At 46.8% G+C, this 266,854-nt stretch overlaps 4 protein-coding genes across 6 annotated transcripts; all 4 read right to left on the bottom strand.

Moving 5' to 3' along the window:
- Positions 1–41,404: 41,404 nt before the first annotated feature.
- On the bottom strand, positions 41,405–102,020 carry CAPN5 (calpain 5). Of its 3 annotated transcripts, XR_014230886.1 has the most exons (14): positions 101,832–102,020; positions 82,816–82,992; positions 64,748–64,879; positions 54,171–54,379; positions 52,938–53,130; positions 52,170–52,363; positions 51,360–51,437; positions 50,618–50,813; positions 49,486–49,608; positions 48,770–48,966; positions 48,280–48,401; positions 45,058–45,194; positions 43,700–44,718; positions 41,405–43,059 (listed from the first exon to the last, which is right to left on the bottom strand). XR_014230886.1 is itself a non-coding variant. In XM_082337797.1 (13 exons), exons 2-13 carry the CDS (start codon positions 82,975–82,977, stop codon positions 44,536–44,538), a joined length of 1,926 nt encoding a protein of 641 aa, XP_082193923.1. In that variant the 5' UTR covers positions 82,978–82,992; positions 101,832–102,020; the 3' UTR covers positions 41,405–44,535. The 3 variants fall into 3 exon arrangements, 2 of the variants coding, with proteins under 2 accessions (XP_082193923.1, XP_082193924.1); XM_082337797.1 differs by having other exon boundaries at positions 41,405–44,718; XM_082337798.1 differs by lacking the exon at positions 101,832–102,020 and adding an exon at positions 99,318–99,424 and having other exon boundaries at positions 41,405–44,718.
- OMP (olfactory marker protein) lies at positions 59,602–60,942 on the bottom strand (the record flags this gene model as incomplete). The annotated part of the gene is made up of 2 exons (XM_082304509.1): positions 60,508–60,942; positions 59,602–60,296 (listed from the first exon to the last, which is right to left on the bottom strand). Exon 2 carries the CDS (start codon positions 60,079–60,081, stop codon positions 59,602–59,604), a length of 480 nt encoding a protein of 159 aa, XP_082160635.1. The 5' UTR covers positions 60,082–60,296; positions 60,508–60,942.
- A 12,006-nt stretch (positions 102,021–114,026) lies between the features above and the next one.
- ACER3 (alkaline ceramidase 3) lies at positions 114,027–176,724 on the bottom strand. The gene is made up of 11 exons (XM_082335728.1): positions 176,594–176,724; positions 155,372–155,482; positions 147,238–147,290; positions 143,016–143,068; positions 140,766–140,847; positions 139,593–139,628; positions 129,732–129,790; positions 126,318–126,419; positions 122,432–122,536; positions 120,718–120,763; positions 114,027–120,489 (listed from the first exon to the last, which is right to left on the bottom strand). Exons 1-11 carry the CDS (start codon positions 176,694–176,696, stop codon positions 120,436–120,438), a joined length of 804 nt encoding a protein of 267 aa, XP_082191854.1. The 5' UTR covers positions 176,697–176,724; the 3' UTR covers positions 114,027–120,435.
- A 48,413-nt stretch (positions 176,725–225,137) lies between these two features.
- On the bottom strand, positions 225,138–226,196 carry TSKU (tsukushi, small leucine rich proteoglycan; the record flags this gene model as incomplete). Its single annotated transcript, XM_082304512.1, has 1 exon — positions 225,138–226,196. One exon carries the CDS (start codon positions 226,194–226,196, stop codon positions 225,138–225,140), a length of 1,059 nt encoding a protein of 352 aa, XP_082160638.1.
- Between the last annotated feature and the right edge of the window lie 40,658 nt (positions 226,197–266,854).

Here is a 266,854-nt window from a genome sequence, read left to right as displayed (position 1 = left end):
TATTAATATTTATTTCTTAGCTCCTTTGATCCAAGACTCTCAAAGCATTTCGGAGTGCTCAGCACTGTTATCCTCGCTGCATAGCTGGGCAAATTCATACACAGGGTGGGTAACTTGATCAAGGTGTCAGCAAGAGAAGAGCCAGGTTGCTCGGTGCCTGCTCAGCAGAAAGCCCTTCTGACACCTCAGCAGCTGCGTAAAAATTGCTCTCAATCAAGAAAGAAAGAATTATAATGCTGTTTTTTTTTTTTTTTAAATCTCTAATTTTGAATAGCTGTAAAAGCAGCCTGCTTCACATGTTCTGTTACCACACACCTGAGATGAAAAGGCAGTCTGCTTTCCCCAAGGTAAACTGATACTGTACTACCACTAAGACAACTCCTGTGCTTTGCCTGCCTAATGCACAGAGTGCTCATCCCCTCTAAATGCTCTTTCTAAACACATTAAAGTGCAGTTCTTAATACTGGTGAAAAAAGCAAGTCTTATGGGATGGGCTAAGCTGGTAAGCTCAGAAAGGTCTGGGGGGTTAAAAAATAACATCACTTATTAAGAGTGCCGACCTATTTCCTTCCCTGACTTTAATCAATTTGATACAAAACCCACGGAAGTCAGTTGCACTCCTTCCACTGATGCAGTCACGTTCAGATCAGCCCAAAAAGCAGCAGATATATTGGGGATTTCAGGGCAAATCGGGGTGATTCATGCATTTACCAGCTTGGGCAGACTGGCTTATAAGTTGCATAACCTGCCTCATGCCTACACTGATGCAGTTTATTTTCCAACACACACGACAGAGTACTGGAGAAGTGAGAATACCACCATTCACATTACAGTATCAACATGGTCCAAGTCTTCCTCCTCAATGCAGCAGCTGGGTGCTAGTGCCCTTCCAAATGCTCTGGGGCAGACCCTCAGGATCTCACAAGCTATGGGCAGTGATGTCCAAACAGCGGTGCAAGAGGAGGAAACACCATGATGGGTGCACACACAGATCAACATAATTCATGAAGAGGATCTTTAGGAGAAGCTTCCAAATGAAAAGAGCAAGAAGGTTGCGCTACAGGGCAGCTACAGCACTTGGGATGAATAAAGACTCAGGAGGAAGGTGAGAGAAGCTGGCACAAACAGTACTAGGATCCCATCAAACAGTGAGACCGATTTCAAAGTAGCCTGAAGGCTCCCAGCTGTGCTCAGAGTTTGGGACCCCCTATCTTACCGCTAAAATGGTCGTGGGTTTCAGGGCCTGGTTGACATTGCGGAGTAGTGTCCATTTGCCCTGGTCTCTCTCCTGATCTTCCATCACCTCAGGGCATGGCTGCATGAAAACGACTTTCTTCCTCTTCAACATCTCCAAAATATTGCGGTGGTATTTGTCCCTCTCTCTGCTTTCTACATGTATTCCGCCATGAATGCCAGAGAGCTGTGGCCAGTTTGCTTTAGACCTCCAGCATGACCATGCCTGCTGCTTGCAGGACACCCTCTGACCTGATTCACAATATGGCTCTTGGTAAAGATCTTCTCCTAGCAGAAAAATTTCTGTGCACCAGCCATGGTCCTTCACTGGCCAGCTAGCACGTTTGCTCCATAGAACTGGTGCCGTAGGAGTCTCAAAGCAAACTGAACAACTTTGCTTCTCTTCATTTAAATTCTTCTAGTCTCTCCAGTAAGGGGTGATACTTGGTCGGAGACGTGAAGGACACCGCAACCACTCATTCTGGAAAAACGACTGCAGGATTAGCAGGAAACCTCTTCATTTCCCTGTGACTTCTCTTTGTTACCTTCCTTTCTTCGTGAAATAACCGTCTGCCAGCTTGAGGACTTTCAGCACAGAACACACTCAGGTGCTTATTAGTCCACAAATGCAGTCAGTCCCCATGCAACACATGGCATTTAATTAACCTAATACCTTTACATACCAAATTAACCAAAGCGCAGCGGGAACTCAAAACCAGAGGCCATCTGCATTTTCTTTAAACTGATCGCCTTGAGTAGATCCATAGCAACTGAATTTTAAATAATTGAGTGGAAGGCGTTCAGAGCAGCACAGCCTCTGTGTCTATAGGTGAGAGGAGCGCCCGGGCTGTGGATGAAAATGTGCCAAACATGAGGACCATGGAGATAACGAGGTCGCACTGAATCTACACCTGGCTGCTCTACAGCCCCACTTCTGCAATCTCTCCTTCTATGTAGGGAGGACTATTCTTGTAAGGACTAATCAGGACTGCTGGCCCAACCAGAAGATCACAAGACATTTTACAGTCACCTCAGATTTGCTTTTTCTGGTCCTATATTAGATTCACTTGAGATTTCTCATTTTTGTCTAGGAAAGGCTATTCTGCTCATTTAAACAATTTAAGACCACTCAGTCTCTTCCATGGAAATTTTGAATCTAATTCAGCAGCATTTGTACAAAACAGCAATGCATGACTAGATAGTAGTGCAGCTGCTAAGCTTTCCATGCCATTCTCTTTTATCACTATATTAATGCAAAACTCTACTGATGCCTTGATTCCACATGGTTTTGAATCAATTTGTCCATGATGAAGAAGACATTCTTGGTGGAAAGATTTCTAGATGAAAGAAGGCTTTATAGGTCCCCTTGATGTCACCAAGGACAACAGCAGATGATGGGTACATCAAACTCATAGCGAGCTACTTTTGCTCATCAGTGAACAGCAGTGGCAAAAGTGAGGCAATCATAGAACCATAGAAGTATTTAGGTTGGAAAGGACCTTTAAGATCATCGAGTCAAACCGTTAACCCAGCGCTGCCAAGCCCACCACTAAACCACGTCCCTAAGCACCACATCTACCCGTCTTTTAAATACCTCCAGGGACAGAGACTCAACCACTTCCCTGGGCAGCCTGTGCCAGGGCCTGACAGCCCTTTCGGTGAAGACATTTTTCCTAATATCCAATCTAAACCTCCCCTGGTGCAACCTGAGGCTCTGTAGGCTTAAGGCATATTACAAGGCCCTGAAGCAATAAGGTGTCTAATTCTTGTAGCTGTGCAGGTGATGTAAGGAAGAGGTCGAGTCTCATGGATAAGAAGCCAGGTGAGAGATTAATGAGATGGATGTCTATCAAAGCAGTAGGCAAAAATGTACATGAGATGCAATAATAATGCAGGGAGAAGGAGACATAGATTGAATGTAGCAATCTCATGGGAGATGTCTACTTCCAGTGTGACCTGAACACACAGTGCTGTAAATGACTGCATTTTTTCTCCCCTAGAAAGTACAAGATAGATGTCCGATCAAAGTTAATAATCAATGAGAGGATGCATGTGGAAGGAAGGACCGAACAAATGTACATAAAGGTGCACGCAGAATGGGCTCTTTGGATTTGAGCTGGGTCCTACAGATGCTCTTTGCTGATCAGCACACCTTTCCTCACCACCGTGCCACTGTAACTGGAGCAGTGTGGGAGCAGCAGATCTGAGAATGAGCCGCCAATGTATTTATCTCACTTTGCACTGGAGCAGACATTACGATCGTTGCTCAGCTACACCCTCTACCATATTTCTGAGGCTGTGTATCTCTGTGTGCTGCCAAAGCATAAACTAAGGAGCGGAGGAGTGGAATGATTTGCCCTACGTTACCCTTGGAGCAAAGTAGAGACGGGAGCCCAGAGGGCTGAATCCAGTCTCTGCAGTCCTATCACATGAGTGTGCTTACTTTTTCCTGGGGCCGCTGAAGGTCTGTAATTTCACACATTTCCAGTGCATATTTTTTGTATTGCTCCTCTGCTAGCAGGAGATTTTCTGGGGACTCGTTAGACGGAGTCACATGTGTCAGCCAGAGGCACTTGGTGTTTGCAGGGCTCTCTGTCTGAACGGCCCGAGCACGCTGCCTCCTGGAAATGGGAAATCCCATCCCTCTGAAGGGATGACCCAGCTTGGAAATCAGCCTCCCTTCTGTATGCATCAAGGGGCAGAGCAACAGCATTAAGCCTCCTATCAGCATGCTTTTTCTAAGGGAACGTGCTATGCCTTATGCAGGAAACAAATAGACACGCTTAGGACAATAAGGGGAGGGACACGATGGAGGAAAACAAACCTTTAGCTGGCTGGCAGCCTGTCAGCAATGCCATCCGGTTTAGATTACAGCTCCCTGGGGTAACATTAGACTCTTCACTGCAGAGAGAGAAGTATGAGCCCGAAGAGCCATGCTGGACCTCGATCTGATGATTTACTATACCTCTGCAGCAGCAGGCACAGCTGAGATCAGGGTCCTGCTGCGACATGCTTCATGCACACGCATAGTAAGGGGCAAATCCTTATCCAAAGGAACTGATACAACCCAGGCAATAGGTTTACGCTGCTGCTGAGACCTGAGCTCCCATTAAGTGCTACTGTGGTGGTGTGGACCTCACTGCTGGAGAAAAAAAGGAAATACCACCTGCAGGAACCACCCTCACCTGATTTAATGAAAGCTTGGGTTTCTTTGCCTGAGCCTGTTTTTCAGACCCAAAGAAAATGCACCAGACACTCTCAGGGCTGAGGAGGTGTTCTTGAGCTGGTTGTTTTGCAGCGATAACTGAAAAGCTGAGTTATTCTGTGAAACAGGTCAGGTGGGACGCAACTAACCCACTGCATGTGTTCTTTGCTAGATGATCTTTGTAGGTGCCTTCCAACTGAAATACTCTCTATTCTATTCTATTCTATTCTATTCTATTCTATTCTATTCTATTCTATTCTATTCTATTCTATTCTATTCTATTCTATTCCATTCCATTCCATTCCATTCCATTCCATTCTATTCTACATTCAAGGGAATGAAAGAGGCACTTCTACAGTCACCGCTCCATAAAGCAGCTATTTAAACTAGGTCAGATGATACTGACCTAAAGGAGTGTGTGAAGAGGACAGTTTGGAGGTAGAAATGTACAGTACAGGTGTCCAAAGTTAGCTAAGGGGCTCCAGCTTCTAGTGTGGGGGGCCCTACGGGCTGATACTCAGGTAAATTGCTGAAAGGTCCCAAGCACAAATACAGGCTGGGTGGAGAATGGATTGAGAGCAGCCCTGAGGAGAAGGAGTTGGAGGTGTTGGTTGATGAAACTCAACATGACCCGGCAATGTGTGCTTGCAGCCCAGAAAGCCAACCGTATCCTGGGCTGCATCAAAAGCAGCGTGGCCAGCAGGGTGAAGGAGGTGATTCTGCCCCTCTGCTCTGCTCTCGTGAGGCCCCACCTGGAGCCCTGCGACCAGCTCTGGGGCCCCCGACATAAGAAGGACATGGACCTGTTGGAGTGAGTCCAGAAGAGGGCGACGAAGATGATCAGTGGGCTGGAGCACCTCTGCTATGAGGACAGGCTGAGACAGTTGGGGTTGTTCAGCCTGGAGAAGAGAAGGCTCCAGGGAGACCTTATGGCAGCCTTCCAGTACCTGAAGGGGACCTACAAGGGAGCTGGAGAGGGACTTTTTACAAGGACACGTAGTGATAGGACAAGGGGTAATGGCTTTAAACTGAAGGAGGGTACATTTAGATTAGATATAAGGAAGAAATTCTTTACTGTGAGGGTGGTGAGGCACTGGAACAGTTGCCCAGAGAAGTCATGGATGCCCCATCCCTGGAAGTGTTGAAGGCCAGGTTGGATGGGGCTTTGAGCAACCTGGTCTAGTGGAAGGTGTCTCTGCCTGCAGCAGGGGGTTGGAACCAGATGATCTCTGAGGTCCTCTCCAAACCAAACCATTCTATGATTCTATGATTCTATGATACAGAAAATCAGTGGTTATCAGAGGCTGTCTGTGGCCGCAGGTCAGCAGTACTCCTCCGATTACTCCCTGCAGCGCTAAACTTACTTTTCTAAAATAGGAAAGATGATACCCTGCAGAATGGCTGTCGATGCACCGTGTGGGCCCAATGTGATCTGTGGGCCATACGTCTGACAACTAACGTAAAACAAACTGCATATGCAGGTGGGGTTTTTTTTTTCCGAACCAGGCACAATCACATACCCAGGTCTCTGGAGAGCTAAACCCAACCCGAGTCTGTTACCTGCTTACTGCTCGTCTTTGAAGCAGAAAATCCTTAGTGCACACAGACACAAGTGCAAACATAGGCATTCCCCTCGCTCCAAATTTCAATGTCATTTGGAGAGCAGACTGAAATTTAAATGTATTGGTGCATCGCAGCACATTACGCCAGTGCAGCCTTCCAACAGCTACCTGAATCCTTTGGGCAGTATAATGTCTGTGGTCTCCTAAAAACACGTATCACCTCTAGATATCACCTACCTGATTCAATTCAGCTCTCGATTACATGGGTGTACCCTGCTCAGTTTAAAGGAGCTTCTCCTGGATCCACAGCTGTGCAACCCAGGGGAGAATTAGGACGGCTCATTTCTATTCCTTGCACTCATCTTTAGCTGTGCAGTTGCCCCCAGCATCAAGAAGAGGTGGGAAAGGAAGAAAAAGCTTGAATTTCTACTTAACAACAAACCATAGTGCAAGAAACACACATGCTCGTAGTCGGTAACCCTAATAATTTTCCTGTTTCATAAATAAATAAGATTCTCTTCCCAATTTCTCGTAGCACATCAGGCACCAGCTGCCAGCCAAGGTAACGTGCTACACACAAAAGCTTTCTGAAGCAAAGGCAGAGATGCAAGAGGAATCGTTAAATAATTCAATAATCAATGCACAGCTCGCTCATCCTGTAACTTCAATACTGACAGGAGGGAAAAAACAACCCACAAATGTGGCAACATTTTCCCATTTAGTGCTGAGGGATAGTGAAAGAGCAAAAATGATGAATTTAATCAGGTCTGCAGGGGCGCAATCCAGCGCGGTGCAACAAGGCTCAGCTCCCAGTGATGTCTGACCTCATCCCTGGCTTTTGGCAAGGAGCTTGTTGTTGACTGTTTGGGATTTCTCGGCTCAGGAGTAGGTTTTAAGCATGCAGACAAACACGGAGATAGAAGATTTAAACTGTGACTCCTATGGCATTACCGTCGCAGGCGAAGCAGAGAATCCGGCAATCCGTTGACGTTACAAGCAGATTAGGCTGGGCCAGGGCGTCACCCACCCAAACGCCGTGCCAGAGCACTGCATATCAGGTCTCACACAAAAAGCTGATAGCCACCGCTTGGGATGTGATTGAAAAATCTGCTAAGACGCAAAAGTGGAACAGGAAATTAAGGCTGAGCCTTTTAGCCCCATGGCTGGGTCCTGTCCTAAATGCAAATGGAAGGAATCCAAAGGAAGACGACAGAGCAATCATTAAGACGTACAAATCTGGAAAACCGGAGACGGGAAAAATAAGACCAGTAGGATGGAAACCGCTTGCCCTTAGCCACCCAAAAGCAGAGATTTTGGACATTTTCTTTTAAATGCATATTGTTCTGTATGTCAAGCTTTAGGAAGATGGGATTAAGGGAAGGCCATCTCCTTCTCTAAGCACAATTTGGGAGGGATGGTGGTTTCAGGAGGTCCCTAAGCTGCGTGCTCCCATCCCTTTCTTTGATTTGATCCCATGGTGAACCGGCTGCAGGAGTTAACCCAACAGCAACATTTTCATGTGCTTTTGCAAAGTGTTTTGTTGGTTTAGTCCCGGAACTGGCTCATCAGGCAATCAGCAAAGCCCCAGTGAAGGAGCAGGGAGAGCAGCAGGAATGTGCAGCTGGCAGCACGGCCAGGGGAGCAGAGCTGTTGCCCGTGCAGATATCTGTTGTGGCATCACCGAGCGGCGCTGATGGAGGCTCTGCCTCGCTCAAGGATAAGCTTTATTCCCCGGGTGAAGGCAGAGAGCTGTTTGATTTGATTACAGAAAGAAGAGTCCCAGCTGATGAGCACGAGCGCTACAGAACTATGCAACAGATGGAGGTAATCAGGTATTTCCACCCAACATTTTTCTGCCTCTGAGGCATACAGCCTTTGCAAGATCACAATGATTCACAAAAAGGACACAGTTTGAATTCCAACATACAGTACTGATGAAAGGGAAAAATAATAATAAAAAAATCATACACAGAAATGTAAATTGGAAGGGATGTTTTTCATCCTGGCTCAGAAAGGCTGTTCAAAGAAGCCTAAAAGCAACCACATGAATTCAATTGTTTTACCTGATTTTATTCCTGGGGAAACGAAAAAGGATTTTTCCACCACCTGTGATAAAAATCTCTTTTACTTTTCATATGCAATCTGTCAAATTCTCTTTCAGAGTTTCAGCTGGTGGAGGCAGCTTCATCTTTTGTGCTCTGGGAAGATCCTTTCCTTTCTTTACTTCAGGCTCCTCTTTCCCTGCTCCCTGCCTTTTCATAACCTCACTGAGATCGAGCCTGCAATTAGTTCCCGGGTACCAAATAGATGTGGGACTATTGTAATCTGCACAGCTATTCCTGCATAAACAGAAATGTAGACATCATAGTGCAAAGAAATGCTTAATCCTAGTAAAAATGTATTCTTTTCCCATATAGGAGTAATCTACACTTGTGTAAATGCAGTTTTCCCAGCAGAAACGTGCTGTGCTAAGTGCCTGCATTAGCCAAAGTGGCACTGATATGTCTAGACAAGCCCTATCATTTAAAATATCATGTCTCATCTTTGGAACTATTGAATGAAAGGGGAGTAATGCTGCTTTTCCTTCAGTGCCATGCCGGATCTGAGCAGCACTGCCCTTTTTACACACTCCCTTTGCTTATCCACGAGGGTTGTCTTGGTTACTGAGGAGAGTGAGGGGGTCTGGAGGAAAGTTAGTTTGCAGCTCAGTCAATAGCATCTTGTGGGAGTTTGTGATGTGACTGCTTAAGGGAGAAGTGGACTGCTCCAGGGGTGTCTTTGAAAAGCCAGTTCCTGAGAGGAATGACTGACAGGAGAAAGCATAATGGAAAACAAAAAAATCATGCTGGCAATGCTTGTGATGCAATCCAAACCATCTTGATACTGGTTTTTGTTCCTTAGGTGCCAGCCGTAAAAGGAGAAAAGATACTCCCAGGTGTCAAAAAAATCTTTAGAACCTAAAGCACCTGGACTATTTTTGTCATCAGAAGACAGGTAACAAAAAGAATCCTACTAGTATTTATTAAAACCCAGCAAAATCATCCATATTTCATTGCTTGCTTCATGAGTTTGGAGACTCCAGGGTTGGCTCCATGCAAGACCACTCCTGAGATGGAAACCCAAAGCAGGTTGGTAATTGCAGCCACTTGCCTGGATTCTTCAAGCCCCTCTGCCTATCGTGTTTGGAAAACTTCCCAAATTGCTGCTGATGGGTCCCTCTGAGGGAGGAGGTGGACCAGCTGCAGAGCCCTGCCCTGGGCTCCCGGTGGCACAATACCAGCCCCATCTGCTGTAACTCTCTGGAATTACCAAGTGCATCAGGAGGTTTGTTTCTGATGATTTCTCCAGGGGTTTTAATTCAAGTTCCATGCTAACAGTACCCTAAGCAGAATGAGGAATGACAAAGTGTGCATTTTAATCCCAAGTTTCACACCATCACACCTGGGCTGTGGAAGCTGTGAAATTCCAGAAGGCTCTGGAAGAAGGTAGGGACCCCAGAGGCCGACCATGTTAATTAAGGATCTGAAGGAACCAGTCAGCAAGTCTAGCTAGACAAACCCTAACCTAGAGGTTGCAAACAGAGAAAAAGTGGAGTTTTTACATTGCCACAAGATGACAGAGATAGGGACAATCATCACTAGTCAAATCACAGTTGAAGCTGGCAGACACAAGACGGTTGCCTTGTTGGATCAGGACACGTGCAGATGTGCACTGTGGATGCCTTCAAACCGTGAGCTTGGGAAAGTTTTACAGCTAATGGTTTATAGCTCATTGGGCACATATTGAAGAGGCTTGGCTTTCAAAGAGCAATCAGAAGCCAGACCCTGAACATCAGTCCTTTATGAACACACAAACACAAAAGCCTGCTTCAAAATCCAAGTCCCACCAAATAATCACCAGCCATTAAAAACAAAGCAGTAGCCACAGCTTGAAAAAGCAAGTTGGGCCTATTTCTTACATGACATTATCAAGGAACTGTTAAGCTGGTAAGATTGCCAGTGGGATTAGACTTTCATATGGATGTCCTGAACTCTAGCAGCTAGAAGAATAAAACCATAAAAGAAATAAGCTCCGCGTGCTTTTGGGACAGGAACTAATTCCTGTGTTCTTGGGACTTCTTCTTTTCCTCATGGGTATTTTATTACATGGACAGTCCATTCTGCATACGCTGCACAGTCTGTGCAGGGGGGATGTGGCCTCCAAAGTGATTTTTGTCTCTCATTTTATCTCCTTTACGATGAAAAGGGTTATGTTACAAATGGGTTTTGTTCAGTGTTGCTCCTGGAACCAAACTTTCAGTTTTGTTGTGGGTTTGCCAGGTGACTACCATGGCAGAGATCCTGGTCCAGCAACAGGCAGCTGGTTGGTGCTCATGTGAAAACTTAAATCATGCAAAGGGAAATTAATTCATGTGAAGAATGCTCATCAATTTTATACTTGTTTTGAGAAACTCAATAATTGACATATAGCCTTGATTTTGAGACTGCAAGAGTATTATCACATATATATATTAATTATAACTACATTTCTGTAAGGAATGGGCTGACAGTATCAGCATGGAAATATGGTTAATGCCTCCATTGCATTTTGCTGGATGCAGATGCTGTTTAACTTCAAGCATCTACTTAATGGGAAAGGGCTGCCTATCTGCCTTGCACTGAATCTAGCAATTTTATGGGGTTAAAGGGCAGTAAAACGCCTTTACAAAGTGATTTGCAGATCATGAAAATGCACTGTGTGACCTTAAGAGTCATTTGCCAGCAATGGTGCTGGCAATAAAACGTCTGGCTGGGTGGTAGGAGATGCACATAAATTGCTCACATTGCATTCACACTGGCTGCACAAAAGGCTTCCAAGTTGTAGTGTGCAAATCACTGGCAAGGCTCTGTCCCAGATAAGCATTTTTCCCAGTCTTAAAAACAAGCAGCATTTGGCTCTTTCTTCTTCAGCATGCAAAATAAGCCAACCTTTTTTTCTTCTGGGTTCTGCTAAAGTGACTCTGGGGAAACGACGGAGGGCATCTGCTTCTTGGTAAGAGTGGGGAGGGAGCAATACTTTCAGCACGTAAGTAGAATTGCCTCAGGCAGGACATGAAAACGGGTGTGCAAGGTTAAGGCACACCAAAGGACCATCTAGGGTAGCATCCTATCTTCACCAGTGGCCCATGTGGATGCCTAGGGCAGGGTGGACAAGTCTGTAGAGATTCTTCTTTAAAATACTCTTCCAGTCCAAAAACAAGAGGACACCAACTGAAGTCAGTAGGGACTAGGTTCAACAAAAAGCAATGGAGGTGGACAGGACACCTGGAGGAGTAAGGAAGCTGGACAAGTGCTTGGAATGGAGATGCATGGGGGACTACCAACCAAATAAATCACATCAGGCTTGGAAAATCCTGGAGCCGAAAGTTCATAGGTAGAGGTCAGGAAATTAGCTGAAGGATAGGAAAGTATTGTGAGGAAATTACACTGTATGCTTACTTGTCCCTTGGTGTTCACCAACAGTCAGTTTGGATACAGAATGCCAGATGGGACAGATCTGGGTCTGAACAAATACGTTCCCAACCTCAGCACGCTGTAACTCTGTTCAGAATTTTATAATAATTTCTGTTCAGGAACAGAAGTCCTCACAATTATTGTTGGTGAAGTTCTCTCACAAAATTGCCTAACGGAGGATGAAATGCTTGTAAACTTTTAAAGCTGACCTTTCCCCAGTGTGAGAAAGCAGCTGCATTCCTCGGCCAATGCCACGTCCCTTGTGCAGATAGCAGCAAGGGTGATTTGGGAAGGAGCGAAGGACTGGTCCACTGTCTCACCTACTCATGTTTGCAAAACTCAAGTCCCCGTAGATGTGGTCAAGAAGGAAAAGGCAATTCCCTTACATTGCAACAGTCTAATGCATAACCCCTGCACGAGCCGATCAGTACTGCTGACCACTAGAGCAATATCTGTAAATATACCCAGGAGCGGCAAAATGGAAATACAAAAACATCAGCATACAAATTCCCAAGTCCCAGTCCACACTTATTCATCTCATTTCCCCACGGCTGAAAGCCTCAGTAGACGTATCTAAAGTGTCTCAGACTATTTCACTCACTGTATTGAATTTTCTCTGCTCTTAAACTGAGTTTTTTTTCAGAACAGTCTCCTTATGTGTGTTCTAGCAAACATCCAAATCCTCCCTCTGTTTTGGTTACATTTATAAAACAACTAAAAATAGAATTACTCCTCCAAAATTCTTACTGGAAATCTTCCTTAGAGAATGCCATTTCACCAAAACCTAAAATGCAACAGGAAAAACACAGAAAGAACTTTTCCATGAAAACAGTTGAGTTTGGCTAAAGACTGACATGGAGCGTATTATTTTGATGTTCTCATTGGAATTCTGTCTTCAAAGTCAGCTTTTAATTCCAATAAAATTATTTTATTTATTGACCAGGCAATGACATCTCAGCAGATATTCTCTGTACTCCCAGCTCATCTTTCTCCTGAGAAAGAAATGCCATTTTTCAATTTGCGCTATTGAAAAGGTCTGTTATTGCTTTCTTTCCCCTGGGACCCAGGAGCTGTGCACAGCTCCTTGAACCTGATTGCAGAAAGCCAGAGCTAAGTTTTTTCTTTTTTTTTTTTTTTTTTTTTAGGAAAACAGCTGTCAAATCTACTCTGTGCTAACAAATAATGCTGTGCCTTGAAAAAGGAATGGATTTTATACCATAAGGGCCAAATCCTTCACTAGTGTACATCAGGGTCATTCCACAGATGTGCCTGTGACCCCAAATCCATGAAGTGTTGAGGGTTTCCTTTTTAATACCTTGCTGTTGAATGTTTTCCAATTTTGCAAAGGAATTTGATGAAGAGGAAGGTTACCTCGAACAGGGAGAGCCGCCTGCCTGCTGCACAGCCATTCATACATGGAGCAGATTAAACGCATGGTCCCACACTTCGTTAAGGATATCATATCACAAACATTTCTTACAGCAGCCATGTTGGCTTAAATGTCTACCTTTTACCCAAATCCCTCCAATTGTCACTCCCTATATCCCATCTGAGAACTGATCTGAGTAAAAAAAACAGCAATAAGTAAGAAATAATAAATTATGTCCAAGGTTTTTTGAAGTACTTGTACGTCATATGATTTTGGTGAAATTATGGACAACGTTGCCCGTATCACCACATGTGCTGTATCACATATCTGGGAGGGAGTGGAGGGCAGATAGAGGGAGGTGAGTGTACGGGGATGGGGATGGGATGGGACAGGAGATCCTTTGCTCTTCTCTGTTTGCACAGCTGGGATGAAGAGGTTTCTTCCCATTATGAACAGTAATCAGAGGCTTCAATGGCTGGAGTGAGGACCAAGGGAAATCAACCCTTGTGTTGATAGCTAGCAGCAGGATAAGATGTGGGGTGGGATGGGGGTGGGTCGGAATGAAGGATTTCTGACCTTCCTCCCCAAACCTCACTCTTGCAAAGGGGTTGCTAGAAGGGCCAGGAGCCCCCAGCTGCAGCAGCTGGTGCACAACGGCCATGTGAGGTTCAAGATTCATTACAGGCTTTTTCTTTACAGAAAGCATATACAAACAGCAAGACTTCTTCAGAGTCAGGTTATAGAATCATAGAATCATTTAGGTTGGAAAAGACCCTTAAGATCATCGAGTCCGACCGTTAACCCAGCACTGCCGAGGCCACCACTAAACCATGGCCCTAAGCACCACATCTACACGGCTATTAAATACCTCCAGGGATGGGGACTCAACCACTTCCCTGGGCAACCTGTTCCAATGCTTGACAACCCTTTTGGTGAAGAAATTTTTCCTTATATCCAACCTAAACCTGCCCTGGTGCAACTTGAGGCCATGATGAGTTGGAGGACTTAAGAGAAAGAGGTAGTTTGAAGGGCTGAATTTCTCTCTTCCTACTCCAGACTTCTGGTCTCAGCAAGTTAAATCCCATCTTTAAGGGCTCTGACAGACACGGAGAAGTTACCACCAAGAAGACAAGAAGATATGTGAGTTGCTGTGCAAGAGCTGTCCCCAGGGATGTAGATTTTCCCTGGGGAAACCTAAGGTTCAAGATTAATTCAGGGTAAATTTTGTTATTGAGTCCTTCAGAGTTTCCTATACCCTCAAATGAATGTCCCATTGGCTGGGTATTTTGCTACTGCCTCTTAAAAAACCAAACCTAAACTCACCCATACATATAACAACTCTCACTCCAAGCCTTCTCTATCTTGAGATCAAATAGATTAAGGTTTCAGTGCATATACTTTGGGGAAGATAGATCCTAAGAGCTTGTCTAAGGTATCAAAAATCAGGAAAGAGCGCATTTCAGACAGGCTCTTTAAGAGGCAGGGTATCTCCACACCAGGGCTGAGATTGCTCGCTCTACCTTTATTTGACATCCTGCAATTTATATTCTGCAGCCATAGCACTGCAAGAACATCTCCCTAGCCTGCAGCTTCATTTTCTGCACACAGCTACCCCAGCACTTTAATTGTCCCATAAATTTGATGGAAAGGATTTGATGCAGAGAGCTGTTAAAATGCCAAATGTCTTGAGCACTGCAACTAATGAATGGCTCCCAACGATTCATGTTTCAATCTATATGCAAATGTGCCCTTTGGTTGGCTTGTGCTGGACTTTTCATTGCTGCATTACAGCTATCCAGGGAAGCCTCAGACTCATAGATCAGACAGATACAAGACGTAAATGGGAGAAGACTTAAATTATTCAGTGTTTATGAGAAAGAGAATCCAAACAGTGGACTTACACTTTGCTTTTTATAATAACATGATTACAGATCAGCCCTGAGAAGACCAACAATAATGCTGGTTTTCTTCCCCGCCCCTTCCTCCTTGCTAACAAAATATATAGCGCAATGAATCACTTAGCAAAGCTGAATGCATATTATCCAATAACACTCAAAATAGTTTATGTCAGCTCCAGGTAAAACCACTGCTCATGGAGCCCAGCTGGGAGATGCCTGTGAATGGACTGAAAGATTTCAAAATCTGGTCTCTGCTATTCTTACTCCCACCAAGGGAAAACATCTCCTGGAGCATCAAACTGAGTCTCTGTAAATGCCGGCGGTTCAAAATCTATTCCTGCTCGTTAATGAACTGCACAAATCCCTTTCACCTGCAGTGCAATGTGCAATTCTGGCCTTAGCAAGAAGAAATTAAGCTGGAACAGGTGCAGAAAGGGATGCCACCATCACCAGAGGGCTGCAGAGCTTGTTTTACAAGTGGAAAAAAAAAAGGGGGTTGTAGGATTTTGGTCAATTCCAAGGCTAGGAAGGAAAGTGATTGCTCTCTATACAAGCACCTGAGAAATGGCAAGAAGGAGAAAGGAAAATTTTAGCTAAAAGCCAGTCCTGGGACAAGAAGCCACAAATACCCTCAGAAAACACAGACGTGAACATACTAGGGACAGTCTCCTTTGTGTAGGACTCGTTTTGTGGGGTTTAAAGCTGAAACAATATTGCGGGATTTATGCTCAAAGAAATGCCAGATGTGAGACAGACTTTGCAGAATGGATGGTTGCAGAGAAACTGCGAGGTTTTGCCATTGCCCCCAAGAGTCAGGCTACCAGGAGCACTCCGAGCCAGGAGAGCAGAGCTGAGGTCTCTAACCAAGCCTTGGCTCCTGCAAAGCTTCAGACTACTTAGAGGCACCTTCCTTGCCCTGGTGTCAAACTAGAAAGAGCTTTATAGCATGAGGCATCCACAGTGCTTGATCCCTCAGGACCCTCATCTCTGGCTGAGCTTTGGTCTCCTTTATCTGCTTAGCCTAGGTCTCTGCTGTTTCCTTTCACTCCTATTGCTACTTCTCTCCTTATAATCCCAGGAGCAGGTTGGGAGGCCACTAAAACTGGGAGAAATCCATCATAGGAGCTCCTCACATGGTCTGGACATGGTCAGGAGACCAGAGTGTTACGGGTACAATCTTCTATCAAGTCTAGTTTAGTGGATGAACTTTGTGGGATGCTGAACTTGGTCCTACATGAAATACTTAAATTTTGTGAGCATGCTTTATTCCCCAGCAGATAAGTGGTTTTGATTTCTGCTGGTCTGGCCCAGCAGCAGGAAATTTGCAGCACTGGGAAACCTTGGCTTTAAGATCAGGTTATATGAGGGTTGCTTACACGAGCGAGAAGATGGAGTTGGCAAAAACAGCCATGTGGCAAGCAGTAAACATTCCCTATTTGCCACCAGGACAGTGGTGGCCTCAGCAAAGCCTTCTCCCTGGAGCAGCGATGTGCCCCTCACCAGGCTGTGTGGTCATCTGGGGCTGGGGCCACCACACCCTCCTGGTCTCCACTCCAGCTCTAAAAGCATCCCTGCTTTAAATAAAAGACAGAACATGCGGGAACGAGCTGCCACTGTGCTGTGGAGCCAAATGAACTTGTCAGGCTGCCAAGGCAGGAATTTAGGAAGCCCTTCTTTTTCTTCTTCCCTTTCTTTTGTGCATGGAAATGGACTTGCCATGAGTAATTTGCTAGTGACTAAAGCTGATAAGTTTGGCTCCCTGCAGGCTCCTGCTGGGGAACAATATTGGCTTTTCTTCTGAATTACTGGGTGGAAGACACAGGGCAGGAGCTCTGTGCATTTTCTCCTCCTTCCTCGGAGCCATGCACCACCCTCCACGCTCAGCTGCCCAGAGCCAACCTCTAAGGGAGATCTTAGTGGGAACCGTTTTGATGGGAGAATGGAAGGGGTGCAATGCCACGGACTCATCTTCAAAATTCCTGTATTTATAGCTGGGTAAAGACAGGAAAACCAAGCTGTAGGGGCCAAAAGCTCTGACCTGATCAAGCCTGAGCGATAGTTTGCTCTTTTGGTTGATCTCTTTGGAGAAAGTTTTCAGGGAAAAAAGGGTGGGAGGGGAGGACCATAAGCATGCTGTGCACATTCAAGAATGAAAAAAAAAAAGAAAAGACAGAGGGAAAGCTCCCTGGAAAGTCATACCGATCAGGAACAGCATAGATGTATTTCTAAAATCCCTCAGCAAAACTGGAGGCAAAATACATATATTGCTGCTACTTGCTATTAAGCACCACCATAAACAGCCACTCTTTGGACCAGAGAGGAATGGGGTTCAAGTGTGACTCAAAATTGGACCTTTAGATGGGGTAAACTGTTATAAAGTGACGTCAGAAAGAGCCTGTACCTGCTAACAACTGGGCAACCTCCCTCGTTTCATTGTGGAGGGGTCTTGCTCACCTTATCCATGCTGCAGAGAGATGTTGCAGTAAGCAACAAGTTCTGCACAAACCTGTTTCCCTGATATTTGTCAGCACCTGCTCAGCATCTGAACCCACAGGGAGAGTTAGTCTCAAAGCTATTGAGAACACCAAGAAATGGAAGAGCTTTTTGAAAACTGCAGGTTGTTTTAGGGGGCTAGGGTTTTTCTTCTTTAGTAATAAGAAGCTTTAATCCCAAAGTAATGTATCAAATACTGTTGATAACTTCTGGGAGTCCACTTGGAGATTCCTTATACACTTTCAACACCCAGTCCTCACGAACTAAAAGATGTTTGTATGGAAAACAACTGAGTATCTTCTTTAAAAAACCCTATAGGAGAGTGAACACGCACACCAAACATTAAGGCTTTGCTGCTAAGGGTTCTTGTAATACTTGCCTGGAGGTGATGGGCTTTGAACGCTCAGGTGATACAAACACATGAATCACAAATGGCTCCAGGATTATTGTCCAGCATCCATCTTTCAGTACAGAAATACCACTACATTTTTCCTTCCATTGTAACATGCTAGAAATAACCCCTCATCTGCTAACATAGGGGCAGCATCGCTCCTGCTCTGTGCCAGCTTTACTGCTGTAACACTACAGACCTGAGAGGTAAAAGCCCAAGAATTCAGCCCTGTTTTTCACACCAGACCAACCACATCCTGAGGTTTTAACAAGGACCCAAACCCCATACTAGGTCCTGGGACTGGCTAATTAGTGTGGCATGAAGTGCCTTGATGATGTTATTGGAGCCATCTACTTGTCCCCTTTGCTGTAAGTTACTTTCATGATAGCAGAGGTGACACAAAAAAAGAATGATGTCCTTGCATCACAGATCTCCATTCACAGTTGGGTCCATATAAATGCCAAGTGCCTAAGCTAGCCTTGCTTGGGGCTGAGGTAGACAAGGGAGAGAGACATCTCCAGAAAGGAGATCCATCCTACCCTAAGACAGGTGGGAATGAAATGACTTCAGAAAAACCCTGCTTCCCCGCCTAGATGAGACACCTTGGTTTTAGATAACTAGGAAGATGGTCCATTCAATTAAAGCTCTGCAAAGGGTGAATTCAGACCAATACAGAAGACTATGAACCACAGAGAGGTAATCTCCATCAGAGAGACATTACAGGCAGCCTGGAGTGATACCATCCTAGACAGAGTTGTTATAGGGTATTTCTTAGAGCCACAACTGCTATTCTGAGCTTTCAAATTAGTATATGAACTTGCTTTGTTTTAATTTGAACACTTTTAAGACTCAGCTGGACAGGGTGCTGGGCCATCTCATCTAGACTGTGCTCTTGCCTAGAAAGGTTGGACCAGATGATCCTTGAGGTCCCTTCCAACGTGGTATTCTATGATTCTATGATTCTATGATAATTTCCACACTTGTTTTCCTTGGCATCGCAGGATGCATCAGTCAGAGCTTGCAACATGGGGCCAACGCCTCTGAGCCTTTTGGAAGGAGGACTGACCTCCTTATCTCCCCTACTGAACAGCAGCCTGTTTTTGTTGGGCCACAGCTCCCTATGGGGAGCATTTCGGTTGCTCCATGAGATCTCTGGCATTCCTTCCGCCCCCAAAGGGATCCTCAGCTCTTCTTGTCACTGGTATAAATGGGTACCATGCGAGTTCCTGCATGCAGCTTCAAAGGTCCAGAGCTTTCCGCCCAGTTGCAGCTAAAAGCATATTTGCCAAGACAGACACAGAGTTGAATCAAAACTGTTGGGTAGATTTGCTCCATCGCCTCAATGCTTGCCTGTGTTGACATATTTAAGTCTCAATCTGCAGCCCCAACCCAGGACACGTGGCAGTGCTGTCAGTCCTCCCCAGGTGAGACATGGCAATGAGACAACCCAGAAGCTGAGAGTGAGAGAGACATGTTATGCCTAGACACAGGAGAACACTACAATTCAAAGCCCTAAATTATTTCAGAATCTACATGAGACCTGCCAAACAACTTAATTCTTCAATTTCCTTTTAAACGTGCAAAAGGACTCCATTTTCACACAACCAAAGCAACACTGTTCCTGGAAGTTGAATTGATGCAATCAATTCTTGACTAGATCATTCTTCAAGGCAGGCAATAAGCTGTTTTATTCTTCTGCATATCCAGGACTCACGTGCAGCTTCTGGGCCATCCCAGATGAGAAAATAGAAGTGGAACATTGCACGAGGTTAATCTGGACTACACACACAGAGCTATGATTGCCTCTAAGCCAATCAAGGATTAAGGCTAATGAGTATCTCTGCATCTTGTAACAGTCCTTTTAGGGAAATCGAATAGGATAAAAATAGCCTGACTTGACTCTTCCCCCCTGCCAAAGACTTTTATTAGTCCTTGGGGTGATGGAGTAAAATTAGAAATGCTGAAGAGAGGAATGCTTCACTTACCTGTCGTAGAATGACCATGGTTCCTGTATAAACACATCAGCAATCACCAGAAATGGACCTAAACCAAAAGAAATCAGCAATTAATGAACTGACACCCTGACTCATAGACCCCAGCTCAGGGACTGTCCCAGCCTAAAGGGACAGATGCAGCCCCAAGGTGTGGAAGAGGGCTAGGAGCACTTAAACTCCCAACGCTTTCATAATATTAATTCCAGACAGTGAGAGACAATCCTCTAATACATCCAGATTAACGCCTGCACCGTGGTGAATGAGACCAGGACTGGAGGTTGCTTATGCAAGTAATATTTTGTAAACTGAGTCCTAGAAAGTTATCCAAGGATTAACCTAGCAAACAGACTGATGCTGATTTATTACATGTGTCATCAGATCCCATGGTACAAATTAAAGCACACGGAGAAGAGGATCCCTGTCTTTACAGCCCACAAGACTGGATCAATTATTATCTTTCTATCAAAACTGCTTTCAGGAGAGGAAAGAAAATACCAAGCCCTCCACCACAGCCTGCAACTAATACCTGGGTTGGACTGAGTATCTCCACACTCCGGTCCTGCCTGTTGTGCAAATTGTACCCTTGTGTGATTTACAGATGTATTTCACATGGGAAAGTCCCATGCCGTTCCTGCGTTTGTGCTTGCTGATGTGTGGTGCTCCCAGCATTAAATGGGTTTGGTGGGTATGAGTGAAAAAAGCTTTCAAAGAATTGAATTTCTGCAGCTTTTAATCTCCAAGTCATCCTTGCTACATGGCAATCAGTAATTGTTATATTTATGATGTAGAACATTTTCCAGTATGGTAAAAACTCTCATGCCTTAAAAAGCAGGCGAAAAGTTACTCTGAGAGATATAACCCCCATGAGACGCTGAGGATGTGAAGGCTGATTAAAGATGATCTTGCAGGACACAAGACATTTCCCTTCACAGTGACAAAGTGGTCCAGACTCGTCATACAAACCTAAATATTTTGTTTCAGGTTTTAGCCACAATTTTTATTTTTGTGCTTTCCCCGCTAAAAGGAGAACATTTCCTTGGAGGACAGAAGGGAATTATAAAGTCCTTCCACCCCCCCTCAACCATTTCCAGGTGAGATGTCCCAAAGAGACACAATATGGGACAGACTCAGTCTTGCAAAAAAAAAAAAAAGAATGATAATGCCCTGTGCCAGTGTACCAAAACACTTTCCTCATAGCAAGGAGAGCAATCTCTCTTCCTCACCAGCAGCAACTGCAATCATCCCATTCAGTAATGTAGGACTTAGTCTTTGGTGCTGATCCTGCTGGCTGAATTTTCTGTAGCTTCTCAGCTGCATTCAAAAACACTGATGTTCTCATCGTAGCTAGTAAGGCAGGATTTATCTCTATTAACTCCTGCAGGGACTGCAAAGGCTCAACAGCATTTCCAGTTTTCCTCACCACGCTGCCTGCACCACCTCTAGATTTTTACTGACCACATATTTGAAGGTGGACAACTACCCCACTGAAAGTTGTAGGGCTTTGTCATCTAAGTACCTTCACGACCTTAATGAAAACATCCAGCTGTTGAAACCATCTGCATGATCCTTCTGCACTGCCCGGAAAAGGAACGGGTGTATTAAGAGCAGCCAAGGCATCACTGTTCATTAGGAAATACTCACTAGATAAATTTTGGCCACAGACCATATTTAATGAATTAATTTTGTGTTTTCTAGAAGATAGATGACTGGTGGAAAATCATGCGCCCACTTTAATATCTGAAAGGCTGTGAGGCAATTTTCCTAATTCTCAGTTTGAATCTTCTCTGTAGCACATCATTAAATTATTCCTCTTATCCTTAATTCATATGGCTTGAAAATAACTTTCTAACCCTGCCAACTAGTGAGCCCTGAGACAGACTGCCTAGGGATGCTGACGAGTGTCCTCCACTGGGAACAGTCAGTGAAACCTTGTCTTGGCTCAGAGCAGGCACTGGGTGAGGTTTTCCAGAGGTCCTTCCCAGGACTGATGATCATAGGGGCAGTGATGGACACTGGGTTGGGTAGCAGTCTGAGTTCCTTGGTTGAAGGACATCTGCAATGGACAGGTCACCTTATAGTTCCTTGCCTCCGTTTCCCTCTCTGAAAAACAGAGATCTCACCCAACAGGGGAGCTCCTAAGTATTCCAGTCATTATTGATTCGCATGCTAATCAGCCAAATGGCCTAGATAAGCTTGTCCCATTGGGTGTCCGTGTTGCAAAAGCCATGCATGGGGCAATCTCTTCCCACGGACTGGGCTAGAGCACCAGGTTCAGGTCTCCAGAACTGCTCCTTCAGCCGTTCATCCTTCTGCTCCTGAAGCAAAGCACTGCCACATGGTTGGCCTGGCTCCCAGCATAAAAACTGCTCTGTACATGGGCATCCTACTCAGCCCGGCCTGTGGTGATGCTGAATAGGTGTTGTGCCAGGCTTGGAAGAGTATTTACATACCCAGCACAGTCTGCTTTTAAAGAGGACTTTGGTACCCAGAGCCTGTTGTGGTTATTTTAATTTTTTGAAGGTCTATCCTTTAGCCCAAGCCACTGGGCTTGCTCTTGTTGAATGCTTTCTAAGTCCCCTTGCGATGCTGTTGCAAGGGAGGTTGTACACAACGGGCAGCCAGCTTTCCCCATCACTTGCTCAGCAGGGAAAACCCCAAAATGGAAGGGCAGGGGAAGCAGTAGACTGCTCTCTGTTCTTCCCACAGGGATCAGTAAGAAGGATTGGGCTTGTCTGAGCACCAGGGGGATCAGCTGCCCGCTAATTCATGGGAGCCCTGGTGGAACAAACCGGCCATCTGGACCCTCCAGTCCTTGCTGGCAGGTGAGCAAAGGGGACTTCGTTCCCACCTTCATCTCCTATGTGAAGCCCTACAGCTGCTTGTGCTATGGGAAACGAGCTGGGCTAAACAAAACCCACCCAGCACCTCTCCCACATCACTTGCACGTAACACAAGCAAAAAGGCACCCCTCTGGAAAGAGTATTTTTTGTAAATTTGGTTCATTTTGCAGTTTTCTGAACATCACTAGCCGAGCATCGTCTGAACAGAGCATCTGAGGGAGGCAGTGGGGTAAGGCTGAAGGGGCTAAAAGTTCCTTTAAACTATTTGTGGAAGCAAAGAGATGAGTGGCATGGAACTATACATGCCACTTGCTTGCACGCAGTGGTCACCAGAAGTCAAGGAGTGCTTCAGTACAAGGTCTCCACCATGGCGACCTCCCCCATGGCTATTTTGCTGGTTCTGAAGAGACCCCAAATGCCAGAGGAACCCAACAGAGCTCAACTCTGGAGGCAGAAAACGTGAGGAGCCTGGACGAAGCCATTATCCAGCAATTGCAAAGAAGGGGGTTGCTACTCTAATCTGTTTAACTGGCATTTCTGTGCTCCTTGTTGGCACTTCAGGACGGGAGTCCAACCACATGACCACCCATAGTGCCCGGGGGATCACTCCTCAGTGCTAATCCTTCCGAGCACATGCTCATTAAGCATTGGTTAGGAGAAATTCAGGTATTTCATTCTAAATGCAAATTCTGTTCCTTTCTCCTGAAGTTCCACACCCCACGTGATTTTTCTGTCTGCAAATGCAGCGAAGAAAATGAATAATTAATTTACGGGGCGTGTGCATTCACATTCAATGACAGCCTGTCCCCCTCTGCACCCAGCTTGGTGTTGAGCCTGTCTTTTGGAGAACACCCTGAGCACTTAACAGTATGAAAAAACAAGAGAGGTGGCTGTTCATTCACTGCCTTATGTCTGCTTTACTTGCCTGGCAGACACATAATGTATCACCTTAGCTGAGCCAAGAGATTTAACACACCGATGCTCTCTGCACACTGCTGCTTTCGCCTCCTGCCCTCCAGCAAGGGATCTGAGAAGAGCTAAAGATTTTGCAATGATGTATTTTACTGTTCATCTGAGGTGAATGGTGAATAAAAAGGTCAGACCCACACCCTTGGAGACAACCGTCTTTGTCCTTACCAAAACCAGGATTCAGATCAGGAAGAAAAACAATGGCTCTTGAATGAGGTTAAACTAATAAACCCATCTTTGGGATCTCTAAACATTGAATGTGCATGACAGCAAGCAGAGAGGAAGAAGGCAATGTCACCACATACCGCTCCTTCTACTCTTTGTCCTGCTGGAAGTTGGAATGCTTGGGAAACATTTTTGCATTCTTCCTAGAGCCCCAAATCAGAACCAGGGCTTTGAGGACAGAAGATACTAGTCTGAATATGGCAGCATCCATCATCATCTTGGCTAGCAAATGTCTTCCCTGCTAGCTTGATCAACAAGCAAGCTCTGAACAGAGACAATCCACTACTTCTCTAGGTAATTAGCTCCAAAGGTCAAATCATCCTTAGTGTTTAAAATGAAGTAAGTATCTTCTCCTCATCTGCATTTGCCTTCAGCTTCCCAGCTGAGGCCAGTCGTATCTCACCAACCACAACTGACCCCACAGACGAGCCCACACAGCAGGGTTTTGCCCCACTGCTGACACTTCCCTCGTGCCAGGGTCTCAGGTACCACTTGGCTTGGAGCAGTGACCAGGGCATGGAGCAGGAGACCAGGATGATATGCCATGTCTGGGAAACTCTGCGAGACGCATGTGCCCTTGCTTTGATATCAGGCTGAGCCCTCTTCATGGTATCACCTGTGTCTACTGGTTTGTCAGAGCTTTAGCATCTGGTATCTGCTCCCTGTGAAGGCACTTACAGCCTACTCCCATCAGTTCTCTGCTTTTCAATGAACCGAACACTCAGGCTCTCACAGTAAGAATTCAGACCACCCGCCATGGTTTCTGAGCCCATCTTCGATAAACGTTAGATGTCTGACCTCTGCCATCCACTGCTGCCTGGGACGTCCCTGTCTCCTTGGGCTGTAGCCTCCTATTTTGCTTCCTTTTCTGCACTAAAGGTGAGTTCTCCCACCTGCTCAGGTTTGCTCTGAAAGCCTATGTGAAGGTTGGCTGTCCAGGACTTGCTGAGAGGTAGGTAACTCGAGTTAAACTCGAGTTGGTGGAGGAGAGCCCAGACTTTGAGTCTCGCTAGATGCGTGCTTTAGCTACTGAGGTGTTGCTTAAAACATGAGTATTTCTCCTGTCTGAGCTTTGGACTGCGACGTTCACGGTAAAGGCCATTCACTTACACCTTCCCTTCCTGTGGCACAAATATCTTCATCCTTGCAAGAAGAAATAATAATTTCTAACTCCTCCAGTGCAGATTACATGGAGAATAAAATCCAATCTTCTGATTTTTTTACCCATCATCTCTTTTATTGTGGGGAAAAGATGCATTCCCATAAAAAGAAACAGTATTGCCCTGAATGCAACGGCAACAGGAATTCACCCAGAATATTTGCTGATTTTTCCACATACAGGATGGCACTCCCAGAGTTTTTACAAGTATGAGACTCTCATGATGGAGATGTGGGGACATGGCGAGCACCACGTGGCCAGCACGCTGCCTGCCACCGTGCTGAGAAAGTTCCCTTGTTTATATCTTAATTGCCACCTCCGCACGCAGGGATCAGCTTGAGGTCATGCTGCCAGGTGACGTGAGGAATGCGGGGAAGCTGTCACCTCAGCAAAGCAGGTCACAACAGCGATAAGCTGCAGAAAACATTGGAATTACCATTTCTCATGTGACCGATGCATCCATGACACAGCCTGCCTGTGGGCTCTGCATGCCCTGGGAGGTGATCGGCACAGAGCGTGTTTTGCTGGAAAAACTCCGATCCGAGTTCACTGAAAGTCAAGAAAAGCCTTTCCTACAGCCTTTGGGTCAGACCTTGAGTGGCCACCAGATTTCCAGCAAATGCTGGTATCAGGAGACAGAGGAATAGCTGCTTTGAACAAGAGGTGCGTTTTGGTGTAAAGAATTACCTTCCCGTCAGCTGTGGGTCCGGCTGCCTGGACAACTGAGGGAAAAAGAGAGATTCAAGTGGAGCTGCAAGCTGACATGTAAAGGTATAGGTGATAGTGGGGGGTAAAGATCCATCGTAAAGCCCTGGATCCTCAGAAAGGCTCCTTGGTGTCTAGTCATGGGTGCAACACCGTGCAACTAAACAACAGCCTGCACGGGCTGTTTTAGGGAACGTGCAGATTTTTCTCTAGCTATTCCTGCAGCGTTCAGCCTTACGGTGATGAGAGCCACAGGATTAGGTACTAATTAGATTTGAGGGTACTCCCGTTGGGCTTCTCCTTCTGGTGGGTGGATGCTGTTCCCAGGGAAGACCTGGTAGTTTGTTGTTGGTTTTGTTCTGGTTTTGTTTTTTTTTTTTTTTTAACAAAAAGGGATGTTCCAGTCATCCTGCAGATCTGGGATCTCCAAACCCAGAAACTTCCAGCTACTTGAAGTAAAGACAACCTTTCCTACACAGAAGAACACAGCCAACCTGCTAATCAATTAGCCAAATAACTATAGGGAGAAAAGACTGCAGGCACCGAGGTGGCTTACTGCAGTAAAACAGCCCAGGGTGGGAGTAGTCTTGATGCATTAGATACACAGGTACTTTGCCTTACTGTACATTAGGGTTTTTTTCATGCAAGTAGCTCAAGGAAGAAAGTGCAGTGCTAATGCACGCGGCAGTCTGTCATTCTGCAAGTGCAACTGAAACCCAGGGAAATGATGCTCGTAACTGAAACCACCAATAAATAGGGTGTAATCTACTCAAGACGAGTGACAGAGAGGTGTCAGGGGTCGTGCAGTAGGTAGAGTTTCCAGCCAAAGACTTCAGTACCCAAAATCAGGGCCTGGTTTTCAACAGAATTCAGGTAGAACTGAAAGCTTCTGAAAAATCTAGCCTCTCCCTGAAAATTGAGCACTTAAACCATGTCCTGAGCTCTCCTCATTGGTCAGTTTGACTACGGATCAGCTAAAAATGTAAACACCGTTGTTTCTTTTGACCCAGCTAAAACAACTCACTGGCCAGACCCCCAGCAGTATGAAATGATTGAGATACAACTGACTTCAGTGCAACCGTGCTGATTTCCACAAGCTGAGAATCGGGGCGCCATAAAATGCTGAGGTGGTGATCACTCCGGAGACTGGGTGTGAAGGGTTTTAAAAGACAGCGAGTGAAAGGAATGTGATCCTCTGTGCCTTCCTCCGCCAGGAGCTGCAGGCATTAATCACAGCCCGCGATGACAGCTCCGAGCCGTGCCATCCTGTTCACCTTTGCTAAGCACCGCATCAGTGAATGAAAGGACCGTGGAGACTCAACTCCAGCTGCAGGATCTCAGAGCTTGTTTAGTCCTCTGCATGCCAGTACCAATCTCCTAACAGAGTTACCCAAACTCCTTCATATTTCAGATTAGGACGAGATAGACGATTCCCCAGTAGGGCTGACACTGCATGTGTGTTTAGCTATACTGAGGGTGCAAGACTGCAACACTCCGAGTTGGCACCATGTCTTCACAGGACATGTCTCACAGTATTAAAGGAAACAAAACTAACCCCAAAACACTGCAGACATCAGGCTGTGATTTTAAACAGAGCTGAAGACACAAGCTAAAGCTGCCACAAAGCCAGGAGCCCATTGTGTGATGCATTTACTACCTAGGAATGGTGCAAAGCAATGCCTGAGCATTTCCTTGCCTCCTCCTGGCCACGTGCACAGATCAGAAGAGAGCTGGGAGCTAGTATCAGTGTCACCGGTGTTTATCCGCATAAGCTTGGGGACCATGGAGTGAGACAGAAGCATGCAAATCCTAGAATGGGAATTCATTATTACAGATCTCTGTGTGGCTTTCTGTGCCAAATGGGCACACATTGTCCTCTCACCAGTGACAGTGTTATCATTTAGGTGACTTTGTGGTTCTCGATCTTGTTTTTGTGCTCTAAGTCCCACCTGACACCCAAACTGGGACTGAGCTGTTCAGATGCAGACACAGCATTTAATCACATCAACCGAGATCACCTCCATGACTTTTGGGGACAAATAGCTGCTTCCAAGAACTGATTCACTCAGTCTGTTGGAGAACTCAGCATTATTTCTCTCCATTGACCTCCAAGGAAGCCTGATATGACTGGTTTCATTTGGATGTCCTCTCCTCTCTCCCATCCCTGTGCTCCCCGAGCAGCTTGGAATATGTCAAAAGACCACTTAAGCTGACTCTGCGGGACTGGTTTGGCCCTCACACCACCATTTGAAGGGTCTTGGTAGCACTGCCACTGAGAGAGACACCTCATCTGAATGAGTCCCAGCCAAAAAGGCTACATTAGAGCAAAAAATCATAGAAAACTCCCTCCTCTGGGAAGTCAGAGAATCAATACGCAGCCTCTTCATCTGAGAATAGTCAGGAAATGGGCATCAATTTTTTAAGCCTCCAGCAGGAAGTTCAATAGATTTGCCCTGCATTCAATCCCTCCAAAAAGCCTGGCAGGTAGAGAAGCTGAACAAAAGACCTGACCTTTTCTCCCTCCCTGTGCTTTCACGTAGCCAGAGCAGAACAATGGACCACGGTGGCATCCGATCCCAGCTCGCCGCAGAGTGCTCGGCACAGCCTCCCGAGAAGGGCGATTTCCCTTTGTGCACCAGCCTCTACCGGCGACTGAGTATTTTTCAACCGCCACAATAATTAATCAAATAAAGTATCCTTTTGCAGAGTGGTCAGGTGTAATTTCAGCATAATCCAGACCTAGCGGGCTGAGCTGATCTAGGCAAAATGCTGCGCTTGCAGGTTGGCCAAACCGTGTTTGCAATCTGTTTTCATCTCTTCTTTATACATAGATGAACTCCCAGTCTTGCTAGCGTCTACACATGGGGTCTGGCACATGACAAGAACAAATTAGAAGAGAAGTCTATATTTGAAATTGAGGGTGATTTAGCACACAAACATGCTCTCAAGACTCTCCTCCTTGGAGCAGGGCTGTCGTGCACACTGCTGAGCTGTACTGGAAGTCCCCTTGCTGGTCCTAAGCACACCAGGATGTCCGCACACCACTGTGTCAAGATCAGAGCTTAGATCCTGCCCACCCATGCTCAGGGAACCCCAACTAGCCTGGGCTGAGCAGACCAACAAGTGTCAGTGGGGTCACCATGGACCTGCTCTGTCACGGGCTGCTCAACCCCTGCCATTGACAGAGCAAAGTATACACACAGATGTGGTGGTTGAATTCAGGCTGATGTGTTTTACAATGAAGGCATGAATTTGGGAGGAGATTCATGTGTGGCATGTCCTGTTTTGGGCCAGGTTCAGGAGGCAGCAACCTTCTCAGCCATCCGGGCTCAGCCATTAGCCCTTAGCTCAGATGCAGGTTTAATCCTTTCACTGTGTTGCTCAGGCAGCTACAAAGACTGCATCTATAATCTGAGAACACCACCAGGAAGATCCAAGAGAAGGTGTGTATACATGTATATATACCCTATATAGAATGATATATATCTATATCTCCTAGATATATACTCTGGCCAATCCTATATTACTGGCTCCAGTTAGGAAGAACTGGGCCATGTTATGAAGGAGATTGGACTGGATCATCTCCTTGGCCCTCCAAGCTTTCTATCTCATGAAGCTACAAGAACACAGGCCTTGTTCCAAGACAGAGGGCAGGAGAAGGAGCACTGCATCCATTGCAGGCTGGGACTGGGGCCCCAAAAAGAAATTTCTGGAGTGTCAGGTGATTTGTTCCATGGCACACTGCTTGTTCCTGAAGTGATTTCCAAGCGATTTAGGTTCTTGGGCTGTTTCTAAGTCCCATGAGGTGTTCCCTTTTAAAACAGTCTCTAGATGATCTGCCATCACCCAGACAGCGTATGGCAGAGGTAAGATCTGAACGCCGGACTAATCTCTGTCCAATAACTTAATTACTAACCCACTGCTGCTTTTTTAGCTATAGAAAGGTTTGTTTAAGAGAGTCTTTACTGCAGCCACTGTTTTAGTAATCACTCCAGCAAGGTACTGTGCTGCGTTATTCCCTCACAAATCCCAGCCTATTTACGGAGGAGGGGCTGATGCTATCCTCATTTCACATAGAGGGAAACTGAGGCATGGAGGGAGGACGTGACTTTCCCCAAGGTCACACAGGAGAACCAGGAAGGTGCGATGTGCCTCTTGCAGACACCCAAGTCTGCGCCTGTGACTCCAGATCAAAACACCTTTAATAAAGGCAGCTCCCCTGCTCTTCTCTGTCCTTAAATTGTCCTAATAAGTGGCTGTCTCACCCTCTGCTCTTGCTGGTCCCTAATGGTCTGGCCTCAGCTGTGAAGTCTCTCTCCTTTCAGTGCTAGTAGTGTTGGCTGGAGCAGGGCTTCTGCAAGCTGTTATAATCCTGCAAGGTTTTTTCTCAGCAGGAACCCCTTTGCTGGGATTTTCGGTGAAATCCTCCCTCCGCCTGCCCCGATACTATCCTCTTATCTCTCGTGGCCCTGGAGAAATTCAGGACGGCCCTTCAGAGAGGCTGGGGTCAGCCTCCAAATGCAGGGACTAGTAGGATTAAGTGGGTTCAAATCAGAAGATACCAGCCCTGTTTTATCCTGCTGAGACTCCTGATGACTCCAGAGGGTGTTTTTCTTGAACAGAGACTGCAAAAATTAAGTAGAGACTCTGCTCTGCCCTTCCAGGGTGCTTTGGTGCAATCACCATCGCATCCCTCAGGGCAGCATGAGGCAGTGCTGGGAGACATCAGCCCTATAATAGCACGGATGAAAGGGGGCCAGAAGCTCCCTGACTCATTGGCTGCAAATGCAAAATGTTATACTAATTTTGCAGCTGGGGAAACTGAGTCACGGGGGCTGTTTGCTGCTCCATCTACTGCTCTTCATATTTTGGTGGCATATCGAGTTGCTAAGGGTGCTTCAGCACATGGGGTACTCCATGCTCTCAAAGGCATCATCTGGCTGAGCTCAAGTCATGCTTATAGGTCTTTGCCAAAGCAGAGTTAAAGTGCATATGAGAGGGTAGATTTAGATTAGATATTAGGAAGAAATTATTTACAGTGAGAGTGGTGAGGCACTGGGACAGGTTGCCCAGAGAAGCTGTGGATGCCCCATCCCTGGCAGTGTTCAAAGCCAGGTTGGATGGGGCTGTGAGCAACCTGGTCTAGTGAAGGTAGCCCTGCCCAAGGCAGGGGGTTGGAACCAGATGATCTTTAAGGTCCCTTCCAACTCAAATCATCCTATGATTCTACGATATGTTAGGTGTTGCACAGGCATAAAGTAAAATTGAGTGCATCCCCAAGCAACCTGAAGGGGCAAAAGAATTGAAAGCTCCAGGAGGTAAAGTGACTTTGTTCCATGCCAAGTTCCCACCTGGTGAAGAGCAGAGCCAGAAATAATGACAGAAGTCCCTCTGCGAGCAGCAGAGTTAGCAAAAGCCTGATTTACAACCACAAAACTCCAAACAGTAAGATTTCTTGACAGTCAATAGGGCATAGTCCCCCCAAGCTTTTCCTGCAGGTAGGGAACCCAGGACAGCTTTCTCACCCTACCTGGGCAATCTGGTGTCCAACGGGAGCTGGCATTGTGCTTCAGGGTGCTAGTTTTCTTCCACGCCCGCCTGCATAGTTTTATGAAGTGCCTAGGAACTTCATTTCCTTGCTACAGCTCTGTCAAATTTGGAGTGAACTTGGTCAACCAACTACAGTGATTAGGTGACACATCAAAAGAGACAGGGAGTGTGACCACACAAGCCTTGTTTCCTATGGAAATCAGACTAGATGAGCAAGTCAACTTTAATCAGGTACTTAATTTATTCCAGTTTTAACAAGCTGCTCTGTTCCCACCCTTGTTTGCAGTATTTTGAGCTATTCCTCCGAGGAAAGGGGTGGCTGTTGCTATTTGTGATTCGCTCTCAGCTACAACATAAGAAATGGGTGTTTGCTGGAGACAAGTCTCACTCCCTGGGCCGAGTTCAACATCACAGCTGCACCTGAAAAGCTTGCCTTTTGCTCCAGCCCTTTTTATTTAATATCTTCCCTGACTGCTGAGCTCAGCGCTGGGAGGACAGGACCTGGTTTGCTGCTCCAAACAGCAGTCTGCTGTGCGCAAAAAACAGGTATAACAGGGCACTGGGGGAGATCCAGAGGGTTATTTCTAAGAGCAATAAGGTTGCCCAAACAGCTTTCACCCTCTGTTACCCACCATCCTAATCTGTATTGGTACAATTAACCCGAAGGAACAGCAGTCCTGATTTGCCCCATCATGGTATCCCAAGCTGACATGGCTCTCACAGCGATTTGGCCAGGATCACTGGGTGCTCTCTGGTCTCCCCCCTGATGCTTTGGGTGCAGGCATGACATTTAGCAGTGGAGAAAGCAGCATCTCAGCGCCTTGCTGGAGTAACACAGCTGCGCTCTCGGAAACTCTCCTCCCCACGGGACAAGGACCTGCTCCATCACCCACAAGCACTGGTGGCATCACCAGGCAAAGCTTCCCCCGTATTGTGCTGGAGAGGAGCAATTTCTTACATGGGAGGGATGGTGTCCTTGCAGTATAGCTGCTCTGAGAGACCTCCCTGGCGTGACAGCAGATTGGGCTGACCTGCTCATTAATTGTTTATACGTCTCCGTGTACCGCTTTACTGAATTACATAAAAGGTCTAATAGTTCCTGCTATGGATCCTGATCCCTGGGCGGGCTGTGTCTCAGCACCCCAAGTGCTCTGAGATAGGTCATGCTCTGAAAGGTGCTCTGAAAGCCTACAGAAATGAAAGGAAATCCTAAAGGACTCTTGGAGAGTTTTTTCCATCTTTTTTTTTGGCTCGAGGATGCTGTAGCACCATCAGCCTGGCATGGGGGCATGTTTGGGAAGTGTGTCGGTAACACTGTTGACAGCTCCCGGAGGCTTTCAGTAATTCCACCAATGCGATGTTTTCTCATGCCTGTGCCAAAGACCGCTCTGGACCCTTGCAGCTCTCCAGCATACAAAAAAACCCTACATAAAGCCAGCTACACCTGACCTTTTCCTGGGCTTTACTTCCAAAGACAGACCACAGAAGTCCGGGTTATCCTGGCTCTGTTGTTCCACCGGGATTAAAGGCAGCCAAGAAGCTGAGCAGAGGAACTGAAGAGCAAACGGGGATCGTCTTGCTCACTCTGACAGCCCTCTGCGTGCAGCTTCTCAGTGGGCTTGAGGAAGGCTCTTGCACAGAGGTTACAGATGAGATAACCACCCCCTTTATTTCTCCAGATCAAAACCTTCTGCAGGCTGTAGGAGGGACAAACCCAGCGTGTGTGGTTTCTAGAGTTCATCTGAGCCCCGGGTAAATCTGCTGGCCTTGATGGAGCTGATCCAGCAAAGCTGAGGGGCGAGAGGAAGCAGGAGAGAAATACCTGGGGAAGCACAACGTAATGGCAACCACCACTGATGCTGGAAAACACCCGAAGGCTCAGACGTAGGAAGCAGAAGTTTGATGCATGCTAGCTAGGCTTGCAGGGCTCCTTCCAACTCACTACAACACGCACTTGCTTTTCCCTTCTGTCCTAATGCAGGAGGTTTGCATGTCCTCCTCCCGACAGCCTCAGCCAGGCAAGGGGACCCTCTCTCTGATGATGGGAGGTGTTATGGCTTGTGGGTGCTCCCCGCCTTTCCTTTCAGCCCCACTGTTATTGTGAAGCTCTTTGGTCCCACAGGAGCTCAGTGGGACCTCTGCCCAGACTGGGAGCTTGGTGCCACCGGGAGGCAAAGCATTTTCTTCTCCCAGCCTCTCCTGTCGGCATGAATTCAAACTCCCTCACACCAACACGCACTGGGCACATGGAAAACCAGCTTGTTGACTTGCAAAGCAAACCTCAGCCTAACAGCAGCATGGGTCAGCTCTGGGATTCATGGGAAACCACCTGCAAACCCCGGCCTTTCTAGCAGAGATCTAGCTGATCACCAGCTTTGTGGCAATTCCCTAATGGCCTACAAGAGATTTGATACAGAACCTGCAAGAAATCCCATTACGCTCCTGTCTGTATTTGCCAGCATGAAAGTATTTTCAATGAAAAAGCAAGAGACCAGGCTTTATTTTCCTTGACCCATACAACACTACTACTAAAGGGATGAGGCTGACACTTTATCTTCTCCAAGACAACTAAGAAGTGCAGCAAGGCATATACCTCAGAAGAATTATTTCAAGGAGGATCTCGGGGCATGAACAGCTCTTGGTGAGTGGAAGCATGAGCTCATGAGCTCTACATGAAAAAGCTCATACTGGATCGAGCTTGTGGGCTTCCCATCTATTGTATTTCTCTGACGGTGGATAACAGGATGCCTAGGGAGCAGTATAAAAACAGGGTGAAGATTTAGTGACTCCCCCAGACTCTAATAAATTCCAGCTCAAGAACTTTTAGAGCCAAAGAAGGGTACCTTTTGTCTTTTATATATATATTTTATAGCTTTTGAGAGGCTTTTCATGAACAAGTTTGTCCAACTGCTTTTGTAACCCATCAATACTTTTAGGATCCACAGGGTCCTGCAGTAAGGAGTACCACAGATGCCAGGTTGTGTGAACTCTTTTTTGCTTTGAACCTGGTCTCTGTTAGCTTTATTTGATGCTCCCTGATTTTCACATTGCAAAGGAAAATTAAGGAAAATCCTCCTTTTGCCTTCACCACACAAGCATGATCTTCCAGGATCGATAACGTATCTATCTTCTTCCCATCTCTTTTCCAGCCTGAAGTTTTTGTCTAAACAATCCTTCCTCATGTGGAAGCTGTTCCAGATCCCTGACCATCCTTCCTTTCTCTGAATCCTCTCCAGTTGACCTACATAATTTTGGGGATGGAGGGACCAGAATGGCATATAATATTCCTGTTGCAGGCACACCAGGGACTCACAAAGGTGCAATGCTGTTTCACTCTTCATTCCTCTCCCGACATCTGTTTTGCCTTTTTTGTTTTGGATTACTTGAAATAAGTCAACAGAAGAGTGAAATGTGCTCTCTGGACAATGACAGATACTCTGGGGAACACAGGAGGCCTTGGTCCCAAGAGGTGGGTCCTGGTCCCAAGTCTAGCACAGCCCAGGTAGGGCTCGGAGCACCTTTTCCCTATGCCTTAGTGTGCTGGGCAGCTGAGTCCTGCTCAGCATTTGCAAAGCCCTCTCATGTGGAAGGTGTTTCACAGCTGCAATTAGCAAGCACTATGAGGCTAAACTATAACATTCCTAAAAGTCTTTACATTTACATGGCGCTGTTGACAGCTACCTTCATCCAGGCACTGTAGATACCTGCCATTTTCTATTTATCCTCCTTTGCCAAGCTTCACATTGTGCCCATCATCTCACCAGCACTGTGATGATCCCAGATTTATCTTGCCATTTCCAAAGTCAGGAACTGCTGCAGTGAGTTGCTTTGTCTCCTGGGGTGAAGCTCCCTCCCACCACAGCTCCCATGATACAACCCAGTGTCAGATGGAAAGAGAGGACAAGCCCAGGATTCACGGAAGCTCAGCTCTCCCAACACTCAGCATGACCTCAGGCATGTCCTCTTGCAAGGCTTCCTTCCTCTACACATCTTAAAATTGGAGGCCAGGCTGCTTGTGCAGCAACAACAGGAGTGGAAACCTCCACCCAAGGCAGCCTGTAAGTCTATAATCAACTTAAAGCACAAGTTTTAACTCCTTTCATGCATGTGGACATTGTATTCAGGTCATCTGCGCCCTGGGCAAACACTGGGTTATTACACCAGGTTAAATGCAGGAAAGTTGTAGATGTCCCTGCCAATTGCAGGGGGGTTGGACTGGATGACCTTTAAAGGTCCCTTCCATCCTAAAGCATTCTGTGATTCTGTGATTAAAGGGGATGGCAGCCGCTGAACCAACATGCTGTGAAAGGAACATGCTGGGACTGAGGTCCAAGAAGAGCTCAATGCTTTTCTGCAGTTGCTGTGAAACTGCCAATGGGCTCAAGCACTCACTTTTCAGATCCCAGCTGGGCTGAGGTGGGAGCTGGTACCTAGCTGCTTAGGCTGGGCAGGTCTGGGGAGGACTCAGCCAACAGTGTCAAGAAACGAAGGGCTTCCCAGAGATTTTTGGCTTTGGATTTTGAACTTTTGTATATTTATTTAGCACCCAATCATCTACTTCAAATGCCTGTTTTTCATTGGATTTCCACACATTGCACTCCTCTTGTGAAGTGGGAACAGCTGCACTCTGCTCTCTCCCACTACCCTGACTGCAAGAGCTTTTCCGAGCAGGGGCTCTGGGTGCAGCGGGGTTTGGGGGTGCTACCTGGGGATGGATGGACAGCCTAAGCATGGAGACTGCTGGGGCAGTCCTGTCCTGAGAAGCTTTCTGCCTCTACATAGCAGCTTGGGTGGGGGACCAGACAGTCACAAACAAACCGGCTCATCCCATATCAGGTTTTCCTTGCACATTGCCTAGCAGAGAGGAGCGTTTCATGGTGCAAAGCTCCCGTACACACTGTCTCACATCCTGCCAGCCCCTTGGTACAGTGACACTTGTCCCACTGCACTTCAGGAGCAAGAACTCTGTGGCTCTGCCCCAAGAGAACAAAAAAAGTCCCCATTTCTCCTCTCACCCTCAAAAGGGACCGGCAGAGCTGATCTGGCAGTGAGTGGAGGCAGAAACTGCTACCTGACAGCATGGTGTTGGTGCGGACAACCAAAAATGTGCCCAGGACTGAGAGTGCCTGAAGCCGCCTCTCCCGTTAGCCCCTTTCTGCTGGGCTTGGAAGCTGTTCTCTGCAGCTCCAGGAAAGGCTTTGTAAAAAACTACGAGCTGACAATGCCTTCATTAATCACAGCGTAATCCTTTCCATGGCAACCCAAGGATTGCGAAGTCACAAGTTAGCAAGCATAAGACAGAAACACTGTACAGCAGCCCCTGGTCCATGGAAACTTAATAGTGAGCGAGATGAATCGACTGCTCTGAGGAGGGGAAATTAGAACTAATATTGCCTTGGAAAAGAGGTTCATCCCTGGGCCAGATTCAGATCTCATGAATGCTGCTGTCAGCGGGGAAATACTGTAACTTCATGAAGTTACTCCAGGCTCACCCCCAAAAGCCCAAGAAGAGACTTTGGTCCTACATGTTGGTTTTACAGAAGCACAAAGCTTTCAACGAGGTCAGGTAGAAAAGAAAAACAGTTTGTCACCAGCCCATCGCCACGACTTAAATGTTAAACAAGATTTGGACAAACATATTTGGAAATTGGCAGAGCTCAGAGATTGCAAAGCCATGGGTGAAAACAATTTTGACTGTCAACCAACAGGAGGGAAGTGCTGTCCTGTTTTTTGCCCTTGTTTGTCCCTCTTCGGCTGTCCCTGGGACAGTTTAGACACAGGGCAGGGGGGAGACTTGCACAGGGTCTCACAGGGATGTAGGTTTTGTCTGAAGCTTTGGCAAAGCTCAGTTCAAAGCTGCAAAACCATCCCACACCTTCACACCACCACTGTTGGGACCTTGCGGACCCTCACCTCATGGAAGAGAGAGAAGACCCGTAGCATCATGCAGGGGAGAAGGAGGAGAGAGGAATCAGCTTGCAGCACAAGCCATGTGCTCGACATCTTGATGCAAAGCATAGGTTAACCCCATAGGGTTGAATCTTGGACATCCTTTTGCCCGGACTATGGAGAGAAGCACTGTCACACCAACAGAGCAGCCTGGGGCTGTGGGAAGACCACCTCCAGCTCCTTCTGCAGGGGGGATTTAGCAGTCAGGGGCAACCAGGCAATCTTAGACCCACTGGCCTATTGCCTTTCAGACTCTCCCTCCATGTTGCCTACAAGACAGGTCCTTTGCTGTACACCCCCCGTCTTCCCAGAGACGCCAAGAGATGCCAGTTCCACCTTCGCTAGGATATCTCGACTGTAACTATCATAGGAAAGGCTGGGAGTGTTCTTTGGTATGGCGCTCAGCTGATCCAGCACAGCCCATGCACCTAACATTGTACGCCCAAAGCAGGCAGCAAAATGCAAGCTGCTTTGTGGGAATTGTCTGTCCCTGCCCAGGGATGGTCCTAATCATTTAAACAGCCCAGGAAGGTCCTGGGCATCGCTTATCGGCACCGGTGTGACCCAGGGGACACGTCACCAAAACACAGCTTGGACACGAGCTGGGCTATGCTGCAACCAGGGGAAACTCTTGCTGCTCTCTGAAGAGCAGCACCAGCTGCCTGAGAGTAGATGGTGCTTTAACCACCTGGGTGGTGCGTTTGGGGCTGGATCAGAGCAGGGAGAGGTGGTCCTGGGACCCACGGGGCTGGGGAGATACTTGGGGTCTTGTGCCACTGCCGGAGGGTCCGTGCAGCAGGCACATCCACAACAGCCTCCCTCCATCCCTAAGCACTTCCAGATATATGAAAGGGCTGTGGAGCAAACGGGTGGGGGGCTGCATACTGCAGTACAGGAGGGAAATGACCCTCACCCCACACCCCAGCTCACTGCTAGGTGACCCAAGCTGAATTAAGCAGCAGATCGAAATTACCGAGGCACTAATCCCTGCTGCAGGAGCCGAGCTGCTGGGCATTCCTGGCAGGTCTGCAGTCGTGTCGTCTCCCCCCGCTTCCATCGAGCCCAGCCCCTTCCCCAGGTTTGATGCGGGCTCTGGAGCAGGCTCGCTGCCTGCAGACCCGGCGGGGGTACCCCGCTCCATCCCACCCCATTGCACCTCATCCCGCCCCATCGCAACCACCGCACCCCACTGCGACCCTATGACACCCCACTGCACCCCCATTGCACTCATCCGGAGCATCCCCAGCCCTCAGCCCGGTCCCTCCCGGGTGCGGTTTGCCACCCTCCCCTCCGCCTTACCTTAGCGGGGCATGGCCGGGGCCGGAGCCGGGGAAGGGGCGCTGGTGCCCGGCGCGGAGCCGCGCTGCCTCCGGCACGGAGCGAGGGCAGCGCCTGCCCTGCCCGCCGCTGAGCCTCTTAGCGGGGGAGGAGCCGGGATACAGCCAGCCCCTGGTGTGTGGGTGGGTGGGTGGGAGTGTGTGAGTGGGTGGGTGACACCTCCAGCCCGGGGACACCCGCAAGCACCGCGCTCCCCGAGCATCCCCACACCCCGAAAGATGCACCCACCTGCATCCCTGAGGTCTGCCCCAAACCATGGTACCCATGAAGAGCCCTGCTACGAGCTAAGCTGCATTTTTCAAGTCCTCATTGTGCAGAGCCCTGATGGCTTCTTGGGTAAAGGGATGGCTGGGAGGATCCCTCTGCCCCATGCAAAGAGGTCTCAGGGGTGTGCAAGGGACCAAATTGAGGTCCCGTGGGATGGGGTCAGGAGCTGACAGGCGCTCTGTTTTGAATACAACAGCCTACGCTTGTAAATGTGGAAACAGAGAGAGAAACGCTTGAGGACCAGGAAACTCAGAGCTGAGGTTTTGCCTAGAAGCTTAACTCTGACCTGGTGACTCTCTGCCAAAATCTGGGCAGTGTCTTTCCTCCTTCCTGCTGAGAAAGTTAGGGCTGGCTTTTAATTGTGCTGTGAACCATCACCGAGGTTTCTTACTTAGGTATAAAGCATGGCATTTTAGCTAGTGAATGGTGCAAAATGCACCTTTTTATTTGCAGTGTTATCCCACAAGGTGTTTCTAAGCTCTGCTTTGGAATGAGGGGGCCTGAACCCCTCCTGGGGACTGAGACGGTTGAATTTTTTTGGTGATACTGCAGAAGTAAGGAGCAATAAGGAGTCTCCTTCCTCCAAAGCCACACCAGGAACTCTGCCTAAAATGTGGGAGAAGTCAGGGCGCAGCCACCCTGTGCCTTCCCCAGCGCTTCGAAACTCCCCGCTGCTGCCCAGCCCTCTCGTGGGAACCAGCTATGGGCAGACTTTGTTGACTTTAAGCTTAAGAGAGATGATTTATGACCACCTGGGGCCATGCCCGGTTTCACTCAAGCCCTACTCACTGTGCCAATGTGGTTTGTGTGGATGCGAGGGCAGATATTGGCCGTGCCCAGGAATTGCTTTGCTCTGGACCACATCCGATGTGCCTGGAAAGCATCCAGCCTCGGGCAGCCTTTTCTTGTGCCCAGCATGTCCCATGGGTGTCTGGGAAGGCAGCCAGGGAGGCTCTGCCAGGGACACAGGGCTGGACATGCTCCTCTGCCTGCACCACTGGGTTTGGAGGTGGGATCTGAAAAGCACGAGGAGCCTTTGGACAACTGCTTGGCACCAGCTCTCACGGCTGCGGGTCATGGGCTAATCCCTCGGTATTTAATACCTGGGACATTGGCCAAAGATGTGGTGGCACCTGAGCAGCTCTGAGGGACAGGCAATGAACCCATCCCCTTGCTGAAAGCCCTGCTACCTCTGTAGCCCCTTTTGCTCGTAATCCCTGGTCCTTTTGAGCAGTGGGAGGCTTATATCCATACGGGGCGGAATGTATATGGGAATTAGGGTGGAAAGCTGCAGGCTGTAGGGGACTCAACGCCAAGCAGAAATACTCCAGTGTCATCTTGCGACCATGGTAGGATGTCTCTTCCTCCATGAAGATGCTCTTGCAGGTCAAAAGGAGACTCTGAAGTGTCAGTTTAGTTAGTTTAACTTTAGTGAGCAGAAATCCCTGGCAGATGGCAGTGCTAGAGGGATGAGGAGATGCTGCAGGACCCCTGGGGAGCCTGGGCTGGATCCTGCCTGGAGCTGTGCACCGCTCTACAACCTGCTGCTGGTCTCCGAACATGCAGAAGCTCCCCACATCTCCACTCTGCTGTGCTGGGGTCCCACACCAGTTCCAGCGTCCCTGCCCATGTTGCCAGCCCACAAGTCGGTGTGCACCACCAGCACAGGGACAGGCAGGGCTGCAAAGCAACCACCACTTTCAAGACCACCGCCCCAGTACCAGCAAAAGGGAGATGTGGATGCTGGTGGGGAAACATGACCTACAGGATGATTTGTGGCTTATCCAGGCTTGCATAGACCTTTTTTTTGAATGTGCACAAAGCAGGACTTAGTAAAGCCACCTGGTCTACACCAGAGCTCTTGTGCTGTATCCAGCAACAAGTATCACAGCCCCACAGGTGCTCAGCCATGTCTATGGCTTAGGACATCCTCCAGGCGAGTATTAGGATGTTTGTGAGGTTGAGATGTTTGTGAGGCTCCCCCCTGAAGAATAGTCCTTGCAAGCTGTTTCAGTGATGGAGGCAGAGGAGTAGGATGCTCTTTTCTCTGTCTAGGGTTTGGTGACACACTGTGTCCCAGGGGATGATCCCAGCAGCAGGACGATCTGGATGGGTGCCCTCACTCCACAATAAAAAGGCTTTTTCCAGATGCCTGCTCCAGGCTCTTGAGGACAGGCTGCAGAAGGGCACAGCTCCTCCGTGCTACAAAGACCTGGAGTGCAGGCAGGTGATGGAGCTGGAATCTGAGATGGGAGCAAGACCCTCGGGCCAGCACTTTGGGGCGGCGTGTTACAGCAGCAAGACTGGAGACTCCCACGGGATGGGACCGGCTTTTTGCTTTTCAAATGCTCCCAAAATGTAATCTGCAGGTTTGTTCTTTGAGGGAAAGCCATCCAAAAGTCACATTGTCCTGCTGCTTTGCCCATTACTTTCTTATTTTTTTTTTAGCAACGTGCAGAGCTTTTTCCAAGTCAGGTGAGGCTCAAAAAACCAAGTTCCCTGCATTGTGGTGACTCTGAGGCACAGGATGCAAAGGTTTTACAGTCAGAGGAGGTTACCCTTCCCATCCGTGGCTTTTCCCAGTGAACGTGAGTGTAACCTTGCGTAAAACCTTCATGCAGATCGCCTTGCCTCAGCCTCAAAGTCCACAGAGAAAATAAACGGAATGGAGTTTACTGAATCAAGCAAATTAAAAAGGCTCTGCAGAGCCACCTTGTGCCCATCAAAAGCATTCTGGAAGAACAGAGCAGTTTAAAGGCTAGGAGTCTGAATAAAATATACACAATTTATTTATAGGAGGTTTACAGCTGTACAACGTTGGCTTTCTGTTTGGACCACTCTCTGATCTTGTGCAGCATGACACGTCAGTGCCTTTGGAGATGAAGACAAGTCATAGCCTGTTTTAACACGCAGACGTCAAGAAGAAAAGAATTTCACAGAGTGTCATGGCAGGCTACTTGCAACCATTGAAATGATTAACAAAAGAAATGGAAAATAAATCAGAGGCATGTCGTACATGACCTGGAGGGGACTGGAAAGTGCGTAGCAGACCTGCCCTCCCCTCAGACAAAAAATACCCTGAATATTTCTGTTTACTTCATTCAAAGAGGAAAGGCACCAACATTAGGAATGGCATTTCAATAACTGCCCTCCTCCATCTGCTCTACAAACAAGACAAGACCGAAAAAAAGAAACAAAGGTAATTTTTGTTATTCCATTAGAAATGTAGGGGGAAAAAGGCTTCACTAACTTTTCCAAAGTTTTCAGAAGAAAAGGACAAATATTACTGATATTAAGACATTTTGGTCCTGATATAGTATGATAATCTTTTTTTTTTTTAAGAAGAATCTGTTAAAGCTGCCGTTCCTCTCTTTATGGCTTGATTCTCTGTAGGAAGGAGGCTGCCCATGGGTACCAGGGCACCGCTACTCCTTGGCAAGCTTCAGCACCATTCCTTGGGGATCATGGTGCGGTTTGGCACGCGTCAGGGCACTCCTGGCCAAATGGCTCTCATTTGCTGAAGCTATCAGTAGCCTGATTTCCTGAGAAAACTAGGCTAATGTAGGCAGGCTGGCTACCCCCATCTGATGATGATGATGCAAAGCTCCTGTGTTGTTCTCCCTTAGCTAAATAGCTCTTCTCCCTGCCAGGTGAGAGGTCATTGGGAATCACAGTCCCTCTCACATACCACTCTGAACATGAGCCTGTGAGATCTTCTCCTAAGACCTAAATCTAGCCCCACAATGCTGCTTCCATTTATTTTCAGTGATGAGTCTCATGAGCAAAACCTGAATAAAATCAAAATATCTCTGAAGTGGTCTGTGCAAATGCAAGGATTTGCTTTGACCTTGGGGTGAAAATGTCACTTTACCAAACTAGGAGCATTTGAGCCAATTCTGCAAGATGCTGAACTAACCCAGGTCCCAATGATGGCACCAGGAGTTGGAGGGTGCTCAGCACAAGCCAGGAATAATTAAAATCTGGAAAGAGCATCCTATGGGCCACTGCTTGCCTCTCAGACCTGGAAAACGAGATCTAAGAAAACAAGCAATTTGGCCAGAAACCCAATTCATACCCACAGGAGGTAAACTCTGAAGATGAGGAAAGGGGAACAACAGCCTACAAAAATCGACGAAGTTGTGCTGTATGCTTCTGGATGCAGCAGGAATTGAGCTGGCAGCTAATGTGACTTTGGGGAACATCTTATCATGCAACAGACTTAGCAGATCTTTAGGGACTTTTTTAAAAAAATACAGACTTGCAGCACAAACATGGGCATTTCGTAGGATAAAGAGAAACCCTACTTGCTAGGGCAAAAGAAGGCTTTCTTCTTCACTTGTCCTTGCAAGCAGAGGATTCTGCTTGGGCCAGGATTACAAGATTACATCGTATGTATTCATTTCCACTTGCATGCAGGTACCTGCAAAAGATTTGCTTGTTAGAAAATCTGTCAGAAAAATCCCTTAGCTTGCACCATTTTTAAAGGCACATGAATAAAAAAACCCCAACCTAACAACAGGAGAAAAAAATATGCTTTGAAACCTGCCCTGATCATCTGCTGAAAGGCCAGACAAGGGTTTGTTGTTTGGCTTCTCTGGGATGGTCTATAAGAAACCGGATTCTGCCACCCAGTGGAATAAGGAAGATAAACCCAGTCTTCATGGCAAACAGGAGCAGAGCATGGCCCTAGACATGGCCCTGAGGATGCGTTTGGGTTGTGCTTGTGAGACTGGCTCTAGCACTGTGCAACTCATCCTCCAGGCCAGGAGACTGGAAATTAAAGGTGAGAGATGGACACTGGTATGAATTAAATATTCCCAGCATTTTCAGGCTGCACTGGGAGCAGTGCTCCTCTTCTCTCCTGTAGCACAAGCTAAAATCCCACTATTTTTTTAAAAGAATTTGGGAAAGCGAGGCACTGAGAAATGATGCACTCTATGCAGCAGTAAAGATGGCGCCCATTGAGCAAAGCTCCCCATCCCTTGGACCTGACGCTTTGGCCTTCAGAGGAACTGATCTCCTCTTATCTAAACACTGAAGGGCCCCAGCAGACAACCCACCCCAGCTACAGGGGTGAGCTCTTGGGATGGGGATGGCATGAAGACATGGAGACAGCAGGCACCGCGGCAGTTCGAGAGGCACACGCAGGAGCTGAGTCCAGACTGATTCAAAAACTTGACCCCAGAGAACAGTTGTCCCACCATGGTTGTTGGCATCTTTGTATCCTTCTGAGTTGCATGGGGTCGAACAAGACTCAGGAAGAGGCAGCTCATCCCTAAGATGATGAAGCCATTAGTCTTGTTGCCCCCGTGGATTTGGGATTTGGGACTGCCTTGGTGCATGTTCCTTTCAGTTGCAGTATGCAAACCCATACCCAGAAAACATCCAAAAGGCCCCAATCTATTTTTCCACTTCTCCTTTGCTGAGGTGCCTCCACAGAGATGCGATTAAATGGCAGTTCACGGGAGATGGCTCCACGCACGCTACTCTAAAACCAAGCAGACACATCGAAGATGCATTGAAGCGGCCGGTGGGACTGCGGTAGCCACACGTGTGCATGGTGGCACGTGCGTGCCAGCCTGTGTAAACAAACAGCATCAGGGCATCGTGCTCTGGCTGTCAGGACACACAGCGTGCTTGCAGCGATCCCACAGGGCACACGGCGGCGATGGGGGCTGCAGAGGACGCCAGCAGAAGGATTGTTGCGGTTCCCCGAAAAGGCACCATTTTTTAACATTGAAAACACAAGATTGGCTTCTTTGAGTGGAATGCATGCATAGTTCATATACACTTTGCAGATGGTAGGTAGGCTCTGTGTGTGTGTATATATATATATGTATGTGTGCATGTTTATATACACATTTGTGGCACCAGAAGAAAAGTCCTTGAGTACTACTTAGACGTTGGTCAGGATGTTGCTGCTGAGCAGCCTCACAGCAATGGTTCCGGAGAGATCGTTTGATCTCCTGTTCCCCTTGTCCTGGAGGTGCAGTGTGTGCACTGACTGCCGGTCGCTGGGATCCCCCGTGAGCACCACTTGGCCCAAGAACTCGTCGCTTATTAAGTTGTGGTTCCAGATCTGGGGAAACAAGAGAGGCATGAGTGCAGCTCCTTGAGGGATGCAGCCAACCTTCACGCACCAGAGAGGAGAAGGGGTTATTGGGGACCTGCTTTGAGCTGGAGCCGTGGAGGTGGTCGAGGTATGGGGGGTTCACCCTGTAACTGAGAGGGGTGAAGGACATGCATTCACCAGACGTCACAGCTCAGCCGTGGTGGTGAAAGGTTGAGCTGCATGAACTGATGATGCTCAGCCCGGGGGGAACAGACTCGCTGTGAACAGTGTGAGGAGAGGGCAGTTGGGGGGGTCCAAGTGAGAGAGGGTCTCCATCCCTCGGCTCACTGCTTGCCTGCTGAGTACCTGAACAATGATGGGTTGTCCTGGTTTCTTGCGGTAGAAGAGACCTTTCACGTCAAATTCTGGAGACAACGTGTTCTTCTTCACCGGAGAACGAACCTTTTGCCCTTCGCACTTTATGATCACATAAGGGTCAGCTCCTGAGGAGAGAAAAGGGAATTTTTGCTTTGTTGTAGCTCCTATAATTCCTCAGAACCCTTTTCCAGAGGTGTCATGCAGCAGTTTTTCTCCATACCCCACCAGAGGAGATGGATACCTGCCAAAGAGTTCATCGCACCCCAGAGGATGTCCATGAAGCTCAGCTGATGGGCTCAGGCTTACTCCTGTTAGGTGACATTGTCCCCAGGTGGCAGGTGGTGATGGACTGCTACGAAATGGCCACCTCTTCCTTGACCACATATTCTACATAAACACTCCTTCATCACTCAAAATCCTCCTGGCTTTTGGGATAAATCTTTCATGGAAGACACTGACCTGCCTACCTCTCCCTTTCAGGATTTGCTCTGCTGAAGGCAGGCAGAAATAAAGCCATGCAGAAGAGAACCGAGCTCACAGAGCTTGTTTCTCACAAGGAAACTGAGAGGAAGGGCAAGGGCCTTCAAGCTGCAAAACCCCACTTGCTTCCACTGCAGCTCGTATACTTCCCAACCAGGCTAACCTTGGTTTTACTTTAAGGTGATAACTAGCTATATCAGCAGGGAGTGTGCTTTTCACCCCTATGCACAAATCATTGGCACATCTTAAGTTCCTCCCAGACTGAGCAAGACTCAGATGCTGCAGGGGCTGTCAGTATAATGACTAATGCTGGGGTAAGAAAAATGCTGGGTGGGCAAGGCAATGAGGGATGGCACAACGCTGAGCCAAAATTAAGTGCCAAGATGTGCTAATTTATGAGATCCAAAAATAAGACCACTTGGGCACTGGGAAGGTTTGATGAGCAACCAGTGAATGGGGAGCCTTAGGATGGAAATACATTTAAGAGGCTTTTAAAAAGGTGAAGATGGTTCTTAGAGAGGCATGGGGAAGAGACAGATTGGGCATTGGGGGAGACCAGGGGAAGTGAGTGGGAAGTGGAGGAGATGAAAGCAGGCAAAACGGGTAAGTGGGATGCCAGAGGAGAGGTTCATGAAGGGAAGTGCAAAAGGTCAGTGGGAAAGGAAGGTTATCGCAATATCCCAGCTGGATCAAGACAGTCATGTGGAAGAAGCAGCCACAAAGATGGAAAGTAAAGTTACCAAGTTCAGACACTAGCAGCCCACAGCTGGATGGTACCTGAGCTTCCAGGAGAGGGAAAGAGTCCCTCAATAGGGAGGGAGAGTCCCCACATTTTCCCCTTATGAAACAAGTGCTCATTTGGGGAATTTCAGTAGAGGATGAGCTATTGCTATGGAAATTTAACTGCCAGAATGCATTTTCTCACCATGAGCTTTAGTGGCTATGATGGAAACACAGACCGGGTGGATGAGTTTTCTTGTCCAAGGGCAATGTGGAAACGAGGAGGAACAAACCACCCCCTTCTGAGGGCCAGGGATTTAAGAACCACATCTTTGATTGCCAGACCACCTTCTCACTAGCTTTCTGTTTGCAGGACCTGGCTCCCGTGGGGAGACACAGCTGCTGGATTTCACAGCTGTTTTTCCAAACTAGCCTTTTCTTTTGGGATGTCCCATTAAATCCTCATATTCCATCAGCTGGAGCCAAATTCCTATCTGTAAATCACTATTTCCAAAGTAGTGTGAAAAGCCTGGGCTGGGAGATGCGAGAGATGCTGTTGCACTGGAAAGCACCAAACATGCAGGCTGTTGGTGGTGGGAGCTGAACAGCTGGAAAACGGTTGGAAAAAAGTCATTCCCAAGGGCCTCTTGCTGAAAAAATGTTTTATGGCTCCAGAATCCACATGCACCCTTGTCTGAAGGAAAGATAAATCTCCTTGTTTCAGTGAATGGCTCAGAGACCTTTGGCTACAGATTTCCCTGCATTGGTACAGATACACTGAGCTATTGTGAGTAATCCAAGAAAAAACGACCTATCAAGAGTAAAATTCCCTCCCCAAACACCAGACAGGATAGAAGGATTTCCTTTGTGGCATGTGATAAATAAGCAAATTGGGCTAGTCCTTGCCCTACAGAAAGATCCTGCTCATTACTGTCAGGGCTCAAGTTATACGCAGCCCTGACAAAAATGCTTGGGTGAAAAAAAAAAATTAGTTGAGTTTTTAATTTAGATTTTTTAAATTTTAAGTTAAGTTTTCAATGTTTATACTTTAAATTTGGCTTGAAAGTGCCTGGCTAAACTTTGTCACATTCAACACATGTCCTTGACTCGGGAAATGGGGGAGAAAGGCTAGGATCTGGTCTGTTCCCATGGTGGAAAGGCAGTTGCTGCTCTAATCACAACCTCTAGACCTTTCATCCCTATTTCAATCATCTCCCAGTACAAGTCATCAGTATCCCTGGGTTCCTTGGTCCAGATGCCCCAGGAGGACTGAACATGGGGCTCTTGCCATGAGCTTCTGCGTGGCTGCAGGACGTGGTGAGGCATGGTGCTGCTGCTGTCTTTCATGCAAGAGAAGTGTTGGATGTCAAAACTGCATTAGAGCATGGTAGGACCATGGAGATGAATATTTAGAGGATCAAGAAGGCAGAAACACAGTGTGCTGTGCTGGTGATGGCTCAGGTCATCTCAGAGGGCTCCTAGGAGCCATGTGTGCACATAATAAAGGGAGAGGCTCTCGATCCACACCATCGCAAAATGAGCTAAATTTGACCTATCCTCTACTGACGGACATTTATCCAGCCTCCAGTGATGAACACTAGCCCAGCACATCAGCCTGTTCCATTGCTTCTCTGTCCTTCTTACTAAAAAGCCTTTAAATACGATTCCTGACTTTTACAGCTGCTCATACTCAGGAGGAAAGCCTGGGTTGTTACAGGACCACTGCTAAGGGCTTTGGGAAAGTTTTGGGAGGATGTCCCAAGGACCTTAGACAACAGCCTAAATATAACAGCTCCCAGATCATGTCCACAGCAAGAGGTGAGTTTGAATCTCCATGGACTTTCCCCTCCTTTGGTGTCTGAATCAGGCATGTTCACTGAAAAAAATATCTGAGGACATAACAAATCCCAGCAACCTCCCACCTCATGAAACCACCTCCCCATTTTCCCACTGAAACAACCACCTCCCATCTCCTGTGGGACTAGACAACAGGCAGGGAAAGACCAGTACCTCCTTGGGAGTCCTGATTCTTGAGCCCAGCTGCGGCGAGGACATGGATCTGGGATACCACTTGCGGGTAGCCACACATCCCACTCCAGCAGGTGTGTGGTGGCTCATCCAGCGTCAGCTCTCTGCAGGGAAAAACATGTGGCCTTTGAGAGGTGCCCAGCCTTACCCCATGGGCAGGCCAGAGAGTTTGCTCTAGCAGGGTGGAAGGACTATGCACTGTCCACTGTCGGACTTTGCTCCCCACTCCGATCTCCTGAACCTGGGTTTGGGATGCTCTCCCACGTCCTGCTTAGAAGCAGAGCGGGAGCTTCTCTGCATGTCTGTGGCAAGACCTGTGAAGATGCCCTGTCTCTTGGCCACCCTTGAAAGGAAGCCAAACACCAGCTACAGGCAAGGCTATGACCAATTCCAGCTAGGAAAACCACACGCCAAAAGCACAGGTCTGTCTCCAAATAGCCAGCTCCTCTCCATCACTGCTCTTGCTTCTTACCGGCAATCTGAAGGCACATCTGTGAAAATCCTGAGAAGGAACTCGCCTACATGACCAGGGTCAAAAGTGGTGGGGATGATCACGTAGCGGCCTTCCTTCAGATCCGTCCTCAGGAAGACACTGCGGGAGTTGATGTAAATGGAGCTGGCCACCTTCTGCTGCAGGGTGTGCATCCGGTAGTTCCTGTTCAGCTCCACCTGGGCCGAGACCACAGCGGGACCGTCAGCAAGACAGCACTGACTGACAATGTATTGGTATCCACCTTGGGGAGCCAGACTGCAAGGACTGACCCCACAGTGCTGGGAGAGTCGGAGTTAAGACAACCAGCAAAATGGTCCCAACTGGGCTGGATGGAAAAGAAGTGTGGACATGGCTCTCCCAACCCTGTTGGCTCAGGGACTCGTTGTCTCTTGCATCCCAGCTTGACAGTGGGGGCCCAGCAAGCAACACATAAGGATCAGTCTAACGGATTTCAACATTTGGAGATAATAGACTGACCATTGCTTTTAGCAAGGAGAAATTGTCCATGCTGCCACTATCACCTCTGAAATCTCTTGCCATCTCTAGAGGGGGGCAGGGTGTGCTGAAGGCACCCCAGAGGCACCCAGATAATGCTTAAATAAACATTACCAATGGTCATGCAGGACTGATGTACCACTCTACCACTAACAAATTTATGGGGATATTCAGGTCAACATGCAGGAACCATGGTCTACCTTATGGATATCAAAGCCTATGGCCAAGTTCTCTCCTTTGCCCTCTTTGCGACTGGTCCTTTTTGGCTTCTGCTGGATAGAGATCAGCACTTCATCTTCTGCCTTCTTCACATCAAACACGTACTAGAAGCAAAGGGAGGAAGGTAAGGGAGGACTTCTACTAAAACAGGATCACTGGGAATGAGTGGGGGTGGACATGCAGTAGAGTTAACCTCAGCTTCTCCTCACCCACCTCACTGCAGGGACAGCCTGGCTTCAGTATCAGCATTGAGATCCCATACCCACTCCTCTTGGGAGTTGGCATCATCTTGCCAAGCTAGAGATCTTTTTGGCTCATCTTAGAAAAAGACTGGGAAATCCAGTCTTTGAATTGCTTGGCAGAATCCAAGGAGTCTAGATACAATCTCATACCAGAGACTTTCACCCCTTGCAGTCTGGCACAAGTCCTCCTATGAGGCGTGTAAGGAGAAGCTGATGTTCACAGAGACCTAAGATGAAGGCTAATACAGAGCTGGAAGCAGGAAACAACTCTCCCACATCCTTGATGACAACTCCTGCAATGGACCAGGCCATCCTTCATCTGCTTGCTAGATGAAGGACTCACAAGAACTTGTCTCATGTTACTGAGAATCCCAGTTCAGAGCAGGACAGGACAGAAGAGCTTGTTCCAGGAGATGAACCTCAGAGCAGGACCTTTTCTGAAGGCCAAGCTAGAAGGAAATGGCCCTATAGACTACACCTGTCCTGGTAAATTTAACAGTGCCAAGGTTTGGGCAAAGGAACTGGAATTTGATCATTCAGACGTCCAAATTGTTGGAAATGGTTCCTGGCCCTGTTTGACTGGCACCAGCTAACACTGCTACCCTGTGGCATTGTTTGCCCTTTGCTTGTGCCAAGACGCTCTGGCGTCAAGGCACTTGGATGCAGCCTCCTGATAAGAGGGATAAGGTTAATAGAGTTGGCCTGGATGCTGGTCGTGCTGTGCCAGGGGTCTCAGCCAGAGAATGGTCATGAGCACATTTAATCTACTAGAAGTCTGGTAGCCACTTTGGCCTTCTAGGTCCCTGTATGAGATTTAAACACTTGGAAGCACATGTGAAGGCTCCAGAAGGTCCTCTGCTCCATGACTCACTTGGGGGTTCTGCAAAAAGGTGTCCTTGTGGTTGATACAGCCTCCACAGCGGTTCTTCAAGGGGTCATTGTCTCTGGTCCATGCCCCGTGTAGCACTGCCTCCTCCCAGGTCTTGTGGATGCTCAGGTAGGACGTGTTGATGAGACGGCACTTGATGATGTCCGTGAAGTATTTGCAGAAATCTTCGAAGGTCATCCTAAGTCAGGAAAGGACAGACCTGGGTTATGCTGCTTCATACGCCTAAACAGTATGCTGCAGGGATTTTCTTGATCGCCTGTTAGAGACTGTGTGTGCATAGCTTCTGATGGCTGATGAATAACAAAAGAGATGGAGATAGATACCTTTCTCCATGCATGCAATAAATACTTCTTCTTCAGTTTAAACAGTAAAGCTATGTGTTTTGGAGTGGGAGAAACAGAGTAGTGGCCCTTCCTCCACACATGGGTACATGTTGTATTGAACAACTGGTGAGGTTGTTAAGTTCAGCACATTCACAACAGGTTCCCAGTACCCTGGTGAAATAGTTTGGACTCAGTGTGATAGAGAGCAGCTTGCAATCCTAGGGCCATGGCCATCCAGAGTTAATACCCATGGGCTCAAGGAGGAGGCTTCACTAAAGATCTGAGGGCTTGGAAGGCCGTTTGCTCTGGATAGCTGTATGCATGGAAATGACTCCCATGCTCCATGGGGTGGAAGGACTCTGTGGGCATGGCCCATGGCGACAACCGCAGGAGGGACTCACCAGAACTCTCCGTCGTCTTCCACCGTCATCCCCATCTTCTCTCTCTCACTTTTACTCACTTTCTGCCACTCCTCAGAGCTGTGGGAAGAGTACAGGATCATTACTGTGAGGGCAAGGGGACACACAAGAATTCAAGAGGCTACTTGGCCTGGGCATGATCTGTCAAGGGCACAAGACCTCTGTAAAGCTTCAGCCATGCAACTAGTTCCCACACTGCTCTGGTTAGCTCATCTGCCAAACATGGGGGGAGTGCAGCATGGCTTGGAGCTTCAACTTCCTTCCTGACCAGCAGAGCTGAATCCAGCTTGGCAAGATTTTGTTTGGCCAGTACAATCACAACCCTATCAGTGAAGATAACAAAATGCACTCTGGCCAAAGGCTCTGGTTACATCAGCCCTTGGCTCTTCGCCCCATCCACAGACACCACAGCAGTCAGTGGTGGCAGAGGTTGATTCTGTTTGGTGTCATTTTTGCTGGAACAAGACCGGGAATGGAAAGGTGAGCTATAATCATCGTTCACTAGTATGAACGTGCTGGTAATTTCACCACAACACCCACCAGAGCCTTAATGAGAAGGTCTGCCGAGCTCAGCCACTCTCCTGCTGACCTCCAGGGACCCCAGGGCAAGCAATGAATCCACCCCAGTGAAATAGTAGGTTTAGGACATGGGTTGAAGCAGCATCCCACAACTGCCCACACAATGTTATCCTACGGGTGTGGATGTCATCAGATTGTCTCATGTCTCAAGTCTTGCTCCAACGCAGCTTTTCCCACCAAAAAAAGGTGCTGCTGCTGCCCGTTCTAACTCACGTGTCACTCCAAGGGCCATTCCACTCTCGCTCGCCCCATGGGTTACGCATGCGGATCATGTCCAGCTTCTCCGACTTGAAGAAGGACAGCAGGCCGTGGCCCAGGCGAACCTTCCGCACGTCCGTCACCGCGTACGCATGGCCCTTCACCAGTCCACAGGCCAGCCGGGCCTCCATGTCAGCCGCTGACGTGGCCTGGGCAGGGGGACATAGACAGTGCTCGTACCGGGGGATGTGTCCGTCTTTGCAGGGACTGGGAAAAAAAGGACCTCAGATTTCCCTGCAGGTTGCTCTGAGGTGGAAAGGAGAGCACCAGTGCGCAAGGAGAGAGTCAAGTGCCTTGGGAGATGTATCAGATGCTGTTTTAGGTGCTAGATCCTTCCTGGTCTTCATCTGTTGCGTGAGGTCTCTGAGCTCCCACACTGTCAAACAATAAAGCTCATCCTACTGGTTATAACGGGAGGTCTGGCACCCAGTGCTTGTGGAGATATCTACATGCAGACACCAAAATGCCTTTCTCTGGAAGTGAATCCTCTCTTAACATTTAAAGGCTGGTGGGATGAATCTGCGCTGTTGGACATATAGCCATGAGGAATAAAAATGGCTGGCATCCAGGCTTGACTCCCTTTGCCATTCACAGGAAGAAGTAGGAACCCTTGGCCATAATTTATCTGACCTAATTTAGAAGTCTCCAACAGTGTAACATGACTGCATCCTAAAATGCCTATTCCCATGACACTGTGACCATACAGGTAATGATGTTGCTTACTTTGATGGAGCAGCTGATGAGGCCTCCTCGGTTGTGCACCTTCAACACGCGCTCAAAGAGGAGGTTTCGCTTGGCTTCATCAGCGATGTAGTCCCCTTCAGTCAGGTCAATAGGTTCAGAGACTCCACCAGTAAAGTCTACCAGGGCATCAGCTGTGTTGCCTCCATCCAGGGCCTCATAACAGCCTGACAACCTGAAAGAGTGTGGCAGGGATGGCACAACAACACTGGCTTGACATTTTTAGGGGTCTGGGACAGTTCTTGGGGCAGCCTGGAGAACAGAGATTTGTAATAAAATTTCCAGTGGGTGAGGACAGAAAACTAGGGTGAAAAAAATAAAAGACCCATGTTGCTCGCAGCCCTCTTGCTGTCATAGGACAAAATAAAGTTGTGCTGGTTTTGACTGGGATGGAGTTAATTTTCTTCATAGTAGCTAGTATGGGGCTATGTTTTGGATTTGTGCTGGAAACAGTGTTGATAACACAGGGATGTTTTCGTTGTTGCTGAGCAGTGCTCACACAGAGTCAAGGCCTTTTCTGCTGCTCACCCCACCCCACCAGTGAGGAGGCTGGGGGTGCATGAGAAGTTGGGAGGGGACACAGCTGGGACAGCTGACCCCAACTGACCAAAGGGGTATTCCACACCATATGACGTCATGTTCAGCATATAAAGCTGGGGGAAGAAGAAGGAAGGGGGGGACGTTTGGAGTTATGGTGTGTTGGCTTCCCAAGTAACTGTTACGGGTGATGGAGCCCTGCTTTCCTGGAGACGGCTGAACACCTGCCTGCCGATGGGAAGCAGTGAACGAATTCCTTGCTTTGCTTTGCTTGCGTGCGTGGCTTTTGCTTTCCCTGTTAAACTGTCTTTATCTGAACCTACGAGTTTTCTCGCTTTTACTCTTCTGATTCTCTCCCCCATCGCACTGGGGTGGGGAGTGAGCGAGTGGCTGGGTGGGGCTTAGTTGCTGGCTGGGGTTAAACGATGACGAAAGGGAACTTCAAATCCCTAGGATAGGTGCTACTTAAACAAACGTGGAGTTGGAGTATATTTTGCTTTGAGAGTAAATTAAGGCTAGAGAAGGTTATTCTCTTACAGTTTCTGTCTGTTTGAGATCTGTCCTACTCCTCCCCAGGAAAGCTGTTGTTTCCACTGGTGCAAAACAACTGATGAATGAACAGAGAGGAAAAACAGGTGCCCAGGACCCAGTTTGTTCTGCAACTGCCCAAGTACCTACTTGGCATAAGCTTTCTCCACCAAGGCGCACCAGAACTCATTCCTGGAGTTGGAGTGGCAGTAGATGAGCTGGTTGTGGAGTGTGGGCAGGCGGTCATCTATTACCACGTCCAGCCACTGACCAAAACGCCAGAACTGGAAGTGGAAGATCCCCGCGTAGCTCTCAGGTTTCTCAGGATTCCACTCCTGCTCCTTCCAGTCTGGAATGACCTGCAAGAGAGGAGGCACGTGCATCTAGGTAATTCCCTTTTTTGCTGGGTTTGACTCTCATCCTGGAACTAATGCAGACAATATCAAAGACAAGGAAGAATATGAGGGGGATGGACTTCCTTACAGCCCGTTGGGGACAGATTCTGGACCCGGTTCCTCCAATGCAGACTAGATTAACATGTACTGGAACAGCTTAGACTTCATTGTGCCTTGGAAGATGGAGCTAAAGATCCTTATCCTCTTTCTTATAATGCTACCCTTGACATCTGTTGCCATCTACTGCTGTAGACAGGCTATTGGAGCAGAAGAGTCCTTGGTCTAACCAGGGATGGTTATTTTTATGACCACATTTTTGTTCATTTTAGTGTCAGTAGGGTACCACTAAGAGAAGACACCTTCTCTGATTCTCTTACTTCATCTGGTGTGACTTGACTGGCCCAAGAGCAAGTGTTGTATTCATCTACCTGGTGGCAATGAACAGGGACCAGATGCTCTGCGTACATCTACGCCGCTAAATAAAAGTGGGAAAAGCGAGATCCCCATGCCCACAAGGTTCCTGTTCTTCCCTGTCAAGAGCTACCATACTCATCCAAACAAGCACAGGGAGGTGAAAGAAGGAAAAGGGGGTCTGGGGTGAAAGAAACCCTAGAGCAGCTGAGGGGCTGAGGGAGCACAGGTTGGGTGTCACTGCCACCTGCACTGCCAGTGGGAGAAGGCACAAGCAAAGGGCAACTACCAAAGTCCACAGTCCTTCATGGCTGCGGGCGCCACCGGCTTTGCTTTGGAGAGTGAAAATCCATCCAGCAACTGGGACAGAAATGGGCATAGCCATGCACAGATGCTACATCTAGGAGGATCGGCATTTTACTTAGAACCAGGATACAGAGGCACACAGCAAGGAACTGCCCCACCACAGCTTAGCTTTTGTTGAGGGTGAAGGCCACATTTTTACTTCAAGGCCAGGGTGGGCTGTGAGGCCATGTACAGTGAATGTAGTTGATAGCTGACAGACTGATTCAGCTGCAGTAATGTGACCAACTGTTCATGCCTCTGCTTCTTACCTGCTCCCAAAGCGTCGTGACCTAAGTGAGGAAAAGTCCCAATGTGCCCATGGGGAAAATTGTTTTCCAGTACTATAATCACTGTCCTGTGGAGACAGCTGCGAGTGTTGGGGTGGGATAGCACAAGACAGAGCTACATTGCATGGAAAGAGGATCTTCAGGAGGTCCCAGGCCATGGTGAGACCCCCTGCATCATGCCTTGGCCCTTGTCCAGCTGCCTGAGCCTTCTGCTTTTTTTTTTGGCTGCCGTCATGAAGCCATAACCCTGCAGAGAGAGACCTCTCTGGAGAGCCCCCCGACTCCTTAGCCACCAGCAATGATCCAGCCTAGGGCTTTTATTGCTCCTACACTGAAATATTAATGATGCCATCAGCCCTGCGAGCTCACTGGCACTCTTGAGTTCTCTGGATCAATAGAAGTAGAGCAGACAGAGCCATGAGTGGCTTTTGGAGGGTTTGGTGTTTTCCAGGAGCGCTAACAACGATGCCCCAGACTCCCTCTGGGAGAGCGCCAGGAAAGGTCAGACAGCCCTCCATCAGTCCCCATCGATTCCCTCCTGGCTGGAGCTCATCCTAATGAATTGTCATAGAGGACCATTGTGCTAATCAACTCGCTATTAATGTGGGCTTAGAAATGATTACGGCATTGATTACAGGCAGCTTGTCAGCCAGAGCTGGTAGCGACAGCTTCCAGCTGGCTGGTTCTGAGACTTGCCATTACTGTCAGTGGCGGCAGGAGATACCGGTCCCCACCATCCTCCTCCATCTCCTGATTTGGGGACAGTGCTGAAAACACCCTCTGACGCTGAAGGTAGCAAAAGCAGTCAGCCTTCATACAGAGCATGGTCCAGGAGCAAGGACTGGTCTTGTTTCAGCACCGACCCAAGGGGAAACAAGAGGAGCCTGATCTCCAGAGCCCAATCTGTCCTCAACCTGCCAAAGTGCAAGGTGTGAGCTCAAACATCAGGTTCTTCCTGGCAGCTCCTCCCAGAGCACAGCATCCCACCCAGGCCAAGGATCCCTCCAGTTGCTTCACCCCCTGGTCCAGGTGTCTGTGACCATGGACAGGCTGTAGGAGAGAGGTGGCAGCTCTGGATGCGGTGCCTATCGGGACACCACACTTCAAGGTGTACAGCACAACTCCTGCTTGTGACCTGGCGCTGTAAAGGATTAGCCTGGGGCACATCTACAAACCCCAGCAGTAGCTGGAGCCCAGATCCCTCCAGGGGATCATCATGCGACTCAGGTCCACAGCTCCCACCCGCTCCCAGGAGACCTCCCCAGACATCTCCATCCCTCCTCAGTGGATGCTGGAGAGCATGCCATGGACCACCCATCCCGGGATCCCACTGAGTCCTGGACTCAACTTGGTTGTGTGACACCGAGGCAGTGGAGACCACATGTCCTCATTCACCCAACTGCGCTGCTTTTTGCTTAGGGGCTTCCAAAATCTGGAGCTGTAACACCCTTTAGTGGGCCAAATTTAGAGTGAAAGCGCTCGGTGACAGCTAACCTGGGAGCCCAGAAACACCAGATTCATTTACCTAAGCTGGTTTAGGGCTTTTCTCAATTTTCTTGAGAGGCTAATTAAGAGGAAAGGCACCTGTGACCCTGGAGAAATGTCTCTGATTAGAAGAAGGAATTGGTAGATGCTGATTCCTCCAAGCAGGGGCTCTTCTGCTGGGAACTTGCCAGCTCAGGAAGGGGAGGGAGGGACCCAGCTGTGCCAATCTGCTGAACCATGGTACAAACCAGGATGAAATTCCCCTGGGAGATAGGATAGAGTGGTGTATCTGAAAGCCTTTATGGGATGCTGAAATTGTATAGGGAGAGTTTCAGTGGCTGGTATGAAGAGGTTCATCTTCCCTGCAGCAGAGAGAGATCACACTGCCCCACTCACCTCCCACCCCCAGCTCTGATGGATCCACCTGAGGATCATTTCCCCTCCTCTGCCCAGCTTCAAACCCCTCCCCAAACCACACAAACTGCTAAATGCTCCATTAAACCTTTCACACCAAGAGCAAAGAAGGTAAATGTTCATTTTACTTTTTACAGGAGATAAAAAGGTGCTCAAAAATACCAACAGTGACTTGAAAATTGGTGGGTGCTCTTTTATTGCCTGAAGGATTGGGGCAGGTTCCAAAAGGGCATGAAGACGACACTCACAGCTTCAGTCCTTAAGGGGAACCCTGTTGACTAGACTTTTATTTACTGTGGTACATCAGTACCCAGCGAGGTACCTGCAGCAAGAACTCTAACCCAGCAACGTAGCAATGGCATATTGTGAGACCTGGCATGCAAAAACCCCTTTGGAAGTTAGCGCTGGCTCCTGTTGTTGGGTCTAATGTGATTTGTAGTCAGGAGCTCTGCGCTGGGATGTATAAGGAGGGGTCTCCTATGGGAAAGTTTACCAGGACCCTGGAAGTGGGTCTGGCTCGCAGTGGGTCCATGCCATGGCCAAGCAGGGATGGATCCACTTTTCTCTCTCTTCATTGAGTCCAGTGTTTCTTGGAGTCTAAGCAAAGACATCAACTTCTCCAGCAGTGCTCATGGCATGGCTGTATGATTCGGTGTTTGCTGAGCTTTGGCTGTGGGCAAGACTCAAAGCTCCCACCATCTCCCCAGCCAGTAGCTGATCTTCCTGATTTCCTTCCCCTCTCTGCCTGCTATAGCTTGTGCAAATCATTTTACACACTATAATTGGGCTGGGGCGGGCATGGAGGCTGCATCTCTGGAGGCTTTGAAGAAGAGGTTGGACTCTTTTTGGGATGGTCCGCACAAGTCAGCAGGCCATGGGTACAAAGTCACCTTGTCTTGGCTTTCCCATCACTGCCCTCTCCTTACAGGTCAGGAAAATCTCAGGCCATACCTTGAGAAGTGCTCACCCACATTTGAGTGCAATCTTACCAAAGGACCAATTGCAATAATACCTGACTCTTGCAAAGGACATTTCTATCTGTGGGTCTCAAGAAGCTTCACCAAAGTACACTACACTTTTTGGTGGAGGAAAAGGGAACGTCCAAAGTTAGTAGTTTATTCACAGTCATGGGACAAGCCAGGCACAAAACACCCTCCTGCTCCTAAACTTGCAAAGGTACCGTCTCCCCTCTCTGCTCCCATGGCCACCCAGACACTGCTCCCTGCCTCAGCATTTGTACAGGGCAGGAGATACTGCTTTTTGGGGACAGCAGCAGCAGGTTCCTGCTCTGTGGTTTGCAAAGTGCTCTGCAGCCTCACGGCTCTCTATAGATGTTTCAGAATAAATATATTCATGGGTGCTTTAAGGCCACAACAATGCACAAATTGTTTTTGCCGCAGGGGAAGCAATGCTGGCTCCGACCTACAGCCTGCTCTGAGCTGCTGGCTCGCTTGCCCAGCTCTGCACACACACGCACGCCTGCTCCAAACCATCTCAGGAGCAACAATCTCCAGGCAGCACAAGGTGAGTAATGTGCTGGAGTACACCTCCCCACAGTGACCCCCAGCAAGAAATGGTGGCGGCCGTCAGGAATAGGGTATTCCAACCTCCCTGCACCAGTTTGTTCAGCGAGTTTGCAATCTGCAGAATACGGCATGTCCACATGTACTTCAGCTTCACAGCAAGGTGATCCTCCATGGCACTGGTCTTCACAGACACCAAGCAGCCCACAGTTGCAGCAAGGAGAAGCATTCCCTTGCAAACAAGCCCTCCCTTTTTAATGGCTAGGATGGAAGCTGGAAGCCAGGACTCTCTCCAGGTTGTCTCTCCTGTTTCCAGTATGGCAATTTCTTATTTTTCCATCAGGCTTTTGGTATGCAGTTGCCACAGTTGGAGGGCTTAGGGCAGCCTCAGATTTCCAAGACAGCAAGACCCTGCACCAGTCAGACATGGTGAATCCCCTGATGAATTCACAAGCATGCAGTCTCATGGTTTAGGCAAATACAGCAGCAAGTTCATGGCCCCATCCTCCCCATCATTCAGACAGAGGACAGCAGGTATGGGGAGCATTTTGCAGGGCTGAGGGCCTCCAGAAGCACTGAGCTGTCCTCCATTTTTCCGTGATGCTGTCCCTCATAAAAAAAAAAAAAAGAACCCCGTAAAAATGAACCAAGAACTGAACTGAGAGAAAGAAAAACAAAGGCAAAAGCACAGCTGGAGCAAGAAGGCCTGAGCAAGAGGGGATCAGGCTTTAAAAATGATGGAGCCCTTCAGCTGAGCTGGTTCAAGGCCGTCAGTGAAAGCGAGGAGGAAATACATCACCTTGCGGATCCGGGCTAACTCCGCTATCCGCTCCCCAAATTCCTGGGCATCTGCCTCGTTGCACTCCACCTCCTTGGCCCCTGGCTTCTTCCAGAAGATGCCCACCGGCTCCAGCAGCTGCCGGTTCATAAGGTGGGTGAGATCAGGAGTCCAGTGCTGGGAGGTGCCGGTCACCGTGACCTTCCCAGGTCTCTCCAGCTGCATGTCCCAGCGGAGGAAGCGCAGGTTGTGCTGCCGGATGAAATCCACTCGGTAGATGTGCTCATTGGGACGCAGCAGCTTCTCACCATCCTGGGGCCTCATATTTTTTTGCTGCAGGCTCTGGAATCGCAGCCGCATGCGCCGGGTGAGCTGGTCATCGTGGATGAAGGGCAGCTTGAGCATCCCTGCCTCGGCTGCCATCGCCTCGGTTGCTCCTCTGTTCCTTCCTCAGCAACGTTTGGCTCTCAAACAGGACACAGAGGGCGAAAAAGCCTCCAAGCCCCTGGAGCTGGTGCGCCCTCTCCACGGTCCCAGCAGTGCTAGGCAACCCAGGCCAGTGACGCAAAACACCCTTCCTCTGGGTGCCCTCCCTCCTCGTTTGCAGATCAGGAACTGATGATGCTCTGCACGATAATCTATAGGGAAGGGATGTCTGATGTCAGCCTCCCTGGCAACCTCCCTGACAACCGCAGCTCGTTATTCCGAAATGAAGGCGTGCAGCCAGGGATGCCACCCAACAGGTCTGGGTGGCAGTGGCTTTCTCTGAGGTAGGCTCATGGGATAATTCAGGTTGGAAGGAGACTCTGGAGGGGTCTGGTCCAACCTGCTGCTCAAAGCAGGACTTACTTCAAGGTTAAATCAGGTTGCTCGGGGCTTTGTCCAGTCCTTCTTTGCATATCTCCATGGATGGAGATCCCACAGCCTCACTGGGCCTCTGTTCCGTTGTCTGACCACGCTCATGCTGAAGATAAGCTGGAGCTTGTGCTGTTGTCTTTTGTCCGGTGACTGCGCATCCCCAGCAAGAGTCTGGGTCCATCTTCTCCACACCCTCCCTTTAGGTACCTGCAGACAGCAATAAGCTCCCCCTTTGCCTTCCCTCCTCCTGGCCACACAAACCCAGCTCTCTCAGTCTCTCCTTGAATGTCCTGTGCTCCAGACCATCTTCGTGGCTTCCATCAGACTCGCTTCTGTCTGCTTCTTCTGGTGACCCCAAAACAGTGCCCAGATGGGGATTAACAAACGCCAGACAGAGAGCAAGAATAATTTCCCTCGCCCTGCTGGCTGCACTCATGTTAGTTTGGCCCCCATCTCTGCAATTGTACATGTTTGACTCGTAGTCAACTTGTTCCTCAGGAATCCGTGTCCTTTTCTGGATGGCACAGCTGGCAGGAGTCAGGCTCCATACCGCTGCTGCAGCAGCAGGTGGATGCCAGCACCTCAGCATGGGTCTGCCTGCCCTCGAACAAACTGGCCCGATGTTGGAGAGGGTGCTCACATGTGGCCTTCGCCTTAGAGCGCCTGGGAAAGGGGATCTCAGGCACAGTTGCACCTTAATGTTTGCCTCTTTGGGCCAGGTGGAAAAGCAGGTCCAAGATGAAAGCAACCCAAACAACCTCTTTCCAGGCACTGTAGAGATGCTCTGAGACCACATGAGCACCAGCAAGACCATTGTGCCCAACCTGGAACTACTCATTCTCCAGCACCTGCTGTGCATGATTAAATCCAGAGCATTGGTGCTGTGCTGGTGGGTTGTCCAGACAGTGGATGGGATAAAGGGGGATAGTGGTGAACACGTATCTCTTTGCAGGGTGCGGGGTGGCTCCATGAGGCTGTGGATCCCATGCGCCCTTCTGCCAAGTGGCCCCGTGACACAGCAGCTAAACCACAGCTAGAGTTTTAGGTGTACCATGGAAAAGGCCTGACTCCTACAAGCGCACTAGGGTATCTTTGGGATGTAGTCACTGGTTTGGACACTTGGAGAATGCAGGGGTTTCAGCACAAAGCTTTAGACATTGTGTGGAGTCAAGTCGTTTGGGTTCTCTCCATCCGATCTGTGACTCAAGTTGGCTTCTGCCAGATGCCATGTTTGCAGGGCACTCTGGGAGCTCAAACTGTGTTAAATGAACTCCAGGAAACAGTTTTTCTAAAATATTTTTACAAAAGGCTGTGCCGTCACCTGGACTGTGTCACACTTGACTCACAACCACCCATAATGATCCCTGGAGTCTATCGCTTTGACTTCCAGAAGAAGTCCCAAACCAGACCATCAGAAGCTGGCCTTGGCCAGACAAACCACAGACACCAGGGGCCCAAGGTGCGTCATTTTCCTGGGAATTGTCCTGCAGTCACCCATCTGCTGTTACTCCTAAAGACCCTGAGGAGAGAGTCAAGAGCCACTTGGCTTCAGTTGTCTGAACCACTTGGCTTCAGGGTCTGGCCCCTGTCCCTTATTTGTTGAGCAATACCAGTGCAACCTGTGGGAGCACAGGTTATAGATCCCGACAAAGCACTGCTGGTAATTATTTAAACGCCCCCATTTCAATGCCTTAATTTCCTTTCATAAGAGCTAGACACCTCTGAAAGGTCACAGAAAGGATGTTATAGAGCCAGATCTCACACCTTAAGTCATGTAGGGCCAGCTATGAGTCAGGAAAATAGAAAACAGCTCTAAATTAACTTCCAGTCCCCCATTCCCACTCAGTGACTCAAACATCACAGGCTTAATGGGAAGGAGGGACATGGAGGGAGCCTTGGAACGAGGTGGAAGAAACCATGGGAATAAAATCATCTCTTGGGATACACAGGGATGTGGCTGGCATGTCCTGTTCCCTTGAAGGTATTCCCCCTCCCCACACTTGAGAGAGACAGTTTCATTGTGTGAAGTGGAGCAAGGGACACACAAAGCCTAAGTTACATCCTGGTGTAAATCAGGATTACATTTTCTAGCAGCAATGGGAGACCTAGTCCAAGATCCCTGTACTGATATTTCAGTGATACTAAAACCTGCATCAGCATCTTTCAGCTCCTCCTGGACGCTGAATCAGAAACACTTTTGTGTCTAATGACACTAAAACTAGGTTTTAAACTAGGTTTAAAAACCTAGTGTTTTGCTGCCTTGTCTGTCCTCTCAACTGTTGTTTACATCAGCATATTGACCAGTCAGGAGCAGAGGTTTGCCCTGCAGGCATTGGGCCCTATGTGTGGAGATGCCCAAGGGCCAAGAAGCAACAGGTACCTCCAGCAATGTTACCACAATTGCACGTGCGACTGTACCAAGGACCAAGAGGTCCATTATTTCTGGGCCAACAAAGGGGTCTGAGATCTTCGGCCAGGACCATGCTCTAAACCCAGCACATCCAGCAGAGCTGGTGTCTCTTTGGACCAAGGGGTTAATCTGTGCACGACGTCTCCCATTTTGCTTTAAAAATTGCTGCTGCAGTTTATAGCCACATTTACTCCTTGCAATTCATCATAAGCCCTCAAAGCACCCTGCAAAGGCTGAGCAAAGGTCCCATCCAATTTAGAGGTGACCAAAAGCAGGGGTGTGCTGAAGCATGTCTGACCAGAGCCCTGTAGTGAACATCACGGCAAACAACTGGGAAGGAAGACTTGGGGAGATGGCTGCAGCTTTTGTTTTTGCCAGAAAACAAACCTTTTTGAAAGAAAGAGTAGGGAGGTAAAGAGCCTTTGAGAGTTAAGGGCATGGAAAACGAGAAGTCACAAACACCCACAACCAAATTGCCAAGGGAGGAAAAGCAATGCCATTGGCAAACTGAAATAATGAGGTGTCCCTTTGGACCCAGCTTCTGTTTGGTTGGCATTTCCCAGGGCAGGGCTGGAAGTGAATGGTGAGGAGGGAAGACAACTCGCCTGCTTGCCCTTGGGAGACGTCGATGCAGAGGAACAAGCTAAACAACCCCTTGCACCACACCTGTAACGAGAGCCACAACAGTCACCAAAGCCACGACGGGAGGAAACCTGACTGCTTATCCAGAAGCCAACAACAGCTACCCTGTTCCCATATGAAGAAAAACCTTGATTTTAACAGAAAATGGGGATGCTGCAACAAACACAAATTCCTGAGCTTAGTGTTCATGATCACAAAAAGCACATGCAGCAGAAACTGGAAGTACCACAGCACACAGAGCAGATGCAAAGGCGTGGGGCGGAGGGATCCCTTTTGGGTCCATTGCAGTAGGAGGCTGTGGGTGAAGCGGGTGATGCTGTCTCCACGCACTGTAGGACTTTGGTGGCTGCCTTTTGCAGTAAAATCTAGGAAAAGGTGCTTGCAACTTGCTGGTCTCTTGTCCTACAATAAGGCACACCTGTACCAGGGTCTGAAGCCCCCCATCTTGGCTTTCACAGGACTGACTTCTTCTGTAGCTGAGGACATGGTGGAGATGGGCATGGACTGTCCAAGGATGTGGCAGTGAGCACCTCCTTCCTCCCTGAACCTCTGTGGTTGCTCCCTGGGTCTGCAGCCCCTTGCTCTAGTGCCAATTTCTTGGTGGCTTTCTGGCCCACAACACAGTCCCTTTGGACCCCCCACTCAAAGGAACACTGCTACATGGTGCAATCAAGCCACGGGACATGCCAGGGATGGACACTTTGGGGAAACAGTGGCTTGGGAGAGATACTAACACCCTCAAATCACCCTACCTGTCCCAGTGCAAGGTGTCTCATTGCCAAGGTGGGCACACACTGAGCAGCCAAAGAGAGGTAACACTATAGGAACTAGGGAAACAGGGCCAAACGCTGCAGCTGAGCATCCTGAATTTGGGTCGTCTTGTTGTTTTTTAGGTTATTTTGGAGTGGGGAGGGTCAGATTCAGGATCTGGAGGACAGGATGGGACTTGATCCACTTAGTGAAGGAGAAACTGGCCAAGGGTTTGGCTTGAGTGTGATGTGACTGCAGTCACGATGACTAATTCCCCTTGAAAAATAGTCCTTTAAGGGAGGTTTTTGCACATGAACAGTTTTTCAGGACCTGAGGCATCCCTGAAGAACCAGTTTGTGAGCCAGACAAACACAATGCAAAGGCAAGGTGTTGCAGACAGGCTTCCCCTTGGCATGGGGAACCGCTTACCTTCTGCCACAGAGACTCCCGGGACGCCAGGGAGGAGCAGGCAGCCACGAACCAGCAGTTCCCAACCTGGCCCTGGTGTAAGTCATGGGAGCTGATCCCGTCCACAAAGAGATGTGGATCGTCACAGATTTCCTGTGGGATAGGAGAAAAACAGACACGCTGGGTAAGCGAGGGGACAGGGAAATCAAGAGCAAGGCTTCTGGGCAAGGGAAAATCTCTTCCTCTCTTCCTCAGGCTCCATTTAAATCCCATCTGCAGCTTTCTGCTGGCCTTGCTCATCACGCCGGTGGCACGAGGACCCTGTCCTGCCTTCTGCTCTCACCAGGACATGGGCAGCATCACTGCCGAAGTGACACCAGACCTATTGTGTTCCAGCATCAGCACAGCTTTGCTATAATTATCCCTGGTGATAACGGTGTGTTTTCACACCATTACAGCCCTCTTCTAAGTCCAGTCTTTGTTATTTCCCATAAGGCCTTCAGCTCTCTCTACTCCGTGACTGCTTTACAAGCTTCTCCCTCTCTTATTTTGCTCTGGAGAGCATGAGAGCATCACCCAAACCCACTGTCTCCCATAGAGAAACTTGTGAGTCCATCCGAAAATAAAACCCTGCAGGAGCAGGGCAGAGCCAGGCATTTAGATGAGGAATCGCAGTGCCTAAATCAGACAGTTCACCCAGGAAAACTTAACGCAGATTGAGGGCTCAGCCATGGTTGCAAGAAGCAAAGTGTCCTCCCCTAGGAGGTCTGTCCTTCCCGATCTTAGCACAGCAGATGGAGAAAATTCGGTGAGCCAAAAGCTTTGCAGCTGGGACAGGAGGATTAAATGCTCATTCCGTCACCAAAACCAGCATGGTGGATTGTGCATGGGCACCATGAATGGAAAAATTTGGGTAGGAGCCAGCTAGGAGGTGAGCTCGCCCCTCCAACCACTCGGGCACCAACCACATCGCCTCTCCTCTGCCCGCCTCCTGCCAGGCTGCCCTGCCTTCTTCCCACTCCCACTTAGCCTGGCCAAGAAAGCACTTAAATAACAGAAGGTGTTGAGCAAGCTTCGTGTGAAACACTGCTTTCTTTTTTTTTTTTATCTTTTCTCCTGATCAATCCAGTTTGGAAGGCCTTGTCCAGCTGGAGGCTGGGACAGACAAAGAGCTGAAAGAATCTTTTCCCCTTTGTTATTATGTTTAATTCGAAGGGGAGAAAGGAAAAGCAGATTTTCCTTCTTCCCCCACACCTCCCAGTTTCTCAGGCTGGCTGCATCCAGAATAACATGTTCCCCCCAAACTTTGCACATGAGGACTTGCATTGCCTCTGCCCATCATGGGGAGGAAAAGGAATCGCTGCTTCGTAAGCACCTCCTGCTATTCCCAGCGAACCCAGCCAGCACTGTACACCTAAAAAATAACCTTAGCATCAACCAGACACAAACTGGGCAGGGATCAAACGCAACGGAGAGGACTAATCCCTTCCCAGCTGCAGGCATTGCAGGAGGTTGGGATAAGCGCTAGAGGGAGGCAAGCTGACAGCCACCAAAGCAAGAGCCACCTGCGCTTCTCAGCATCGCTGAGTGCAGACGGGGATGGGAGAGGAGCAGTGGGATTTAACTCCTGTTTCATCCCACCAAGGAAGCACCCAGCAGCAGGGGATGTGTCCGTCCTGTCTGTTGGTGATGCCTGCAAGATCAGCTCTTATTAATCCTGCTCTAGGGGGTAGAGGCACAATGTTTGCCCCATTTGAGGACCACAGCTGCCCTTTCTACCCTTAGGTGAATCTGCAGTGTACAAAAAAGGAGTTGCTTGGGATTACGTAGACAGGAGGGAACATGAAAGCATGAAAAACATACCCTGCTTGGCAGAAATCAGCAAAGGGTAGAGGGTGTCAGATGCTCAGGGACCTTTCCTACTAGCAGAGCTGCCAGTTAGCTGTGATTTCCCCATCACCAGGAAAGAGTTTGCAAATAAAACCCCCGTGGTTTCTCATTTTAAGAGGGAAGCCCTATGTACTCACCAAAAGAGCAGCCTGCCCTGGCACAGATGAGGGTTGCAGCTCATTAGACCCTACTCTCTTGGACCCAAGGCAGCAACAAAGGTGCCACAGCTGGAAACGCTCATGCCAGGGCAGGCTCCCTCTGCAAAACACAGTTCTCATTTGACTCAGCTTCTCTACCCACTGATGCAGATAGGTCCCTAAGGGCATATTGTTCTTGAAGGATTCATTCAGGCAGCTCTTCAGATGCTGCAGCAGGCGTTTCCCATTCAGGTGTACACTTGGATGTGGCCTTTCAAGGTGCTATTGGTCCAGCATGGTTGTGGCTGAAAGAACGCACTTGCTCTACAACTTAGCAGCCCATGGACTTTATAACCTCCTTCCCTCATAATGCGCAAAACCCTATGGCAGTTTGCAGCTGAATTGGAAGTTTCCTAAGAGCACGAAGGTTGCTAAATGCCACAATCCTCTGCTGGGGCAGGGGGTGACAGCCTCTCCCTTGACCCAGGATCTTGCATGCCTGGTGCCTGGAGATGCATCAGGCCTCGGAGAAGGAGTGATGCTTTGCACAAGGATCAGCCCAGCACGATATACAGGCCTGGCTGGAAGGAAACGCCACGTGAGCTCTGCGTAAAACTTGTGCAAATCCCAAAGTGCTCAGTGAGTCTTCCCAGGAGTCAGCCCTGAAGGGCAGAGAGGGGCTGCCACACTTTCACGCAGCACCCTCAAGCTCTAGGACTGAGCTCGGTCCCAGGGGACTTCCAGTGATCCTAAGCACAGAATCACCAAATCAATGCAGTTAGAAGGAACTTCTGGAGATCATCCAGTCCATCCCACCTACTCAAAGCAGGGTCAGCTAGAGCAGGTTGCCCAGGACTGTGTTCAGTCAGGTTTTGAATATCTCCAGGGACTCCACAACCTCTCTGGGCAACCTGTGCCAGTGTTTGGATCACCCTCACAGTAAAAAAGTATTTTCTCATGTTTAAATGGAATTTGCTGTTTTTCAATTTGTGCTCACTGTCTCTTGTCCTGTCATTGGCCACCACTGAGAAATCTGTCTCTGTCTCCTTCATTCCCTGCCATCAGGTATTTATGCGCATCATTAAGATCCCCCTTGAGCTTTCTCTTCTCCAGACTGAAGAGTCTCAGCTCTCTCAGCCTCTCCTCATGTCAGATGCTCCAGTCCCTTAATGATCTTCATGGCCCTTCACTGCACTCGCACAGGAGAAGGCAGCGTTGCCTCCTCGCTCTAATGCTGCGGAGCTGCTCCCATCTAAGACGCATCCGTGGGTCAGTCTCCTCAGCAAAACCTCCCAAGAAGGTTTCCCAAATCCCTTAGACTGGAGCTTCCCAATATTAAATTACTTGGATTCTTCAGTCCCCACTGAAGCTGCTGAGCTCCCACTCACGCATTTTGGCCCTGGTCTAGACTGCATGGCCTTCAGTCCGCAGGGATGACATTCCCTGTGTGCTCTGCCTGTACTGAGGTGGGAGCTAGGGACCAAGGCACTGTTTCAGCAAGGCTGCAATGCCCCCAGGATTGCACAGAGCACAGTGGGGCCCCGCTGTGTGATGCAGCACCTTCAGGGCTCAAAGCACGCTCAGAGCCATGAGGCACCATGTCCCCATACGGAGGTGGGTGATGAACTAGAGACCAGTGGGAATGAGGTCAAAAAGAGCCAAGAAAAGCATTGAACTTGGTTTTCCTTTTCCTGCGGACAGAGTTGGAAGAGATAAAGAGCTTGTTCTGCAGCCAGACTGAATGACAGGGCCTGGGGTCTGTATGTGCAAGGGGAGGAGAGAAGCAGAGATGCTCTGATCGTAGAAGGTCATCACCTTGGTTTCCTCCCCTCCCTCCCGTGCAGCAGACAGAAACCAGGTGAGGAGTAACATTTACCCAGGCGGGCGCTTCTCCAAAAAGCAAACACCACGTCACCCTCCCAGCACCACAACCCCGAGAGAAGAGGGCAGCACACAAACGCGCACACCCACACACACCCTGGGGGCCTTCTGGGTTCAGGCATCAGCCACCACAGAACCAGCTCAAACTGCCCCGAGGCTTCAGCAAACAGCGAGTCCATCCTGTCCTTCATCTCACCACAGCCAGCTCCTGGGTCATGGCTGCTCCTAGTCTGGACACAGATGGTGAACGGCAAGGAACAGGGGGGGACAGCCAAAAGCTATGGCTGTAGGGAAGCTCTGGCTTCAATGTACTGCTCTTGACTCCACCTTGGCCAAGGGAGCCATGTATGCCTCTTCACCCGCAAGGAGAACCTGTCTTCTTAGAGTATCCCAAAGATCCTAAGCACCATCAGACCTGATTTGCCCTCCCTAAAAGTGGCTGCTGAAATGGCCGCTGAGCTCCAGGCTACAAAACACAACTTAGAGAAAGCCTGTGTGGATTGTCCTGTAGACAGTTATAGCCTAATAGCACAGGGATGGCCAAACTAGTGATTCAAAATTCTGGTGATTCATATACTCCTTCCCACATCCTTCCTCCTGCAAGGGATGCGGGACAGAAGTGGAAATCAGAGCCGGGACTGGGAGAGGACTTTGAGATCCCTGTTGATGAGAGGCTGATTGCAGAGGTACCAGGTCTGGCTTATGGGAGCCCAGAACAAGTCAGTTTGCTGGGAGCTTTGGGTTATTGAAGTCCACTGAGGAAAAAAAGACCCAATCAATGCACTTATCTTGCACTTGATGGTGTAATTTTGCTTCCCACCAAAAAGCATGCGGGCTTCTCCTCTGCTCTCCCCTTTGGTACTCTCTTCCCCAACACACACAATTTCCTTCCAAATGCATGTAAACCAGAAAATATCACCCTTGTCTTCTCCAGCTAGTCCAATTCCACACAGGGTAGTAATGAGCAAATCACTCTCTAATTGGCTTTATAATTGGTGACAGATTTCCCAGTGCAGATGTCTGAGCTTTAGATTCACTGGGGATCTGGATCATGTCAAGCCAGCTGTGGGGAGGGAAAAAGCTAAGGGGGAGAAAATAAGCATGTCAAATACAACATCTGCTGCATGCCAGGACCACTTTTCACTAACAAGATTTTGCAAGGAGCAGACTAGTCTAATTGCATTGCAGAGCCTGGCTGTTTCAGGAACAATGCTTTTACTCAGACTTGCAAAATCAGCAAGATAATCTATTAGCGTGGCTGTGCTTTCCCCCCCGCCCCGGGCAATGGGGAACTAAAAGGATCCTGTGTATTAAATGTCACTCACACGGCCAAGAGAGCAAGAGGCATCCAAGCACAGTGAGCAACGCTGACACAGCTGACACAAAGGTCCCTGCTGCAGGTACCTGCATTGGGACGCGATTTTGCAAAAAAGGGCAATTAAAAAATTTGCACCAGGGTGACATAGGGAAGGGAAATAGGGTGAGTTTAGAAAACCAGGGGTCCGTGTTTTCAGAGGGATTATTATAGAATCATAGAATGGTTTGGGTTGGAAGGGACCTTTAAAGGTCATGTAGTCCAACCCCCTGCAACGAGCATCTTCCACCAGATCAGGTTGCTCAGAGCCCCGTCCAACCTGACCTTGAATGTTTCCAGGGATGGGGCATCTCCCACCTCTCTGGGCAACCTGTGCCGGTGTTTCATCACCCTCAGCATAAAACATTTCTTTCTTCCTTATATCTAGTCTGAGTCCACCCTCTTTTAGTTTAAAACCATTACCCCTTCTCCTATCACTACAGGCCCTACTAAAAATTATACCCTCAGCAGCTTGGCTTCACACACATCAAAGGGTAGGTTGGGTTGGTAATATCTACACCCCATAAAATTGTTTGTGGTGCTTTGTATTGCCTCAGTCAGGCACCCCTAACGCTAATCCACCCGGGGTATCTCAATGTATACACGTGTGTCTCTGTTATCAGCTTCCACGCCATGCAAAGGGTGTGGGACACTCCACCCACAGCAAACAGGACTTGCTTGTAAAGGCAGGCATCAAAAAAATACGCTCCCCACCAACCCCATGACTCTGTGTACCTCAGCACCATGCCGTGCTGTTTGTTTTGGCACCAGAAAGAGCGGGGACGGTGGCAAACAAGATCTAAAGGTCAATTTGCAGGCTTAGCAGCCTTGACAGGTCCCCCTGTGGTTTTATCTTCGGGGTATCCAAAGTACAAAGGCACCAAAGAGGACTCTGTTAAAGCAATGAGACGTGGAGAGACGCAACATGCTGTGCGAGCACTGCACCTCCCCGGGAGCAGACGGAGTGGGAGAAGGACGGGAAGGAGACTGGAACAAGTGCAGAGACCTCAGACCCGCCATTCCCGTTCCTCCCACCCACGCTCTCTAGTGATGCACTCTTGGAAAGCCTCACCATTACTCAGCCCAGGGCTTCATCAGTCTCTACGCAGCCAAGATTGAAGCAGAGGCCACCACAGCCTGGCTTTTAGCATCTCCACGCATTCAGATGCAGCCCTGCCCAGACCGCCTCTCCCACAGCGAGTTGTTTTGATGCGTCTGGTTGCAGAGCTGCTAAGAAAAGATACTCCCTGGATCCAGACAGCCCTGAGATCTGCAGATCTCAGTGCCGAAGCAGGAAAATCTTCACATGTTTCACTGACAAACTGGGGGGTGGGATGCTCAGAGCAGTGAGATGATGTGCCTCAGGTTACCCCATCTGGGGCAGAAGTGGTCCCTCTTGGTTTCAAGTCCCAGCACGGTCCGGTCACCGCACGAGCCATCATTCCTTTATGGAAAAGATGTCACCTGGCTCCTTTCCATGCTGCATTGCCTGGGGCAGCCTGACCCTTACAAGTGCACTTCTCGAGAAGTGAAGGAGAGGACACTGAGCAAACGCAGCACTCTCAGGGATGGCTCCACCTGGGTCTCCTTCCCTTAAATCTTAGTACATGCAGGCATGGGCTCTAGGGAGCTACACTAGAGAGGTGGAGGAGGACAAACAAAAATAAGCTCCCGTGGCTGTTTTAACTTTAACACCCTATGACAGATATACCCCTCTGATTCACCACAGTGCTGCTGGCCACCTTCTCCCAAGTCCCCCCATCCTCCATCATATCCCAGCCTTGAGCTCTCCTATGGATCTCCCTTGACCAAGCTCCTTTGGGATGGTGCTAAGGACTTGCAGGGTGAGGAACAACCCTGGTTTAGCAGCATCGTGGGTTTAAAATACACCCACCCTCCAAAGCCCGTCCTCTCACCGTGGCACACTGCTCCCTCCATTGTGCCAGCACTTCTAGTTGTGCGGTCTAACCTCAACGGGAGGAACTGCTTTGGCTTGAAACTATTTGCATCAGGCCCCAAACTGGTTCTCGGGGAGGTTCACAGTCACGTTGGCACAAGTGAGGGACCATGAACCGCAGGCACGAGCCATGAGGATGTCCACAGCTTGCACCACTTTTGAGCCACCAGTCCCCACCCTGGAGGACACGGTGGTGGGGGTGTGTTGGTGGGAAGGGAGGAACCTATTCAAGTAAGTCCTGCTGTGAGAAACCACAGTATTTTGGGAGGAATGGTCCAAAACCACCCACTCACACAGAGCTATTGTGAAATCCTGGAGCGAGCTGCTGTGGCCACGAGTTCAGCTGCACCGTTTCTGCCTCCAGGCGACACAATTCAGGTCTGCCTCTGAATGCTGCCCTGCCTGAATCCCAATTCCTGTGTCTCACCAAAAAGCCAGTCTTCTAAAACAGGATTTAGGAATCTAAATCATGCAGGGTGTTTTTTTGTTTTGTTTTGTCTTTTTTTTAATTATCCTAAGAGCCAAGTTATTGATGGGAAAAGAAAGAACCCGGAGCTGCAAAGGAAAATTACCTCCACCCTCCACTGTGCATATCTCAGATCAAAACCTCCTAACTACTTTTCCACGGGGATACCTCCCACACCCCCTCAAGCCGTACTGTCCCAGGGCGAGGAACTGCCCTTTGGTTTGTGATTGTGTCATGTTTATAGCACAGCAGCACCTCAATCCAAGACCAGGACTTGACCCCACCACAGTCCAAATTAATCCCTGACTATGCAATGACGATGAAGAGGTTATTGCGAGTTTAAGCCATTTAAAGACATGACTTCCAGCCCACACCTGTTCTGGTTATTCATACCCTGGGTGTAGCTTTACAAACAGAGAAACCCGCTTTATGAGAAAACCACCCTCTAGAAATGAGGACTAGTGGGTTTGTTAGCTGGGAGAAGGAACAAAAAGGGGCATTATTTAGAGAAAATGATTCAATATTCAGCTACCAGGAAAAGGCTGAGCTCCTGCCGCTGTTGAGAGAAGGAAGTGGAGAGGAACTTGGCAGCAGGGTTGGTCGTAAGCATCCAGCGTTCGCTGGCGCTGGCTGGCACCTCCAAGGGGGGTGTTCACCAAAAAGGATGAAGTCTGTACTTAACAACCAGCGGGGATCTTCCCATGAGGCCATGGGCTCAAGCCATGAAACTGCAGGAGTTCACAGAGACGTCAAACTCAAGCAAGCTTCATCTCTCCTTGGTAACATCACTTTCCCCTATGGTGATTTCCTCCTGACCTGCTCGACTTTCCCAGCAACACAGGCAAGACGCAGCATTTCCAGACAAGACTTTGAAGCCTTCAACTCATGCTCAGTTGGCTGCCAGTTTCCTGAGAGACACAACAATGCAAGTACAGCAGCAACAGCAGCTCCAAGACAAGAACATGCACAAGCTCTCCCAGCAATAGAGCAATAGGTAGCACAGGGTCTTCACACAAACTCACTACATGGTTTACATGGGCTATATACAAGCTAAATGTATATGGTTAGACTTTTAGCCAGTTTCTCCAGTTATTAAGCACTCTGTTTATGTTTTCCATCATTAATTCTTACATAACTCTATCCATGACCACTCTCCATTGAAGATGGTTTGTGCACGCTTTTCCTTCTTGGAGGGGAACTGGGAGGAATGAATCACTGAGCAGTGGTTTCTTCCCAAAGATCCAGAAATATCAAAGATGTGGGATGCTTTGTTTCATCTCTACATGGACACACAGGTCACCCTTCTCAAGCTGCAGTCTTTTGCCTTGTTGGTCAACACAGCTCCTGCTGGCCCCAGCTATCACCTGAAGGGGACAGATGTTCCATCTCACCCTTGCTGACCTTTATTTCTTCTTGTGAGATCTGAGCAAGATACCACCGGCCTCAAGGGGTGGGGAAGTGATGCCAGCTTGTCCCAGCCCCACAAGGACAGGGAAGAGTGGCTGAAGCACTGATCTCATTTAGGGCACCTGGGAAGCCAGGGCCAAAAAGAAGGTGAAGCCAGAGCATCTAGCAAACTCCCGTGAGAGCATCACCCTGGGGTGCTGCTTTTGGCTGTGCTTTCTATGCCAAAGGATAGTCTAAAAGGGACCTGTTGGTGCGTTTTCATAGAGATGAGAATCCAGATGAGGATGTGAAGGGGTCAACAGATCTCACAGGCTGGCACCCTGCTGTGCAGGCTTGGTCCTGGCAAGCTAAACTACTGAGAGCCTGTGCTCTGCTCCAGGGGACTGCCAACACCTAAAGCCTTTGTCCTTTCTCAAGGATGCTTTTCATCCTCCTCCACTCCCCTGAGTGTCCCAGTTCAAGACTGGTTTGTCAATAGGGTTGCTTGGAACATAGCAGGGAGCCAAGCACTGGGTCCCCGCAACCACATGTGGCAGCGAGACAGCGTGTGGGGTGGGGATGGATGGCCACGAGCATGGGCAGGACGGTCAAGCAGGGCAGCACCATCCCAAGGAATTCACCTCCCCTGTTGCACAGTGTTTCAGCACACACAGGTCTAAATGATTGCATTGGGCTAAGTGCCTTTGCTTAGGGCAAAAATCCCACCCTACCACACTTCCCTGCACTACACACCTCCGTCTGCTTCACAAACAGGTTTTAATCTTTGCAGGGCTTTGGGGCAGTACTGGCACAATCTCTGTGTTAAATTGTATGTATCAGAGGAGAAACAGTGCTATTCCACTTACTGTCAAATTGTGTTGGGGTTTTATTTTAAAAAGGGATGACTTGGAGAATTTAATGCTCCCTACAAATAATTCAGATGGCATCGGTAGTTTGGCAGCAAGGAAAGGACAAGCCCTTGCCCTGGGGTGTTTACAAAGACAGACGCGAGCTGCATTTATTCATTCCCGGTCAACCCATCGATGCTCCTGGACTGGACAGGAGTCCAGGCTCTGCTGAACAAGGCAAGAAGGAAAGATGATGGAGAGAGGGTTTGTACCTGCTTCTTTACAGGTGTAGGTATCCGTCTGCCCCAACCACATGTGCATTAGAGGGTTACCATATATTTAAAGGGAACAGAAATGCAGAAGAAAGTGAGCGTGCACACAAGATCCAAGGGGTGTACGCTGAAGCTAAGCCAATTCACACCAAAAAAAAAAAAAAAAAAAAAAAAAAAAGCAAATCCTGAAGTGGGGACTGGTCTTTAGAGCAAATGATCCAGAGCCACAGTGGATTTTCATCTCCCGGAAAAATAAAACTGGATGATGTTTAGAGGAAGCAGGTCAAATTTAGTTCAATGGGGAATTAATTCAAGGAAGTGCCGTGACCTCTCGTCACGCAGAAATCAGCCAATGCATCAACAACAGTTCCCTCCGGCTTTGAATCCGCCAGACCAAGGAAATGGATCCTTTTCTGCTCCAACCACAAGGCCACCGTGGCTCCGGCTCTCATCCTCCCATCAAAGTTTCCTCCTATCAACGTTTCCTCCTATTTGTTTCTTTCTTTAACCACGTCTTGCAGCAGCCGGAGTCAACCCTTGGTTTTACTGCACCTCATGCTTCATTTTCCTTCTGCAAGAGGCAGCACCTTGCCTGATGGAGTCTTTGCAAGGGGATTTTGCAAGGGCTTCGGTGAAAGGCACTTGTTCCAGCAGGGCCAAGCCTGCCCTTAACACAGGCAAATCACCCCAAAATCCCAGCCTCTCTGAGGGCTCAAAAATTAGAGCTCATAGGTGGTGCAGTACCTCCCAGCTTGCACCAAGATTAAAAGCCAGGGCTGATCCAGGGCATAACTAGCTCTGTACCTGCTCCACAGGCTGGATGTGCCCCTTTGGTACCCCAGAGCCAAATCCAGAAGGATTTGCACCGTTCCCTCCCGTGGAGCTCAGAAAGGGCAGCAGATGCCCAGGGCTCCTTTCTGCGGCACCCTCTGCTACCGTTATGCTCTTCCCCATTACCAATACAATAATTCCCAGACACCGACGCGCAGCTGCATTAAGAAGCAGGCAATGAGTCTAATCCACTGATTTTACTGTTGGCTTTGCATTTAAGGCCGTGTTCTTCTGATGCCGAGGACAGAACAGACTGCCTGGCTAATTTCTTATCAAAGGCTGCCATACTCACGCCAGGCAGCTTATCACCCCTCATCCTCATTGGGGCTAAGGGGGAGAGCGTGTTTGCCTGGCACCATGGGGCCGTGGCCCTGGAAGGATCTGGCGAGATCTGCTGGAACGCAGCCAGGGTCAGCATCATGTTTAACGAGAGGAGAGACCTTTTAAAATAAGCATAAATAATAACAAAAATTATCTTGTCCATCCTTGAGGGGAAGGAAGGGGGGGAAAGCCTACGAATGGCTTAAAAATGTAAAAACAAGGTCAATTCAGAGATTGCATTGAATGGTGACCAAATCCTTTCCTGGCAAGGAGCGACCAGACTGGCAATCAGCTCCAGGCTTTACTGAAAACGGCAGATAAATTAACAGGCAAGCAGCTCATAAATTCCTAAGCTGAGAAACGCAAAGGTCTGGAAGGACTCCGACTCCCGTGATGGATCACAGACAGATGACAGACTCTGCTCGGAGAAGACGATCCCTCAGTCCATCCAGCAGCACAGAAGAGCCACAGCATCAATGCTAACCACAAGCATCCTTCGGGCAGGACCAAAACTGAGTGAGACAGGCCAAAAAGCTGAGCAAAGACACCCCTGGAGCGCAGGTGCCAGAGGTTAGTATTTCTGGCAGAAGAAGGTCCAGGTAGGGTACCAGAAGGCTATTGCTCCCAGTGACCATTACCATTTTAACTGCCTCCATGCGCCTGCTTCGGGTGAGCTCTCAGAGCAAAGAACTGCAAGAACTTAACCTCTGTCTTCCCCATTATCTTCACCCTTGTGTGTTTGCCAGCTTCCCAGACTGTGCTATACACTGGGAAAAAGACCTTTTAATGCAGAAACTTGTGGGCAGGCAAGTGCCGATTCTGCTTTTAGCGAATTAGTTCATTGACTCCTTTCCCCTTCCAGGAAAACCCCATGGGGACTGATTGTATAACCCTCACTCAGCAAGCAAAAGGAGCTAAGTGCTTTATAACACAAGGAAAAAGGGGATCTGAAAGATGCTCTCCCATCCTGCAACATCTCCTCATCCTCCAAACACAATAGCATCGAATTCAGGAGACAATGGGTATAAGGGACAAAACCCCTATACACAAGTCAGGCTAGATATATGTCAGGCTGACAGAGAAGTGGCTACTGAAAAATGGTATTTTCTCAGTTTCTAAAACAAGATTCCTCTTGTCTGGCTGGAAAAAAAAAATATCCAGGGCTGTGAACGAGAGCATCTCTCCCCAGTGCCACAGTAGGGCTGAAAATGCCATGGCCCCATTGCCCCAAGACCTCCCGCTTCCCCCAACCCTTCCCAAAACACCTGGCCTCTCCGTCTCCCCCAAAACTACCCTGACTCTCAGACTTTCCCCTCCAAATGACATTGCCTCTGCACCCAGGTAAAATAATATTGCCATTTAGCAGGAATCCACCTTCGTGCTGTTTAATCAGTGACAACCTCCCTTGACAATTCCTGCAGAGATAACTCGGCGCTTGCAAGCAAATGCTGTAGAGATATAAAAATACTGAGAAACAGGGTTGGAGAGCAAAACTCTTCCCCTGAAGACAGGAGGGTGTAGACTTCATCCAAGAGATTTTCTCTGGTGGTTGCAACCAGCCAGGCTTGAACTCACAGTGCAGAGGTGCAGCTCAGGTTCAGCCATCACTGCACGTCGCCTTGAGCCACCCAGTCACTGTGACAACAGCCTGCTTGGAAACCCTCGTGCCTCGTCACAGCTTCTCATTACACCACCTTTGGTGCAGCTCAGCACTGAGTTGCCACCTAATCCCCTCCAAGCGTCTTTGGGATCTCTTGTCCCAACCACTCTGCATCTTAGGAAAGACCACGAGGTGCTTCTGCAAGGTGCTGCGACACACTGCTATGGACGGGGAAACACTCAGCACACAGCAGCCTGGTCTGCCTCCCAGGACAGGGAGGAAAAAACCTTCTCCAGGCTCAACCTTGCTCCCTGGGAAGAGCAAGGACCAGAGCATGCAGTTCATGTGGTTCAACATCACATCTGTGCATGGCCTAAGCCTCCCACCAGGCTTAATTTGCTTCCCACAGGAGCTTAGCAATGCCCAAATTTGTCCTGGCTGGTGACCACTCTCAGCAGCAGGTCATCGCTTGGTGGGTTGAACCTGAACCACATGGCCCTCCTTGCTGCAGCGCGAAAGCAAGCCCTTGCTAAGGCCCAGGGGTACTAACAACCCTAATTTAACCCTGTACCAATCCCATGGCATCACTGGAAGTGGCCTGTACCCGAGAAGAGAGTTTGGGACAGTGATGATTAGAAGAGATGAACTGTTTTCCCACAGGGTAGATGAGCCTCTTCCATCCTGGGCCATCACTGTTTTTTTTTTCCCAGGGGATCAACACACACAGCTGGCTGCCCCAGATCCCCCCTTATTTCTGCCTCCCAGCCTGCATCTCATCCATCCCCTTCTCTTCTTCTCAGTACCACCCTTCCCCATTTCCCCAGCTCCCAACAGCCCAGACCAGCTCACCAACGCACAGACTAAAACTCCTGCTCCCGTGCTGCACTGCCAGCGTTCCTGCCTCAAACAGGGAGGGCGAAACCCAGAGCTTGAGGATCAGGCTAAGACTTTCTCTACGGGTGGTACTGAATACAGAGATCTCCCTCTCCTTCATATGGTAGCAGGCAGAGCAGAAGAGAAAGGAGTTTCAAGCAAGGTACGGGGATTTGGGCTTAGTCCAAAAAGCTAGGTTTAATTTCTAATGCAATAGCCAAGTGCTGCTGCCAGAAAGAGCCGCTGATGCTGCTATAGCCAGCCCTAAAACCTGCTTTGGCTCAGCAATGAGCAGCCAGTCTCGTTTTTAAGTGGATGCACTAAAACAACACTCTTCAGGACCCCCTTCCCAGCCCAGGCTGATGCTATGGCTTCCCTCCCTCTGATACACTGGAGCAATTAGCTTTCTGGCTTCGTCGTGCCATATCATGAAGACGTCCGGCAAACAACCACCCAAGCCAAAGCGCGATTAGAGGGCTCAAACAGCTGCTCCCTCTGCAAAGATCTGGCAGCCAGAGCAGGGCTCAAGGCCAGGGGAAAGCAGGGAGGAAGGGAGGGAGGGAGGACACCCCGCTGGAAAGAATAAGGCTCAGCCCATTCCAGGAAAGCCTGCAACGCCAGATGCAGGAGGAAGTTGAAACAAAACAGCCTGACCTGGGAAGGGTTATTCATGAGCTGTTCCAGCAAAGCCCTTCAGCCTCCCCTTTTCCCCCCGCCCAGAAAAACCTCAAGCAAGAGGGAGAGCACTGCAGAGATTGCCGTTTTTGTTTGGTTTTTTTTTTCCCCCAAAGCAACCTCAGGCTTTGGGAGCACGTGGAGGAGCAGAAAGGATGAGGGCAGGTCCTGGTTGGGAAGGAAGGGATGCGCATACGACAGACGGGCTGTTCAGATTTGTACTAGTGCCATGTAAATGTATGGGAATGAGATCCTGCCTCTGCCAAAGCTCCTTCCCACCACCCCAGTGAGTTCACTACAGTTACTTTTCACATGCAAGCGCTCTGCCTGAAATAGTTAACTCCTACGTATCACTTCTCTGCGTAGATCATAAGCGGCAGCTTTTCTGAGAAAGCAAACAGTTGTTTTTAATAGCTGATGCCTTTTCTTTCCACTCCCCACCCACTCTGCTCTCACAGCAAAGCTCGAGGCATGATGAGCTCTTGCGTTTTATCATGTAGTTAGAGCTGAAACTCTCCAAAACAAACCATGGCCCTGAGAGATAACAGAGGTGTGTACACACCATCCCCTCCCTGCAGACGGCGTCCCGGGGACTGGCAGTCTCCATTTCTGGGTCAGGGATTCCCCAAAACTGCAGTTGCCAAAAGCTGGGATTATCCCTCTGTTTGTTTTTTCTAAACAAGAATAAAATGTGATTGCCTAAGGAAAGATTTGCTGGTGGTAATAGAAAGAGGATGCTGTAGGGACTTAGTGTGGCTTAATAACCATACCGTGCAATTACCACACAAGCAGAGCAGCTGATTTGAACTTCATGGACATTTTGGACCTTCTTACTCAACACTTCATTAAATTGGAGAACCCGATAATGTTTCTCTCTGAAGACTCTACCTAGTTTCTCCCATGCAACCTCCAACAGTTGCTTCCAGCCCTTCCTCCACAACCTCCGAGTGCTGCCACTACGTCCCGTGCAGAGACCAGACCAAGGAGATTACAGATGTAGGAAAGAGCAGAGTTAATTCTGCAGCAGACCTCAGGCTGGACACAGAGCAAGACCTGCTACGGTGGGTGTAAAATTGTTTCAGAGCAACGTGGGCTTTTACAACTGCATTTATGCAGTTTCTTACACCCTCTCCCAGCTCTCTTGCAGGCAGCAAAGTGGTGAGATAGATATCAAGATCCCTAACACTCAGATTCACTGCGTTTGCTTTCTTGCAGAAGACGCTGGGGCCTTTTGCTGGGCTCTCTCCCTTTGAGAGCCAGTCTGAATTCAGGCAGAATTGGGTCCAGCAACTAAAAATGTCACTTTGCATTGGCTGGCTGGCACAAAGCAGTTTTTCTCCCCATGAATTTCAGTCACTTTTGTGAACCTGGAGAAGTCCTTTAGATAAAGAGGCCTCTGGAAACTTCGGCAGTAACCAGGTCACATGTGAGCTCAAATTCCTTTTTTTACGGTGATTTTGTGGTCAGGGCAGCTAGACAGATCTGATCAGATGATCCTACTACACAGCGGCATCAAGGAGACTGCTATTGCTGAGCATGGACTGCTGGTGATGACATGGCTGGCAAAGTTCCCTTCGTCTGGTGCAGAAGCAGCGAGAGAGGGACCAGCTCCACCTCCACTTAAGTGCACAGGACCTTGCTTACATGTGGGACCCACTTCCAGCACCCATTCCCACTGCCAGCCCATGCGAGAAGGAGCCTCTGTTCAAACTGCAGAGCTGGCTGGTTGGAAAGAGCTTGAATTCACCCCATGCTTCAGCAGGGATGGGCTTGGACCTAGCTGAGAATGCCACCATGCAGGTGAAGACCAGGAGATCCAGAAACCTTTCTTAGAAAGACCTGATGCTCTCTGGAGGAAGGCAGCAACAGGATGATGCCTTGCTGGCTGACCTCAGGTCTTCCTAAGCAAGAGCTGATGCTACATGCCTGAACACCTAGGGCTGCAAGTGAGCTGAAAGCCAGAAAAGCAGGTGGAGAAGAGGTGGGTCACCCATTCAGAAAAGGTTTCCCTCCTCCCTAAAAGGAAGCACCGACAAGTCTATGCATGATAAAGTCTGAACAACCAGAGTCATTCGCGACCCACGCAGCAAGCTCTGAGACACAGATGCTCAGCAGAAGACGAGCAAACTTCGCCCCTGTACAACTGCATCCAACCCTCTGTCATTAGAGGTGGGGCTGAATTAATATGTGCCTCTGAATACAAAACAGCAAGGGGGTGTCAAATACATCCTTACCCTTTAGTCCCAAAGAAAGTTGTTTAGAAAGTCTTGGGCATCACCTATATGTGGGGTGCGCAAGGGCTTTTCATGTTGTCCTCCACGAGCCCAAATCGTGGTGAGCCCTGTCTTCAGAAGGCAGCTGCGCACAGAGCATCTTTCCACTCCAGCAGACAAGGGGAATAAGCTAAAACGCATGCAGAGCCTTGCACAAACCCCACGTCCAGACAGAGCTGGCATGGAAGAGCCCAAGGCAGGGCAGAGGGAAGTCAGACCTCCTCCCGCGAGGAGCCCCGTGGGATGCTGGGGGGCTCAGCCCCTCCTGCCACACAGAAAGAGTCAGTTCAGCTCCATCCCTCCCTTCACACAAAGCCTTTTTGTCCACCCCTCCTGAGACTGCCCTCACCCAGACAGACGCAGCACTGTCTTGCGAAAGGCCAGCTGATTTTCCGGGCTGCCGGGGGGGGCAAGGAGGACAACGGCAGCTCAGGAGACCCTGCCACACTGAAATGCCACCAAGCTGTGTGCGAAACAGCACAGGCTTGGCAGCAAGGGCTGCTCCTCCCCACAGGCAAGGAAGGAGTCCCAGGTGTGTTAGATGCTGTGCTATTGCCTCTCCCCAGTCACAATTATTGTTGCTCCCTGGGATGCCTTGTATTTCACAGCAGTCAGAGAAGTGGCTGCATGGTCAGCCCCGAGCAGATGGCCATACCAGAGCATACGAATTCCCCAAGACATGGTGCCCTCAGGTCCTGATGTGCATCTTTTGGGCAGGCATTGAGGATAGTAGAAGGGGAGCAGGCAGCACTGGGGACAGGCAACGTTACCCCCAGCCTCCCACAACCTGCCTCCATGCCAGACACAGCAGCGACACAGAGTGGTTTTTGCAGAGGACATGCAGAGGACACCGGTTTTGCACAGGAGAGGAAGGATGGATTAGACCACCCACCTCCCAAAGACCCCAAAACCACCTCACCCACATATAGCTTATCTTCTTTTCCCTTTCCAAATGGACCACCAAGAGTATGCAGAGATAACCCTTTGGCCTGCTGGACCCACCAGGCTTAAGAAGAGTACCCAACACCAGCCTGGCTGCAAACCATCTCTCTGTTCTATGCACGGGGAAACTGAGTCACAGAGAAGCCTCCTTTGCTCCTAGGCCTCACTGGGGGCAGAACAGCCTGGAGCTGGGTGCAGCAGGTCTCCCTGGCATCCCAGAGGCTCATGATGCCAAGCTCAGGAAAATAAACCCTGCTGGGGAGAGGAGATGTCGGCCGGGGCTTGGCATCCTTGGTGAAGGGTGTGCTGTTCGTTTTCAGGGATGCCTGAGAGCAGAGATGGTGTAAAGCAGCGTAGAGGTGCAAGGGGACAGGCGCACTTACTTTTGGCCGCTTCCACTGGATGCCCTGGATCCTTGACTTGTAGAAGAGCGAGTCATCGTTGGCGGGGAAAAGCGGGTCCTCAAAGAGCTGCTTCCGCCTCTGACACTCCTTCTTCAAGGAGGCGTAGCGCTGGTTCTCGTATGGCTTCACCGAGGAAAACATCCTTCCCCACCGGCCCTGGGAGGGAGAGCGGGAGTGAGACAGGGCAGGGTCTGGCCTGGGACACCCAATCCTCCTCCACAGCACCTGGGTGGAAGGACCAAGACATCGTGGCTGGAGACAACCACCCAGCCTCTGTCTCTGCCTTCCCCCAGATCTGACTGTCCTACATCGCTAGACCCCACATTTATAGTCCCATGAAGCACATCTGGCTCGCTCCAGGACGTATCAGCGTGCTCCATCACCAATTTAAACAGGCAGGGAAAATCCTGCATCCAAACGAGGAGAGATGGATGACTCCTCAAAGCTCAAGCATACCTTGCAGATCCCCTGGACATGGGACTCCCATTTACCCCAGAGCTGGCCAAACATCACCAAAACAGGCACAGTGGGAGATGATAACTGGTGTCCTGCCTTTTAGTGAATTCGTAACTCATTTGGGAAAAACACAGCCCTCGGAGTCAAAGGAGGAGAAGACATCCTCTGCAAGCTGGGTGTGCACAGGTTTTATGGGGGCTGAGCCCTACCCAGAGCACCCCCACCACATAGCCTCAAATCACAGACATACATTTCATGATTTCATCAGAGACACCAGTTGCTCAGTAGACTTTATCGGATCCGTTTTTAATTAAAAAAAGGCCTCCTGGCAGAGCGCCACATGTTTCTGGATTAATTATTCTGCTTTGACAAGCTGCTAGCTTCCAGGGCAGAGACATGAATTTAGAAATCCAGAAGACAGCAGGAAACCGTTGCCCAAATGCCCCCCAGAGAGAGCGCAGCACCTCTCCATCGGCCCTGCCGTTTGGTCACTGGGTACCAACCACTTTGATCGGGTCCTCATCCCTCCACCCTGCAGGTCGAGTCCCCTTGGTCCCACAGCAGGCGCAAGGCAAGGGGGTGCTCTATGTTGTTCCCCTTTACTAAATCACAGACTTTCTTCCAAAGCTCCTTCCCTAAGGTTTCTCTGTATTTATTTATAACAGCCACGTACAATCCTTCTCTCCCCAAAATGGGATGTCCTGTTCAAACCCTTGACCATCAGTGACCCTAGTCTGGAAACCTCTAGTCTGGTTTCCTAAAGAAATAGGGGTTTGTGTGCCACATAATCCCAGCTGCAGTCTCCAACACCACCCATGGTAAAACGAAGGGTGCCCCATCCAGCAGGCAGATGCATCCAACAAGCTGGCCTAAACCATCACTCCCAGTGAGACATATAGAAACTATGTGCTTATTGTGGTGAACATCCACAGACACTTAAAATCATCACATGTGGAGGGACAAGGAAATTGCAATAAAGGTTAATTGGAAGCAGCTAATCTGTAAACATCCAAAACCCCAGGGATTATATGATCATTTACAGCTGGACATCAGTTTAGGAGCAGTGTCACATCCCCTGTTCATAAATTTCTAGGATTAGCTGAAGGAAAGTAGGTGCTTGAGAGCTAAACCAATGCCTGTGCTGATCAGAGCAATCCTCCAAGAGCATCACCCACCCAGCCAGCCTCCTCTCATCTGGGAGAGATGAAAACACTTCACTTCTGCAAAGCAGAAGAGCAAAGCAGAGGTTTTAATTGACGATATTTATCAGCCTGATTAGCAGCACAAGTGCTCATCACTCAGAGCTTAAGTGAACCCAAAATAACCCCCTTGTTGGCTGCTCCACAGGTCTCTGCTGCTGAGGATCAGTTGCTAAAGCAGCTTGTGGGGTGCTTTGTGCCAGCCACCCACCTTTCTCCAAATCACCTAGCGGGTCCCAGCCCCGTGCCTTGGGACGCAGCGACTGCAAATAACTGTGCAGAGGGGCAATTAGGCCTTTAATTAAATGTGATCTGAACTGCAAGAGAGGCACCACCCTGGGTGGACTGCATAGGATGGACTAACGCAACAGGTAGATACATCTCCCACGAGGACACCGCTGGCACTGGATGGCCAACACCCCACCTACCCCGCTGTCTCTCTACTCCCATGTCCCTGCGGTGGAGGAAGAACATAAGTGAGCATTCAGCGATGATCCTCCAGGATTGTGGATTTGAGATTTTATAGCTTATAACTATAAAAACGTTCCTGCTCATTGCAAGGGGTTGGACTAGATGACCTTTAAAGGTCCCTTCCAACCCAAACTATTCTATGATTCTATAACATCTTAACTTGCAGGCCAAAGACAGGGAGAGCAGCTCTGCCTTTGGTGTGCTGTGTGACCCACTAGGACCTTGCCTGCATGGGACTGGTTAAAAAAGTATTAATTCACACAGCAGCGTTTGAAGGCAGCTCAGCAATGTGTTGAGGTGCTGTGTATAAAGGGCTTATAGTGATGCTCACAGGATTTTCTCCTTGGCATCAGGACCAGTTCCCACATGCTACAAAGAAGCCTAAAAGCATCACCTGCCCTCAGAAAAACCTTAAAAATAAATGGCCCGATATCAAAACCTGAATAATACACCAGATTTACTCCTTGTAGAAAAGCAGACAGCCTCACTGAGCGGTCAGGGAACGCACTCAGCAGTCAAAACATGCAGCCACCCTGCTAAGAGAGCCAGAGACCCAGCTAGCCTGCAGATCTCCAGCAGAGGAAGAGGGTGAAGGACAGGGGAGATGTCCCCAGGGAGGTCATGGGGACATCTTGGCAGTGCATGAGCTGCTTTCAAGTCCCCATCAGGCAGGGCTTTCACAGTGACAGCACTCACTGCTACAGAGGGACACAGGCAAGGCAGCAGAGCTGCAAAAGGGTGGTTGGCAGCTGCCTTCTGCATCAATACAACAAGCTGAGAGAGAAGGATGCTGCTGTGAACTGAGACGCAAGATGAATTGCTTGGACTGGTGCATGAGCTGGGCTGACAAACGGGAAAGGACATTTCCATGGGAGGTTGTGCAGAAAGAACCAGTGAGATTTAGGAAGAGGGCCTAGCGAGGAGGGGAGGGAGGTCTGGTGCCTTTCTAAAAGCCACACTCGAGTTCAGGCAGGAGTTATGGGTTTGACGCAGGAGACGCTGGACGCTGCTCCGCAGCCTGTCCCGTGGCTGAGGGCTGGCACTTGGCTCCTCATTCATAAAATTACTGCTCCTCCCCAGGGCAGCTCTGCAATGGCTGCGTTTTCCAACAACCCTTGCAACGCCGGCTTCCACGAGACACCCTGGGCAATGTCCATCCCTATGAGAACAGGACCGCAGTCTTCTCGGCCAAGGAGCTCCAGCCTTTCCGCCACCCAAATTTGCCTGGGGTTAAAGTGCCACCTCCTTGCCCTGCTATCCCACCCCGCGGTGACTGTCACCTTGACAGCCATCTGTCCTCGCTGCGGGGATGCTCTCACATGAGAGGGTGGAGATGGATTTGAGTTGCAAAGGAAACACCAAGCAGAACGAGAAGGGATACTGCTCAGGATCATTTAAAAAAAAAAATCTTGCAAAATAATTAAAAGGAAGGGGCGGAGGGAATGTTCTTAGGGCAGTGTTAAAATTCATTACTCCCTCTAATTTGCAGCATTTCATGCTTACCAGGCTGAACTTCAGATCTGCCACATTAAAATCCTCAAGGGCTGCCTAATTACTCTTTGCCTTTTCTCACCAAACTAGGATGCTCCAGGAGCACAAGAACTGGGTGTTTTCATGCCTGGTCTGAATTAACAACCCTACACTTGCACGTGTAGCTCTTTGTGTGTGAGCAGGGAGGGGTATCCAAACTCACAACCCTCTTAGCAGAGCTGAACTTTTGGAAACAGAGGTCTGAGCCCAACCTCAGACCAGCCACGAAGGAGTTAAACAAGAAACTATTTTATCTGAGGAAGGAGCCAGATGTATGACTCAGGGGTGTTGTGGGCTCCCCCTTTTCGCATCCAGGCGTTCAAGCTCCTGCCAGCTGGTAACGATCACGAGCGCTGAAATGGGGAGAAGGATTGGAAGTGCTTGCACTGGCCACGACCAAGTACTTGCTGAAAAGCTCTTCCTTCCTCCCCAACAAACTGCTTTCTCTCCTTCCCTTCCAGCTCGGAGGCTCCTGCACCACGGACTAGCTGGCACGGGCTCACCACGCTTGCGTTATCGCAAGGCTGCACCCCAGCCAGGAGCAAGGGGCTCCTTGCTTGTAGATCCTACAGCTGTCTGCCTCTCGGTCAGACGAAACACTTTGTCCTTAGAGGACAGGATCTGCTGGCCTGTGTTCTCCAGCTCTGTTCTCACTGAACACAAGGTATCTTTGACATTGCATTGCAAAGGCATAGGATCGGCCAAGGAGAAGACAACGTAGGAACCAGGCATGTGGTCGCTCAAGCCCCAGCCAGGTGCAGTCTTATAGGGGCAACCTGCAACACTGCAGCCTAATAGCAGGGTGTTCAAAACAGCCAGGCTCTTTCCAAAAATTATTTAAATCATTTTTTCCAGCCTCCTTGGCTATATCTGTTGACAGGAATGGGACAACCCTGGGGTTGCCCTCCCACCTACCAACACAAAAGTCTGGCTCTCTGGAGGAAACGCTGCCAACGCAAGGACAGCTTTATACACCCTTTCTCCAGGACCCAGGGAAGTTGAACCGTGAATCACTCTCTACATCAAATATGAGATAAGCACTCCACACCTCCTAGCCAACGTCTCTATGAAAGCTTCAAGTCATGGGCTACAAAGTGACAGTCCCATTGAAAGGCCATCAGGACCAGCAGCAGATGGTCCACAGCAGGTCTGAGCTGCATTCCCAAAGCCCTTTCCTGCTCCCAGCTGTGCATCTACCATAGCTTTGCTCTGCACTTGAAGTGGCATGGCCCGGAGCCAGCGGGACCGCGTAGCATCCTGCATTAGCAACGTCCGCAAGGACTGGAAGGTGAAGCCACGCTGATGAAAATTAGAAAACAAGACATCATTTCTTTTCAAATTGACTGTGGTTAACCAAGGGAGTTAATTCCTGTGGGAAGTCATAGGTACTTCACCTCCAGATGTTTCTGAGCAGAGTTGGACATCTTTCCAGAGCAGCTGCTTTAGCCAAAATGCAAATTACTGAGCATTTACAGCAGTCACTTGCTGAAACAAAACTGCTGAAGAACGGAAGAGTGAATGTCCCCTTCCTGGCCTTTATCTCTTCCCTTCATCCGGTGATATCTCTGTTCTCATCTAAGAGCTAAAAACTCCACTAGGCTAAAGGCGAAACAACCATTTTTACACTTAATTATAATGATATCAAGCTCTGATTTTTGTCAGTGATTTGCTGCGGCACAACTGGGGTCTGAATCCAGACACCTGAACACAGCACCTTTCAGCCAGAGGGTTAATCTTGTGTGCATGCACGTGGGGACAAGACGTCCCCCCCTCAAAAACTCAGTGTAGTGGATTTAGTCTCAAAAAAATCCTGATGAGGATCGGGGCTGTTTGTTCTGAGTGAGTAAACCCATCGATACAGCTTTTTGCAACCACATAAGTATGGCAAATGCTCCCTGCTGATACCTCCTCATCTACCGAGTGGGAAAAAGCATCACTCTCCATCTGCAGGGATCCTGGTCCCTTCTGCAAAGCACTCCAAGACCTACAGAGGAAGGTACTGTCTCACAGCTGGCTATTACTGCAAAAACCTCAAGGAAAAAAGTAATCTTTCATTAAAAAGTGCATTTGCAGCACAGCCAGGGAAGGCGCCAGGGTCACTCATCCTGGCAGAAAACCTAGCAAGTGACCCTGTTTCACCAAAGCAAGCCTGGCTGGCAACATCTGCACAAAATCAACCGAAGAGAAGATGTCACATTTGGAGGCTGTTTCCAGCAACGCACAGCGATTTTTATCATGCTGGCTTATTTCCTCTGTTTTTTTTTTTTTTCCTCCAGAACATTGCTCCTTCATTGCTTAATGACAACAAGACGGCGCAGGGAGAGACACAGCCAGGCAGCGGGTTTGCGTGGCGGTGCAGCTTTCAAATATGTTTTTTCCTGGGAAGGTTGGGGTGAATGGGAGGGTCTGGGCATCGCTGGATGCCCGTCTCCTGCAGGAGCCAGCTGGGTGTGATGGCCAGGAGCTCCCTTTCGCTTGGATAACTCACACTGGGACGCCTTTGGCCTCGGGAGTTCCTCATTCCTTGCAGATATGAGTCACCGTTTGCAGAGTTGTTGGAGCTGCAGGAAGAAAGGGCAGCCCTGCACCGTAAACACCCTAATAACTCTGCGTTGGCGGCAAGCTCTGCCTGGCACGAGCATTGCAAACAAAATGCGTTTGTGGCACCAGCCAGACTGGCCCTTCTGCTCAACGCAGACGTTAAGGTCAGATGGGACTAGGACATATGTCTCAAGTTATCCTGGCACAGGCAGGAGTAACAAGCTCAAAGCCAAGCTGGTGGCAGCACCCCCACCGGACCGGCAAATGCAGGAGGCTGGAGAGACGCAGGACTGGCAGGGACAGGGGTGGAAGAACAGCAAAAGGAGATGGCAGAAGGACAGACCCAAAAGCAGTGGGAAGAGGAAGGCTATAACGTGCCACCCAGCAGCCAGCCTTGGCCGAGGGGAGCAGACAGGAGCTGAAGATACTCACCGCTCTGGGTCCAGCTCACCCCAACCCACTCGTGGTTTGGGGAGAACACAGAAGCTCAGTTTTGGGTACCCCAACACGTCCCCAAGTGCTATTCAAGCACTGAGCCAGCCTTTCCACGGCAGATATGCATTACATTAGGTTTATTCCCCAGGCCACAGCAGGGTTAAAAACCCTTGTAGATCAACCGAGGTTGCAGGACAAGCACTGAAAGGTGAATTAATGGGCTTTGCCGATGCCCAGCCCCTGACGACAGCCATCTCTTCGCTAACTCCACGCCCCAGCACACCGACCATGACCCTGGTTAATAATTGCAGGGAGCAGCACAGAGCACCAGCAACCATAAAGATCTCCTGAGCTCACTCAGGAGCCCTGGGGCTTCCCAACAAAACCTCGCTGACAGCAGGAACCTTCTCCAGGGCTCCCTGGGGTTTACATTCAGCAGCCCAAACCGGGATGGAGAGGCACAGGGATGTGGGGCTGGTATCATCTAGCAAGGTCTATGTTCAAATGTGGCATGGCTCACACAGAGCAGGGTTTCAGGCATCGGAGAAACACAGCCTAGGAAGAGCAGAGTCGCGCACGCAGAATCGAGCCACCTCCATCCGTGGTTGTCCAGCCACACGGGCCTTCCCTATCCCACACGTGCATTGCATTGAACAAGACCACCCACCCCACGAGGTTACAGGAGCGCTGTGCCCTTCTCAGCATCCATTTCCATCACCATTGGTTAAAAAAAAAAAGAAAACAAAAGGATGCTCTCTTGGTAGGAGTGGACTGAACGTGAATTTCTATTATTTATTCAGGGCTTCTAAGTGAATGTCTGGACCAGCTTCTTTTAAATCTGGTCACAGTGACTCCACTGGAAGCCTCGCACCACATCAATACACTCACACTGGTTTTCTTGCCAGCTGGGCAAAAACATTATGGTCTAAAGACAGACCTGTACCTCTGCGACCTGGCTAGAGGGAAGGACAGAAGAGTCACAGGGCACTGCTTGAGATAGCCTAGAGAGCCTTTTTCTTGGGCATTATGGGTCACAGAGATGCTTCCTTAAGAGGTTTGGGTAACCGGAAAATTCATTCAGGAAACTCATCATTAGCACAGATAAAATGCGGCACGTCTCCATGCAAATGCTGTGCCTTCAATAGCTTCTGCAGCCTCTGGGATAATTAAAGCAATTGAACTTCAAAAGATGCAGAGACGCGTGCCCAAGGAGCAGAAGAGATAATGGGGCTGCAGCTACTCTGTAGGAGACTGAATCGAGGCAGCTGGGTCCTGCAAGATCGTCCCTGCCAGACTAGCTGTGCTGTTTGTCCCTCTGGCTCATCCAAAGCATCCCTCCTGCAGCTTCAGCCCAGATCACATCCTATCACCAACACCAGCCCCAGGGCTACGGGGTTCTTCTCTCTCTCTCACCTTCACCCCTTGGTGCAGGCAGAGCCCAAAACTGTGTCCCCTTGGAGGCCTGGAGATACAACCAAATCCCTCAGGTCTCCTCTTGAGAGACTCCCGGCCACACCAGAAATGTGTCCCTTGACCTGCTCCAGTTCAAACCGAGCGGGATCCAAACATCACCTGCAATTTCAGCTACCGAGGGCTCCCCGCTGCCTCTGACATCGGGCTCCACACCTCAGGCTTTGCCCCAGCCCTACAGCTCCTGGCACCAAGTCAGGACTCAAACCTCTGCCAGGACATTATCTCCCAGCTTTGGCTAATAAACAGTTTTAGTATTTTCTCTTTGCGTGACCTAGACCTGAATAAAAGCACTGAGACACTCTGCTCCTTGTCCTCCTCCAACTTGGTACCTCCACTTTCAGTCTTCCCCTTTCATAGGCTCTTAACCCCCTTGCCAGCCCCTTCCTGACCCCCCATGTCCTATAAATCCCACAGCCACAACAGCAAATATCCAGGCCACACCTGGGTACTGCCTGACTTCCAAGAGCGTTCGCCTTGTCTGCAAAACCTTCAGGCTGGGCCAGCAAGATCTGCCATTTTTTGATTATACCTCCTTTCCCCTCCTTGTCTTTCATGAACTTTTCTTTCTGTGACTCTTCTAAAGCATCACGAGTACAAAAGTTGTATTTAAAGGCCTGTAGCAACTCAAGTTGCTGGTGCTTTTGAAGAGGGAAGCCTCTCTCAGGTAGGTTGAACCACCTCGAATTTGTGAGGTTTATTAGAAATCTTTGTTACTGGATCCACCTGCCTCTTGCAAGCTGAAAGGTCTGAACCTAAGTTCCCGCTGTCCCAGTTTGAGCTCTCCAAGTTGTGTTTCTGCCTTGGATGCTGCAACTCCCCCACCCTCCCAGCCAACTTTTTCCCCTTATTCCTTCATTTCGGCAGCGCTGGTCTTCTCTGATAGAGAGGCAAGAGTTTGCCATACTGCCCCTGGAGCGGAAAGGCTGCAGCCTTTTACCAGGCAGGGACTAGACACCAGCCTTCCTCCCGCAGGGAGACGGAGGAGACGGATACAGGTGACAATGCTGAGCACCACAGGTCACCTCCATTCAGTCTCATCAAGCATCTTCCCTGTCAAGTAGCAGGAGGTTGGATGGACACCTCCCATGGGCCACAGCTGGTCCATGACCTACAGCTGGATGATCAAAGCCAACCAGCACCCTAAGAGCTGCTGCTACACGCTGTGGCTGATGTACCGCAGCATTGCGATGTTTGCTGGGGTAGGGATGGTTTATCTCCTGCCGTGGAGATGCTTTCAGCTCTTTGTGCATAGCAGAAATACTCAGGGAGGGACTGATCCATTTTACAAAGGACAGTGGCCTCCAGAAAGCACAGGAGGTCTCCATGCACCAATACATGACCTTTGGTAGGGGGTCATAGAATCATAGAATCGTTAAGGTTGGAAAAGACCTTTAAGATCTTCAAGTCCAACCGTTAACCCAGCACTGCCAAGTCCAGCACTAAACCATGTCCCTGAGCACCACAAATACACGTCATGCTCTGGTGCAGCACCCATCTTTATTTGCTTTTGCTTCCCAGCACTTCTGTAACAGGATCGGCTATCAGGATGTGATGCATCCCCGTGCCCTCCTGCTCCGTGCGATCCAGAGGGCAAGGTAGGACCTCTGCACCCATGGGGCTCCACGTGGTCCTCTGGAGTCCTTCCTGTGGTAACCGAGAAGACGACCCTGCCCTTCTCTAGCCCTTCCTTAACACCCTGAGGTGTGCCCTTGGGCAGGCTTCCCTGGTCAAACTAACCCATCATCAAGCCACAAGCACAGTGAGACCAAAACCCTGTTCCTCATGCTGCAACTCCAGCCTCATGGTTGGGGACAAAAATCCCAAATCCTCGCTCCTCTGGGAGCATCCACTGGCTTGTGGCACTCACCCTCCTGGGGCTGCCCCTAAGGGACATCTCCCAGACTCCGGGATTACAGGCAGTGTCATCGGGAGAGACCCTACACAGACAGGATAAAAAAGCACCCAGGTCAAAAGATTTCCTTCAGGGGAGGATTTCTCCTCTTTTGAAGTCCTCTTGCTCTGCTGCAGCCCAGCACAGCTGGTGCTTGCTCGGATCCATCACCCCTGCTCTCATCCTAGCAAAAATATCTGTCCGATGTCTGTCCGGAAACTCTGCCCGAAGCTGGAGTGGGCACCAGCTTGTCTACAGGCTCAGGGCATGTTATTACCACACGGTTAATGGCAAGCAGGAAAGCATGGGCTGAGCACAGGGCTCTGGGATGGGGATTAAGCCTCCTCTCCCAGCAGGTATCCTGCTGGAAGTCCTTGCTCCATATCTCTTTAGAGCAGCCCTGAGCTGGAGCAGCAAGCCACAGGGAACGTACAAGATGTGCTCTGTGACACGGGGAAGAGTTTCACTTCCCCACATGGGACAGAAAGCTGCTGCAGCCCCGGCCACAGCCCCGCATCAGACGCAATAAATCACCGCTCTCCTGCTCCTGCATGAAGACCTGCCAGGCAGCTGAAGGCAAGAGTTGCCGGGCAAGCAGCCAACGGACACCGTCCCCATCCAACGCCCCCGCAGCAGCGGGTGGCCTGGCTCCTTGCAAAAGCAGGGTTTGCAGCTGCATCTTTTACCAATGCAAGACTTCCCTTTGCTCGGCAGAGAAATCACCTCCCTTAATCATCCCGGAGCAATCCTTACAGTATTAACACATGCTCAGACGACTGGTAAGACCAGCTCTGCAAGGCTTTCAGAGCAGCAAGCGTGCAAATACTTTGTAGGAATATGTTGCTTACCAGGGTGTGGCTCGCAAAAAATAAACCAAACCAACCCCAAACTCTGAGCACCAAACAGGCGTGCTTCCTTCTTCTTTATAAGGGGACTGGGGGCAATGGTGGAACAACTCAGGATGGGATGGAGTCAACCAGAGCCATCTGCATCCTGCACCAGTGAGCCAGGGAACCTCAAACAAGTAGAAATGCAATATAAACTGGGACGGAGGGTGCTCACTGCAAGGGAGGGATGTGTTTTCTCACCCAGGGAATTCACTGTATGAATTATCTGGAGCTATAACAAAAAAACCCCAGCAACAACAACAAAAACATAGTGGGGAAAAAGCACCTTGGTTGAAGGGAAGGCCAGGCAGGAGCAGAGCTGGAGCCTTGCCCTTTTCACTCTGTGATCAGAGACCTGCTGCCTGTCATGTTGTAACTCCGTAAAAAGCAATATTACGTCTCCCTTTCCCTGGTGGTAAAAGCGTAGCCCTGCCCTGGGCTGCTGCAGTCACATTTGATTAGTTCTGGCTAGATTACAGGATAAACCTCGAAGCAATAAAGCAGGGCTGCAGCCTCCCTCATCCGAGGACGAGCTCCAGCCAGCCAGGGTGACGATTTGCCCGGTAAGCTAAGGAGGTACCTGCACGGTGGGGAGAAGAAACCCTCTCCCACGTACTGTTTCAGAGCTCCCCGTTAAGGTTTTCCAGCTTCCCAGCATTAAGGTGGTTGGGATGCTTTACAGTCCTCTCTCCCCTTAACCTACATTGACAACTGACTGAAATCGCAGGACATGAGAGAGCAGAGATGATGCTCAGATGGATGGTGGGAAGACTAAAACTGGTCATTTTTGCACAAGGGCAAACCAAGGGGCAGGGAGCGCTTTTCTGTGCCGGCAGAGTATTTTAAGTTAAAGCCCATCAAAACGTTATTGAATTGGGACATACCCCCTAGAGCACATGAAAGCCGCCTACGGGACACGCAAGCTGACGGGGGGTGAGGCGCTCAGTCCAGCCCCCTCTGAAGGGCTGGATCAGGCCCAGAGGAGCCGGTTCTCTGACCTACATGCTGCAAACCCCGCGGGCTCCCAGCACGGCTTTGCAGGGGTATCATCTGTCACGTCTCCAGCGCAGGAGGATCCCCAAAGCATGAAGATCTGCAATATTGGCTGAAAACTAATGCATCGTGCAGAAAGGCAAAAGCTGTTGAAGCCTCCACAGTCCCAGAGTGCAGCAGAAAGGATTTTTTCCCAGAGGGGGTGAAAAACTCAATGGTAACCATTCCCGTTTCCACCATAACCTCAAGAAGTTACCCCTATATTGAGGCACCAGAATGGGTGTCTCTGCTACAGCGTAAGCCAATTTAGCAGGAATAACCCCTGGATGAAAAGGCTCCATGGTGTGAAGGGGAGAGCTAAGGGCAGGGGAAGGGTTAATGTTGCAGTCAGACAGATGCTCGACTGGTGAAAAAAGCAGCCCCCATGAAGCCCATGGGTCTGTGTCCATTTTCTGCACCGCCCAGAGCCTGGCTCTTTCTCCCTGGGTAATCAACTGGAAGTGAGCAGAGCCAGAGTAATCACAGCACCTCATTCCCTATCCACGATGCTGCCCACAGGGCCAGGAGACAGAGGAGCACTGCCTGGCCCGAAACAGGTCAACACAAGCCCATCATTGAGCCTTTGTGCTCCACAAGCAGCTCAGAAGAGCAGGTGAAGGCTCAGGCATGAAAACATCAGCAAATAACCGGTACCCGAGTGCGCCCCACGACACCACAGCATGAGCAAAGGACGATGGACGCCTCTCTACAGGCTGAAACCCTCCTGCAGGTATGGAAGAGGTTTCATCTCTGGACATCTGCAGAGAAAGGAGTTGACACCTCTAGAGACTAGTGAGGAGGAGGAGGGAGGGTGCCTGATCCCAGCCTTCAAGGCATTGCTGCATCCTTCTCATTCTCCACGTATTAACCTGCTACTGCACTGCTTGGAGTAAGCGTTAGGAGAGGGGTCTTGGCACCTCTGGGCTGGCCAAAATTACCCAGTAACGAATGCAGAAGCATGAGCAGATTTAGAGGACGGACCCATTCTTAGCATCATCATACCACAGCACAAAACGTGTCTAAATCTCCTCGTGGGATCAAATCCAAAGCCTTCTTAAAGCATTGATGCTTTGTTATTAATCTGTGCTGCAACCAGGAAAGGGAGAGATGGATTTTTTTTTTTTTTTTTTGAGGCATAATCAAAGACAAAAAAATTATCTTGGTGATGTGGCTGGGCTTCATCTGCTTCATGCCTGGTCTGATGGAGAGACCTACTCGGCTAACACAGCCCTTGCCAAAGAAGATACCAGGACAGGGTGGCTGGACCAGAGAGCCCTGGCCTCCTACCTCAACAAGCCCCAAATCCTCTCTATATCACAGTCAAGCACCTTAGAAGAGAGGTGATGTGCGCTAACTAACACTCTCTTACCCTCCTCTGATGGGATGCAGTTGCAGAGGCTCTAGGTAAGCTCCCAAGCTAAACTGAATGAATTCACACCCATTTATCCCCACACCAACACTGTCCTCCGGTTTAAATAGCTCTTCTTCCTCCCTGGTGTTCACCCCTTGGATGTATTTATAGGCAGCAAGCACAGCTCCTCTCCGCCTTTGTTTCGCTGGGCTTTTATAGCCTCCGTAGAACAGCTCTCCATCCCTCTGATCAGCCTCGCAGCCCTGTTTCCCTGCACCTGCTCCAGGCTGAGTTAATCCCTCTCAAGCACCAGATCTCACAGCCTGGTCCTTCCACGTTAACTCTTCCATACCCTTGTCCCACCAACACCCTTTGCCTGGTTCCCCTCGCCTTTTCCCAACCCTCCTAGAAGCACCCGGGGACCAAACCAGCCCCGAACCCCCAGTCTCTGCCATCCCAAGGTGATTCAACCTCCAAACATAGCACAAAGCCCAGGCATACAGCACCTCACTGTCTGGCCTACATATGTCCTAGGAGACATCCCCACACCCTGCAACTCCTCCTCGAGGTCAGCCGGTTCCCTCCGGCCGAGCATCTCATCTGATCCGTACGGATGGTGCCTCTCAGCTTGGTTTCCCAGGAAAATCTTGGCATGAAAAGTGATAACGAACTCAGATCTTCCCGTAAATGCAGATTTAAGCTCTCCTGTGTGAGGCTGACCTGTCCGGCAGTGCCCTTTGCCACCTCCCCTAGACCCCAGCAGAAGTCTTCTCCGCTGACATACTCCCACATGCACTAAGGGTGTAAAACCCCATCAAGTCCAGATAAAGGAGATCTGTAGCATCTCCTTTGCCTAAAAATGAGAGCAAAGCTACAGGTCGGTCCAGCACAGCCCCCTTTGGTAACAGTCCTGGGTTTCCACCTCCCACCGCCCCAGGGGCTTGAGGATGCCCACGGCAGCTCTCCATGGGCATCCATCACCAGCTGAAAGAGCTCCCTTGAACAGACAACGCTGCGGGGGAGACGGCAGCCGAGCAGGGATTTTGCTGGGCTCGTGGCTGTGTCAAAGCCCCGCCTAAATAATTTCTTACCAGAAGAGACAAGGACAGGGGGCTGGTGGTAGAGAGCAGCGTTGGTCTTGACTCTGCCACGGACCTCCCGAGCGCCTTGGTCATGTCACTTTGGCCTTTTTTTATGTGTCACCGCTTTGCAGACAGGATTATTGCTTCTGCGTGTCACACGGTGTGCCCCAAGGACGTGGCAAAGGGGCTTGATTTCTATTCTGAGCAGGGCCGGCGACAGCAAGCCCCGCTGCCTTCCTCAAAACCTGCTTTGCCTTTCACTAATGCCTTGATCCTCAACTCTGCTGCCAACGAGAAAGTTTTTTCCTGACCAATTCTGGCGCACGGCTCCTGGCAAGCGCCAGACACTGAGCAAGCCAGCCCCCACGCACGCAGCAGCGTTTGTACACACGCACCCGTTGCGGGGGGGATTTAGACCTCACATCCAGCTCCCAAGGGTGGAGGGTTTCTCAAAGAGCATCCATCAGTCCCTCTTGGGTTTTACAACCCTGCTGCCTGGCTCACGGCCTGGAGCTGGACCCCAGGTGATTCACATTAAAGTATTACTTAAATAAGTAGGAGGCAGCCTATGTTCCTGGGGAGGGCAGGGGCAAAATGGATTACACCAGGACAGATGTGCCTGTAGCAAGATGTTGGACCAAGCGGGAGCTACGTGGTGAGCACCTGGATCAGGCCCCAGCTCCTCCATCCATGCCTGGCTCTGCTGCTTTTCCCCCTCCCCGGTTTCTGCATCCCCAAGGATGCTCCCAACAGGTGAGACCTGCTCTCGCCTGCATCCGTAAGCTTGTCCCCCCTCATTTCACTGCTACCCCGAGCAGCACGGCTAGCCAGGCTCTCTGCATCTGCCTTGGGCTACCCACCATCCTCGTGCAGGGTGGAAGATGCAGCTGCAGGGACCCTCTGTTGCCCTCACCCCAGTATAAGACCAGTTCAGCACACCTGGACACCAGTCTGAGCCTAGGAAAGGGATCTGAGCCCCCTAAGATGTGAGAGTGGATGGAGATAAAAGATGCCCCGGGGAAAGTCTGCAGCATGGACCTTGCTGGATGCAGCAAGAGAAGCAGCTGAGGATTTAACAGCATCCTCCGCTACCCGCCGCGCTCGCTGCCCTGCTTTCGTCTCCATTCGCCACGTCTGCCCACGCTCCCCACCAAGCTCAGAGCTAACGCAGCATCCAGGCAGAAACGTAACGGTAATTGGTAATAAATAATTGGTAATAAATCCAAGCATCACACATGGGTGGATCTGCGGGGCCAGGCGAGCAGCCTGGGCTCACCTGGCAGCTACCGGAGTGGGAGGTGAGGGACAGAGGACCAGAGCCACTTCTGATGGGACATCCTCCACTAGAAAGCACCAGGTTGGTTTCTCAGGTCCAAAATAACATTTTTCAGGGCAGGAAGAAAGGGATGGTGCCTCCCACCCCCGGGATACGGGAAATCCAGATTCATATCTCTGCCTGGAAACCCGAAAAGACATCAGTCTCTTGCGCCCCAGCAGCAGCCTGGCCTGCCCCGGGGCCAGGAGCTCTCTCTTGCCTTAACTTTCCATGCAACTTAGTAAAAGCCCTTGGGTTTGTCCCCAAAAAACGGAACAAAGAACAATACTGAAACCTCAGGATTTTTTCCCGGCGCAGAAATCCTGCTGCTCTCCAGCCAGCGCCGGTCTCTGGGAGGCCTCGCTGCTGAAAGTTTCTGTCCGGCTTGGCTCCGCCAGCCGAAACAACCCGGACTGGGAGCAGCTGTGGGGTTTTAACCATCCAGGGCGCAACTTTCAGCTGCACCGGCCCCGAGCACCCCAACTTCCAGCATCCCCAAAAACTGAACCTCACCCCAGCTAAAGGCAAAGGCAGCAACGTGCTCCATGCAAGGCAGTGCAGGGGAGGAGGCGGGTGCCTGCTTTTGGCTTTTTTTGCCCCAAAATAATCTAACGCCCATGCAGTTCAGCTCCCCCCCCCCCCCCCCCCGATTCCCAAAGCCACAGGTGCCCTGAGCATCCCCCGAGGGGGAGGCTGGACCCCCGGGGCAGGGCGCGGAGCCGCATCCCCACGGAGGGAGCAGCAGCAGCGGGGGAACGGGGGGGGGTGCAGGGCCAAACCGGTCCCCCCCGTTCCCCGGGGCCGGGGCTCAGCCTTACCTGCCCGTTGCCGGTGCTGTTGGCCGATGCCGGTGACCGGTACCGCCGCTCCCCGCTGCGCTTCGCCTCCCCCAAGCACCGCCCCGACGGGGCGGGCAGCGGCCGCCGCCGCCGCGCCTGCGCTGCGATCGCAGCGGGAACCGGCACCGGGAACGGGCACCGGGAACGGGAATGGGAAACGGCACTGGGAATCGGTACTGTCCAGCGCTGGGAACTGGAATCGTCACTGGGAACTGTGATCGGCACCTCCCGGGAGTTGAAATGGGAACGGCGCCGGCTGGCGCTGGTCCAGGGTCTTCCCCCGGACTGGGGACCAGTCTGGTGAACTGGGACCGGGCACCGGGACCTGGGATCATCTGGGAAATGGGTCTGTCCCCGGGAACGGGGGGCTGGCACCACCCAGATGGGGAACTGGAATGGGGAACTGGGGCTGCCCAGGCACCAGCCCCACCAGCTGGGTCTGGAGAACTGGGACCAGCGCCTGGGCACTGGCAGCAGCCACTGGGACCTCCCAGGCACTGGCACTTGGACCAGCACTGGGACCAGCATTGCCCTGGCACTGGATACTGGGACAAGGTCCCACTGGCTCTGCCTGGGACCTGGCACCAGGACTGAGAACTGGGCAAACTGGAGCACCACGCACCAGCTGGGCACTGCACACCAGAGCCAGCCAGGCACCAGGCAGCCGGGGTGCGTTAGGACATCACCCATAAAGGGTGCAGGGGGGAGTCATCAGGGGCCGCAGGATTTGGGTGCAAAGGAGACATTCCCCAGTCAGGAATGATGTGGGGCAGGATCACTAGGGTTGAAGGAGATGTGTTTTCCAGCCCAAAACCAAAGTTATTCCCGTTTTCTGTCTTGCAACAGGGAAACTGAGGCACTGGAGAAGGAATTCAAAGGCTGGGTGGGTGCTTCGCTCCCTGCGTACCCATGGAGGTGGGCATGCAATGGGTGTCACAGGGCTGGCGATGCGGCTGAGGTGGCCAGACCGGCTGTGCCCCCATGGTGCAAAATGTACACTCCCAGCCTACAAATATACATCCAAGAGGGGAAAAATAAGCAGAACCCACCCAAAAGTGCATCCCCCACGGGGGGAAGGAGCCGGTGGGGTTTTACAGACCCTCTGTCATGGGCAGCTCTGATCTGATGCTCTGACTTGACGCACAAGCTTCATTGGCAGTATTCAGGGTTTGTCATAAATTAGGCCAAAAAGAGATGGCAAGGGAAGAACAATTCAAGAAAACGGTTGTAAATGACAGAAATAAACTTTTCACATTCAGAATTACGGGTGATCAGACTCTTTCAGACAACAAAAAAACAGGGCGAAGGGTTAGCTGCTGCCTGCCAGCAGCCGAGTGAACGCTTAAGGACATCTGCTTGCCACGTTTGCGGTAATGCAGTGAAATTTCGGTGATAAAATTAGAAAGGAGGCCGTGCCTAGAGCAGCGCTGGCCTGGCACGAGCTCCTGTTCCCACCGAGGTGTCACCTGCAGCTGTACATGGTCACCACGAATCACCTCTAGGGCCAGCCATTTCCTCAAGTTTCTTATGATCTGAAACCCTTCTGGACTTCTCATATTAAGGTTCCTTGTATTTTCCTGGTAATTTTATGATAATTTCATTACTTATTCAATTTGTGCAATGTTTGTGTTACAATTCTTTTAATTCAATTATTAGTTAAAGGAATAGAAAAGCCAAAAATCTGTAGTCCCGCGAATGCTTTCTTTGGCAGCAAAAGCCATTTTCTAATGTTTTCCTTCTCTTTGCTTGTTTTCCCCTCTCCCCCATGGATCTCGGGGCTGCCGTGATCTAGTTGTGCTCAAAACCAGGCCAGTGCAAGGGTCCCGTTTCACGCACCCCTCTTCTCTCCCCTCATCCAAAATCACCTATGAAAACAACCCTAAAACCCACAGGGTTTTAGGACCCCGTATTTAGGACCCCATATTAGGTCCTGAGCCCGGCTGCGTGCAGTGCTGAACCATCAACCCCACCACGGCGGCAAATTCCAGCAGCAAAAGGCAAAGACAAAAAAAAAAAAGACAAACCCTCAGTCTCTGAAGGTTTGTAAGGGGAGAGAGTAGATCCTGAGATCCTGAGAACCTAGGTCTCCAACCCCAAGCCCAAAATCATCCGTAATGGCCCTAAAACCAGAGGGCAGGGAGAGCGTAGAGCCCATTTTGAGTTGCGAGGTGCTTAAAAAGGGAGACACTCCATCAGTGTTAATTAATTAATATCATCATCCATCATTCCTCCCACCAGTATGGACACCTCCTGCCCAGTTAGCTGTTGTGGGCTTGCTTTAACAGCAATGGAAGTAAATAGGTAAACTCCTATTGCACTGTTTCACCTATTTGACCCCAAAGCTGCTAAGGGGGAGCATCTCGCTGGTGGGGACATGGGGACCGGGGGGCACACGGGGGAGTTTGTCACCCATGGGGGTGATGCTGTGCAGCACCGGACGAAGGGATGAAAAAGAAGAGGAAGGAAAAACGAAAAATGAGAAAATGGGCTCACCCTTGAGACGAATCAGCAGCGGGAGCCTGGCTTTTATTTTGTTAACGGGCTGGAAAGCATTAGGGAAAAGCTCCTCCGCTGAGCGGGTCCCCAGCCGCTCCCATCTCCCCGCGGGGACGTGGAGCCCGAGCCCGCTCTCATCGCAGGCCCAGATCTCGCCGATTAACTTAGTTGCATTTTCGATTTCAGCCTCAGCAGGGGAAGGAAAATTATGTAAATACGATTTATAACGACGCTTCGTTGCTCCTCAGCGTGACGCAAATGAGGCCGCGGTGACGGGGGTGACACGAGGGCCGTGCACGGGGGAAGGAAGAAATAGCAAGGCTTTAAAACTGGACCCTGCAAATAAGTAGGAATAAGGTAAAAGGCAAAGTGGAGGAGGAAAATTGCAGCCGGTGATTCCTCCAACAAATGGGATTTCATTATTCCTTCTGGGATTTCAAAGCAGATGACTTAGGTTTTCCTCCCTCCTGGGTATAAATTTGTTGTTCTTGCTCATGCAGGGGGCCCCAAAGGTGAAGTTTGGTCCTGGAGTGGTTCAAGGTGAGGGTCTGCCTGCCCGGGGCGGAGGGAGGTGGCGAACTGCCCACTCCTGCCACCCCTGCTCCTACGAGGCCAGCTCTCCCCCTCCGAGGGCGTGTTTGGGGGAGAAAAGTAAGAAAACGACTGCAGGTGGGCGGCTGGTGCCCATATCCTCATTTTCACGGCGTGGAGATGCAGGGAGCAACCTCTTTATGCCACTTGATCCCCATTCCCAGTGCAGGAGCTGCCCGGTGAGAGCAATCTGAGCCCTGTTGATCCCACCAGGTTGCAGTCTTCTGCTACTCTTTGAAGATTCCAAGAAACGAGCCTACTACGATTCCTCCGGCGGACCATCTCCACTTGAATTAAACAGCATTCTTCTGAATTTTACAAAGTTGCTGGCCCCGGTTGCAGCCTCTGGAATACCAATAATGTATTCTCTTCTTTCCCTTTCCACATGATTGCAGCATAATCTCCTACTCACTTGATTTATTTAAGCAGGCCTTCAGATGCTCCAGTAATGGGAGTCATTTAGGTCCCTCTGCAGATATGTATTTATTTATTGCTGTTCATTTAAACTGCAGAGCCAGTTGGCAGGAGAGAGACAAGACTGGGGTCACAAGGATGTTAAATTATTCGCTGTCAAAAATAGCTAGTTGAGAAAGTTAAATTAAGCAAGGTCGTTCAAGGTCATAGTCAATCACTGGTGGGAGGAGAAGGGCGTTAATTAGCTATTTTATTTATGGGGGTCATCGTGACCAAAGGACCAGCAGTTGGTAACGAAAAGGGAAACTATAGCAACTCCTCTTGTTTTTTGGCAGAAACAGCTCTTGGATGAGAAGCCAAATTGCTGTCCTTGACCACGATGGAGAAGTTGAGGCTATTGAAAGGCAGCGTTGTGATGCTCACGGAGACCCTGTGGAGCCCTGTGAGGCATGGCCCAGGGAGTGCCCCCTCGCAAAGTCCATCTGGGGGCTGAACTCAGTGATGCTCCTTCCACAAAAACGCTTGGGCAGCGGCTGGAGAGGTGCAGGTCTCAGAGGGCATCTGAGATACTTTGGTCACTCATGCACACAGGTCCTTGCCTGAGATTTTGCCACCTCTCTTGGCAGATGGACCAGTAGCTGCATATCCTTCCTGTTAATACTTGTGTTTCATCTCCCATTTGAACATCACCAGCATCTTCTTGCGGCTATTAGACCTTGCAATATCCTTCTCCTCCTAGTTTAAGAGCTCCCTAAGATCAGGCATCCCCTCCTTTTCCATTCTCCTCCACCATGCACTACCATGGACCAGCTAAAGTAGGAAAATCAGTTACTAAACTGGGCAGGTATGACCTGGAGTCACTAGGAGCCAACAAATCCACACCTTGTAGCTTACTGCATAGGAGGACATTCCATAGGAGAGCAGCATGATCATGGCAGCCAGGTCTTTAATGACAGCAGTACCTGGCCAGAAGAGACCTTTCCATCCAAAGGCCCGTATCATAACCTTTCATCATCAAAAGGCCCATTTCTTCCCTATTTCTTCATAAAATGAGAGGTGGAAATCATAAGCCCTGATGCCTCGCTGCCCTGGCGAACGCATCGGCCACGGTTCGGGATGCGCCCGTGCCACGATCCGCACAGCGGCCGGCTGGCAAACAGCTCGCGCTAATTGATAACTCTGCTGGGAAATCCATACCATTAAATTCTCCACTTAATTGTCTGTATCAGCCCTTTCTTCTGCACAGTCACAAATCAGGCAGCTTTTTAATGGAGCGGCTGCTATTAAGCAAGACAAAAGTCAACCAGCAAGAAGCTTGCTTGAAGAGGAATGAAAACATGAGATCAGGGTTTATACTGGAGGAGAGAGCTGATGTTGCAGCTGAGATCAGAGTGAGAGCTGTGGTCCAGAGAGGCGCCGAGAGATTGGCCTTCCCCTGAAAAGCTAGCAAGGTAAATCGGCAGAGGAAAGGTTATCCATGATTATATCTACAGAAGGTAACTCGGGTATCGCAAATCAAGCTCTGGCAGCATGGGGCTGCTTGAGCATTTACTCTTCTCTATCCTGAATTCTCCTTGAATCCTCTTCTTTGGGGGTGACACCAGGTGACACAAGTGTGGGAAATGGGGCTCAGGTCCCCAGTCCCTTGGCCATCGGAGCAGAATAATTAGAGGAGAGCTGGGCTTACTCTAACAGCTTTCCTACCCCGCATCGATCTGCTCTCCTATGCAAGTACTAGCCTGCTTATGAATAAGCCACTTCAGAAGAAAATGCCCAAGTGCTGTAAAAAAGGTGGTGTTGCAAAGCCTGGTCTAGGGATATGCTGCAATATTAAACTCAAACGTGCCAGCCCATCCCTGCAGCACTTCGGGGTAATCTGCACTGAAGGAGGTGAGGTTGGGGCAAGCGTCCGGGCTAAACCCCAGCTGGGTTTGCAGCCAGGTGGCTGAACGGCTGAACTGCTGGGCAGAATGGGGAGATACCACCTAAAGGGCAGCTTGGAGGATGCAGATGTGAGCATTTCCCACCCTCTTAACCCACCATAATTCCTTCTGGGCTCCAGGAGCTGAGCGTGACACGGCCCCTCTATTCCTGGGCTTTCAAAGAGCCTGAACCCATCTTCCCACCAGAACAGAGAAACCCTCAAATTTTCAAGGCTTCCAGACATAAACTGATGGACTGAGGAATAGCAGAGAACTGAGTAACAGCCAATGGCACACCTCCATCTTACCTGCCACCCATCCTTTTGCAGGACTAATACAGAAAACAAGGAGATAACAACTCCCAGCACCATGTCCCCTATGTTTCTCCTCAACTGAAAAGAACAAAATCTTTCCTGAAACCCCAACAGGATGCCAGGACCAAGTGGGGGTCGGTCAGTAACAACCTATGGGTGCTTCCCTCTGCCAAAGCCCTGAGACATCAGCAGATAAAAGCGGTGGCCAAGAGCTCCCACCTTGCCAGGGTTTCTCACGGCACAAGCAGCACTGGAATGCTTGGAAGTCAATACCATCTCCTGGCCACAAACCCTCCGGGACTTTGGTCATCATTCAGCCATGACCACCCAGCTGGAGAGGACCAGGGCTCAGCTGCTTTGGCAGGGATGCACCTCTGCTTGGGAGCAGACAGCGTTATAGGAGTTCAGTCGATGAGCTTGATTTTTCCATGGGTTTTTCCACAGGGAGAAGCAAGATGGTTTGGAAAACAAGCAGGTTGCCAGCAATCCCGCGTTCCTTGGAGCAGAGAGGAAGGAAAGGAGAAAATGGCACCGCTGTCCTCTCAGCTGCTTTTTATTTATGACAGGTCAGAAGCTGCCCTAACAAATGCTGACTCCAAACTGTCCTCCCAAGAGCTTTTTAGGCAATTTTCTTGCTGATTATCTTCTTCGCTCCAGAGACAAAAAAATTACAGGTCTTTTTTCCCCCTCTGTCACCATCTCTGCCTTCAGCCCCCAGCAGACAGACATCTGAAGCTCCCATTTCCAGCAGCTCCCAAGAGCATGCAGAGAGCCGCACATCAAGGCTCTTCCACGCAACTCTTCTTGCAGATAAGCAGCTTGCTGTGATATTAGGACAACTTCTGATCTTGGCTTCGCAAGCCTAAATCAATGCTGGGATTGGTGGGATGGCTTTGGATTTACACCGGTGTAACTGAGACCGAGTTTTGCTTGATAACAGCTTCCCTCTGCTTCCAGTCACGCTCGCTGTGCAAACTGGTGGCTTGTTCCTGACATCAGGACTCACAGAAAGGCAGGATTTGCTATTCCTAAGCAAATCTTAGAAAAATTTGCTGTGTGTTTTGAGTTTCTCCTTGTTCCCCACTCACCTAACAATACTGCCCGTTTATAATGTGTAGATACATCAAAGCACCGCCTGGTTCCTGTGTCAGAAGAGACTTTGTCCTTCCAGACGGTGATCCTCAGATGTCACTTTTGGACTGCCCTCCTTGGCTTTTGGAGTGGCCAGCTCTGGGGAGGAGGAGCAGGAGAACGTTGGACCTCATGGGAACACCCTTGACCAAGTCCTTGCTACCACGTATGTAGAGCAAAGCTCCCAGAAGAAGACAGGGCCAAAGATGACTCAGATGATTCCCTACAAGACAAGACAGTAAGATGCGTAGCCAGTGGATGTGAAAGGACAAATTTCCCCAGGGATTTACTCATTTTGTGCAATGTATTTCTGACTGAGCTACCTCCAACACCCACCACAACCTGCGGATTGGCCACTCACATCCATTGCATTTCAGGGAAATGGAGGTTTCAGAGGGGCTGAGGATAATTTGCCGTGGTGGCCATGTGTCCCAACAGTCCCTTCACCCCTCTGCACCAGGAACCATGCACCCATGTTTCCATCACTCTCACCCCATGAGAACTTGTCATCTAGGAATTTCCCCACTGTTTCCAAGGCAGATATTTTCACTCTACAACCTACTCTCCTTCAGCCAGGAACATCTCTAGGACATGTCCTGGAGGCTCCTAGGGTATTTCCTTCTTCAAATTGCATATCAACTTAACCTTGACCCCGACATCAGTGTGCAGCAACTCCAGCACTTGCGCTGACTCCTGCACTTGGTGAGGAAGCCAACTCCAACCTCTGCTCCCGGACTGTCTCCGATTACAGAGCTCGGAAAAGTTGCTTGAGTATTAATTAGAGAGGTCACCTCTACATCTCAGCTTCATCCGGGCTTAGCTTCAAACACTAGGCAAGCATAAAACCATTAGCACAATCAAGATTTATTTGCTGCAGTACAGACTGGCTGGAAAGGTGGAGCCGAGGGGGGGAAACAACAGCGATGTAATTCTTCATGTAAACCCCAGCAGCAAGGCGCTGCTCAGCATCCTCCTGTAACCCCTGAACCGTAATTCAGCTGCTGTGTTTGGGAGTCCACAAGAGCCTTGACTTGGGTACAGCCCCTCAATGCACGCTCAGAAATCATCCTCTTTTCTTGCAGCATCTAGCGATTGGCTTCTGCCCCTTCCTCCTCTGCAAGTTTTATGTTTTAGGGGAAAATACTGTACTGTAGCCAAAACGAGCGTGTAGGAGAAGAAGATGTTCCCAAATGTACTTTTTTTCAAAGAGATCTTTGACACCAGTAGTTTTTCATTGCTGCCGGTTTGTGAAACGGACTCAACCATAATTTTAAAAGCTCTGGATACACCTTTTTATCATATACTGGGAAAAGCAGTGATTATCCAGCACTTCTGATGAGACTGCTGGTTACCATCTGCGTTGTGCACGTACTCCCCTCACGCACCAGTAATACAGGTGACAACGATACCAATGGCATCCCACGTGCCTTGATTCCCCTCTTTCTCAAAGTTTTAGACAACAGGGATGTCTCAATCAGAAACCTTGAGGAGAACGTGACAGTAATTTTAAATGGTTTCTGTAGCCAGTGCAGGCTCAGGCACTGCATACATAGTATTGAGGCCCCTTAAATCTTCAGAGGGTTCCTGGGAAGGCTTCTCCACCAACCCCAAAACTACGGTATGCCTAAGGCCCACCTAAGCTTCAGCAAACCCTGCTGGTTAGCTATGTTTTTTTCTTAAAACCTCATTTACTTAGCCCTCCAGATAGCTTCACCCCCCTCTTTTGCACAACACAACTGCATTAGTCAAGTCAATGAATAACAATACAGTTTCTGAGCAGACCTGTGGTGCTGCCAAGAAGCTGTTGCCTCATTAAATCTGTGTCATATCTACTTTCACTCACACGAGGATGCATGTCTTGGCTGCTGGGCAGTGTACATGAGTCGAGAATTTGGGCTTTTTTTTGTGTTTCGGATTCTCGGTGTTCTTTTTAAAAGAGTTGGTGTTGTGCAGTCCGTGGGAAGAGCAACGGAGAAAGAACCAGGAACCCTCTGACCCTGCAAAAAAACAAATGTTAATTTGTCTTTTGGAGAAAAATACATCCAGCTCTCAGTTAGCACTTTCTGTTTTGCAATGCGGAAGGAAGAGCAGTTACTCCAATTCTCTCCTGACTCTGCAACCCTACCCGCTCGTGCTGTAATTACGCCTGATCTCATTAACGAAGCGCTGCCAGACCTGGCTGGGATTTGGAGAGGAGATCTAGGGAAGACAGGTGTTGCAAGAAGTGGCAGGGCTGATTCACAGCTTGGCTATCTTCCCTCTGAATCAGCAGGAAAATAATTAATATCCCAGGCTAGCAATAGGGGACAGCAGCCAGCTAGATAATTATACAGTCCTCCTTACGATCTGAGGTCTTCCTTGTTTTTTAATAACTCAAGTAATCTCACTTACTTGCCGTTGCGAAGAAAGGGCTGTATTAATTAGCAAACAAGTGCATTGTGCGAAGTGTTTGGTAAGGGAAAGTGAAGACAAAATGATGAGCCTTGCCTTAAATTCTCAGCGGAGCCTCTTGTTTCATCTGGGCGGGTGTTTGCAGCCTAAATCCAGTCCCTGGACTTGCCATGGTGCTTTCGGTGGACCTCAGCTGGTCTGGGCTGTGGAAGGGGATATTTGCTGCTGCATGGAGCCAGTGGGACGGGCTTGGGATGCCTGACCCGGGTGCTGCGTCCTTCGGGAGCCTTTGGTCTTCCTCAGTGGGTTCCCAAAGGGATGGCACTCTCACACGGGCATCCCTGTGTTTTAAAGGGGAAAAAGAGAGAAAAACCAGACCCAGCAGAGGTCAGATAGCACAAAAAGATCAATCGCCATGTATGAGGCTGGGAAATCATATTGCCCAAGGATATAAATCTATAAATCCATCCCAAAGCATCCAGATTATTTCCTCTTTGCACGTGGTGTTCTAGTAAGTCTAATGATATACACAACCAATTAAATGTCTTTTCATTGCTACATGTCTTTGCCAAAAAAGAGGGCATTGATGCCAAAAAGAGATAGAGGAAAAAAGAGTTTCAGAATTGAGAAGTTTTTATTTCAACTCTGAAGACAGGAAAAAAAACAAATATAATCCAGTTCAGTGATATTAAAAAAATCCAGTTCAGTGACATCAATAGTTTAGAGAAAAAAAGGAAGATGGAAATCCCCTTCACATTCAGCTTCTTACAAGGAGAGAAGCCCAAAGGAGGGATGAGGCTTGTATCTAACTGAGATATTAGGGAAAACTTCCCAAGTCTGGCTTTGGAGCGGGCAGGCAGGGGAGTCTGGGGCATCCCTGTCCCTGGAGGTTTCAAACATCATCTTGGAAGGGCTTGGAAAGGGGATGGAGCATCGTGCTGGCCCTAACTTCCCCCCATGAGCAGGGGAAAACAGGGTGACCCCCAGGCAGAAGCAGCCCTGCGCTTTTGGGTACGGCTCCCACAGCATCGCTGCGTGCCAGCTTTTATCTGGGGGGGTGAGTTAATCGGTGAAACAGCTCAGCCAGGGACATGGGGCATCGTCCCTTCCTCCAGGCACCTGAATCGACGACGAGTTGCTCACCGTACCCACCGATTGATCCTGTCAAACCGGGCTCTGCCAGGGGAAATCCCACAGCCTGGTATCAGGGTCAGCGCAGGTGATGGCAGAAATCACATCGTCCACTTGTGAAGAACCGGGTGGGCTACTTCTCATCAGCCAAGCCAAGAAAAAAAAAAAGAAACAAGGCCTTTAATGCAAGTGCAGTAGGGTTTTACTCTTCACATTGACATGGACCATACCTTCACGGCTCATATAGATATATGTGTCCTTCTGGGACCGATGTATGAGACTTACAGCTACTGTCACACCTTAATGAATAACACTGGAGACTCCTCTGGCTCACCCTAATTGCTGACTTCTGAATTCAAGCTGCAGGAGCCATCTTTGATATTATCAGCCTGTATATCTATCTATCTATATATAAAATTAAAGTATATCTTAGTTGTCAGTGAATGTTTCTCCCATTTTGCTCTTTCTCACTGATCCAGGATCTCTAAGCAGAAATAGCCAAGGTGGGGATGGATTCAGGCAGGAAAACACCAGGGTTTCATTTGATATTGGAGACTGTAAAGGGATGTTCTCCTCCACCTCCAGCCTTCCCACCTGATGATGTTTCTGCTCCAGATACTCATCACTACGCTCGCTGGAGGCAATTGCCTCCACCGCTCTATCTAGCACTGTTAAATCTACTTAGGGCAAGAATGACCAGGTTTTTATGTTGATTTGGCGTTCTGTCTTTAAAAAGATATGTCCCGAGTGGTGTTTAAACACTGATTTCCCCTAAAGCTTGATCCATGCCAAGATCTCATCGTGGATTTGGGCTGGGGTTGTTGCTGTGATGGTTGTACAAACCTGATGTGGAGCTGCTGATGTGCCTCGTGATGCTTACTGGAGAGGAAAGGGTCTGCTGGGATGTAACATGGATCACGCCATGGGAAAAGGGGCTCCATCCTGAACATGAACACCATGTGGTGTGAGTGCATGGACAAACCCACCGAGTATCAGATGTCCTGGGGCGTTACTGAAGAGCCACAACTGCTCTGGAGGACCGTACGTGAGCGCATCGGCTGCAAAGCAAATTGATAGCGAACTGTTAAATTCGGGGGGATGTGGCCCAGAGATCTTCAGCAGAAACAACTCCACAATGTTAATCAGCCCTCCTGCTTCAATTAATGCCAGCAGCAAGAAAACACAGCTGGAGTTTGTCTGCTTTTCAGATAACCTGCATAAAAATATCCCTTCTGTAACAGCTCTGCTTTGACGCTGTTGCTTGCAGGTTTGTTGCTAGTTTTCATCTCGTAACTAGCACTTAATCTTGTTTTCATTCCAGCTAAGGGGCGATGTTAAGATTAAAGAAAGAACCCAAACAAATAGAAGGAAAAAAAAAAAAATAAAGGAAAAAAAAAAAACCTTGGAAGACTCCAAAGGAACAAAATCCTGTTAAGCAATGACTCACAAGCGCCTGGACAGGTTTGCCTGGGTGCAGAGTGGATTTGGCCGTCCTGTTCATCACTTCTCTTACCTGAGGAGAGGAAGTTGGACTTGTCCCCGGGCTTCTAAAATGCTGTAATATTTTAACAAATTTACTCTGTTCCGCTGTTCGGCAGTGAGTCAACACGCCAGCTATGAAGAAAAAGCAGTGCTAAGGTTAGGCAGCCACATAAATCACTGCAGCTCTGCTGCTCGGCCAGCCTATAAATATTAGGGGTTGGACGTTTACATCAGCAGAGTAATTCAATTAATTCAATTTCTGTGGGCTCATGCGAGCTGCTGTTCATTAGCATTCACCTACCTGATCTCAGCGATGAGAAACCACTGAGTCAGAGCCCTCGATGTCTCAAGGTGCCGCTGGGTGCTGTGCTGTGGGTGCGCGGTCCACGGGTGCTGCACACATCAAGCTCTGCCTGGTCCCCGTGCTGGCTCTGTGTGTGTGTCGGTGCCATTAATTACTGCTAATTGCATTACGTCGGCGTGTGCCTCTTGCATGCAAATTACAAAGTCAGGCTCAGCGAGGGAGATCAATGAGGTTGGACATTTTTCAGCGGCTATTTGGATTGCCGTAGCAGCTGGAAAGTGTCATGCACTGAGACCCTTGGGTGTTGCATGGGAGCAAGGTGAGACACCCAGCTTCGGGATATCTCAGCTCGGTGAGGAATTCAGGAGCCAGGACGCTGAATTAACTACATTGATTGCAAAACAGGTCTAAAGTAAGTCCGTGCAGTTTCTGCTCATAGGTTGGGATGTTTTATCCATCATACCCGGTGCTCCACGCAGCATTAGTGTTGGCAGACACAGGGTCCCTCACATGCACAAGGTGAACGAGGACATCCCAGCTCTGCTCCTGCTCAGGGTGCGGGGGGGGGGGGAACCTCCCTGAGCTCCAGGTCTCACCACATTATCCCCTCTTGGGCTCTCAGGCGACTGAGTCTGAATCCAGACATTTGTCCTTGTCCTGCCTCTGTTGATCCCCCCTCCCACACCAGCACAACCGTGGTGGAGTTGTCTGCCTGTCCTGTCCCCGTGGGGACCCATCCGAGGAGCCCTGCTGAACCCCAGTCTGGTGTTGGACCTGTCCCTTCAGGCAACCCAAGTTAGCCCTGTCTTAGCTGTTGGAGAAGGGGCTGTTTCGGGAGGCAGAGACAGGGCAGATGGCCCTGAAGATGTTCTCTGAGGACACAGAGCTCTCCTGGGTAGTGCCATATCACTGATCTCACCTCCAGCCAGTTCACGTCGTGTTTTCCATTAGGCCAGGAGATAACAGAAGCACGTTGAGTCCTTGGTCCCTCTAGGTAAGAGCCAAGCCAAGATCACCTGAGCTGCTTGAGGTACATTTGCAGCAAAAAGGGTCACCCACTGACCCAGAGAAGAGACAGATCCATCACAGCTTCATTAGCGACTCCCTTATCTCCAATATCTCCATGCACGTAGCACCAAGGTCCAGGCTGGATCGCCAGCTCCTCTGCCAAACTGGCAGCAACTGCCTCCATCGTGGGTACAGCACCGAGCACAGACAGGTCTGGTTAGAGCCACTGGGATTAAAGTGTTGCAAATATATACCTTCAGTTTGAGCCTTGGAACGCGCTGAATAAATAAAAAGCAAGGGGGGGAGTCGGTGTGGGGGAAGGGAAGAGGGAATAGGAAATTAATAAAGCTGCAAGTAAACTGGGAGTCTTGAAAGAGAATTGTCAAGCTCAAAATTGAATTTTCTGGTTGGGAGGAGGTCTTTGACAGAACCACAATGTTTTTATCCCCAGGGAAATTTCAAAGTATTACTCAGTTCTAGGCTAGCCGCAAGCTCAAAATGCAAAGCTGGATTTCACCCAGCGTTTGGGCAACGCTTGTCTGTGGAGTTTGGATGTGCCTCTGCGCGCAGCACCACCAAGCAAGCACCGAAGGGAGGTGGCGGCGTTCCCCCAGACGTTTCCACCACTGGCTATGAGGTTTCCTGCCCTGTGCTTTGGCCCCTGAATATTTCGTTCAAGGTCGTCCCTGCAGAAACACAGCTGCAACAGATATGAGCAGGAGAAAATGGGGTCTCCGAGTAGGACCAGGGAGCGGTGCTAGAAGCAGGGGAAACACCCGATGGTCACTACCTGAGCCTGGCTGCTGGGGTGTGATGAGACTTGCTGGGCAAGTGCCTACTGGTCCACGATTTCTGCCTGGAGAGGTTCTGCTTTGCAGAGATTATCCTCCTCTCTCACTGAAAGAAACAGAAAAAGGATGAGGCAACGGACGTGCAAACCGCACGCTCCAAGCTGATGGCACATTCACCCGACTCTTGCCTCTTCTTCCAGCCATGTCAGGCACCTGAATTCCCTTTCTAACTGGTGTGCGCTGGGGAAGGCCTTTGAAGGTGAGATCCTGCACTACCTGCAGTCAGCACTACGCCTCCGAGCAAGGTCCAGTGCTCAAAGGGCCCCAGCACCGGGCAGTGAAGACCGGGGAACCCCAGAGCCTTGCGCTGGAGTTCAAAATGAACGCAATCACATCTCCCTTCGTTTTACAACGTTTCTGTGCTTGCTGGATGGCTGCGGGCAAGAAGCCAAGATGACCAAGCTTTGTGCTACTACCACGGGGGCTCAGACTGTCGTAGCTGCAGGCTTCCCCATCACTGAAGGTCGTACAAATCCTGCTGTCCTACCTGGGCACCCACTAGCCGAGACAGGCACCCACGCATCTGCCGAACAGCATCAAGAACAACTGACCAGCCCCGTGCAACACAAAAGCCAAGAAACACCGGGGAAAAGTTGTATTTAAAACAAAATTCTTTAATAATTTGAACTATAAAGACACAAATTAGTGCTTGACTGCAGCATGAATAACAAATAAAATACATTAAATATTTCAAAGCTACTGTGCTTTGCAAAACAAGATATGCTGATACACATAAGCTTAATGTTAGTTACCATCGGTTTGGTACAAAGGATCAGCTCAGTATATATCAAAATTGTCAATAAACATTGCTCAATGCAGCTGCGTTTTACAGGTCAACTGCTATTCATCTGTCACAGTGTAGTTATCTATCTGCAACAATATACTGAATTTCAGGAAAAAAACCCATTACGTTAGAACTAATAGTGTCAACGTTAGAAAGTTTGGTCATGTAACGTGCGGGGTATTTCATGTCCGTTACAGGTGGACAGATGTTATTTGCTAAGACAGTAAACATGATCAGTGCATTAAGCTGAGTTCAATAGTCAACATCAAATAGGCAACATCAATTTGGAAGATCAAGAGAAAAATCAGTTCCTGTTCAGTCTAAGGAGTAACTACTGTTTATGCTGCTTGAAACCCTCTCTTCCAAAATCCAGGGAGCAATAGTATACACAACCAAAATTCTCCCGCAGCGACTGACGAGGGCTTCAATTTAGAAAATATTTTGGTACACGATTTGCTATGAGCATGTGTGAAAGCCCATCTCTATTCAACACTGGCTTTGGAGGAACATATATATGTTCCATGGTTTTGAGGAAAGAAGAATCTGAGATTGTGCTTACAGCTATTCATGTCTTTTGGCGATGAAGGACAAATAATCAAAAGACCCTTTATCTCTGCATTCGTAAAATCTCAGCAATCTGCTCTAAACATCAGGCAGATTCAACTTGTGTGAAATATGTGCAAAAAAAGACTTCCAGGCACTGGTTTAGGGTCTTGCGTTAGCTCGATTCTGAACTTGGTTCTTCTTAAATCTGCAATTCTGTGCTTCATCAAATCTAAACACTTCCAACAAGTAGAGAGTTCTGAAGTAAAGTAGGAGGTTCAGGCATCAACCCTGCCCCTAAAATTGTACATCTGAAGCCCCATAGCCCCAGTCCTGTTTGAGGCATCTGGCTGGGAGCTCCAGTAACGGGGCTCTGCATAAAGTGCTTGCTTGACCGCTGCGCCCTCGGAGTGCCCGTCGCTGGACAACCCGCGCTGCGCTGAACGCCAGCCGTGGGGCTACGTCCCTCAACCAGCTTGCAAAATCTGAGAAGATACGACAGCATCAGGGACGTGGGGTAGTCAGGCACAAGTCTGAGCCAAGCAGAGGCAGTCACGTACTGGGTAACTACGTTTCTGGAAAGCAACTGAAAAGAGCGCTGGGACTCCTGCGGTAGGAGAATTTTTAAGAAAAACCAAACTGACCGCCCACCTACCGAGGACTTTGTCTTATGGACCTCAGGAGAAAACACAGCCTCAGCTCTCCGAAAAGACTTGCGACAAAGAGATCAGGCACTTGGCAGCCGTCGGCAGTCATGAGCGAGAAACTGAACGAAGAAATCCAAAGCCAATCTGAATAGTTATACAGTATATTCTCTGTAGTTACGTTACTGACTCTCAAAGCTGGCAGAGGACGTTCCAGATGGATAAGAAATGAATTCATTCACGTACAAAACAATCTGTGTCACGTTCCATCCTCATAAAAAAAAAACAAAACAGCTGAATAATCTACAATGGACCGAATGTAACAGAGTCTACATCACTTCTATGGTAAAGAGGGAAGAGTCAGCTTGGAAAATTAAATGTATAAATAGCAAAACATTCGAGCTTGTTACATAAGCATCTAAAGTGCAGTTATTAGAAAGGTGGCTGACGTAATACTACGGGATTCTGCGCTTAATCTTCTGTTATTCTCTTTCCATGTAAAATTTCTTAATCTCCTTCTGGCTTTTGCTTCTTACGGGTAATAAAGACTCCATCATTTATCCCTCTTCATACTAAAGTCTCACAGTTAAACAGTACTTTGCAGTTAAAGCCTCCCACCATCTACTTATAAAGTGCAGATGGGGTTTCTTTACAGTAAACTGTTTTACCTGAATATGTTAATTTAAATTACGGGGCACACGTTCTGCCAAAATTAAGGTGTGTTCCCGGATTCTGGGGTCTACTGAAGAAAACAGCAGTGCTGCTTTGCTAGAGCTCATCTTCCACTGAGAAGAGTTAGACTGAATTGTTTCACCACCTGCTATCAAATGCCAAAAACATATCCACAGAGAGAAACAGATTTAAAAAAAGAAAAAAAACCAGTATTACCAAAACTCTTGAATGCAAACTAAACAAGGTGGTAGTGACTGTGGGAAACACTCGTGATACCAGGAGGATTTTCTGTTCCTAAGAGTTTCACATGGAGGAGTTAGCTGAAAAACTCATTCAGCTGTTTGAAACCAGGTGTTGGAAGCCAATGCACTACAGCCAAAAGAATCAACCGCGTTTCAAATCATACGATTTCCCTTCAGCCAAACAAGACGGCACAATATTAGATTAAGAGAGAATTAAAGATAATTATAAAACAGTATTTTCCATCGCGTCTCTTCCAAAATCGTGTAAAACAAGTTATACTGTTTGCATCTTAGCTTTAAATGTAGCTTCACTGCCAAAAAGGTTTCACTTCACCTGTCTGAATTAAAGTCCCCCTACTCGTATCTCTTTCTAAAGCAGCCAGACTTCTGCACGCAGATGAAGGGCAGACTGAGCACATCCTAAAAGCGACAGACACCGAACAAGCCAGGATGCTTACGGAGAGCGACCAGAGCCAGCCGCGGATCAGTACAATACTGCTGCAGCCCTCAGGGCCTGCAGGGTCTAAGTCAGGCTGCTCTAACGCCTGCGCGTTCAGGCAGATATAATTAAGGGCACAGGTATCGTACAATACATGACAGAGGTAGATCGGCAAGCGATAAGACTGCATATTCCTATTCTGACTATGGGGTGGTCTCCCAAACACTCGCGGGTAGCACATCTTCCTTGTGCTAAAAGAAAAAAAACCTTAAAATGAAGTCCGGAGATGACTAATACTGCTAGCTAACAACACTGCCTTCAAAACACGGATGAGATTCGTCCTGATGGCAGATTTCTGTGTATGATGTCTTATCTTCACTTCTGGATAATGCATCTCTTGAGCTGTATCCAGAAAAATCTAGATTCCTGGCATAAAGTATGGTGTTGATCTGTACTGGGAGAGTAATTTTGAGGTTTTTCTTTTATTTCCAAGGAAGAATTTTTCAGCTTACGGTCTGCAGAGCTACTTGCTGCTGATCTGTGCCAAGCCGATGGTTGTAAGGTAGCAGATTTCCCGGTTCTTCATGGATGTTAAAGACGACGAGTTCATTGCTATCAAGCCTGTCCAACACATCCTGTAGGATTCATATTAAACGACACCTGCTACTTCCCTAATTCCCTTTAAAGTAGCTGCTGTCTGAATCCTACTCAAAAAATAGGATCAAAGATGACCCACCTTATAAGATGTAGTGCAAGAAAAATTTGGGATATGCTGCTCTAAGGTTTGTAGAAAAAAATCAGCTTGTCCTACAAGCGATATAAATAAAAAGCAATTTAGCAGACATTTAACCCATTACAGGAGTAAGGATGTATGTCTTTCCAGGCACTAGAAAAGGCAGTCTGAATTTCAGTGACATGCAGTTAAAACTGGCTTGCCATTTTCAATATCACTCACAAGATCAGTAAGGCAGTGAAACCAAAGCACCCATAATTTTAGATTATTTATGCTTAGAAGGATACACACATAAATTACATTCTTCAGGGTCTAACATAACCTGAAAGAAAGGCTGCTGGAAGGGTGGTAGAGGTGTGCACTTTTTTGGTCATTTGGAATGAAGAAAGAAGCCAATTTGCGTCATTTTTTTAAAGACAAAAACATCAGTGACAAATGATATGTGAATGGAAAGCTAACGGCAGCATAAAATTAAAACAAGGGCTTTTCCAACTTTTTTTTTTAAATCCTGACAATTTAATTCAACAAGATTTGAAAAGAAACACACACTTCCTAGTTGCAAATGTGTAGGAGAATCAACAAAGTTCTTTAAAATTTACCATTGTAGAGATGCCTTATGAATAAGAAAGTGGCTTTTCAGCACGCTCTGGTTCCTGCAGTTACAGGGAAACCAAACAGAGCCCCCAGATCCTCCAGTAACAAAACTAAGGCCACTAAAATAAAGGTTTTGTTCGTTTTCTTAAAAATTATACCATACCTAGCAGATGTCACAAGTGACCGTTGATAGGTCTCGTTGCTGCACTGCCCCTGTTACGGGACTCTTTCCCTAACTTATGAAAACATGTAAACATACTAATAAGAAAATCGGATACAGGGTACAGAAGCATGCTTGAGAGAGCCTGGAGGTGAACAGGCAGGCACTTATTTTTAAGCTACATTTTTAAAACAGTTCTCAAATCTCTTTACAAAAAAATACGCCTTCTGGATAATTAAAGACACTTGATCCAAGACAGCATGTTCCTACCTCTATGCTCATTATTCCAACGTCTTTCAGACTGAACATCACTCAAATTTCCCAACACAGACACTGACCTTGCCTATGGAACCAGAGCCTACTAACAACAAATCTGTTTCAAAATTTTCATTCGAGAATCTTTATAGTGGTTTGCTGATTACAGGTTGAAATGCACCGCTATCAGCACGTGCTTAAACCTCACTGAAGTCACTCAAGGTTAAGTATCTTTTTCTAACCCTGAGTTTGGGTCTATTTGATCCCAAGAGTCCAGGGTCAGTCACATAACAAAAGCCACGATTTGATTTGGAGATTCACATCAGTAGGAGTGCTACTGATGGACACGGAGGATGCAGCTAAGCTGCAAACAGGAGAAAAGAAAAAAAGATATTAAAGGAAGGAGACCATTTTAGTCAGCGTTGATTGTACAACACAGATTTCAGTCCGACTTTTTCAGCAGCCGGAGCAAGGAAGCTTACACCGGCCAGGACTTTGTGATCTGGGAGACAGCTTTATAGCTACATGAGCGTGCCTTGCTGCTGTGGGCACGTTTTAAATCAACACAGAATGAGATTTCCAATCAGTCTGACCATTTCCCTTTTTTCCTTCATGGCAAGAAGGATAAATCCCTCAGAGCATCAAAAGCAGACAAAAATTGCATAGCATGGCAGCTAGGAGGCCCAGAGACAGACTCCGTTAGTTGCCCCAAGATCTGAAGAGTCAAAACCACAGCCTCCGATATGAGGTATATTTTGAAACACTGTATTAGTTCAATGTTTTCTTCATGCTTGCTTCTTAACTTTCATCAGCTAGGTAGATAAAAATTGCAGAAACCAGAGAGTTTGTCTCTCCCATTAATCCCCAAAGTTTGGTTTTAAAATGGTGGTCAACTTTCCACAGAGTAACCACGTGATGGACAGGTTAAGAGCAAGCAAAGTGCTGCCAATTATATTTTGGGATATCCTGAATATCAGTCTTGTTCTTTACTCTTTCTTCAATATTTCTGAATAAGAAGCTGCTTCTAAAAGTCAGACCAATATTTAAGACTTGTAAAATAAGTGAAGGAGATGAATTCAAAGCTGAACTAGCACACATCGAAGGTGTTTGTCAATCTGTAGCATGAATGGGACATGGGGAGTAAAAAGTAGGGATAGAAAAGGGAGGCATGTAAATAATAATTATAAAAAATAAAAAAAAAGTGTTTCTTGTGTTTATACAGTCACTCTGCAGTCTCCTGACAGATCACTGGTCAAACAAATTAGGAATGCAGTTTCCACACACAAACGAGAACCCCTATAATGCTTCACCATCTTGCGTGTCTTCTGCCGGTCACACCCTGGAACATCCTCCACGATGTACCTCAGCTGGACTAAAGAGAAAATGGAAGCTTGGTACAAAATGAACTAAATGGCACAGGTATCCCAACCATTTTGCTTAAAATATAGATTGCAAAGGAGGCTGTGGAAAAGCAAGATAGAATAAAGCCCTAAATCAACCACTACATACTTCATTAATTGTATAAAAGTGCAAGATTAAAGTAGTTCAGGTTAAGCATTCAGTTCACTATAGGCCACACAAATGCTTAGCTTGGCCATCAATGGCCTGTTTTTGTCATTCAGTTACTAATAGTAGTTTAAACCACAGAAAGAACAACAACTGAATGAAAAACGTACGCAATCCACTTCAAAAATGGTTAGTTTTCTGTGACCAGCACGAAATATTAGCTCAGTATCATCAGCTATACAATATATACATAAAAATATTGTGTCTTAATCTTTGTTTTAACAACTTAGAATAAAGCTGTACTAAACATTATTTCCCTAGTGTGCCAACTCTTTGCTCTGTTCTGGCCGGCTGGCCTAGTAACACAGAGAAGTCCTTTTATAGCAACGGTGCTTGAATTGATCCATAATTTTGACACTTCAGCCATAGTAATTGTTGAATCGCTTTATTCAGCTGGCTAGGTGATCGCATGTGACCGCCTGCGTCTCAGTCAAAGCTTCTTGGGCGGCTCCACAAGAAGAACAGGCCATATTCCAAAAAGAAACTGTTAAAAGAAAAATAGGAAGAGGGGAAAGATTTCTTGGAATATTATGTCTCTTGGAACAGAAACCAAACACTGTTAACCATCATTTCAACTGGATTTCTTGGGATGTAAGTAGAAATCAAAGATAGTACCCTAACAGGAATAATCAGTGAGCCCCAATGCAAGCTCAAAGCACAAAATATCCAAATGCTGCAGTGCATTAATGGACACAAAATATTGCTTGCTTACCTTCACCTTTGGCCTGTGTTTCAGGAAAAGTGTCCTTGTGTATAAACTGAGGAAAAGGAGAAAAGTGTGCTTAAAATTTCATGTATAAGACAGCATATAAAATAATAATGATGTACTAATCCCAGTTTTATTTTCCAACTAGAAAAGAACTGCTCCTGTGATTGCAGAGCTACCCATTCTGCCTAGATTTATGCAAAACAGGAGACATTAGGTTACAGTATATCCCTCTGTGCTAGACTATGATTAGCAAACTAATCTACCCTTATCACCTATGTGGGGAGAAAGAGAGAGACCCAGAGAAGTAGATTCTCTCTCCACTATGGAGAAGACTAAACAGGCACTAGAGCCTGTCATTTTAGAAGGATGAAATTAAATCAGCGTACCACAAAATACAGCAGATGTTAAGGGCGGGGGGGAAGCAGCATAGCTTGATTCTGTATCTCATTTTTGTTCTTATACACCCTCTCCCCTCAGTAGATCTTTTCCTGTGTATGACCTCACTTTTTTAAGTGGACATAGGCGATGCCACTGTGTGGCTGAGAAAATACTAGGGAAACTACTGCAGGGAAAGCATGTCGTTCATTGGGGTAGGACAGACAAATCAGGCATCTGCACATTCCCCAAGGGCCAGAGGATGCACACCCAAATTATTTTCTCCGTGCAGCGTGCGGTAAAAACCGTGCTTATGCTATCCAAACTCTCTGCACCAGCTTGCTTTCTGTAAGGAATTTTCTTCAAAAGATTATTTCAAGCTGTTTAGGGCAGCAGACAACCTGTCAGCGAAAACGGAGCAGCCGATTTTCACATACCATGACATATTTTATATATACAGGTACATATAGATACACATCCATATATATATGCATATATAAAAAAGCTATCAGAATAGCTACTGGAAATGTACTTATTTTCCTTGCGTTTTCCTTTTATTAGCTATTTTAACATCTGACAAAAAAGGAGAATACTATGTTAGATGTAGAAAAACTGATATGCAATCAAGTTTTCTCAACTACATAGAACGTATCTGTTAAACAGACATTCTCTTATGGTTAAGTGGTAAAATATTATTTCCTGACATAATGAACAAGCTACAGAAATTCTTCAGATTCCCGCTTAAATTCTATTTTTGTTCCTGGTTCCACTAGATGGTAGTATAGAGCAAAAAGAGAGACAAAAATCTGCTGGCTGCATACTTGCTAACTTAGGCTCTCATTTAAGTCTCCTAAAACTAATATCCTGCACTTCTGGGAACCGCTCTGCTCCAACCACTTCAGCCATCACCCTTCTGCTCTATAGCATGATGCCTGCTAGTTTTCAGGAGCGACAGTGCCTATCAAAAAGATTAGTTACGCTTCTAAAATTGAACATGTGTAAGTACTTCAGGATTGCTGCTCAAGAACAGAAAGGGACTAATAGCTTACATTCTGCAATTAATGTACTGTCAAATAGTTTTGCAGTTTTAACTGCTACAGGGTTCCCATTTCTGAATTGCATTTTCGTGAAGAATGATGACTCTCTAAAGATTAATGATGACATTTTGAAGATTATAATTTACTTTTACAGAGTTTTTAGACCAGTTGCAAAGATGAAAGAAAAACTCCCACCAGAAGTCATTTTCCTGCTGTTCTGGCTGATACATTTTGAAGTAAATCCAAACCTAGGAAAACTCCTAAAACTGCTTTATGAACCATCCAGTTTAGAAAACATTTCCTACCTTAGCAAGATATGAAGGTAAGAGCCCAGGCCTGTGAGAATATGCCACCACGCATGAAACTGTGTCACAGCTCCCACAACAGGAGGCATCTTCTCTCGTAGTGCTCTGTAAGAAAGAAACACCATGCAATGTTTTTTTTTTTTTTCTCAAGCTAAGCAATCTCAAATCGCAGTGCTTCATTGTCAGATCACACATTACTGTTTCCCTGTCTCAGGCGTGTGCTTCACGAGTGAGGCTTCACGTAGTCAGGCTTTCAGCAGGTGAGGAACAGCAGTTACACCTTATACAGCCAGCATAGAAGGATAGTAGCAAACTGGCTTTCTTACATGTTTAAAGAAAGCACACACTTCTTCATACAATGAGCGATCAGTTACTTCTGGACTCAAATTTCAGGTAATAAAGAATCATAAAATCATAGAATCGTTAAGGTTGGAAAAGACCCTTAAGATCATCGAGTCCAACCGTTAACCTATCACTGCCAAGCCCACCACCCAACCATGTCCCTAAGCACCACATCTCCCCAGCTTCTAAATCCCTCCAGGGATGGGGAGTCAGCCCCTGCCCTGGGCAGCCTGGGCCAGGCCCTGACAGCCCTTTGGGGGAAGAAGTTTTTCCCCATACCCAACCCAAACCTGCCCTGGCGCAGCTTGAGGCCGTTCCCTCTCGTCCCAGCGCTTGTTCCTGGGGAGCAGAGACCGACCCCCCCGGCTCCAGCCTCCTTTCAGGCCGTTGCAGAGAGCGATGAGGGCTCCCCTCAGCCTCCTCTTCTCCAGGCTGAGCCCCCCCAGCTCCCCCAGCCGCTCCTCCCCAGCCTTGTGCTCCAGCCCCTGCCCCAGCCTCGCTGCCCTGCTCTGGCCACGCTCCAGCCCCTCCATGGCCGCCGTGGGGTGCGGGGCCCAGCGCTGAGCACAGCATTCGAGGGGCGGCCTCCCCAGTGCCCAGCACAGGGGGACCATCCCTGCCCTGCTCCTGCTGGCCACACCGGTCCTGATACAAGCCAGGGTGCCATTGGCCCTCTTGGCCACCTGGGCACCCTGCTGGCTCATGTCCAGCGGCTGTCGACCAGCACCCCCAGGCCCTTTCCCGCCGGGCAGCTCCCAGCCGCTCCTCCCCACGCCTGCAGCGGTGCCTGGGGTTGTTGTGCCCCCAGGGCAGGACCCGGCCCTGAGCCTTGCTGACCCTCATACAGTTGGCCTGGGCCCATCGACCCGGCCTGGCCAGGTCCCTCTGCAGGGCCTCCCTGCCCTCCAGCAGATCGACACTTCCACCCCACTTGGTGCCATCTGCAAACTGACTGAGGGTGCCCTCGATCCCCTCATCCAGATCGTCAGTGAAGATATTGAACAGGACCGGCCCCAGCACTGAGCCCCGGGGAACACCACTTGTGACCGGCCGCCAACTGGATTTGACTCCGTTAACATATATTTATGGCATCCCACAGTCCCAAATGAGTTCTACCATTCTCCTCCCCAAAACATGGTGAACTACTGTCCATAGGATGAAACGCTGAGTGTAAGGTCTGAGAGAGGAAATGGGATCCATCAGACAGCATCACTTCACATCTGGCAATCACGCCACCTATTCTCCAGCTCCGTGGAAGCTTAGCTTGCCTTTCCCTGTTGTACTCTAACACAGGGACAAAATGGGTGTTTAGTGAGGAAGCAATGAAAGCAGAGGGGCTGAAATACTCCGCCAACATGCCTTGTATTTTGCAGAGTAAGGGGTGTGAAGTACGTGGGAAGAGGCTAAGGGATGGGGAGAGAGAAAGAAAGGGAAGGAACTACATTGCCCCGATTTCTCCTGCACACTAGGCTTCTGCAGATAACGCCTGTTTTGGTTGATGGTGGAGCAAATGTTTGCATCTGCCTGTCTTCTTTTTTGACTTTCATTTCACATTCAGTCAAAACAAAAAAAGGAAAACAATGATCGCAGGTGTTAAGGAAGAAAAATCTGCAGCTTCTGTAATACTTGCTTACTGCTTGATGTTCTAGTGTTCAGTCCCCCTGACTAAACGCTAATCCCTGAGCTTTTGCTTGGTTTCCAGAGCTCCTCAGTCACAAATACGAACACAGAGCTTCGATTCAGTCAGCCGGGGAATGACATAGTGGAAAACACAGACTGTCACCCCGGCACAGCCTCTGGCCTTTGGATGGCAGGAAACCTCAAAGCTCAAGTTCAAAAGTGCATGGATTCAACCAGGGAAGCTGAGTGCTATAGATGTGTATTTGGTTTGGTTTGGTTTTTTGTTGTTGTTGTTTTGGTGTTTTTTTTTTTTTTTTTTTAATAAGCTCCAAATTTAATGAAATATGGAAAAACAAAAACTGAACCAAAATACGGTTTTGAACATTAAAACCAAAAAGAGCAGGGAGGTGGATGATTCACAAGTTAGACCTTTAGAGAATAAAAAAATTACAAGGAACTGGAATATATTTTCTCCAAAGGTTCGAGTTACAATACCACCTGGAGAAATTCAATGCTCTGCAGACATCTGATTAAAGCTAGTAAACAACCGTATTTATTTTTTTCCAACACCATAACCAAACAAGTATTACAGGAAATATGCTAACTTTTTTTTTCCCCTTTGCAAAATGAGGATGGAAAAAAAGCGCTCCAGCAGCTGGTGTAATCTTTGAGTCTAGGAACAAGTTCAAAAGCCCCACGGACCTGCAGCAGCTCAGCAGGCTTGGTGAATTGGGGGTTATGATCTCACCAGTGATGTGATGCAGCTGCAAAAATCAACCCTGATGCCAATACTTGCAAAGTCGCTGTATACCTACCCGCTTGTGTTGGCAAATAACTTTTCTATACCATCTGTATCAAGTGTTTCTAGGGATGAGGCACCATGTATTACATACAGTACAGCTATATTTTTTAAAAAAGTTTCAAGAAAAGTCTGTGGGAGTTAACCTTCAGCTGGCCTAACCTAGTGCAAGGAATACAGAGCCAAAAGGGGCAGATGGAAAACACTGGACTTCTTTACAGCACACTATGATCCGACCCTGACAAAGCAACCTACTAGAACAATTCCGTACACCACAGATTCAGCGGCGTAACATTATATCAGAGAGTCAAGAATGGATTTTCTGGATGCTGGCATCAACCTTTCCTTCTCTTCCAGGTTGTGGTGGAACACAAGCATCACAGCTAAGCAAAAGAAAGGTGCAGTTGTCCAGTTCCAAAGGAACACGCATGAAGAGAACAACCTCTTGGACTGCTGGTCTTTCTTGCACAGACAGGATATCTAGCCATACGAGGAGCTGGTGGGTTCCTACGAGCTTGGTCTGGAAGCCTTTTTTACCCCGTTTGGCAACACGCTAAACAGAGAGGAAGTCTTTCCTGGCCTCCTCTACCAGTGCTAAGCCAGAAGACTTCAGGCTAATAATGACAGCCAAGCATGGTGTATTGGCTCCCAGAGTTACTCTTCTTTCTGAGATGCTCAAACAGCTGTTGTTTATTGGTGACAGATATATTGCATTAGATATTTCTTTAACCTGCAGAACTATTGCTTTTCATATTTTCCTGGGAAATGGCAAGAGCAGAAGCCCCAAAAAAAGCAGGATAAAAAACTCATTCAGATGAAATCAAGTGTGAATAGCAGGCTTTAGTAAGCCACAGATCCTCAAAACGACTTTCTCTTGATTTAAATTGAAGTTAAAGAGAAGTATCAATTATTTAAAAAAATAAATCTATTCATGGATAAAAAAACATTAAAAAACTGTTGAGTGCTGAATCTAGTCATGAGCAAACTGGATAAAACCCTTCTGAATGTTTTGTAGGCAGCGTACCATACATACCGTGAGATGGACTTGAAAATACACCACAGAAAAAACAAAGCTTTATGCTAAAAGACTATTAAGAGCTATCTGGACAAAGTGAAAGAACTCACCTCAATTTATCACAGAAAATGTTGTCCACATTCCAGAGAAAAAATCCCATTAAAAATACAGTTAAAGATGTATAGCCTAGACCTCTAAGCCATGGGTATACCCTAGAGAGACGAGAGAGAGAAATAATGCAAAGTTTAGTTCAAGATTCTTTATGCAACATACATAAAGATTATTACATACAAATAAACTGCTTTATTATTTTTTTCCCAAAAGCAAAAACATCGACTTCAAATCTTATCTATTTAAGTATTATATTTTACCTCCTCCCCTCTCTCCTGAATTCACAATCTCCGAGACTGGTCTTTTAAATGTTTTACTTCTATATTTCTAATTGTTCTGCTAAATACTGCGCTCTCTTAACAAAAAAATAATTAAGTGGGAAAACTGAAGTTGGCGAAAAGGTACTAATTCTTCAGTCCCATGTATAATCTTTCAGTTAAAAAATAGCCATGTTACAAATTAGGGCTCTCCCAAAAGAAGAGGCGCTTTTCCAATACACGATATCCCTATACAAGGGGACTTGTTTAAATAACGTCTTTCAAAACGACTGTAGTCTTTTGTGAATGTAGACCACCATGACCAACAACTAACCAAATGAAGGGTTTTAGAAAGCAGTCATTTCATGTTGTATTTTCTCGCTGAGTGCTATTGGGGATGGAAAATTGTCAACTTCATTTTGGGAGGAAAAAAAAATCCTCTTTAGGATATGGGAACCACACTGGAGAATCAGATGCAATAAAGCACATCATTAATTAATTTACCCTCACTATCTGCGTTCAGGTTGGACCATGGAATTGTAAACTTCCTACGTGGAAGTCTGTAGCATTTGCTCCTTTCCCACTAATAAGACAAGTCCAAAAGCAAACCCAATTCCAACCCTAAAAGGCTACCATGAAATACTGTTCAAGTTATTTTTATGCATTATGAACGCAGTTTAGATTTTAGGTTAAAACGCATTCCTGAGCTGTTTTTTCTCCACTGTGTTATACACGGTGCACGTTTCAGAGCTGTGAGCACTGGCAACCAAATGTGCAAAACATGACAGGTAGAGCTTCTTCCACAGGGCAAACTAACCAGATACAAGTTGTATATATTCACAAGTGTACTGCCAATATAAACTAGCAAAATTATTATTTGTTTAGTCCAATAAAAGCATGGAGCACCATGCAGTACATGGCAGAGACTACACTGTAATATTCCCGACTCGGTGCTCTGGAGACATAAGCAAGCCCAGGACATGAAAGAGCACTAAATGGTATGTTATACATGCTGGTAATTAGGTAATTATAGCTAGAATTGTTCAGGGAATAAATGGTGTTGTTTTGTGAAGGAATGAGAGGGAGGCTGGCATCACTTATTAATGGGGAACACGCTTTGTGAACAGAGAACACCACTTGCCAAGTTGTAACCTTGGGAAGGAAGCAGCCCCAAGAACGAGATGAAAAGTGTGGGGGAAACAGGCAGGAACAGCAACAAATGATGAGGCCAGGAGGAGGCAGCCGCCTGGAAGGAATAACCTGCTGTTCTTTGAGACTGTTACTCAAAAGCTCAGAGCGGCTTCAAGCCCTGCACTAAGAAATATGAGTGATAGGAAGCTAATATACATTAAGGAAGTAAGAAACAAAACAAGCAGAAATCGGGGTTGATATGTAAGCTGAAACAGGCTTGGAGAAGTGCACTATCAATGGAAAGACAGGAATATGTTTTAGCAACGCAGAGGCAGTAAATCCGAAAGTGTACTTGGGGATGACTTTTAGAGAAAAGAAAGGCTACTTTCGGGCTGGCACAGCTTCTCTAGCAGAACTAATTTAAAATTAGTAGTAGTTTAGTTAAAATTTAGAAGTCCTTTAAACCTACTTCTCTCCCCATCCCAACTTTCTAACCAGTTTGCATAATATAACCAAAAGGGGAAGCAAGTCTTTGTAGGGCCATGTTGCAATGAAGTGATCTAGCTAATTAAGCAAATACACTCCAAACCCCTAAAACAGAAGTGAAAAAGTAGGTGAAACTTCAGAGACAGGCTTTGCAGGAGGAAAAAAAATGAATGACGCCCTGGGAGGGAGGATGGCTGAGTTACTGATAGTGACAGATGACAACGAAATGCTTCAGAAATAATGACAGTGCCCAAGTGTGTGCAATTTGCAGAACTGGAAAGATAGCAGGCCCCAGGGTTTGTCTACGGAGACAGAAAGAAATTTAATCTAAGTGACTGGAATGGTGCTAAATCCTTGTATAAGAACAAAATTAGAAAGACCTGAACTTGATTCAACTTCGCTTCCCTTGGAAGTGAATTAAGGTAATATCACTTAAGATCTCTAGGTTAGGATTAAAATTTCCATGTTGATGGGTTTGAAAAGTGCCTTTAAACTGATGATTGTTTCTAAAGCTGCCAGCAAAGCACTATCAGTTTTAAGTTCTTCTTGATTAATAAAAGTCTGTGAACGTTTACGCTTGGTCTGTGGGGATTTCTTGGGGAAAGGCGAACCAAATTAACTGAAATTGCAACTGGAAGGTGATTCAATAAATCTGCTTTAAATCCACGCTTTTTGTTGAATTCTTCCTTGTGTTTCTCAACAGATAGTGTGTAACGTGAAACAAAGTTTAACAAAAAGCACGCTTGGAATGAAGACAGTAGAGAGAAATCAGCGATTTTCAGGGGCAATCCCCAGACCCATGAGAACACCAACTATTCCCAGGGGAGAGATGGGAAGGGGCAACCAGTCGTGCCCCTGAGAGTTAAAGGTACGCGTTTACTCCAGTACTGATTCAATTCCTTTTTCTTCACTTTTACCCACCAAGTCTGCGCTCTGACGATTCTAATGCTTCTCAATGTCCCCTAACATTTCTACTACCATTTTGTTTCTTATAAATAGTTTTTATTTCAAGTTCCATAGCGTATACCTAACTTTACCCAGTCAAAACTGTAAGGAAAACTATCATTTAACCTTCTGTGTTATTACCTTTTACATTTGAATTTTAGATACTTGAGTAGGGAAGAGGAAAGGAAAATATTAACCCATGGTTCAGCTCTGCAGTCTTACTCCCACCTCCCTCCAAGTATCATCATTAGATTTTGGACACCGGCAATAGATTTCACGTTACCCAGCAATATGAAGCCAGAGACTCCATTCCCCTTGAAGTCCCAGGCTAACAGCTGAAGCCGCTAGCAGAACACTCGGCAGCGAACACCGATCATAAGCGTAGAGATCTCAGTTTTGTTCAACGTTATCCCAGTAGCTTCAAAAAAATGCGGGATGAGCCATTCCCTTTCGACCACGCAGAGCACATGAGAGCTAGCATTATGTACCTAGTTAAAGAAATTTTGCCACTGCCAATTTCTCATGTTAAGCCCACCAAAAAAAGATGCAAATGCTAAGTTATATCTTATAATGCTGAACTAAACAGTTACTTACCATAATACTATATAAACAGATCGTAGAACTATAATGGAAACTAGCGTTCCATACATGATCTGGAAATAAAAAGAGAGATAAAATTCAGCAGTTGGATTCAAGAGACTTAATAAAACACTACAGGAGTAAAAAATTTTTGAAGCCTCTGTTCATTTTTATTTCTTAGTCTCAGGAAAATAGTATCCCCTCTAACTTCTTCTCCAGAAAGTCTTCCATAAAAGTTTCAAATAAAAGTATGATTATAAACCATGCCCTTTATGCAATTACAGGAAAAGTCAGTTGTGTAAAACGGCTGTTTCACTTTTTTGAATTAGAAGGCAAACGCTAGATGGCACTCAGTAAGCACCCTGAAATCAAAATGGTAAAAAACTCCTATCATCTCTTCTGCATCTGTGCATTTTAGCCCAGGATTGCGTAAGCATCAGCTAAAACTGTTTCTGAAAGCTAGACTGCCTTCACTGATATTTGATTAATATTTCTTCCTGAAAGCAAACACCTGAATAGACTACGCACTATGCCCACACTGAGCACCAGTATGGAAGGAACTTTCCAGGAAGCATTTAAAACCAACTATTACAATTAGATTGAATCCCAACAATCTGTATTCTCTCTGAAAAGATCCGTGAGCAAAATCTGGCTCACTGTAGGCTTGATGAATTTGAATGTAATCGCCTGACTTATATAAAAAGTCAAAGCAATCATTGATTTTCTGCCTCGTGATCTTTAAGTCACTCTCCCTTTTTATATTCACAAGCTTAGGATCCACATAACACCATCTCCGAGACGTATAGACTAAAGAAGAGAAGAAAGGTGGTCAGTCATGCCTGAAAAGTGACGCAGAAGCCACTGCAGCAGGGAGGATTTTCGGACCCCAGTGACATTAAATTACTCTCCATGCTTTTTATTCTGAACACTGGTTTCCTCCTGCCAAAAGGCAGTTTGCTTCAAGCAGTTGTGCTTTGCTCTTTGCCTCTCTCCAGTGGCCCACAAGCCCCTCGCTATTTTTCGCTTCCTTGTTCACTGTTCACCGACTCACATTTTGCTTTTCGCTAACTCCTATCTAATGCTGCCGTGTTGACACGACACAGAAAAATGATCAACCTTTGCTGCCTATTTTTAAAAGCCACTAAACCTCACAGAGGTGCGTTTACAAACATGCTTACCATGTTCTACTGACCTCCTCATACCTTTCCTTCTTTTAGACTACGTTGTCTTCAAGGCACGGACTGCCTCTCCCTCTGCTGTAACTGGGGCATTCAGCTATTACTATCCTGCAAGCATATGCACGTGTCTGCTCATCTGACATAAAACAGATTGCTGTAATAGCGCACAGTGAAGCCTACCTTTCAAAAGTCCATAAAGGCAAATTTTCAAACTCCTTTTAGCTTTAAGGATGAGGTTAGTAGCGCATACCATATTATCAGTACGTATATACAGAACAAGACAGACAACGGAGCCCTTATGTTTGACAACAGGTAAAAGTAAGCTCCAATATTGACTACGCAAAGTCATTCAGCACAGCAGCTCTTTATTTGCATTCAGAGTGAGATCAAATAACTTCAGTAACTAAACTGCTACTACTGTGTGTTCTGCTCTGTAGAGCTAAACAAAGCAAAACTATTTGAAAGGCTAATTGGTTCTGGCTTGTACTTTATACAAAACTGTTAGCTAATTCCAGTCGCCTTGCTGGGGTACAGCACATAAATTGGGAAAAAAAAACCCTAAAAACCAACAAAACCCACTAGACACAGCCTGAGTATCAAGTACTAATCAGTCCCAAGCTAAAGGCAGAAAGGGGACTGCTCAGGTGTGCTAGGTGCTGCATGCTGGTGTAATTCTTCATCACTGACATTTTGCCTAGAAAGACCCCACCATGTAACAAATACAGCCTAATTTAAAAGTTAAATGCCATTTTACTTCATCAGTCTCATTTAAAACAGCCTGTTTCGTTTTCCTAATCAAATTCAGTAATTTATTCTAAGAGAGGGATGGCACAGAGGAAGAAACTCATGGAAAGGCTCCTCTGGAACCCAAATCACAGTTTGATGGCCTTTCCTTGCCGATCTCCTCCTGCCTACAATTTCCGTTGCTAAAATGCTCTTCTGCAGCAGAGACACAGGAAAAACCTACCCACGAAGAGAAATTTCTATCATACTCGTTTGGGGTGTGAGCACCTTCATGCTTTTATCCGATTTGCTCTTGGGTTCTTCGTACAAGGAGTTAAACAGTGTCAGACTATGCCTAGAGAAAGATGGCTTATAGGCAGCCCAAAGCCCAGGTAAAACACAGGCTAAAAATGCAATTTTTTGCAGCAGCTGCTAAAAGCAGGAAAGAGCAAAAGCCAAGAAAAGCTTTCTTTGTAGAGCCTCTGGCTTGGTATCTCCTAGTGAGTTGCTTAATGGCTTGCAGAAGAGGACAGTCTTAATGGAGGGAGGAAGGAAAAAAATCAAAAGAACCTTGCAGTGACTGAAGAAAAATATGCCCACAGTTGACACTTCAATTTCTTGCCTTTTCCGCTCCCCCACACAAACAGGTTGTTAGCAGTAAAACACATTCGTGTTTAAAAGCCTGTGAAAGACTGGAACAACAAACTGTTCTGCTCTGCATGCTCCAGTCCTCCTCCTCACACCGAAGGCAAGCATCGAGGAGGTGTTGCTGCGATATGCAGAGACTGTAGCTGCACGTCTCGCTACAGCTGTTTCTTACTAGAGGCCTATAAACCGAGCTACACAACTGCGTTTATACTTCTGGGAGCGGTGCTTTTACTCCTTTACCACCCATGGATTTACTATTTTCATCATGCCAAAAATTGGTTAGGTATTATCCAGCCACCCAAAGAAGGATAAAGTATAAAGTAAAAAAAAAAAAAAGCCTGCCTTTTTCAAGCTGACTCAAATTGTTCAACTCCTTTAGCTCCCTTTGCTCCTCTTTAACATCACTTCAGTGACAGATGAAAACCCAAGCCAGTTTTGTGCTATTTTGTCTCACGGTGCCTTTAAATTGTAAGCCAAAGAACACCCTTGCACTACAACTGCAACAAAAGGAAACGGCAGAATCTCATAATCTTTTGTTACCACTAGACAGTTCCCTCTTCGCTGTTTAAGACGTAAATAAAGCTGCATGTATTTCAGCTTTGAAGCCCATATCTTTGCAATGGGGAAAACCCCCAAGTCTTATTAATACACAGTGGATTACCTGATAAGAAGGCCAAATAGGAAGAACATCCTTCTAATTCACAAATGGGAAGCGAGCATCGCAGGGCTCAGTGTTTGGCAGCATTTTTGATGTGGAGGCAGTTAAGCAAATCATATAGATTCACTTCTTATGCAAGCTGGAGGCAAGGTTGGTACTCCACACTGGGGGGAGCATACGAAACTGGTTCTTCATCTACCCTTCCAGTACAGAAAGCAGCAACAGCCCGTTATTTCTACTTCTCTGTTTCCTCTGCTCCTGGCCTTCTGCCCACCCTTGGTTAATAAAGTCAATTTATCAGCCTTAAATATTAGTATAGACATTGGGAACCGCGCTGAGAGATTTTGGCTTCTTGGCAACCACTGCTTGTCTATTAATATACCAACCAGCTATCAAATGATAGTTAGGCTAAGTACTTGAAGTTGGGAACTGTATTTGCAATTTACAACAAAGAAAACGGACTTCTACACGTTCTTCGATTTCTGGAAAAGAAATCTGAGCAGAGAGAAAAAGGAAGGACAATGCCCACAATGACACTGAAACACCGAGTAACTCAGCATAGTTGTGGCTGTTTAATACTACAGGCTGCCTTGACAGCTCCTGAATGAACTCATTCAGGATCACTTGCTTTGGTCCTGTTTAGATGCACGTACGCGATGGCAAAGCGACAGACAAGCCGCTGCTGCTGCACGGCTCGGAGCAGCTCTCCACAGCCTCTGGGACACTGTCTGCAGCCGTAAACGGAGCTGCTTCTTCAATGTCTTGTAGAGCTGATCCTCTGGAGAGTCCGAACGTCCTTCCACATTCCCTAAGCTATTGTGCAGGTAGAAGTACTAGCCAGAATGAAAGCTGTACTTGCTTTCTGGAAGACATCCCCAAACGAGCTGTGTAAGAGAGTGAAATGTCACTCAAATTAGTCTTCAGCAGGATAATGCCCAAGTAGAAAAAGCTCTGTGGTGAAGACAAGCCCCGAAAAGGTCATTTTTGACAGACTGCTTGGCAACCTGAACATGTAGAAATTAAGACAACATGTTTCACTAAAAGGCAGGATATATTAAGCCACAAGCCTACAACTAACTGTTGCCTTAGCAGCAGGAGGGACTCTGGAGAGCTGTAGGACCTCAAGTGGGTCCACAGCGATTCCCCAAATGGGGAGTCCTGTAAGTCTGAACAGGTTGTACCCTGACATGACATCTTTTTCATGCAGTTTCAGGCTCTCATATGTACTTCTACATACACATTTCATAGTGATTTCACTTCTTTCTTTGCATTTGTATATTTAAAACACCCATGGAGAACAATTTACTTAATTTTTCCACGGAGGCAAATCAAATACCCTTTTTCTCCCACACTCACTCTCTCCTTTTTACCCAAAGTCACTTCCATTGGTAAATCCAATACTTGTATTTTCTTCTATCACTGTTGCAGAAAACTCACTGGTCATATTGTTATGTTGTGATTAGCGAACACACCCAGGCACTCACTCCCTCCTTTGGTGATCTGCCCGCAGTTTAGAACAAGAACAGTTGGTATTTGCCCATCAGTGCATGCTCTTCCATTTTGAATCATTTGCCATCCTAGTCCTCCAGGTCTCCCATTTCTCCCCATTTCTTTCTTCATCTCCTCCTCTGTACTCAGGGATGCCTCTGAACTTTGTATCATCACAAATATCAGCAGTACACGACTCTTTTTCCTGCTACAGGTCATTAAATAAAAACAGTCCCACTACTGATCTTGAGAAAGTCCAGACTGAGACTAACTTTCACCATCTCCTTTAGTCATTTTAGTCACTCCCGTACCCTATTTGCAATTCACATATGATCTACTTCTCCAGCTTGCTTAGTTTCTCATGGGACACCATAACAACATTTCTGGAATGTCTATACAAAAGACTTTTTTTTAAATCCTATTTCCTAATGCAGAAGAAACAGCTGAAAAAAAAAAAAAAAAAGCTATCAGGTTAGCCTGAACATTTAATCTAATTTTCTATTGACCTTCTAATTATTTGTTTGCTTAAAATTTGCTTCAAACTCTTGCAGCAGATGACTATGCAAATGAAACAGGTTTTTAGATCTATTTCATTATTCACATGACTTGGCCCACTAGCTGAACGAGGTTTTCGATCACTACAAGTGTATAGCCAGCATATGGTACGTAGCAAGTAAACAAATCAGGATGGAAAACAATGTTTTGTAGGTGACAGCTTTCTAGGCTGTATCATATTAGAAAGAAGGCTACTTGTGAGACCTGAGTCTAAAAATTTAACTGCCATGGTAATTTCTTGTATTTCCAGTGCCACCTTATATTTGTCCGTCTATGGATCACTCCACACCAGCAGCCAGCCTTCCCCCACCCCCTTCCTTGTGTAAGCACAAATACGCGTGCGGTAAACAGGGATGAGCAACTAATCTGACTTAAAACTAATTCTGAGGAGAGTTTTAACCTGTTCAGTTCCCCAATCAAATTCAGATCAGAGAGTAAATTTGTGTGCCAGGTGGGAAAGAGGGGAGAGGCATAGCTGTTTTCTTTGACAATGATGCTGGCTTTAAAACAACGAGGAAACTGGGATGTAGGCTTGTTTAGCACCATGGAAATTAGGTAATAATAGTGCTCTAGCCTGAGAGATTTTGACATAAACAAGACAATACATGCTTGTAAAGGCCACTGCTATCTTTCATTTAATTGATGAAGCTGCAAAAAATACCACATCAGTTGTCAGGCAGGGAAATGGTTTTTTCCTTCTAATGATGTGGAGCCTCCAATTGACCAAAACGTGCATCTCATCCTTCCTATGGTTAAAGCACTCCTTAAACATCCCTTAAAGATCTCCAATATGTGGATGGAGAAAAAGAAGCTGGTCTCTGTTACCACTGTGCCATGAATAACAAACTGAAATCCCCTTCATGCCCTGCTGGCAGTAACCAATTTATGAGCCTAAGTTGGGAAGGAAAGTAGAAAGTAATTCACTGAAAAATGAGGTTTGGATCTTGGCAACTAAATATAATAGGATCCTTTTCCATTCTTATTGCTCTCCTTTCAGGGAAAAAAACACACTGAAACAATGAACAATATAAAACTGTCCATGTAGTTATTCCCCTTTTTGCAAGGCTGACAAATGATGATGATCACAGACAAATACCTAGAGGAATCAAATGCTGCTTCATGTCCTGATGCTGCTTTCCAATACAGTTAGGGACTGAGACTGTGATTTAAACTATGATTGCATGAGCATATTTAACTTTACTTCAAGTCTATGCAAGCCATTCAATTGGAAAATACTTACTGAAATTATACTGAGATTTTTTTTTTTTTTGGTGCACTCTAACGTAAAGAACAAGTATTAAGAAAATAACCTTGCTTAGCTGTGCAGTCAGAGAAATGTTTCCTCTGGATTTACAACATATTTGGCAAAGACTGTGAAAAAACGAGTGCACTACTTGAACGTTTGGAATTTGGCCATAACTGTATGTACTCCATAAAAATCAATTTGGAAAGAGTTGTTGTAAAAAGTCCAGCACTTTTATGGGCCTAAATCTTTTCTACATTGATTCCTCACGTATAAATTATAACAGGGAATTCATATTCTGAACCTAAGAGAAACCAAATGCAAAAAATTAAAGGTCTGGGGCAACAGTTTAAAGTTCCCCTATTTCCCTCTTCCCGACAAGTCCTAGTATCTGTCATCTTAGTATCTGTGGCCTGGGACAATACCTATGCCAATGCATCAAACTGGAGTACAGTGAAGCTGTGATGTATTTATTGCAATAAATGTAGGTTGAGTAGATAATTGATTAAAGAAATAAAAGTCCAATATCAGTAGTAAATTCTGCCACTGTTGTTAACAAAATTACTTTAAGTCACTTCATTCAAAACTAGTTATAACCAGCTCAGTAAAAGAATCAAATTGCTGCTTTCACCCCAGCCAGTATCCTCCTGCCAGAAATATAAGTAGGGGGAAAAAAGAAAGGATTTAATTAACGTTATCAGAAAGACACTGAAAGTTTCTCTTTTTATCTATAGGTAGAGTAAATTCATGTTTCTAGGAGAGATTATTTGGAGCAGCTGGGAATTTATTTTATTCATCAGTGCTTCACTAATCCACCACCAGGAATCACGTATCATTTTTACAGCTGCTGATGCAGCAGGCACATTTTCATAGAATCATACAATCGTTAAGGTTGGAAAAGACCCTTAAGATCATCGAGTCCAACCGTTAACCTATCACTGCCAAGGCCACCACTAAACCATGGCCCCAAGCACCACATCTCCCCGTCTTTTAAATCCCCCCAGGGATGGGGACTCAGCCCCTGCCCTGGGCAGCCTGGGCCAGGCCCTGACAGCCCTTTGGGGGAAGAAGTTTTTCCCCATACCCAACCCAACCCTGCCCTGGCGCAGCTTGAGGCCGTTCCCTCTCGTCCCATCGCTTGTTCCTGGGGAGCAGAGACCGACCCCCCCGGCTCCAGCCTCCTTTCAGGCCGTTGCAGAGAGCGATGAGGGCTCCCCTCAGCCTCCTCTTCTCCAGGCTGAGCCCCCCCAGCTCCCCCAGCCGCTCCTCCCCAGCCTTGTGCTCCAGCCCCTGCCCCAGCCTCGCTGCCCTGCTCTGGCCACGCTCCAGCCCCTCCAGGGCCGCCTTGGGGTGCGGGGCCCAGCGCTGAGCACAGCATTCGAGGGGCGGCCTCACCAGTGCCCAGCACAGGGGGACCATCCCTGCCCTGCTCCTGCTGGCCACACCGGTCCTGATACAAGCCAGGATGCCACTGGCCCTCTTGGCCACCTGGGCACACTGCTGGCTCATGTCCAGCGGCTGTCGACCAGCACCCCCAGGCCCTTTCCCGCCGGGCAGCTCCCAGCCGCTCCTCCCCACGCCTGCAGCGGTGCCTGGGGTTGTTGTGCCCCCAGGGCAGGACCCGGCCCTGAGCCTTGCTGACCCTCATACAGTTGGCCTGGGCCCATCGACCCGGCCTGGCCAGGTCCCTCTGCAGGGCCTTCCTGCCCTCCAGCAGATCGACACTTCCACCCCGCTTGGTGCCATCTGCAAACTGACTGAGGGTGCCCTCGATCCCCTCATCCAGATCGTCAGTGAAGATATTGAAAAGGACCGGCCCCAGCACTGAGCCCTGGGGACACCACTTGTGACCGGCCGCCAACTGGATTTGACTCCATTCACCACCACGCTCTGGGCTCGGCCGCCAGCCAGTTTTTAACCCAGTGCAGAGTGCACCCATCCAAGCCGTGAGCAGCCAGCTTCTCCAGGAGAATGCTACGGGAGACAGTGTCAAAGGCCTTACTAAAGCCCAAGTAGACAACATCCACAGCCTTCCCCTCATCCACCAAGCGGGTCACCTTGTCATAGAAGGAGACCAGGTTAGTGAAGCAGGACCTCCCTTTCATAAACCCATGCTGGCTGAGCCCAATCCCCCGGTTGTCCCACACGTGCCACATAATGGCACTCAAGATGACCTGCTCCATGACCTTCCCCGGCACCAAGGTCAGGCTGACAGGCCTGTAGTTCCCCGGATCCTCCTTCCGACCCTTCTTGTAGAGGGGTGTCACATTTGCAAGTTTCCAGTCATCTGGGACCTCCCCGGTTGACCAGGACTACTGATAAGTGGTGGAGAGAGGCTTGGCCAGCTCCTCTGCCAGCTCCCTCAGTATCCTCGGGTGGATCCCATCCGGCCCCATGGACTTGTGAGCATCCAGGTGGAGGAGCAGGTTGGTGACTGCCACCTCTTCACTCTGCATCCTATCTTCATCTCCCGGCTCAGGGGCCTGAAAACCCCGAGGATGACCAGTCTGACTATTAAAGACTGAGGCAAAGAAGGCATTAAGTACCTCAGCCTTCTCCTCATCCTCCTTTTGACAAGCAATGGCACTACCAATTTCAGAAATTAAGGCTTTAAAGCTCTGTCCTGCAAAGAGCTCAGTGCTTTTGCTTGGCAATTTTTCAGCTGTTATCCCTAATCAAAAAATCATAAATGAGGGAAAACTACTCATGGCATACATAAATGAGCATGATTTCTAACCTTCTGTGAAGAGACAAGTGATACAAGTCCTGTCCCCACAGGCAGTGGATGCATATTAATACTCTTCAGCTGCCACAAAAGGAACCTGTACCAAACGTGCCATTAAGCCTGTAGGACCATAACAACCAGTTTGCTACATAACCCTAGAAGACATTCTGTGTTTAAATTCAGCTTGAATTTACACAAAGTAAAATCGAGTAGTTAAAAAACCTCAGAACTAATATGTTAAAGTGGAGAGAAGAACATGGTGCTGAGTCGCCCAAGCCACGTTACGATGTCAGGTCATAGTTTCACCGCAGCCGCTAATGGAAAGAAGCGGACAAGGACTCATTAAGCCCTCCCTCTCACACACACCTTAGCCCATAGAGAGGGTCACCTCCTTACACTTGCCGCTGATAAAAAAAAAACAACTGTAAAATATTAGGTCAAATGCTAAAACACAACACACGTTAAACTATTCTAGTTTTTCGGGTCACCAAGTTATAGGATGGCAACATGACAGGCAGCAATACTCCTTCAAGAAAAAGCAAAAGGCAAATTGTGCTTGCCTTCCATCTTCCTGGCAGCTATAAAATCCCATAAAACATTTCAATAAAACAGCATAGTTTAAAAACAAGATTAGCTTCTCCAACAGAGCAAGATTTACCTGATGGAATACAGGCTCTTTCAAATTTAAGTAAATCTGGAAAGATTAAAAAAAGAGAAGTAATTTGCAACAGAGAACGATCATAACATTATTCATCTAAATATTGCTAAGACTTGTTCTGTTAAAATCAAGACATGAGTGCCTATCCAGGCACCATTAAAGTTGATTAAACATTTGAAGTTTCCTCTGGCAAAACCTGAGGTTTTAACTGTGGAATTATTTTAAATTAAGAAGCACAAATAGAGACATTAACATCTAAAATCTCCTCATTTAATAGAGTTGCAGCACATACAAAAACAATTAAGATGCAGAAATTACCAGGCACATTCTCGATGTGCATTGCAAGAAGCAAATGTACTCTACTTCGATTTGCTATTATTAATGTTTTTGACAATGCTTTACCGTTTCAACTCATTTTACAAAAAGTTAGTAGTTCTTCCTGTTATTAATGCAGTTCATTTAATTTCTGCTTTTGAAGAGAGAAGGGCCCTAGACTTTAGGCATAATGTGTCACAAGTGTCAAAAATTTTAGGAGGCAAAGAAGAGAACAGGCAAGTATTCTGAAGGCAGAAGATGACCTATAACACTTTTTTTTTAAGAAATGGTTATCGATAAAAATAATGAAGGAGATTCCATCTGTGGCTGACAGCCAGCAAAAAACTTTTTATTTATAAAGGGAGCACATGGCACTGAGAAAGGGAATCAAGTTAGCCACGACACAGTTAAAATTCTTCCCTTTTTTTTAACAGCTAAGTTCCTTTCTTATTCTGACTGTTGTTTTAAAACACCAGTCGATATCCTGGACTGTGTATCACAGTTCACTTTTTGCAGTCTGTTGAGCAGGATTATTCTCATTTCTGTAGATGAATTAAAGTGAGGGAAGATAAAGAATGCAGCTTGTCCGAGGTCTCATAACAAGTCAACAGCGACTGTTTCTCTCACATTCCTATTCTAGCAACTGTATTACTGCTTTTCTTTTTCATTTATGCTCTACAGTGGTTTAGATAGAAAGGTTTCATCTCTGGCCAGCACATAATTTTCCCAACAAAAGAATAATTTGTCCTTGTTGACTGGAAGTGAGAGAGATTCAGTACTGCCTGTGTAACGCTCCTTCACTGGCAGGAAAACCATCAACCTACAGGTCAAAATGCTGTATTAGAAAAAGTTACTTACTATGCTGACTACGAAGCTGTATGTTATTAATAAGAAAAGGAGTGGATAATTGACTGTGTTCTTGTACTTGAAACATTCATACCTGGAACAGAACATAAAGGAGAGTGATAACATTCATCACTTACCGTATAAAGAACACATTTTTCAAGGTATATTATAACAAAATTCGTGAGAAAATTGATCCAAATGAGTCTTAGGCCCTTCAAGAAATTGTAGCTCCTCCAATAAAGATGTGTCATTTTAATAAAAAAATTCACACTTTTACCAATAAGTGTTTTTTAAAAAAATCTAGTGCAGAAAACCCCAATAAGCTCATGCATATACAAAATTAACCCAGCCAGCAGAAAAAGTCTGAGAAGCAGAAGCGTTTTCAGAAGGTGCTTAAGGGGTGATAATGGATGGCAAGTTAGAAATGAGTTTAAAATGCAATACAGCTGCCAAAAAACATTACATCTGTGAGCTAAAGGCAGCGTGGGAAAGGGCCTGCCTTACAAAACAGTGAACTCTCGAGATCTGTTAAAATGCAGATTGTTTATGGCTTTGCTACAGCCACAGTGCAGTAAATTTGCTAGATTGGGTATGAGTAGAAGTGGAAGGTAAAAACAGCTAATAGCTCCCAGTATGTAAAACAACTAATTGAAATTAGCTTCGCAATCTCTACGCAACACTTCAGTCACAGCTGTGATGAAATTACATACGCACACATCCCAGACCACATCTACATCAGAAAAAAGGTCAAAAAAAACCAACAAAAAATGAACTTTGAGAAGCACAAAATCATTAGGGCTAAAGGAAGTTGTCTATAGAACTCCAAGTTACATCTGCCTACTTTATTTGTTTATAAACTTTTGGAAACAGACACCATGATGGATGAATAAAAGGAAACAAAGAAAAAACATGTAGGCATATCTGACAGCACAACGTGCCAGATTGCAAAATGGCTTGCCCAAGGCGTTACACAGCTTGAGCGTCAGTAGGACTGAGTGATGTATAAGGGAATGTCCTGTGCAGAACCACCCCGCCACCCACCTTCAAGAAAACCAAAAAGATTATTAAAGGCCTCCTAAACTAAGCATTAGCTCATTCTTCAGAACATTTTAATTACTACCAAACACAGAATCTTATTAGAGCTATAAATGCAGTAACAGACTTCAGTGCTTTTGAAGATAATAGAGTAACCATTGCACAAAATAAGCACGATTATTTTTTCAAACAGATTTTTATAGCCACTTCTCATCCTTTTCCCCAATCACATTCAAATCAGACAAAATAAATGCAAAGGCAATTTCAAAGAGATAGGGAGCTATAATGAAAATATTTCCACTAACAGAGGCATTATGATTCTGGTCCTGAGTTTCCACAAATCATACTAATGTACGATTCACAAACTGATGGTAATTTCCACAGATGTCGGTTTAGTCCTGTAGCATCCCATCTCCCATGCCAGCTACCAGTAACCTTCACCGAAGATATTCCAATTTTCAACGGCTGAATATTTGACGTGTTCAAAAGCAAAAAGACAATTTTTTTTGTCTTTTTGTCTGCAACAAGTTGATTTATCATTTGGATTTTCCAAGTGACAGAACAAATCATGTTAAATCCAGGCCTTGCAGCAACAGGCAAGAAAAAGCCAACTTACGGTATCTTTACAGTCGCCAAATGCTACATTGCTCCTGAAATTAAATGGGAGAAAACATCCTGGCATGGCATTAAGCTGCCATGCGTGTTCCAAGACACTCTCCACAAAATATGCACTCAACTCTTCATAAAATCTTCTTTCTTTAATTTTCCAGATGAGTGGAAAGCAGGTTTAACCAGAAATTTGAAATTTGCATTTGGAGTCAGACTACATCATAGAAATACAGCTCAAAGAAATTACAATGCTGATAATTTTGTAGACATTACTGAAGTTGATTTTATTATGTCTGCTGTTTACATAGCAAGTGACACTGAGCTCTGGTTGTATACTATACAAAGTCTTTAACAAGAAGGTGTTTTTTTTTTTTTCTTCTGCTAAACAAACATTGGTAAAACATCTCTGAATTAGCAAAAAGTATGACTAAAGCCAGCCTGGTGCTCTAATGGCCAAGTCATAATGCTGTACTGCTAGCAAAATTGAGATCTCACTAAGATCAGTAAAGGCTTCAGTGTCAGCCTCGCTATACACTAGATTGGGCTTCACAGATTCCACATTTCCAAGGTTAGTATTTCATAAATATTCAGAAAAAAAAACATTTAACAAATACTTACAGGCAGTAGACAAACACACAACAACTGTATATCATTGGCAGTTCATCCAACAGCTACAAAAAGCAGAGACATCAAAACATGAAAACTATTTTTAACTCACACGCTTGTGTAAGTTAATTAAGGAGAAATAAGTCTTAAGAAAACAGGGGGTTTTAAGTCATTTGGATATCCACTTTCTCGACTGTACTTCAGTATGCAGCCGCGTCAAATCCTACTCAACTACTGAAAGGTTGCTGCATTAATAAGCTTATTACTCTGAATCTTTTGAATATTATGTTTCGTAAAAAGCCCATGCCTTCGAAGAATCATGCCATTTTCACTGTTCATACCTCTTGAAACATTTATAAGAATTAGTTTTGTAAAGTCAGATTGAATAAGACCACCCCATTTATAGCCTGCTCGATACAGCCAGTAGCATTTTCTTACTTCTGTACAAACCTCACAGAGAAACTGAAATACATTTTTTCCATAACATAAAACAGAACTTCAGCCCATTAGGAAGCACCTTGCGATGCGCTTCCATGTTTGCTTCCTAATTGTGGAAATCTCTTACATTGTTTTCATTCAGAGACAGGGGTGGTTTTGTTTGTTTATTTGTTGTGGGGTTCTTCGTTTTTTTTCCCCAAATTATGAATGCCATATAATGTTTTATTGTCTTAAAGTAATTTTTATACTCTGGGAGAAGACTGGCATGTTACAGCTAAACCAGTTATTTCTCCAGGAACTTGCCACCTTAATGGCGGGTGATTTCTCAAGAACAGGTACACTCAAAATTGCCATTTATTTATCATGGGGGGAGGAAAATCATAGCATCATTTTCTTCTAAAACTTTTCTCAAAGAACATTAACAAATTTCAGCTCATGAATATAGAGTTAAACTTACCTCCTCTTACGAAGGACTGAAAATCATGAAAATGCAAAAGCATACAAATGGATCAGCGAAGATCCCCTGCCTCTGATTTCTAACATGTTAAGCAAACGTTAATAGTTAAGCATCTTAGAATTGTTACACCAGGTTTGACTCACTCCTAAGAAAAACAAGAACTGGATGCAAACAAGATTTTGATCTTTTTCCATCATCACTCTGACAGTTGTTGATGACCGTGCCTGTACAGAAATTACCTTCCTACTACTGGTACAAGGTACTTAACAAGTTCACAACCGTGTTTTTCTGAACAATGAGACACATTAAGAGCAATAGCAACTTACACAAACCCTTTTATAAAGCCAGCCTGATTCTGCTTGGTCTGGGAGAATTTTTCTAATTGCATAGGCAAAAGCTTTCTTTTAGTTTTGAAATTTCATATTGGGGAAAAAAAGTGATCTAGTTCTTTACAGAAGGAGAGAGATGTATTATTCCAAGTGTGAACTACCAGATTTTCGTGGTTTTGGTCATAGTAACTTAAGGAAATGTTTCACAGTCCTGCTGAACAGATCCGCGGACTCGCTGCCACTGAAAGGGCAGGTCTTGCTTCTTCACCCACCCTCCCACCGCTTCTCCCGAGTGAGGCGGTCATGCTCGTCTGACCCACGGCGAACCCGCTCCAACAGCCGACCCGGCACACGACTAACCTTGCAGAAAAAGGTTTAAATTCCTGAATCCGTGCATTATAGGGTCAGGGACCGCAACAGGGAGCACAAAGAAAGTATCAGGAACAGAGAGGGCAGCTGAAGCTAACAGGTGGATTAGGTGGCACCTTGCCATCACCTTAGTTTATCTTTGCTGTGATGCCTTAGAGAGGAAAAAATAGAAGCAATAGCTGAATTCAGCTTTATACTAATAGTTATCATTTATAAGTTCAGTGACATGCTTTACCAGGTCTGACAGGAATTAGCTGCAGGATTAATTCATGCAGCTCTAAGAGCATGAGTCATTTAAGGCCTCATAAACGAAAAAGCGGGGGAAAAAAAGAGTAAGAAATACAATAAAGCAAAAATTTTCAGATTTGGACAGCTGATTACACTAAGTTCATATGCTGGCAGCATCTCAGGGACGTAACGGTAACATCAAAGAGCCTCTCAAAAGATCCAAGTTAGAATTTGCTTGCAGAAGACAATGGCTTCTGTATCCAAAGGGCTTAATGCTTCCAGAAATACTGTCAACAGCATGACTGAACATGACAATGAAGAAACATGGATAGAAGGAAACTGTGAGCTGATTTTGCTGGTTAAATAAGCATTTTGGATTCTTGAGGAATGCACAATCAAGCACATTCCCATAAAAATAAGAGAAAAAGAGACGTGATTGCTTCAGAAGTATTCTAAGTAATTGCTTTCAAGAACAGAAGCTTTCTCATTTCTCTTAATTAAGTAATCTGAATTGACCATTTACAGAATTAAGATTGTGAAACGAAAGTAAAAAAAAAAAAAAAAAATCTCTTCAAACAGCTATCAATGATGACTCTTAATCATAACAAGAGATAAAATGAACAAGAAAAGATTATTTACGGGTTGAACTGTTTCCTCTATGGTGATTCGTGACCTAGCAATCAGAGTAACTATGGGCCACTGGCGGATTTCACTTGGCTGCCAAAATAATAAATGTACCTTCTCTGCCTCACACGAAGCCTTTTACATCGGTTGCAAAGATGATGCAAGACATTCCTGCTCCCCTCTCATCCGCTCTTGCCCACCCTTTACTTACCACAGTTCACAGGCCCCTTAGTTGTTCTGTACCAGAACTACGTGGTAAGTAGCATCAAAGTGACTTGGGTTAAAATAGCCTCTACACACACAAAAAAAAACCAAACCACCAAACCAAAAAAAAAAACCCCACATAATGTTTTAAGTCCGGATGACTTTAATGATCTGGGTTTCAGGGTGGCCTTGCTCACCTCTGCATCAGTGTCAGAAAGAGGATTTGAAACACCGGCAGCGTTAGGAACAAGCAGCTGAGGGAAGAGAGATGAAATGGTGGAAATTCAAGGCCGTTTCACCACTGAAGAGAATATAGATAAATCACACCTATATATGGGAGGATCTAGAAACCACCTTTTTCACACCAAGAAAAGCAGCAAATATTCTTACGTGGTGGCAACAGTATGCTTCATGGAGGCTGACAGTCTCCAGCACACGCCAGAGATATAAAGCAGAGCATTATGGAGGCAAACATCACTACAGATTGTAATTCAGTTCAAGTTTATGACACCTCACTTTTGGTGTCCACATGTGCAGTGTCTCAGGTCCTACTGTGATCAGTAGAAATCCAGGAATGAACTCCATTGCCACGACGTAGGCGCCTAATGCCACCTGAGATGCTCCGTCATCTCTAACACACCCAGCCAAAGCCGGCAGATGTGACGGGGGTGTCTAAGAGACCTGCGCCTTTGTGGGATGGCAGCTGGAGGCCAGACAGAACTCTTGAAGGGTCTAAAAATGACACTGAACACCTCTATTCAGACAAATGAATATTATTCAAGCTAAGACTGCCAACGGAGTCTGGAGAGTGATTCAGCCCAGCTGACTGGCTCTCTGAACTCCACTGACGTAAATGTATTTCCATTGACGACGGTGGGAGCACAGACTTCCAGCACACACTTTTAAATGTAGGTTTCTTAATTTTGAACTGAATCCCACTTCACCCTGACTTTAATTCAAAGATGAATTTCCTTAATCTTCTCAGACCTGAAACAGGACAACAGGACAAGACTCCTTGCGTCCCTTTAGAAAACAGGCAATACCAGGACCAAATCCTTATGCCCAGTGATTTATCACAGAACATCACCTACTTGAGAATAAAAGACAGAGAGGAAGACTCAAGTATTGCTACTCAGAAGATACTGACTTCAGTATTAATGCTACACGTACATCTAGATAAATAGAAAACATAACAGAAAACACTAAGATGAAAAAAAGGATACAATAAATAACAATAACTCTAGTCTGTACTGCTTGCTGTTAAGCCAAAGCTGTATGAATTTTAAAATAACAACTTGAGTAGAAAGATGATTTCCCAAAGGATAAAGTGTCTTCTACCAACGTAAGCAATTGATTATAGTTCTTATTTTAGATGCAAGTATATACTCCTGTATATTTATCTGTGGGAAATATCTAATGAAACAAGACCCTCGCTACTCTTTCCTTGAGAGCAGGAGTCACGTACAATGATACTTAAGGTAGATTAACTCATGTTCTCCGAGTTTCATCTAGTCAAGAAATGGCAATATGACTATATAGCGAGATACACACATAAAATGATTCACAGCTCCTTCTCAATACTCACCTGCATTTCATACTTCAGGGTCATGTGGAAGCACCAAGATCCCAATCCCACAGCTGAAAACAAATCAAAACTACGGTTAGCATAAAAGTCTATATGTAAAACTTTCAGGTACATTAAATTAAATGCATGAACTTTACTGGGGAAAAAAATGAGAACATCAGCATCCCATTTCAGGGACAAAACTCCAGTTTTCCACAGCCTTCTACTTTACACTTTCGTCATCAGTGACGTCCTTGAATTATTTTGGTTTTGGAGGGATGATGAGGGAGGTATCCTCTTTCCCTCCTCTCAATACTGTCTCCTATGTACTGGTGAAATCTCAATGAGGACAGGAGTGGAGGGAGCCTGGAACGAATAGAATATTACCATTCTAGTTCTCTTTTCTTTTCTTCTTCTTTTTTTTTTTTTTTTTTTTTTTTATTTTAAGTACATTAAGATTTATCTGTCTCAATCCTTCCATAAGGCAAAGCATCATTCAACTGCTAGTACTCCCGAAAGCCTGTGATATTTCTGCTTATTGTCCAGTTTTAAAAGGTAAATTTTGTAAGGAGCTTTTTGTCAGCTCTAGAAGCAGAAATAAATTGCTGCTAGAACTCAGAACCAGAAATTCAGGGTAAACAAACAAACAAAACCTACGCAGTATGGATTCGTTTTGTGAAACGAGATCACCGTTTCTGAGCATTCTTCTTGGAAGCTCATCCTTCTGTGCCATGATTTTTATTTATTTGAAATACTTTCTTTTTAAAGTCTGAATTTACTTCTGAAATTAATTTATGAGATATATACTTTGCCTATACACAGCTTTTTCAGTCAGACAAGGACAATGTTTCTTGGAAGTTAGATTTCACCGTTCAGAGCAAAGCTGGTAGAATATTTAATGTCTCATTCATTACTTTGAAATGTTATCAGTTAAACACTCTCATTAAGCACCAGCTCATTTTTATTTTGCAAGAACAAGGACATTAATGTGATGTCTTGTCTTCCTTCAGGAAATTATGTTTTACCTCAGACTCTAGTTTCAGAGAAATCCAAGTAATTTGCACTCAAGCCTTGATCGCTGGGTAGGGCTGCTGTGCTTTGCTGCAGGAACATAACCTTTTCTACACGCAACAGCTCGATTCCGCCGATGCACAAACAGACCTCTATCTAACAAACTGCACGTTTTGTAAAGCATTCCCGAGACAGTTGATAGACATGTCTGGAGATGTTTGTTTAGATGCTATTAGACTAGGATTGTGACTACTACACACGCTCAATGAAATGAAATACCTAAGCATGTAACTTTACTAAAGCATAAAACCGTAACGCAGCTACACGTAAAAACGTATTGCCAAATACTTTAATGTCATTAATTCTCTGGGAAAATTAAGCATGGCTGTCTACCAGAACATAAACAACCACATGCACTTCTGTAAGTTCTGATTAAATTGTTTTGCTTCTAAAAAATCTTTCCAAACAATAAGCACCAACTGTTTTTCACCTTCATTGAGATTTTAATGAGAAATTCTCATAGCCATTTTTCTGTGTATACAGAATATATTACAACTACTGTTCATTCTGAAGAAAAAAACCCATTAAGATCATCATTAAAACAGTACCATCCATTATCCTGGCTGTCACAGCGATTTCAGTATCTTCATGATACAAACTCTTATAATTTGTAACAAGTGTAATTTTCAAATATGGGCAAAATCATTGCATAAGAAATTTCAACTGATTTTAAATTAACAAAATATGTTGTTAGGGTTTTTTTTTTTGTTTGGTTTGGTTGGTTTTGGTGGGGTTTTTTATTAATGTTATTGGGGTTAATAAATCTCAACAATCAGCTACTGAACTCCTCCCCTTCCTCCTGTATGATTAGAAGCAGTCATTTCTAAATTATTTTCCCTTTCCAGTCTTAGCAAAAATCAAGAATGCTGCAGATATTAGTGTTTCAGGTCATTAATCCCACAACTACAATTAACTTCTAAAAATAACAAAAAACCCTCTTGCTTCTGTGCAATGATCGCACTTGGAGTTTCTTTGATTACGAACTTTCACGATGCTTTAGCTATATTGTGTAGCAAGAAAATAGTTATCCAAAACAGGAAAAGTTTACAGGGACTCATCATACTGTCCTTCCTAAAATAGAAACCTCTACTGGAAATGGCTGTAATACTGCTTGCTGCAATCTTGACAGAGCTCATGAACACGGTCCAGTCTGCTTGGTATTTAAGTGCACTCAGCAGATAACCCGGGATGTTACATGACTAGAAATAATATGACTAGATTAGTCATCAGATGACACTCTCCCTCTCAAGACTGCACAGACAACATTTCCTCAAACACTACTGTGGTAACTACGCACAACAGCATCTTTTTGAAGAGATGGTTTAAATGAAGACTGAAGAATAAAACTATGATTCTTTATGTATCCCATTTATACCTGCTTATTGCAGAGGCCTACATTAAAAAGGTATGTTTTATATTGCAGAGGGATAACTTAAAAATGTTTTACATCTAGACATCGACTGAGCTAAGAACCAAGTTTCTCATTGCTACCTTTGGCATACGTTAGATCTTAACACAGAATTGTGCAAAAAGCTTCATGAATCAAAAAGGAGGAAGAAGGAAACTGCAGTGGGAGATGAAGAACTGAACTGTAGCAGCTGAAGCATCTGTCGTACTCTGCGTCACCAACATCACTATATACCCGTTAAACTTCAGCAGAAGGGAACTAATACCCAATACCGCACCCGCCGGGCCAAGAGCTGCGCTAGTCAGAGCTGCTGTCTCGTGGCTCAATGCAGGGTTAGTGTTCGGTGCTGGAAACATCGCAAAGTAAAAAGAGGGAACACCTATCACACGCCAAGGATCGCAAGGAAATCTTTAATTCCTCAGCTATGCCCAGAGCACACTACCTTTTTGTCACACTTGAAGTCTAACCTGTAAACTTACAAGGGGCTTGAGACATCTTTGTCTCCAGTAAATAGTCGTTTAATACTTAAGCTCAAATGTCTTCACGTGTAGCTTCTACCTGCAGTTCTTCAGGAACGCAGCTATCTTTAGATATACTTCTCATCACATAACTTCAGGATCAAGACATTTCTAAGGAATATTTGCTTCAAAAAAACCCCATCGCTGCAATGAGACATCCTACCAGCGTTGTACTTTTCAAAATATGAGTGAACACGATCACCGCAATTACACCAATTTTCAATAGAAGCAACTTTCCCATACAGCCATTGCCAAACCGAGGACTAGATTTGCTCCTGATCTTGTACACAGGGGTTACAGTTTTCATTCTAGGCGTTTCCTTTTGCAAAGGAGCTTAACTCACTAAAAGCTGCCCATCGGTTGGGAAGTTTTAACACCATCTGAAGCAATACCATTTCCTTTCTAACTACTGTAACTCACTGTTCATAGATACTACACGTCACTCAGCATTTTTACATCAACGAACCTCTCGAGTTACAGGGGATATACATAATTTATGTATTAAGCACAGAATATGCATTAAGTCACAATATTATGAGATCAGAACAGCACTTAAAAAGACTGGAAATGCAAAGTCAGGTTCACTGCTATATGTAGACTAACGTGGTCTTTTTTGTCCTGCAGCAAAGACTATGTGTGGCTACTGCCAGTTGATAAAACAGTTGTGTTAGTGATGATGTAAAAGCAATGCATCTGCAGACTTTACTTCATACACAGTTATTTCACTGTCCTTCGGCACTGTCAAAGACTTCAAGGCAATATCCATGCTAGAAATAATCTGACATTATACACGAGATCCAGCTCCATATATGAACCATATAAACTCTCAGGACTTGAACCCTAGAGGGACACAAATATCCCCCACGAATTTTTCAATAGTTTTAGGAGGAATCAGGAATATCACAGAATCAGTGATAATTCATTTCGATACAAGACTATCCATCAGCATTCAAAATTCTTATCATAAGCCTAAAACCTTTACAGAAAAAGCAGTTTATTAGGATTTCATAGACATGGTTTGAATTTAAACTGTATATGCACTGTATGAAAACATTCTGAAGGAATGATGCTCCAGATGCAAACACCTTTATTTAGGTGTCTACACAGGAACTAGGTGTCAAAGCTTCCACTAAAGAGAATGGCATTATAAAGAGTAATTCAGCTGGCCAAATATAAAGGGATATTTTAGGATGAGTCAAATGATTCTCTAGGGTTTACTGCCTGCAATGGGAGACAGACTCCTCTGCACAGGCAGACACACACGTTTAGGTGTTGAATCCAGAGCTGAATTCCACCTGGGGTTTCTTACAAGGATAGAACTGAACTAAAGATAAACAACAACATACTGCATCATAAACAGTCAAAGAATGAAACAAGATGAAAAAGCAGAATTAAATCAACAATTTGTACTGTTTTGTAATGGTTTCCTTCCACAGCATAAGAGACAGGAGAGACCTTGGTTGGTCCAAGGGTACAGCTCTACAAGGAAACTCGAGCATGGCTGGGACTGCTCCCAGACACTGTAACGCAACCGTCTGCGCTAGCGAATTCTTAGGACAGTCTGCGGCGTGAACTTGGCCTGCTCCAACGAGCGCTTTCCCCGAGCAGCTCCCAGGCACGGCCCAGCAGCCAGAAGAGTCCAGGGCCCATGCCCAGCAGGGCATTCGTATGCGGTCACCTTGGTTCGGAGGCTGAGACGAACAGACAGGGGCTGTTCCACGCTACTTGGCTTCAGCACTCAGGAATGTTCCCGAGCACGTTTGATTTACTAACAGCGACATGGCCCAAGCACCTTCTCTACAGCTGTTAGGTAAGAATAAGGGAATTAACTTCGACTTCTAACAACTATTTTCACAGATACAGAGTTTCACTGGAAATGAAGTTTAGTAAGTTCTTTACGAGTTCCTATGGCTATGTCTAACGTAGAAAATTTTGTGTGTCCTTTTTTTTCCTCCACTTTGGCACAGCTTGAATGACTGAGCCCTATTAAACAGGCCAAAGAAATACAAACCAGAACAATCCTTCCCATTTTCAAGGAAAGCATCTAATAAAGTATATAACTCCATCGACTGCTTTTTCTTAATTCTTAGGTCCAAAAAAAAGTTACACTCTTTTTTTTTTAAATATACATATAACTTTTTTCTAAATTGAGACCTTTCTAGAATATGAACCATTTGGGAATCATAGCTTCCCAGGACACACGAGGAAATCACACGTGGTAGAACCTGATACAATACCACAGCATCACAAGGAACCATCCCAACACAACTGCTTATTCTTCGAGGTAGTGACAGGCTGGTGATTTGTTCCACCTACTTCATGAGATGCAACATGCTAAAGTAATTGCTTAAGATGATTCTTCATAATTTATAGGTTGATTAAATAGTTCTCTAAAGCTTAAAAATCGTATCCAGTTCCTGGTGAGTTCATTGACAACATGCCCTTTGAGCTGAAAGGCAGCAGAATTAAAGGCTGAGAACTGTGTGCTGTATCTCAAAGAACTTGCTGAAAAGCACAACTCAGTCTCAGCACCAGTATGAACATGAAATTTGTTTGAACAGTTATTTAGAAATCCCCCTTTCTGTCCTGCCAACTTTGGATTTTAGCATGTATGTGAAATGAACAGTGCTTCCCTAATTCAAAATGCATTTGGTTCAAAGAGGAAATAAATGTCAACAAAAGAAATTGTGGGGTATAAAGTGAAGCACTGAACACGCCGTGGTAGAACACAAAGGAACTGACAATCAGCTAAATGTCTGGAAGCATCCAAAAGAAACAGCTGATTTGGATCAAAATAATGTCTCGAAACAACACTTCTTATGTTCTCAAATGCTAACAGATTTAATTTTAATGTCCGCTTTGACAGCTGTCTTTTAACATCTTGTAAAATCTCAGTAATGATTCAAAGTTGTTAAAACCTAAATAAAGTGCCCTCCCTTCCACCCCCATCTCCATAGCAGAATTGTTAAAGAATTTCTACTTTAACAAAACAACCCTTAGACACTTCTAGCTAGTGAGAAGCTCTGCTATAGGGTCTGTAATGATTCATGGTGCCTGAAATGAAATCAGAAGTTTGCATTAAATTCCCTATCCCTTTACAGATTAAGTCTATACTTGTTTGTTACAAATTAAATAAGTAAAGTGAAATCTGTTAATAAATAAAATTACTGTAAGGGAAAGAATTCTCTCTGGTACTTTCTTACAAAAAGAAATTTCTGTATGCTTCGTCTATCTCCACTTCAGTATGCATCCCATTCAGTCACATGCACAGAAAGAATGCCAATGTTCCTGGCCCATTTCAACAATATTTAAAATTCTGTTTATCCTCTCATTTGCTGCTTTTATTCTGTAGTAGAACAAATGTTAAGAGGTTTGTGATTCCAAACCATCCTGTTCCTGTTTTTCACTGAGAAAATACAAAGTCTTCTATATTCCTTTACACCTTTCGACTGCTGTAAAACAGTCCAGTGCTACGAATACTGAAGCAGAGACAAAAGAGAAGAGAAACAGCTTTGGGAGTGACCTTTAATGTCAGGTTCCAACATAGGAGATAAAAATCAAGCCATGCAAGCATTTATCACTTCAGACAGGAGTCAAAGGCATCCCAGTCGCAGATGAGCCGAGCCCAGCTGGACCTCAGGACTGCCCTCCAGCTCTGCTGTCAGATGCGCAGGCTCAGCTCCCCTTCGTGAACACCAACAACAGTATAAAACTGAAGTCCGTGGTATTTATTGTGATCAAAGACAGACTTTTTTTTTTTTTAAAAAAAACCATTTTAAACATTAAACAGTACGTGAGAAATGCCCACTCAGGGCAGTCTTGGTGTGACAGCCTGGCAGTCTGGTCAGATAGTGGCACACTTTGTCCGTCATGAAACGTCACTGACAGAGGCAGCCCCAAGTTACAGCGAAGCCTGAGTCTCAAACACAGCGGTTTACATTTCTTTTTTTAGTTTAGAAGGAATGGCAGTATAGAATACTTCGATTCAAGAAAATGCGAAGAGTCAACTTCAGCAAATGCTTACGCACTGTTTCTTTCCCTGTCTTTTTAAAAGAAAACCCTGACCTTCAAGAATTCCTTCTGCCAAACTATTTTATACCGAGACAAAAATGAATAATTACTCAAAACCATAAAAAGCCTACAAATGGCTATTTGGAAAGTGTTCAGACAACATCCAAAGCTGTACATTGTTGCTGCTTATCTTTCACACGTATCAGCAAAGCTGACGCAACTGAAAAGCCATGAAGATGTACCTAGTATATGTTACAGTTTAATTGGCATTGAGAATACATTTAGCATATGGATATGTGGTTTTCGACAATGTTTGTCTAAATACATAAGTATGCCAATCTTAGAAGTAACATTTACAATAAACCAATCTCTTACCACTGAGAAGCCTGGGAAAGATAGCCTCCACAGAGATAGGTGCTATAGCAAACATAGAAATTCTGTGAAACACAGAAATCCTGTGAAATCTACTTCAAGACCCAACTGCCAAATCTGAACCAGCTTCAAACATCATCTTTTCTCATAAGGAACATGACTTCTAGTTGCATAATTAATGTTTTAAAGGAAGTTGGTTCTTTTCTGGATTTTGCTATTTTAGAAAAAACAGTCTGCCCTGTAGTTCACCTATGCACGAATGTCACATTGTTCCTCCATCCTTGCAAAACTTCCCAGACACGATGACAGCTAGGTTGTTGGGTGATATATGCCAAAGAGGAACTGGAAACAAATTCAAACTCATGAAAGAATGCTTTTCCAGTTCCTTTGAGGTCTTGGCCATTTCTTTTATTACTGTTCCATACAAATGTCACAAAAATATTAATATAGCGTGAAACTGTTTGGAAGTAGAATGCACAAGGTATCTTCTGTAAATCATCATAAAAGGACACAGTAAGCTAAGATGCACTGAGCAGGACTTAAAGCCAGAAAAGGATCACTTTAAAATCTCATAAAGTTATTTAGTGGATTCTAACTTCAAGTCCTTCCAACAAATACCAATTTTCTGTAAACATTAACAAGTGTAACAAATTGAGGTTTACGTTTCACACACAGTATTTGGATTTAACTACTTGGTTTATTAATATTTGGATATTGTTCATTGCACATCTGAGCTCTCTTTATAACGAAAGAGCAAACCAAGTTTTACACATACCTGTAAGACACAAATATGCAGCTAAATACCGTTTTTCAAGGCCATCTTTATAGGTCTGAATCGCACCATAGACTGGAGGTAGAATGAAAATCAGGTTACTCACTGTGTTCCCTGTAGGACAGGAGAAAAAAAAAAAAAAAGCAGAGATTTAGAATTGGCTGCTTTAAATAAAGCTTTAAATAAAGCTGCACTCACAGGTTCAACAGTTTTCATCCAGAAAGCTACGCTTTTTCAGAAGTTGTCTTCTGCTTTCACACATAATACAAAGTTAATTTTTGGTACAACACAGTTGTACTTGAAGGCTAAGAACATTTGAACTCTTTTGACTTTTTTCACATGTATGGATAGTATTAAAATACTAATTTAACTAAAAGGTTTGATTTAGATGGTGCTTACTTTCTTGGCAGGAGGAAGGAACATAGAGTTACCTTGATTGCACAGCTTGTGAATTAAAACCCAGTTCCTGAAGGAGATACAAGCCCCAAATAGTTCAAGCCTGGTATTTTAAGAGCTGTTTGTTTGGGTTTTTTTTCTTTTCTTAAACCTATTCTTGGAACTCTCTCCTCCACGCTCCCCTCAGACACTTTAAGGTCACCGAGTGACTCGTTCCCAAATGAAGCCAGTTCAGTCTTTACTGTCAGTGCGCTAGTCACCGTGCACACCCAGAACGCGCTGGATGGGATGCTACAACACAGCTCACCACGTAAGACCAAAGACTGTAAGAGGGTACGATAAGGAACAGCAAACAGCCAGAAGCCACTCCTGATCGGCACGATAGGCAACTGTCAAAGCTTATCAAGAGCCTGAACTTCAGCAAGACACCACGGCTCTCCGTCCCTCCTGCTGAAGCTGGGATGCAACGCAAAAAAAAACGACACGTGTTGCGGAGATCAGAGAAAGCAAGAACAAGCCAAGAGCCCAGCTCTCCTACCAGGGGGCATGACGACTCTTCCAGCACCGGGGAAGATAAAGGAACCTCTCTTTTTCTTTTCTTTAAGACTACTCTCCCGGTCCGATTTAGATGTTTTTTTTCAAACTGTCCTGGCCTATGCAAAAGTACAATGAAATACTGAGAAGTTTAAGTGAAGTATAAGGAAACGGTACATTTCTCAGAAGAAGGAATGCAGATTCAGCTTTTTAGCCTAACCACAAATCATAATTTTGAGAATAAAGGTTATGTAATGAGAATAAAATGACATGAAATTTGGGAGAAAGAGCAAATCTTATTGAAGAAGGCAGAATGTTGCTTACATAAATTAAACTGCACACTTTCACACACCATCAGTTAAATATATACAAAATTGAAACTCTAATTTCCAAATATCTCAGTGAAAAGGACAATGTATGAGGCTACGGAGATGCCAAAAAAACCCCATTATTTTTGTCTTTTTTGCTCAGCAGAAAATCTCAGAAGAGTTTCACTTTCTAAAACAAAGAAGAAGAGTGAGCAAGCCATGCCTGAATCACTCCCCTAATTCAAGCACCATTTTTCAGGAGTCCAACGTCCCAAGGTCCCCCTCAAAGAAAAGTGAAAACTACCAAACTATGAACACCCAACCCCAAAGTGTTACAGCACCTCCGGGAACAAAGATCCATACTTTACAGGTTTATAGAAAATTCAAACCTAAACAGAAAAAAGGTTATTTCAGAACACAGGAAGCAGAAGCATATCTAGTTAACTAACAAGCTCTTCTAAATTCTCACAAAGCAGACTCAGATCTCAGTTTGAGACAGTCTTCTTGACCAGATAAAAATTACATCTGATTTTTATCAGACCTTTTAAATCACTTCCTTATTGATTTAACATCATCCCCTGCAGAACCATGAATTTCACCAAGTTATAACAATCAAAACAGAGATGTGCCAGAGATGTTACTCTTCTAGTCAGCTCCGTAGTAAGCTCCTCCATGTAAAAGAAGGCCAGCCGAAATCAAAACAGCTCTGCAAAACCATACAAGTTTATACCAATACAGAAGCCTCTTTTCATGCTTAAATTCTTCAGGGAATCATTAACCTTTTACCACATTCCCCCAGTGTTGCAATAGGCAGTGATTCACTTTCAGTGGAGACCAGGTTTGGAAGAAATCCACTACAACTCAGTATTGTGCGGTATAGTGACCATCACCACGTCCTCCCGCAAATCATGCAAAGACGTCATCCAGCCTCGAAAAGCAGAGTAAAGGCCATGTAGCCTGGATAGCGAATCTTCTGGTTTCTAACGCAGTTCTCAACTACGCCGGTTTCCGAGAGAAGTTATTAGACATTTATAAATACCACTGTTCAAAGTCACTTCATTATGAAACTGGCAAAAACCTGGCAAAAATTCAAATATGAAAATGCTGAACAAAAGAAATACCATGATGTTTATCCGCAACTAGGAAGGCACATGACTTTAGAAGAGAGTTGCAGTAGGATAACAAACTTCAGATGGACGTAAGAATGCAGAAAAGAGATTCTTCTGTAGGAAAGCAAAGGTTTCAACACTTCCTGCAGAGCTATAATTATGTTAAATTACTGAAAATTTATGAGCGTTTAATCTAGGATCATCTTGCTGAGAGAGGAAATACCGTAGACCTAATCTGGCTGTAAATTCCTGCCACTCCTTCTCTGCACTTTTTGGCCCATATATTCAGAACATTTATAGCATGGATTAGGCAAGCCTACTTGCAAAACATACTTATTGAAAGTTGTTCAAATTTTTTCAGAAGGGAAATGAAGGCAGAGGAACAATGAAGTCCTCTGGCATGCTGCTAGCAAAATTACTTCTTTCAAGAATAAAAACTACAAGGCGCCTTTCAAACCCACGGACCCTAGGAGTGCATATTTCACAAAAGTCTAACTAGTCTTTACAGGATTACCCTCGCAAAGAATAACTTATAAATTATAAAACCTTACAAAAAAGGGATTTTTACTAATTCCGTCAAAAAACAGCAGTGGGATATGCACAGAGATTAGCGAACAATACCAGGAAAGAAGAAAAAGGTGACACAACTACAGACCCATAACTCTCAAGTTAATTAACAAACAAGGAAGTGAAACAAGTTTTGGAGGAAACAGATATGGAAGTTGGAAATGGGAAAAAAGTTAAACTGTCAAGAAACCTATTCTTTTTCACCAGATGTTCTTTTTTTTTTTTTTTTTTTTTTTTTTTTACAAAAAAGGAAAAAAATAATGCAGCAGACCTCCTTGGGAAAACCAGAGATTGGCGAATTTGCAACTAAGGCACAAGGCAGAAGGTATGCAAAATAATTAAAGAAGAGATTATTGGTTATGCCTGGAAGAAATACAATATATCAGAAATTAGATGAATGCACGTGGATGGACCTGGGCTTAACTCTGTACAGCATTCTTCTATTTCAGTACTGGATTCCTTGAACACTGGTCCAGGGAGTGATCTAATTTTAATTTAGTCACCAAAGACTGCTTCTCAGCATTTTATCTTCAGCATGTCTGTCAACAGAAAGGAGGACTAGATTATCAGAGGAAGAAATGAATGAACTCACAGACTGAAGTGACAGGAATGGGATTAAATATGATGGCCAACAACATGCCTTTCAATGTGAATATGAATCTTTTTTCCAAATGTAGGATTAATCTATCTGAAGAGGCAGAAAAGTGAATTAAGATCGCATGGTGACTGACCATAAGGCATCGCTGTAGGCACCAAACCCCCAAAATTTATTTCCAGTAGAGGCAGGGAAAATAGTAATGTTTTCATGGAAGCCAGTAGTAGAACACACTGTTCTCTAGTTATCAATAAAAGAAAAGAGAAAGCACATCAGGTGCAGAGAAGCATCACTCAGATGGGAGTGATGAACGGGAGCTTACAGCACCAGAAGGGACCAAAATTGCTTAGCTCACCTAGCCTAACAAAACAACGGCTGGATGGAATAAAACCGCGCTCTGTGAATACACCATGGGTAAATGCCAAGGATGAAAGAGAGCTGTTTGAACTAAAGGATAATACTGACAAAAAGAATAAATAGATATAAACTAACCCTAAATAAATGTGGGCTAGAATAAAGAGGAAAGCTTCCCACTGAAAAGGTGATGCTTACAACTGCTTCCCAACAGAAATGGGCAGCGTGATGAACCTACCTCCTTTCAGGGTGAAGCTCAGTAAGCTCAAAAGCGAGCTTACGTGATGTGGTGGCCTATCACAGTAGTAAAGCAGACCACGTCCACAAATACTATACATGGTGCTAGGTAAAGTGCTAAATTAATGTCTAATCATGATAAATGCAGACTGTGTGACTGACCTTACAAATTTTCATAAAAGTCTTTCAAGACTGATTTCATGCAAACCATTGTTTCAAAATACTGTTTTATTCATTGAGAGAATGCCATATGGTACCAGAACAAAATCAAATTTATGCAAAACATCATTTCAACAGGCCTCTGTCTATGGGAAGGACAGCTGTATGAGTGTTAAACCACATCTGCACCCTGTTCTATAAATACAGCAGCAAAACCTGACAAGTCTTTTTTATGATGCATGCACATTCAGTGTCATCCTCAGGTCCTAAAAAATACGTGTATTATCATAAATGCACAAAGACCTGTACAAAGACTGACCACCTCAAAATCAAAAAATATAAACTTAGAGGAAATAGTATTTACAGGCAAACACGGGCACAATATACTGCTTACTGTAATACAGACAGCTTGGTACAGTTGGGGAGTACCTTACTTTCCTAAAGTTTCCATTTCCCCAAGTATGTAGTTAATTCTACAGGAGAAAGTCATTTCTACAATCAATTTGGATGAGGAGTCTAAAGGATAAAACAAGTAAAGCTGTAAATAAGTCAAGCTGTAACAGAACATGGTCACAAAGAAATAATATGCAGGATGTAAAAACATCAGGAACACAACACTGGGCGTCAGAATACAGGTGATGTTTTCAGAGAGGGAGGAAAAGGGCTATTATAAAAACGAAGTAAAACTTATCAGCTTCAGCTTTTGACAAGGTGACCAATGTGATTGACACAGTGTTAAGAGATCCTTTCTCCTATGTTTGTACACAGAACTGATGGCAAGATTTACCAACCGCAAGGATCTTTTCAAATGTTAAAATGCTCTTTCTGTCTCTGTCAAACAATTGAAGATTTTTCACTCTGCTATGGTTTCTACAAGACTCAAACCCAACAGAAATAGATGTTACTCTCGGAGAGCAAAGAAGAAAATTTTTGCAGTTAAAGAAGTTGACTATGCATAAAAAGCTCATTTAAAATCAGGACTAACAAACATGACATTAATTACAGGCTTTCAGCCTCCCCTTAAGGACAACTGTACCTCACTGTGAAACAGGAGAAAGGAAAGTGGCTGCTATTTTCTAAAACAGATACCTAGGTTGCAATAAAGTCAAAGTGTCTCTTTAAGTAAAACAAACAAGCAAGCAAGCAAGCAAACAAGATTTTGAGGCTGAAAACATCCATTTCATTGCCTGGATATCGTGGTGCTCTGCACAGTCAATTTTAGTGCATTTCCTGGATCATGTAGCTTTTTCTTTTTCCATCACTGCATGAAGAAAATAAAAATAATTATAAAAAACAAAGCCTGTCGGATGGCATCATGCAGAACTTGAATCATCCTTCTAGCTGCTTTCAGATACAAGGAATTCTGTCTTATGGCTTTTGTTTCTGGAATCATCTCAAGCAGCTCTGGTGCAAACTACAGCTCATTATCAGAGGGTTTACCAAATGTAAAAAAATTGCGAGGCAATGCAATTCAGGCACATTTGAGAGCATAACCATCTACCGTTAGGTACCCTCTCTTTTAAACAGAGTCTTCTCTTGGAAGGATCTCTAGGGATATGAAACCAAAGACGAACACACACAGAGAATAACAGCGAAAGAAAGGCGTGAGAAGGGTAGTCCTGTGGCCCAGCAGCACCAGATAAGGTGAAACAATGAAAGACAAAAAGGTGTTTGGAAATCAGATTTGAACTGGAGGAGTAGGTAGCCTACCAGCTTAAAGACTAAGGAGGAATCTAGAGTATTTCCTTATATGAATAAGAAACTCATTCAAATCTAATATGGGAGTCCTTGCTAAGATACAAGTACTTCGTAGCTCACCTATCGCAGCCTTGTAAGTGTCAGCAGAGGAATTAATCTGAATAAAATCCAACAAGGTTCCATACAGTATGCGCTACATATTATCAGTCAATAATAACTAAGCCAGAGCCCAGAGGAGGTTCGTAGCACTGACGTTTCAAAATACGGGCATTTCATGACTGTGCAGAAGGCCCAACTACACAGATTCAGCTGTTTTGGCCACTAACTCCAATCTTGCGCTGTTTTCGCTTACAGCTTATCACCAGGAGGGCAGGATTGCAATTAGATTTTCACTTCCACCAGCCATTTTTAATATCTTCCACTTCAAAGTCTACAATAACTGCACTTCAGAGCGTCAGGAAATGAAAACTCCTCTCTCCATTTGATATTTCAGAAGGACCTCAAGGGGACAAAACCGAGTCATCCCGACGGGAATTTTGCCAATATGTAATTACTGAACTCCCTGCTTGCTAATGTCCGTGAAGGATCAATATAAACTTCCTGTTACTCAGGGAAACACAACACAGCCTTGCTCCAGGCTGGAGCACAGGACCAACCCCGACTTAAAAATAAAAAAAAAAAAAATAAAAATTGGGGGCGGGCGGTGTTCAGAGTGTTCATTTTTAAGCGACAAGATTCATTTCTTACCTCCTGTAATTCTGCTTTCCAAATACTAAGCAAGCCTTGATTTTGTTTACCTGGACATTAACTGAAGTTGCAACTTCAGCAATTCACCTGCGACTTGTATTAGCCACCACATTTCTAATAAAAACACTGGAAAAATACTGAAGGAAACAAATAGTGAAGCAATTACTGAACTGTATAAGCTATGTATGCAAGCTTCCTGAAGAACTATAAAAATGGGTACAGATAAATAACACTTCAAACTAATGGGTTATTAGAGGGACTATTAGATCTCCCTACGTATTTGAAATAAAATCAGAAATCTAAAGAGAAAGTTCATATAGATCACAGGAATCATAAAATTAAAAGGTAGATAAAACACTGTAAAAAAAGTGATAAAGTGAGCACATTACAAAGGAATGCTGCATTAATCTAGCTCTGTATAGATGCTGGCATACTATTATGAGAAAAACTGTAAGGGATAGATGAGAGGGAGGGGTCAGATACAGCAACCAGGAGTACCACAAAGGAAAAGAAAGATATTAAAAAAAGAAGAACAGCTACCTAAATGTTGGCCAGGCAGCAGCTACATGAAAGCAACGTCAAAGCCAACAGATTTACATGGGGCAAGGATTGGAAAAAAAAAAAAAAAAAAAAAAAAAAAAAAATTTATATTAGTAAGGAGCAGCATTCTGATCAGCACTAACAGACTAAAACAAGGAAAAGGGAAGTTTAGGTAGAACATCTACAAATCATGTTTATTTGGCAGCAGCAGCATCTCCCAAAAGCAGCCACGAATCCTGGAACAGTTTCAAACAAGAGTGGGCAACACGCTGCAAGAGACACGAAGAAAACATTCCACCGTGGGCAAAGCAAGGAAGCCAAGGAGGCAGGAACGCAGCCTCCTCCTCAACGCCAGCACCAACAGGGACGCATACCACCAGCGTGAGCACACCGCGTTCCCGTCGCACGCGTCTCGGCCCCAGCCGCACCAGAGCGCTGCTTCCAGTAAGTCAAAGTGCTGGGACGAGGCCAAAAAAACTAAAGGCAGCACTGCTGCTGCAGAGCTGGTGACCAGCTGGGAGGTTTTAGTGTTTAAAGTCAGCGTGCAGGGCAGTGCTGCTACGTCCTCTAGGCTGCTTCTCCCTTGCTGGGCCTCCATTTCTCCAGGATATGTAAATGTACGCCGATATCCTTCTGAAGAGGTAAACCATTTCAGTGATTTACTGGATTGGGGAGGGGTAATGAGGTAATTTTAGAAAAAAAAAATTAATTATTAACAACACAATTTGATTTTTATTCCCAGTGCTCATTTACGAGCGGTTCCAACATGCTGTGTCAAGTGATACGTTCCGATTTATGACCTTACACACTTTATATGCCAGCTGCAGAATTCATTCCCTTGGCATTCATCATCCTAGTTCAGCTAATATTTTTGTAGCTGTTTTTACTCTGATCACAGTATTTTGTGTTACATTTGTGTTCTTCAAAACAATCAAAAGGTAATTAGAAGAAAAAGCTCTCGACACTCCTGACTAACGAAGTACACACAGAAAAGCTCAGTTCAAACGTGTAAAGCGTGGGTGTATTTTCTAATGCACAAGGCTCTCTTTGGTATGCACGTCTTACTAAAGCACTTATTATTAAACTGCTTCTGAATTGCCCAAGGTTACAATTAAGCTATCCTTTTCTTTACCCTCACCTCTCTGCAAAGTGCTTGGCTACTGTGTAGTGAAGACACTAGAAAATTAGAACCTAACAGGAGATTGTACTAACGCTGACCTTGCTTCTTAGGTATATTATACGAAAAATAAATGAGTGAAAGCTAATACTACACAAATCCACTTTTAAAGCTCCACGTTTCTGCGTAGGAAACTGATACCCTTGCAATCCCAGAAATCCAACATTTGTGTTCATAATGCAGATTTAAACTTGGTGAAACATTCATTGCTGGGCTAAGAAGTTTTTGCTCTTCCCCCTCAAATCTAAAACATATTGCTTACCTATTTAGTCTCCATTACTGCAGTGTCTGAGCAACCCCAGTCTTCTGCATATTTATCCTCAATATCCTCAGAAGAAGAGGGTGCCCGAGTCACAAAAAAACCTGCATAAAACTGAAGCCAGGACTTTCAAACACCGAAGTGTTCCTCTAGCCACTAGACCATCCTTACCTGCCACAATAAAAATGAATGGGTTCATTCCACAACACATCTCGTAAACAAAGCTTCAAAGTAGAAAGTACATCAGAGTAAGAATGGGGTGCTTTCCAGAAACAACATTTTTGTTACCAATTCTTATAACGTTTAGCGTAATGGAGTCCTCCTCCTCCTGGAATTCTTAAAGACTATCCCAAATGAAGAAAAAGTGTCTAAAGAACCAGAACTTGGATTGGTTTTTTGGGGGTTTTTTGGGTTTGGGTTGTTCTTTGGTTTTTTTTTTCTTTTTTGGTTTTTTTGGGGTGGTTTGTTTTTTTTTTTTGAGGAAGGATGACTGATTTTTTTTATTTTTCAGAGGGATCTGTCTTCCAGCCTTTCATGAGTCAAGTTCAAGGTCTGCACAAGATGCTGTTCCTCAGAAGAGGGTTAATAGGTCACATTACAAAATGTGGAGGACCGACTGTGCAGTTTAGCAGATAATTATGAAAGCAATTGCAAGGGAAATATTCTGAGGTGACAGGCCAGAATAAAGATAGCTACAACAGCTAAATCAAAAAGCCGCATTCCTCACTTCTGAAGCCAGTTTTGCTCATTATCTTACTGTGGCTCTAACTATGTCTACCACACCTAGGCCTGGCACAAGTGCAGGGCATTCTGAAATGTTAATAAATGGGTTTTGAAGGGACTATTACACAAAAAGTAACAGTATTTAAAGATGTAACAAAAGTGCTAGAATCTATCCTTGGCCATTTTTTGTGGCTGCAGGAAGCAGCCTGGACAAATATGACGGTACGCAGCTCCTTTACAGGACATTTTATTCCCAGTCCAAGATATCCACAATTAACTGGACTACAAGGGAAAAACACGCATTACAATTAGCTGATAAGCCATCTTGTCAGATTTTAATGTTGCTTTCCTAGAGTATGGGAAGCCTCATGAAAAAGAAAGCATCATTTCCCTGATAACTATGCACCTAAGATGATAGCAAGCAGACCAATTACTTTGAAACACACCTTGAAGGATTTTGCAAGTAAATTTAAAGTAAAAACAGTTGTCATAGTCAGATCATTTGAAATATCAATCTAGAAAGCTCACCGAAAGCAAGTGCTTACAGCTGGAAAATGCAATCAAAGTCTAAAGAGATTAGGCTGAGATGATGTAAAGTTAGAATATTACATGCATTAAGCTCGTTGCTGAAGGGCAGATTTGCTGCTATTATACCCTTTACTGGAAAACAAAATAAAACGTATTTTAAATGTTATTTTAAGACATGCTGGTGATGCCAAACTGGAAGGAAACAATCAAGGTGGGGAAGCTTACTCTTCAGCCGCCGCTAAAACTAAGCAGTGACCAATATGATATTATAGCAACCGTCCATTTAATTTTCATCATACTTAACTCCTTCCAGCTCACCTTTCTTTTTCTATGCGGGTGTCAGCATCCTGGCTTCGTGTTCAGTGCCTGCACCAACTCCTCTAAACCTAAGGGTCTGTCCAGAAGAGGAAGCACAGCTTTTGGCAGCTGACAGTTTTGAGCTACCGGAGTACATCCAGCCCAGCATCTGTCGGCTCTCAGCACAAATGGAGATACCAACGTGAGGCACAATATGCTGCGCATTATCCCAGAGGCTCTGTAGGACTCTTGCAGGCACTGTGCAGTGAGATATGAGCGCTAAGCATTTGGGGAGCTCAATATGCTCACTGGATGGTGGATGGCAGAGAATAATGTGTGTCAGTGCTTTTTTATAGATATTTGTAGCTTTAGTTTGAGTAGCCTTTCTTTGAAATCCAAATCCTCTTGCTTTCCTCCTTTTCTTGCTATCAGTGTGGATTTCCCCTGGGTGTCCAGAACGATTAATGTCTCTCCTACTAATGACTCATGCCATTCTTTTGCATTTTGCCCCACTTGAATGGTAGGAAATTAAAGGTGAGATGCTATACGACAAATGTAAAACAGAGCACGTGGAGATAATTAAACTAGTCAGCAACCACAGCCTGATTCAGATATACAGCAACCATTCAAACACTGATGGTGACATTCTCTCTCTTACCAGCAGTACTAACAGAAAATTCCATCTGTAACTACCTACCTTTTTTTGCAGGACTGCCTTAAATAAAAAAATCCTAATTTTACCTGGAACATGTGATAAAAGAAAGGTACCTGATCTCAGAAATGACTCAGACTCTTCTTTTTCACTCCTAAATACCCAACTTTCTCTCTTTTAGGTAGCCACTTCTTTTCTCTAAAGTCTTCATGACCTTTTCCAGTTAAGATGACAACCTCTGGCAAGAACTTTCAACAGTACCCCATCAATTCACTAACCCAAGACTCGAAGGCTGGCACTCCTGGTCCACAACTTCTAACTCCAACTCTACTTTTTAGTCATTGCCCAATTGTCATTTCAAGACAACTTTCTTGTTCTTGCTTGAAAAATGAAAAGAAAAAAATTGGCAGTTGCCTATCCACCCACAAACCTTGGCAAAAGCCATTTATCTAGAGGGAAAATGAAGCTGCTTCTCCACAAAGACAGCAAGATCAAATCTTAAGTATCTCACAATCTAAATCAAATACAGGAAGAGCCATACAACGCATTGAAGGTTCAAGCTTTGAACACTGTCTTTTTGTTATAAATATAACTCGATATAGTACCTACACAATAACAGTTCATAAGGTGGGTGGCAAGCACTCGGGCAGAAGCCAGTTTTACCGAATAATGATATGAAACAGTCGAAAACTGTACACAAAATCAACCAAGTTCCCAGCACAAATGGTGGGCCAAAGACTGGCAGAGGAAAACTTTCAGAGAACAGGTTTGAGAGAAATGTAGAAAAAGTACAATAAAAGCAGAAAGAAAAAAATAATACAAAAGCCGTGTGGAAATCAGCATGGAAGAGTTTAAAGGCAGGAAAAAGAACTGAAGAGCTTGGAAGGGAATGTGTTTAAGGAAAGGAAATAGCTTTTAAATATTTCTCTGCAGCCTAGAACAGAGAAAGAAAAAAAAGAAAAGAAAAATTAAATTGGGATGGGGTCAAGAGTTTTAGCATTCGAGTACTGTGCTGATGTTAGACACTGTGCTGAAGACTATACTCTGAGGGGCCTCATGGGAAGATAAAACTTGGGCCTTGAAAAATTTAACAGCCACCAAACCTCAGACCTCTGAGTGAAAAGCGACTGTGATATCACAGATCACAAAGCCATAGCAGTTTGTTTAAGTGAACGAAAACAACATCTGCTGTATGATTTCACTACCACCGTGCACTTCTCTGCTGTTTTCCAAGGCATCTCCACAATTCAATTGAGCTGATTCTTTATTAAAGACTGCACTCACCAGCTCGGAAGAGGCACAAGCGATACAAACCAGCAACGCTCATCTGCTTTTCACTCTGCTACTTGTAAAGAAAACCATGAACTTCCACACTGCTGCTGCTAGCTGCAGCTTTATGGAGATGGCATTAAACTGTATCTATTTGCAGAAGTCAGCTCTGCAGGTACAGGGTGCTATGAACAAAAGTGCATTGCCAACCTTCTTTCTAAATTTCTGGTATTAAATTGAAAAAATAAAGAAAAATGTTTGGCTTCTCCAATTTTCCAGTCTGTTTACTCATGCACTGGTCAGCACGCTGCATACAGTTAGCTCTCTGCTTATATGGGCCATTTCGACAACTGTGAAAAGGATTTGGAGAAAAAAAGAAAAACCTGAAGGGGAAAAAAAAAAAAAAAAGATAAAGGCATCAGTTTTCATTCATGAGCAAAGTATCACCTGGAGCAACTCTGAGTTTATATATTTTGTATTTTTTTTTTTCTTAAGTCTACAAGATTTAAAACCTGAAAAAAAATCTGTATCCTGCGGGAGGAATGCAGGGAGTATTTGTAGAAATACACCTTGCAGCTCTCCTGAGCGTAACAACCCCCAGAGCAGGCTCTGCAGCTTGCCTGCTGCAGTCCGGGGCCAGCGCTGGAGCTGGCAGGCGGAGAGCACTGGAAACTCCCTCCAAGAGCAATCGGGTCTATAATGCGAATCACACGGACATACCCTTTCTTCCACAGCAAACCTTGTTAAATACTTGTAGAGGAAAAACACACCCATTTTACCTAGAAGAAATGTGAATTCCGCTCTGTGACAATAAAATCAGTTCTTCGGGTCATTTTAGCTTCCTGTTGTAGGTGACCCATTAAATTTCAGAGACAGCCAGATCTGCAGATCCTATTTCTCAAAGACATGTAAGTAATTTTTCAGGTATCCCTAGGTTTCCTCATTGTAAGGTCAAAACACTCATTAGAAGGGATCACAGCAGCGTGCTTTCCAGTTGGGAAGCAGATCTCTGCCTGAACAAACAAACAGTGTTGACCAGGGAAGATGAAGAAAACCCGATGAACAAATGACAGACCCGATACAGAAATACTCTGTCCCAAGATTGTCAGTGTCCAGACTATTTTTAACGCTCAACTATGCTACACAGCTCTACAGGACTTCTCCTTTGATCTAATACTGCGTCTGATTCCTAGATGCTGGATCTTGTCCAAATGAAAATCCTTATCCAACTGGAATTAGCGATTACTAAAAATCCAGCCTACGGGGCCATAGCATCTTGAGCTACCGCTGCAAATAATGAGTTCATTAAAGCACTGTATAAATCAGAGCGCTTCCAGGGTCATGTTTTATGACCATAAAGTCGATACCTTGAAATCCTACTAGTTGGAATTTGTGCAAAACATACTCTGGTGTCCTGTGCCATACACCCATGACTCACAGAAAAGCAGATGCAAAGGAAGAAACGGAGGGAGAGGCATGGCTACTGTGAGTTACGGACACTGTCCTGGCTTCACTCACCTCGTGCTGTTAGGCAGAGGCAGATATTCAGCTCTCCCCCAACACCACATCTTTTTCTAATCCTGCTTGTCTGCTTTCCTGCCTAAAGAAGACCGAGCCTTGCCTTCTCCTCAAAGTCAAGTCTTAAACTAACGTCCTGAACCTTGTCCAGCTGAACCAGCCCACACTCTTGTCCCCTTCTCCAGCTCCTCTGGTTAGAGAGGAGAATTAGGGCAACATTGCCTGGACTAGGCCGCAAGGGAGAATACCCTCTTGGTCACAAAGCCAGCTGGAGATCCTGTAAGAGACATACACCCCGCACACATCATTCCTGGGTCACTCCAAGGACGCTGGATTCTGAAAACAAGTCCAAAGGAACCAAGGAATAATGCAAAACCAAATAAAATAAAATAAAGCCGCAGGACACAGCTGGGAAACGGATACGCTGCTGCACACAAATCTCAATTTTGAAATAAAGGCTGGAATTTCCCTCAGGAAAGCTCTGCAACGTGGAGGCAGGCTGAGTCACCAGTTGCTGGAAAGGCAAAAAACTGGAGAGGAACCTCGTAAGGCGGGGGGGGGGGGGGGGGGCATCTCCCCGCCGGGACTGACAGAGAGGGCTACTTCGGCCTCCCAAACCCCAGACACGCTGAAGTACCTGCTCTGCCCGAGGTCGATGGACCTTGCTGTAAAGGAGATAATGATCCTGCAGATGCCGACTGCACTGATCACGTAGAAAATGTCAGTTTTTCAGTCACTGATCACCGTGCATATGCAGCATGTTTCTTCAAGGAAATTAATTTTTAAAAACAGATAGAAAAAAAAATCCTGGTCAGACACTTCGGGTTTTTGAGCTAGCACAAAAACCCTAAGTATTTTACAGTTGCATTTTCAAGTGCACAAAAGGGTCTGTGCCTGAAACCTTAAATCCAAACGGTGCCCAGCAAAATCACTGGGACTCTACCCAGACCTTGCCTATATGGGGATATTCAGATCAATTAATGGTAAAAGATCGACACTGAAACAGTGCTGCTCTGGGTTTTTTTGAGTTGTAACATCCTCTAGAAATTTCTCTCTTCCTGACACCTTCCTTCCTTGTAGTACTTCCACAGGCACAGAATAACCAGGCACCTTTAATTCATGCAGCAGCTCAGCTTCTCTGCTAATGGACTGAGAAATGGCTGTCATTAATGAGGCAGGTGTAGAGCCCCACACCTAGAAAACTCAAAGCTATCAAAGGTAGGTAGCTTTTCCCTGATAACCACTTGTAAGTGGGTTCCCTTCTGGCATTATAAATTTCATTTTTTGATACATATTTTGAATTAAAAGAACTCTCCCCGTTTTCTTAACCTTTTCACGATCCATGCACCTTTCTGTGACCCTCTTCAGCCTTTTGAGATAGTCAGAGAAACAGTCAAGGGTGCTAGCACTTGCGTGCGTTGCAAGACAGAATCACCATATACTGCTGAGCTGTTGGGACTGGAGACAACTCCCGGAGTTCCTTCGAACATTTTTGCAGCCATTATTAAATCTTTCTTTTGTTTAAAAGACATCTTCCCCACTGATCTGTGAAAGGCTCCCGCAAATATGGAAAATGCATTACATGAATAGCAGTTTCACGCACACAGACAAAAACACACAGCAAACCCCAGACTAAAGACATTTTTGTCTTTCAATTATGACAGCAGTCGTTTGTATCTGTGACTAAAGGCTCATTTAAAGGCATTTAAAAGTCAGCAGCGTTCCTTTACCGTAATTTATTTTACATTAATCTTCCTATTTCTAGCTACAAATATATATTCTGCAAATTTGTATCATGCAGTTCATAAACCTGTCTGCCTTAGTTTGCACATAAGCAAAATTAAATTGTACAAATGCCACTGCTCTGTTACCATTTGGAGTGGCAGATGTCCAATTGCCAGCTGTAAAAATACTGAATATGAAGCACTAATTACAGAATAACCAAACACTTTGTTAAACCATATTTAAGAGTTTTATTGTCACTTAATAACTACAGAAGTATTAGTAGAAAAAACACACATGTGGTCCATTACCACAGCATCCATCAAGTTTTAAGCATACCCATAATGTGATGGGTAAATGAGAACTGTTGATGGGACAAATGTAGACTTTCCGAAAGCCTTTGACCCTGTCTCTTCAATGAAAGCTCTTGGGAAAACAGAAAATTAAGCTGTCATGAGATGAAAGGCGGAGTTGCCTCATGGATTAGAAAGTAGCGGAGAGAGAAAAAAAGAGGAAGAATTTAAAAAAATATATAAATCATTAATTGTGGCAAAATGCAACAAAACAGTGCCACAAGATTATCTTCAGGCTTAAGTCAAGTATATACACTTACAGCCTCAGAAGGGAAATAAATTAACGCAACAGTATTTGCCACAGACTCAAAATCACTTAAAATCATTAAAGAAATAAGAAAGCAGGACAGCAGAGACCATCCGTCTGGCTTAGGAGTTTACTTCCACTATATTATTCTTTGAAGGAACCCCTCTTGCAACTTCTTTTTGTCCACAGCACAAAAAGCAAGCTAGAAGAGTTCAGCGTAAAAAGCATCCCACACCTGAGCGCTGTTCTGTACGCTCCACTTGACTTTACAGCCACCATCAATTAGTTTAATGTTCCCTTTAGCTTTTTGTCAGTACTACCCCCTAAGTTGAGCCAGCTCCCTCAAGGAGCCTGACAAATTCAAAGAGGAAACCTGTGATGTGGCTTCCTGCAATTAGGTCATTAAAGTTACACACTCAAATCCCTTTCAGTCTTAGAGCCTGTGAGGCTGTGACATCGTCTTCTCTTAAATCGCACTTTAGAACTCATCTGTGGCACGATGTCTTTAAATAATTCAGCCGCAGCCAGGCAGTTGGGCTGATCATACCCAATTAATCCTGATGATTCTTCCTTCACCTGCCACTTTACTACTGAAAGAACAGACAGAGCTCTTGAAGCCACAGTTGGCTTTATTTTATTTTTTAACTCACATGGATAGTACCCAGCCCTGTTGGGCCTCTGGCTGCTTTCCGATGCCTCTGGCAAAAGGCAAAATACAGCAGGACGCCCAGGAGGAACAGGTGACAGTACATATGTGGCAGTCAAAATTCAGTATTAATGACATTATTCTAACTTTAAGTAAATTTTGCAAGTTGTTAAGTTCCAAAGTAACGATCTCTATGCAAAACAGAGATCTGTACATCTTTGCCAGCTGTCTTTTTTGAGCAAAACTGAAAAAACCACAGTATTTTTGTGTCACTGCTCACAATGAAGAGAATGCTTGGATGGCAGTCTACGCGTTAATAAGATATCTCACATCTAACGACACCGGTAACAAGTCATCTTATCTCAATCTCTTATCTGTTGTCTGAAGCAAAAATAGGAAGAATTTAAAGAAGAGCAGCAAAAGTGGCTAGAACCACAGGCAGATTATCTTTTATTTTTTTTTTCCCTAAATAAGGGTCTCATAAAGAAAGCACAGTTACAAATATTTGTTTACCAGTTCTCCAATGAAAACAAAAAGCAATAGATTTAACTCTGCTAATAAAAAAAAAAATTCTTTTCATATATGAAGGTAGCAGAACATACTGAGACAGGATCAGAAGCCAAGGAAGAAACGATTTCACCAATTCCTTGAGAAGCCCGAAGGTATATTCCAGATGCTTGCTGCTGTAAATGCCAACATAAGGATATACTATCGCAAAAGCAGTCATGTTGTAGATGATGCACGTTACTCACGGACAACGATAGCTCAAGGCAATATTCCACATACCTGGAAACATCACTAAGTTTGATCCAAACTGAAACACAGCGCTGAGTTGATAACAACAACAAATTCGCCCCCATGATTCTTCTGATGGAGAATTATAAACCCTCGGGTACCACACAGGGCTCCTTTGACTTTTAAGTATTTTTTAAAATTGATACTACTCTCCACGTTTTCAACAAAGGAAATCTACAAAGATTAGTTATATCTGCTCTTCATATTCTACAAGATAAATCCTTCTTACAGGGATAATAGTGAATGCAAGAAGGGTAAGGCGCTTGTCATCCAGACATTCACATCAAAACACCCCCAAAACTGAACACTATGTGGGCTAAACTGGCCTGAAACATCAACCCTGCTAAAATAAGGAGTAAGCTGTAATGTTTAAGCACTTAGCGTTAAACAATAGCACTTACATTTGACCTTGTTCTGTTTGCTTGGGTGGGAGGATGCTGTTTTTTTCCTTTATTATTATTATTTTGCCTAAGTTGGTGTACAAAAGGTTGGATAATTCAGCATACAAGCACTGGGAGCCAGAAAAGATTAGTTAAAAAAAAAAAACAAAAAAACAAAAAACGCATCTCTACTGCTTGCCCTCTAGCACACAGGAGTGAAGCCAAAACTCCTGAGAAACCCTGAAGAAGGAATTACTACACCATACAATATATTTGATCAGTGAGGGATATGAGAGTCATTGTAGGGCTTAACATAGTTAAGCTGGCAAAATAAATCTTTTCAACTGTTTTTCCATTTCAATTGGTTTAATACTCCACAGAATGACGTAGAGCAGTTAGTCATCCACCTCCACGAGGGAGGAAAACTGGCTAGGTGCAAACTCCAAAAGGCAAGAAAAAGCATTTTTCATTATTAAAAAAAGGGATCTTTGAATTCAGGTCATTGTGTTTGGGGTACATCAAGAGAATGCAAATACGAAGTGCTACAAAAACACCTTACCTCACCTTCACATCTCTGAATATGTACAGCTGATTAGCTGCCATAATTTACACTAGTTCTTTAAGGAGTGAATGGCAAAGAATGCATGTGGGCTTCTGGAACACAATGTAGCAATTTGTACTAAAATTAGCATATTAAAAACAAATTGCTAAATGGCACAAAGAGGTAATTTGCACAACAAACTTTCAGTTTGGCTCTTCAGCCTGCAACCTAAGGAAAACATAATATTTGATTTGGACCTGCCAGTATCCTTCAAGCTTTGGGCCTCCAATAGTTTCTTATAAATTATTTACAACAAGCATTTAATGCAAAATTTTTAACTATACCATCAGCTTAACTGAGTGGCACCAAAACAGCGAGAAATCAGAAGCCGATTTTCACTCTTCTGTAAGGTAACACTTAAAATAATACAGGCTATACATGAGTTTTAAAAACAGTATCAGCAACGTCACAAATTACCACAATGAGGACTCAGAGAGAGAGATGAGAAAGATATTTCTGTACTTTCTGGTTTGTTTGCTCTCTGAATTTGAATTTTTGATAGAGTAAGGAGGCCATAAAAGCACAGCAACTGACGGAAGACCGCTGGGCCACACAGACCCCGAATACACTCTCAGCTGAAGCAACTAGCTTTCAGGGTAACATCTCTCTGATATTCCAAAGTAATTAGCGTCACATTAAGTATTTTAGAGAAAGCTGGGAAAGACCCCTTCGTTGTTTTATTAAAGATACGTTGCCAACCAGCTTTTGCTGGCTAAGAGTTAAATGCAGTGGGTTCATATCCTCAAAAAAAAAAAAAAAAAAAAAAAATGATTTTTTCCTCTGACCCTTAAAGTGCAGTTACAGAATTAACGCTAAAGAAAATCTAAACCATATTGACATCTCTACTGAAATTATCTACTGTTAAGCTAACCCTAAAATAAAGTGGGCTTATTTACTGTTTTGCTTTTTAAACTTGGACCATTTACATGTTTTAATTTACAGCACAGCCCTTATGCACATTTTTTTCAGCGCAACTGACAGACGAACAAACTGCGGTCCCAAACACTGAAAATCATAAGGAGGGACCAGACCTTCTATAATTAGTCCCTTTTTCTTCAGAACACACACGTTTCCACCTCCCACCATTAATTTCATCCTCATCTTCCTTCTCCTGCAAAATCTAGAAGCGATGAAAAGCATCGGTCCACAAGCCGAACAATACGGGGATTATTTCAAAAATTTACATGCTAGTCAAATTTATTTTTACATGGGTGAAGCAACAGAGCTTCCTCTTCCCTATGAGGATTATCTCACAAATTACTTTTACCACGAGGAAAACACAAAAATACGCGCCCTGCAAAGGTATCGTTCTATTTAAAAACTCTCAAGTTTGTCCCGTTTTAAGAGTACTTTTGTTCCCTCTTCAGCCGGCCTGCCTCTTCTCAGCCATAAATCTGCACACCAACTTCCTTTTTCCTCTGAGTTTCTCTGCTGCCTATGCTACTGTTATTCAGATCCTGTACTCCTTCCCATTCCCACACTCTGAAACCTCTTTCACAACTATTCATTTTGGTCCTTCACCCATGTCAGTGTTTGTAACCAGGACTCACAGCCTGGCATGGACGCCCAGAACCTTCCATCTCCTGCGTGCCAAGCTCTTCCCAAGTGCTGCTGAAGCATCCCAGCTATGCGAAAAGCCTCCTCAGATTGCCCACTCCAAGCACTTCAGGGTAGGTGAGCCTGTTCACTTCAGTGTTATTTTCCTAGGGTCTTAACACTTCAAAAGCAGCCGCCTATCTTATACGTGTGAAAGCTTTTTGTAGGACAGGGCATCTCTCAGATGGCAGCACGTAACTACAACTACTACACCCTTTAAAGTCACTGCCCAGGACACGAGAATATTTGATTTTTCAGCAAAACACCAGTGACAGAAGGCATGATTCTTTACCAGCTACCACAATATACTCCCTTCTCAAGCACCTGCTGCATGACCCTGCAGTTGAAGCACCTTCTTCTTTCCGTAAAATGATGCTGAATGTATCTAAATTCCTGGCTGCCTCTGAATAACAGAGTTTTGAGGTCAAAACAACGGCCTGCTCTCTTGCTGTTGTTCCAAGCTATCCTAAAGACAACCACCTGCAACAGAATGAGCCATGGAGCTATTGTAACTCCCACCACCTGCAACAGAGCAACCTGATGATGGTCAAGACCCACCAAAGCCCAGCTGGGCGAAGGTGTCTCTCCTGGATGAAGATGTCTCTTCCGTACAAAGATACCTTCTCTCTCCCTGAACAGCTCCACATGGTTTGACCATCCGTGGCTGAGCAGATGCTCCCATCTCCTCTCAAGGGGAGCAGAGCTGCAGACCCGCACGGCTTTACAGCATGGCGCCCGGAGCACGATTTCAGTGAAAACTCCCCTCTTCAGCCACACAACCACTCCTACTCCAGCGCCAAACCCCTTGAGACCCATCTCACCCGGCCACCCCACCTCAGCCATCCCCTTGATGCCTCCCCAAGCCCCTGGACACCCACCTCCTGCCCCACCATCGCTTCGGACGCAGGCCAAAGGGACAGACTTGGGAGCGGGGGGCCCAAATAACAGCCTGGGGCACGGGGAGAGAGGGGGCTACACCACTTTAAGACAGGGATTTGGAGGGGAAGGGGACAGGAAAATAGCCGTTTCCACCCGCCGGGGCTGGCTGAGGGGCAGGGGCCCCGTCACCCCGCCATTTGCCCCCCTCAGGAAAGAGGGGCCGTGGAGGAGGGGGGATTCCCCTGCCGTGGGGCCTAGTCAGTGGGGTGAAGGCACGGAGGGCTGGGAGGGGGGTGACCGAGGCGGCGGCGGGACGCCGGGGCCGGGGCGGCCACTCACAGAACTCGGCGATGTAGTAGGAGACGGCGTAGTTCTCCTCGCACCACTCCAAGGTGGAGGTCGGCGGGCCCCAGTAGCCCTCCCGGTCAGCGGCCGGAGCCATCGCGGAACCCCGCTTCAGGCCAGAGCGGAGAAAGGCGAAGGGGGAGGAGGGAGAAGGGAGAAGGGCGCCGGGCCCGGAGCGCGGCGGCGGCGGCGGCGGGCGGGGGCCGGCGCTGGGCCCGCCCGGCCGGGGGAGGAGCCGCCATGGCGGGAGCAGGGCCCGGGGGTTGCCATGGCGACGGGCTGCGGCCTGCGGGCGCGGGAAGGCCGGGCCAGGCCGAGCGGCGTCGCGCTCGTCTGAGGGGGGAAACTCGGAGGGGAGAAAAATGTTGAGGTGAAAAAGGCAGATTTAGGGAAAGTCGGGGGGGGGAGACCGGCTGGGGGCACGTTTGGCTCAGAGGGCCCGCGGGACGCCCCTGTGGAGAGGAGGCACCGTCTCGGCCTCGCTGCGGCGGCTCTCTCCTCACCCGCTCTCCGGGCAAAACGCGCTCCCCCGGGTCGGGTCGGTGGCGCTGAGGGGGTTTCCCCTCTCTGGTTTTCCTTGTAGACTGCAGGGAGTGTTTGTAACCTGAGCGAGGCAGCGGGCTGGCTTCATGTTTTTAAGTGGTGAGGAAAGTGTTTCTCGTACTCGGGGGCTGGGTGGAGGAAGGAGGTTTTTTATAGCGCTGCCTACTACATGGGGGTTTTCTCTCATCTGATGCCTTTTTTAGTTTCCTCGGTGCTTACTACGCGTACTTTACTTACACCCAGAATATGCAAAGTGCTTTTCAAACGGAGTTGCTATCCAAAGGCAAATAGAGTCTAAAAAGGGAAAGACTTGAAACAATGGAAAAGAATAAAACGCACCAGTAGGGGCCTAATAATAGCGTGTGTTTTTTATGTTTCAGAAAAAGGCCCAAAGACTTGATGAGAAGCTTCGGGCAGACCTTGAGGGCTGTACACCGTGCTTATACCCTGCTGGTCAGCAGAATTTATTATACCTGCATGTAAACACACAAACTTCTTTTTCCACATCTTTTTTCTCCTCACCTCCCCTTCTGTAAGCTAAAGAACTCCAATCTAAACACAGACCTTTCCTAGTGTAAATGCTGATGTTTCACATTGTATACATCTGTCGTGAAGAGTAACCCGCCTTCTGCAGTTCAGCTTGTATATAATTGCTTTCAGCGTCAGGTAGAGATGTATTTAAGGTTTTTCATGATGATATAAAGCCTTCAAAGCAAAATTGATTTTAGTGATGGCAATGGTAAAATACTTAGATTGTCAAAACATCGTCAAAATCAATGTGGTTTTTTTTATGCAGACCTGTCTTTTTATTTTTTTCAGAGCTAAATTATCCTCCCCAGATTTAGGCTTTCAAGACTGAGGTCTGGAAGAGTACCAAACTGATTCAGAAGCACAAAACTGGTTGTAAACAATGAGAAGGATTCTAGCCTGCTTGATGCAGTTTAGCTTTTTGGACTTTTGAAGGCTCAGTTTATATAGTAAGGAAGTTTGTAGGGCTCTGATCTTGTTATCATGGTTAACCACTTGAAGATTAAAAGTTCTTAACAGAAAAATAAGTCAAAGTTTGAAATTGCAGTAGTTCAGAAACTAAAGAAATAGCTATTAAATATCCCATTTGCACACCAGGAGCACAAAATGGGAACAATATGAAAAAACAAGCAATTTGTGTAATATTCAATTATAGTTGTATTTAAATAAATAATTAAAAATATTGATGCTTGTTTCTTTTCACATATATGCTGGACATGAGAAAATTGGTAACTGCAATGAAAACAGAAGTCAAGCATGAAACTGGCTTTAAATGAAATTAATGAAAAATGGTACGGGGTAGATACCACCAACAATGTGGGTTGTTATCCATTCTGTTTTTTCTAGACAGGAAGACAAGCAAAAATGTAGAGCTAGCCCTTCATTTGAATCATTGGGGAATTTTTATTTATTTGACACGTTTCTGTAGTATTCTCCATCACAATATGCATTTACTTCTGACTTATTCTGTGGTTTGGTTCTCTGCTTTTGAACTCTGGCAAACCTTTCAGTCATCGCACTCAGAAGGACAGTATCGAAGAGGCAGCCACAAACCATTGTAATACATGCTTTCTTTTTCCCTAAAACTGTTTTGTAAAGGTGAATTTATGTTCCACAAAAACAACTTTGACTGTTTCAGCTGTTACAATAATATATATTAAAAGCAATACTGTTCCTCTGGAACCTTGAGCTACGCTTCCTATTGTACATTACGGCACTGGATATAATGTGACAGCCTGAAGTTATTTGCGTCTAAACATGGTTTGTCTGACTAGACAGTCAAACCTACCTCTGCCCAGGTGTTGGATTTTCTTTGTCTGATCTGTACGACCTATGGAGGGAGTGTCTTGTTTCTGAAATAACAAGAAGAGAAACAAACACAGAGCTCCTGAAATGCTTATTTTCAGTATTACTAAAAATACACTTGGCATGCCAACGGAGTAATTTCCTGTGGCCTCTCGTTGCCTGTGGCAAAGGATCCTCTTTCCATACAGCTTTATGTTGCCCTGAAACCTCACAGCTTAACTGATCAGTTAGGTTAATTGAGTCATGTCAGTTTACACCACTGGAGGGATACGTCCTGTAAAATTTAGTATGTGAATCCAGTAGTTGTTTGCTTGGGGAATGGCAAAGGGCTGCTGTTCAAAAATTGCACGTGTTCAGCTATTTCTCTTTGTGATCTGTGAAATTCGGGGAATGACACCTGAAAAAGAGTATTTTTCCCTGTCCCTGCTCTGTGCAAACACTTTATCATGGCTTGTGCTGCTGGTTGTTTAATTTCTGCATAAAATGAGACCGAACAAACAGATTGATTAGAACTCATTATGGCTACATATGTTGGAGAAGATTGTACGTATTCCCTCTCATCAGTATGTGCATGCAAAGGGGGGGATAAAGTTGACACAAAATCTTGAAGATGTTTTCACTCCTTGCTTCTAATAATGTTAAAATAAAGCTATCAGCCACATAAATAAAGCTGAATTATGTGCTAGAAATCGCCCGTTCAAATTTTACGTTAATTATGAACCTGTGCCTCTTCTAGGATCTTATTTTATTGGGTCATAGTGTATACAGCATCTTGGGTGTGGAATCCTGAGTTTGTTCTCAGCTCAGAAGTCTCACATCCCATGATAACGTCGGCTTCCAAATACTGCAGCTCAAAATGTCATTATGGGCAGCTTTCTGAAGCGTCTAGTCCGTACTGGTTACAGAAAAAGGTCATTAACACCTCTAGATCCTTGCAAGCCTGATCCTGTGTAACATGGAATTTATCCCATGGATTTATATGCAGATAGCATGAGTAAGATGCTAAAAGCAGGATTATACGAGGCTGAATCAGACTCTTTGTAAAGTGCCTTGAAGTTTAAGGGCTCTTTATGAGCACTGTTGTTGGGGTGATGATAATTAGGCCTGAACTAATACCACAGAAATTTATTGGCACCTGAATGAGCGAAAAAGAGACGTTGTTTCCTAACGTGAAGAAGGATCTGATCCAAAAAACTCCGGCAGACAATTTCCTACGCATAGCTAGGGAAAGCAGAAACGTCTGCGCTGAAGTTAAATGGAGTCGTGCGTTTGTAAAGCATCGGCAGAGGGACTCAAGTCCTGGAGCCACATAAATATTCATAAACTCGCCCGTGCAATGTGACCGTTCTTAGTGATATTTTCGAGGCTATTGTATGCATTTTGGCGAACGACTGTGGTAGTGAATGACAGCGTTGCAGATTCCGGCTCGGCGGAGGCTGCGAGCAGCCAGCGCTGACGGGTGCGGGTACGAACACAACAGCCTGAACAGCGTTACTGATGAACACAGGGCTGCTGAGCGCAGGTATTGAGGCAAAGAGGTGCGACCTGCCAAGGACAGGACGTTCCCTCACGCAGGGGACGGTTCAGCCCTGTATCCAATCCTCCAAGCAGATTTTAGGGAGGCAATTTTCCCCTCCACCCTTTTCCTAGCGCAAGCCAGTCTGATCTGGTCTATCGAGATATATCGATACCAGGTGATACCATCCACAGCAGGTCCCGTTTCACCAAAATCAGGGTGTTTGCTTTCTTGTAGCAGCAGATTAAGCTGAAGCTTATCTGCACCCAGCGGTTACTACCCTGAAAGCAGAGAGCATGCGTAGGTGTCTCCAAGCACCTGCAGCTTTCAACCCGTTGTATTGGCATGAAATAAAACCGATGTCAGCTTGCGCTCATTTGCAGGGCTGAAATTGGTACGGGAGGAGGTAAACCTGCTGTTCCGCCGTTCCCGAGGGAGAAGCAGTTGACACTGGGAAAAGTGTGGAAGGAGAGCTCAGCTTAGTAACTTTTTCAGTCATCTGAGCTTAATTCACCCTCATATGTGAATCAGAGCCCTTATCAGCTGCAAAATGCCTATGGTAAATGTGCACCGGTTTAAGCTAAAATACCAAATGCAAATCTATCACGGGAGGGAGACTTCCCAGAAGCACAAGTGGCACGTGCCTCCATCTCATTGACTTTCAAAGGAATTCGGGATTCGGTCTGGCTTTGTGCTTTGGAATTCTTCTCATGCTTTAAAAAAGCAAAAGCAAATGCCATAACAATTCATTGTTTACACTTGTAAACAGCTTTCTCTTTAGGAAAAATATAGCAAGCTGTCTTTTTCTGCCTGCTAATTTACATACTCAATACGAAGAGACTTGCACGAACTTTGTAGCCATATTGAAGTGTGTTAATCTCAATTTGGATCCTGCCTTAAAGGCTCAGTTCGCTTCCTTAAATGCTGGCATCTTGTGTCATTTGAGACTCTTTCAGAGCAGCAGCTGGAGGCCAGGCAGGATGCCCTGGGGTCACTGGATCTTCCCTAGATCCAGGGTCACACCCCACATGGCTCTCAGCCGCTTTGTGTCCAAGAGCGCTAAATGTCTATGTTTTAGCAACTGAATTGAGCTTAGGTGTCTGGCTTTTTTGGCTGGATGAAGTTGGGTGAGGTCATGAATCCCAACTCAGGGATTAACGGTTGGACTTGATGATTTTAAAGGTCTTTTCCAACCTAAACGATTCTATGATTCTGTGAACTCCTTAGTCTCTTCTGAAAAACACTCTGCTTTGGTTTGAAGTCGATGAAGGTCCTGTTATGTTTTCTGTACTCGCAGCCGCCGTGCAAGGTGCATACCTAATCGACTCTGGGACTTGCTGTGGCCTCAGTTGGCTGGAATTGAGGCATTTATGGGAAGCAGCCTTACCTCTGGGTATTATACCACTCGTTGGAGTCACCTCTCCTTAGGACATAAGCTCCCTATATGAAATCTGGGAGGAGAGAGATATCAGAGGATGAGAGCCACATGGGCTCTCTCCAGCGCTTTAAGAGGCAGCACTGAGCCCATTTGGGACTCAAAAAATGGCGGTAGCCCTTTTCACACGATGAGAACAGCAGTGCTCCTCAATTTTTTGTTCCTATCCGAGCTCCCTCCCAAGGAATGGAGCTGAGAAAGGTTTGGAGGGGAACATCGCTGGTTCTTTCTTACAACCAGCTCCTTTTGGGGAAGAAAAGGGAGGGCACTGGCAGCTTGCAGTTAAAATAAGAGCCTATACGTAGTATCATGATATTGCTGTGGCACAGAGGAAAGACAGTTGTACAACAAACGTATTTTCAACCCTGCAGGAAATATTTTGAAGTCTCCACGTTTTATGTGACTTGACAGTGTCCAAAGCCATTGAGTGAATTAAGCAGGACTCTCCCGGTAACAGCAGCTACCTTGTGCAGACAGGTGGCCATAAATAACAAGCTTTTGGGTGTCAGCATCAGTTTGCTAACCTGTCCAGCTAAAGCTCCTCAAGCTGGGGCCTCCTCCTATCTACATTCATGCTGTTAAAGCTTCTGGCACCACTGATTTCAAGTGCCAACTCCTGGTGTGTATCCGTCCTTCCCACTCATGCCATTTTGGGTGTATGATCAGATGGAGACTGGGCAAAGACTGATCAGTGACCACCTACTGCAGGAATGGAAATCCCAACGTTATAAGGGTGACTCGAGGCAAATTTTGAAGGCGAAATATTGTCAAGAAGTAAGAAACTGGCTGGAAGACAGGCTAATCTGAAATCTGTGAGGGATAAGGGCTGAAGCTTTTTTACCCCAGTGGGAATGGATTTAGAGGAAGAAGCTATTACCAGTGTCTCACCCTTTTCTTATAGCCTTCAGTTTAGGGAAAAAAGCACCCACAAACCATTCGTTCACTGTATCTTGCATAATGAATCAATTAGTGTCTGAACCTGGCAGGCGATACATCCCACCCCGTGCTCTGTAAAACCCTTGCCCATCCAGTTGTGCCCTGCTTGGCATTTGGTCTCATCGATAGGGAAAGCAATTTCCTCGTATTGCTGCTCTTGGAAACCTCTGCAACAAAAGGGGAAACCACTAGGAGCAAGCAGAAAGTCTCGCTGGTAAGCAGATACAGATATATTAAAATGTCAAATGTTAAAAGAATTTTTTTAAAGAATTGAACTTTTGAAATATCTTCAGTTGCACTGCACCTGCAGTAGGGAAGGCAGCTGCTACTTTCTTCCTTGATTTCTGAGAAAATGGCATATTTACCCCAAGCATATGCAAATTTTTCTGTCTAGCCTGGAAATGAAGCACGTTCTGCTCATGTAAAGAAACCATTGTTATATTTCTTTCATTTACTGCAGGAAGGAGGAGGAGAGGAAAGAGATCAAGTCATTATTTACTTGGCAAAAATCCTTTGTTACCTTTCTGGATATCAGTTAATTACTGGTGAGCTAATCAACTTACACCTCAGCCAAACTCTTTCCTTTAGCAAGTCATTAATAAGGAGACTGCGCAGACAGTTCAAATTGACTTTATTAGCGTAGCTTGGATATTTCAGGCCTAGGAACTAAAAGGGGGACAAGGAAATGCTGTAATACATTTCCACTTGCGACTTTCATCTGGGGTGACTTGTGTCCCATGGTCATTCCCGCAGTAAACATTTGATGATCGGTCTCAGTAGGAGAGCTCATTACTAGATAGAGAAAAAAAGACGTTTTCTGGAGTTTTTGTACCGCTGACCCTACTTTGGGTGGCATTGGCTCCCGAGAAGTGAGTCACTTTAGCTTGTATTGCAGAAAGCCATTGCTTTAGCCACCTTGGTGAGGCCCTCATGCTTCGTGAATTCATATGAATGAGAGTTGGCTTCTGGGCATGGTAGCGTCCAGGTGTTTCACACACCAAACTTCATACAGCTGTCATACCACAACTGTAGATGAGAGCGGGTACAACATGACACACTTCTCAGAAAAGTTTCATCGAGAAGTCTGACAAAATTATTTAATTACAATGTGAATTACCTAATAACAACATATGAAGCTACATCATACGTATGAATCACGTTCTGAATTCTGTCTGTGTTGAGGCATTATGGCTGCAATGGTAAGTCAATGTGATATAATACTGAATTACTGTCTCGGGCAACTTCTCTCTGTACTGAGTGCTGAGTGTGGCAACTGTGAACAGTCTGAATCACTCAGTGGTTTTCTGAGTTCAAATGCCACGGTAGGTGTGACCTAAAAGTTAGGCAACGCTAATACATGGTTTAAACTTGACGCAATAGCTTAGCACAAGCCATAGAGCACCCTCTATGAACGTGCGTGATTTCTGTGATCCATATTAATGGCTTTGTAGCTTTCTGGTAGAAACTGGAGTGTGACTGTCTCAGGAAAAGGATACAGTGACTCTCTCAAGTCTAGGTTTGTCACCTGTAAAATAAGGAAAGGGACCTTGGAATAACCACTGCTGGTCCCAGGGCTGGCCTTCCTGTAGGACCATCGCTGAACAAGGCTGGGGGACTACGCTAGGGCTGCAATGTCTGCGTCACTTCTGCAGTCCAAACCATGTGCCCCATCCACGATCAGCTACGACTGATACAGGTCAGGGGACTGCTGGTGATCGAAGGAAAGGGGAATAAGATTCAGCCAGCCTCCAGCTCAGGTCAGCTTCTCTCTCACGCCAGTGTTCCCAAAGAAATCTGCGATGCGCTCAGAGGTCGGTCCTGTGCGTCAGCCCATTTGATCGAAGGCTAAGCAGTGTTTCTCGATGAATTAGGGTTTTTTTTTAAATACCACCAGAGCAAAGATGCTATCTACTATACAGTGCTCCTGATGTACCAGAGCCAACCAGAAACAGTTTAGCACCTTCCTTCTTGTATTCCTCTTTTAAAAGGAACATTTCTACCCACTGCTTCCATTGCCAGAGACTGCACTATTCACATGACCATCTCCATTTTTGAAGCCAACGCTCCCTGAAGGCTTTGGAGGCCAGACTGCTAATCTCTTGACAAGCAAGTGTATTTCTTGACAGTGTGATTGGTGTTGGCCCATCGCCCTTAATGGCTTGGCCCTCTGACAGCTGGCAGTGATTTTCTGACGGCTGGAGCCCCAGTCACATGCCCCTTGACAGCAGCAGAATAATATTCTCATGCCTGCGATAATGGCAAATGTGTTTGGAAAGCTCATGAATAAAATTCCCTTCTCTGTCTCTTTTTATAACTCTGACATGCTTTTCTGTTGCCCAGTTTCTCCTCGTTCTTTCCCCCCCCTCCCGCTTATTTCTCCCACTCTATTATTATTCCTCATGTTATCGGAGTGGCAGAGACAGACACTTCTAATTTCTTCCCTGCTCGAGGCTCAATGCTCTTTCTTTTGGTCTTTGAGCAATATTCCCCAGATATTGTTGGCAGGAGGCTCTGTCAGTGCTGAGTCCTGTGTGAAACTGCCGTGCAGAACCCCTCTTATTTTGCTCCTACCAGCTTCTAACAATGCCGGTTCCATCTTCCATCGCTCTCACTTGCCAGCTTTGATATTTATTTTCAAAACACGCCTTTGACTCTGGTGTTTTCTCAGGAAAGTTTGGGCTTGGTTCCACAAGCCTGACATACCTCCTAATTCAAAGCACGGAGAGGAACCTTGGGTGCAGGGAGGCTGGGGAAAGGGGGAGCCGTGGCGTAAAAGTTGATTTTTATTTTTGCCTTAGCTCATGGAAAGTATGGTTTGCCCTCAGCTGAGCAGGAGGAGGTGGCTCGGCCTTATACCTCAGCTACCTGTCGGAGCAGGAGTCAAGGAAGCAGAGTCTGGGGATTTTCTTAATGGGACTTATTTATTATCCCGGAGAAACTGGTCGTAGGAGGGAGGGGATTGCTGCCAGCATGCGGGAAACCTCCTGTTTCAGCAATCTGGGATGACAGATTCATGTCTAATTCTCTAGGGGTTCTGGTAAGATAGGAAAATAGATTATCTTGCTGTTTTCAATACCCCCCTCAAAATGAACGTGCATCACTAAATGAACAGTCCTACTTCTTTTTGAAAGGTGGGACACTGCCGCCCAAACCAAACATTGTGCATAACAACACCCCACCCCGGCCACCCCCCCTATTCCGCGATACCTGTTTTACGATTGCGTTCGTTTAGCGGTGGTCAGTGGTGCTCAACGGGGCTGGCTCCAAGGCTGAAGCAGTTCCTGAGCTGTGCTTGCTCTCTGAAAAGAGGACTCAGACTCGTAAGTCTTGCAGTGTGGGCACTTTGCTGGCTCTGAGCCTGCCTGCAGCAGAAGTTCAAAACTTCCACGCCGTGTTTAGGAATAGCTGAGAGGAGAAAACTGCTCCCTTGCCAGTTCCCGTGTCCTCCTCTGGGTCATACGAACAAGAGCTGGGACCTGCCTGCCTACACCCAACACGGGCTCTAGCCTTCCTTTCACAGCGGTGCCCCAGGCTGTGCGTACGTATGTGTAGAACATGGGCATCAGCCTGGTCCTGAAAATGGGCTTAAACCCAACAGTCTTTGGGACTATTCATACGCAGGACAAGAGCGAGGCATGTGGAGATGAAGACCTTTGGTATTCCTAAATCTTGTTGCGAAGGAGATCCACAGCTGGAGCACAAAACTCCTTTTGCTCACAAAGATATGTCAGAAATAGTTGGTTTAGGTGTTTGTTAGCAGAATAACTTGGGCGGGCAACCGCTGTAAGGGAGAGAGACATGAGGCTCCCGCATTGAATGAGCTGTTCTGGGCTCGGCTGTGATTTCTCTTCGTCTTTCTGCTGCTTAGTAGGGGCACCAGTTCCTACTGGCCTGTGCTGGTGAGGGAGGAAAGTAGGACAGCTTTATGTCCCATCTGAGTCTGAGTCAGCCCTGGGAGCACTTCCATGCACAGCAAGACCTCTTTTCCTGGGATTCCGAAGAAAAACCTGCAAGCTGCTGTAGCCTGATCTCTCCCAAAGGCAAGAATAGGCTTTTTGGAAGTGTCTGGGGGAACTCCAGGAGAACAGCTTCTTTTGGGGGCAAGGAAATCGCTGTAGCTACCTGTTCAGCCAGGTGGGCAAGCGGAAACAAGTGGCTCCCTGGAGCCCCCATCATTGTTCTCGGGAGCGTGGTTAGGACAAGCTTCTGTTCCGGGCCGCGTGGGTGTCTCGAATTAGGAAAAATACCCTGCAATTTCCTCCCATTGCTGCACTACGCTGCTGCGAACAAGGGGCTGCCGCAGGGGATCTCACTGGATTTTATACAGAGATTTTCACGTGGGCTGTCTTCCAAAATGTTCGGAGTTACCTCGAGGGTGTTTTAACTGGGCATTTGTGAAATAGTCTCTGGAGCACTTACTGGTGGTCCAGGAAGATGATCTGGCTCATCAGGGGTCTTGGTCCACTGTGGTTTTCTGTTCTCAGATATTGGGATGCTGTAGGAGGAAGCAGACCAGAACCCGGTGCTCTCCTGGACTCTGGGCATCGCAGTGCCACTGGGGTTTCTTGTCTTCTGTAAAGGTGTGCTGTCATCCAGTAGCAACAAACCATCAGCTTTGTACTGAGTTTGCAAGGCCTCAGGACTGAGCCTCGCCAGGTTTTCTGTCTGAACTTTTTTTCACCTGCCTAAGCTTTGTTTTACTTGGTTTAGCTGTGACAGCGATTTCTCTGATTGACCAGGTCTCTACAGCTAATTTGCTATACTTTTGTATAACCATAGTTTACATGAGTAGCCACCAGAAGTAGTTATTCTATGTAGAACAAGACACAGCTCTAACACGATGTATTATAGAGAAATACAGGGCTGGTACAACAGCAGAGACCTTGAGAAGGGGAGATCGTAGAATAGAATCATAGAATCACAGAATGGATTGGGTTGGAAGGGACCTTTAAAGCCCATCCAGTCCATCCCCTCTGCCATGGGCAGGGACATCTTCAACCAGATCAGGTTGCTCAGAGCCCCGTCCAACCTGGCCTTGAATGTTTCCAAGGATGGGGCATCTCCCACCTCTCTGGGCAACCCACTCCAGTGTTTCACCACGCTCATCGTGGAAAATTTGATACAGGATGCGGCACTGAGGAGCACAGGCATGGTATGAGAGAAGATGGGGCACAGGCTGGCACTGGAGACCTCATGGCTATAAACAACTCACCCATGGGTAGTTACAGAAATGCAGACCTGGATCAGGACAAAACTAGTTCTAGGGGTAACAAAGAAAACAAAGAAATAGTATCTAAGATACATAACATATGTACAGTAAATTCGGATGTAACCTGGATCTGTAGACTCATTAAGAAAGAGAAAGGTGTAAAAGCATACTAACAAGCATATAAAAATGACCTGAAGTGGATTTTAGAGCGAGGAAGGATAAACCAGTAGCATAAACAGCATATTCTTCCCAATGAAACGCACCAGACGCTGACTGACAGTGTTACCCTCTCCAGCAGTCCAAAGTTACGGATTTTAAGATCCAATGGAGCAATGGAGGAGTAAGCATAACACCAGAAAAAGGGGTAGAAGCTAAACTAACGTGATTTTAATTGTATTATTACTATTAGTGAAACTTCTTCTGTATAGAATTACTCTATATGGAATTATTCTTCTTTTTCTTTCATAATTAGATCAAGACTAATAATGATTCTTGAATTAGAGAGTTAAGTTTTCAATTATACTAACAATAAATCTTTGGCTTTACCTACATGTATGATGTGCTTCCTTTTTGCGCTTGCACAATATTTGGATTATAACACTTCAGAGTTTGAATTTTTTGGATGAAATACAAATATCTACAGAGAAGGTGTTTCCATCCAAGCTGGTTACCACAGATGCCCATTATTGTCAGCGGAGACTATAATTTAATCTTGAAGTCTTAAAAGGGGTCAGATTAATCATGCTGTAAGATTGTCTCCTTTTTTTCTGTTAATTATACACAGAGCCGAGGCTGACTAACTTTAGATGGAATTGGTTTAAGACTTCAGATGTCTTGAAATGATGTGAATCCATCCCAGATGTGCGCACTGTTCTGACTTCACACGATTTTGTCTGCAAACCTGAGATATCCTTGAGACAGGTGATCCTGGAAACCCTTCCTAGAAGGATCCATTGATCATGTAGCGTTCCTGCAAGAGCAGAAGGGGCATGCAGAAGCAGCTAACCAGGCAGCTGACAAGTGGGGTCAGGTCCCATTTGGGAAGCTAGGATTTCTTCAAGGTTTCCTCAAACCAACACCAGAGCATGGTCTTGTATTTAAATAAGTGAATTTGGATGCGAATGTAGGCTGCAGCTGACACCCCGAGCAGCGTGGTCATAGCTCTGCTGGTGAACGGCAGTGACAGCTACGCTTGCATTCAGTCTCCTAATATCAGGCTGAATTTGTTAGCGTGATTTTTCTGTTAGTTATCTAACCTGAGGCACCTAAAAAGACCTGATACTCAGAAAACACTATTCATTTGCAAGACCATTGAGACGCTGATGTTATGGAGAGCTGTCACATCAACAAACCAGCTTGTCTGCGCTAAGGGATGCAATTCCAGGGAAGGACATGCATACGAGTGTGTCTAGGCTGGAGCTCAGGCTTTGAAGATCATTTCCTACCTGTCTGAAGCATCTCTCACTGAACATATCAGTCCCTCACTGTTCATTTATTGGGTGTATTTACTTTAGTCCTCTTGCTGGCTGGTAAGACCTGCTGCCCTGGCCCTGCTCTGATTCAGACCTTAGAGCCCTTCTCCAGAAGCCCTGGTGGACCCTGATTTAGCACAGAATCATAGAATCATAGAATCATTTTGGTCAGAAAAGACCTTTAAGATCATCAAGTCCAAGCATTAACCTATCACTGCCAACTCCACCACTAAACCATGTCCCTAAGCACCACATCCACACGTCTTTTAAATACCTCCAGGGACGGGGACTCAACCACTTCCCTGGGCAGCCTGGGCCAGGGCCTGACAGCCCTTTGGGGGAAGAAGTTTTTCCTAATATCCAATCTAAACCTCCCCTGGTGCAACTTGAGCCTGTCCCCTCTTGTCCTATCAGTTGTTACCTGGGAAAATGGATTCCTGTTATAAGGGGCTTATCTTTCATGCTGGGACTCCGAGTGCACCGTATTGCAGGAGGCCCCTGCAGCATGCATAGATGGAGTAGAGAGAGTTCAGCTCAGAGATCAGGCTTTGAATCCTTGCATCTTCTGTGTCTCAGGACATCTTCCACATCCCAGGACATCTTCCACATCCCAAGACATCTTCCACATCTCTGGAGCCTTCATTTCTCCATGAGGCTGCGGTTTCCATCCTGCATTCCTCCTGCCATTCATCGTCCCTTTCTGGTTTAGGGCTAGCATCAAGCAGGAGCTCTCAGGATGGCTTACATCTTCCACATGCATTACCCTATACATGGAGAATGTGTCTCAGTGCACTGAACTGATAGCAAGGCTAGCGACTGAAAACAACCCTGCTGAACATCTTTTACCAATGCAGTCTGGGCAGGTGGAACCAAAAGGCCTTTCCTCCAAGAGAGTTTCTTTGCATGAAAAGGCAACTGTTCACTGAAACAGGAAAACCTACAACTTTTCCTTTGCTTTTTAGTTTGAAATTGAAATTTGCAGTGGAGAGCAGCCATTTTGCAGCGCAGCCTGTGTTAATCAATTGTCCCACATACCGTTTTTTAATTAAACAGACACCTGGAGTGAAATAAGGCACAGGGAAATTTGGACTGCAGATGATATTGTCAGTGAATGCTGGCAGTCAAGAGCTCTGAAGTCTGTCACCATCTCAGCCACAAAACCTTCTGTTTGACCTTGGGCACATTCATAGCCTTTACGTATCCTTCACCTACACAATGTGTAGGTCTGCAGGACAGGCCTTGCCTGTAACTTCACATGCTACCTTCCCCTCGGGACTGAATTGTGACTTGTGATTGCTGCAGTGATACAAAGAGATATTGCAAAAATTCTGTAACACTGCAACTATTAGAAATATTCTGTGTGCAGGTAGGTAGAAGATAGTTACCTAAAAGCTCTCCCGTAGGATAGTGAGGATAAGGCACTCTGAATCAGATTTGTTTGTGCTTTAAATCCACTAAGGATTAATTGATCTCTACCGTACTGACTCAGAGGTGTTTATTTAGTTCATCTTTGCTTCAAACAAAAGTTCCTTTGTGCTAACTGGGAACATATTTTTGTCTGTGTCAGCTCTGAAATTGGTTAGCAGTAAATACAAGAATTGCCTACAGGAGTGTTTTGGCAAGAAATGCCCTGTGTTGGGACAGGACCGCTTGTGAAGGTGGTCATATTAATGATGTGATATTGCTGGAGTGTTTACTGATTATTGGACATCAGTCCCTGAATCCCAAAGGCTGGTATGGATTCCTGAACAGACACTCATCTAAAATTGCATAACATTTCTTAGAACTATTTTTTGTTTGCACTGAAGACCAGTATTTACATCTGAGCTCACAGTCTTACTGAGCTGGTCAATGTGCAGGTAGTCCTGCCAAAAGTGTATGGTTTGACAGAAAAGACAGAGGTGAAGGGGACAGGACACCCATGGAGATAGGGTTATCCCCCCCTGCGCTACACGGCAAGTCAAGTGACCAAAAGACCAGAGCTTTTGTCTCTGATGCCCAGTCTCATCCAACGTATGGCACATATTCTTCTCTATGTTTCCTATTCTGCTGCTTCAGATGTGCTTTCAGGATGGTCTGTTGGTGGCCATCATATGAACCCCAGGTCCTGGGACAGTTCTCACTTACCACTTTAATCTTAGAGGAGCTGGCACCCATGTCCCACATTGCAGAAGAGCTGGGTGAACTGAGATTTTGCTTCCTACCACATCTCAGCTCAACAGGGGTGGTTGAAGCAGCTCCCTGGTTCTCAACTCAAGTCATGCTTCCCCTTGCCATTAAAACACCAGTAAATTCTGTAGGACTTTTCTTCCTTTTTTTTTTTTCCCCATAAGAGGTGCCACAGGTTCTCATTTTCCATTTTTTTTTTTTTTTTTTACAGCCAAGACAGTTAGAAATGCACTTAAAAATTCAGACTGAGAATCTCCTGTGTTCACACAATCCCAAGAGCTGGGACTCACGCCCCTTTCCAGCCCTGCCTCCTCGCCTTCCCACAGTGCAGGATGCACCGTAGCACAGAGGAAGATGAAAACAGTGAAAGGCTCAATAGATGATGATTTGGTGACTCATATTTGATGAACGCCTCGCAACCAGCTTTACATGGGACTGCAGTAGTTTAACTGTTTCAGCCCGCTTTGTGTCTAAGGCAGAGTACGGTCTCTTCTGCTTTGTGGCAGCAACACTTCCAGTGCCAAATACTGTGCTTTGTTAATCCAAGTGTATCAAGAGACAACTGCCTTTTGCTATTTACAGCACGTAAAAATCAATATGCCACTTACATATCCTCTCTGACTGTCATCCCAGACACTTCTGCTCTGCTATTACGTGCAGAAAGTTTACCTCCTTCAAGCAGAACGCTGTCTGTTTTCCGCATGAATGCGAGAAATGCTCCAACATTACGGCCCCACATAAATTATAGGTGCGAGACAAGGATTTATGAAGGATATTAGAGGATGGGTGACTTGTGAAAACAGAGTACTGGTCCCCATGAACAAGAATATCCTTTCTATCTCCACAGCCCTAAGCTTTTACTGAGAACCGAATTTTGACCTTGCACCTCAACTGTAAGGTGTTTGTAGACTGCTGTCTTGGAGGTGTGGTGGAACAGCTGAGGACAATATGAGATCCAAGAGCTAAAAATCCCTCGTATAGGCCTGTCCTATCTGATCTGCAACACAGTAGACTGTTCTGGGGCTGAAGAGCCAAGCTGTTGTGCACAATATGTGAAAGACACCATGGCCTGCGACACCATGGTCTTAAAAATAGGATAGAGGGGAGAGGTGCATGGAAGGGGAGCAAAGGAGAGACAAGATGGTTGAGGAAATGATTGAGAATGCCCTATGGAGAATGAGCTGCTTTGAAGCATGTAATGGCCAAAGCAGCGCACAGACACCTGATTTAGATCTCTAAATCTTGGAACAGGAAAATCTTGGAAGAGGAAAGCCAACACAGACACTAAGGGACACAAAAGAGGGATCAGATGCCAGGTCCCCTTGGCAGAGTGGAGAAACGGAGGTGCCTGTGCAGTGGGAGGGCAGTACAGAATGGGAGCCGCCGAGCTAGGTAGTGCTCAGCACCATGTACAGGGCAAAATCCTCTGGTCTCTGGGATGGATGTGCCACACAGAGGTCTCCCTCACACGGCACGTATGGCCTGGGTCCTCTCCCAGCGTGGAGTGGACAGGGAGGTTGTCGCTTTCTTTCCACCATTTATCTACTGCCCCAGTGGTCAGAAACACCTCAGAAAGCCAGAAGTTCAACTCCTTCCCCTTCCAGCAAGGATTTCTACCCAGATCCGGGAAATCTGCCTACCAACAGCCTGCTCGTCCCGGGGATGGGGTGGAAGTGATCTACCCTCCTCCCAGTGACGCCCAGCAATTCAGCAGCAAAGGCACTGTATTGAACGATCCCAAATCCTTGCTGGGGTAGTGGGCTCACCCAAACAAGCCTGTTCTGACCCTCCCCGCCGTATGGCAGGAGCCATCATCCCCTTCTCCATCCCTTGCCCTCTCTGCTGGCTAGATGACACCCACCCCACCTCAGTGCTTGTTCCGATTGCAGCAAAAGGAGTGGGGTTTGCCTGTTTTCCCTTGCTCCATTCCCCCATGCAGGCTCAGAGGAGACCTTGGGGTTTCTCCAGCCGCCCTCCTCTGCTCTCAGCAATGCCTCCTTTGCAGTCCTGGCCATGGTGACTGCTGGCTCTGAGCCCACCCCGGCTCCTTCTGGGGGAAGGTGCCAGCAGATGGTGCTCTAAGACCCCAAATTTAGCTCTTCTGCCCCACATCCCAGGGCGGGGGTACCTTGGCACAAGCACCCCACAGCACCCTCTCTGCTCAGATCTTTCCCACCCCGGGCACTGCACTTTGAAGTTTCTGTAGGGTCAAATGCTCAAGACAAAGTTTCAAAATTATGCATGTTATAACACCTTCTAGCTCCCCCCATCCCCCAGGGCCTTTTGTACCAGTAGCATTTTTCCCTGGCAAGAGGCATTTCCAAACTAAGATGAACATGATATTAACTTATTTCATGAGAGTTGATCTTCTGGAGAAGCTCAACTAATTCTTTCCTCTAACTCGCTCATAAAAAGCTATGGCTGGCATCTTGCCGGCATATCCTCGTATAGCAGGTGCTGCTGACTTGATAATGGTACTTTGATGAGACTCTGGTCTAGCTCAGAGATGTTTCCAGCAATGCTCAGGGATAGACAAAGCCATTTTCTGATAAAAAGAAAAATTTCAAGGCAAAAAAATCAGTTCGGCTGATGACAATATAGCCTGGGCTCAGGCAGAAAAAGGCAGTGCTGGTGAGAGTGAGTTATAGCTATGCTCTGTAGTTTATGGGAGAAGTAGGGTCTGTGTTTAGAAAGCACGAAGAAGAGTGTAAGAAAGTGCTTTTAAGCTGTCAGCTATTTATGTCCCTTGCTTGTTTAATTATGGACTAAATATAACTGTGAGGGGGACCAAAGGGTGCAAGTACTTGGTGCCTTTGCACAAATGCAGTGTAGAAACTTTAAATTCCTGCTGCACTACTGTTTGCTTTATGGCAATGATTTGTGGGGAAGCGATAGCAAGAGGTGAAGGTTTGTCTGCATTACCTGGGGCATGGTTGCTTGGGTATTTGCGCTTGGAGGTCAGACAGTAAGTTTTGTGCTATTGCAACTTCTTCTGTTCAATTGCTGCTTTGAATAAATTTATTATTTTGTGGGGGATACCCCAAGCTCCCATTTCAGTAACAACTCTTCCTCTCTTGGAAACCAAACTGCCGTTGCTCGTCCAAGAAAAGCCAATGCTATGGTTTTTGCTCCAAAACTTGCAACTGGTTTTCATGGCCAAATCTACAGAAATCACTTTTCCCCACCAAAATGCAGCTGTCTCTGAGATAAACCACAGCAGGGGTTTAATGCTGTGCAACTGCTTAGCAAGAAGACTCATGCGTCCTGCTGAAACTGTAAGGGGGAATTTGGGTTAGCAGGATATAATTACCAGAGCTGGAGTTTGGCTGTTTGACTACAGCTAACATCCTTTCACTCCAGAAAATTGCTGTGAAGGATTTCAGGTGAACATGAGTCTCGTTGCTGAGTCCCATCCTGGAGATGGCAGCTCCTGCAGAGGCTGTGGCATCCGTCGTGGGAGGAAGATGATGCTGGAAACGCTGCTTAAGAAGCCCTGCAATCCTCCTGCATCTTTGCTTTTGGGAAGAGGCTGGGGGAAGAAACAAGCAATTTGATAGAAAACGGAAAAATACGCTGGTAATGAAATAGCTGTCAACACTCCCTGTGGATAACCTCACAACAGCAGAATTATTTATAGACAGAAGTGTCTGAGATCTTACTTTCTTTGACACTGTGGCCGTGGCAGAGTAATGGATAGCTCTACAGGACGGGTTTTCAAAACCACTCAATTAGGAGCAACGAGGTGCAAAATTACATGTGCAAAGAGATGGGAACATAGATGTTTGAGATGAAAAGGGCCTGGCTGACCTGCCAGCACCACCCGGTTCCCAACGGGGCAGAAAGAGAGCTCTTTTCTAAGCACCCCGATGTAAAATTGATCTTTTTTATGGATATTTTTGAACATGTGACTAGGAGATGTGGAGCCTGAGAACTAGAGATGGTTGGGTTATTGTTTGCTGCTCTGGATGCCTGTGTGTGTATAAATCCCTGTCTCCACAAGGAAATTGGTTTTCTTCTCTCCAGAGGAAGAAAGTTAGAAAGAACTCGATTTAAAGGGGAGTTCCCATTTTGATTCATTCCCTGGGATAAGAGAAAGAGGAGCTTTTTCCAAAAGGGCGTATCCATCTGAGGAGGTCATCAGACAGAGAACTGATCAGAAACTGCTCACTTAGAAGTGCAGCCAGCAAGCTCTCCTTATTTTTATTCTTCCTTGCCATTGCTCGCAACCCAAAATAAAAAAGTATCACTAGCCTGGACATTAGTGGTTGTCTTCTTGGGTAAGGACACATTTTCCTCAGGGATGGACAGGAAGATTTTATTTTACTGCTAAAAAATTCTTTATCAGACTGGACTGGTGTTTACTGACCCTTGGGATTTTGAGGGATCCAGGCTTTCAGACCACACTCAGTCCCCGGGAAAAATGTCCATCCAGTTCTGCTTTTTCTGATTACTGATGAACCTTGGTCCTGAGAGGAGAGTGCAGCTCACTGCTTATTTCAGCTGTTCTCAAGGCTTGTCCTGGTCTTTATCCAGGATGCCTCTTTTGCCAAATTAATTTCAGGAGAAAGAAGGGAGGAAAACTGGTACCCAGTAAACCGCTTTGCAGTAGAGACATTTCCCTTGCTGTGCTGCAGCAGAAGGTGACATTATTTCATAGAATAAAGGGGCAATCACCCATTAAGGGTCATAAAGATGCCCTGGTTGTTATTCAGACTGAATTGCAGCTGCAATGATTTGAATGGCAAAGGCCTCCAAATGCAATCAGTTGGCTCATTGGGTCACCGTGAGCGTGGCCAGCAGGCTGCATCGCTCCTTTCTTCTTTCCTGCTTCGCCCTCTGCTTTCTTGATACAATCTCCATCTTCTTCTATGATGTATACATACAATACAAGAGTTTTTATTATTATTCCTGTTTGCAGCAGTCATTACAGCACTGGGGGTTAATCAGCAGGGCAAAATCCAGCTAGCGAGTGCCAGCAGATCCAAGCATAGGCATTTGATCACGTTTTGAAGCCTCAGCATTAGGAGTCAGCTGTGGTCTAGCAAGCAGGGAGGAGAGGTCCGAGTGCTATCTTGCACTCTTTTGGGGAGCGTTTCTGAGCCCTTGGACAGGTGGGGTAAGCAGCAGCTCTGCAATTGGAGCGCTGACTGTGTTTCATGCAGTTGGTCTCCTTTTCCTGACCCTACTCAGCATCCTTGTGTTGCTATATGCAAGCTGCATCCATCACAGGGTGGGATTAACTTCATTTTCATTCACACATTTAAATGCAAACATCTCCATTTGATTGAGTCACCCTCAGCTCCCATTTTTAGTCACAGAAAAGAAATGGCCACTGCTAAAGCAATTCCCCAACCCATTTTAGGTGCCTGCCTCAGGATAAGTCAGATGATGTATCATGCCTCTAAAATAAAATGAGACAATGCCTCGCTGACTTGGGTTGCCTATGCCAATTGTAAAGGATTGAGATACAGCCCCACTAAAACTTCACTGAGCCTCATGTGCCTAATCGGCAAAAGGATTTTTCCCCAAGCATTTAAGAATGTAGATAAAGATCAGTTTAACACAGCTGTTAACCCCAGACGTACTGGGCAGTGCTTTCGTTTTCTCTGAAGGTCACACTCCCATGCGATGTACCAGGAGAGTGGTTTAATCCTCTGGTCTGCAGATGCTTGTGAGTCCATGAGACCTCCCCAAAGGGACCGTGGAAAGTAGAAACAACAGGCTTAGCCATCTCAGCTGTTGTACAAGAGTCTATAGCTCCATGGGGGAATTTGTTCAGTCCAGGTTGAAAACCACTGTCAGAGGACGTGTCCTCTTCTGGGCTGTCTTGACATCTGTGTTAAAGTCAGTTGATGACGGCAAACCCTGTCCTCCATCATGATTCAGACTCGGGGGAGTTGGTACTTGGTGTCATTGCAGCCGTATACCCAGGGCATGTTGATTTGTCCATCTGGGAGAAGCATGTGTGGGGTGGTGTCATGTCCTCCCCTGTGTGACCTATGCCTGATGCTGAAAGGCACCGTGCACCATGTGCCATCCCCGAGCCACAGGCCAAGACTCGTAGAGTGATCGGAGACTCCTGGCCCAGGGAAAATTTGTATCTGAGGCCAGTGGTAATAAAAAGGCAGCCAAGACCTCACTGGAAACAACTCCCCATTTTAATCTCCAATTTTTCCCTTCCCTTAATTTGCTGCTCTTGCCCCATCCCCAGGGCAGACCCCAGGCTGGGGTAGGGGGCTGTGAGTAGGAAGGGCCATCCCCTCAGGGTGGCACCTATGCAGGAGCCGGGTGGCACCACCATGTTGGTCCGTGTGCAGGTTGCCCGCCTGTGGCCCTGCCTCCTCTCCGCACCGTTGCTCCCATAAAACGAGCTGTGTTCAGCCATTATGGATGCAGAGCGTGTTGGCGTGGAGGGAGCGCCATTCATCAGGGGGCTCCGGTCTCTACTCATTATGTGCCGGCTACAATGAATCAATGTTAATGAGGCAATTTTTGGTCATTTCCACTTTGTATGCACAATAATTATTTTCTACCCTTGCAAAATAGTCCCTAATTAAACTGATGGATTTCAGCAAGGTCTTGCGAGACTAAACCCTGTTCGGCTTTTATAGGGGTAGCGTGGCCTGTGAAATCCGTTGCGACTGAGCTCTGCAAGGCACAACAGAGTTTTCAAATGCCTCCCTTTGCTGGATTTTAATAGGCTGAACAAATGGAAACCTTTGGTGAAATCAAAGGTAAAGAAAGAGGCGACACGTCTCTTTCTTGTGGATTAAAAAAAAAAACAACCACCCAACCTAATTCCTTTAAATGCCTTAGGACAATGTGATATCAAATGTGCAGGAGAACAAGATGAAACTCATTAATTCACTCCAGTCAGAAATGCCTGCTCATGAAAATGCAGGCAGGAAACTGCTCTCTTTTAACGGTCTGAATTAAACAAGGGGCGACGTTTCCATGTATTGCTCCCCGCTCTGTAAACATCCCTGCCACAAAGGGACCATCTGAATGCAGCATCTCCAAGCCGTTGCACTGCACTAGAGTCCTATTTCTTCTCAATGATAGCTGTTGAACCAAATGGAGGTCAAGAGCCTATTACTACCAGCCTTAAAGACAGCAGTGCTGTTGAGGAGGCTGGAGAAGCCTATGCTTTAAAGCTAAACGGTCTCACTGTCAAACTGTAACTGCTGTCCTTGGAGCAAGCTGTTGCAACAGCTTTGGAAATGGTTGGTACTTGTTGTGTGAGCAGATTACAACAAATCAGCTGAGCCACGGCAATTTCTTGGGTGTAAACTTGTCACCAGGCAAAAGCACTGTTATTGGGCTGAGCTTAGCTCATAAGCGGAGAGGATGAGCCTAAACTAGATTACATCTGGTTATCTGCAGGCTGGAAAGCTCACGGAGGCAGCTGATGAGCAGTATCTCAAGACAGAGTAACGTGATCTTGTGCTCGTGTCTTCAGGCATTAGGAACATGACATCTGTGGCTGCTTGTTTATTTGGGGGTTGAAAGGAAAAGCAAAGACATAGTCTAAGGCCTTGTGTAGAAGGCTCCTAGCCCATGTGCTCTAAGACGAAAAACCACTTTGTGGGGAACCTTCATGGAAGACAGATGCAAGCCCAAAGCCAGGAGCAAATTGGGAATGACCCCTCCACAGCACGTAGGAGCTCATCTCTTTGTGCCCTGGAGCCTCCTTCTGTTCCTAGGGGAAATACAATTCATGCAAGCACTGAAAAGGCAGAGGAACTCAAAGCTGAAGTGTGCAAGGCTCAATCAATGGCATCAATAATGAAATAAAATGCCTGTTCACCCCAAGGGCAGTGTCGTGGCAAGTTGAGACATTAAACACCAGGACAGGGCTGGGATAGAGGGTAAGTACAGCGACTGTGAAATTCTCACACTTGCAAACCAATGCCTATTGCAGACCACTGCCTATTGCAGACCATTGCTGCTTCTCCCTCAGCCCGTCTGCAGGGACCATGCCCTGTACCTTTCCTTCTCTACATCTGAGCATCTTACATGCCACCTTTCAGCCTGATTTTGCTTTTTCCCCTTTTTATTTGATGTGCAGCCACCAAGGAAAAGACAAAACAGAGAGAAAGACGGCCAAGACCCTAAGAGGCATACTGGCAAAATTGTGCTCAGAGCAGAAGTACATCAGTTTGGATATGGAGCATTGATTTATTTTTATCACCCTGCTTATTAACTACACAAGATTTGCTCTTAAGAAAAAATAAATCAAAACGAGCCTAGAGGAACTGTGAGAGATAAGGGGAAGGATGTTTGCTCAAGTTATTTCTCATCATGAAATGCTTTTAGCTCCAGACTGTAGGTAGGGAGCCAGTTCTCCATCTTCCTTTCCAGTAATTAAAAGAAAAAAAGAAAACCTGGCGGTTTACCAGACGTTCTTTACACATAGAATTAGTATCTTTTTATCTTCCAGAGATAATACATTGAGCTGGAGGAGTCAGATCAGAACATGAATGTCTTTGTTGTAATTCCAACTCAAAGGAACATTTTTGCTGTACTAAAACCTAACAGTATTAAGTGGCCTTGATTTTCCATTGCAGTATTGTGGCTTGGTGCCTGAGTAGCATCACATGGCTGCATCTTCAGATGGGGTAAGCAAGCTGGTTTACCAGTAAGGTAAAAACTAAAGTTATTGATTTAACTGGGAATCTATTAACTGAATCTATTAACTGATTAAACAAAGAATCTAGCCCATTGTTTTTGGTAAAGTTACCTTGAGGTGATGCAGCAGGGTATCAGTGTTAGAATTAAGTTGCCTGGCACTGGGGACACAGGACGCAGTGAGACAATTTGTGCAATAAACAATGCAAAGGTACTGGAAAGAACAAGTAACCCAAGGAAAAAGAAGCAAATTCCTCAGGTGTGGAGATTCGGGGAGACAAAGGGAAAGTCAGTGCATTTACTAGAAAAGGTGGTGTTGAACAGAGAGAGTTCTGACACTAAAAATGTAGCGACCCTGAATCTCCTGCCTGAGACCAATTCCTAGCAAGCAGCCTGAAGGAGACAAAGCAACCCCCTGCTTCCCTCCCAAATTCCTTCCTTTGATTGTTTGTTTACCTATTTTCATATCAAAGACTCAACTTGGGTGTCTTCCAGCTTGGCTATTACCATCACCAAGGAATGAGCTTCAAATCAACCTTCTTGGAAGCTGGCTTCTCAGAAAACCTTCTTCAGTAACAGGTTTTACATGCCTTCTTAAAATCCCTTTCAGAAGCGTCAGAGTACCCACTAATTGCTGTGCCCTGCCTCACAAATACCTGGATCTGAATGGATGCATGGGACCTGTTTAGATTGGATGACTTAAGAATATTTCATTACTTCACTCTCAGGTAGACAATCAGGAGTCAGAAAAATGTTGCTGTAGTCAAATGACTTTGACTGAGCTAAGCAACTGAGTGTTGCTCCACATCTCATGGTCTTCATGTTTTTCCAAGGTCTTCATGTCATTCATGTCATTCCGGTCTTCATGTCATTCCTGAGAGATTCCCGAAGCTCCCATCTTCCTGTACCAGCTTCAATGAGCTCAAGGAATCACCCACTCACATCCTAGATGGAGGAGACCCCATGGTTTGATGGTTGTGTCTTGAGATCAGTTTTTACTTCGCCACATGCGACCTGGATTCCAAGACCAGATCGCTCTGAGCGTCTACTCCAAACAAAAGCAGAAGCCTCCGAAATTATCTCCATGGATTCTGGCTTACAGACGAGTAATCTGTAATGACCCCATATGCAGTAACTGTCTGTTTCCATCAGCAACGAGAACAGAGATGGGCACAGAGAAGAAACTACCAGATTTAATCAAGTTTCAGCCAGTTTCTCATAGTCAAGGCTTTTTGCTATAAAACCCCAGACCATGGGTGTCACACAAACTATCTGAGCACCCACCTAGCAGGATGGCTTGGAGATACAGCTCCTGCATGCACACAGCACGTGAGCCAGGAGAGCAGCTCGTGGTCCTCCCTTTGGATGCTGAGCCCCTTCACAAATGGGACCTTCAGTTACAAGCAGAGAGGAAATAGAGCAGGCGAAGTGTTTGCTGTGCAACAGACACCTGTTAAATTCATCGCAGGGACATGAGCACTAATTAACTGATCACGCTAATGAGAACGTTGGATTTTGGCAATGCATTTATTTTTTTGATCGGAGAGAACTGGGGATGCTGGTGTGGAGGATGAGACAACGCAATCCTGAGAGACTGATGGGGGCTCTGCATTGCAATTCCAAGAAAATTATTTTAAAAGCTTTTATATTAAAAAAGCTTTTATATTAAAAAAGCAATTACATTCTAACAAGAGAATAACAAGCTGAGACCTCGTGTTGGCAGGTGCTCTCTGGGGTTTTCTGTTCTGGTCTTGCTGCCGCATAGAGTAATGCTTTTATTGTGTTCCCTGTTATTTACCTGGGAATTTATGACAGTTTTAAGTCCATCACACTGATTCAGCCTCAGATGCATTACAGATCTATTAAATTCCCAGGGGTCACCCAGGCCTGTGTTTGCCACCAGATGTACAGCAGTTTCCTGGTCCTTGGTTTTTCCGAAGGGGTATATGTGCCTTCAGAGAGATTATTTAAATGTTACTAACAAGTGACATTGGTTAACGAGATTTCTCTCTCGTTTCTGCAAGCCTCATTCCTTCAGCGATCTTATGAAGGACAATTTGATCAAAAATCTGCTCCCATTTTTCAGGATTAATCAATTAATTAGTGCCAGGGCATGCTCTGAGGCCTGGAACGTCCATTAAGTTATCTCTTGCTACATTGCCAGACTGGTCTGTGGCTTGGCTCACACCTCTGCTGAATTTCTGAGCAGGTTTCAAGGGATAACGTGGGGCAGGAACCATTCCCAATAGGCAGCTCAGGTCAGTAATGTGCTTTTCCCCATCTGCTGACCATCAGGGAGCACAGGCAGAGATGCAGGGGCTGTATCACAGTGTTGCAGACATTTATATCTCTGCCACATTGGACAGCTTCTCTTAGACCAGCCTTTTGCTATTTCCCCTGGTACTCTAAGCTGTCTGGGGCCACCAGAATGTGGTTAGCACACCGCTGAGCCCTGACACAACTCTGTGCAGGGACAGGGACAGGAATACAGCTGCACTGCTTGCAGCCCTGGAGAGGAGACATCTGCCTCAAAATCCTTTCTAGAGACTGGCAGGGAGACAGAGACTTCTGCACAGTGATTATGAGCAAAGTGTAGGTCATAACTTTATATTTTCTTCCACATATAAGTAGATTTATCATTTTAAAATTGTAGAATCATAGAATGTTTTGAGTTGGAAGGGACCCACAAGGACCATTGAGTCCAACTCCTCTCCCTGCATAGGACAACCCCAGAATTCACACCATATGTCTGAGGGCATTGACCAAATGCTTTTTGAACATTGTTAGGCTTGGCGCCATGACTGCCTCCCGGGGGAGCCTGTTCCAGTGCTCCACCACCCTCTGGGTGAAGAACCTTTTCCTAATATCCAACCTATACCTCTCCTGGCCTATCTTCCTGCTGTTCCCTCGTACCTCCTTGCTGAAAGGCTGCACCGGTGGTGTTGAATGACTGTGGGAGGTGGTCCCATGTTTCTAGAAGAGGGTTGATGATGCTTTTGCATAGAGGAGGCCCAGTTTTCCAGCCATTTCTGCCTGCCCTACTCTGCCAGCCTGCTGTCTCACCAGCTGACACACGTGGCAGTGGGCAGCATCCTTGACTCGTTGGGATGAGAGACAGCCAGACCCATCCATGTGCACAACTGGGGTTTCCAGGTCCTCCTTTTCTCCTGCACATTCAGAGCTCTGGCTGTTGTGTCCATCTCCTGGCGGTTGTCAAGTCCCATGTAGGGATTTGGCCGTGATGCAACGATCGTTGTCAGATAAAATTAACGGAGGTCATCTCATTCACACGGAGGCTGGTTAGCTGAGCAGAGCTGCGTGACAAGCTTTAATTAGATCCACAATGATTGTCCTCCCTGGGAGAGTTGTTTGGTGGCTTGCTCAACACATGCAACGTAAGCGGCTGGTTGCCACCATGTGCTGGAGGGCATCTCCCAAGTGCTCCTTTCTAAGAAGAGTGGGGAGAAATTTCTGTGAAACAAACTGGGATGGGGTTTGGGGATTGTTTTCCTTTAAACACACACTTTTGTGCTGTTCCCTCCCACAATCATGTGTTTGCTCTCACTTTTTCCTCCCACATATGCACAATCGCACCTTTGCACACCCTAGTTCTGCTGGTCTCTTTCTCTTACGACCACATGGTCTTTGTTTTTTCTCCATTCTGTTGCTCACAGGACCCCCCCAGTTCATCTCTATCACATTTGAGCTCTTTTTGTCCCTCTCGGGATGAAGTCTGGTGGTAGAAACACTTCCAGACAGGTGGGTTTATGGGGAAAATTCCTCTTGTGCAAAGCTCTGCTGCAGGAGACCAATGGGGAGGCAGGCTGGTGTGACCACCCAGGTACAGCAGTAGGTAGGCAGAGAAGATGGGTGCAGAGAGAGGCATAGGACCTTCAGGGGAGACCAAGAAATGCCTTCAGTTGCAATAGCAAGAAATGCTATCAGTTGCAATTGTGTTAACAGTCAATTAAGTTACTTTGGACTATGGCCCAGGTTCAGCAAAGCCATTCTTTAGAGTAAGTCCAACCCGAAGCAGGAAGGAAACCGTACAATATGAATGAGCTGGTCATAGGCTTACAGTTCTCTCTGCTCCAGGCTCCTACACTTTAGCTAATCACACTTTTTCTGCCCCGCTGTTTCTTTCCCAGACCTGGCAGAGATCATATTTTGGACAAAGCTTTAGACACGGTCTTACCGGGTCTTCAGTTCAGTATTTTGACATCTGGTAGCAGGAGTCTTCCCTGAGCAAGACCTCTGAGCTTTGGTTGGTGTGAATGAAAGGGAAGGAGAAAGCTGGCACGCTCACATTCCCACCGGGCCAAGTCCTCTCCTCCACCCACGCTGCAGAACGGCAGCTCCTTATCCCGTCAAACCCCCAATCTCCTTCACAAGCTTCAGATGGCTTAGTTTTGTTTAACCTTCTCTTTCCATTTCTTAACAAACTTCCTTTGGGCTTTACTTAGAGCCAGCAGTGGTTCCCACTGGGATGTTGCCAGGCAAGGAATTAATTTGTTTGGATGGAGATATGAGGGGTCAACGTGGCTGTCGCAAATTCGGACAGAGCTCAAATGTTGGACTGGCCAGTCATAGCCTCTGGCTGTAGCCTACTGGACTGGATTTTTCTTTAGAAAGTCTCTGTGGCACAAATGGGACAATCTGGAGGAAAACAGATGGCAGAAGAGCAAGGATCTACCTGTTCTCACACACCTTTAACAGCAGACTTTCTTATATCTCAAATGTATCTGGCGTTCAAACTCGTACATGACCCTGCCCTATCTTCTTGTAGCAGATATTGCTTCCATCAGAGCCTCAACCTTTTGCTGTGCCACCTTGCTGCTGCCCAACTATTACAACTTATTTGTCTGGATGATATTTTAATGAACAGAGGTGACGGATGATGATGAAGTCTGTCTTCTTTGCCAAGTGATATGTGAAGGAGAGAAACTTCAGTGTGACACGCTGTCAAACGGCTCTTCTGGAGGAGAATTTCAGTCCTAACCATTAAAACATGTGGATGAGGGCATCTGCCCAAAGCATCAATCTCTGAAAGAGGCAATGATACAGGGATACTCTGCACAGCTTCGCTTCAGTTCATAAATTGTTTCTCCGGCCTCACACCTTTGGTGTCTATTGGCAAAATGAGAAGTGAAGGAGAAGAGAGACTGGCTTGGTTGATAGCTTTACTTCTGTTCCCATCTTTGCCTGCACCTTTGTTCCACCAGAGAAAACCGGGCAGAACTGCAAAAGGTCTGGAAATTAAGCGGAATCAGAAGGAAAATGGGAGTAATTTCTTCTTGTGCTTGCTCCGAAATTTTGAGTGCTGGGGGCAGAGACAGAAGAAATTGTTTCTCTGAACAGCCCCACAGTGGGACTTGTTTCACATCTCTGGATCATCATGGAGCTGGTCACCATGGGCTTTCTTAATAGTCAAAGGAGGGAAATAGTCACTTCTATAGCATGATTCATCTGCCCTGCTTCAGGTCTTCACCCTGGGCAAGCTGATTCATACACAGTGGTGCCTGTTCCCCTACGTTGAGTCTTGCCTGCTAGCTTGAATGGAGATGTCTACATGGGATAAAACAAATCCCCACCTCCTGCCCCTGTATCTTGTCCTGGCTCCTGAGCTGTCTCTATTTTTGACTCAATGTGCTCAGCTCTCTCATGGTATAGAGACCCTCAGTAGTCATAGCAGGGTGTCTTCTCAAAGGAGTCAGAGTTTCATAGTAAGTGGCTATAAATCAGAAAGATCCCTGCTCAGGGTAACACAGCTCTGGGATTACATGAAGGTACTGGATCAGGCTCAGAGGTGAACCTTGAGGACTTCTCTACTCTGCTTCATTGGGAAAATGCAGTTTTTGTCCCTTTTTTGGCGTGGTGGAAGGCTGCTTTCTAGGAGCAGCTTGGTTTGATGGCATAATTTCTGTTGCTCTGGGTTGTGCAGGTCTCACAGAAGCCCATTGGCTTCTGGATAAAATTCTGGATGCAAAGACAACTCAGAACCCAACCTCCACTCCATTGCATTTGCCTCCACGAGAAGGAATGAGTAACCAAACCCGAGGGCCCTAACCTATCCAAAAAATAAAAGACAAGGAAAACCAGGCACAAGAACAAACATTTAGGAGGTAGGAAAGGAGTGAGCCAACACAGCAAATGCCCCATTCCCTGGTTAGCTATTGACTGTGTCAGTCTTCTGTAACATCACCCCTTGCTTAGCTAGCATTAGGCAATCCTTCATCATTTCTCTTCTCTGGCCCAAGGAGAATAATGCGATCTCCAAGGTCAATGTAATTACCTGCTCCTTCTCATTAAAGGAATTGCCAAAGTATCCATTTAAAATCATTAGCCTCTCCACCCCTTTCATTGCAAATGATTTATGAGAAGGTTATTTATTCCCTCCTCTTTTCTCCTGCACACCTTTCTAATTAGGAGCGGCACATTGAGGCCCCCCGTTCTTCAGGGTGGAATCCTATTTATTGCAAAAGGGAGAGCATGGCAAGCTGGAAAATAAAGCAGGCAGCTATTTGTTTTAAAAGGATAAAATCCATCTCATGACTGATACTAGAGAAACAACTCCAGCCCCAAGTCCTCTGCTTACAGATCGTGGGACAGAGCAAAAACCAGCTGTGTAGGGAAGGGTTTAGTAGATACTGGTTCGGCTCTTGGCCATGCAGGAGAGAGGACGAAGGAGTGAGTTCTTTAATCTCTTAGTTTCCCACCCACCAAAAAGGCAATAATTTTGGCCCATTTAAGCTGCTTGGAGCTGCGTGGCTGTCTGCCCACTTGTAAGTCTTCCTAGCAACACAAACCAGCAAATCACACTTGGATGCTGGCTATTTCGAGGCAGCAGAACAGTCATGCTTGGCCAGGCTATGGAAAACACTCTGTAGATCCCCATTAAATGGGAGAATTTGAAAATTTGAGCCCTGCGTGATGATGCTGGGAGCTGCCAGAAGTGACAATAGTCTTTTGTTGCAATTGTTTGGAAACTACATTGCTAATGTCGTGACAGTGCAATTAGCTGTAATTTTTTCAATGAGTTTTAATGCTCTTTCCTAAGACCACAGCTGTAACGCCATCTGAGATCTGCCAGCACTCAGCAGACCCTGTAGCCAACGTTATTCATTTAAACCTAACACAACGTGCATCTTGTTACTACAAGCCCTCTGTTAACCAGCTGTAGGAACCAACTCATTCCTTTTCTGGGTAATCCCAGGAAAATCCTTGTGGAGAGAGGGATGAAGAAGTGGCTTGTGGGTCCTGAGGATTTTATCTGGCATTGTGATCATGGTGTGAGGATCTCAAGAGCTGCACGTTTGGCTAAGCAGCATAATTTGGACAGCAATTTCCTTGCCAAGCTGTTAACAAATGCGTCCAGGTGATGGAAGAATCTCACAGTCTCTGGAAGAGGCTGCCCAGGGCAGGGGCTGAGTCCCCATCCCTGGAGGGATTTAAAAGACGGGTAGATGTGGTGCTTAGGGCCATGGTTTAGTGGTGGCCTTGGCAGTGCTGGGTTAACGGTTGGACTCGATGATCTTAAGGGTCTTTTCCAACCTTAACGATTCTGTGATTCTATGATTCTAAGAATGAGCAGGGAGCTTCATGATTTAGGGGATGGTGCTTGCACACTGCTGCCGTCCCCCAAATCATCGCAAACACCTGCAGGATAAAAGTCAAACGCATGCAGGGTAAATATAACTGTGATAAAGAAGAGGAGTATAAAGGGACTGGACAGAAAATCAGGATAGAAGTGGTCAAGTTCTGTCTCGCATCAGTTTTGAGCTCCTGTTTTATGGGTATGAAAGGAGCAATTTCTAAAAGTTCCCTGACTGTGGCTGAACAGAAGCTTTTGGTGTAAGCATAGCTATTAGCATGAAATCTTTTAAAATTAAAAGAGTTAATTAAAATTAAAAGAGTTAATTAAAATTAAAAGAGTTGCATCTCTCTTCTTGGTGTCAGCAGCCTAGCTTAGAAACCCAAGACCTGCCATTTCCTCCGAGTGTCTTTTTTCTGCCTGCAAATGAAGCCTGCCTTAATTTACTTGCCTCCAACATCTTTCCATTACCGACCCTTATAATTACAGGATTGGTCTTGCAGGGTGTCCATTGGGAATGAACAGGCAGGAACTTATTCCTGATGCTACCATATGTTGTGGGAGGTGTTATGGGTACATTATGATCCTAGCTCTGTGCTTTCTGCCTCAGTTTCCCCATCAGTAAAAGGAAGATAATGACACTGGCTTTGGAGAACATGGAGAGTCAAGCACCTGGGGATAACTGCCTTTGTGGACTCCCTGGGCATGCTGGTTCCTTGAGCACTCTTCACTTGAGGTCTTGTCCTGCACCAGAAACAAAATGCCTGTGGCCAAAAGAAGGGGGAAATCAGCTTTTCCCAGTAGGGTTTTTCTGCAAACACAGAGGGACCCTCAGACAGGAGGTGGAGGTTGTGTTTGCCTCCTGAGCCTCCATCACAGCCCTGCTCCATGTCTGGGGCTTTCTCCCAGCCCTCCCAGCCCCTTTGCCCTTTCCCCACCTGGTCGCTGGAGAAGGTCAGATGGCACAGGGCTGGTTCTTCCATGCCTCAAGCATGGAAATACCTCCCTACTTCATCCCAATTCACTGTGAAGTGTCAATAACTGGTGGCTTTTTGGCATGGGGAGGAAACTTATCTCTCCCTGGAGAAAAAGGGCTGTGCCTTGTAAGACAGAGGACATGAAGCCCCATGATGGGTTGATCTTCCCTCCATCACCACCCGATCTTTTGGGACGAGGGATGTCTCCCTTGATAGGTTTGTGCAGTGCACAGTATGACAAAGTTCTGGAGGGTCAACCATGGTCCTCCAGCCATGGACCCATCTGAGGGTTGAAGGACCATCCCCAACCCCATGTCCTTGCTGGGGCACGTGCCCTGGCCTGGCTTGGCACCACAGGCAGGGACCAAACAGCCAGGCCTCTGCCCTCCATGCCTGGTTTGCACCTGGCAGGCCCAAGCGGTTTGGGTCTGAGCTCCCCGGCGCCATGAGGAATGTTTTGATGCATGGACATGCTTCTTCAACACCCCCTCAGCTCTGTGCTAATTAAATCCAGAGGGTAATCATTATTTCATTGAGTTTCCTCCAGCGCTGTAATTTCATCTCTGCTGTGGCAGAAAGCCCTGGATGGAGAGGGAGTTACAGGGGCAGTGCTTTAGGCTAGTTTTTTTTCTCCTTTTCTCTTTTCCTTTCTCTTTTCCTTTTTCTTTCCTTTTCCTTTTCCCTTTCCTTTCCTTTCCTTTCCTTTCCTTTCCTCTTTTCTTTTCTTTTCTTTTCTTTTCTTTTCTTTTCTTTTCTTTTCTTTTCTTTTCTTTTCTTTTCTTTTCTTTTCTTTTCTTTTCTTTTCTTTTCTTTTCTTTTCTTTTCTTTTCTTTTCTTTTCTTTTCTTTTCTTTTCTTTTCTTTTCTTTTCTTTTCTTTTCTTTTCTTTTTTCTTTTCTTTTTTCTTTTCTTTCTCTTCTCTTCTCTTCTCTTCTCTTCTCTTCTCTTCTCTTCTCTTCTCTTCTCTTCTCTTCTCTTCTCTTCTCTTCTCTTCTCTTCTCTCCTCTCCTCTCCTCTCCTCTCCTCTCCTCTCCTCTCCTCTCCTCTCCTCTCCTCTCCTCTCCTCTCCTCTCCTCTCTCTTCATTACTTCTTTCTTCCGCTCTTCCTTTCTCACTCTGTAATAAAAATGTGGTTCTTCATGCAATGAGTAATTCCTTGCTGCAGAACCATGGCAGTGTGAAAAAGTCACACAGGTTCAAAGGCAGACTGGTCAGGCTCATGAAGAGAAATCCATTGAGGGCTGCTAGAAACCACCTGCAGCTTAGGAGCTTCTTGAGGATCCAGGGATGTGTCTGGAGTCGAGGAAATCTCTCTGGGAAACAGCACCTGTGCTCACCCTTTTCTCAGGCATTTCCTGGGACAGTGAGGAGGACATCTGATCTGGCCAATGCATGTTTTTATCTGTCCCTCCTTCCCACCAGGCCCACCCCTGGTGATGTGGCATGGTCACACCTCAACATTTGCAAAATCGCTTTTGCCCTGTCACTGCAGAGCTGGATCAGGCCCTGTAGGCAGCAGAGTCACCTTGCAGTAGGTTCAGCCCGTGGGAGGCAGGATCCATGCAGCATCATGCAGGAGAGGGTTAAAAGGATCCTGTTCCCATTGGGAGCAGGGACCTGAGACAGCAGAGGAAGAAGGAGAGATGGAAACCCCACATGCCCCAGTCGTTGCAGTGGGGTAAGTGTGTGTGTGTTCACTAGGACTGCTTCATCTTCTCTCTGCTCCTGCCTGCGCAGGGATGCGCAGTGAACAGGAGCCTCTGTATCACCAACACCCAGGGCTCCCCGAGAGACCTGAACTGAAATTGGATTTTGTGGTTCAGTGACCAAAATCAAGATAAAAAAAAAAAAAACAGTTCTGTTTGAAGCAAAAGGGGTCTTCCAAGGGGGTTTCAGCGAAATGATTAAAAAACCCCACCAAATAATAAAAAACACCTAAGGTGACTTCATTGTAGCTTAATGCTCAGTGTTCCCTTTCTGTCCATAATGAAACATTTTAGTTTTATTCTGGATTATTTAGCATGTCTTAGCTTTACCTTTTTTTTCTTTTTCTTCTTTTTTTGCCACCTTTGAGATACATCATAAAAGAAGAACTTAAAAAAAAAAAAGGAAACACCAGCCTGGACTTTTGGTTGCACTTCTTTTCTGACACTGCTGGAATGGGACCTTTGAGCATCCTCCCCAGCCAACATACGAGGCCACACAGCAACCTGGTTTCACAGGCAGTTTTAGTCCCTCTGAAATTCCCTTTTCTCATTAGATGGATTGTAGATTATTCTAGACAGATTATATTGAAAGTCCTTTTTCACAGCTGAGAAACTGAGTCAGAGAGAGCCCTTTGCCTTAGAGAAATATCTTGCTGCTGTGACCGTTTCAGTCTGGGCCTCCTCTGGCTCTTTGGGGTTAATCTCACCTGACTTCTGATGTCTCAAATGTTAATGTCTCCCTTTAAAGTGAGCGAGAAGAAACAGGCACTTGCAAGAGTTGCTCCGTCTGGTGTATTTGAGCACTTCTCCAGGTGGCTGGATGACTCCCAGCCCTTATTCTTGATGGTTCTTGGCCATTCTCTTCCCTGGAGATGACACCATCCAGAAGTTTGACTTGTGTCGATAGATCCTGGCTTTGGCCTCATCCTGTTGGGGCTTGCACCCCTTTCTCCACCACAACCACTCTTTTTATCTGCTCTTCCAAGGTTTGCCTGCTTTTCTTCCTCCTGTTTCTGGCATGGAGGAATGGGTTGCATGATCTCCTTGGGTTGGAGGACTATGCAGACTGCCACTGCCGAGTGGCAGGTGAGTCCTTTCTTGTTTGCCTCATGTCCTCAGCAAGATTTTAAACGTTGTTGTGGCAGAGGACACCTTTCCACCCCTATCAGTTTAGCACAGTCAGGCTGCATCTCTTTATTGCTGTTGCAATATAAATACCAGGCAAACCCAAAAACCTCTAAGTAGTTCTGTGATTCATATGAGGTTTGAAGAAATGTGGAGGCTTATCTATCTTCCAGTAGGCTAATGGGATAAGAGCCAGGAATTTCTGAGCTCTCTTCCCAGCATTGGCCTCATGCTCTTGAGCTGGGATCTCAGCCTGTGTTATGCATTTCCCCTTGATTTGCCTGACACGTCATGTACCAGATGAAGATGGATCCTTATACAGGGGAGTTTACTCTTCCTAAATTCACAGGCTGCACAGTCAAAAGCCACCACGAGGATCATCTTATCTGATCTTCTGTATACAGAAAATAGATTTTTCCCAGAAATTGGATTAGAGCATCTCCTTTCATAGATACCTAATCTTTATTTCAACATAAGAAGGACTGGTGACTCGGCAGCCTCCCTGATAAGCTGTTCCAATATTTAACTGCCTTCGTAGCAGTGAGTTGGTGTCCACTTCAAAGGCTGAATTAATCTAGTGCTATCTTCCACCCATCATGTCTTCTTATTCCCCTTATCAGCGTGGCTGAAGAACCTCCCCTTCTCTGCCTCGCTATCAGCCAGCTTTCCCCTATGTAAATACCCATATGTAATGATCCCTCTCAGCCTTCTCTTTGATGGTTGCATTCCTAAATCTTTATGTTGACAGGTAGTGCATCTAATCCCTGGCCCTCTGCTATTTCCCCAGCCTCTGGTGTGTGGCCAGCAGAACTGACCTGTCACCTCCTAGCAGCCCTAGCCTACTGTCTACTAAGGCAAGAAAGTGTCCTTTCTGCAGGACCTTTCTTCATTCTGGATGCCCGAGACCTTTGTGGGCCTCTTCCGGCACATCAGCTTGGCTGGGTCTCACCATCCCCAACTCACTGCACTTCAAGGCGGTCTCTCACCCTTTAGGGGTGAAATATGTTCTGACGGGGTATTTGCCCTCCAGATTGACATCCCTTTGACTCTCTCTCCTTCTGTGGATGCACCTATGTATCAGCCCAGTATGTTTCCCATCCCACAGACCTTTGAACTGCTCCCGCAAACCCTGTCCGCTTCTCAGTCCCCTTAAAGTCCTTCTGCACCTCCTTCCAGTGCCTCCTCCCCAGCCCATCCTCCTGAAGCTGCCTCTGGGCTTTGAGCCCTTTAACCCTCCATGCCTGGACCTGCTTCCATCTGCTTCTCCACTGCTGTCCACATTAAGCCATCTCTGGTAAAAAAAGGGTTATAACCTCATCCCTTTACAGCCACGTTTCAAGGTCTGTCAGGGGGCCAGTTCTGACACCGTTTAATGCATGTTTTGGTAATCTCATCTAATGCAGTTTAGAAGGAAAAAAAGCAGAATGTCTTGGAGGAACTGTGATGTACTAAACCGCCACAGCTGCCTTTATCAGCAGAGGCTCAGAGGCTGAAACGTGATGAATGCTGATGAAGGTTTTCTGCTCTGCCATCTGACTGTGTTTATAGACATATGTGCATTCGTCGAGATTACAAGCTCGTTGATGAAATCCCAAATTAACTGCTCTATTGTTTTGCTAAGAACTGATGGTGCTCACCCTTCTGGTTTTCTCCTTCTCCTTTGCCCACGTTGCCATGACCCAGGCCCTGTGCCAGCCCGTTCCTCTTCCCTGAGGTTCCCCAAGACTTGTTAGATTTAATGTCAATGGCTCTTCGGGTCATTTCTTGATGGCTCCTGGCAGTGAGTTATCCAGGCCTATGGATTTGAAAGATGTCATTGCAGCAGATAGTTCTCCCTTGCTGCAGATGGTTAGCTTTCTGCTCCATCCCCCTCGTCACGGTGCCTTCTTCCAAACAGGGACTAGAGAGATCTATCAGGGATTTCTGAGCCACTGGCTGTGATCCTGCTGAGCGCGTCCAGTGATCAGCCTAGTCCTGACCTTGTGCTCTTTTTGGATGTATGAAATTTGTAAAAAGATGCCTCTGAACCCCAGGCCTGGAGCTTTCAGAGCCTGAGCCAGACTGTCATGCCCCATCAAGGATCTATATCTAAACTGGTTTTAAAGAAGTTCACACCCATGCTTACCTAAACTTTTCTGCCAGAAAGAAGTTAACTTGAGTCAAGGGCTGAATCTTAATTACAACTCCTTCTGTGTTCCCAGCAAAATCAGTCCTCCTGGACAAGATACATCAGAAGGGAAGGGCTTTTGCCTGTCGTCAGGGCAGAAAGAGTGCGGGTGGTCCCCTTCATTTCTCAGTGCCCCTGCCTTTAGCCCTCATGGATGCGTTCTTCTCTGGTGAAATGCCATTTCTTTGCATGGATGAATTTGGTGGCTATGCTACTTCTCTGGCGATCTAGCTGACTCTTGTCAATACAGGTGTCACAGGGAGTTTGCGGGCACTGCCTGACAAAATTATCTGCGGATGCACACACTAGATCTCCAGGCTTTTTCTTTGGGAATGCCCAGAGGCTTGTTGTGCTTTATATTTTGCAATGAATGACTTGCATCCCTGATGACGCTAGCACTGGACCCTCATCCTGGCAGCAGAGTTGGTACTCACCACTACGAGGAGGTGCAGTGGCATGTCGTCCTGACAAAGGTGTCTCAAGGCCAGAAGAGGTATCAATATTTACAGAAAGAACTGGTATCTAATCACTTCTTTTTCCCCATGAATGCACACAACCCTGGAACAGACAGCGATAAGCCATGTCACCCTGACATCCCCCTTGGCAGTTCGGTGTGTTGGCAGCACCGCTTTGCTGCACTGGCTGTGAAGGGGATTGATCCACAGGCTGCCACTCTAACCAGACCCCAAGCCCCATCTGAGCCTCACTTCTGCCTGTCCCAGTCCACACAGATCCTGACTGGGGCTAGCAGAAGCTCTGCCTCTTGACAGCACTATTTACCTAGTGATGGGGCAATTTCTGTCCAAGGTCACCATCATGGGGCAATTTCTGTCCTTATCTCCTCCCAACAGAACATCCCCTTTTTTTTCTGTTCATGCTGCCTGCTCCCTGTTTAACCTGCAGCGCGCAGCAGGTGCCTGGGAGAAGAGCAGGTCCTGCAGTTAAAGTCTTGAAAAGCTGATAAAAATGCTATCTGCTGCGTCCCAGGCTGTGCCTGGTGCTGCAAAGTGGTTAACGAGGGAACCAGCTTTCAGCAGGGACTCAGCAAAACAGAGCTGATATGCAGCGTTGTTGCCTGTCAGGTATTAATTTCGTGACCTCATCTCCGCTTCTGTGGGGGTAAGGACAAGGAGTCACCTACTCAGGCTGCAGCTAGGGAAGATTCAGGTTAGAGGCTGGGGAGTAGATTTAGATGAGTCATAAGGAAGAAATTTTTTGTGATAAGAGTGGTGAGATACTGGCACAGGTTGCACAGAGAAGTTGTGGATGCCCCATCATTGGAAGTGTTCAAGGTCAGGTTGGATGAGGTTTTGAGCAATGATGATGTTTAAAGGTCCCTTTCAACCCAAACCATTCCATGATTCTATAATTCTATGATGAGAAGGGCAAAATAAAGGCTAAAATTTGCTTCTTTAGAGAGGATACATCTCTGTTGCTGCAGGTCTGCAAAAGCAACGGAGACACGCTCCTGTCAGAAAGTGTAAATCTGGCTGATGCCAAGCTGATGTGATAAGTGAGCTGGTCATTGAGGCCCCTGGTTCTAGGACTTGAGCCACGATGCTGGGCTTTATCTATAACAGAGCAATGCGGATGCAGCAAACAGCTTGGGGTATGCTGTTAGCCCTTAGCATCCCGCCTGCCCAGAGCTCCCATGCTGAAAGCAAACCTCCCTATATATAGGAGTATTTCTATGGCCTTCACACATTGTACGTGTGTGAACAGAGTTGAGAGTGTGAGGGACAGGGGATATTCTCAGCATCTTTGCTGTATGGTGGAAGCAGCCCTGGAAAGAGTCTCTGCCCAGACAGGTGCTGGCTTTGATGGGGACAGCAATGGGGCAGGCACTGTGGCAGGGACAGCGATGTGATACCTTGCTTTGGGTTCCTAGAGCAGAGACAATCCTTTCGGCCACCCCAAGGGTACTTCTGCCCAGGACTACTCTGGTGGAAGAGGCCAGGAGAGAAAAGAGATGGGTGTGCAGCAGGACTGCCATGGACGCAGGCTTTCTCTCTCCCTAGCAATCACGAAGGGGGTTAAGAAATAAAGTGTACATTTTTGCAACCATTAGGGAATATCTACGATGTACTGCATCTCCAGAGCCTGTCAGCTTCTGGGATTTTGTCCTCTCTTCCAACTGCTTATGAGATTAGTTCAATCCCTGGGAAGAGCCATGAAGCTTTCTTCTAGGCTTTCAAACATATCTTGAGTTTGAAGGAGGGAAGATAAGCAGTAAAAGCAAATACAACAAATTGCTCATCCCTGCTTGTGCCCAGCACCACCTTTGTCAGATGGAAGGGAAATCTCTGTTCTTGGACAACCAAGTGCTTTGCAAATCTCAAGGATCCTTGGATATACGAAGGGGTGTGGAGTTTGAACAGCCCCTCTAACTCCCAAGTCTGTAGCGATCCCCGTTGCTCAGTTGGGCAGGCGCACGAGATTGCTCTGTCCATGCTGAACCAAGAGAGTAGGGAAGTGTGATGAGGAGAGACCCAAGCTGGTGGGACAGAAGCCAGACAGGTCCAGCTGCAGCCAGAATGCCTTGGCCAGGTGTCAGCTGAGCTCGGTGCCAAAGCTAATAAGCCTGCCAGGAGCCAGGACTTCCTTGCTTGGATGAAAAACTAGGCTAATGGTGCTTGGCTGGCTCCAGAGCTCTGCTGGAAACTGCACAGCTCTGCTCTGCCATGTGAAACTGCTGCTTCAGACGGGGCAACCAGCTTCTCTTCTGCAGCAGATAACACAGGGATCTGTGGCACCAAAATGGGGATGTGTCCTGACACAAGGGTTGTCCTGGGGCCCTTCTTTTCTGCTGTGGCTTGAAGAAAGAAAACGAAGGAATTACCACCTCATTTCCATCAGGCTGCTGGGGCTGTTACCATAATTTCGATACCTCCTTGGTGACTCTAGGATGGGGTCCCCGCCGGCTGTGGTGCTTCCACTCTGCTTTGGGATGCCAGTGCAACGCACACTTTATAGCTATGATTTTAGCTTCAGGAAGGGGGAAGCTGAAGTGATTCCATACAGAGCTTTTGCCCGCCTAAATTGGTTGCCCCTGGACTGCAGGCTGTGACTGGGGGTTGTTCTCCATGCATGAAGGACCTATCACTGCTTTTCTGGGGCTGCTGAAACCCAGCAAACAGTATTCGCAGAGTCACTGCAGAAAAGCACTATTTTTCCCCCAAAGCAATGACACCCAAACCCATTGTGAGCCTGGGAGTGCCCTTTCCCAGAACAGCACCTTTTTCCCTGGCATCACCAAGTGTCTACACTCCTCCTGTGGAGCAGAGATTGGCCTGCTTGTGTGTGAACGTAGAAACAGCTGATGAGCAAAAGTAGAGACAAGAATATTCTTATGGGGAATATTTTTGGGTGAAAACGTGTCTCATGGGTGAATTCAAACCCAGCTGTGAAATAGCCTCCAAAGGAAGAAGCCCACTGGACTTGTCGAAAGGCTTGACACACCATTAGGGCAATCTTACAGCAAGCAGATATGGACTAGATGTGGGCTCCTAGGGCGACCAAGGAAAAATACAGCTTTGTGATGAGGCTTTGGGAAAACTGACTGAAACACAGTCCTAATCTTTCCATATTTCTGTAATAGTGTCCTCTTTGGAGATCTTCTCTGGTTGAAAGATCTCTGGGGCAGGATCCTTCCCAATTTAGCTGTGGAGGAGCGTTGGTCTTGGGAGGCTGAGGATGCTACCACAGGACATTTAAGAAACAGTGGTAAAAATAGCATTGTGGCACAATTGCCACCATGGATTACCCAGGCATTTCCCATGGGATATCACAGGGATATGTTCTGTGCCCTCCTCCTTTGCTGTTTATTCAAGGGGATTTTCACCTCTGTGGTCTCTAGGATGCAGGTCCCAGATGGCACTATGACAAACAGACAGCTGTTGAGTGGGGTTTGTTTTTTTTTTTTAAGAGAAGCAATCACTTTTCAAAAAATTTAAGTGAGAAAATAAATCTATGAACAAATACTTCTGGGGAAAATGGAGAATTTTTATGCTGCTGATTAGGATTAGTAGCAAAATAGGGAAAAATCTTGCCCCTTGTGTTCCTGCAAAAGAGACTGCACCAAACAAGAATCTGTTTCCTTTGGCATATCTCACGAGAAAAGCTACTCCCTCTTCAGAAGTTTCTTACCTTAGACAGAGAGAGCGCATTAGCAGGTCTGAGAATTACCTCCAGAGATGCCCAGTTCTTCCAGCAAATAAATCTATCCATTATTTCAGGTTTTGTAATCACTGAGGCGATAAAAGAAATGATGGCAGTGAGTAAGGGTAAAGCAAAAAAAAAGACTGTAGAATATTGTTCTTCAGAAATATCCTAAAGGTTATGGAGCAGCACAGATTGATTTATGCTTTAATATGAATTCTCAGATGTTTGAACAATGCAATGAGGTTTTATGAATGCTGGCTGACCTGTGGTAACTAGATGCACTTCATTGCAACCATGAGGTAGGAGATAGTAGCATAAATGCTTGACTGAGGTTTATACTGATGTTCTCTCCCTCACAATAGCTGAAGCTAAGAGCTTAGATTTGGTCAGTGAGCAGGGCTCAGCTGAAATCTAGGGATTTTCTGAGCTGTGATAATTATTGTATGGATGAGTCCTACAAAAAGGTAGACAATAATTGGCAGAAGGGGACTTAACAGCCTCGTGTGGTTGAATTAGGGACAGTAGTAGAGCCATGAGGACATGGAAGACTTGCCTTCCAAATTCAAGGGCAGCTGAAATGAAGTCAAAATGAGGTGAAAACCAGCACTGGCTGGAAAGAGCTTCAGGCCTTGTAGCTTTCATCAGAGCCATAGAGGTGTCTGTCCCATGAAGGACCCCAAATTCAGTTTTGGGGTCGTGCTAGAGCTCTGCTCCATCCCTGACCTTCTTCCTTCCCATCATACCTGGTCCCGTCCCAGGTGGTGAGGAGAAGGTGTTGAGATAGTTCCTCTCAAAGACTGACTGAACAAGATGGGTATTGAACATACTCCAGCCCCTCAGAGATGCTTGGTAGAGCATCTACCATGGGGGCAACGAGGATAGCTAATTGTGAGCTGAGCAAGCATCATTAACAATGCAAAGATTTTAGGACCATAGGACCAAGGATGACCCCGGTTGCCAATGGAGACCTACCAATGCACATGTCAACTCTGGTGATGCAGAGCTTGTCTTTCAGGACATTGTCTAATCTAATAGCCCAACGCCTCACAGTCCTACATACATTTATCTTCATAGCAGCCCAACCAGGGCCAAGTTATAGGTTATAAGCAGGCGAGATGCTCAGAGGTAGTTGGGAGCCTTCAGTCCACCTGTTTTGAACCAAAAATGGATGCAGACATCACTCAGAGTCCAGATATTATTGTGAAGAGGGACTCAGAGTGCTCATTGTGCAGGGCACTGTGCTATTGCCATACATTTCTGCTAGCGGCTGCATGGCCACCTGATGGGTTGGTTCAACTCCCTGATCTGTCTGAAAACTGGTCGCCTTTTTTCTTTTTTGATACAGTGGAGGGCTGCACAAATGCTGGCTTTGATGTAATGGAAAGGAAGGTCAGGACAACCTCTCTCTGCTGCCCTGCAGTCACAGGGTGACTTAAACCACCCATGGAAACACATCTGAGAAAAGTTGTCATTCATGTGCCCAAGCCCACCCAGAAGGTCCAGCATGGTAGAAGGGCTTGAACCTAGTTTCTGTGTGAGTGACCCATAACCTGTGGCCCTTCCTTGGTCCTCTGTTGGCTGAGACCCTGCCACATACTGCTGGGACAGCGATGTTACGTGCCTCTACCAGTCCCTTGGCCATCTCTGAACCATTGCTTTACCTGCAATCCCCTCTGAAATCAAGAGGCAGCTTGATCTCACCAAAATGCATCATCGCACACCACTTACTTAGCAGCACGCCACCGCCAACATCATCGCTGGTAAAAAACCACCAGCTCTAATGTGCCGGGTGCCCATCAAAAGGGACTCTGGGAGGAAGAAGCCGTGCGTTTCCTTTAACCTACAATAAGCGAAGCAGTTCAAAGAGAAGGAAAAGGAGGTTAACGATCTCTTTGAAATGTAGGTTCAAATTCCCAGCACAGCCCCAGTCAATTACCAGCAAGCGCCGTGACACACATCCACCGCTAACGAGGAAGAGGAGGGGAGCACGTGGCGCAGAGGCCCAGGCAGGCAGCGGCAGGGGTTAAAGGACATCACCACAGTGGTGGGAAAGTTTCCAGGAGCAAAATTTTTTTTTTTTTCAGTGTGATTCATTCCTCTGGGGTGCACCCAGAGTGGAGGCTGGACCACTGGAGGGGATGGAGCTGGGCAGGGTGGCAGCACATCCCCCTGCCCAAACCCCCTTGCAGCTGGCAGGGGTTTTTGTGAAGGATGCGCAGCGCCTGGCACAGCGGGCTGCTGCTTCCTCCGGGGTGCTCCTCCATGGCAGAATGAACCACTTTTATTTTAATGCCATTAATGAAAAGCAGTGCAGGGGTAGGGATGGGGCAGAAGGAGGGCGGGTTTGTTCTGGCGCTGAGGGACGGGTGCACACAGGCATACAAATGCTGGGAAACAAAGGCTGTGATTAAGGGCCGGTGCTTCGACTCCCTGCTTATTACAGGAAAGGATTTATCTGATGGCCTAGTTTCAGCTCCAATTTTCCACCTTTTAATCAGGTTCCCAGGTCTACTTGTCTACTCAAAAAGGGAAGGAAGGGGATGTCTCAGGGGCGATGGAGCAGGAATAATGCTACGGTGCTGCCTCTAGAAACATGCATGGGGCAGAGGGTTTCACTGCACCAAAGCTTTCCCAGGAGGCAGATCCCAGGGCAGCCAGGAGGATTATGCCCAGCCACGCAGCATTATTTTCTGGCATGGCAAGAGTTCATCTGTGCTTTCCAGCCTGACCAAGCCAGGGTGTGTGGAACAAACGTGCTGGAAATAAAAAGCTCCTGCAAAATGGCAAATGTACAGAGAAGCAGCTATTTTTAAAAGGGACGGCACCTACTGCTGCTATGAAGTCAGTCACATAATCAGTCAGAGAGGGACTTCTGTAGGCTGAGAGCTGACAGCCAGGAGAAACAGCTCCAACAGACCGTCGAGGAGAAAATGGGAGCTTTTGGATACCAAGAGGTGCATCTTTTTAAATAAAGAGAAGAAGGTTCTCCTATGCTGCCCTGGGCATGAGGCGGATGGAGGGAAGCAATCCTTGGTGTCTTTTCCAAGATGCTGGAAAGTAGGGTGAGATGCTGATAACCCTCCAGGAGACAGAGTGCTGCAAGCAAACGCCAGCTCAGCCACTTCTTCCCCCTCCCTAACCCAGCCTATCCTTATTGCCCAGCCTCCGCTGAGGTTTTCCTGCTTCTAAAAATATTCAGCCTCTAATTAAAACACCCATCTTGCTTGCCAGGGCAAACGTATCCGGCCGCAGAGCTGAGCTGGTCCTGGAGACAGCCAGAGCTTTCAGCTAACCAGCCTGGCTGGCTTTCCTGGCACGGGTGGCTCGGGCAATGTCTGACACCAGGGTTTAGTCCATCGCACCGTGGTATCAAGCTGACAGCAGCTTCAGGAAGCTGGCATGAGGGCCTCCTCAAATTTTCCAAGCTTGAAGCCACCATGTGCCTTTTTCTGTGTGGAGACATCAGTGCTATGTTTCAGGTGTCTGGGTCCCGTGGTGGAGAGGGACACGTGTGTGGGTGACGCAGGGGCTCAAGCTGCTGATGGAGGCTTGCATGCTTCTTCCCATGCAGAGGGCTTTGGAAAGGCTATGTAAATAACAGCAATAAATAAATAAATATCAAAATAAGAAGAAGTTAAGGCAAGGGGGCAAAGGAATACTGGGAGGGACAAGGTCCAGCACAGCAGTGGAGCATCATATAAGTGGGGCATTCACATGGAAGTGGGAGAAGCCAACTTTAGACCTGTTGCTCCCTGGACAGTGTCCATCCTCTGGCAGACCAGAACAGCAGGACACCCTCCACCACTCCAGCTGAGCCTGTTCTCCCAGGGCAGGAGGGATCCCATCCCAGTCCATAACAGTGCTGGGAGCAGGATCTGGCCTCTCCTGGAGATGCCTACCTGCAGGTTATAGTCTGTACCTTGCATGATGTCCTAGAGGACGGGGCAGTTTTGGGAGGCAGATGGAGAACCAACAGCGTCTTCCAGGCAGCCTGCCTGGATGGAAGATGCAGCTGTTCCTTCAGGCTTGGGAGGACCAGGAACGCTGCAGCTTCCCTGGGGCAGTTTTCTCACTGGGTGTCTGCTTGCATCACTTTTATACACAGCATCGAGAAGTGCTTAAAATTAAATTTGCTATTTAAGAGCAGGCAAAGCCCTCCTGAGATGTTTCTATTTATTCTTTAGTTGCAATGGCTCTGCATGCTCTTAGCCCTCCATGCAGCAGCCCCTGCTCCTCAGAGAGTGGTGCTGAAGCTGGACCACATGTATCTCACCGCTGAAACCTCTTTGGTCTGCAGCGTGCAGCTTTCCGTGCCGTGGCATCGCGCCTGTACCCATTTTCTTCCTCCCACCCCCATGGTCTTGTGAAACAGCTCGTGGGCTCTCCCTGCATCACCCACTCTGCAAATCCAGCCTTTCAACCCTAGCAGACCATGTCCCAGATTGGCCAAATCCATGAAGAGATCCCTACCATCTCTGACAACCTTTGGAGCAGATCCTGGAAATTTGCTCCAGATAGATACCCTTGTGCTGCTTCACTGCCACATGTCCATAATTTCCTTTGAGTCAGCCAGTGAAGCTCTGAAGCCTTTCTGTCAGTGAGGACAAATCCTGGCCCCAGTTTGGAGATGCAACACTCGTGAGGCTGGTGGGGCTGAGCAGAGCAAGGAGAGAAGCCGTGTTGCACTTCAGACCCAGCGACAGCTGCCGCTCTCCCAGCACTAAGGCAATAAATCCGGGGGATCTGGGTTTATTCTCCTCCAAACCACTTTTTATTATATTGTGAGTAATCACAAAGCCTTACAATGCTGCAGAGGTTCTTTAAAAAAAACAAACACAGCAATGGTATTTGCCAGCTTTCGCTAAGACTTATTTAGCTAGCAGCTAACGTGAGATTACACAAGGAAATCTTGCAGTCTTCAATTGGATTGTCACACTGGGTTTTAAATTTACCACAGTGGCGCAAATGCAGTAACTTTGACGGTATGTGATCCCCGAAACATTTCATCTACGCACAGACTTATAAAATAAAACAACTTTTTTAAAAATTACTTTTTCTGCCAGCAGAAAAGAATTCTCTTAAAAAGGCAAGATCCACTAAAAAAACACCTCCTCCCTCCCAAACTGCCCCCGTCTTGCGCTGCAGTTAGTTGCTGTTCCCCTCCAGATCCCTGCCTGTAGGCAGTCCCATTGCCTTTTTAAGAAAAATCACTGTTTCTTGTGACTGTGAAGGCTGGTCGAGCATTGCAAAGGCTCAGCAGAGGAGGAAAACCCCCAGCACTGAAAGAAAGGGCTAAAATCCCACCCTAAGATCCGCAAACAAATCACTGAAAAGAGGATGGATGAAAATGTGGGAGAGGGATTTCAGTATCCCAAGTGAGGTGTTGACTCTGGCTTTTATGGGCTCAGTGGTTTTCAACTATCCCTGGAGACAGCTGCTTTGGGCAGTGGGGTTTCCAAAGACAAAGCCTGAGCTCCTCCCAACACACCCAAGAAGGGTTGTGGAATGGGTTTATGTCTGCATCACCTTTGCATGGACCTTCCTAAACCAGCTTCAGACATGGAAGGTTGCCCTGATGCAAGGCTGGGTTTAGAGACCAAGCTGCACACCAACCCGAGCAGGATCCCCATCCTCAACATCCCTTCCCATCCCCAGGGCAGAGCATGCCAGATGTGGACCAGACCTCCATTGCAGGAGCTCTTATAAGCAGGGTGAAGGCTTCACAGATGACATTGAGTCAAGCTGTGCTGCCTTCCCCCGCTTTCTTCTACCCTGGAGAAGAAGGGGGATGAGAGGGGCTCCCCTTTGCTTTGCCAGCATTTCAGCAATAGAGGAAAAAATGAGTAAATCTCTGAGGACCAGGCTTTTTATCAGATTTCAGTTGGCAGCCAAGGAGCTGTGGGAGAAAAAGAAAAGCCACAACTCTGGAAGAAAAACCCCAAGATCTTTCCCCTGATAGGCAAAGCGTGCCAGGGTCATAGGCGTCAGTGTTAATTCTTCTCCTGGCATGTTCTGGAGAGTGTTTCGGCACTGGAAATTGCCACAGGAGCCCAGCTGAGTCGCAGATGTTATGTTCAGATGGGAGATGTCAGCATGGAAACAGCTTACACTCACGTCCTCCGGGTCTGCCTCTTGGTTTGATAAGGTCGTCAAGACGAGAAACCCTGTCAACATCTTCTTCCAAGCTTCCCCAGAAAGGGAAAAGGGATTTTTTTTTGTTTTAAGCTAGGCTACATGATCTCTTCACTTTGCAGCTCAGTTAATTTGCTTCATCAGAGGCTGGTTCCTGGGTGAGATGCGGCTGTTGGCAAACCCCTCTGCTTTCCTTGCTCTGCTGCACATCATCTCTGAGCCATAGCTCACTAAGGTTAGAAAGACAGGAGGTTGCCAAGGTTGGACCTGAAGTAATTTGATGTGAAAAGGATCGAGATGGGAAAATAGGGAGAAAATTGTGGGAAAAGGTCTCAACTTAATGTTCATTGCACACCTATGCAAATAACATGTAAAAAGCAGCACATTAGGAGCACCCTGTATTCAGGTTTGTCTGGAAATGTTTCTTCAAGACTGAAAGTGCACGACAGGGAACAGGGTGCTGCTAATGAAGGCAACATCCAGAAGGCACTTCTTGGGGAGTAATAATTAAAAAAAAGGATGATGCGTGGGTTTGTAAGCAAGCAGCTACGGAGTCAGTACGTTTTGGTGTGTGCTCTGGAGAGACATAGGTTTGCTCCTACAAATGTGCCTGGGGCACGAAGGTTTGCTCCAGAGCGGCTGTTCTGCCCTGGGACCTGCAGAGCAGCTTGGTCCCCATTGTCCAGCATCACCGCTCTTTTGAGCTAATGGCCTGCACGCAGGACCTCAACGCACTGGGCAAAATCTGGAGCCTGCAGATGATGTGGGCCAGGATTTGAGAGTTTATAAAATCCACAAACAATCAAGTATTGGCATATACAAATATATAAATTATTGACAGTTTTACAAAAGGCACACTGCAAGCCATCTCAGTCCGACACCTGTACAAATCCCATGGCCCCCCGCCCTCCCTTCCCCACCCCTTCTCCCCAGCTTTCATCACGAAACATAAGGCGCTGCTGCTACGGACCCATGACTGTCGTGGCAACTGAGGACCTCTTTTTTGGTCAGCCCAATTTGCCGGTGGTACTGTCCTTCTTTTATGGTCTTAAGACACTGTATGTTCTTCCCCAACGTGATGCTTTTGATGGAAGGCAGGTATTTCAGCACAGTCTTTGGCAAGGATGACACGCCTGTCCCAGAGAGGTTGAGCTCCTGCAGGGAGTTCAGACCAAAGATAACTTCAGCAGTCAGTGACTTCAGGTTGGGATTGCTGGATAAATCCAGAACTTGGAGGGCTGATAGTTCCTTGAAGCTATAAGGAGATAACTCTCCAAAGCCACGCAGGCTGCTGAGGGATAAATGAATCAAATCTTTCAGCCCTGTGAAGTCTCCTTTCTCAATCTTGACTAGAGGGTTCCCGTCAAGATTTAAGTATCGGAGAGGAATCCCTTGAAGATTTGGCACAGATGTTAGCCTGTTTCCAGAAAGATTTAAGTTCTGGATGTTGGGGATGCTCTTTTCACGGTGCCTTGTAATTGTGCTGAGCATATTATTGGATAGATCCACATTCAGGGGTTTTCCTTGACCTTTTGAAGCAAAAATGTCCATAGCTATATCCAAAAGCTTGTTATTGCTCAAATCTATGTCGCCCAGAGGAGAACTGGAGAAACAGTCCTCTGGAAGGACTTCCAGAGAATTATGACTCAGATCCAAGGACTCCAGGTACCGAAGCCTGGAGAAGGTTGTGGAGGAAATCTTGGCAATTTTGTTGTAGCTCAGGTCGAGGCTCACCAAGGTGGTGTATCCAGGGCCAGTAAGCATTGATTCATTGATTGTTTCCAGTTTGTTTGATGATAGATCCAAGTAGGAGGTATCCAGAGGGATTGGGACAGGAACAATGTGTGAGCCCATTCCACTGCAGTCCACCTTGGTCAAGCTAAAGCTGTCGAAGAGACCAAAGCTTTCCACTTCACAGTGGCAGCCAGGGAAGCAGGTTTTGGTGGTACCAAAACAAGGAAGGAGAAGCAGCAAATTGAACCAGGCTAGGAACTGCATTGTTGACCTGGAAAACAAGACAATAAGAAAACAGATTTAATTGCAATAGAAATTACTTTACTGAAGATGTGTAACAGTTTGAGTCGTGCAGTCTTCTCTGTCTTTCCAAAAGGATAGATTAAGTATACCCTTAAATAGCATGGATGTCCCTAACACTTTGTCTCTCATGTTGTGAACCCCACTGGGAACTTAATGGAGAAAAAAATATTGGGTTAACAGTCTTTGCAGATATAACCAAGTTACGACACAACTGCAAATCAGCTGTAAGAACAGTAGGCTGCCTTAAAGCAAGACCTATCCAACATGCATCCTTTTGACTGGACCATGGAAGAAGCTAAATGACAGCTCAAACCCTGAGTCATTTTACAGCCTGGCAAACTTCAGCACACAATCTTCATGTCAGGGCAACCATGTGAGATTTGGGAGTGCCGGGTTCAAGCTCCTGCATTGACAGCTTGGAGAAATCATGTAGGCTGTGCACCCAGGGAGCCTTAGGTGTCCAAAAGCCTTATCAGGGAAGGAAAAATCAAAGCTCCGTTCAAATTTACTGTAGGTAACAGAGATAACGGCGTCATCAGAACATCCTCCAGGGTGAACAGCTAGAAAGGCCAGCTGCCTACTGCCCCAATGGACAGCACGTCTCCCTTGCTTACACTTCAAATGCAAATTTAGAAGTAGGATCATTGCTTTATGTCAGCTGGCTAAAAAAGAGAGTTAAACCAACCCTCCTCGGGCTGACAGCAGGCAGGAGAGACAACAGCCACTTGGCTCCTTGCCTGCCGAAGCAGAGGAACCAAGGACTGCTCAGTCTAACCCAGACTCTGCTGTGGTGGGCCCAGCATCCCACACAGGCATGAAGTGGAGAGAGCCAATTTATTTCAGGTAGAGCCTCTGGGGAGTCTTTGCTAATTACATTAAGTATTCATTAATATTCAAGATTAACGATGCCAGCAAGCAAGGAGCTCTCTCCACCCCTCTGGTTTTGACCCTTCTCCATCTAAGACGTTTCTGTCCCTCCGTCGTCACAGTTGAGGGAGGAAGAGAGCTGATCTGCACCTCACCAGCTTTGCTGGACCTCTGCAGATCTCATCCTAACAGCTCCTCTGCACAACTGCAGGCAACAGCAGCTGCATGATTTCAACAGCCAGCCAAAAAAGCTTTAGCTATCATCTCTGGAGAGGGTAAATTGGAGCGTGGCAGCATCCTGCAGATCAGTAGAGGCAGCAAGGGCTGTCTTCGTTGGTTCTCAATGCAGTCATGGGTGACAGCTCCTCATGTCTCGCAAACAAGGTCTCCAGGAGGCTGGCAACAAATCTCCCACCAAACCAGGCAAGCAGATCCATCAGCACTGCTCTTTGGCTACACTGCTGGCGATAAACAGAGACTCACATGCCAAGCACTCATTTAGCAAAAAAAAAAAAAAAAAAAATCCCCTTTAAACGTGTGTTCCCATCCCCACTTCAGGCCCCCTGGTCTCTATTCTCACCTTTCCTACCGCTGTTTAAAAGCCCTTTATTAACTTCTTTGCAGTATCATCTTTCCCATACACCCTTTGATCTGGCTGAGGTGCCTTCCCCACAGCCCTTGCACCTTCCCAGGACCATTTCCTAGAAGTTCACGCTTCACCTTCCCTCACCCACCCCTTGGCAGCAGTTTCTTTCCCTTTTCAGCATGGTCTTCTTGGCCCTGCTCTCCTTCCCAGGAGACCAACCAGGCACTACTTGCCGATGTGCAAAAGAAGTGCAAAGGGGAAAAAGCGTTGCAAAAATATTGTCCTGATCACTGATATGACTTGTCTGGCGGTAAATCCCAGACCTTCTGCAAATAGAGAGCAGAAATTGGGACTCTGGCCAAAGAGCCTGCAACCAAAGCATTGCTAAAGGCCAACACGCAATCCTCTGGGGTCCCTTTTTCTATAGAAACAACAGAAAATCAGTAAGATGAGCCCTAGTCGCAGCCCGTTCGACTGTTTCTTGAGAAAACACATATGTGTGCAGAGAGGACGCAGAGGGTAGAGCTCCTTTCTGCAGACACGTTTCCAGATATCCCTTTCCTAATGACAGCAAGGCTGATCCCCTCTGGTTCTGTGCAGACAGACCATAGCTTGCTCCCTTCTGCAGTCCCTCCTAAACTAAATACTACTTTTTTTCCATGAAGCTGCCTTTGGAATGCACTGAAATGTTTTATTACCAGGGGAAATTACAGCAGTGGGGAGCTCTTTGGAAACTCAAAAAGCAAAAACCCAAATGTTAAATGTCTCATTTACAGGGAAGTACCTGCATTACTGTCAGCACAATCTACTGGTATTTCTTCTCCAAAATCCCACCCAGTGGCTATTCCCACTTGATGTCTCAACAGGGAAAGCACCTCCTAACTTCTCCTTTGAAAGCCCAGCTCTGTTCATCATGGCATCCTGTTGGCTCTGGATTAGACCCCGGCAGGTCCAAAGACACATCACTGTGAGACTTGGCTTTCTGAGCACTGGTAAGGCCTTCATGGGCTCCTGTTGGGCCACCTGAAGAAAAGCAAGAGTGCAGTCTCCAAAGTCCTAGTTTGACTGAAAGAAGAATCAAAGCCAACACTGGGCTTTGATATGCGGCTGCTCAAACACCTTTTGACATGAGAATTCCCTTCCTGATCAGCCTCAAAACTGACAGCCAGAAGTGGGCAGATACAGTGACTCTCATTGCACCATCCACGGCTCCAGCCAGCAGCAAGCATGAAACATTACGCAGCTGAAATGCAGTATGCAAAGCTCAGCTTAGGTATTTGCACATCTATTGCCTCTTCCCTCCTCGCAGCACTGCTCCAAATTCTCCCTTACTGGCTCTGCAATTGCTTTGCAGATGAGATGCAATCCATTACTACCAGTTAAAAACTCCCTTATGGAGCAGCATGAAGCATTCATAGGTTAACAAGCCACTTAGCCAATAGCTCTGATAAAAGATAGGAGAAATAAAGGTACCGGTCATCTTCCAGTCCAAGAGACAGACTCCTGCATTGCCAGATAATCAACGAAGAGCTTAGTCAGGTACAGGCATGCTTCATCATCGCATGGAGCAATCGATAGCACTCTTTGAAATGAGGAAAGAAACATGCCGCAGGCATTTACAGTTCATTTGTGTACAGTGTGCATTTGAAACCACATCAGATTGCCTTTGGATTGCTGCCTATGAGCTGCTCTGTTGACAAAGGCAGGAAGCCAAGGTATCCCCTCGTAAAATGAAGATGAGTTATCCTCCTGCAGCACTGGGGAGATTCACCTGGAGGAAAAACCCTGGGCCAGAAACCACCACCCCCATCACCTGGGATGGCGAAGGGAAAGCCACCAGGAGGAAACAGTCTGCTCTCAGGCTGGTTCAGCCATGACCTCTTCATTTCTACGGCTCTTGTGGCATGGAGAGATCCCAGGGATAAATTTTGGCCATCTGTTAGCTCTGGGGGGCTTGTTATACCCACTGATTTCAACAGGAGCTGCTGGGGGTGCAGCATCATCCCCCACGTTCCAGGTGCCCAGAGTGGCTGCAGGGCTCTGGTCTTTGTATCTTCCTCGTCCTTTCTGCATGGCAAATATCCTGAGACAACCCCAAGGAGACCCAGTGGTGGTTAACGGAGCCAAGGTTGGACCAAGTTCCTAACAGGGTACTAGCCTTCTCCCCAGATCCCACATCTCTCCCTGAGCCTGCAGATGCCTCGATACCTCCTCCCTGCTCTGCTCATCCCCTGCACCATCGCATGGCAGGACCCAGGCGGAAACTTCACATTGAGATTTCCCTGCCAAAAAAAAACCCATTAAAATCTGATTTTAAAACTAGACTGCAGAGGAAACCCAGGTCTCAGCTGATGGTTGGGGGGGTGGGAGAGAGGAAAGCCCTGTTATGGTGTTGTTGCAAATTCCCTCTTCTCACTGCACTTGATTTCCTCCCTCTCCTCTTTCTTAAAGACTTTTCTCACTAGTCTTCCCCAATCCACAGCTGAGACTTTGCCACCTCGTTCCCACCCAAGGGAGATGTGCTAACACATCCCACCCTAGAAGGAAGCCCATTGCTCGGCGACTGGTCCCCCCCTCGGGAATGCAGAGATGAAGAGGATGCTACTTAGGCTACCTCTGGTTGCCCTGGCAACCACCAAGCCAGAAATCCCTATAGCCAAATTCAAGGACTAATTAATAAATGGTACAAGGGGAAGGTGTTTGAATGTTCCTTGTTTGATGGAGTTGGGAAACGCGCCCCTGTTCATGCTGCACCCCTCGGCCTCCCCAAACATGTCATTTGGCAAAGCATCAGCTGAAATGCAGCTGGAGTTTGGGCTGAAGACCCAAAGTCACCCAATGAAGCTTAAGGTACATAAGTAAGAAGTGCAGAAACCCCAGGTTGTCTTTACAGTGCTGTGAAGAGAAAGAAATTGCTCCAGAAGGGAATGAAACCCACCTAAGACCAGACCCATTCTTGGAGATGCCCCATCTCTCCCTTGACCATGGTGGAGCGGCATGCCTGCTCTCCTTGGGCTGCTACTTCCCATCCCTGGCTCCATCCTCCAAACCTGAGTCCCACCCAACAACCAGGTGCACCCAGGATGAATCAGTTCAGCTTACTCATCCGACAAAAACCCCCTTAATCTTCCTTTTCCCCCTTTTAGTAGGTTTTCCAGCAAATTGGGCTGCCTAGCCGCAGGGTTACCAGCTCTGACACTGCAATGGGGAAAACAGGACCTGTCTTTTCAACAGCAGCCCACCATTAGAGCAGATCAACTATGACATGAATTTCTGTGTGTCTAAGACGTCATGGACCGATCCTGGTAAATTCCAGGTTTCTTGCCAATGTACTGCTGGATTAATTCTGATTAACAGCAAATAGAGCGACCTCTAAAGGAAAGGGGCAAAAAGGAAGGACTTGAGTCCACCTATCCAAAATAGAGTTGCTGTTCTAGCAAAGGACGGAGAAGCTGGATTAGCAACAACATTTCATCAGGAGGAAAATTTGGGGATTGCCTTCTGTCTCTTGCATCAGCCAAGTGAACAAAAAGCAAAGTCTATAGCGAGGCCCACGAGGCCCACTTAGCTGCAATCACTAATTGGGGGCAGGGGAAAGGGAACGTTATTGGAAAGCGAAGCAAGCTGCATAGGATATGATAGAGGCCATAAATCCTCCAGACTGGAAAAAAAAAAAATAAAAAAAGAGAGAGAGAGAGTTCACTCTTTCTCTCTTTAAATACTTGGGAGGCTCTGAGAGGCAGCTGGGATGGCGGCTCTGGAGCACCAGGATGCTCCTCAGTTGCTTCTCCAACAACAAAACTGCTTCAGAGACCTTCCCCCCCCCATTAATTAATCTGTAAAATAAGAATAATTATCGACTAGAGTGCAACGCTAGTAACAGCTACAGTTTTCCAGTATGGACTCTCCCAGGCTGAGTCCAAATGACGCCACAGAAGCAATCGCAGCCCGGTCACCAGATCCCATGCTCCAATGTGAGCAGACAGCAAAGCTCGTTCAAACCAGCCTACAACCAGAGGCTATCAATCCCTTAGCTCACAGGCCCACACCCCTCACATGATAAAGAAGCTGCTGCTGACAAGGTTACTCTTTCTTTTCTTTTTTTTTTTTTTTGTGTGAATCCATTGAAAGTAAAGGTCATCCAGGCTTTTGCTCTGCCTGCTTCAGACCAGCTCTTCCCTGCAGAGGGGGTCCTCACATGCGTGCAGCAAAGAGCTGTGTTTACCCACTCTATAAAGCTTATTAAACCAATTAGTGCTTCCTCACAAAGGAGGTTTGGTATTAATGGGAACAGGGATTTCTGATCCATTTGTTATTTTTTGTTGTTTGCTGGTTTGGAGTACGCTTTGCAAATACCGGTCCTGGTTTTATACTCAGTGTTTGTGACTTCTTGGATTTAGGGAGAGGAGAGCTAATGAGAATCCAAGAAGTAGCTGCTATTTAGGTTTGATCCTCCATTTGCTTAGATGGTTTGGGAGAGTTTAGTGGAGTTACTCTAGGTGTTGGTGACAGCAGGATGAGAATTAGTCCCTTGGCTCTTCTAAATTCAGCTTTATTTCATGGAGCCCTTTTTGGTGATAAGTTATCACCCTTCACTTTCCACTGATGGTTTTATCAGTGGGAAGTGCAAAACTGCTTAGGCAGCAGAGCCATCCCCAATTATCCATCAGCATATAAAGAAGGGGATGTGCAACCCAGTCTTCTCCTTCTCCTCACCCTATTTCCCCCACCAGTGCATGCAAGCATTGGGATGGGGAGAAACTCAGCCACTGGGACGGTGGCTTTAGCCCATATGGCTCAATGTACAGAGACACCGAGGGCCTGAACGGGAGTTAAATCATCCTGCAGGTGCCTGAACACTTTCTGCTCCATCTTCCCACTCACTGGGGGAAATCGGAATTAAATGCAGGGAATGAGGAAAAAAAAAAGAAAATTTCTCTATGAATTCCTTTCTGCTTCAATGATTTCTAATAATGGGTGTAAAAGCACCTCCTCTGCATTCAGTCAAGAGCCCCACCACCAAAGGGGGAGTCGTTAGCAAGTAATTAACCCAGTGGTATCAGGAATCTACATTACCAGGCTATGGAAGAATAATATACAATAGGCACCAAACTGGGGATGGAAAGAAAAAGTCGTCTCTCCTCCCTCAATGCAGAGACGTGGTTGGATTTAAGACAGACTGGGTGGGTGGTGTGATGGGGATGGGTGGGCTCAGGATGGGATTTATCCTCTCTGACCTGTGGGTCCCAGAGATCACAGGAGGAAGCCAAGACAAGCAGATCTTGAGTCAGGGGTTTATTTGCTCTGCAGGGTGCTTCGTCCCCATTCAAGTGATTTCAAGAGGGGACAAAACTGCCATAAAGAGAGGTGAGATGCTGCTCCCAGACCTGAACAAGAACCCCATTGCTCTGCAGCAAGTCTATCTTTGCAAGACTTGAATCTCACAAAAAAAACATGGAATTTGGGGTGTTCACAGCCAGAAGGGCTGAGAAAGGAAAAAAACAAGACACCATTCCTCATTTTCCCCATATCTCAGTTACCTCCATTCGCTTTTCTCAGCTCCGAACATAGAGAAACTGCTGAGCACAAGCCACAATGATTAACCAGCATCCCACCAATGCTCTCCACCCTTCAGGGAGATTGTCATAGACTTTAAAAGGGATGGGATAGATAACATTAGCAAGAGCAAAGCCAAATTGTTAAGCATCAGAAGCATTTCACAACCCCAAAGCCAAAACCAAGCAGCCCCTCATCCCACCACGCGGGCTGCAGAGAAGACATATGGGATTGATTGAGAGGGAACCCAGCATCTCCAAACCCTAAGCTTCACACTATGGGTTTGTTTTCAAACATGTGATGTCCCTTGCTCAGCTGAACCAGATTCTGCTCTTTTTTTTCTTTAAAGTTAAAAAATAAAAATATCCTTTCTTCGTAAAAGAAATGGGGAGCCCTATTAAAATAATCTTTGCTCCAACTGTTAATGTCACAAATCCCATCTGCTTTGCAAGAGGCCACGGGTAATTTATCATCCTAGTGTTTAAACAGCTAATAGTTTATTCCACTTGTGCAATCTCCTCCCCCAGCATCCCTCATACCCCCCAAGGAGGAAATCAAAGTGCGGTGCCGTGTATTTTGGGCTCTAACAAAAGGAAACCTGTGCGGGCAGGTCTGCCAGCCCACACGGCAAGTCCCAGCTGATTTACATCCACAGCTGAAATAGGGATGATTGCTGCTGCCCCGAGAGCTGCGTGCCTCAAAAAGCCGCATCTTGGAAGCAAACAGCAGCCCAACTCCCGAGAATTTCGCCTCGAGTGGGAAAAAGTCGGTGCTACCTCCAGCATGGGGCAAATTATGAATTAAATCACAGCGGCACCAGGGTTTTGCACAAAAATCCTCCTTCCCCGCTCAGCCCAGGAAGCTGTCAGGTTAATAGAGGTTTTATTCAGGGTCGGGGAAATAGTGTCCTGTGGCTTTTGAAAGCAATTTTGCTCACCAGCCTCACACCAAGCTGTGCTTGTGCCCGGAGGAGGCGTTCCTGAAAGGAAATTAAGTTTGCTAAGCCTCCGGAGCAGCTGCGGGCAGGGGAAGGCAGGCGTCGGCGTGGTGCGGCACCTCCCGGCAGCACCGGCGGGGTTTCATGGGGCTCGCAGAGCAGAGGGGACGTGAGCATCCTGGCCCCACCGTTGCCTCCTGACTATGCCAGCTGCAGGACCGCTCAAACTGGGAGCATTGGCAGCTGCACACCAGTTCCCAGCAGCCCAGGGATCAAACAAAGTGCCTGCAAGGGATGCAGGAGCTCAGGGCTTTCTCCTGCTCCAGTATCACCCCAGAGGTGACCACCCCAAATCCTTTTACCCCCTGACAGCCCCTGCTTCCCATCCTCCCCTTCTGCTCTTTAGCAGTGAGCATATCCAAAACAGGAGGTCTTGCTATCCCAGCACTTGCTGAGCATAACACAGACCTCATCTCAGCCAGGAACACAAATATTTTCTTAACCACCGCAAACTCAGCCCGAACAGGATCTTTATCGGAAACCCACTGACACATCCCAGAACGGGAGGTCTCTGTTCCAGAGGAGTTATTTTGGCACAAATAGGTTTACGAACCAGCCCTTCAGCATGGCGCTTCATAGCAAAGGGAGAGGTTTACACCATCCCTAATACATTTTGCTGTAGAGGGACCTGGTGAAGCTACCAACAGATCCCCCTGCCCCATCATCTCCGATGCCCAAGGGCTTGCTGTGATGCACAGAGGGAGGCTGTGAGTACCCAGGCTTTACCCAAATCACACCTGACCCCTAACCCCAGCCGGTTCCTATGCTGGCTCCTGCTACCACGATACTTTTTCATAGCACTCCGGCTCCCAGAGACATGATATAATTCAAGAGGAATGCACTCCGGGACGAACACCATACGCCAGGCCAGCAAGAAACGTTAAGAGGTGCAGCATGGGGAGAAGAAACCTCTTAACCACAATGGACACTTCTTGGTTTTAACTGTTAATAGAGCTGTATCATCATGCCCAGCTGGGAAATGTCACCTGCCATGCATGTCCCTGGGATGGCACATGCCACGTCCCACCCTAGGAGAGTGCAGGTTGCAAGGACCCACCAGCAGCTGTCTGGTCCGTGAGGGAAAGGTGTGATGACTATGGATGTAGCCCTATGGATGTACCCTACATCCCTGACCTGGTTTGCTTTCAACCACCCCGGTGGGCTGGCCTGAGCTGCAGGACCACGCTGCGTGGATGGACATGGATGGGCTCCCCTGGAGAGGATGAGCTGGGCAAGGTGAAGGAAGAGGGAGGAGGGATGGTGCCGGGGAAGGCGATACATCCCAGGGTGATGCTTCTGCCCTTCCTGGTGAGACACAGCCTACCAGCAGCAAATAGCTCATAGCAGCCTCATCATCCTGTATCTCAAAGGGCTTTCCAGCTCTTTCTCCTTGAAACAGAGGTGGCTGCAAATCAGCCTCCGACGGCATGCCTTGGTCACGGTGCTCTGCCCAGCTCCAGCAAGCAGAGGTGGCTGGCACCAGCCAAAATCACATGAAACGCAGAGGGAAAAGAAATTTGCTCCAGCTGGGCAACGCCTCCAGCCCCGGCAGAAGGATTTTAAGAGGACCCCATGTGGCTTTAGCTCTCTGAAAGGCAGCAGCTCCCAACCTCCCTTCTCCTAACAGCCCTGCAGGGCTGCTGGCTTCAATAAGGGAGGGCAAAGCAAGGAGGCAACGTTCAGCTGGGTGCCCTTCAGCGCTGCCCCAGCCGGCCCACGGCTTCTTTGTGGGCTTTTAATTTATTATTGTGGTTGGGTTCTTTTTTCATGCACAATAATCTCCAGGCCTCTTTGCTGCCTGTGGCTCTCAGCGTGCAGCTGCAGACCCTCCACCGAGGAGATAATAAATACAATCCTGGCCGTCACTGTTGCAAACAGCACAGCTGGAGGCTCCCGTCTCGCTCCCCTCCCGGCCTTTCTCTCTCCCCCCCCAATAATTCTTGCAACGTGACGCTGCGAACAATGAACGCCAGCGAAAACGCCCAGCAGAGCATCAGCTGGGGCTTCAGGAGCTGCCCTCAGCCCGGCAAAGCACGAGACATTCGCTACACCCAGCAGGTCTCCTACGAGATTTGGGAAGGGGGGATTTGGGGAGGGGAAGAGGGTCTGGGTAAAGCTGACAAAGGGTTTAGCAACAGGGTATCGTCCCCACCGTGGTTCCCACCCCAGATGATGCTTGACTGCCCCAGTGACATGGTGTTGTGGCATCTCCTTAGCTCTTTGCCTCCCCTCCCTGGCTCAGGATCCTCCAGTCCGTCTTGGCTGGCATGGGGTTTTGGAGAGAAAGGTCGTCTAAAGTGGGCTGGGAGAGCCATGTCCCCGGCAGGACCCATTTCTCACCACTGATGTTACCAGGAGTCCCAATTCACGTGCCTCAGTTTCCCTTCTGACACCTTAAGGTTGACTAACCCCAGGACCGAGAGGTGTTCATTCCTGTGTGGGGATGGGGGGTACCATCCCCAGGATCAAATCCCACCAGTTTAACTGGGAACGGAGCACAAGCCGGGACACCCCGGTCTCACCTCGTGCAGAAAGCCCTAGCCAACGCCACCACTGCCACAACTGGTCCAGCCAAATGCCACCACTGTCCCTGTGCACCACGTCCAGCTCCTCCCTTTTCTGGACACTCTGGGGACACCAGCCCTGCTTTGCCCTCTGCAAAATGGGCAACCAGACTGGGGGACAGGGAAGGGGACATCTGAGGAGGTAGTGGTGTGGAAAAGTATCTAAGCACCTCTCAAATCAGTGTTTGTGGACTCTACACCGTGGCTGCAGTCTTGGTGGCTGCCAACAGCAGGCCTGCCTCTCCAGGGACCTCTGCCCGCCCATGCTGCTCACCTCCCCTGGCTCCATCCTGTCCCCATCCCTGTCCCCTTGTTTTTGGCACAGCTCTGTGGCACTTCTGCTGTGCCATGGAGATGCCACAAGTCACCCAAGACACACACAACCATCTTGCTTTACCATTTAACCCTGTATTAAGCCACCTCCGACCCCAATTTGACCTCATTTCACTGACTGGCAAAGTAAGACTTCCCAAATTACAGCATCCTCATATGTGCCCCCCATATGGTGGTGGTTCCTTGCACCCTGTTCCTTCCTCCAAAGCCACGGGAGGCCACCATGCACCATGTTGTGAGCACAGGAGATAGGGACATCACCATGGGACATTTGGGGACAGTCCAGAAGAGCAATGCTCCCCACTGTGCATGAGACTGGCCAGGTTCAGAGTTACCCTGTGATCCTGTAATCCTTTCAGTTGGAGACCTCTTGCAAGAGATTGCAATGCTCCGGTCCTAGGTAGATACAGGTGCTGCACCTTGGGTGGGAACTGAGCCTTTGCACCGGGATTAAAGGGTTTTAGAGGAAGGGTCCCCTCCATCCTGCTGTGTGGAACTTGGCCTCACCATGCCCCCTGCCACAGACATCTCATTCTCAAGGATGGGAAGAAAACAGGTGATTTTGGGGTCAGGGACTTGTCCTGCCCCACTTGGAGACCTCGGCGCACGTTCGTCGCTTCAGATGTGATGGGGTGAGGAATCACATCTACTTTGACCCACCTGCCACAGCAGGGCTTTGCATTTAAGTCTCAGTTTTTCCTGACACAGGATCTCTCATTCAAAGTTTAAAAAAAAAAGGGTCCTTATTTCTCTCCCCAACCCCTGGCTTTGAGCTGCCAGGCACAAACCAGGAGAAAAGAGAAGAGTCAGCATCACAGATACATGGACAGCAAAGAAGCAGAAGGAGGGAAAGGGGAAGGAAAAGAAAACCCACAGATGTCGGCGCTCAGATATTACACACAGCACATGGCCCTTCGCTCAGCTACGGCAAAGATAAAGTGGTTTTTTTTCCAGTTTGCCACTGCTCCAACAGGCAGATTTCCAGCCTGGTTAATGCAACTCAGGAATGTCCCGTGCTAAGGCAGCCAGGTTGGTTTAATCTCTTGCAGTGTCTGCAAGCAGGGGCAAGGCTGGGGCGATTCTCAGAGACCGTATTTCCTTCCCCCCCTGCTCCACATCTTAAATACTCCAAGAGGGAACGATGGAAACTCCCAGGAAATTTAAAAAAAAAAATAAAATTGCAATACAAATGAAAATCTCAAGGCTTCCCTGTAATGAATGGCTGAGCCATTCATACATTCCCCTTGATAGGTCCAGGTGCCAAGTTTTAAGACAAGAAACGGCTTGCTCAAGCCAGCCTTTATCTCTTCACGGCCCTCAACATATCGGCGTTCGGAAGTTTCTTTTGATAGCCTGCCAGGCGGCCAACGCTACGGCTACCGCGCACGGCCCAGGGGTGCCGGGGGTCAGGAGGGCTGCTGGACAAGGATGCCTTGTCTTATCCCACCCTCCAGCCTCTGCTTCTCCCCACCAAGCAGCTGACAAGCGGGGAGGAGGAGGGAGAAGAAACTGAAAGAGGAGAAAAAAAGCAGTTAGGGATGGAGGGAAAACTCTAAACCTCCGGAAGACGAGTGGCTCACCTTTTTTTCCCAGCTCTGTCTCGCTCAGGAGTGGCACACGCTGCTCTTCGGGGCTGGGGGAGCCCAGGATGCTTTATCCTATATCCAAAAAAAAAAAGACTTTTGCACGGTTTTTGTTTTACAGCTCTTTTCTCCCAATTTTCTCCCACCCATTCAACACTGTCTTATTCCTTGTTCTCAGTCTTAAAGAATAGGGGTGCAGGAGACCCTCACCCCAACCCAGCAGCCTTCTCTGCCAGTCCACCTCACCATCAGAAATTAATGTCCCCTGGGATGTCCGGCACATCCTCGTTCCCTCCGGGCATTTTGTAATTGCTCCCCACTGCCTCTGCAAGCAGCTGCTCGAATTCATTCACAAACCAGCAGCGTCTCCCCGCAGCATGCCGCAAGGGAAAGCCCGCGTCCCGGTGCTGCCACCCAACCGTCTGCCTACCCCGGTCCCGAGCATCGCTCACCCACCGCCTCCGGAGAGGGACCCCGCGTCGGAGCGGAGACGGGCGACGGCTGAGCACAGGTCAGGGCCTCGCCGGGCCATTTATAACCTACGCGTGAGCAAGCACCTCCCGTGTCCTCTCCGGGACAGGGACTGGCTCCCGTGGGGCGAGAAGGGACACGAGCCGTGCCAGCACGACAGCAGACACTAACCCACTTTGCCTTTGCAGCGCCTGGCTGCCGACAGCGAGCAGCCAGCCAAGTTCAGTCTGCAAATTCTCCCAGGGACATACCAAGCTCCCTCCGGTCCTTTCAGCATCTAACACATCCAACGTGCTCCTTATTCCCAGAGAGATCGGTGAGGCGTTGGTCTCACCCTGCCTTTCCACAGCGCCCCTTCTCCCGGTATTCCCTCGGCTTTCTCCCGCTGCAATAGAGCCCCGCGCGCTGCCAGGCGAGCTTTGGAGCCGCGATCAATGCAATATTTCAGCGCAACGCCAGCGATCGGCACCGGCAGCTCTCTGCAGAGCAATGGCACAGTGTCCACCCAGACAAGTTTCCTACTGTAACTTCAGTGAATGCGGTTATTCAGGCTAAGGGCAGCTGATTTATCATGGCAGACACCCGGGGAAATCTTTCGACTCGGGAGACTGGAGGCTCCTCGCCCGGCTGCCGCGATGAACGCCGTGAGCTCGGCACGGCTCGCCGTGCTCTCCTTACACCCGTGCTCGAATGCCTTCGCTGCCGCCGAATTACGTTAGCTAACCGCGATGGAGAGCGTCGGTTAACGGAGGCGATGCCACTTCCCCGCGGCACAAGCCACCAGCTCCATCCTCACCGCTCTCCTCCCAGCCTTCCCAAATCCCGAGCAGAGGAGTAAAGTTGACGGACCCTTTTGTTTCCAGAGAGCTGGCACGTGTTGTGGTTTTGCTGGGCTAATAAATCTGCCGTGGTCTGCGCCTTTTAATGACTGCAGCATTAATAACAAGTTTCCATGGAGCTGCTTGAAAAGTTCACAGGGTGTGTGCGTTATCAGGGGAACCCCGTGCTTTCTGACCTCCTGCTTCAAAGTCACAACCAGCAGCTTTTTTTTTGCTTTCTTTTTTCTTTCTTTCTTTTTTTTGCTTTCTTTTTTTCCCCTTTTCTTAACTTTCTTTTTTTTCTTTCTTTTTTTTTACTTTCTTTTTTTTCTTTTTTTTTTTTTTTGCTTGGGTTTTTTTTTTTTTTTTGTAATAAGAGAACAAATAAACCCTGGTCTGCTTTCTGCTTCCTCTCCCTTCCTCCCCCCCCTCCAAACACACCTTCCCCTCCAGCTTAATCCACTTACAGCCATGGGAAATTCCCAGGCAGGGAGCTTTGCCCTGCCCTTATCTCTGCAGGGACCCCCCCTCTGCACCTTCCAGCCTCTTCACCCCATCCAGGCGACCCCCTCTAAGCTTCACCCCCCCCCATTTCTCCTTTCTCCCCTTACCTTGGGTGAGCTGCAAAACCCTGCGAGCCTCCCAGCACCAGAATCCGACCAAAAAAGCCTCTTTTTCTGCCCGACCGCCTCGCTGGGAGGGGAGGGCCAGGGAAAGCAGGGGTGGGGGAGAGAGGAGGGGAGACAGGGAGCCCTGTGTGAAATCAAAGCCCCAAAACCGGGGACGGGAGGCGGTGCGGAGCCTCCAGCTGCTGCTCGGATTACTTTGCAGCCGTGGCAATCCCAAGCCCTCTACAAACCACCATTGCACCGGGGGGGGGAAGGAGAGGGGGAAGAGATTCCCGGCTGGAAAGGCTTCATCCCGCCCGGGCTGCAGCTCTCCGGGGTGAGAGAAGCGGGCTGGGGGCTCCTACGCACCCGCTGCACCCCAAAATTCCCCCTTTGGGAATGCCAGAGGTGGGGAAAAAGTAGTTTACCTCCACCCGAGACCTCTGTCCTTCCCCACTCCGCACCCGAGGTGTTTTGCAGCCTATGCCCCCCCCCGCCTTCGCCCCGCCGCCCGCTGAGCCCCCACGCAAACTCATCACACCAAAAAAGTTTCCCCACTCGGAGGCTTGGGGAGGGGGGGGTCCCCAGCGGGCACCCCCAGGGCTGGCCCTGCGCATCCCCAGCTCCCCGGGGAGGCGGCAGGGAGGTCTCCCCCCCAAAAAAAATGAGAATTGGCGGCTGCCTGCGAGCCTGAGGAGGGGATGGGGGCGGCGGGGAGGGGATGGGGGCGGCCGGGAGGGGATGGGGGCGGCCGGGAGGGGATGGACTCACCGGGGCCGGGGTCGGTTCCCACGGCGGGGAAGCGCCGGTTCCCACGGCGGGGAGCTGGTGCCGCCGGCAGCAGCAAGGCTTGGGGCCGGGTGTCCCCTTCCTCCCTCCTCCTCCTCCTCCTCCTCCTCCTTGTCCAAGGCGTGCAGCTGGCCGGGCAAGCGGGCTGCCCCCTTCCCCGCAGGAGGAGGGAGGAGGGAGCTCAACAGATGGCTGCACACAAGGGAACATCTGGGAGGAGGAGGAGGAAGGAGGAAGGAGGCAGGACTTGCGCTCGGCTGTGCCACTCCTGAGCTGGCAGACCCCCCTTATGGGGGAAAAACGGGGGTGTCAAGCCGGCTTTGCACACACACACACACACAATCCCCCTCCCTGCTGCTCTGCATCCCCCCTGGGTAAAATCCCTTGTCGTCCCTTTGCTTTCTTGGGGATCACTCCAGAGTTACCCTCACAGCACAACCTTCTTTCCAGCCCTGACCTCTGCAGGGCTGTATTTGCAGGAGTCGGTCCTATTCCTGAACACCGCTTGCACCCAGTTTTCCCAGGGCCAAGGTCAGCTCCAGCACCCCAGGCTGCAGGGTAGGCACCAAGGGCTGAGGGATGCCAGCAGGCAGGAGACTGGGGCTTATAAATTGTATGGTGCGACCCCTGAAATAGGATAAAGCAACAACAACAACAACAAAAAAGCAGGTAGTAATCACAGTTTGGGGAGCAGAGACCCCATTACTGCAGGATGGGCAGTCTCTGGGCCTTCTCCAAGGAGGCTGTGAAAGAGCAGCCACGCACCAGAATGTCTTGGCTATTAGGTGTAACGGCTCGGCAGTGGCTCGAGTCGTGATGCTGGTACTGGAAAAAGAATTAGGAGCCTAGCTAGTGTCATGGTGCCGTGACACTTCGGATGAGGGAAAAGGCACCTCAAGGGTCTGTGAATCACAGGGGACTCATCCTGCGGCTGGCTGCAGCTTCCCACACCGCACCCCTCGTGCCAGCCATGATCGGTGGCCTGTGACAGGCCCGTGCCACGTCCCAAGTTTAGGTTAAGAAGGCACAGCCAGGCTCCCTTTGTTTGCTTTTAGTAGCGCTGCTGCTTTGAAATGCACCACATGCCCAATACCAATGATCAAAGTTTGCTCAGACCACGAGCCTCACGCAAGCGAGTCGCTGAGATTTGCATTTAGCATCTCTTTGTGATGAAAAGGTGGCGAACAGGCAGTTTTTTGCTTTCTCCCAGCACATCACTCCACGACCTGCCTGAGGATTTGCAGGGTGACCCCCCGCAGTGAACACAGCTCTGATCAGAGGGGCTGGGGCGCGAGGCAGGAGATACCGGGGGCATCAGGAGGAGATCGCAGCGGTTCCTCTCCACCCTCCGAATTTCCGAGCATGGGTTATGTGCACACTCTCTACCCATGTCTCAGGAGCTGCTTTTTGGGAATCACCATCAGACTCTGAGAGCTCTGCCAAGATGGGGACAAGCAGCCCCGGGGAGCCAGACAGAGGAAATCTGTGCTCAGGACTCAGCTGAGCCAAGTGCTTTTCGGTGAAAACCCTGGGAAAACCCCTTAATCTGGGTTGTGATTTTCCATGTAAAGGTGGCGGTGATATCTCCAGACATAAGCAGTCTGCTGTAAGGATTCATTCATCCAGGTCTTTGCACTGTTCATTATTATAGCTCTGGGTAGGGGAAGTTGCTAAGCTGGAAGCTTTTGTTTAATTTTCCATTTTGTTCATTTTTCCATGCCTCATGCTAGGCCTTTGCCATGTCAAAGTTGGCCTCAGTAAAGCAAAACGCCAGTTTGAAGCTGGAGGAATTGGGAATTAAAGCCTCTAGCTGAGATAAAGTCCAGTGGTCAGCACTGCCAGGTCTGGTGATTTGAAAGGAAGAACTGAAAAACAGGAACTTGGCTTAAACCTCTGAATTTTGCTAAAGAAAGATCTTTAAATTTTGTTTTCTTTGCTTGAAGCCTAAAATGAGCATGCTTTGCAATAGCTGCTGCTAGATGGACATGAGAAAATTGTGTACTCAGAAATTTTGTTGCTCAGATGAAAAAATAATCAACTGAGAGGTGTTTTGGCTTGAACTTCAAATGCTAAGAGATATTTTAATAAAATATCCCCAGTTTGATGGAGTTGGCCCAAATCATGCCGGGGACAGGGCTGACAATTTAATTCGGGGTGATCCGGGGGTAGGGATTAGCCCTGGTGTGATGCTAACACAAAATTAGCCCGGGTGTGTGTCCATCTCTGCTTCTTAGATCCTGAAACCATCTCCCACTGAGATCTGCACTTCTCCTGGAAGTGGTGTGTCCTCCTCGTGGTGCTCAGTCCATGCCCTGTGGAGATGGATGGCAAAGTGACACCTCCTGCTGTCATGGTCCACCTCTCCATACCATGAAACCTTCCACTGCAAAGTGCCTTGGCTGGACAGTCCATAGATGGATGCTCCCTCCAGCAGATCAAACCCAGTTAATTATCATAACACCAAAGTCATTTTTAGAGGACATTTAGTCTTAAGGTCATGTTCCCCACCATTACTATTTCTATTTCTTTACCACATGGGAGCACGTTTTCTTAAAGGTAAAACAGGTTTTTTTCCAGAGCTGTGTGGTCGCATGGGCCGAACCTTCACATGCAAAGCCAGCCGCGCTGTGTTTGGACAAATTTCCCTACCTGTCTCAGACAGTTCACTGCCTAAATACACCAGGGTAGGATGAAAGATGGAAATAGAAAGGGATTTGCTTGAGGTCATACAGCACCAAATGATGTTAGGACCTCACTTGGGGTTTTAGGTACTGCTGTAGCCATGGGTTACCCTCGTTTTTCACTTTGGAAAAGTAGATGAGGGTGGTTCCGCTAAAATTACTCCATTTCACCCTGATTTTAAGGTCTAGTTATAATATAATTTTGCCAGCACCACATCGAAACATGTGAAAGCTGAGCGCCAGATCTCAGACGTGCTGTCCCTCAGCCCAGCTTCTTTCCTCTCTTGCTGTCTCCAGGCGTGAAGGTTTGATCTGCATTTATGGCCCATTTCTCCAGCTCAGCTCTGCTCCAGCACAGATGGATCTTCAGTTTTCTCTCTGGCCCTGCGGCCCTGAACAGCATCACTCCAAATAACCCTCATATACGGCTGCTGTAGAGACCCTAACAAGTCTGGGGACCATAAGACATCTTCTCCCAGCTCGGTTCCTCCAGGGCCTTGCTGAGCCTTCCTCTGACCTTCTGTTCCCAAAAGACACCAGCTCAGTTTCCTTGTTTCTCAACATCTGATAACATCATGCCTGGTTTGGCTTGTTAAAATCCAGACAACTTTTAAGCCAAAGAAAAGTTATCATCTGAGTCACTCTGAGTTTCTCCTGAATAAATTCTAGTAGACACACGTCAGGCAAAAGGAGTTAAAGAGTGAATGAGGATGACATAAGCTGGATTAGTAAGAAGAGCTAGTGTTGGAGTTTTGCCCCATGATGTTTGAGTCCCTCCCTGAGATCTCATTTCCCTTCCTCTTCTTATGCAACCTCAGGAAAGGAGATTTCTCATGCACCAAACTGCTGGAAAAAAACCCACAAAACTGGATGGATGCCTTGCAATTCCCAACTCTGATCTTCTCCCCCACGTGTTCCCCTCCGTGGGTATTCCTGCAGGGGAAGGAGCCTTCCCTTTCTGCTGTGCGAGAGATTGCTCATGAACTCTCTCCTTTGTGGTTGAGATAGAGCAGATGTCTTAGAAGTCGTACAAGCTTGATTGCATTTGATGGGATTTCTCAGAAGGAAGCACCCACAGCAGCAGACAGCACGATTACTTCTGGAAGAGTTTAGTTATTGCAAGAAGTTAGAAAAAAAGCCGCCTGCAAGAATAGCAGACAACCACCACCAGTTCCCACTGGGAACATGTGGAAGAGGTAGGTCTGTCTGCTCTGGGAATGTTTCCCATCCTTGTGGGAGTCCTGTAGTAAGCCAGAACGAAAAGCAGAGATTTTTTTGAACTCCTGTAACAAGAAAGACAAAAAAACCCACCTGCAGCTGTGTCCATGGCATTCAGGGGAATTCTTTCTTGGAAACACATTGTACTCTACTGTATACAGCCTTGGTCAAAAATACAGGTTGTTCCGTAGGCCCATCCTCACTCTTTGTCACTGGACCATGTCTTATTGATGGAAGTCCACTCATCAATGACTGGTTGCAGTCAACTCACTTGGTCTGTGTTGACCAGTGGACTTGTATGAAAAACTGCGTCACCTCTTTGCTCGCAGTATTGGTTGTATCTTTCATGATTGAGGGCCAGTAGGAAAAATGCACAAAGAATATTTGGGAAAGGAGGTAGAACCCAGCTCCTCCTGCTGGAAGCCCCTTGGCTGTAGGCAAGAGTCAAGGTTCCTCTTGCTCATTCTTCTTGTCTGGCCACATTAATTTTGCTCTCCTCAGTGCCTGGTGATCCAACTTGAGTTAAAGGGACAGAGGAGACCCCCTTCCTCACTGTTTATCCCCTGTTTCTACTGTCCCCTCACCCCAATTGCTCCATAGCCTGGTGGATTTTACACTGTTTTCTCTAGTGGGATCTATGGATTTCGGCTCCCTTGGGCTGAGGAGGCCTTCTTTTCTGCATTTTGACCAAAATTCAGCAGCGGGAAGGGAGGGAAGCTCTTGCAGGAACACCGAGTCTTCTATGGCATTGCCTAGCTCCCATCCACCGAGGGAGAGAAGCAGGGTCTCATTCAGCTCCACTGAATCACCTCTAGGTTCCTTCTCTCCACAGACAGTGGAGGAGGCCTGGGCACTTATAATAGTTTTATCACCATACTGGGGCCAAACATCTACTTTTCAGGTATTGTGGAGCCTAAATAGCTTGCCCAAGGGAAGTGCGGGCTTTTGTCCATCTGTCTGTATTAGCTGCTCCCGGCAAGTGGGTGATTGTTTCCCAGCAAGCTCCTCACTGAACCACTTGCTTCCTTTCTATGTACGTTGAGTCTCTCATTGCAGCTATTGACTTCCCTTTGACATCAGTCAATACTTACCTCTTGAGTTAATAAATATTTAGATTTACTTGGATGAAATCAATGTGTCCTAAGCTCTTTCTGCTATCATTCATGGTTAAGCCCTGGGGCCAATGGGTGGGAAAACCCTGCCATGCTTTCAAGACCTGTTTCTGCAATGGTATCTGTAGACTGAGTTCATTCTGTTCATGGAAGGTCACATCCTCAGCTATGTTGAATGCTACCCGGAGTCATTATGGTTTGTAAGATCACACAAGGAAGGAAATAAAGCACAAGGATTTCTATCTTTTTTTCTTCTTGGTTTTGTTTGAACAGCTTTTGCTCTTGGCATCAGCAGATCAATTTGTAGATTGAAAGGGTGTTTCTTTCTAATCATTCTCTATCTTTCTAATGCCGTGTTGGCTTTTCCCTTCAGTTCCATGTCTTTGGATCCTCAAATCCTCAGAGGTTTCTTCATCTCTATTTCCCATATAAACTGGATGGAATCAGAAACCTTTTGAGAAGGTGGAAATCTTTGAAAATCAAAGCCGGACTGTGCAGTCCATATTTACCCTGTCAATCCACACTGACAGAGTCTGCATGGTGCATTCAGGGAGCCAGCACCCTACTTGGGTGCTGCAAGCTACTTTGGTCATCTCATCCCAAAAAAGATATTGAAGCGTGGGATGAGCCCCTTTATCCAGACAATCAGAGACCTGAAAATCCTCTTGGAGGACGGTCTGGAAAATAAGACTCATTTACACTGACAAGGTGAGAACTAATGAGGTAAGAACTGTATACCGTGCATGCAGACTACAGGGACAGCTCTCAAGATGCAAAGTCAAAGAATAATTTGGGTTGGGAAGAACCTCTGAAGGTCTTTGGTCCACTCCAAAGTCATGTCTATCTTTTACCCCAGAAAGCTCTTGAACGCTCATTCAACATTTTGCATTTGCTAAAGCTCCATTGATTTCACTTCTGCAGAGGATTATGAGTTTCACTAAACACCTGTGGCCTTTGTTAAATGTGTGGGTACAAGTACATTGCTGAAACAAGCCCCGCAGCGACATGTGTTGTGGAAAAAAAGGAAACAACAGACAATATTTAGCTATTTTTTAAATGCTGTTGTTGGAGAAAACTGTTGACACACTTTTCTTGCTCCCTAAGCAACGAAACCTGGTTTCCTAGTCCCCTGCACATTTGCACCCTGCAGTACTCCCAGTTCCTCCCAATGTCGCCTACCATTTTGGTCAGGAAAGGGCAACCCACAATGTTGCTGGTAGCGCCCTGAGGTACCAGCTGGTGGACCAGTAGGCATATGCTGACTGATCTGGCTGCTGCCTTGCAGGATAAGTTAGGAATTGCCTTGCCATTAGTGGGCCCATTAACATAGATTAATTTGCCTTTAATTCTTTAATTTGCCTTTAATTCTCCTTTCCCTGGTTGCTGATATTAGTGAAATTTGTAGGAACTTCATACCCACACAGAGTGGCAAAGACCTTTTCTGAAAGTGGGGTGACACTGGCCAACAGGCTTAAAAGTGTTGGTGCTTAATGGCTAGGCAAAAGACCACATGGGCATCATTTTGTTCAGGAACCAGGCTAGGAGAGCAAAATAACTCCAGTCCCAATAAAAGGCAGCATTTTTTCCATTCTTCTGCTTTTCTCAGTCTAAGATAAAATGGTTACGGAAGTTTTTTCCTTCTTTTAATTTGAAAGATAAAATTCACCTATTCACACTGAAGCATTGGAAGCAAGTTTATAGCCCAAAGCACAAAATCATTACTCGATGAAGTTAGTTAGCCTTTGAGCAGCCAAATTTCAAAAGAAAACATTGACTTGGGGTGCTTTTGCTTGTCACTTGAGAAGATTAAGCACCGTATAGTGGGAAATAAAGACAACAGGAGGCCAAATACTGGGAAAATCTTTCATCTGGTGGAATTGCCTGCCGAGGGAAGCAGGGGATGCCCTTGTTGCTAATACTTTTAAAGTTAGATTAGGACAAGAATGAAAACACCTACTGCCTAATATCTAGATCCTGCTTCTTGTAGTCTTAATGAAAATACTCTGCCTGCAGAGGGTACAGCACAGTCTTCTCCCTTATCTGTCTGCTAATCACTCTCTCCCTCCTCTGAAGCTACCTATAATGTCCATTGCTATGGTAACCGAGCATGGTATGTATCACAGACAAGATGACATATGCATCTTTTCCTGCTTTAATAGCTCCTCTGTTTAGGCTGCAGTCTTCCCTCATTGCCAAGTTCCCCAAAGGACATACATACGCTGACTTCATGGGTTTGCATCTCCTTGCGGGCAGCTGCCACACTCACCCGCTGAACCGCTGGCGCCGCAAAGCACGGTGGGTTGTCATTCAAACCAGCTTTACACGGACCATAAATTTGTGATGCGTTCCTCTGAGGTTTAATTACATGTATTTTTAACTGAGTGGCAAGAAAATATTTTGAAAGAAACAATGTTCATTGAGCTTAAAGTGTAATTACCCAATAGCTAAACGTGCCTAGAGAAATGCGAGTTATTGCATTCTTGGCTTTGTCAGGCAGGTCAGTCATTAAACTTTAACAAATGAAGCCAATATTTTATCTCAGCAAGTTTGCACCAGTGAACATTGATCCATTGGCTGTTTGTTCATGCTCCAAAATACATGCCCATCTATACCCAGAAGCCTTGCAAACCCAAGGATGGGGTCATAATGAAACTAACAGACAGTTGTCAGCAATGCTTAGAAGATTTACATCATCTTGCAAAGAGTCAGCTGCAGAGAAAGCTCAAGATTTAATGGTCAAGGCAGAAGCTGGTCTTCTCCATCACAGGAGGATGTGTGGGGTGGTATTAGCTGCTAACACAGCCTGTCTCCTTCCTCGGAGTCCCTCAGCAACAAGTGCTCAGGACTATTTCTATTGCAAGAGATAAGAGCACCAGAAGCCTTCACTGAGACCATAGCTGAATTAGTAAGAGATGGTGCCTTCTGCAAAGACCTTACATCTCAGGGGGGACAGGCACACACAGCTTTAGATGGGAGGAGGACACAGAGAGGGAAAGGGACTTGCTGAAGTCCTTGACATCAACCTGACTTCACATCAACCTTGGCCAGGGGACCTGAAGAGGTCCAACAATAAGATGCTCGTTCCATAATGCTGTGCAGCAAACAAAGGTCCTCTCGTTTCCCCTTCTGAGCGCTGAGCTTGGTGTGTTGCCCTCCTTTTATTCATCCTCTTCCCCTCAAGAAGTAAATATGAAGGTTTGAAGGAGCGAGCCTTGCTTGGCCTTGCCTTGCCAAACAGAAGCTGAGTGAAGATACAGTTGCTCTACGCAAATGCATGGGGATGTAAATATTGCAGAGGAAAAGAGCCAGTTAAGCTGAAAGCTGCCTCTGGAACATGGGCAACTGGCTATGATGGGGCAGAAATATATTACAGCTGGAAACGCAATGTTTTCTGTCTCAAGTTGTGAGATAGAGCTAGCAACACATAGATATAATGGCCCAGAAGTTTTTGCTAATTCTTTGAGGGATATCATATTTCATGTCTGTGGGCAAAACCATATCTATTTGGCGGGTTTCCTCTTCCTCCTTTACCCCCTTTTACTCTTATTCTGCCCTCCTGCCTGCAACAAAGCTCCCCAAGAGCTCACTTCCCTCCCAAATCCCAAACCTTAAGCCCCGTGGTTTCCTCAGAAGCACGCTGATGACTCAGAGCGTGCCAGGGAGCTGTGCGGCAAAGAGTGGGCTCCATGGGAGAGAAAAGCTGCATCTTCTCACGGAGTGATAAAGGCGCCCGAGTTATCCTGAGATAAAAAACCGAGGAAGATAAGGCAGCTTTGTTTTACTGGGAGGTACGTTCATGGGCATCAGAGTGATGTATAAACACCTGAAGTGTCTCTTTGCTGGACCAGTGGAGCTCATGCATATTATTCCTGCTAAGGTAAAAACACGTTTGTGCATGCCAGCTGTAATGAGGCTGTATTTCCAACAGAGCTGGCTCTCTCAACAGATTATCTTTTCCCCTGAATAATACAAAGATTTTCTGCTATCTCTGCCTATAACCTCCTCCCACTGAGTGTTTTGGTGAGGCTGCTGGACTCTCTTGCCCAAATTGTTTACTGTTTTACACGTTACTGTAGGTGAATGAGTAAATAGCTGAGACCTGGGCTTCCCAGGGGAAGCCTGCTCTTACTAAGCCCCAGGAAATGTAATTACCCTCAAGCCCCTCTGTTGGCCAACAGCACATGGAGGGGAGAAAGCAGAGAGAAGTGACGCAAAAACCTAATTTCATAGAAAAACAGGCTAAACACACAGATTTCTTAGGAGCAAGAAGAAGCTCTGACTTACGTGGTGAGACCGTCTCAGTCAGAGATGTCCCTAGCAGTTTCTTGGTTTCTCTGTTCTTTTTGTCTTTTGAACAGTGTGATGAGGTTGAAAGGCCTCAGATGGACTGCAGCTTCCTCGAGGCCCATTTTCTGATCATTCCCTGATTGCAAATTGATTTTTTTCTCATTTTAAATGGAGATGATAGCCTGTGCTGTCACAGGAGACAGCTCCCGAGTCTGATGGCAAAGGGTTCTGTCCTGTTCTTCCTCCTGGTGTGGGTAAGCCATGGCTGGGACAGCCTGGGGTTTCTTCCTACCCATGTGTCATTTCCTGGTGTCAATAATGAGAAAAATTAGCTATACCGGCACTTTTCAAGCTTTATTAAGCGATAGCTGGAGCCTTGGTGCTGCAGCTCCTAGGAGGATGTGAATATGGGATGTCTCCTCAGGGTTCACGCAGATAGGGTGCGATCAGAATGATGCATGAAAAATTATTCTTTAAACTCAGTATCAATCAGGTGGATTTTCCTGAATGCCTGGAAAAGTGTTAATGTTGCCCTTGTAGACAGCACAGGCAAGCACGTACCAAAGGATGGGTGGAGCAGACAGAGACTTCTCTGGGTCTTTATATATGCTGGGGTTTAGTCCCCTCTCTGTCCACTCCCACCCAATACCCCAGGTGACTCATAGGAGCTGGAGTGCATAATTGCTGGTGGTTGATGGCCTCTTGACTAAGACATGCTGATCAAGCTTGAATGTGTTTCTTTGGTCTTCTGCCATCTCTTTGCTTTCTGTCTTAGCTCCACCGTCTTTCAGCTGTTCCAGTTTGCTCATTGATTCTCCTCTTCTCTTGACCCGAGTCTTCTCCCCTTCCTTCTTCATTAATCTTAAAATTGTTCCACTGTGCATCTGCTTTGGCCCAAAGACACCCATGGTTCCTTCTATTTGATACCTACTCCACTGAAGGCAGGTGATCCTGTTGCCCAGAGCAATGCTGTACGTATCTCAGACTGATACAGCTCGATGAAGACAACCTTAGTCTCTGAGGCCGAGACTTTCTACACAACAGCATTACTGAAGGAATATGTCTTTAAAATCTCCTTCTGGAGGAAGTCCTTGGGTATGCTTATGCTGCCTGAGAAATACAAATTAACCTTTTTGTTCTCTTCCTGCATTTTTCTCTCTCCAATTGCTGTCCTGACTCCTTCAGTGTTTATTGGAAGTTTGTGTTAACAAAAGTATTTTTACTATGTGTGAAGACCATCTTCACCAATTCGGATATGTCTGCCAATTGCTTGGTGTCATTTGCATAAGATACGGATCTTAATGGTATAACACCCGTTGTCATGAGATTCATCTCAGCTTGAGTTGTTACTACAGTGTATGGGAAGATGATGAAACGTTAACGGTTACTCTGGGCAGACTTCTGACTTGAAGCCCTTACTTAACTTTCTCCCTGCACTTACTGCTCCACAGAGCAATTGTAGTTACAATGCTTTTAGCTGGAACACGTCTGATTTTGTTACTTTCTATGATGCTTCTCTCAAAATCAAAACAAATATCCTCAAAAGCACCTTTGATTGCCATCCTCACTCTTTTTCTTTCCACAGCCAGAGCACAGACATTTCATCTAACTCTCTACCACACTTTAGCATTTTTCACTCATTGCTTCCTATGTAATTTACCTTAATGAGTCAACAATGACTTCCATTGTGATTTTCCCACTGCCCTGTAATGTATGTCTTTATAGTTTCACTGGTGGCAGCAACATGTGCATTATTTTTGACCTGTCATTTCCTACCTCCTCTTTTCCTTAGGCGTGGGGTGATCTCTAATGGTTCTGGGACATATGCTGCTAAAAAGATGGAAGGTAGCATTGCTACTATATAGTCTTTCCCATTTCGTCATCTGACATTGGCTCAGGGTTGATGGCTTTTTTGTCTTGCAAGCTATGCTCTTGGTGTTGGTCTGGCGTGATTGTATCCAGGTAGATGACAGCATTTAGCCAAATACTCTTTCCATGTCTCCACCTTCTCATTCACGTTTGCTGTCAGGCCACCAGGACTCCTCTTGGTGCTCCTAGCATTGGCATGCTGTTGTTCCCATCAAACACAATCGTTTTCCATCTCAGTTTCACTCCTTGTTTTCCTGGTGCTTCTCTTAGTTGCTGAGCCTTTCTATACCCTGAAAAGGTTTACTTGCCTTTGGAAATTTTCCTCTGCTTTGTTTTGTGCTTTTATTTCCACTCTCCCATAATCCTTGGCTCTGTTTGCATTTTCCCTCTAATGCTCTTGTTTTGTTGTTTGTCCAGCTCCTCCCTGTTTGCTTAGGCCTCCCAATAAGTTCCCTACTGTGTTCTCTATTGCTTCCTTAAATATTTCCCATCTGGCCTCTACTGAGATTTCTTTATCATTCCAAATTAATGGCCTGAAACACTCTCCAAGCATTACCTTCTCTGTCTTTCTCAAAGAGAGACTTTGCCTTTTAAACTTTGCAGGATCAAATTTAGCTCCAGTGTCACCCATCTTTCCCTTGGGCTTTAATGTGTTTGTCATCTTTCCAATAAGTAATTCACAATCGCTGCTGCCCTTCAGCATCGCTATAGACTTTCACATCCAGCAGTGACTCTGTTGTGCCTTTTGCAGATAATCATGTGGTCCATCTGTTTTTGTGTGTGACCAGCTGGTGACCCCTTGTAAATCCATGAGGGAGCCAAATGCCACCGGTGATCAGACTATGCACCTCACAGCAACTACTCGACTTCTCACCAGTTCGGCTCCTCCCAGTCCCACATGGCCCAGTGTATTCTTTTGTTTGTTATTTCTGCTTTCGTCCTCTATGTTCCCAGCTTTCACCTTCACAACTGCCTCATAAGCTGGGGTCTTGTTTCAGATGCCATATTGAAAAAATTTATATTTTCCCTTCTCTGCAACTTGTTTTGGTGCATAACAGCAAAACACAGTTAGGCAGAGATTACTGCAGGCTGCAGTAAATATTGCTGTGATGATCCTCTCAGGCATTAGTTTCCTGTTGTTCACAGAAGTCCTTATTCCTTTTTGCACATGGAGGCAATATTATTCATCTGGGGGGGAAAAAAAAAGAAAGATGTATAATATCCAAATTACCTGTGCCTCCAGAGTGTCTCCGGTTTGGCAGCTGTGGATGCATAGCTCAGCTGTGCTGCTCACTGGCCTCCGGTGAGATGCAGGTCCTGGAGCCCATCTCAGAAGTTGTGTGGTGTGTTCAGCCATTCTCCAACCTCCACGACCATTTCCATGTGTTTGGGTCACCAGTCAGATTGAATTGCAAAGCTCCTCCTTCAGCAAGTTCTGGATATAATGACTGGTTATGCATGTCTGGTTTATGGGAAGGCCTCACCATCCTTTGCTGGCCTTGTTGGCATGGATATCAGTGCCACCTTCATATCTTGCCTTCCACAGCCGAAGTTTGGACTGCTTTGATTCAAAATCTGAGTTTTCCTCTGCCTACACAGACTGCCCAGACAAGGTGAAGTGAGCTCCTTTAGCAGAAGATGCAACTTTTTCTTTTGCCTTAGATGAGATAAATTCATGACATTTTATTGAGCAATATTTGATGTGACATTTCCGGGTCATTCCCATCCATCACCTAAATATGGAGCTGCAAAGAGTCTGTATCCTGGCATAGGAACAACGTGTCTTCCTTTAATTTTTAGGATACGTGGTAAGATTTTTATTAAAATATTCTGAAGCAGAAAACACAGTGAACAGAGAGGACATAAAAGGATGGGATTCAGTTTGAAATTAAGGTACCTACATTTATGTGTCTGCATTAGGTGTCTGCACGTGAGATAGGCATCTAAGCTCCCACAGCAGTGAATGGAAATGCAGTTGCTGCCTAAATACAACCATCCAGTGCTATGTGAGATGCTGGCTGGGCTCTCCTGCTGTCCTACAGCTGTCAGTCCCTTAGGGCACAGGAGTGAACAGGTCTTGTGTCATATCATCCGGCACCACGTGGACGTGTCAGACACCCGATGCCACCTCAAAAGACAGTTGGTGTTTTCATTTGCACTAGCTAAGCCTCTAGTCAACACCATCAATGTAGTCCAGACGCAGCTAAGCAAACACAGGCGTTGGGTTTTAGAGGGAACTAAATCCCTTTGCAGCCCCATCAACTGTGCAGACCAAATTTCTGCCAACTGTGGGGCAGTCTCAGATGCCCACGGAGACATTTATGCTTATGTGCCTCACCAAGGTGCAACAGGGAAGTCAGTTATCTCTAAGGAATGATGTCATCAACTTAAGTTAACCCTCTTCTGTTACCACCTCAAAACATCCAGAATTTGGATACATAGTGGACACTCAATGCCATTTTTCAGTAGTTCATTGTAGAATGCTCCCAGAAACAGCCAAGCCCAAATCACCGTTGCATTGCTCTCAGTTTTGTCACTTAAACGACTGCAAAATAGTATGAGATATGGCCAGAGCGGTGGTCTTTGATACTCATTTTGTGGGGTGAAAATGAATTAAGTCCAAGGCAATTCCCAAAGAGTTTCACTGGGAATTTCCTAGTAGCCACAACTGGTATCCCACAGACAGATACTCCTTGGGATCCCAGACTGTAGGGTTCAAAATGCACAGCAAACTAGGAACAGTGATCCCTAATGGAATTTCTGAACAACTGGAGCATAACTGAAAACACTGTATGGAGGGAAGAGCTGAAGTGTGATGAGTAGAGCAGCTTGGTCCATGTTTCTTCACGTTCAATGTAGAAAAAGCAACATGGAACTGGTGTTTCTCAAGAGAAATACATCTAAGGCGAGTGGTGCAAATGTAGATCAGCTGTGATCTTTCTGTGATCTTTCTGTGATCATGGAGTTCGTTCCCTTCTGTGAACCATTAATGTCAATGTGTATATTGATTGCATATCACCTTCTCTCTTTAACAGCTAAAATATACAGCACAGCTGGGCCTAACCAGGGCTGGAATAGGACAATGAAGGACAAAACCAACCATAACTGGTATTTTTTCTTAACCAGCCGCAGCCAAAGTCCCAACAATGATTCAGAGATCCCAGGGCTGGAAGGAACCAGTATGATCATCTAAGTTGACCTGCTGCATCATTAAAGCAACAAAATTTCAGTCATTATGAAGTCCAACAATATGGGACTGACTATGCCAGAGCACATCTTCTCAGGAGACCTCCACTCTTGACTCACAGCCTCTTACAGGAACAGTCAATACCTAACTAGAAATATATACTTAGTTATGAGAGAAACTGATAGACAGTTCTCAAAAATACATAGCTCAGAGTCTGCATTTAGGAAAATCAATGAAATGTATCAAATTGCCAAAGCTACTCCTCAGGACATAATGATCAGTACAGCCATGGTCAGACCAGAGAGATGCTAACACATGATTTCCTCTCCTGGTGATTTTCTTGATTGTTCTTTTCTGCTTATGCCTTCAGGGGTGGCTTGAGCTTCTGAGTGACATCTTGCACAGCCAAGATATAGATGCATTCATTGGCTTAGACTGCAAGATGGCACAGACCAGACCAAGGGCTGGGCTCTTCCCCAGGCCAAGTCTTCTCTGAGGAAACTGAGCTTTTCTTCCAGACGGAGTCACATCTTGTGACAGTTTTTTAAGCAGAGACTTTTTTTCTCCCGAGCTGCAGTTCACAGACCCTAAAACTGAACCATCCCAACAGATGCAGAAGAGAGCTGAAGGTAGTGATGGCATCTAGACCATTGGGCCTCCCATATTCAAAGCACTGGCCCACAGACTTCAGTACCCAGGGGATGCCTAATTAAATCACAGCGAGTGTTATTGAGAGCCAAAGCATAGCTCAGCATTACTCAGTGCTGTGCTGTGATGTCTGTGATGGTGAGTAGAGGAAGACTCATGGTTTCCACTGGAAGTGACTTCAGTGACACTTTCTGCTTCCTTTTTCCATCAAAACACATTAAAAGTGATAAAGCTTAGCACTCACAGGAGAGGTTTTCCAAGCTGCCTGTGGGCATCTGGATGTGTGTTTCCTATTAAAACAGACCTCCAAATACAAAGGCCACTTAGAAAATCCCAGCTCTTTGCAGAGGTGCAAAGCAAGCAGTCTGAAGTCATACGGGGAATTTCTTTCTCTGGGATTTGAGCACTTAACTTTCCTATCTCAGCCTCAGAACCCCTAGAACTGGCCCACATTTTGATGCATTAAATCACTGGACCAATTCTTGTCCCAGCAGCAAGTTCAGCCTATTCCAACTTGGGATCCTACTAGCTGTTAGAGGACTAAAATCATTAAATAACTGTGAAGGCATGTAATGGAGATGGTCTCCCCGTGCTACGCTGTTCCCAGTATGTCACCCATCTGTCTATGCGGTGCCACCACCAGTGCAACATGGAGAGGGTCTCCAGGTGGTATAAGATGAGAGGAGGAAGCTATGGCATGAAAACTGAGAGACCAGAACTTGCTTTTCCATTGGATCTTTTGCATCCAGAATTGTTAATCTGCACAAACTGCAACCCCTGCTCTAATTCCCTCCAGCCTTAGGGGTAGAGGTGGAACGAGGGAGATGGATTACAGATTTAGAAACAGGATATCAGCTTTCTTATAGTCACAGATTTTAAAACTGGAGAGGCATTAAATATCACCTTTCTTGACTTCCCCTGGGGCCCAGAAGTTCCCATGCTTTGAGGGGAGCTTGTTACCAGCACCTGGGGTGCTGTTGCCTTTCTGAACAAGTAGATAGGGCAAATGCATTTTAGAAATAGGCATAAAATCTCAGCAGCGACTGAACAACAACTTCCTTTGTCTCTCAGCCTCCCCCTAAATGCTTATACAATTGAAAATGAAATTGCACCTCTGGGCTGAGCTGCAGCCGTGCTCCTCAGAGGCCCCTTCAATCCAGTTGGCAAAGGCTGGGGTCTGGCAAGGCTTAGTCAGCTTGTGTTTGCAAAACGCTTTGGAAACAAACACTGCTGCGCAGCACTGAGTCATGCAGCTGTGACTACGGAAAAGTGAAGCCTGTGGAGCCTCGGAATACATCTGGATCCCTTGTGGAGAGGAACTGGGATCTATGGGTTAAGTGTAGAGTTCGCATTAGCAACAATAACTCAGGATCGAGTACTGGGGACCTCAGCACTATAGACTGCTCTAGGAAAAGTGAAGTCTTGGGTGTTTTTGCAGGCAGAGTAGCCTGTTTGGGACAGACAGGCACTGCACTTTGGACACGTATTCTGCTCGCCAGTACAACGGCCAAAGTCTGGCTGTGCACTGTGGAGGGAAGCACTGCTGCTCTGGGTTAATGCTAACCTTGCACAGAGAAGGGAATGAACCTGGTCAGCAAAACCAGGCATTTAACCAAAGAGAAACAAGACCAAATAATGTTTCTGTATCCAGGACAGCTCTCGTTGTCAGTCCTGGGCACCCATATTGCCTGACTGCCATAGTAACTGGTGCCCTCCCTACCTCCTCTGCCCATTGCTGTGTGGATGATGACTCCCATCTGATGGGTTAGGAATTGGGGCAAAAAGGCCATTTTCAGACCCCCTTTTCTGATGCCTCTGTTCAAGGAGCGAGGAGCCATTCAGCCATTCCAGGACTCACAACAACCCATGGTAACTGGATGCTGTAGGTGCCTCTCGGATATCTTTTCCATTTCTTCCAAAGGACCTGACCCAAATACGCTATAAGCCACTGGATTTGGATCTGCCTTTTAGGAAACCTGAAAGTCTGTCCCTCTGCTGCTTTTCTTCCAGTTATGCAGTTATCCACTTACGTTATCTTTTTTATTTTTTGAGAGAAAGAAAGGCCAACTGGGGGAAAAAAAACCAGATGCTTCTGTTAAAGCCCCCTTGCTTTCTCTATTTTACTTTGGTGTTGTGAGCAGATCCAAGAGAACCTCCATCTGCAATATCAATTTGGGTTGTTCCTTCCCTCTGTCTGCAGGGAGAGGTCTCTGTTAGCCAAATGCTTATTCTTGGAATAATAAAAAACTTGCAGCTGGAACCAAGAGCCTGGATGATGCAGACAATAAAACCATGGGAAGGCATACAGAAAGAAGAGATCGCTTTGGCTTGCCAGACTCAGAAATTTCCCTGTCTGTGTGGCTGCTTGCTTTCACGCCCCTGCAGATCAAACCCTTCAAAATTAACCCAGCTGCTGACGTGGAATAAAAATGGAGAGTACGGAAAGAAAACTCTACCTGAAATAGCAGTGATACCTTCAGCAAGAGGGGAAGGTAGGCAGCCTGCAGCTTACAGCCCACATGTAACAGCTTGTGTAAGGATGAGGGAATCGAAACAGAAACCACAAAGAAAATACCACCCTGTATTACTCTGCAGATATAGGGATCTCCTAAGTTTTGGTGTGAATAATTCAGTGAATAATATTACAGCAGATGCTGTCATAGCAGAACTGCATAAAAACAACAAACTGGGATGTCTTCAGGATGCATTTAAGCCTAAAATGCCCTTAAACGTGGGCTTAAGTCCATTCCCTGCTCAGCAAATCGATATATGCAATGTGTGCAATCATCTGATCCCCAAATCCTATTTACTCCTAAGGGTAAGGGCTTTTACTCCTAAGTCAAGGGCTTTGCAAGCATGAACATGACAAAACATGACACATCAACGCATACATAAAGTAAAATACAGGGGCTACCAGCTAAAATATGCTAACGACTTGTGATGTCATGATGTGCTGTCATCTCAGCTCCTCTCTAAAGCTGATGGAGGTGAGAGCTCATGAACCACATGGCAGAAGATCTCGTTCAGCTCTGGAGCACCAGGAGGCAGCCAGGATACCCTGGCTGGGGTCTAGGGAATGATGGGTGAGCCTAAGAGAATTAGGTATCATCTGATGTGTCCGACTGCACTTAGGCTCTGACCTTCATAAAGAGAGCAGAGAGAGGGTCTTCTCTTAAATTTAACAATGCCCAAAGTCTCAGTATATATTCTGGTTAAGATTTTCATCCGAAGGTGCTCTGAATCCTCATCATGAAAAAGTGTCCAACTCACCAGGAAAATGCTTCTTTTTCAGCCGCTCCTCAACATTTTCCAAACTGGCAGGGGCAATCTGTCCCTTCCCTCGTCTCACTCTCCTTGGAGCCAGATGCCCTTGGAGACTGCTTGATGGTTAAGCGTTTCAAGCCGCAGGGATGCTCGCTGCCGTGCTGTGTGTCCGAGGCAGCCAGCCCACTGCAGAGCTTGGCAGAGGAGCCAGATTCCTTGGCCTGGCCCTCAACCACAAGTTCATCCTTGCATACCAGGAGCAGTAACACTGCTCCCGGCTTTTCACAGAGCCAGAGCTGCCACTAGACACCAAATCAGGAACAAAGGAGAAACAGTCACACGTATTTTGTTTGCAAGGCAAATGCAAACAAAGATGTTTTGCTTTTGAAACCACAAAATTCTGCAGTTTAAAAAGAATTCCTTGCGTGTCCCCTAACACTCCCTGTCTTCTTCTCTTCTTATCTCCTCCCTGGCTCATTACGTGCTGCTCCCCATCCTACCAACCTTCCCTCATCATGCCCCAGAGAAAAAAGCAGAAGCAAACCATATCCCCACCAAAGTCCCAGCACCCTGCAGGCAAGCCAGATGTGTACATTGGCTTTTTGGAGACATGAATGGAGAAAAGCCCAGATAGGCAGGGGTTATACATTATTCAGTCCAAACAGCTCCTGCCTTGGGGGCAGAACTACCAGTGGTGTAAAGCATCTCTTAAACAACTGTGTGCTAGAGAGGGCTAAAAAAGCTTTAGCTTTCCAACTCTCCTCCCTCTCTACTGCATCCCAGTACTGACACCATTCCCACCATTGTTCTCCTTTGCCTTCTCCATCCTTTGCTCCAGATTTAGGAAGAGATGGGAAAATCTGAGATGAGGAGAGCTGCAATGTCAACACGACGGCAGCAGAGAGAAGAGGGAGATTAGCTGGGATGGGAGGGTAGCTGCTAGAAGGTCTCTCTGGTGTTTTCCATCCCCTCTGTGCAGCCCTAAGTGGTGACTAAGTGAAAACTGAATCCCACTCCAAAACCAAGCTCCAGAGCCAAGCACCAGTTACAGACAGAGCCCGGCCAGAGCCCAGGTCCCTCAGACTTGGGCACCTCAGAGCCTCCTCAGCTCTATTTCCAAGTTTGGTGCAGCTCTCTGCACACACATATCGGGTCACACCTTCCCTCACTGATTCCTTCAAGTGCTGTTGCTCAGTGAGAGAAAGAAAAATAAGCCAGTGTTCATCTTACCTCCCTAGACTCTGCGTTGACCCCTCTCATGCACCAGTCCTTGTTGCTTCCAGTACTCCAAACAATGTGTGTCATTTACCCCGGCACCTCTGTGTAAACTGATACCAATCCCAGCAAGCTGTTTCTCTTGCTTAAGGAGTTTAGTTTGCCAAACTGAAATTTGAGAAATTCAGACCAGAAAGAAATAGGAAAAGCAGCATAAGTTCCCCAGGGAACAGGTTCGCAGAGAGGCATAGGAGGTCCTCAAGCAGAGGACCGGAGGACTTCCCACCAGACACAGCTTCATCCAACTGACAGCAATGAGTTTGGTTTAGGACCTTGGATAAAATGCCCCCGGAACATGTATGATGCTGAGGACCGACACATACTCTCTGTAAAACTCTCCTGTACTCTTTAGGCTGATTTTACCCAATAAAAACCTATCAAGAAATGAAGAAAATTAAATCTCAAAATCCAAGCCCTGAACCTGACCACAAAAAGCATTTTAACCCTGCCAACCCTTCCACAGCCTCTAGGAAGCTCACTGGGAACCTCTCCATTGCCACTGAATTTGTGGGGAAGGTATTCAGTTACTGCAAGGATGGCACAGATGATAGGTAGATACAGAGGTAGAGGGACGGAGGGAGAGCACAAGCAGTTGTGATTTCATTGGTATTTGACTGTATAAACCAGACTGAGTAATACAAGATCAAAACACTTCACTAATCTATGCAGCTCCACATGTGTAGAAGCATTATGAGAAAGACTGGAAACTTCTTACACCAGGGTCTTGTTTTTCTTTATAGAAAATACAGGAAAATCTTAAATTCTTAAATCTGAGAAGAGCCATGGCTGGTCCTTTCCAGCCCGAAAGGAAAGCTGTCTTGTTTGGTCAGTGGAACAGACTCAAATACCCAAGCTGAAAATATGCACCACCAAATGCTGGAGCAGGTGTAGGATTTTTATCCTGAAGGAATGAAATAACCTATGAATGAAATAAGGAGACAAATAGGTTAAATATGCCTCTCTGGTAAAACATTGCAAAGCAAGTATAGGGTTCTCCCTTGCCTCCTGTATTTCAGGTGCCTTGTGCTTTTCACCAGCAAATACTAATTAATGCAACAATGATTAGCCAAAATGCTAAACTATAGTTACCCACTCCTTTTGACAAGTATAGTTCCCCCAAATCCCATCTCAGGGTGCACCTTGTGCAGACCAGCCCTGGAGAGCATGCCCTGAAATGCAGGCTGAATTGGGCACAGACGGTAGGAAAACACTTACCCGGTGTATTAGGGTAGGCATGAGCTCAGGACCATGCTGCTCAGCTGTGCTGATACACAGATTTTAAAGCATCAAAGGAACATGGAAACCACCTTCCACCCCACAGGCGCTCAGGTTGTGTGCATGGCTACCCTGGAGCTGAGAAGGGTTAATCCATGTAACATTGGGCGACCTCATTGCTCTCTACAGCTTCCTGAGCAGGGGAAGTGGAGAGGCAGGTGCTGAGCTCTTCTGCATGGTATCCAGTGATAGGACGCATGGGAATGGTTCAAAGCTGTGCCAGGGGAGGTTTAGACTGGACATTAGGAAGCATTCATTTACCGAGAAGGTGGTCAAACACTGGAACAGGCTTCCTAGAGAGGTGGTCGATGCCCCAAGCCTGTCAGTGTTTAAGAGGCATTTGGACAGTGCCGTTAATAACATGCTTTAACTTGGTCAGCCCTGAAGTGGTCAGGCAGTTGGACTAGATGATCATTGTAGGTCCCTTCCAACTGAAATAGTCTATTTTATTGTAGTTTATCAGCAGCACTCTCTGGGCAGGGAAAATGAGCTGCTGCTACTGGTGCTGCTGCTAGAGGCTTTGGATTCACTTTTAACACATTGCTCAAGGCAAAAGAAGGCATCTCAAGAGGTAAAAATTGCCATAAGCAGCTGCAGAAGGTACCTAGATTGACCTGGAGGAGCAGCTCTTTGCATGAAAAAAGCAAAGCAAGCTGCAGGCTGGGGTCTCTGGTTACTGAGCTGCGAAGCCTGCCTGTTCTCAGGCCCCCAGGACACAGCCCTTGAAGCCACAGGTGGGAAGCATGCTCACCCTTGAATGGTTTGGAGGAGAGTGGGTCAGTGTGTGAGCTCCTCTTTAGCACCAAGAGAGCCAGGCTGGTCTGCTGGGTGCGTAGGTGCCTCCTTCAACCACACCAATCTCTTGGCATGAGCACCTCTAGAAGCTTTGGGGGTCTCCAAACCATAGCAGGCACCTCACCAGGGGTCCACAGGCTGCTCTGAAGTGGTAGATGGATACTGCTCCTTCTGCTGGGGTGGGAAACATGGCTCCGAGTCAACGGAGCAAAGAAACAATACATGCAATGGGAAAATGTTCAACTTGGTGGTTTTGGCTCGAGCAGAGAGCATTTCTCTCATGCCAATAGCCTTCCAGAGCTGACTTTAGCAGGCACCTCCTGGCCGTATTTTGACAGGAACTTCAGCTCTGGGAAAAAGCTCTCTAAAGGAATGAAGGGGGCATTCAGCCCCACCAGCAGTCGGTAAATGGGAACTTGGGTGCCTAATTCAGCTTTGAGGATCCTTACACCCCCTTTTTGTGCCTCTCTGCTCAAGGCAAACCTGGCTATATGTAGACCACGCTGGATGCCCTGCAAAGCATGTCACAAAAACCCTCTTCTGCCTCTCCTCTAATGATATCCCTGGGAGGAGAGCTTTGGCTTCCACTTGGATCAGAGATGAGCAGAACAGGTAGAGTCCAGGCTTAGAGTCAAGGTCAGAAAATACTGCTTTTTTATAAGCCTGATATTCTTTCTTTATTCTCCCGGCTCCTTCCCACCCTTCATAGGACAGTTCAGTATTACAGCTTCTGTTAATTATTCATCACAGCCTATATTTGCTTAGGTAGCAGTTCACATCATGAACTTCCCTAACCTGCCCGATCTAACCTTCCTGGGTTGTAAATTAGCAAAAGCCGAGGCAGCGCTGATGAGCGGTGACCACGATGAACAGGCATTTCTTGCTTCCTTCTGTAAGCAGTTTCAGGATGACTTTGCAGCGTTTCAAAGCATGCATGATCTTTGCTTCTCGTTTTTGCCTCAATGGTGCCTGGCTGAGGCATCACCGCATCCCAGAGGAGTACAGAAGGGCTAGGCTTATATTATGAAAGTCATATAAGTGAAATCAAACACAAGTTTGTGAGGCAATGATTAAAGAACGACCTCAGGTCTTGCAGGTCCCTTTCTTCTGTGTAGGATGATGGGTCGCGTGGTGAGATGGGGCGCAGGAGAAATGGAGGAGCCACAGAAAGGAGGTGACTGGGGAGGCCCTTTGGACCTTTCATGCAGCCCCCTCCTGGGTACTCCAGGCAGGGGATGGCAGGGTCACGGACAGGAGGGAGGCACCAGGGCTGATCAGCATGTGGAGGAGGTTTGGTGTGGGTTTTGAGGGGCTGTGAGCTGAGCTCCAATCATCCTGGCACTTTACACTGGGGTATTCAACCTGATTAACTCCACAAGAGTCACATAACCCTTACTTGTTTAGACAATTTAAAGAGGAGAACATCACTGGTTTCAAGAGAAGCACACCAGCAGAAGCCAGCACAGACAAAGTGAATGAATCCTGCCCCTGAAACAGCTGGGACTAATGCACTCGAGAGGGAAACATCTGCTTTACAGGAAGAAGGTCAAAAGCAGGCTACTAACCACGAAAGGAATTTGGGATCATGGTAAAAATATCTCTGAAATGTCTGAGCAGACGATAGTTGGGAGCAGAAGAGGCTGCAGATATGAGGCTGGATTGCATTCCTAGCACAACACAGTGTACATTAAATGCTTGTTGCAAGCTGCTCTTGACAGTGCTGGTTAGATCCTGCTTGGCGGAGCCATTCGACATCCCAGGAACTTCGGTGTGATTGTACCATAGGCCATGACAGGAGTCCTCCATCTTTTTCTGAGCTTGAAGGTGGAAGATAAAGGGGTGTCAGGACTGTGGGAGAGAACATCCTCTGGAGTTCGATATGGTCAACAGCCTGTTGCTGCTTTAACCAGCATGGCCAGGGATGGGGGAGATTAGACTTCTGCAAGCTAACCTGAAGGCTGCCCAAATGCAGCTCCAGTCCACAGGCTGGATAGTACCCATGTGCAAATCTTTGGATGCTACTGCACAAAAAAATATAGTCTAAGACTGGTTCCACGGCTGACTCTCCTTCAAATAAATTAATACAAAAACCTGCCAAAACGTGTCAGTGGAGCAACTTCACTGAACTGAGTAGAGGCTTTTCCTGGTTTACACTATAGCAGAACAGGGCAAGTATGGTCTCTGTCCTTCTGGGAGAGCTGAAGCCAAGGAAGGTCCTGCAGGTGGGGAGACCCCACTGAGACAAGGAGCCAAACCATACTTGGCAGGTGTCACTTGTGTGGCTTCAGGACGTATGTTGGTGCTTCCCAGAGGATTTTTACTCTGTCTTCCCTGGTATGGTTCCTGCAAGGACCTGCTGGAGAGCAGGAGCAGCTGGTACAAGCAAGGTCCCTGCTGACCACCAGAGAGTGGCATGGGCAATGGCAGCTTCGTTACTCCTTGGTCTGCCTGCAAAGCCTGACCTGTATGGCAACACTGAGAGCTGTGTGCTGCTGCTTTCTTTACCCTCCGTGGCCCATCTGCTATGCAAAGCAGGCTGGGGTAACTGGGGAGCAGGAGGAAGAGCCCAGGCACTGCACTGTGCTGCAGTGGAGAATGGAGAGGGTGCTCCTTGGGCAGGCATGGTCCTCACCTTGCTCCTCTGGGGGAAAACCCCATGGGGCAGTTCTGCTGCAGCCTCCCATACGTGATTATCACTCCAGCCATATCTTCTGGGCTTCAGCTCCTCTGCTTCCTGACTCCATGTCAAACATGGAGGGATAAAGGCAGGGCGATGCTAGGTTGCCTGCCTCCTGGGCTGCTCAACATCCTCTATCGTGTTTGCTCACCTGTGGCTTTTTCCACTTTGGAGGTGTTTCCCTAAAAACAGCAGTGATGGTGGGGAGGAATGGCTGCCTTCTGTCCCCTCTCTAAAAAGGGCTGCACCTATTTAAAGAGGTAACTAAATAAATACAGGAGTTTTCCTACTCATATAGTGGGTAAATACGCTGCTATAAATAATACCTTTGAACAACAGAGCAGTTTGATTAAGTGGTCTAATTTCCAGTGTAAAGCACCTGACAACATACTGCATTAACGAGAGTAGCTGGCAGATAAAACCCAGGGCTGAGACTGGGCGTTGGTCTGCTCACATCCTTGCTGTACAACAATCGGCAGGTTTCCTACACCTGCACACTCTCCTCTCTCTTTCATACCCTCTTCCAGCCAGGTTTTTAGGGCTGGGACAACCTCTAACTGAGTTATATCAGAGTGAGGTCAAGGGATGCCCCAGTAATAGAGTAGTTGCTGAACAAGAGGGTCGCTGCTGTCCTTTTGGGACTTGCCAGGGACACCTGAGAGTGAGCTCAGCCCCAGGGTTAGGTTACCCTGTATGGTACCCAGATGGGTTCCCTGGATACTCCAAAAGCATCACTCTGTGCCTCTATGATGTTCTGCTTCCAGTCCAAAGTGACTCGCTTGCTCCTTTGTCCAAGCTGCCTTTTTCTTCTGGACTTCAGCCATGGTACAGGGTCATGTTTGGGGTTTTCTGCTGAGATGAAGCCTTGTCTGTCAGTGGGACAGGGCCCCTCTCCCATCCCCTCACCCTACTTACAGAAGAGGGAGTTAACGTGTATTGTCATAGCCAAGAAAAATATATTTTGGAGATGACTTTAAACCTAATGATTCAGGGTGGGAATCAATGTCAGTGATACTCCTCCAGCAGGCAGAGTTGCTCACCATGTCTCACGCAATGGGGTTGTCCTCATCCCATGAGTTACTGGAAAAGGTGGGCATGGAGATATTAAAGGCAGCCCTGCCCTGCCAAGAAATACCTCTAATAGCATGTTCCTATGGAT

This window comes from Platalea leucorodia, assembly GCF_965183815.1.
Source record: "Platalea leucorodia genome assembly, chromosome: 2".
Classification (NCBI taxonomy): Eukaryota; Metazoa; Chordata; class Aves; order Pelecaniformes; family Threskiornithidae; genus Platalea; species Platalea leucorodia.
Note: the sequence above shows the minus strand (reverse complement) of the source record. Positions and strands in the feature narration are given on the sequence as shown.

Bases quoted from the DNA above. Each gene is read 5' to 3' on its own strand.
- CAPN5 (XM_082337797.1), bottom strand. From the start codon at position 82,977: ATGTTTTCCTCGGTGAAGCCATACGAGAACCAGCGCTACGCCTCCTTG. The intron at 49,609-50,617 runs GTGAGTCATGGA...CTTTGCTTCTAG, and splicing joins CCTTTTTGCAGAACCCCCAA to TACGTGTTTGATGTGAAGAA. The intron at 48,402-48,769 runs GTAAGAAGCAAG...TTTTCCCTGCAG, and splicing joins GATGTGCCTTCAGATTGCCG to AGAGCTGACGCTGGATGAGC.
- ACER3 (XM_082335728.1), bottom strand. From the start codon at position 176,696: ATGGCTCCGGCCGCTGACCGGGAGGGCTACTGGGGCCCGCCGACCTCC. The intron at 140,848-143,015 runs GTAAGTATTTGT...GTTCTGTTCCAG, and splicing joins TGTGTGTTTGTCTACTGCCT to GTATGAATGTTTCAAGTACA. The intron at 120,764-122,431 runs GTAGGAAATGTT...CCTTTTCCTCAG, and splicing joins TACCTTCATATCTTGCTAAG to TTTATACACAAGGACACTTT.